We start from the raw sequence: 288,358 nt of genomic DNA on the forward strand, positions 1-288,358 counted from the left end.
ACCCCAATTCAAGGTATCAAGCGACCCGTGCCGAGGAATGAGTGATCGACGCGGTGAAAAGGATTATTAAAGGAGCCTGTGGGGTACCGATCATTAAAGGAGCCTGTGGGGTACCTGGGCACCCCCCCACAGTATTGCGTCCCTTACCGCGTTGGTGCAGGGCTCTGGCGTGGTGGACCTCCTTTCCCGTGCAGCTCGTCGTTAAGGACAAGTAAGGAAGTAGTACCGGAAGTAGCGCACGCAGCTCTAGCGTTGGAACTCCGATCAACTCCTTGGCAAGCTAGCCGGTGAAGATACTGGACGGAGTGTGGTTGTTGAGGGCCATCAACCAAAAAGAGAAGGACTGCTCGCAATCGAGGTAGCTGAACAGCAGCTTGGCAAGATCATCGACTTTCGCCTTCGTATGTAGTCCAAAAGGTTTTGTGGATGCTACTGCTCATGATAAGCACTTGCAGAAGCGGGTGAGGCAGCCGCCAGGAGGAGCTGTCTGGTGGTGCCCGCAAGGCCAGAAGCATACTAACCTCGAAAGTCGGCAGTAATGCCGGCAAGTCGGACCCCATCCAGGTGTCCCGGAAAGCTGGGAAGTGTGGGCTTCAAAAGGCTGGCCCATCCCAGAAGGATTGGAACAAGGGGTTGCGACCTGTAGAAACCACAGAGTAGGGAAAACAAAGGGGAGGACCCTTCTTGGACGAAGATCGAGCGGAAGAAGAAGAGGATAAAGCCGCATGTCGAGGAAGCTAGGGACGCCAAACCAAGGCGTAAAAGAGTAAGCGCGAGAAAGGCGACACGCTCGTAATCAAGACCGAACAGTCAAAGTACTCGGACGTCTTGGAGGTGATGCGAAGCAACGCCAAGATTGGTGATCTGGGAGCTGACGTGGGCAGTATCAGACGTACTCGGACGGGCGAGATGATCCTGGAGCTGAAGCGCGATAAGGAGCGCAAGGGCACCGCCTACAAAAGTTTGACGAAAGAGGTCCTTGATGAAGGGGAAGAGGTGAGGGCTCTCACACAAGAGACGACTCTGAAGGTGAAACACCTAGACGAGGTCACCGAAGAGAAAGAGCTCGTCATATTAGCACTGCGTCAATAGTGCGAGGTGCAGGTGGCCGCCGCAGCCGTTTAGGCTACGGAAGGGGCCGGCAGGGACACAGGTAGCTTTGGTTAAGCTACCTATGGCGGACGTTAAAAGTCCGTTAAAATAGGGAGGGTTACGGTACGCTGCCACGGGAGGTCTTCAGGTTCAGGTGTCTGGAACCAGTCCACAAGTCATGGGACTGCGAAGGCCCTGACAGGAGTAAATTGTATAGGAGATGCGGCTCCGATGCCCATACGGTACAAGGCTGCACAAGTCCACCCATTTGTCTGGCCTGTACCGAGCAAACCGTGAACAACAGGCGTCCAACGTGTGGTCCAAGGTGACCGGCTTTCAAGAAAGCCGCAGTGAAAAAATCACAGTACAGGTAACTCAGCTGAACCTGAACCACTGTGATACGGCTCAGCAACTGCTTTGTCAGGCGGTGTTTGAGTGAGGGACGGATATCGCCATCATAGCGGACCCATACCGAGTACCCGCCGACAACGGCAATTGGGTCGCGGATGGGTCCAGAAAAATGGCGGCGATATGGACGATGGGTATATACCTCGTCCAGGAGTTGGTGTCGTGGGAAGTTACCAAGCCGGTTTCATCGACGGCCGGTCGACAACGGACCAGATCTTCACCGTACGGCAAATCCTCCAGAAATGCCGTGAATACCAGGTCCCAACGCATCACCTGTTCATCGACTTCAAAGCGGCATACGACAGTATCGACCGCACAGAGCTATGGAAAATTATGGACAATAACAGCTTTCCCGGGAAGCTGACTAGACTGATAAGAGCAACGATGGACGGTGTGCAGAACAGCGTAAGGATTTCGGGTGAACTATCCAGTTCATTTGAATCTCGACGGGGACTACGACAAGGTGATGGACTTTCCTGCCTACTATTCAACATCGCCCTGGAAAGTGTTATGCGACGAGCCGGGCTCAACAGCCGGGGTACGATCTTCACGAAATCCAGCCAATTTGTATGTTTTGCGGATGACATGGATATTATTGCTAGAACATTTGGAACGGTGGCAGAACAGTACACCCGCCTGAAACGTGAAGCAGCAAAGGTCGGACTGGTGGTGAATGCGGCTAAGACAAAGTACATGCTGGTAGGTGGGACTGAGCGAGACAGGACAAGCCTTGGCAGCAATGTTACGATAGACGGGGATACTTTCGAGGTGGTAGAAGAATTCGTCTACGTCGGTTCCTTGCTAACGGCTGACAATAACGTGAGCCGTGAAATACGAAGGCGCATCATCAGTGGAAGTCGTGCCTACTATGGGCTCCAGAAGAAACTGCGGTCAAAAAAGATTCACCCCCGCACCAAATGTACCATGTACAAGACGTTAGTAAGACCGGTGGTTCTCTACGGACACGAAACATGGACGATGCTCGAGGAGGACCTGCAAGCACTCGGAGTTTTCGAGCGACGGGTGCTAAGGACGATCTTTGGCGGCGTGCAGGAGAACGGTGTGTGGCGGAGAAGGATGAACCACGAGCTCGCTGCACTCTACGGCGAACCCAGCATCCAGAAAGTGGCTAAAGCTGGACGGATACGGTGGGCAGGGCATATTGCAAGAATGCCGGACAACAACCTTGCAAAGTTGGTGTTTGCTAACCATCCGGTTGGTACAAGAAGGCGTGGAGCGCAGAGAGCACGATGGGCGGACCAGGTGGAGCTCTGGCGAGCGTTGGGCGTGACCGACGTTGGAGAGCTGCAGCTGCAAATCGAGTATTATGGCGGCAAATTGTTGATTCAGTATTATCATGAATTTGATGTTAACTAAATAAATGAAAAAAAAAAAAATGAGTTGGTGTCCACTTCCTATGTGGGCTTCGTAGTCGCAAAAGTAAACGGAGGTTATGCACCTCCGTGGTGGCCCATCGAGCAGATTACGCAGAAGCTGGACTGTATGGCGACCGTGCTAACAGGGCGAAGGTCAGTGGTAACAGCGGGTGACTTTAATGCCTGGACCGTGGAATGAAGAAGCCGTTTCACGAACCAGCGGGGTCAAATTCTGCTAGAGACACTGCCCATATTAGATGTCGACCTGGCTAATGTCGGTACCAAGAGTTCCTTTAGTCGGAACGGTGCGGAGTCAACTATTGGCGTTACGATTTGTAGTTCTGGCCTAACAAGTAGTTCGAACTGGAGAGCAGACGATAGCTACACTCAAAGCGATCACCTGGTGGTTCACTACAGTATCGACTACAACAACAACATGCAGCGGGTAGGGGAAGAGGCGGCTAGGCTAAGGCCAAGCCCTTGCAGGTAGAAGACATCCTCCTTCGACGAAGGGGTATTTAGAAAGGCACTCCGCCATGTGCGAAACCTTCTCAGCGACGAGCTGGTAGCGGTGCTCTCCCGTGCGTGCGATGTAACCATGTCTAGGCGTGTCCGGTGGTCTCAAGCGATTGCGAACCTGCGCCACGCCTGCCTACCGGATAGGCGGCGGATGTAGTGAGCACGATCCGAGGAAGAGCGGAACGAACGCGCTAAATATCGGGATAAGAGTAAGCAAAAAGGCCTGCTTTGAGGGTCTCTGTGGGAGTGCCAATGCGAATCCGTGGGGTGATGCCTACAGGATCGTGATGGCCAAGACCAGAAGTGTAATGGCTTCTACAGAGCAATCTCCAGAGATGTTGGAGGGGATAATCGAGGGGCTTTTTCCGCCTCATGATCCTAGTCCTCGGTCTCCTTTCATAGGACAGCCGGAGGCTGGGGCTGGAGATGAGGACAGGGTCACCGATGTGATCACACGATGTGTTCCGAACCTGGCCTTAAAAGTAGCTATTGTAGATGCTCTATAGGTGTTTAGGTCTACTGCGCAGAAATGCCTGGACGAGGTAGTTTTCACAGAAGTATGGAAGAGGCAGAGCCCCGGGTACCTGTACAAGATTTTCGGAAGTTATGGAATGTCATGTACGACAAGGTGTTGAGGTTAGAGTTCCCGGTGAGAGTGGAGGTTGTCGGCTTTGCTGACGACATTACGCTCGAAGTCTACGATGAGTTGATCAAAGAATTGATTGATTTGTCTTTATTTAATAGACTTTCAGCCCTTGGTAGGTTCGTCTCTTAAATTGATCGAAGAAGTAGAGTTGACTAGTACCCACTCGGTCGAGGTTGTGGAGTAGGCCGTTCCTTATTTTGCAAAAATTTTAAATGTTATAAGTTGGTTAGTGAAAAATGATCGTTTTAGCTAATAAATGATCGTGTCAAAATTTGAAGTCCGTATCTCAAGGCTAAGTGGGCCTAAAGTTGTCAAAAATGGTATGGGAACAAAAAAAAATGATTTTTTTTTCAATGAGAAAATACGCTATTTCACTAAAACCGGTGATTTTAGGAACCTAAAGGGCCGAAAATGTGCTTAGAATTGCGATATCTCCACTCGTTTTTGAGTTATTGAACAAAATATGGTAGGTTTCCTCCGGGATCTAAACAAATGGTCAAAAAAGCTGATTTTCGGTTGTTTTTTGTCAATAACTCAGAAACGAGTAGATATCGCAAATCTGAGCACATTTTTGGCCCTTTAGGGTCCTAAAATCACCGGTTTTAGTGAAATAGCGTATTTTTTCGTTGAAAAAAATTTCATGTTGTTTTGGTCCCATACAATTTTTGACAACTTTAGGCCCCTTGAGGGACTACTTACCCTTGAGATACGGACTTCAAATTTTGACACGATCATTTCTTAGCTGAAACGATCATTTTCCACTAACGAACTTATAAGATTTCTAATTTTTGCAAAATGAGGGACGGCCTATTGTGGAGGCGTGGATGAGGTCCTGAAAACTGGAGTTGGCTCAACACAAAACTGAGGTGATAATTGTGAACAACCGGAAGTCGTAGCGGCAAGCAGAGATCAGTGTCATACACTTGAACGTGATGATCAACGGTAGCCACGTTGATTACGCCTGTAAAAGAGCCTGCTTCCTATAGTGACACTATTCCGGATGATGTCTAATAGCTCTGCGGTGTACGCCAGTACGCGCAAGCTTCTGGCTATTGTCGCTACGTCAATACTAAGGTATGGCAGCCCGGCGTGGGGTACTGCGCTAAGTACCGAAAGCTACCGTGGTAAGCTGGAAAGTACTTGCTGGCTGATGTGCCTGAGGGTTGCGAGCGCGTACCGTACCGAGTCACACGACGCGCTCTACATCATCACTGGTATGGTGCCTATCGGCAGCCTTATCAGGGAGGACATGAAGTGCTTCGAAATGCGCAGCACAAGAGGCATACGCAGGACTGCCAGGATGGCCTCCACGATTAAACGGCAGCGCGCTTGGGACAGTTCCACCAATGGAAGGTGGACCCATAGGTTGATTCCGAGGGAAGATAGTTGAATTAACAGGCGCCATAAGGAAACAACATTCCACCTGACACAGGTTCTTTCAGGCCATGGCTGCTCCCGACAGTATCGACACCGTTTCGGTTATGCGGGTTCTCCTTAATGTGCGGTTTGTGCAATGGTTTAGAGGAAACGGCGGAACACGTTTTATTCGTGTGCCCGCGTTTTCGCACAATGCGCACCGCATGCTTGCCTTATGCAGGGAGAACTCAACTCCGGACAATCTTGTCCAAAAGATGTGTAGGGATTAGTTTGGCTGGAATGCCGGTTCAACGGCTATCACCCACATTGTCTTGGAACTACAGAGGAGGTAGCGCGTGGACTCGCCGAAAAACTAGTTCAGATGCGGTACAAGAGGTGGGCCAGGGGTTCGGAGTCGGCTTCGTAGGTCATGCCGGTGCCCTGTGGTCGAAGTCGACTCTTACAGCGATCTAGTGGCCGCGGAGAGAGGGTCCTGGTCAGGGTTGTGCAGTTTCAGGAGGGTCAATGTCGAATGATACTCGCTCTAACCATCACTTCATACGACAAACGCAGTCCATCAAAACATAATCGATTCACGCAAAAGCCTCTCAAGTCAACCCTCGTTCAATGCAGAGTCAACCACATCCAACAGCAGCGATCGTCTCTTATTTTCGAACCACACGATGAAACACCGAAGCGAGTTTTTGTTCTACGCTTTGCATTCTATTCATAGGGCGTGCTATGTTTGTGTTTGCTGCGCCATGCAATACTACTTAACAAATTGACCCTCATCCTGGCATTTTCAGACGAGAGTCACCCAGCAGTGAGTGACATAGCTCTGCGTCGGAACGACGGTTAAGAAGCGTTCGGCTACTCAAGAGATTTACAGAGAAAGAGCGTGGCGGCGGCAGCCACCGTATCAATGCGTTCGTCTCGAATGTGCTCGATAGCAACATAGAGACGGTCGGCTGTAGCGTTGATGGAGGAAGAAGGGCAATGTTGATGTTGCGGCTTTTTTGTGTTATGATGGTGATAATGCACAAGACTGGTCCTGGTACACACTTTAAAAAAATCATGTAAATTTCCGTCACTCTGGATGCACATATTCAAGCAACACAAATGACGTAAATTTAAACGTCCAAGTGACGTAATTTTCTGTCACATTTAACTGAATATTTAGTCATATGAAACGTAATGATGCACGATTCACAAATTGTTTACGTCACATCGAACTCAATTTTACAAGAATGACGTATTATTAAGTCAGAAAACCTATAAATTTACGTCATTAAATTATTTACGTTCTGTGCAATAAATTTACGTCACGAGTAATTTTGATTTTTTCGTAGTGTGTAGCGTTGCTGTCGTGGTGCCTGTCTACTAGGTTGGATCCGAGCCCACGGTTGTAAAAGGGTCCCCGGTAAGGGCCAGGGCAGGTGAAGGCCCTAATGTCAGCAACCTTCGGGTGCAACTGATAGGGCATGAATGGTAGTGATACCCTTGCTTTCAGCAGGTCAGATCTGGTTGCACGTAGGTATCAGTTCTTGATGCCTGCAAAACAGTTGGGCGCGGGCGTGGGGTTGACCCTGCCCGCCATCCGAGGACAAAGTGAGTGATGAGGATCACTCGGGAAACTGGATAAGCGCCAGCATGCCATCGTGATTGACTGTCCAAAGCGAGTCATCGATGTTCGTTGCTGAAGTCTACGCGGCTAACCTTGAGGGTGCGATGTGCATTAGCCCTTCTCTGATGCAATGGCTTCTTGGTGGTACCGGAAGGACGAAGGGTTTGGCGACCATAGGAATGTGTTTAGTGGCCTTTCTTGTAGAAGACGGCCTCAGCCCCAAGCTACCCGGACCTTCCTATTCGGGTGTCTGTTGAGCAGATTTTCCCCCTATGGTTTAGAAAAAAGAGGAAAAATTAAGAGAAACAGGAGCGCATGGGCATCAAGCCAAGAAAAGGTTGGAGGGCAGGTGCTAAGCGTGAGAAGGGTGATACGAATCTAAGTACTCGAAAGGCGATGAAGAGCGATGCCGAGCTCGTGGATGTTACGCTGTATTGTACGTACTCGTACAGGTGAAACGATCCTCATGCTCAAGCGTGACAAGTTTTATAGCGGAAGAAACACATATGTCATATTTCCCGTAACGTGGGTAGATCACCTTGGAATGGTGCGTTACGGTGTAAGATCTACCATTTCAAGTTTTGATCTTGCTATTTTCCAGCCTGTTTTATTTAAATGCAGGAACATTCCAGGATCAAGATTTGGTGTACTTTTTTACACTATTTATTTATTTTTTTATTCTATTTATTTTTCACTGCTAATATACCGTTTGTTTCAGGGGGATGGAGGTAAATTTAACCTATATATAAATAACAATTTACAAAAATATAACAGTGGAGAACGTATCACAATTTAATACTTTTTTCTATTTCAGATTTACAAGCAGGCAATCAGCGATCAAAACGGCCAAGTATCTCTTTCTTTAGAAAGGTCAAGATAACCGTACGGTACAGTGACAAGTAGACCACGTTTTCCGCGTCGATTTATTTGTGCCGAGTTCCATAATTCGGTTTTTTTTCGAACATTTACGATAATGTTTTTCTGTTCATCACACCTTCAAATTATATTACGCGCTGCGAACATTCGCGGATAATAAATATGTACAACGGTTTCATTATCCGCAATCTTATTAACACGGGAACGCGAAAAAAGTAATATAATAACATAGGTGAAACTCAAAAGCAACAATTCTAGTTGTTTAGTTGTCCAGTTTTCTCGTAAAGCTACGGCGCGTGTTTCGGTTTTTCAGCATTGGCAGTAACACTAAACGGAATTACATACAGTTTATTTTCTGACTGAGAAACGATAAGCTTAAAACGTGCGTTATTACGAGTTGATCCGTCATAAGGTGGTTTAAAAATTATTCATACCCGGTGTATAATTAAATTTAATACACAAGCATACAATAAAATTATTGTATTCTTCCGACAGCCGGCTGGCGGAAGACTAAATCATATCAAAGGTTGCATAGCTCACATCACTTACCAATGTGAATCCAGATCTATGTAACTTTCTATCCTTTCCCTTCCCACTAACAAACTTCCTTCCTGTGACAACCGTGGGGATGCGGAGGTACACACGGTCTCTAGTAGCAACGGATGTCACACCAAATTCCTTCCCTTCCCCGATGGCCGTAAGGACGTGGCCGGCGCCGGTACTGACAATATAAAATTTTGAACCTTCAAAATTGCACATTGAGGATGGAAAGCTACACCCAGGCCCCATCCATTTGGTTCCCTGTGCAATGTTGACTGTTCTGGTCAGTAACGGAGTAGCAACTACGAATTGTACGGTCATCTCATGCTCATGCTCATGCTCATGGAAGAAACACATATGTCACAGAAGAGTCACGGCGGCGCAGTACTTACTTGCTAGGGGTAAGTCATTTTGACTTCTACGCAACCAAAACCTGCACCTGTCTTTTCTGTGGCATGTGTGTTGCTTGGGAGGGCACCGCCGACAATGTTCTGTCGAAAGAAGCCCTTGGCATGGGTCAACAATGCGAGGAGCAGGTAGCTAATTTTTCATTTACCACTTCTTCTGCGCAATTATGTTTCCAATTTCAAAGCGCTACCTAATTGATTCCAAAATTCTTCTTATTCTAAAATTATCCAAATACACACAAAGGGGACAACTCCAACACAGTATCGATATGCCCAAAGTCAAAAACAAAGAGTCAGTCTCATCCGCAGCGAATCTCTTTATGGTCATGAAAGCCCACTATCATACAGGACTCGGAATATGCTTTTGATTCCATCAGGAACCAGAAATAGTCAAACGTAAGCCTGTGAGTAGGATACTACTGGAGACGACGAGGAACCCGGAACGGATGGGTTGGGTTGGGTTGAGGTGGGATCGAACTAAAACCACAGCTTTGTGGTCGGGTGTTGCGTGCTTGTACTAGCTGCTGGGCTCCCACCTTGATGTGCCAACAACGGGCGACCAGAGCAGAGGCGGCCTTACGGTAACGCTACACAGACTATTAGCTTCACTACACTGCGAGGTGTGCTGCTCACATAGAACAAAGCGGGGGCGTGTTACAACTAAATAGTTTCTCCCACTTCCGCTGGAATGTAGCGGAGCCCGGTGGCGGTGTGTCCGAGTCCGGCATTATAATGTAGTACCTAGTAGCGGTGAGGCAGGGGGTTTCTAATGCTAATTTGTGGCGTTCCACTTGGAGGTATTGACGTTTTTCTCTTGTAAGTATCATTAGGCATAACTATGGATTTGGTGTTAAAACGACCATCACTTCTAATATGTAAAAGGTCCTGGTTTCAATCCCTGGCAAACTAAGATGATATAGCTCCAGAGTGATCAACACAAAATCTATCATCTTACGTCTGGTATCTGTGCACCAACGTAAACCCTCTGCTCCACATGCATTTCCCGAAAACACTTCAAAATCCCAGCATGAACTTGCGCACACTCAGTGGTCTACCTAGGCATGCCTGTTGCCTCATATTTAGGGGAAGAAGCAAGGATTTTTCTGATATTTTTCCTGGTGGAAAATGTTTTTCATATTTACAAAAACAATTTTTATACAACATTTCAAAATATTTCAAGCGATATACAAATGAACATTTCAAGCGCTGTCAACAGACATCATCGTTCTAAATATTATGATAAAGGTGAGTCGAACGTATGTCGCAATTTACCAACCCCTGCTGCCGGAGTGTGGACCAGGCAACTAGGGTAATGAATTGCGGATGTCCGAACTGTAGTAGGTAGTTTGCTTGCTGCCGCCGGAGGCCCGTTGTTCAACAGGCAGGCAGCATCGAACATCACAGCGCGGAATTATGATATGGCTACTAATGGCAGGAAGTGCTGTGTTTGATTTTCCTATAAACGATCGAGCGGTCGTCCGTCCGTCCGCCCGTCCGTCCGCAAGGAAAGGGTTGGAAATGGGTTTGGGATGGAAACGAACGAAGTTGTTTTCCAATTTAATTATAATGCTTAGGTCAATGATGGTTATTTTGTTGGCTGGACATGGAGGTTTGGTTGGGCTTCGGTTGAATTGTTCTAACGTGTTGATTGAAAGGTACTTACCGCCGAAGTTTGTACATTGATGGGGCGGAATCTGGAATGAGGAAGGAAATGATTGTTAGTGAATGAATTTAATTACAATGATTTTCTGATTTCACACTTCCGGTACGTAATAACTTATCAAATTCCAACTACAAAAGCCATGGAATATAAGATACATTACTAGAAAATTATATCAAAAACGTGTTTTGACAAGACGTTGTTGCTAAATTTCACTCGAGCTTGAAGATTTTCCCCACCTCTGCTTCAATTGTTTTATAGCAATAATCGAGGACGATATGCTCAAGGAATTCAAGGAAATTTGCATAACAAAGCGTTTTCGAAGAAACCGAAAATCGATCTCAGACACTTTTAGCATGGTATTGTTGAATACCCTCGCTTTCACCGTTTCGTCTATGTGGACCTTAAAAGACAGTTTACTGTGCACCAAATATTTTTCTTCGTTCAAGCTAACACAAGCACCTACCCGTTTAACAAACTATAACACACCCAGCTGCGTATGCAAAAATATCCACCCGCGCCCGTTAGAATTCCATTAAAAGTTTATAACCCGTTTTGATGGCCTTCCCGCGTCTCACCAACAACATCCTGGCACCTAAGGCTTCGCGATCCACATTCAACCCCAATCGCCTAGCCTTCGCAGTCGCATTGCATTGGGGGGGGGATGCGCGTTCCGTCCGTCACCTTCATATTTATTAACATGTGCGCGCCAGAACTAGAAAGTCCCTCCGGAGAGGACACGCGAGTTTGCTCAGTCGACCGGATGGAGGAAATGTGGCACTTATTGGAACTTCCGGCTGTTGGTTAGCTGGTGCCCTCCTCGCGGTGGTGGTGGCGAACGGCACACACCGAGCGTCAAGGTTTAGAGGAGGGTTAAATACGAAAGGTGTAACGTGTGCAATCGGTTGGTGTGAAATTTACGACAGGTATGGGTCGTTTGAGAGCTGACCTGGTTCATATGGGCGTCATAAATTTTTGGAGGGGCCATATTTAGAGGAAACTACTCCGGGCGATTGAATTAGTTGCATTTGGCCTACACGGTAAAAAATCTGCACTGTGATATGAACGGATTGGCACTTGAATTCGCACTACTGTTTAATCAGTTTGTTATCAATTAAATATCATTCAAAAAGGAACATCCAATGCCTCCTCAATTTTAATTGAACTTCACTTTAATTCGTTGTTGACAATGTTTTGAATTCGAATAAAGAATTAAAAAAAAAGTGCTGCTAACCGCACCCAGATTCGATACCAGGACCTTGAGATTTACGATCATCTGTTCTACCACTACACTACTTCACACCTGTTAGAGAGGTTCGATTCGAAGCGAAACACTTTCTGCCACCTGTCCTCTATATTTACTTTCATACCCAAAACAGTCATTATCAAATCAACAGCTTTTCACTTTGGATCGTACTGCTTTGTACACTAGTGCAAATTGAAGTGATTTTTAGTTGATTTCTCCGGTGGGTTTGTTTTGGTTATCAAATCAACACTGACAGCATTGCGATTTCAAAGGAAAAGCCTTTCTGATCATGCTGATTGGGATGTTGAATAGTTAAGGGATTTTTCCCTTACATTGAGCGTGCAGAATTTTTACCGTGTAGCAAAAACAAAAAAGAAAGGGAAACTATTGGGAATATACCGTAGCGTCTATCACGCTACGGAGTTCGGATCGAATTCTATTTCAGACAAATCGGCACCAACATTTCAAAAGGGCGTAACTGCATTTACAACCAATGCCTTCTCACAAAGCTGTGGAGCGTATCCCATCCCTCTCGAGCAATCCACTAGCACAAATAGAAAGAATAAATCCTCCTCTTCCGAATAATGGTTGTGAATTGCGTGAGATGAATGAAATACGACCCACAGCTCTGTGAGAAGGCATTGGTTGCAAAAGCAGTTACGCCCTTTTGAAATGTTGGTGCCGAAATGTCATATCAATTAAGCATTCTTAGTTCGAAATAAGGCCCAAGAGCCGAAGCGGTAAGCTCGTGGGTATTCAGAAAGACCAGGACGGTGCTGTTCTGTTTCGATTTCTGATTGTTATGATTGTTCTGAAGGATCTTTATATAATTCGAAATTTATTCGACTCCTTGGGCATAGAGTAGGGGTAGGCGGGGCAATATGGACACCCTAAGGTTTGTTGAAAAGTCCCAAAAAAATGACCACGTGGTTTATGGACAGCCCCTATGTCTACTATAGTAAACATTAAACCGAAAATATACTGAAATCGAAGAATTTGGTTGGTTTGTGATTTAGGTTATATTTTTCCCTTGCCGCTTCTTTCAAGAAGGTTAGTGTCCATTTTACCCCGGCAGCAGAAGATATTTCCAAACTTGATTTTTGATATAATAAAGAAGAAAATATAAACATGTTAAGCATGTAGATACAGCAAAACTACTTGCTTGTGTTCTAGAAATATCAGGTTTTAATCGACCTGTAATAAATTAATCACTAAATCTTATTTTAGATGGTGTGAAAATTATAATTTCCATGCACAAAAAACGGAGCACGCAACTTTTTCGTGTAAAATCAAGTATAATTTTAATTTCGAATGTTTTTTTTCCTGAAACTACGTTTTAGACAAATGGACTATATTCTCTATTCATTAAAAGTTCAAAAAAGTTCGCATATTTCAAAATATTGAGGGTGTCCATTCTGCCCCAGGTGTCCATATTGCCCCGCCTACCCCTACCTTCAATGTTTGTGTCAGACGATATACGAATGCAAAAATTGTCATTTCCAGAGAAAGCCAGTAAATAACTGAGAAAGTACTCATAGAACAATCACCTTAATAGCAGGTTCTGCCCCCACAATTTAGGGCCCTCCACATTTTAGGGCCCCCACAAAACCAATTTTGGTTCAAATACTGCTCAAAAACAAAGAAAAACTGTATTGCTCATCGCATTTGTACCTCCGAGGGGCCTTCACAACTGCTCGGGCCCCGGGCCCCCACAATCCTTAATGCGGCCCTGGAAATTTGTATGGAATTTAGAATGGGAAAACATACTTTTTTGCATTTCATCCATAAATTGGATTTTTTTTCGCCTGAAACGATTTAACTAATGACGTTGAAGTTATAGTCTAGCGTATGCCAAAAACTTTGACGAAGACCACAAAGTGATCCTACACTTGTGACCAAAATTGTTACGTTCAGATCGTCTGATGGTGCTTAACATTTAACATGTAAACGAATAACATTAATAATAAAACCTCAATTCTTGACCTGAATTAACAAGAGTATAGCTTTTTCCACAAACATCGAATCCCTTTGCGTTCTTCGGCAAAGTCTTTCGGCATTTCCTAGGCTATACTTCAACATCAATAGTTACATGGTTTTAGACAAAACCAAAATTCTACTTATAAGTAAAATGCAAAAAAAAAGTTTTCCCATACTGAATTCCATACAAATTTCAATCGTAATGCGGAATACGGGTACTCAACCAATCGCTTCCACATTTGCACAGATGTTAAGACGCTATTATAGATTGAATAAGCTTTGTTCCGGGTTGATACGATCGAATTTTAATTTTCGCCATCCAATGTTGACCCACTCTAATACTCATGATCTTCCGTCGATGCAATCAATCTTACCTTAGAGACAGTGATCATCCCCAAATCTCGGAGCTTTGGTTAAGAACGGGAAGGATGCAATCATCATAACAGCGGTCTGGGACTATACCACCAATGAATTTGTGTAACTTGCTTAATCCCAATGATCTTTCCGTCGACACAAGTCGAAAAGTTTCTGAATCCTGAGAATACTTGATTTAGAAAATCAAGAATGATATCAAAGTCATCATCGAATTGGGAAACTTATTGATGGCACTTATTCCGAGGTTACGTTCAACGTATAGGGCAGAGCTGGAAATATCAAACCACTTGACCACCTTCGCTATCACTGGATCCATATTAAAACGACAACAACAAAAAGAGATGAACCAGCCTAGGGCTGAAAATCTCTATAATAAAGAAATAATAATAATAAGACAACAACAAGCATGGATATAACTTTTTTCGTAGATCACTTTGCGGTCTGCACGCTTTAGGATACACATATTTTATTATCATTGGTTACAAAATTCATGTAAAATTTGACAAAAAATGCAAGTATGTAATTTGATTTGCCTATACTATATCCCATTCAAATTTCAACCACATTACAGAGCACGCCCTTCAGTCGCATCAAAATTTTGCGCAGTAATTCTAGACGCAAAAAGGGAATTGAAAAAAAAAATGTTCGGGGCTCATGCGATTGAATTTTAATTTTCCCATACAACGTTGACCCATCTTACTGTATACTTACAACTCAGAAATCTAAAATGGTGTGGTTTGATCAGATCGCTTTAGTTTTTTAGGTTTCTGGTTCCCTTACACATATCTATTACTTTCATTGATTTTGCACGCTTTAGTAATTCCGCCGAAGCACCCAATGCTGCCTCTGCTACACCACCCATAGCCTCCTATGTAATTTGGGCCAATTTTCTTGCGACCCGTTTATCAGGTTATCAAAATGTCACGGTTTGATGTGTCCCATGCTGCATATGTTTGGTTTACTTTATTTTTAACCATTTTTGACGGGACTCCCGGGAACGATTCTGGGACACTACCGGTAGTTTTAAATGTTGTCTGAGCATTGTTTCATTCTAATTGTTTATCAGGTTACTTTAAACGCCGCGATTTGATGAGTCGCATGTATGGGTTTGGTTCACTTTAACATTTGGTCATTTCTGGCGGGACACCCGGAACTAGTAACACTGCCGGTAGTAAGGTACCCCGGGGCAAGTGGGACCTAAAAAAATGCTAGTTTGGTTTTGTCAAGCCAAAAAATTCTAAACATAAATAATTTTATAATTCCAATACTTCTATTTAAAAGACATTGTTGGCATATTTCTTCTTATTAACGGGCATTAAAACTGTTTCAAAATTTTTAAATTCTGTATATTATGCATATAATGAAAAGTGGAGCAAATCTTTATTTACACCGTATCACGGGGCAAGTGGGAAATATTCGGATTTTTTTGTACAAATGGCTAAATATGGTTGCTGCATATTTGTAAGGTAGCATAAATTTTAAATATCTTATGCGAATAACTATGTTTAGCGACTTATGTTGGAAAAGTTGTGTGGTATCGTGCATAAATTACGTAACACATATAATAACTAATCACTGAGGAAAAAAGTAATTTAACTCCAGCAGTTCGTGCAAAACAAATTGATTTTATTTATACAAAAAGCACCCTAAGGTTTAATGCCGAAAGATTTCCAAACATCATTTTCATATTACGTAGTTGATGAATCTCGCCAAAAGATTTTTTCAAGATTTACAGATGTTATGTTTTCCTTTACATAATTTTACGATCACTAAATAAAGATTTTTAAATCGAATGAACTTTGAATAAGTCGTTTTTGAATTTTTTTATACTTTATTGCCGGTTCCTCAACATTCAAAAAAACTCATTTTGCAGCGAAAAAACTAAAAAATAATAGAATTTGCTTGAACGAAAATATGAAAAATAGATGGTTTTGAAAAAAATATGTTCTACCAAGACTTTACCATTTTAAACAATAGCTTCATCATCAGAATAGAAGTAATTAAGTATAATTCAACGATTGATTACTTAAGGCGCCGATTTTTACTTTACTTTTGTGTGAATTTCGACTTAGGCTGAAGAAAGCGAGATCAAACTATGGAATTGTGTTTGTTTACTCTCATAGGTCTCACTTGCCCCAGATGGTGAAATATACTGGGGCAAGTGAGAGCAGTTAACTAAAGGTAATAAATTAAAATAAACTACAGCTTTTTCGCTTAAATTAATTTGCAAGCACTCCAAATATTATCCTGAAACTGAAAAAGTTTGACTTTCTTTGTTATTCTATTTTTAAACGACGAATGTAGTAGAGTACATAAATCTCACTTAGTGAATTGAAAATTACATATGAACAACAATAACATCTATGATCTCTTTATGGTGAGAACAATAACAATGTTTGAATTCAAAGTATCCGTTGGTGTGATACCTATGTTTTCTATGAAGAATGTTTACCTTAAAACTAAAAAATTAAAAAAATAATGGCTGTAGGTCTCACTTGCCCCGGATTCTCACTTGCCCCAGGGTACCTTAACTTACGTAGACTGTGCTTATTTTCTTTTCATCCGTGAATCAGGTTACTGTCAAAAAAGCATGGGTTCGGTTCATTTTTACATTTGTCCAATTCCGACGGGATACCCGGAACCGGTTGTGGAACACTCTAACGTAATCTGAGGCTATTTTCATAGAAACCGTTCATCAGGATATCGAAAAAGCTGCGCATGTATGGGTTTGGTTCCTCCCAACATTTGACCATTTGGTTTTGGTTCACTTTTATATTTGGACACTTTCAGCGGGACACCTGGAACCGATTCCGGAACACTACCGGATCAGATATGGTCTGAATTATTTTCAGTTACCGTTCATCAGGTCATCGAAAAAATAGCGATTTGATGTGTCGCATGCATGGGTTTGGTCCTCTTTTATATTTGGCCACTTCCGGCGGGACAACCGGAACCGGTTCTGGAACACTGATATGGCGTGAGACTATTTTTCTGCTTTCTGTTCATCAAGTTATAGTAAAAGCGGCGATTTGATGAGTCACATGCATGGGTTTAAGGTGAAACGGGACGCTGTGTTATTTTTCCTATCTCCTCACTCTTTCTAACAATTTACCTCACGATTTCGAAGATGGTAATCTTGAGTTCTATCGCACTGAAGATGCTGAAAAACAATCAGCATATGCACTGCAAGTGAGCATACACAATGATAGGTTTTTGTTGCAAAATATGAAGTAGAATCTGAGATTACCATCTTAATAGCAACATAGCAATGGCGAATATTTCCTCGACCGTCCCGTTCGTCCTTAACCCACTTTTATATTTGGTCACTTCCGGCGAGACACCGGTTCCGGAACACTACCGGTTTAGATATGGTCTACGACCATTTTCCTGCTCAGCGTTTATCAGGTTATAGAAAAAAGCAACGATTTGATGTGTCGCATGCATGGGTTTGGTCCACTTTTATATTTGGCCACTTCCGGTGGGACACCCGGAACCGGTTCTGGCAAACTCTTTTCTTGCTTGCCGTTCATCAAGTTATAGTAAAAGCGGTGATTTGATGTGTCGCATGCATTGGTTTGGTTCACTTTTATATTTGACCACTTCCGGTTCCGGGAAACTACCAGATCAGATATAATCCTACTTACCGTTCAATAGATAATCGAAAATGCCGTGGTTTGATGTATCGCATGCATGGGTTTGTTGCATTCTAAAACCTGGCCCCTTCCCGAGGTGAGTTCTTCCTTCAACAACAGGTTGGGAATAGAAACGGAGGATTTGGCGTTAATCAAGATTCGAAGAGATTTTTGGTAGTTTTTGGCATCAAACGGCCGTTCGAAAGCCCTCAAGAGTTTATGTCAGCAAAGAAGGGCAAACAATAGACTAATGGTCTTTCGCTTGCGAGAGTGACGCTTAAGCCACCAGGTTAATTAAACCCTCATACGAATTTGAGATCGGATACAAACGGAAGGAGCTTCATTGGTGCTGCCAACAAACAACACCAAATCATTAGCTGTAAACCGCAACAAAATAAATCGCCGAAGAATTGTTCCGCTGAGAGATTACCCATCCACAGACTTCGAGCCACTCAGTCCGCGACACTTCCTGACCGATTCGTCCTCAAAAGCAGTTCCGTTCCGGACATCGATGTCACCACGTACTAATGAAACAGTTGAACAGCCATGAACAAATCCTATTGCGGCAGATTTTTCTAACCAGTTCATTTGAATTTCGCCGGTGATTGTGCCACTTCTTAACATCGCTATTGAAAGTGAAATACGACGAGTTGGATCCAACGGTCGAAGTACGATTTTCAGGAAAATCAGACTATCTGTGCGTTTTGCAGACGATATGGACATTTTCACCAGAACATTTGGAACGATGGCGGAGCGGTATACACACCTTGACGTGTAGCGGCTAAGATCGACATTCACAAGACGCGACGCGAGACAAGACATAAACACTTATCGTTCTTACAATCGTTAAAGGGTAAGAAGGATAATTGTTTATGTCTTGTCTCTCGTTGCGTCTTGTGAATGTCAGTTAGTTCTTACGTTTGCAGAAAACATAAAAATGAGGGAGCCAAGATCGAACTGGTGGTGAATGTGTCAAAAAAAAGTGCATGCGGAACTGAGCACGACCGGATTTTGTCTACCCTGGATCCTTACTGACTGTAGATATCAAAATGAGTCGTGAAGCTCTGTTATGGAACAGTAACATATGGGGGCATGGGCAGTTTTTTATGCTCCAGAATTGCTCCAAATAGATTATTCTGGAGGCCATGAGCGATGACCTAACGCAGGTAGGTCATAAAGCGCAATGAGGCAGTTAGTGTGCAGAGGCCGAAAGAGAAGGACCGAACAGGTGGCCCCGGCAATCTACGGGCGAAAGATCTCTCGCCACTCCAAGTCTGCCACCGATTGTAAACCCAGACCAGACCAACGCCGTTCACCACACGCCTCTATTGCTGAGAACGCCGGTGCCCGGTCGAAATTGACAAAATCCGGGAAGGGATCAGTCAGTAAGCGGGGAAAACCTCCCCTCCCGGTAAACAACCTATACGTTACCGATTGGTGGGTGGTCACATGACGGAGTGGAACGAAGTAATCTAACGCCGGGCAGATCCGGCAACCATTATCAGACTATCGCATGGGTAGTGTAACGGAAACGGGGACAGGTTTGCCACCCCCCCTTTGCCATCGACAACAGTAAGGGACACATCCGGATCCTGCAACCGATCCGGTCAGCTACGATCTCGATTTACAACGCCGGACGGAAACTGACAGGTTCTGCTTCCACCGCTATTACCCGTAGTCGCAGACTACCTGGAAGGTCGGCACCTGCAACATCATCCAGAATGTGGCTTTCTATGCTTTGGGACAAATGAGTTACTCTTAAAGCACATGCATCTTCCATCTTGTCAATACATCGATATTCCAAACTAAAAATATAACAGATGGCACTTTTTTGTGTGGTAGTAAAATCGAATTTTCTCGGTGAAGCAGTTGTTCCGGAACACGAGGTAAACATAGAAAGTTGTCCTTTCAAACCATTCTTGATTTCTATTCACTAACTTTTCACAAAATTATCCCGTTTCCTAACAATTGATGTTTTTCGCGATTTTTCCATACGATTTGACAGTTCTTGACTACCATGCTTCCGTGAGCTTCAGGTGAAAATTTGAGAAAGTTGAAAACCGAGAGTAGCACAGACGATGCATTGAATACAAGCGATGGTGTCGCTGCCGGGCTGTCAGCGCTGGAAACTAGGTGCTATAAAAGTTCTTGCATGCAATTTTTACTGCTGGCGCCAACTGGGAGCAATCAATAAAAATGTAAACAGCAATCATCCCATTGTAAGGTTCTGCAAATAAATGTGTGTACTTTTGAAGATAGGTGAGATTGTTGCATATAAATTTCACTAAAATGTTCAATAAGGGTTCTGCACGGTAAGCAGTTCGAAGATGATTCGAATCGTACATACATACATACATTTATTTGTTCAACATCACATTTAAGACAAGACATAATCAACAATAGTACGCCACAATACTCGGTTTGTGGCTGCCGCTCTCCATCCTCGGTCGCGCCCAATGCTCGCTAGGTCACGCTCCACCTGGTCCGCCCATCGTGCTCTCTGCGCTCCACGTCTTCTTGTGCCAACCGGATCCGTTGCAAACACCAGCTTTGCAGGGTTGTTGTCCGGCATTCTTGCAACATGCCCTGCCCAACGTATCCTTCCGGCTTTGGCCACCTTCTGGATGCTGGGTTCGCCGTAAAGTGCAGCGAGCTCGTGGTTCATTCTTCTCCGCCACACACCGTTCTCCTGCACACCGCCGAAGATCGTTCTTAGCACGCGTCGCTCGAAAACTCCGAGTGCTTGCAGGTCCTCCTCGAGCATGGTCCATGTCTCGTGCCCGTAGAGGATCACCGGTCTTATCAGCGTTTTGTACATGGTGCATTTGGTGCGTGGGTGAATCTTTTTCGACCGCAGTTTCTTCTGGAGCCCGTAGTAGGCCCGACTTCCGCTGATGATGCGCCTCCGAATTTCTCGGCTCACGTTGTTGTCAGCCGTCAGTAAGGATCCGAGGTAGACGAATTCCTCCACCACCTCGAAAGTATCCCCGTCTATCGTAACATTACTACCCAGACGGATCCGGTCGTTTTCGGTTCCGCCTACCAGCATGTACTTTGTTTTTGAGGCATTCACCACCAGTCCGACCTTTGCTGCTTCGCGTTTCAGGCGGGTGTACAGTTCTGCCACCGTTCCAAATGTTCTAGCGATAATGTCCATGTCGTCCGCAAAGCACACAAATTGACCGGATTTGGTGAAAATCGTTCCCCGGCTGTTGAGCCCGGCTCGTCGCATCACACCTTCCAGCGCGATGTTGAAGAGTAGACATGAGAGGCCGTCACCTTGTCGCAGTCCCCGGCGAGATACGAATGAACTGGATAGTTCACCCGAAACCCTTACGCAGTTTTGCACACCGTCCATCGTTGCTTTAATCAGTCTAGTCAGCTTCCCAGGAAAGCCGTTTTCGTCCATGATTCTCCATAGCTCTGCGCGGTCGATACTATCGTATGCCGCTATGAAGTCGATGAACAGGTGGTGCGTTGGGACCTGGTATTCACGGCATTTCTGGAGGATTTGCCGTACGATAAAGATCTGGTCCGTTGTCGACCGGCCGTCGATGAAGCCGGCTTGATAACTTCCCACGAACTCATTTGTTTTAGGTGACAGACGACGGAAGATGATCTGGGATAGCACTTTGTAGGCAGCATTCAAAATAGTGATCGCCCTGAAGTTCTCACATTCCAAATGGTCGCCTTTCTTGTGAATGGGGCAGATTACCCCTTCCTTCCACTCCTCCGGTAGCTGTTCGGTTTCCCAGATCCTGACTATCAGCCGATGCAGACAGGTGGCCAACTTTTCTGGGCCCATCTTGATGAGTTCAGCTGCGATACCATCCTTACCAGCTGCTTTGTTGGTTTTGAGCTGGTGAATGGCATCCTTAACTTCCCTCAGCGTGGGAGTTGGTTCATTTCCGTCCTCCGCTGCACTGGCGTCGTCGTTCCTTCCGTTGCCGTGGGCTCCCGTGCCTACGTTCTCCACGCCGTTCAGGTGCTGATCGAAGTGCTGCTTCCACCTTTCGATCACCTCACGTCCGTCCGTCAAGAGGCCTCCGTCTTCATCCCTGCATATTTCGGCTCGCGGCACGAAGCCGTTGCGGGATGCGTTGAGCTTCTGATAGAACTTCCGTGTTTCTTGGGAACGGCACAGCAGTTCCATTTCTTCACACTCCGCTTCTTCCAGGCGGCGCTTTTTCTCCCGAAAGAGGCGGGTCTGCTGTTTCCGCTTCTGTTTGTAACGTTCCACGTTCTGTCGAGTCCCTTGCTGCAGCATTACCGCCCTCGCTGCGATTCTTCGATTCGAATCGTAGTAAATAGTCAAAAACAATTGAACAGACCAAACTACTGCCAACTACTACCAAATATAAGATGTATTGTTATCAATACGTTTCCTACACGTCTCTCGTTACTTCTTCAATGTATAAGGAAAAGGCAAACATGTTTCAAGTGAATTGTTCGTTGCATTTTCTTAACCTAATCATCATTAGAAGTTGACCCGCGTTCCCTCCGGACATGTCCTCAAAGAACATTTAAAATCCTATTCAAACTTAAGAACACCATACCTACACACCCACCGTCGCGCGTGGCCACAATCAAACATTAACTTCATTCAACATTCACTCAATGAAAAATTTATCTGCGGATAAAACGAACAAAAGTGCGGAAGGGAAAAAATCCCCGCCCGAAAAAAAAAATCCTACCACCAAGCCGAGAGGAGATTTTCCGCCTCTTGGCTTGAGTTCACTTTGTTCTGCCACGTCATCGTCATCACCACCCACGAGGGAGCCGACAACGGCCGGGCCCCAGTGGGAGTGGGATCCAACCGAGGCGCAACAGGCGGCTGGCTGCAGTGGTGAAAATGATGATGACGATGACGACGGTGATGTTTCATTCGTTGTTTTGCGGAACCGGCGTGTGGAACAGAACAAACACACGAAGGGCGAATGGTAGGTAACAAGGCCTCGGACGGACTGACTGTGGGAGGTTGTTTGAAGAAAGGGAGAGTGAATGTGTGCGATTTTTATTATGTGCTAAGAAGGATGTGAAAGGATTTATTTATACACACTGTCGCCAGCATAAGTGCCAGGGTTTTATGTGCGCCTGCATGATCACCACGGCCCTGTTGGTTGAGTCTACCCCATATGATGAGGACACCACCACCGTCAGGGCCGCTCTGCTGCTGGCTGGGCTGGGAGGCTGGCATTTTATCGGTGCTTTCACGTTCAGGTTGATGGAATCCTTTTCCAGTCCGTGACTTGCAAAGCGGTTAATGTTATGATGTGATGTCTTACTGTTTTATGGATCGATGCGACAACGACGATTTGCGAAACGGATTTTTCATGGAAGGTTGAAATCGTTTAAATACTAATCAACCGTCGCTTGAAGGGACGTACTTTAGAAATTTAAGAATGATTTTCCTCGATCTCTAGAAACACATTCGAACTGCAGAAACCCGTGGAAGACGGTAGTTGTTGAAAGAATGCCTAGCTAGAGAAATTCCTTGTGGAATCCTTGGAGAGATCCCAAGAGAAGTCTCTGGAAGAATACCAGAAGGAATGATTGGAAAAATTCCTAGGATAACTCCTGGAAGCATCCTTCGAAGAGTTCCTGAAGGAATCACTGGATTCCTTCCTTCCTAGATAGATTTCTGTAGAAATTCCAAGAGAAATTTCTCTGGGAATGCCTAGAGATTTCTTACTGGAGATATTCCTACAGAGATTCCTGAAGGAAGCTCTGAAGAGATTCTTGGAGAAAATCTTAGAGGAATTCCTGGATGAGCTCCTATAGGGATTCCTAGAGAAATTCCTAGACACTTTCAAAAAGAAATTCCAAGTATGAATTCTAGAGGAACTCCTAGAGATGTTTTTGGAGTAATTCGTAGATGAATTTCTGGGGGATCCACTAAAGATGTGCCTGGAGGAATTCCTTGAGAAGTAATCTCTCAAAACTCCAGAAGAAACTCCCGGAGGAATTCGTAGAAGGATTGCTGGAGAAAATCATAGAGAGATGCCTTACTAGAGGAATTCCTATGGAGATTCCTGAAATAATTTTCACAGAGATTCATGATGGAATTTCAAAAGCGATACCTGGAGGAATTCCAAGAGAGATTCCTGGAGGAAATACTAAAGATTTTCATAGAGAAATTCTTAGAGACATTCCTGAAGAAATTCCTACGGAGATTTCTGGAGGAATACGTGAATAACTTCTTCGTGGCATTCCTGTAAGGATTCCTAGATAAATTACTTCAAAAATTCGTGGAGAGATTCTGGAGAAAATCCTGGAGAGGTTCCTGAAGGGGTTTCATACAGATTCCTCGAGGTATTGCCAGATATATTCCTGGAGGAGTCCCTAGAGAGATTTTTGGAGGAATTTCTTGAGAGATTCCCAAAGGAATTTCCAGAGTGATTCCTGGAGGAATTCCTAGTTAGATTTTATGAGGTATTCCTAGAGAGATACGAGGAGGAATTCCTAGAGAGATTCCTAGGGGAATTCATAGAGAGCTTCCTGGAGAGTTTCCTAGATATATTCGTGGAGGAACTTCTTGAGAGATTTCTGGAGGAATCCATAGAGAGATTTCTGGAGGAATTCCTGAAGAGATTCGTGGGGGAATTCCTAGAGATATTCCTGCAGGAATTCGTATTGAGATTCCTTGAAGAATTCGTGGAGAGTTTCCTGGAGGAATTTCTAGATAGATTCTTAGAATAAATCATAGAGAGATTCCTGCAGGAATTCCTGGAGAGATTCCTGGAGGATTTCCTAGAGAGTTTCCTAATTTTTTAGTAGAGATTCCTGGAGGAATTCGTAGAGATTCCTGGAGAAATTCGTAGATAGATTCGTGGAGAAATTCCCAGGGAGATTCGCGGATGAATTTCTGGAGAGATTCCTTTAGGATTCCTAGAGAAATTCCTGGAGAAATTATTAGAAAGATTTTTGAAGGAATTCCTTGAGACATTCCCAATGGAATTTCCAGAGTGATTCCTGGAGGAATTCCTAATTAGATTTTATGAAGTATTCCTAGAGAGATACAAGTAGGAAGACCTAGAGAGATTAATATAGAAATTCCTGGAGAATTTCCTAGATATATTCGTGAAGGAATTTCTTGAAAAATTTCTGGAGGAATCCATAGAGAGATTTTTGGAGGAATTCCTAGAGAGATTCGTGGGGGAATTCCTAGAGAGATTCCTGCAGGAATTCGTATTGAGATTCCTTGAAGAATTCGTAGAGTTTCCTGGAGGAATTTCTAGAGAGATTCTTAGAATAAATCATAGAGAGATTCCTACAGGAATTCCTGGAGAGATTCCTGGAAGATTTCCTAGAGAGTTTCCTGGTTGTATTAGTAGAGATTCCTGGAGGAATTCGTAGATAGATTCGTGGAGGAATTCCCAGGGAGATTCGCGGATGAATTTCTGGAGAGATTCCTGGAGGAATTCCTGGAGAGATTCCTGGAGGAATTGCTATAGAGATTCCTTTAGGATTCCTTGAGAGATGCCTGAAGGAATTCCTTGAAAGATTCCCAAAGGAATTTCCAGAGTGATTCCTGGAGGAATTCCTAGTGAGATTTTATGAGGTATTCCTAGAGAGATACGAGGAGGAATTCCTAGAGAGATTCCTAGGAAATTATACAGAGATTCCTGGAGGATTTCCTTAACAAATTCGTGGAGGAATTTCTTGAGAGATTTCTGAAGGAATTTATAGAGAGATTTCTGGAGGAATTCCTTGAGAGATTCGTGGAGGAGTTCCTAGAGAGATTCCTGGATGAATTCGTATTGAGATTCCTTGAAGAATTCGTAGAGAGTTTCCTGGAGGAATTTCTAGAGAGATTTTTAGAATAAATCACAGAGCGATTCCTAGAGGAATTCCTGGAGAGATTACTGGAAGATTTCCTAGAGAGTTTCCTGTAGGTATTAGTAGAGATTCCTGGAGGAATTCGTAGATAGTAATTTCCTGGGAGATTCGCGGATGAATTTCAGGAGAGATACCTGGATGAATTCCTGTAGGAATTCCTATAGAGATTCCTTAAGGATTCCTAGAGAGATTCCCAAAGGAATTTCCAGAGTGATTCCGGGAGGAATTCCTAGTGAGAATTTATGAGGTATTCCTGGAGAGATACGAGGAGGAATTCCTAGAGATATTCCTAGAGGAATTCATATAGAGATTCCTGGAGAATTTCATAGATATATTCATGGAAGAATTTCTTGAGAGATTTGTGGAGGAATTCGTATTGAGATTCCTTGAAGAATTCATAGAGAGTTTCCTGGAGGAATTTGTAGAGAAATTCCTAGAATAAATCATAGAGAGATTCCTAGAGGAATGCCTAGAGAGATTCCTGGAGGATTTCCTAGAGGAATTTGTAGAGAGATTCTTAGAATAAATCATAGAGAGATTCCTGGAGGAATGCCTGGAGAGATTCCTAGAGGATTTCCTAGAGAGTATTAGTAAAGATTCCTGGAGGAATTCGCAGATAGATTCGTGGAGGAGTTCTCAGGGAGATTCGCGGAGGAATTTCTGGAGAGATTCCTGGAGGAATTCTTAGAGAGATTCCTGAACGAATTCCTAGAGAGTTTCCTGGAGGAATTCGTAGCGCATTACCTGGAAGAACTCCTAGAGTGATTCCTGCAGAAAATGCTAGAGAGTTTCATAGAGTAATTCCTAGATAGATTTCTGGAGGATTTCCTAGACTTCTTGCACAAATTTCTCCTGATATTTTCCCAGAAGTTCCTACAGGGGTTGCTTCACAAATTCCCCCGGTAAAAAGAAGTATTGCATTGAAAAAGAAAACCAATACACGAACACGACGAGAATAGCTGTACAATACCAAGCAGAAAAGCCACCAAAACCCCATCTAGAATAACGGGAAAAATTAGCACACCAATTACCCCACATTCATTCACGTCTCCTCAATTCCTGCGAGAATGAGAGCATCCAGACCGACAGACATCCTGACAAAAAAAAAAAAAAAACGAAAACCATCCGACGCGACGTTCTTCCCCGAAATGAACCAGAAAGCAGGAACCATTTCGGGAAACGAGCGCAAATTATGTGCCAAAAATTATGTCACCCCCTCCGACTGGCTCCGATGACGCGACGCGACGCGACGGATGGGAGTTGTCATATTGAATTTGGGCTTGTATACCAAACAGGAGTACCGGGAAAAAACAGCTCTGAACACAGCGGACGCCGATGACGACGGTTATGGCGAGGCGACAATGACGCACGATGACGACGTTGGAAGATGAGGTCGACCGACCGACGGATAACGGTGAAGGTATGTGAAAGTAGGAGGAAAGTGGGGTGAAATGCGGTTTTATCTTCACAAATCCTTTCAGGAATACCTTCAAGGTCTCCCTCAGGAATTCATCCAGATATTACAATGGAAATTCTTACGGGAATATTTTCAGGAATTTCTCCAAGAATTTCTTCACAATTTTCTCGTAAAGTTTTTCCAGAAATTCTTCAAGGATTTTCGTATTCCTTTAAGGATCTATCTAAGAATTTCTCAAAAAAATCGCCTGGAAATCATCTCCGAAATCCCTTTGCTATTTACTGTAAGGATAATTCTTTAAATTCCTTCACAGATTCCTCTAGGAATTCTTCCAGCAATTTCTACAGGAATTCTTTTCAAAAATTCCTCCGGAAATTCTTCCAAGAAATTTCTCTGGAAAATTTTTCATTTTTCTGGGAATTCTTTTAGAGATTCCTTTGTCTTTTCCTTCTGGGATTCTTCTGAGGTTTCCATCAATTGCTCAATTTTTGTCAGGAATTACTCTGGGAATACCTATCACAATTCTGCTACAGATATTCTTCTGATATTTTTACAAGATGTTACTCCAGAAATTCCTTCATTGATCCCTCTCGAAAACCCTCTAGAAATTCTCCTAGAGATTCTACTGAGAATTGCTTCATAATATTTCTATCATAAACTATCCTGGAATTCCTTTGAGAATTTCTTAAGGCATTCTTCTGGTTTTTCTTCAGGAATTTTTCTAGGAATTCCAGGATTTTCTCAAGGAGTTCCTTCGGGAATTACTACATCCTCCAAGAACTGCTCTGGGAATCGCTTCCGAGTCTAGAGATCCCTCTGGGAATTTTTACATAAACTTTGAGAAAATTTCTACTGATTTTTTTTAAGTTTCTCAAGAGATTCCTCTGAGAATTCCTCATAAGACTACAATCGTAATTTCCAAAGATATTTCTCTAGGAATTCCTCCAAAAATTGTGAGAAATTTCTTCAGAAATTCTTCATTATCAAACAAATCTTGAATGGCTTCTTTTCCCCCCAACGGCGCATTTCACTCACCGGTCCCCATGGCAGTCCTTATGGTGTGACACGCAGAGTATTAGGCCTCATAAAAATTTATGCTCCAGTGACTCACATAAACACGTGCGGCCTTCCTGCTTTGGGGATGAAGTCTCTTTTGTCGTCTTCCTCTTTCACATCATTCATCAGAGAGTCATCAGAGAGGGGGTTGGAATGGTTTTTATGTTTATTGTCGCTTGGTGGGGGAGGTTCAGAGCGGAGCAAGTTCTAATAAGGACATTTTGAATGAGCCAATGATGGATGATAGTTGGATGGGTGGAATCGGGATCAATGTTCGATCGATGTTCATTTTGATTAGCAGATGTCCTTATTTCATTTTTACTCATATGTTAGAGTATTTTGTTCAGGAAAAGTTTCAACAATATGTCAAGGAAATTGATACGAGCTGTGACTGAAGCAGTTGTTAATGAGATTCCTGTAAGAATCCCAGGAAAGATTACTGAAAGATATTCAGAAATAATTCCTGGAGGAACCCCTGGAGAGATTCCTGAATAAATCCCAAATAAATATAAATCCTAAATAAATCCCCCCCCCCCCCCCGATACTCTTGGAGGAATCCCAGTAGAGATTCCAGGAGGAATCCCTGGAGAGATTCCTGGAGGAATCCCTGGAGAGATTTCTGGAGGAATCCCTGGAGAGATTTCTGGAGGAATCCCAGGAGAGATTCCTGGAGGAATCCCAGGAGATATTCCTGGAGGAATCCCTGCAGAGATTCCTGGAGGAATCCCTGCAGAGATTCCTGGAGGAATCCCTGGAGAGATTCCTGGAGGAATTCCTGCAGAGATTCCTGGAGGAATCCCTGGAGAGATTCCTGGAGGAATCCCTGGAGAGATTCCTGGAGGAATCCCTGGAGAGATTCCTGGAGGAATCCCTGGAGAGATTCCTGGAGGAATCCCTGGAGAGATTCCTGGAGGAATCCCTGCAGAGATTCCTGGAGGAATCCCTGGAGAGATTCCTGGAGGAATCCCTGGAGAGATTCCTGGAGGAATCCCTGAAGAGATTCCTGGAGGAATCCCTGGAGATTCCTGGAGGAATCCCTGGAGAAATTCCTGGAGGAATCCCTCGAGAGATTCCTGGAGGAATCCCTGGAGAGATTCCTGGAGGAATCCCTGGAGAAATTTCTGGAGGAATCTCTGGAGAGATTCCTGGAGGAATCCCTGGAGAGATTCCTGGAGGAATCCCTGGAGAGATTCCTGGAGAGATTTCTGGATGAATCCCTGGAGAGATTCGTGGAAAAATCTCTGGAGAGATTCGTGGAGAAATCTCTGGAGGGATTCCTGATTTTGGATATTGGTCTAGAATTTTTGGTAGGAAGCATTTCTGTAGTATATGTATAGAGGCATTCGATTGGAATATCCGAAGAAATTCCAGGATCAATTTCTTCAAGAATTCCCGAAGATATTTTTGGTGAACTTGTTGAAGAAGTTTTTGCAGAAATCACTAATAAAATTCGTAAATTTCTGGCAGCACTGCAGGAGAAATTCATGAAGAATTCTTGGAAAAATTCTTCTTAGAATTTCTGGAGAAGTTTCTAGAGAATCTTCTAGTAAAAAGCGGATTTTTTTTTTAAATCCATGAAGGAAATTTGGAATTTATTGGGGATTATTTTGGTGTTAAACTTCCCTATAAACATATTTAAATTAACTGTAAATAAACTGTTGAATAATACACCACCTGTTATTGCCTATTTCACTTCATTGTGACCTTTTCAAGTATTTTCACGCATAGCTTCGCGATGCACACCCCACACAAAGCGTATGAATTTCCATGAATAGCAACGAAAAAAATCCCACAGACTCGAATGCTTCTGACAGTGATGATGATGTTTACAATGATGACTCTAACGATGATGATGCTTCAGATTCAGCTGTTGTAGGCTCTTCTCTCACGAGGAAGGAGTGTATGTGCAAGCACTTCGCAGTATGTAATGTACTGTTACGCGGTGAATTCTCCCAATCTCGATTTTCTACAGTTGTCGCTCAAATAGTGCGGTTTAAAAGTCACACACTGCAATAAAGTTAAGTCGTTCTCGTCCACCGTTTTCATCGTTTTGTAGTACACCGTCTGTACTCATCGAGTTTTTAGGATTTACAATGTGGTCTGGTCCGTTGTTGACCATCAAATGCTACTGGTTTGCATTGCACATTTTAGGCAGCATTCTATATGTGAATCTGTTGGAAATCAACCTGTTATACGCCGTTCAGGTGTACGTGGCACTACTGCTTCCACCTTTCAATAACGTTACACAGATCGAAAAAAGAGTGTAAAATTCTGTGACATATGATGCACATAATTGGAGCGTGGGATATCACAGAAATTTACATGACATTTCATGTAAAGTTCGTGAAATATCATGTAAACTTCCATTATATGTCATGTAATTCAGCATGACTCTAAGAGTTTACATGACATATAACACAAATTTACATGATATATCATGTAAACCATCGTAACACTAAGTTTACATGACTAAAATTAAGTTTACATGGCGTGTAAATCTCATTATTTTTTTCTGTGTACCTGTGTTACCCAAAAGTGCGACATGATACAATTTTACCAGATAATTCCAAATGATTTAGATTTGAACAAGTGTGGTTCATTTCATTCGCCAACATTCAGCGCCCGCTGTATGGCCCGCTGTAGGCCCTGCTTGGCGAAGTTCTTGTAGGCTTGCCATGAGGCAGCATGTGTAATAATCTACCACCATCGCACCGTACCGCCACCAACCGTCGCCGTTATGAGGCGAAACAAAAAACGAGGAGGCTGAAATAGCTGTATCCCTGCGGATACACAACCACTTCTCCACCGAGTTGCTCTCGACATACACAGGACCACCCGAATCGAGTCCTCCGGATGCTTGCGCGAAGAGGGAATAAATCATGAGCTCCCATTATAATCATTGTTATTTTTATTGCTGCCGTGGGTGGGTATTTGAGGAGTATTTTTTCACGTCAGGCTGCGCTCAGTTCAATGCACTTGGTTTGAGGATGTTTGTTTATGAAAATCTTGTGTTTTGAGTAGATGATAAATTTGTACTTTTACGTCTTTATTATTTGGTTTGTGAAAGTCGTAATCGAAGGATAATATACTTCTTTTGACATTTTGATGCGTAAAGATCTTTTCAGGAGTTGAAAACAAAACACTTAAGATTTTCTTAGCTCCATGAGACCTATATGTATGGTTATTCCAAAATTATACCATTTTTAGGATAGTTTCTTAAACTATAAGTAGTATGGAACGAGCCCACCTCATCATCATTGGCGTTCATTTTTCATTTATTTAGTTCACATCAAATTCATGATAATACTGAATCAACAATTTGCCGCCATAATACTCGATTTGCAGCTGCACTGCCGTGAATCGCATATCAGTCCCATCTTTGCTGGTTTTCCTATGCAAATGGGACAAATATGCGATTCACTGCAGTGCAGCTCTCCATCCTCGGTCACGCCCAACACTCGCCAGATCACGCTCCACCTGGTCCGCCCATCGTGCTCTCTGCGATCCACGCCTTCTTGTGCCAACCGGATCCGTTGCAAACACCAGCTTTGCAGGGTTGTTGTCCGGCATTCTTGCAACATGCCCTGCCCACCGTATCCTTCCGGCTTTGGCCACCTTCTGGATGCTGGGTTCGCCGTAAAGTGCAGCGAGCTCGTGGTTCATTCTTCTCCGCCACACACCGTTCTCCTGCACACCGCCGAAGATCGTCCTTAGCACGCGTCGCTCGAAAACTCCGAGTGCTTGCAGGTCCTCCTCGAGCATCGTCCATGTCTCGTGTCCGTAGAGAACCACCGGTCTTATTAGCGTCTTGTACATGGTACATTTGGTGCGGGGGTGAATCTTTTTTGACCGCAGTTTCTTCTGGAACCCATAGTAGGCACGACATCCACTGATGATGCGCCTTCGTATTTCACGGCTCACGTTATTGTCAGCCGTTAGCAAGGAACCGAGGTAGACGAATTCTTCTACCACCTCGAAAGTATCCCCGTCTATCGTAACATTGTTGCCAAGGCTTGTCCTGTCTCGCTCAGTCCCACCTACCAGCATGTACTTTGTCTTAGCCGCATTCACCACCAGCCCGACCTTTGCTGCTTCACGTTTCAGGCGGGTGTACAGTTCTGCCACCGTTCCAAATGTTCTGGCAATAATATCCATGTCATCCGCAAAACAGACAAATTGGCTGGATTTCGTGAAGATCGTACCCCGGCTGTTGAGCCCGGCTCGTCGCATAACACCTTCCAGGGCGATGTTGAATAGTAGGCAGGAAAGTCCATCACCTTGTCGTAGTCCCCGTCGAGATTCAAATGAACTGGATAGCTCACCCGAAATCCTTACGCTGTTCTGCACACCGTCCATCGTTGCTCTTATCAGTCTAGTCAGCTTCCCGGGAAAGCTTCATTGGCGTATCTAGGTTTTTTTTCCTAGGGGGTGCCCAGGGGGTGCCAGATTTAGTCGCTTCTCAGCCACTAAAACCGATTGATTAAGTTTGCAAAAAACTACAAAATCTTCAGAAAAATAAAGTTAATATAGGAAATTTGTATTTTCATTCTACTACGACAAGTTCTGTGTTTTATTGCATGCAAGCAATCATTTGTATGTAAACATAACTTTCCTGAGCAACTGTATGAACAATGAATACTTAAAACCAAAAATTAGGATACTTATTTGAATTTTCGGTTTGAACTCAACATAAATAGTGATTGTCTTTATCTTTTATAAGATGAAAACTACTACGTGAGCATGAACACATTTTTGAAGAGCAATTGAGAGTATGATTCATAAAAACTACAATTTTTTTTAATAGGAAGTACGAATAACACAAGAAGTTTGTATTTTCGGAAATATTATTTCGGCATTCCTCAGAGATATGTCCGACAATTGTTTTGCAATTCGTTGCACAATTCAATTTTCTTTTGGAAATCCCTCAGTAATTTATTTGACATTGGCAAATTTCTTCGGCAACTGCTTTGTATCCTCTTCTATAATTTCTTTGAGAATTTCTTTGGGAATAAGTTTGGAATTTGTTACAAAAAATAAACTTTTAGCATATCCTTTAATAATTTCATTTGTAAGAGCATGGAACTTCTTCAGCAATTCCTTTAGGAGTTTAAGTGACTTATTCGTAAATGTCATTTCAAATCCTTCGGGTTTTTTTGGAGTTCCTTCACCAATCGTTTTGGAAGTTTCTCAAGAGTTTTTTCTTTAATTATGTCACTAACCCTTTTGATATTTTATTCAATTTCATCAGCAACTCTTCCCGCAATTCCTTTGAGGATTCTCTCGGTGTTTTAATTCCTTCTGCATTTTTTCGGGATTTGCTTCGGTACGTTTTTTTTTTAATATATTTTATCTTTGTAATTCAATATTTCTTTGACAATATCTTTGAGGAATCTCTCGACAATTATTTTCAAAACTCTTTCGGTAATTCTTTTATAATTCACGTCTTTAATTCCAGGGAAAGTTATCTGACAAATTCATCGAGATTTCTTTATTAATAAATTAAGGAATTCTTGCAACAGTTTCTTCCAGGATACCTCGGCAATTCCCATGAAACTTGCTTTTAAAATGTTATGAGGCAAATTATTTGGAAACATCTTTCGTTATTCCTTTTGAAAGATTTACAGTTTTTCTTTTGAAAATTTCTTCGACAATTTTTTTTAGAGATTTCCTTCAGATTTTTTTAATCTTCGCCAATCAATCACTGAAACCAACTTTTCCGCCACCCACCGCATCAAAACAAAAGCGCCACCGTATATGAACTGTAACACGGTGACAGCAGTCGAGTCACGTCAAATCTACGGTGGCACTATCTGTTCATTTCATAGCGGCCGATTTAGTTATTTTAGTGATCCTTTCTTTTGAGCATTTCTTCACAATTTGGACGAAAATCCTATCAAGTTCTTTTTGAAATTCGTTCAGAACTTCCTTCTATAGTTTTTTTTTCCAACAAGTCATTTGAGAATTTCTCTGGCATGGTTTTTGGAAAAGATTTCCTCTGAAACTCCTTCTGCATAATATTTGAAAATTTCTTCGTAAATTGCTTCGGCAACTCCTATAGAGTTTTTTTTACCAATTTATTTTGGGATAGGATTTGGCCAATTGTTTTCATAATTTCATCTTTCATAATTTATTCATAAATTTCTTTGTCTATTATTATAGGAATTACTTTGAAAACACCATTGGCAATATTTATAGAAAATGATCTGGAAATTTTGTCTGAAATTCCTAAGGAAGTTTTGAGGGCATTTCTTCGAGTTTTCCTATGAGTTTCTCATCGATTAAGTATTTACATTTTCAATATTCTTTTAGAAATTGAACTTCCTTTTAAAACTCCTTCAGTTTCAGTTTCCAAAGAAATTATGTGAGAAACTGCCAAAAGAATGCCCAACGAAATTCACACGGCCGAACTACAAAAGAATATGCCAAAGCAATTGTAAAAATAATTCCTAAAGTAACCGTCTAGGGAATTTCTCAAATTAATGGCCTAAGGGATTACCTTAGAAATGACCGAAAAGCTACCAATGAAATATTCTAATTATATTTAAGGGGTATTTTCCAAACAAATTACCGAAGGAATTTCCAAAGGAAGTGCTGAACACCGAAGTAAGTCATCGCTGTTAGAAATTCTCGTTAAAATAGCCAAAGCAATTCCCTAAGAAACTTCCGAATATTTTTTTTAAGAGAAATACCGACAAAATTTTTAAGGAATTTTTCGATGCAGTTTACGAGTAATGAAAATAAATAGAAAGAATCCATAAGTAACGACAGAACAAACCATAATGAAACTATCAAGGAAATTTGCTAAATAATTGCAAAAGGAAATGGCAAAGGTGTTTCAGAGGAATCATCGTTGTTTCAAAACAAAATGTTTCAAGTTTCAAGACAAATTTTCAATAAAATTGCTGATCAAATTTCAATGAAACTACCACGGATGTTCTAAAAAAACCTATAAAAAACAGGTCGCAGGGATCCCCAGTGAAATTGCAATATAAATGAAGGAATTTACACAGAACTTTTCGAAAAAAAAAATAACGAAGGAGTTACAAAGGAATATCCAAAAACATTTCCTTACATATATTCGCAAAATATCCCTAAGAAATTGAATAACAATTTTCAAAAACATTACTTAAGAAATTCACTAAGCAATTTTTATAAGAATATCCGAATCCCAAATGAATTGTCGAAAAAATTTACTAATTTGTTACTGATGGAAATACCGAATGAAGTCTCAAAGAATTTCACAATGGTTACAATAGTTGCCCACCCTATGTCCAAAGAAATGCTAAGTTCGTTTTTAATAATAAAATGTTGATATGAATGTGCATCTCCATCATTGATGGTCCACTAAAACACCAACTTCCTGTATTATGCGTAGTTTTATAAATATTTTGCATTTTTTAAAGTCCATACAGTGGACATGAACCAGCCACGGGCTGAAAATCTTCATAATAAAGCTAATAATAAGAGCCTATACGTTTAACAACTGTTTCGGAAATGTGTGCTTATTGACCGTTGAATATTTTCAAGCAATAAAACAAAACAGTTTTCACTTCGAATGTTGAGTTCAAGCCCAAAATATAAATTTACCTCTATCTCAATACAAGTTATTTTATTAAGATTTTTAACAAAATCTTCATAAAATTACTAGTAATACAAAAAATTGGATCAAAGTTACAAAATAACAGCGTTGATTCAATGAATATTGAGTTGGAACTGAACATATGAATTTGCTGTATTGTGTGTAATTTTATTAATTTTGCAATTTCAAACTTCAAACTTCTAACAATTATTCTGGTAAATTATTTTTATACAGGAACGCATGATTGTTTTCAAGCTTAAAAGAAAACGGGTTATTACGATAAATATTAAAATGTCCTGTATTATACGTGATTTTGTGAAGATTTCAAAGTCTTTGAATAGAGTATCTGCAAGTATTTCAGTGTAACATATCTGCCCTAAAAATACTACATTTGAAGGAATGACACGTAACTTCGATAACAAACTCCAAAAAAGACTGAGTCATCCTGAAAAATGAAAAGGCAATGGGAGTGTTAAATGAGGCGTTTTGAGTGATAAATAACGAATTTCAGTTTGTTATATTTGAACAAGGCTCTGTAACGCAGTTTATAGAACTAGACAATTTATAATAAGCCAGCTGGAAGGAAATCATGTTGAAATTTGGTTTGAGAAAGTGTCTATTGTCTACTAAATGAGTCAACTGTGAGAGGTTCACATGTAACCAAGCAAATTTCAAGCAAATGGCTGACACCAGTAGACTCTACCCAGAGCAGTCACAAAAACCAATCTGGATCTACCATGAATTGAACCTAAATGGCACCAGATGGATAAAAAATAACTGTACATTTACCAGATTAGCCATTTTTTGCGCCAACGAACAATAATTTTATTCTCGTACCGACTTTTCGAACCCTCTAAGCAGAATACCCTCTATGAATGAGTGTAATCAGTTTTGTACCTTTTAATTCCGCCCTATGTTGCTTATCCTTTGACAGATACGCGTATTTCGACTACCACTTGTAATCTTCCTCAGTGTCAGTTATCCACTGGATCCAGTGGATAACTGACACTGAGGAAGATTACAAGTGGTAGTCGAAATACGCGTATCTGTCAAAGGATAAGCAACATAGGGCGGAATTAAAAGGTACAAAACTGATTACACTCATTCATATAATAATTTTATGTTGCCTGACTTGATCAATTTGCGTAACTGTTATACTTATGACACACATGTGATACAAGAATCACTGTACAATTGCGCTTGAAATGAGTGCCATACTGAAAATTCTCTCAGTTCAAGTCAGTCTTGTTATAATTTTCTTGACACTGCGTACCGTTGTACAGGAATCACATTCGTATCTCATGTCTGTCCGGGGTATTAAGAGATGAACCAGCCTAGGGCTGAAAATCTCTATAACAAAGAAAAAAATGCGTAACACCCGTAATACATTAGTGTCAATTAACTCGTAATCATTACTGTACTATTTGATTGTTTAAAATTAAAATGTTATTTATGGTCATACACCACACTTCATTTTTCCAAAAAAAAAGGTTGAACTTATCGTTGTTCTAAACAAAATAATAAGCTAGGATAAATTAGCACCACTTTGGCGCATAATTTACAAAACTTAAGTCTGCTGATTGTTCTTACAGTATCCAATTCGAAAATCTGGTAATGGAGTAATCCCGGGTATAGCTTCAATTTTGTTCAAACGTGCCATTAACCCTCCTTTGGCATTAGGGTCATTTTCGACCCAAACTATACACAGCGCCAGCGTGCTGCTGCTAACGTGATGCAAAAGGAAGGTTAACCAATATTTGATTTATCGTATGAAGATTGTAATTTCAGGTGATTGTAATGGAAAAATTCTAGGGGGTGCCAGGCACCCCTGGAACCCCCCCTAGCTACGCCAATGCTCATCATGTGCGTTAATCCATTGCTGCATCACTAGCTGAAAGAGACATGAGTTAACAATTTTAAAATTTAATATTCACATAAGGGGCTGTCCATAAACCACGTGATCATTGGAGGGGGGGGGGGGTTCGGCCAATGACCATTTTGTATGAACAAATAAAAAAATTTGTATGGACAAATGACCAGGGGGGGGGGGGGGTTGAAAAGTCCCAAAAAAATGACCACGTGGTTTATGGACAGCCCCTAACGCCACTATACCTACTAGCGACCCGCGTGCCGTCAATGGTAATGAATATTTCATTTCTTTACTCACGCGCTTTCAAAATGCTTTTCCATCGTTTATACTGGTGTCGTTTAACCGTAAAACCGCACCATTGTCAAGTACGACGACGACGACGTCTATAAAAATTCTAGACGCGAATTGACTTGTGAACCGGCAGCTCAAGCAAAAAAAAACCCTGCTACTGGAGTGAAAAAGAAAATGAAAAAATGAACCCAAAGAACCATTCATAAGGGTACCTTCCACCACCAATAGCCGAGAAAGAGCGAGAACGGCAAAGTGACGGCTGAAATAATGAAATGGTGTCGCTCAAATAATTATCACATTTCCACGTAATTTATGAACAACAGGGCGATAATCGCCTGAGAAAAGGCGACGACCAGTAGTGGTGGTTGCACTGCTCACTACTGGATGTTGTACGATGGCGGCGAACAATATACCTACGACGTTGCTCTAATGAGTCCGAATCACACGAATAGTTAATGAGTCGGAATGCCGTTTACAAGCAAGCGATTAGTTTTCAGTAGTAATTTGAATGTTAAGTTAGCAGGAGAAATTGCAAGGGACTTTAAAGTTCCGACTTCGATGTAGATTGAATGACTGCCCTTAGATGCTACTCCAATCTTGCCAGATCAGCTACACTAAAACAAGGAACTAACTAATAATGAGATGACTGCTTGGGACCAACAGATATCTTCAGTGTGACAGTGTAGATGACATTTGCTGCTACCTCAGATTACTGATCGATATGGGGAAGGTGGAGGAAGTGTTTTTGGAGTGTTTGGAAAGGCTGTGTGGTAGAGGGCTCACTGGTGCGTGAATGCCGTTCGGTAGGCGAACGAAGAAGGTGTAGTACAGTACGATGGTTGCATGGGGGCAACAGGGACGATAGTCCTGGGGCCTGACGCACCCCCCTCCCCCCGCGAGTCAGCGCGTAGTCGCCAGCTAAGAATAGGACTACTAACCCCAATTCAAGGTGTCAAGCGACCCGTGCTGCGGAATGTGTGATCGAGGGGGTAAAAAAGATGCTCGATCTTTAACGGAGCCTGTGGCGTACCTGGGCATCCCCCACAGTAAGTTGTTCCTTTACCGCGTTAATGCATGTAATATGAAATCTAATAATAAAAATCAAAACACAGGTGGAAGTAGTGGTGCGATCAACCCCTTCACAAGAAGCGGGTTGATGAGGTCTCCGACAAGGAGAAGTGAGGAGATAGGCGCTGGGAGCTGAGTACGCAGCTCAAGCGTGGATGCTCCAGTCCCCTTCCCGGCAAGCCAGCCGGTGGGGGTTATGGACGGAGCGTGGTTGCTGAGGGCCGTCAAACAAGAAAACAAAGTTCGGTGCGCAATAGAGGTGACTGAGCAGTAGCTTGGCAAAATCATTGACTTTGCGTCCACTAAGTCGAATATAAGCAAGGACCTGAAAGCGGCCTTGCTTTGACTTAGGGTGTCGATTGACGAGGCTAAGCAGGAGCACGCGGTACTCGCGTTGCTGACTGCTGCAGCAGCGGAGCCTGCGAATGAGAAAGTGATGAAGTTTACCCAAACGGAGGCCTTCTCCTTCGCAGGAAGTCCGAAACAGGTGGAAGCGTCTGCTCGCGACAAACGGGGCAAGCAATCGCAGAAGCGGGCGAGGCAGCCGTCGGGCGAGGAGCTGTCTGGCGGTACCCGCATAGCCAGGCGAATCATTACTCCGAAAGTCGGTAATAATGCCGGAAGGTCGGACCCCAGCCAGGGTTCCCGGAAAGCTGGGAAGGGTGGGCCTGAAAAGGCTGGCCCGTCCCGGAACGATGGGAACAAGGGGTTGCAACCGCTGATGGGACATCAGCAGCCACAGAGCAGGGCGATCCAAGGGGAGGACCCCCCAAGGACGAAGGTAGAGCGGAAGAAGAAGAAGAAGACGAATCCGCAGGTAGTAGTACAGGACGCCAAGCCAAGGCGTAGGAGGGCAGGTGCCAAGCGTGAGAAAGGCGACGCGATCGTCATCAAGGCGGAACAGTCCAAGTACTCGAACGTATTGAAGACGATGCGAAGCTTGAGGGTCTTGGAGCCGACGTACGCAGCATTAGACGTACTCGTACGGGCGAGATGATCCTGGAGCTGAAGCGCCAGAAGGAGCACAAGGGCACCGCCTACAAGAGGCTGGTAGAAGAGGTCCTTGGCGAGGGAGTAAAGGTGAGGGCTCTCTCACATGAGGCGACTCTGAAGGTCAATGACCTAGACGAGGTCACAGTGGTGGAAGGTTTCGTCAAGGAACTGCGGCAACAGTGTGATGTGCAGGTGGTCGCCGCAGCCGTTAGGCTACGGAAGCGGCCAGCAGGGACACAGAGAGCTTTGATTCACCTACCTGTGGCGGACGTCAAAAAGTCCGTTAAAGTTGGGAGGATAAAGGTAAGCTGGTGCGTATGTCATCTGACATTCCACGAGTCACCGGAGGTTTGCTTTAGGTGTCTGCAACCAGGACACAAGTCGAGGGACTGCAAAGGTCCTGACAAGCGCAAACTGTGTAGGAGATGCGGCGCTGAAGGCCATAAGGCACAAGGCTGCACCCATTTGCATGATCTGTACCGGGAAATCAGTGAACAACAGACATCCAACGGGTGGTCCAAGGTGCCCGGCCTTCAAGAAAGCCGCAGTGAACAAATCACAGTGCAGGTAACGCAACTAAACCTGAACCACTGTGACGTCCTCAGCAGCTGCTTTGTCAAGCAGTTCCTGAGTGGGGGACGGATATCGCCATTATAGCGAACCCTCACCGAGTACCCTCCGACAACGGCAATTGGGTCGCGGATGGGTCCAGAAAAATGACAGGCGATATGAACGACGAGGAGTTGGTGTCTACAACTTATGAGGACTTCGTGGTCGCCAAAGTAAACGAGGTCTTCTTCTGTAGCTGTTATGTGCCTCCGCAGTGGTCAATCGAGCAGTTTACGCAGTTGCTGGACTGTATGACGACCGTGCTCACAGAGCGAAGGCCGGTGATAAGCGGGTGACTTTAATGCCTGGGCCGTGGAATGGGGAAGCCGCTTCACGAACCGGCGGGGTCAGATCCTGCTAGAGACACTGGCGATACTAGATGTCAACCTGGCTAATGCCGGTACCAAGAGTATCTTTGGTCGAAACGATGCGGAATCGATTATGAAAGTGATTTTTTGTAGTCCTGGCCTAACAAGTAGTTCGAACTGGAGAATAGACGATAGCTACCATCACAGCGACCACCTGGCGGTTCGCTACAGTATCGACTACGACAACGGTAGGTAGCGGATAGAAGAGGCGGCCAAGGCCAAGCCCTCGCAGGTGGATAACATCATACTTCGACGAAGGGGTTTTTTTTTTTGGGAGGCGCTCTGCCGTGAGCGAAACGTGAGTCCAGAATAGAAATGGGAGGCCACGGTGAAGACCGATACAAGGGCAAGCAAAAAGGCCTGCTTTGAGGGTCCCTGTCAAAGGCCCAATGCAAATCCGTGGGGTAATGCCTACATCGTGATGGTTAAGATAAGAGGTGTAATGACTCCTACAGAGCAGTTTCCAGAGATGTTGGAGGAGTTCAAGGGGCTTCTTCTACGTCATGATCCTAGTTCTTAATCTCCTTTCGTAGGACAGCTGGGGACTGGGTCTGACGATGAAGAGGAGGCCACCGATAAGGAACTTGCTGAGGTAACAAAGTTCCTTCGCGTAGATAAGGCCTCAAGTCCGGACGGAGTTCCGAACTCGGCCTTTAAAGTAGCTATTATAGAGGCTTCCGAGATGTTCTGGTCTGTTATGCAGAAATGCCTGGACGAGGGAGTTTTTCCAGAGGTATGGAAGCGGCAGACCCTGGTTCTCTTACCAAAGCCAGGGAAACCAGCCGGAGATCCGTCGGCATATAGACCAACATCCTTGATTGACAAAGAAGGAAAAGATCATCCTCAACAGAATGTTGAGGCACACAGATGGTGTAAATGGCATCTCATGCAACCATTTCGGCTTCTAGAAGGGAAGATAGATCGTTGACGCTATCTTGTCGGTTACAAAGACCGCCGAGATAGCACTCGAGTATAAGACGAGGAGGATTCGCTACCGTGCAGTAGTGACTTTGAATGCCGATGCGCTCCTGCGTCTGGGGATACCCGGGTACATGTCCAAAATTCTCGGAAGTTACTCAGAGAATTGAGTTATAGTTTACGACACAGAGGTGAGTCGGAAGTACGTTCATATAACCTCAGGAACCCCGCAAGGTTCCATGCTGAGTTATGGAATGTCATGTTCGAAGAAATGTTGAGGTTAGAGTTCCCTGTGGGAGTGGCAATCGTCGGCTTCTCTAACCACAATATGCCGAAAGACTACGGTGAATCGATCGAAGAAGTGGAATTGATTGCTGCCCACTTGTTCGCAGTTATGGAGAGTGCACTCGGAGAATAGCTAGTTTAGACGCTGTACAAGAGGTGGTTCAAGGATTCGAAATCGGCTTCGTAGGCCATACCGGTGCCCTGCGGTCGTTATCGATCCTTATAGCAATTAGGTGGTCATGGGGAGAACATCATGATGGTATCGTTGCTGTCGTGGCGTCGGTCTATTGGGTTGAATCCGAGCGGTTGGAAAGGGGTTCCCGCAAAAGGGGCAGGTTGAGGCCCCATTGTCAGAAAATCCTTTTGGTGTTAGCTGATAGGGCCTTAGCCTTCAACAGGTTGCAGAACTGTTGGGCAAATGCGTGTTTGTATACCCTGCCTGGACAAAGGGAGTGATAAGCACCACCAGGGAAGCTGGCAACGTGCCTGCATGCTACCTTGGTGGACTCTCCAAAGCGTGTCATCGATGTTCGTTGCTGCATGACTACGCAGCTAACCTTGAGCGTGCGGTGTGAACTTGCCCCTCATCGAAGCAATACTTTCTTGATGGTCCTGGGAAAACGTAGGATTTGGTGGCAATGTGGATGTGTTCAAAGAAAGTGGATAGAAATATTTAAACTAGGACCACAGAAAAACAGATGTCACACTGTGCTCGCCTCTAGTTAGCCTAGTGGTTAAGGCTATGGATCGCCAATCCGGAGACGACGGGATCGATTCCCGTTCCAGTCGGGAAAATTTTCTCGACTCCCTGGGCATAGTGTATCATTGTACTTGCCTCACAATATACAAATTCATGCAATGGCAGGCAAAGAAAGCCCTTCAATTAATAACTGTGGAAGTGCTCAAAAGAACACTAAGTTGAAGCGAGGCAGGCCAAGTCCCAGTGGGGAAGTAGAGACATAAAGATGAAGAAGAAGACTGTGCTCGCCTCCCATAGATCACCCTGTTAAAGGCTGATTCAAATATTCGGTAGTAGGTTGATTGACCACTCGTGGCGCTGGCATCGTTTTTGCTCATGTTTGACATTTTTTCACTACCGCCACCTAGTGATGGCCAGGCTAAACAAAATAAATTTAGCATTGGGCGAATACGTTTTCGTGACGATTTTTTTAAATGAATTTTCTTTGAAGTGTTACCTCTGTTTCTCTGTGCTAGGACCTTCTACATATGAATCAGCAGCGGTAGTCATACGATTAACCTCGGCCATATTAGAGCTCTTTCGCTGTTTGATCGAGAAAAAAAAGTAAAAAGTATCAAGGAACAAACATGTTTTCATATGTTAATAGTTGAATTTCCAGTTAAAAAAAATACCTGTATAAGAATCCCGCAAGTTCAAAAAGGGAACACCAAATGGCCACAAGGGATGTCTAGCGAAAAAAAATACTCGCCCGCAAACAAATGACTGATTAAAAACCACCTGTAAAGCACACTCACTTCGCTCGCGTTCTCCGGAAATCAGCTTAGGGAACACGCAAAGCGCGAAAATGAGCAGGTACACACGGCTTCAACTCCGGGACGCTTATCATTATCACCTCACTGGAAACCTCTTTTTTTTTTGTTTTACACTGAAAACCGACATAAAAACGGGGAAACCATCAGGTGAATGCATTGTTTCTGCCATTCGTCCCTTCGATACGGGTTGCCATTGGATGTTTTTTTTTTTTTGCGCGCGCGCTTGAAACCCGATTTCCCGTGTTGTATACTCACCAGCCCAGCCATGAGAATCCATAACAACAACATATGAATGCGGACTTCCACTAGACCTCGCTTTTGGGTTCAGTTTTTTTGTGCTTTCACAGAAATGTTGAACTGACTGTATAGATAGAGCTCGTTATGCATATCTGGAAGCTCGTAAAGTGTATGTTTAACGTACGGTGCACATAAATTTTACATTATTTATGGCAATGAGCAAAATGCGAATAGGTTTTGATGCTTGGTATTGGGTAGCCAACAGTTTGACGGGAAGCTAGCTTTTCAATCCAGGTGTCAATGTAGGGAAACTATATGGGTAGTGAAGAACATGTGAAATGTGGCTATTTTTTATAATGATCAATATTGTATTTCTTTCTTTATTCTCATTAAACTTATGTATGATTTGAAGGTTTGGTTAGAACACTTGTCAATCCCCAACTAACAATTACTCTTTTTACAAGCACCTTTACGACGAATTAATTCAGCATGGTGCTGAATAACATTTGGATAATTTTCAGGCACAACCTTTGTTCGGGTTTAGTTCACACAAATTTGGAGAAACAATAAAGCATAGTGTTGTGTACCAACTGAACTGTTTGTTGTTTGAAACAATTTACAAACTGGTAGTAAAGCTGTTATTCAGCTACTGCAAGAATAATTTTAAAAAATAAAATGCAAAATTTTTCAATTTCTGCGAGAGTTTATGATTGACACTTTATGCTGTGAACAACTATTGTGAAATAATAACTACAAATACATTTACCTAAATCAAGATTCGAACTCGAGACCCATCGATTGCCAGCCCCGAGCAGAAGGAAATAACAACAGCATAATACAATGCGTTATTTTGGGAAAATAACTGCATAAAGGAATCTGTTATTTTTATGTTATTAACATAACATATTATGTTATAGACTTGCGTGTCATAAGCGGCAAAATAACAAATACCATAACAAAAAAAATGTTCCTGGCAGACGAATTTAATAACATGTTTTGTTCGTTTTAATAACAACATAATAATAGTGAATTTGAAAAATGTGTCAATAACAAATTTTGAACTTGAAATGTTATTAATAATAATCTAAAATCAAAGCTTGTTATGATGTACAGGTAATACAGTACTGGACAGAATAAAATACGCATTGACCGATTTCATACATGTTTAAGTTTGGAATCTCTGGATTTCAGCTTCTAGTGCACATATTAACTTCAAAATTTAACTGGACTCTTTTAATAACTTGAAATTTAATGTGTTAAGAAATAAGACTATTACATGTAAGATTTTCATAGCTATCGCAATCCACTTATTTCGAGAAAAATCGAAAAAAAAATCATTTTGGTATAACTCTAAAATGATGAGTTCTTTTGCAAAGTTAATCAGACTAACGAAACACGCTACTTTTCTGAATAAATCGTTAGGGTAAAACAATTGGAAAATGGCAATTTTGCTATTTTTATGGAAATGAACGTTTTGCGATATTTAAAAAAGTTTTTCTCAGAACAATTTTGGCAAGGATCAAATTCAAATTATTATAAATATCCAGACAAAAATTGAAATCGATCACTACCCTCAAACCCTCAAACAATCAATGCGCACTTTATTTTCTCTAGTTACTGTTACTGTCGAAATTATTATACAACACTGAGTTGAAATTTTGACTCATTTGCAGTTGGGATGTAATGCCAGGAAAAGGCAGAGAAACTGATCAGTAAATATGCACAAGCTTTCCATCACGAAATGCTGCAAACAACGTAAATCTCGAATGATGCAGTTTTGATATCAAAGCTTGTTATTGTCGTGCTATTGATGATCAAATATTTGACCAATCATGATAATAAAATAATAACTTAACATGTTTTCCAACAAAATATATTATTCAGATATTATTTCATGAACGTATACTAATACTATGATCATAACACAATGAGATTGTCCAACAAAATATGTTATGGAGAAGCAATTCTTTGATAAGTTAATAGTTACAAAACAAGATATAAAAACAGGTTATGTTATTTCGTAGCTATTAATTTGATATTCTCCTCTGCTCGGGGCCGCTTGCCTTCCTATCTGCGCCATCCTAGAGGTGATGAATTGACGCACTCAAATCAAAACATAAACTTCCCGTGGTTGTATAATGATTACACTTTGACTCCTATTCAGCAGTGGTGAATAATGTTCTGCTTATGGTTAACAACTGAAGACCACATTAATTCATCTGCTGTTCAGTAAAAAAACACGTGTTTTTCATCCTGTACACTGAGTCGAAGTATGATGAAACGAAAGCGCTTATTTGACTTGTTAAAAACGCATTGTACAGATACATGTTCTAATTTTTGCATATACTTGACAAGAAGCAGAAAAAGGTCTTGTTAAACTATTTTGTAAAGAAATAACTGCAAGTCGAATAAAAATATTATTAAACGCTTGAAAAGTGTTTAAATTTATAATTGTTGATACCGATACGAAAGGTTGAACATTGGCTACTTTTTCAATTGAAAAAAACATTTGTACAGTAATGTGTACAGCATAATTTTAGTTCAGCTATCATTACTATTATAAAGCAACAATTCAGCATGCATGCTGGTTTGCGGCTTGCGATTGTTAGTTGGGTCAACATTGAAATATAATTTTTAAATACATTATGGCCTAATGCTTCTTGAAAGTCGCTTAAATAAAGACAAATCAATCAATCAACCTAATGCTTCAATAGCTGTTACGAAATTTTGAAATAACAAGGGCAATCCTGTATGGCTCCTGATTCCCTGTCATTTCTTGAAAATTATAGTTGTTCTGGTAGCTGCAATTACTTGAGCATTATTGCCAGTCTACATAAAATTGTCAAACATATGATATAACGCTACGTGGAGATTGGCATCCTTCAATTTTACTGAATTTGCTTTGTATCTTATCTCATTGCGTTTCCAGTTATTGAATAATTTAGATGGCACTCGAATGACTATTAATAGCGCATTGGGCAAGTTTGGCTGAGACGTCGATTTTTGCGAATAGATCCGAATCGGACCAGCAGAATCTATTCACCGATTTTATCGAATGCTATGAATCGATGTTTTCACATCGATTCGATATTATAAAATGTTGCAAAACCATAAAGTGATCCGTTTGCAGCATGGAGTACAAGTTGGAGTATTTATCTAAATAAATTTAATATCAAAAATTGAGATTGTACATCGAACCGTCTCTGGAAGATTTCCTGGATGAATCCGTGGAGGAATTCCTAAAGAAATTCCTGGAGGAATTCCTGCAGAAATACCTGAAGGAAACCCTGCAATAATCCCTGGAGGAATTCCAGGGGAATTTTCTGGAGCATATTCTGGATGAAAGCTTGAAGAAATCCCTGGATGTACTCCTGGAGGATTCCCTAGAGGAAATCTGGGAGGAATCCCTGGATAAGAAACATCTTAAGGAATCCTTAGAGAAATTTCTGGAGAAATTCATTGAAGAATTCCTGGAGCACTTTTTGGAAAAATCTCTGGAGGAATCCCTAAAGCAATTTCTGGAGAAACTTCAGGAGGAATGCCTGGAGGATTTTCTATACAAATTCCTGGCGGAGTCCCAGGTATAACTCCTGAAGACATCCCTAGAGGAATTCTTGAAGATATCCCTGAATGAATCCCTGAAGGAATCTATAGAGATATTCTGGGAGGAATTCCTGGAGAAATTTCAGAAGAAATTCCTATAGGAATCCCCCGAGAAATATTTCTGGAGAATTTCTTGGAGGAATTTCTGCAGGAATCGTCGGAAAGATATCTGGAGGAATCTCTGGAAGAATCCTAAGAGGAATCCGAGGAGAAATTTCTGAAGAAATTCCTAGAGGAAATTCCAGGAGGACACCCTGGAAGAAATCCCGGAGGAATCCCTGGAACAGATTCCTGATAGAATTTCTGAAGGAATCCGTGGAGGAATTCCTGAAGAAATACCTGGGATAATCCCTGGAGAAATTTTTGGTTGAATACCCAGAGGAGTCCCTGAAGAAATGCCTGGAGGAATACCTGGAACAATTCCTAGATAAATTCCGGGAGGGATACCTAGGGGAATTTGTGAAGGAGTCCCTGGAGGATTTCTTGGAGGATTCCTCAAGAAATTGTGGATGTATTCCTAAAGAGATTCCTGGAGGCTTAGAGCAATTCCAAGAGCAATTCCTGAAGAAATACCATGAGGAACCCCTGGACAAATTCTTAGAGACATGCCTATAGGAACTCCTGGATGCATCTCTAGAGAAATTCCTAGATAAATCACTGTTTAGGCCGCTCCACTTTTGCAAAAATGTTCTCTGATTCTCAAGTCTACCCCCGTGTTTTGATTGGCATTCTAATAAAAGTAACTGGTCAAAATTACAGCCAAATCCATTGAAATTATGAGGTACATCAAATCAAGTGTTTTTCGACTATTTTTGAACTTCAAAAAATCATATCTACACTAAAATTTGAGTTTCAGCACAAATTGAACACACAAGATTCCTCCAGAAATTCATCCTAAAAGTGCTTCAGTAGTTCTTCAAGGAAATCCTCCAGGGATTCCAGGAACTACTGGAGCATTTTCAGGAGGAATTCCTGGAGGAATCTCTAGACGAATCCCTAGAGGTTTCTCAAGAGGATTACCTGTAAGAATCTCTGGAGGAATTCTTAGAGGAAGCTCTATAGAAACTTCTAGATGAATCCTCGGACGAATCCTAAGAGTTTTAAGAGGAATCCTGGAGGAATTTCTGGAGGAATTTCTTGTGGAGTTCTTGAAAAATGCCAGGGAGAATTCCTGAGGAAATCCAAGGATCATTTTTTGAGGGAATTCCAGGAGGAGTTTTTGAAGAAATCCCAGAAGAATGTACTGAAGGAATCCTGAAAAGAGTAAGCAGAGGAACTTTTGGAGCAATCCCTGAAGTAGTTCCTGAAAGAATCCCTGGAGGTGTTCCTGAAGAAACCTTAGGATGAAGCTTGAAAGCAATTCCAAGAGGAATTCTTAAGGGCTTCTCTAAACAGTTCCTGGAGGAAGTCTTAGATTAATTCCTGGAGAATTTCTGGAGGAATTCCTGAAGAAATCCCAGGAAGAGCTCTCGGAGGCATTTTCAAAATAATCCTGGAAGTTGTTCCCGAAAGAATCACAGAAGGGATTCCCAAGTGAATTCCTGAAGGAGTCTTGGAGAAATTTGTGAAGAAACCCCATGATGAATCCCGGAAGCAATTCCATGAGGAATTCCTTAGGGAATCTCACGAGAGCTTCCTTGGCGAATTCCAAGAAGAATTTATGTGGGAATTCCAGAATGAAAATTTTAAGAAATTTATTTCTGCGGTAATTTCTGGACGAATTATTGAAGGAATATTTCGATGGACTCCTAATTAAATTTTTAAGATGTGCCTGGATTATTTTTTTTTGATAACCCAAATAACAATCACTCATTTTACAAGCACGATGAATTAGTTCAGAATGATGCTGAATAACATTTGATTAATTTTCAGGCACAACCTTTGTACGGGTTTTGTTCACACACATTTGGAGAAACTATGAAGCATAGTGTTGTGTACCAACTGAACTGTTTGTTGTTTAATCGTTTAACAACTATATAGTAAAGCTGTTATTCAACTCTATCAAAAAAGAACAAATGTAAATAAAATGCAAAATTTTTCAATTTCTACGAGAGTTTACAATTGGAACTTATGCTGTGAACAACTTTTGTGAAATAAAAACTACACATAAATTTACCTAAATCAAGATTAGAACTCGAGACCCGTCGATTGCCAGCCGCATGCCTTCCTATCTGCGCCATCCTAGAGATGATGAATTGCAGCGCTCTCGTGGTTTAATGATGATCAAACTTCGACTCCTATTCAGCAGTGGTGAATTAGCACAACATAATGGTTAACAACTGAACAACATGTTAATTCAGCTGCTGTTCAAGAAAAAACACGTGTCCATCCTGTACTCTGAGTCAAAGTAAGATGAAACGAAAGCGTTTATTTGATTTGCGCAAAACACATTATACAGTTACATGTGCTAATTTTTACATGAACTTAACAAGAAGCAGAAAAAGGTCTTGTTAAATTATTGTGTAAAGGAATTGTTGCGAGTCGAATAAAAATCTCATGAAACGCTTGAAAAGTGTTTTACATTATTATTGTTATATGTACCAATACGAAAGGTTGAACATGAGCTACTTTTTCAATTGAAAAATCATTTGTACAGTAATGTGTACAGCATAATTTTAGTTAAGCTATCATTACTATTATAGAGCAACAGTTCAACATGCATGCTTGTTTGCGGCTTGCGATTGTTAGTTGGGAATCCCTAGTATTTTTTCTGAATGAAATTCTGGAAGACATTTCTGTAGAAATACTTCGAATAATTCCAAATGGAATTATTGGATCAATTTCCAGCGGAGCTCTGGAAGGAATATATATAGAAATCCTTTAAGAAACCTCGGAAGGAATACCTGCAGAAATACCTTAAAGGATTTCTGTAGAAATTCCTGAAGGAAACCTCGAAAACAGTTCATGTGCAGGAGGAACCTTTAAAGATATCCCAGGACAAATTCCGGAAGAAATGTCTGGTGGAATCCCTAGATAAATTCTTAGAGGAGTAATTCAAGATGGAATGACTACAGTAAGCCATAGAAAAAATCCTGGAGGAATTGCTCATACTCATATAGATTACGAAACTAGAAAAAAAAAATCGAAAACAGTAATTTTGATTCCACAAAACTGCAATGCAAATTTGCATATTCACATATCGGGTGCCCATACCACTTAAAAGTAATCTCAAGTCAGCCCATCCCCCTGGGCCCCCTTCAGAAAAAATCCTAGCTACGCCAATGATTTTACGACTCTGTGATGAAAATTGATATAACGTTGAGAAAATGCATTCTGAAGAAAAATCAAAATTTAATATTTTTGAATCGCAAGAAAAATCGAATGTAAAAAATTAATTCGGTCTATTTTGTGGGGCTTCAACTTCGATTCAAAAAATCGATTAATCGAAACTTCGATGTTGCGAACATCGATTTAAAATTGTCCAACGCTAAATAGCATATTATTATAAAAAGTCCTTCCACGAATTGCCATATTATCAATAATTTTCCAAATCCACATCAGCTTCCAAAATCTCCTCTTCAAACATCGGCAAACTTTTAGTCCATTAAATAAAAGTACCGCAAACCATGACAACTCATTTTGCCAACCATACAGAGATAGTAGTAAAGGTTGCCACGTGGTCAAGTCTGAAAGCAAATTTCGCACATCAAAGCACATGTAGTTCAAACGGCACCGAGCAAAATATAAATACCCGTTCAGCTAAAAATCTAATTAAAATTTGTGCGGTCATACGACCCTCCGGCTTCCGGCAAGCTCCAGTAGTTAGTTGAAGCGCAGTACAGACGAAACTTCACTGTAGAGCGATGAGAAAAAAAAAACAGAAACTACCATCATTATTATCACTCGGCTTTCTGGTTACGTTTGTCCCATTATTGGATCGTACCCTCTAGGTCATATCCGGTATCTACTTCTCGCCTCGCCCTCGGGATTGTCTTCCGCCATGGCAACCCTATGGAACCGGCTGACGGCAGGAAAGTCAAGGAAATGGACGAAAGCGATTTAGCCACCGGCAATCATTTTCATCTCCCTCTGTCAACCGGAAAAGTTTAATATTTAAACACAGAGTGACAGTCGGTAGGTATAGTCACAACTGGCTGCTGGGTTGTCCACTTTGCGTTTCCTCTGCTGCTTGCTGGAACCGACGACGACGACGACTAGTGAGTAGGATTTGGGGGGATGCTTTTCTCGGAAGATGTGTCTTGGAGGGGGAAGGCACTGGTTTTGACTTTTGAGACGCTCAACCTCAACTGGCCATAGAAGCATATATTTATTTGAGGTGGGTTTCAGAGTGCCAAAGTGCCTGTGGCCGTGTTTTACAGCTCTCCAGACAGATAGACGCAGTCCAGTCGGGTCGGAGTCGGGGTATGATATGAATGAACGTTGCTTCAATTTGTCTAATGGTTGAAGTTGATATCTTCGAGTTTAATGCATGGAGTTTTTGTCTGGAGGATTAGCTGGGATAACATAGTTTTGATAGTTTCGGTCTGAATCAACATTCAAGGGAAAGCTGTGAGCGGAAAGGGTATGTTTGGACTGTGAAATGGAATGGCAATTCTAAGCTGGAACCAAACCATCCAAAAAATAAACTCGTTTTAAAATGTGCTAAGCTGAAATGTAAACATTAGCCGGAACAAGCCAACTTTTTATGTGATGTTGCCATGCATGATATTTACATTGATCTTTATCTAGAGAAATGAAACGATTTTCAAATATAATGCTTCGTCACCGAAAACGCCCACTATGATACTGAGTCAGTAAATTCCAATGTTCTCCATGTTACATATCCGAATAGTTGACGTAAGTGCCACTGTAGTTTTTAACATATTTCTGGAATTGTAACACCGAATAATGGAAATCCCTTTTGGGAGCTTTCCGGAGTTTCTTTTGGGATTTATCCAGGGATTCTTTCTGAAAATCCTACAGAAGTTTCTTGTGGGAACCGTTCAGATGTTCCATCCAAGAATTTTCTGGGATATCTGTCTAGGAAACCTCTAGGAGTTATCTATGAATTATCCATGGGCATGTACTGGATTCCCCCTAGAATCATTTATGTATTTTCTCCCAGTTTTTTTTTGTTGGGATTCCTAGAAGAACTCTTTCTGGAAATTCACCAGTTTTGGAATCTTCGCAGAGTTTCATCTTGGAGGAAAATCTACAGAAAATCCCAGGAGAAGTTTATGAAGCAATCCCCAGATGTATATTCTGGAGGAATTCGCTGCAGAAATTTCAAGTAATGTTCCGATTTCATCACTCTCTCCACACGTCAGACCTTTGTTTATCACGTTTCTTGATACATTTGAGGGTAAATCTCCCCGTGTCCTCAGGATGGACGTTTGCCTTGCAGCGTTAAAAGTATTAAAACGCTTATAGATATTGTACAATGTCAAACTTTTTTTTCTTTTTTTTTTGTGGAGCGGATCTGGTATGATGGTTGGAACACTTGACTATCACGCCGAGGACCTGGGATCGAATCCCACTCCCGACAAACTCGCAAAATGTGAGTTCTTCCTTCGGAAGGGAAGTACTTCGTGGGTCCCGAGATGAACTAGCCTAGGGCTAAAAATCTCGTTAATACAGATAAAAAAAACATTTTTTTGAAAACAAGGGAGATAAAAGTCGGAACATTACTATATCATTCTGTACAGTTGGCATTCTTGGATGAACTCAAAAATGTAGTTCCTGAAATCATTCTTAGGAGAAGTTCCTGAAGCAATTACCAGATGGAGACTCTAGAAGAATCTGCAGGAGGAATCTCTGGAGGAAACTTTATAAAAATTACCGAGAATCGTTAGGAACTACTGGAGGTATCCATAGCTAGAGTTCCTGCAGGAATCCCCAGAAAAGTTTAAGGATTTGCCACATGGAAATGCTGGAAATATTCTCAAAAGGAATATAAAAAACATATGATATATATTTTAAAAGAACGTAAGATACAGATAAAGATCGATGAGCTAGAGGTTAACTTCGAACATTTTTTTATTTTCTTTTTATTCGATTCTGGTCTTAAAAAGGTATAAATAAATGGAAACAGATACTTCCCTTTAAAAAAGTTTTAAGGGCACGATGTCCCAATCGCCCAGTCCTAATCAGCGCTTCGCAAAGCGCTCACTAGGTGGGCACAAAAACAACGTGAACATCGTGAGCAAGCGATAAACAGATAAATTATAGAAAGCGAGAAAGTTTGCGAGATGTCTGTTTGTCTGTGGTTTGAATTTGGACCTGCAAATAGGATCCCAGTTAAAAAAAAGACAATTCCACCGTCTTCGACCTTGCGGCCTCTACAGACTGAACATTACAAACATTCGACAACGGACAACACATATTACACCCAGTGGCCCAGTGAAGAATTTTCCGTTTGACGAAAAGTTTTCCCCGACTGGAGCGGGAATCGAACCCACACTCCGAGGCTTACGAGAAACCTAAACGACTGACGCCGCTAATCGCTCGGCCACGAAGCCCAAAAGTTGGCCTAACATGAAAAAACTAAACTAGCGGCGATGGTGCCTTTCTCGTTTCTCGTACCTTCGAATCAATCGTTTATATAGCTTTTGATGTTTGAGCCTCAAACTATTAAAAAAGCCGCAATCTTGAATTTTAAGCCGTCATTTTCGATTTTAGACCGCCATCTTGCATATTTCGGTCGCCATTTTTGGACTCCGGACTTCTACATTTTAAATATACCCATATTGCATGATTCTTGAGCCTAAACCTCTATTGAACAGCCGCCATTTTGAATTTTGAGACGTTATCTTGGGCATTCCAGTCGCCATTTTTGAGCTCCGGTCATATACTCCATATACCAAATATACCCACATTGAATGGTTTTAGAGCCTAAAACTCCATTAAACAACCTCAATCTTGAATTTGGAGCCGCCAAAGGAGCCACCATTTTGAGTATAAGGCTGCCATCTTGAATTTTGGATCGACATCGTGGAATTCCTGGAATTCAGTGTTGATTTCCACACAATATTCGCCAATCATGCTAAAGGTTAGTAAAATCGCCACTGTTTGATACTAGTTTATAATAAATTTAGAGGTTAAAATACATAGAAATAAAAACTGAAAAAGCCGTTGTTTGATGTGTCGCATGATGGGGATAGTTCAGTTTTATACACGGCCAGTTCTACCGATGCTGGTCCGGATCACTGACGTGAGCATAACTTGACCGCCCTGACCAATCCGGACTTTAATAGCAAACAATGCGGTCAAATTCCGGTTCGATTCGAGCTATAATTTTAAAAATCGGCCAATGGGAAGTGTCTTAAGAGTGATGTGAGTGACCTTTTTTGTACACATACATACACACAGACATTATCTCAACTGTCGAACTGAGTTGATTGATATATGTGACCTGCCAGGGCCGTGTACAGAAAGGCGTAAAGAGGTTTTTGGCATTTTCGGTAAAAGACGGAGTCGCGCCTAGTATATGAAATTGGGGTAAAGAGGGGGGTACCATCCAATCCCCCCCCCTGCGTACGGGCTTGGACCTGACCCTCGCAGCCTTCTATCGAAAATTTGTTTTTTAAGTGAGCATATAGCCATTTCCACACTTAGCTGTGACAAAAGAATACATGACTCGATTATCCGGGTGTTTGAATTATCTAGAGTAAAAGTTTCGTTTTTGTCCCAGGATAACCGAGTAAATTGAAATTTAATGATTTATAAAACTTACCATCCAGTATGAAAAATTGCAATCCAATTTCCATGACATCTGAAATATAAAAAGTAAATATGTTTTGTAAGTAAATGGGGCACGTTCGGTGTAGTACTAGATTTGTAGTAATGAGCTGAATTTTTGTATGGTGAGAAGGTCAATTCTCCGTTTCTGCAATAAAATGGTGCAAAAAGCGTGGGTATTATGATTCCTTGTCTAATTTGATGCTGCTTGAGCAAAACTTTGGATAACTATGTTGTTTATGTTGCAAGAAATGGAGAAAACAACAACACTGTTGGGCAAAGTTTTGCTCAAACAACATCAAATTAGGCTAGGAATCATAATACCCACGCTTTTTGCATCATTTCATTGCAGAAATTGAGAATTGACCTTCTCACCATACTAAAATTCAGCTCATTACTACAAATCTAGAACTTCACCGATCTGTCCTATTATTTGCTATTGTTGATGAAATTAATTGTTTGTTTTCAACAATTCACGCATTATTTAATCAATAACACCATTTCACCTTTGACCTGAACAATACTGAGCTATTTATTCGATGTTATTTCATATCCTGAACGCATACCCTCCTAGGAGCAAGTGTGTTACTCTGATTATTTATTTTTTATTCTCCATCAGTATACTGGGAACTTTTTTATGCACATGGCTGGAACTGCATAAATTGAAAATGTGAATAAATTGAAAAAGTACAAAAAGAGGGACATTTATGCATAAATTAAGTTTGGGCGTTACTGAGGAAATCTAGTTCGCGAGAACAGGTCTTGCTCTTGAACATTTGAAGTGAGGCTGAGGGAGTTTCCAAAAAGCTCCCAGAGAGACAAAAAAAAACCCAGATTAATCCACCTAGTGGTGATAATTCCTTTCTCGTCGAATATGTACTCATAAACTTTTCTTCGATGTTAGCCAAAATGTTCCTGAATCCTGAAAACACTTTACACTAGCAACAATTTTAACAAAGCCATCATCGATTTTCGAAACTTATTGATGATACATATTCCGATGTTATGTTCAACAACCAAACAGAGCAGAAAAAGATCAGACCTCTCAGTTGACTGCTTGACCACCTTAACCCTAGTCGTGTATTGGGGTCATTGTGACCCCATTCCATCCACTACGGCAGCGGGGTGAGCGTCAGCTAATGCTTGAAGAAGGTTAACTTTATTCACAATCACAGATCACTTTGTGAGACGAGCTTGGTGGTCTAGTGGCTACCGCTTCTGATTCATATGCAGAAGGTCCTGGGTTCAATCCCTGGCTCGTCCCTTTCCTCCTACTTTGTATCTATCTACTTTCTCTCTCACTCTCTCTCTCCTACATATACATCTCATGTATATTCGTATGTTCGTAGCGATCGCTAGAACCAGAAACGGATTGAAAAAAGCCGTTTCCCTTCCTTCCAACTTTCATCACAGCACAGTGTCAATCTATCATATAACGCCTGCAAGCTATGCAACCAAGCGGACTGTGCCGCTTCACAGTAATCTTCACACAATCTATCACTTTACTCCTGGCACCCTTGCACCAATGCATGATCCATGTGCCAAAATAAACATTTCCCACCAACACACCAACATCCGCATGACCTTGTGCAGGCGCAGAGGATTCAACGGCCTGATGTGGGCAAGCGATTGCAATCATCACTTCCCTCCCCTTCCCCATTGACCTGCATCCTGACGCAGCAGGCGCCATTGTCGCCTATAAATACAAGACCACCAACGCTCACACACTGAAGATGCCTGTTAGTCCCAAGCAGCTATCTCATTGGTTCCTTGTGTGAGTGTAGTTGATCTGGCGATACTGGAGTTGCAACTGCGGGCGGTCAATCAAGCTCAAGCTCAAGCTCAATCACAGATCACTTTGTGATCATCACCAATGTTTATTTCAGCACACTTTAGGCTATATTTTATTATCATTGGTAACACGATTCATGTAAAATTTGACCTTCCTACGAGGAAAATGCAGAAAATGTAAATTTTCCACTCAAATTTAAATCGCAATGAGAAGAGTGAGAGCTCAATTAGCCGCACCCAAATTGTGAGCAGTAATTTTAGAAGCATAAGGAGATTGGAGATTGAAAAACTGTATAAGGTTGACGCGATTAAATTATATTTTTATATAAAACGTTGATCCATCCTACTATACATTTACACCTCTGAAATCTGAAATGGTGTGATTTGAAGAGATCGCTTTGGTCACGATTTCGTTCTCTCGCATATATGAAGACTTTGATTATTTCTTCATTTATAATCTTACCCAACGTTTACATGCTATCAAAAAAGCCACAATTTGATTTATCGCTATGACATTTATTTTGTTAACCTTTATAATTCTGCTATTTGATGTGCAGCTTGCATGGGTTTGGTTAAATTCTACGATTCACTACTTCCGGCGGGACACCTGGAACTGATTCCGGTTGTCTCAAATATGGTCTTAGACTATGTTTTTGTCAACTGTTCATCACGTGACCTGAAAAGCCGGAAATTGATGTGATTTGAGGCTATTTTCTTGCTAACCGTTCGGCAAATTTTTGAAAATGCCTCGAACTACTGTGGCCTGAGACTATTTTCTTGTTTACCGTTCATCAGATTATCAAAAACGCCGCTATGGTTTAGTTCCTTTCAATATTTTACCACTTCCGACGCGTTACTAGTCTTGTCACCAGTTCTGGAACACTACCGGTTCTCCCAAATATGGTCTGAGATTATTTGTTGGTTAACCGTTTATCTTGTTACTGAAAAAGTCATCGATATGTCGCATGTATTGGTTCTCTTTTACATTTGATCATTTTTGGCGAGACACCCGTAATCAGTTCCGTAACACACTGATAGGGCTTGCGTCTATTTTCTTGCAACTGTTCATCATGTTACCTAAAAAGCCGTGATTTGAGGTATCGCATGCATGGGTTTGGTGTCACTTCCGGCCCGGAACCGGTTGCGAAACACTACCGATAGTCTCTTAAATAGTCTGAGCCTATTTGCTTGCTAAAGCTTATTAGGTTATCAAATAAGCCATGGGTTTGGTTCAATTTTATATTTAGCCGCTTTCGGAGGGAACTAGTTTCGGCACTACTGACAGTCCATAATGTGGTCTGAGCCTACTTCCTCAATAACCGGTCATCAAGTTGTCGAAAAAGCCGTGATTTGATTTGCCGCATGCAAGAGTTTTGTCAACTTTTATATACGGCCACTTCCGGCGGAACACCCGGAACCGGTTCTGAAACACTACCGGTTCATATAAGGTCTAAGACTGTTTTCTTGCTAACTGCTCATCAGGTTATCGAAAATGCCGTAGTTTGATGTGCCGCATGCATGGGTTTCATCACTTTTATATATGACCACTTCCAGCGGGACATCCGGAACCGAGTCCGGAACACTACCGGTTCATATATGGTCTGAGACTGTTTTCTTGCTGACTGTTCATCAGGTTATCCAAAATGCCGCAATTTGATGTGTCGCATACATGGATTTTGTTCACTTCTATATTTGGCCACTTCCGGCGGGACTCCCGGAACCGATTCCGGAACACTACCGGTTCAGATATGGTCTGAGACTGTTTTCTTGCTGACTGTTCATCAGGTTATCCAAAATGCCACAGTTTGATGTGTCGCATGTATGTGCTTGTTACATTTTTATGTATGGCCCCTTCCAAGGGTGCTGGTCCGGAACACGTAAATGGCCATAACTCCGGAACGGCTGGACCGATCCGAACCATTTTCAATAGGAAACAATGGGACCAGATTCCGCGTCGAATGAACCGTCGGTCATTAAAATCGGTTGAGGTTTACTGCCAAAAAGTGATGTGAGTTTATTTGTACACACACATACACACACACACACACACACACACATACACACACACACACATACACACACAGACATCACTTCAATTCGTCGAGCTGAGTTGATTGGTATATGTGACTTGACCCTCCGAGCCTTCTATCAAAAAGTCGTTTTTGGAGTGAACATATAGCCTTTCCAGTACACTTAGTGTACGAGAAAGGCAAAAAGGGGGTTCCAAGGAGCTTCAGGGTTGTTCCTGGAGATTTTAAAAGCCTTTTAAGGGCGTTCTGTCGAGATTGGTTGGCGTTTTAATGGGATTACGGGGAAACAGGGACATTTCAATAGTATGAAGGGGGTTTCAGGGACGTTTCAAGGGGCTTTAATGGCAAATCTAGGGTTCTCATCCTCTTGTGAAGGTCGTTGCGGGGGTTTGAGGGGCGTTTCAAGGTATTTAGGTAATTTAAGAGAGTTTCAGGGTGTTTTAGAAAAAAATTAGGGCGTTCCTAGCGGTTTAAGATGCGTTTGATTGCATTTCAGGGGCGTTTCAAGGGGTTTCAGGTGCGTTTCAAAGAGTTTATGGACCCTATTCAAGGCGTCCAAAGAGGTTTCAGAGGCATTTCGAATTGATAATGATGATTCCAAGGGCGTTTCAATGAGATTACGGAGGTTTCAGGGTCATTTCAAGGCATTTTAGGTCAGGGTCGTATCAAGGGGTTTTAAGAACACCTTTAAATCAAAAGGTATTTTAGGGGCGTTTCAAAGTATATTGTGATGGGGTCTCTAAAATCCTCTGAAACTTCCTGAAATGCTTTCGAAAACCCCATCACCCCGAAAACCCTCCTGAGGTATCCTGCAGAAACCCCTTGAGATCCCCTGAAGCGCCGCCATATACTTCCTTTGCTCTCCTCTATAAACAGCCCCTGGCCGCTTTTGCAATACCTCCCGTCATTATTAAATATTCTTATGCACAATATTGGTTCTGAGTAGCTTTCCCTTTTTTATCCAATTTAGTGCATAAAAATAACATGCATTGAAAGATATTTTAGCGTATGTTTGAATAAAATCAAGGTAAAAATGGTTTCTTTTACATGCAAGTAATAATGAAAGTCTGCACAAAGGCTGTTAATCGATAAAATATCGTTATCGCCGATAAGTTAACGCCTGTTATCGTTATCGTCGATATATATAACTTCTTTAGCCGGAAACGTCATCTGTATCGCTGCGTGTGCCTGTAACTGCAAAAATTCGGCATCAACATTTCAAAAGGGCGTAACTGCCTTTATAACCAATTACTTCTCACAGAGCTGTGCAACGTATATCATTCATCTTTCGCAATTCACATCCATTAAACGAAAGAGGAGGATTTTATCTTTCTATTTGTGCTAATGGATTGCTCGGGAGGGATGAGATACGGTCCACAGCTTTATGAGAAGGCATTGGTTGCAGAAGCAGTTACGCCCTTTTGAAATGTTGGTGCCGAATTATCGACTCGATATCGTCTTCAAAAATTTTTCTTCGCGATTTGAACCGTTATTAAGGTAACTTGATTTATCGCAAAACTATCGAAGGTACGTTGATCTCCGCATTGAGTTATCGTTTGATTATCGTTATCGAGAGATTATCAAGCAACCTTTATCGTTATCGAGTTCGCGTTGAGTTAGGAGCGTCTGATCGACGTCCGAGTGAAACCGAAAATCCAGCAGGTAAGAATGGTATCGAAACTGAACTCATCAAGAGGGGCCAGAAAAAAAAAATTGCCTGGACAGGTTGATAGTCAGGATCTGGTAAACCGAATGGTTACCGGAGGAGTGAAAGGAAGGGAGCTGACCAGACCGACCAAATCAACGATGGACGATGCATGTACACAACTGCGTAGTGGTTTGGATCACCGGGGACTGAGATATGGTGAAGAAATTGCATGCTGACTGTTCAATATCTGGAAGGTGCAATGCGATGGACGGGGTCAAAAGCCGAGGTACGATTTTAACGAAATCTGGCGAATTTGTGTGCTTTGCGGACGACACGTGTATTATCTCCAGAACATTTGGAACTGTGGCAGAGCTGCATACCCGTCTGAAACGCGAAGCAGCAAAGGACGATGTGTCCTATTGTTGATTATAAGTTATATTAAATGCGATGTTCTGAAAATAAATGTATTGAATACTACTAGTATGCTTTGTTTTCACCTTTTTCAAATATGCATACAATAATTACTGAACCAATAAGCTACCATCCTTCGTTAATCCAGTCTAGCAAAGCGCCATAAATTTTTGACAGTGGATTAAATCCAAACCCTACTCAGCGTTTCGTTCACCAAGCACCGCGTGCAATAAATCATCCCACCGCACCGCAATGCAATGTGTCACCTGTGGAGCATCTAAAAATCTTTAAAAAAGCAATCCTTCAATGCCAAAAAATAAGTTCCACCGGGATTAAACCATTCTCAATTCCCAGCTGCTACCTGGATGGATGCTACACCCAAACCCAAACCAAAACTGGTAAGTATCATTCTTGCAAGAACGACGATTGTTTTCTTGTCTCGAAGTAGGTAAGTACCGTGTATATACAGACACACCCCGCCCAGACCCACGGCTCCCGTGAAGAGGTTTTTATTACATTTTTCATGCTTCACGTGGTTCCCCTTCCTCGGCGCATCCCTGCTGTTTGTCTTAAGCATCCGGGTAATTTCGAAACATGCTCCTTGCAATAAAAGGAGAGAAGCGCCCGGAAAATGAAAATTAAACTGCTTGGGTACTTTACTTCTGGCGAAATTCAATTTACCCTTCCTGTCGAGTCAGGAGCGTCTTGCAAGCAACCAGCCCTAGACCACCGCACCGGGTTCTTCAGTCGGTCAACCAACCAGTAGGTAGTAGTGACACAAAGGCATCAATGTTACGCCGATCGATTTCGATAGAGTCATTACAGACGAACGGCTGCCGTCGCCCAGTCAGTCGGTTGGGGTCCATGATTGAATTATCGAAGGATTCCACGTTGTTGGTTTGTGGTTGCGGTTTGTGGTGCTCCAGACAGAAAACGACTGGCCCTGGGCGATTTGTGTGCGGGCAAGTGATTGAATGGGGTAAATTGAATTGAATGGGAATTTTGGAAGGTAATTTCTTGCCGGAAAATTCCCAGAAGAAATAATCGTTTTTCTTCGGATCGATAGGAAAACTTTGGTTGGGACAATTTTCGGTTGTAACGATTAAAATCAAGCCAAGGCTCATATAGACACACCTGTAAAGGCGTGGGTATTCAGCATGACCATTAGAGTGGGTCAACGTTGTATGGAGGAACTTTAAATTTGATCGTATCAACCCGGAACAAAGCTTTTTAAATCTATATTAGCGTCCAAAACAACTGTGCAAAATTTGGGAGCGATTGGTTGCGTACCCGTATTCAGCATTGCGATTGAAATTTGTATGAAATTTAGTATGGGAAAACGTACTTTTTTGCATTTTACTCATAAGTTGAATTCTTTTGTCTAATACCATGTAACAAATGACGTTAAAGTATAGCCTAGGATATGCCTAAAAACTTTGCCGAATACCGCAAAGTTATCCAGCGCTTATGAAAAAAAGTTATTCGCATGGTAACTTATGCCAAAAATAGAGATTTTATTATTGATGTTATTCCTTTACATGTTAAATGTTAAGCAGCACCGAGTAATGTGTACGTTATAACTTTTTTCACAAGTGTCGGATCACTTTGCGGTCTTCGGCAAAGTTTTTCGGCATATCCTAGGCCATAGGTTCCCAAACTTTTCGGGTGCGCGACCCCCTTTGCCAGCAGACGTACTTTTCGCGACCCACCATAGCAATTCCCTCATTTGTTGTCTGTTACAGTGAAATATTCAACTGTCCATCGCGACCCCCTGGAGGAAGGCCGGCGACCCCCCTGGGGGGTCGCGACCCACAGTTTGGGAAACTATGTCCTAGGCTATACTTCAACGTCATTAGTTAGATCGTTTAGGAGGAAAAAATTCAATTTTATGAGAAAAATGCAAAAAAAAGCACGATTTCCCATACTAAATTGCATACAAATTTCAATCGCAATGCGGAATACGGGGAATCAATAAATTGCTCCCAAATTTTGCACAGTTGCTTTGGACGCTAAAAGGAATCGAAAAAGCTTTGTTCCGAAAAATCGACTTTGTTGACCCAGTCTAATGACCATGCTGAAAGTTACCAGTTAACCAAGTGGTAAAGGCTATGGATCGCCAATCCGGAGACGGCGGACTCGATTCCCGTTCCGGTCGGGGAAATTTTCACGACTCCCTGGGCATAGAGTATCGTTGTCCTTGCCTCACAATATACAAATTCATGCAATGGCAAGCAAAGAATGCCCTTCAATTAATAACTGTGGAAGTGCTCAAAGAACACTAAGTTGAAGAGAGGTAGGCCGAGTTCTAGTGGGAACGTAGAGCCATAAAGAAGAAGAATTAGAAGAAACACAAGATACTGAGGGTGACGGATTGCATTCCCGGTGGGTCCAGATACTTTACGTAAAGGACATCTCCACGACTTACTTGGAACTAGAGTACCCCTCCGTACCTGCCACACGATATACGCATGCAAAATGGTCATTGGCAGAGGAAGATCTCAGTTAAAACTGTGGAAGTGAGCTCATATAACACAAAGCTGAAAAGCAGGCTTCATCCCAGTGGTGACGTTATGCCAAGATGAAGAAGAAACATACATGCATTTATTTGTTCAACATCACATTTAAGACAAGACATAATCAACAATAGTACGCCACAATACATACTCGGTTTGTGGCTGTCGCTCTCCATCCTCGGTCGCGCCCAATGCTCGCCAGGTCACGCTCCACCTGCACCCTTAAACGAAAGTACACAGCGAATGAGTAACTTGCAAAAAGACAGAGGATTTTTCACTCATATTTACGTACGACTGGATCAGCACAAAAAATGTGCTGATCCGGTGTTACACAAATTTGCGTAAAATTTCACACAAGTTTGCATGAAATCTTTTGTCTTTTCGATCGCTGCGTGAAAGTTACTCCTTGCTCTGTGTACATCGATTTTTCCGTGTGGTCCGCCCATCGTACTCTCTGCGCTCCACGCCTTCTTGTGCCAACCGGATCAGTTGCAAACACCGGCTTTGCAGGGTTGTTGTCCGGCATTCTAGCAACATGCCCTGCCCACCGTATCCTTCCGGCTTTGGCCACCTACTGGATGCTGGGTTCGCCGTAAAGTGCAACGACCTCGTGGTTCATCCTTCTCCGCCACACATCGTTCTCCTGTACACCGCCGAAGATCGTCCTTATCACGCGTCGCTCGAAAACTCCGAGTTGTTGCAGGTCCTTCTCGAGCATGGTCCATGTCTCGTGCCCGTAGAGGATCACCGTTTTGTACATGGTGCATTTGGTGCGTGGGTGAATCTTTTACGACCGCAGTTTCTTCTGGAGCCCGTAGTAGGCCCACCTTCCGCTGATGATACTTACCTTACCGGTCAGGCTAAGGCCGGGGTGGCCTCTGCTGTACATAGTAGCCGCCTCCATTCCACTCGGTCCATGGCTGTTTGCCTCCAGTCCGCACTCTGCGTAGGGTCCGCAGATCGTCCTCCACTTGGTCGACCCACCTAGCTCGCTGTGCTCCACGTCTTCTTGTACCGATCGGATGACTCTCGAGAACCATTTTAGTCGGGTTGCTATCCGACATCCTGATGACGTGACCCGCCCACCGTAGCCTCCCGATTTTCGCGGTATGGACGACGGTTGGTTCTCCCAGCAGCTGATGCAGCTCGTGGTTCATTCGCCTTCTCCAAGTCCCGTCTTCCATCTGCACTCCGCCGTAGATGGTACGCAGCACCTTCCGTTCGAAAACTCCAAGGGCGCGTTGGTCCTCTGCACGTAGGGTCCATGTTTCGTGCCCATAGAGGACGACCGGTCTAATCAACGTTTTGTAGATGGTTAACTTCGTGTTACGGCGAACTTTATTCGATCGTAGAGTTCTGCGGAGTCCAAAGTAGGCACGATTTCCTGCCACAATGCGCCTCTGAATTTCTCGTTGTCGTCGGTCACCAGTGAGCCCAAGTACACGAATTCTTCAACCGCCTCGATTTCAACACCGTCGATATGAATTCGGGGTGGCGGGCGCGGTGATTCCTCCCTGGAGCCCTTTGCCATCATGTACTTTGTCTTCGACACATTATTGACTAACCCGATTCGTCTGGCTTCACTCTTTAGTCGGATGTACGTTCCCGCCATCGTCTCAAATTTACGAGCAATAATATCAATATCATTGGCGAAACCAAGCAGCTGAACGGACTTCGTGAAAATCGTCCCACTCGTGTTTATCCCCGCTCTTCTTATTACACCCTCCAAAGCAATGTTGAACAGCAAGCACGAAAGACCATCACCTTTCCGTAACCCTCTGCGAGATTCGAGGGGACTCGAGAGTGTCTCTGATACTCGAACTACGCACATCACTCGATCCATCGTCGCCTTGATCAACCGTATCAGTTTATCCGTGAATCCGTATTCGTGCATAATCTGCCATAGCTGTTCTCGATCGATTGTATCATACGCCGATTTGAAATCGATGAACAAGTGATGTGTGGGCACGTTGTATTCGCGGCATTTCTGCAACACCTGGCGGATGGCGAACATCTGGTCCGTTGTAGCGCGTTCACCCATAAATCCAGCCTGATATTGCCCCACGAACTCTCTTGCAATCGGTGATAGACGGCGGCATAAAATTTGAGAGAGTATTTTGTAGGCAGCGCTCAGTAGTGTGATCGCGCGGTAGTTCCCGCAATCCAACTTGTCGCCCTTTTTGTAGATGGGACACACGATACCTTCCATCCATTCCTCCGGTAATACTTCCTCCTCCCAAATCTTGGTAATGACCCAGTGTAGTGCTCTCACCAGTGCTTCTCCACCGTATTTTAGAAGCTCGCTTGGTAGTTGATCTGCTCCAGCGGCTTTGTTGTTTTTCAACCGGCCAACCTCCTCCTCAATCCCGCCGGAAGTCTTTCGTCCTGTGCACATACTCCTAGATTTGTTACCACGCCACGTTCGGTACTTGCAACGTCGCCATTGAGGTGCTCATCGTAATGCTGCCGCCACCTCTCGACCACCTCACGCTTGCTCGTGAGAATATTCCCGTGATTATCTCGGCACATGTCGGCTTGTGGCACAAAGCCTCTGCGCGAGCGGTTCAGCTTCTCGTAGAACTTTCGTGTTTCCTTAGCGCGGTACAGCTCTTCCATCGCTTCGCGATCTCGTTCTTCCTGCTGGCGCTTCTTCATCCGGAAGACTGAGTTCTGCCTATTCCGCGCCTGTTTGTAACGTGCCTCATTCGCTCTCGTACGGTGTTGCAGATTTCTCGCCCATGCTGCATTCTTCTCGTTTTTCAACTGTTCACATTCGCCGTCGTACCAGTCGTTTCTGTGTTTCGGAGACGCGAAGCCTAGTGCTGTAGCCGAGGTACTATCTATGGCGGATCGGATGTCCCTCCAGCCATCTTCAAGTGTAGCTGCGCCAAGCTGCTCTTCCGTTGATAGGGCCACTGCTAATTGCTGCGCGTAGTCTTGAACCACTTCTACGTTACGAAGTTGCTCGATGTTGAGCCGCGGCGTTCGACTTCGACGCGTGGTGATAACTGTCGAAAGTTTTGAGCGCAGGCATACAGCGACTAAGTAGTGATCCGAATCCATATTCCTACTGCGGTATGTGCGGACGTTGGTTATATCTGAGAAGAATTTACCGTCGATTAGAACGTGGTCGATTTGGTTTTCTGTTTGATGGTCGGGTGATCTCCAGGTGGCTTTGTGGATATCTTTGCGGGGGAAGAAGGTGCTTCGGACTACCATACCACGGGAGGCTGCAAAGTTTACGCATCGCTGGCCGTTATCATTCGATACGGCGTGCAGGCTGTTTCGCCCGATTACCGGTCTGTACATTTCCTCCCTTCCTACCTGCGCGTGCATGTCGCCGACAACGATTTTCACGTCACGCGGCGAGCAACCATCGTATGTTTGCTCTAACTGCGCGTAGAACGCTTTTTTCTCGTCATCGGGTCTCCCTTCGTGTGGGCAGTGGACGTTGATGATGCTGTAGTTGAAGAAACGGCCCTTAACTCTCAACATGCACATCCTTGCGTTGATTGGCTGCCACCCGATCACACGTTGTCGCATCTTGCCCAACACTATAAATCCTGTTCCCAGTTCATTGGTGGTGCCACAGCTTTGGTAGAAGGTAGCCGCTCGATGCCCGCTTTCCCACACTTTCTGTCCAGTCCAACAAAGTTCCTGCAACGCCACGATGTCGAAGTTGCGGGGATGTAGTTCGTCGTAGATTACCCTGTCACATCCTGCGAAACCTAGTGACTTGCAATTCCATGTTCCAACTTTCCAATCGTAGTCCTTACTTCGTCGCGTGGGTCTTTGCCGATTGTATCGAGTCGTATTTTCTCCTATGTTATTCGCAATGGGGATTTTTACGGGTGGCTTATTGGGCCTACGCCAACACTCCTGTCTCGCCGGAGGGCCATCGTGCCAGTTCTGTTTAACGTCCCAACCAACACTGGGACGACCACGCTGATGGGGCTACCACCTTGGATCTAGCTGGGCGTGGTGCAGCGTTTCTTACTCAGCCGCTGGATGCCAGAACAGACGCTGTTTGAGCCGCATCTCCTTGGTGAACAGACACTCGGATCGTACCTCCTCAATCTAGCTGAAGTTAGAAGGACAACAGTGCCCAGGCTGCACTACCAGCTAAGCACACAACTCTTAGCTGGCGGTCTTTGTCATCGCTTGACCCGTGGAAGGAGTGTGGAAGGAACTTGTGAGGACAGGAGCTATATTGGACGCTCTGCTTATCGACTCACCGTTTTGCAGCCCACACGAAAGTTCTGCGGGAAGCTTAATCGCTCGCGCAGAGGTCTTGTGCCACAAGCCGACATGTGCCAAGATAATCACGGGAATATTCTCACGAGCGAGTGTAAGATGGTCGAGAGGTGGCGCAGTATTACGATGAGCACCTCAATGGCGACTTTGCAAGCACCGAATGTGGCGTGATAACAGATCTAGGAGTATGTGCACAGGACGAAAGACTTCCGGCCCCTGACCACCAAGAGGAAAGGAGGTTGGCCGATTGAAAACAACAAAACCGCTGGAGCAGATCAACTACCAAGCGAGCTTCCAATATGCGGTGCTGAAGCACTGGTGAGCGCACTACACTGGGTCATTACCATGATTTGACCACAAAAGTTCAGCCTATTGGACGCAGTGGCTTAATTTCCCCAACAGGGGAGAAAAAAAATGATTTGGGAGCAGGAAGTATTACCGAAGGAATGGATAGAAGGTATCGTGTGTCCCATCTACAAAAAAGGCGACAAGTTGGATTGCGGGAACTACCACGTGATCACACTACTGAGCGTTGCCTACAAGATACTCTATCAAATTTTATGCCGCCGACTATCACCGATTGCAAGAGAGCTCGTGGGGCAATATCAGGCTGGATTCATGGGTGAACGCGCTACAACGGACCAGATTCTCGCCATCCGGTTGCAGAAACGCCGCGAATACAACGTGCCCATACATCACTTGTATATCGATTTTAAATCGGCGTATGATACAATCGATCGAGATCAGCTATGGCAGATTATGCACGAATACGGACTCCCGGATAAACTGATACGATTGATCAAAGTGACGATGGATCAAATGAAGGGCGTAGTTCGAGTATCAGGGACTCTCTCGAGTTCCTTCGAAGTGTTACGGCAAGGTGATGGTCTTTCGTGCTTGCTGTTTAACTTTGCTTTGGAGGGTGTAATAAGGAGAGCGGGTATAAACACGAGTGGAACGAAGCCCGTTCAGCTGCTTGGTTTCGTTGATGATATTGATATTATAGCACGCAAATTTGAGACGATGGCGGAAACGTATATCCGACTAAATAGAACGATGGTGGAAACGTATATCCAGCCGAATCGGATTAGTCATTAATGTGTCGAAGACAAAGTACATGATGGCAAAGGGCTCCAGGGAGGAATCACCGCGCCCGCCACCCCGAATTTATATCGACGGTGATGATATCGAGGTGGTTGACAAAATTCGTGTACTTGAACTCACTGGTGATCGCCGATAACGACACCAGCAGAGAAATTCAAAGGCGCATTGTGGCAGAAAATCGAGCTTACTTTTGGCTCCGCAGAACTCCACGATCGAACAGAGTTCGCCGTCACACGAAGACTGATTAGATCGTTAGTCCTCTATGGGCACGAAACATGGACTCTACGTACCATCTACAGCGAAGTGCAGATGGAAGACGGGAGCGCGAAAATTGGGAGTGAGCGAGTCATGTCATCAGCATGTCGGATAGCAACACGATTAAAATGATTCTCGAGAGCCATCTGACTGGTACAAAAAGACGTGGTACGCAGTGAGCTAGGTGGGCCGATCAAGTGGAGGACGATTTGCGGACCCTTCACAGAGTGCGGAACTAGAGACTCACAGCCATGATGGACCAAGTAAAATGGAGATGACTCCTACGTACAGCCGAGAACACTCAGGCCTTAGTCTGACCGGTAAGGTAAGGTAAGTGTGCGTTCACTTAGTCTTAAACGCTGACTTCAGGTCGTCGGATTTCACGGAATTAGGAAAAACTCGCGGACTTTGTGGGTCGGACTGAACTTCGTTTTATTGGCACTGACTTCTAACGTTCACAATTGTACAATAATGAAAACACACGACGTAATCTAAACGCGGTCTGGACGTACAGGAGGTTTATTTGAGACTAAATTATTATAACATTCTGACCTGCCTGATGGTTTTTGACCATCGTATCGCAGAGGGCCGAATTGAAAGATTTCCATCCTGGGCGATCGCCAGCCATCGCATTGACCTGTGGACAGGTCAAATTTCTATCGACTTGCTTAATTTTGTTATTGAGGTTGCGCCGCCATGAGCCTCTGGGTCTGCTTCTGCTGCGTTGAGTGTAGAATTAGCATTTAGAGTAAAGTGGGGCAAAAGTTCGAGTGGGGCAAGAGTTTCTCTTGAAGTTTTTGAGCTCAATTCAAATTATTTCTTTCGGGTGTCAAGGTTGTTCGAACCCTTTTTGAAAAAGAGTCTTTCACTCCAAAAAATATGAAAATTGATCAATATTTCGAGAAGTTATGACAAAATGTTGGTTTTTGATCAAAACATTGTAACATGCGATGGTCTTTCCAACGCATAGAATGGAATTTTAATGAAATCGAATTCGATGTTTTATTTTCGGGCGTCACAAGGTATACTTTGAAGATGCTCTAGAATGTATAACTTTTTGCAAAAAAGATTTGGAAATCATATTTTACACATAGTGGGGCAAAAGTTCGAATTGTGGGGCAAAAGTTCGAGTCATGTGGCAACTTTAGGTATAAACCTAAAATTCTGCAAAATGTCCCTTCTAAGCGCATCAATCATCAATCGATTGAGCTTTAATCTCACTTCCCCAGAGAATATCAACTCTCAATCGCTACTGGAATTACAGAACAATTCCCCTTGGCAGTGGCAAAATCGAAAATCGATCTCAAATCCGCCTGAGCGAAAAAAAAAATGAAACCCGAACATTCAATTCCGTTCTTTTTCCGGATCGGATGTTCCGTCCCAAGTCTTCCCCTGAGGAAGCAGAGAACGCTGCCATCCGCTGTGCGGTGATGATGATGCTGCTGGTGATGGTGGGACAGGCAGGTTATCTTTTGTTACATGACAATCCCAAGAAAACAACAGAAAGTGAAAGGCTAAATCTTTGCAAACAATGCCTTCTCAGTCGATCGTTCTACCCCTTCCGCCTGCTCCCCCACACGCTCTGGATCGGATTGGTTACAGTTCACTCTCAAGCTGGCCCCACTCCTGCCCCCCACCCAGCCAAACGATCTGGTTCTGGTACAGAGGCGGGGGAGTTGAGTTGAAAAAGCTTTAAATCGTAATATGATAATCCATTTGTATAATACAAACAGAAAAGCCAGAAAACAAACTCGGTCTCGAAGCGAAGTGGTCGGAGGTAGAACGGTAAATGTCTAACCGGTAAGCTTCCCCAGTCAGTCGTGGGGCACGGCGTTCCTACCTGGATGGGATGGACGGCGAGAGGACTGGAAGCCACCGAAGATTGTATAAATACAGAAGGTTTACGGTGTGTTCGCCGCTTCTAGCTTTTGCTGTTTTTGTTGAATTACGGTAAGTTCAGTTGTGCAGTGTAAGTTTAGAAACCACCTTCCGGAGCTCAGGGTGGAGGACCAAGGCGGGGATCAAAGAGCAGGTGGACATGGTTTATCTAGATGTGATATGGCTTAGTATGACCAAGAAAATGCTAAGAAATAGGAAAATGTTAACTGGGTTTCGGTTTTTCTTCCGACACATGCGAGCGAAAGTGCATATTGTAGGATTTCTTAGTTCTTTAGCTGGAGTGTACCAAGGATAGAAGATAAGATGGGCGTTTTTGCTTTGTTTGTATTTGGTAAATAATTTTTAAGACAATGATAAGGGAATATATATTAGGATTGAACAATAATTACCTATGAAATATTTTCAATTAAATGTTTTTTTTTAGTTTTGGAAGTTTTATTTAAAAGAAGTCTAAATTCCACGAGGAAAGAAATACATAATTATTCTATATATCTATGAGTTTCTATCTGTATGTCTGACCCCTATGGACTGATGGATGATTTTCGCACGGTTCGGTTCATTTCTACGGTGGCTGTGTTTACATGTACAAAAAGTAACGAAAACCATCTGAAAATGTATGGAAATTGAGAAGGTATGGATTTTTTGTGAGCTGGAAAGGAATTCAACAGGAGTGAAATGAAACCAATCAATATACTGGACAAATTCAGGAAAAATAATAAGTCAGACTCGTGAAGAAACTGAATAGGTTTGCGTTGCCTTCCACTGGCATGTGTCAGAATTGCTGATATGTCTGAAATCCATTGGATACTTGTAATTAGAGAAGGAGCTCATGGGAGAAATATAAAAAAAATACTGAAAAAAAAAATTAAAACGAATTTCAGAAATCATACATGGATGAAGAAACTCTTGCGAGAGTTCCTGGAGAGTAGAGAGTAGAGAGAGTAAGCAGTATTTCTGGAAGAATCCCAGCAGACGTTCCTAAAAAATCACTACGAGCTTCTGCACGTATCTATTACAGAAGAAGCTACATGGCACTTTTACTGAAATCCATGCAACTCTTTCTTCTGAACATATATAATAAATGCATGAAAAAACGTGAACAAGATCATATAGCCACTAGACTCGAGGTCAGTCCACGCCCGTGGTGTCCTCGAGGATACTCCAAGTCATTCACTACGCCCTTCCGGCCCGTGCATATGAAAGGGAGGATTTTGCGAATTTTCAGTAAAAGGCGGAGGGGCACCTACAATATGAAACTTGGGTAATTCTAGGGGCTTGACCGCCACAACCCTTCCGATGTGTACGAGCTTGGCACCCTCTAATTTCTAATTATTTTGATCCCTCATACTGTATGTAGAAAAGTAAGTCGCGTTTGTAAGTTTTCCCTTTTTTGTGCCCTCACATGCACAATACCAACAAATCAGTGATATTGGGACTTCTTCCAAAGATTCCGTCAGAAATATCTACAAATGTGAGAAAAAATTTAGGGATTCTTTCAGGAATTCGTCCCAGAATCTCATCAGAAATTAACTTAACGATTGCCTCACAAATTTCTCTACGGACTCTTTAAAAAATCCATCAAAGATTTTTTTTGGGAATTTTCTTCAAGGATTTGTTTAGAATCTTACAGAGCCATGCATGGATATCTTCAGAAATTCTGAATGCCATCGGAGATTTCTCTTAGAAACCCTTGAGGAATTCTTCCATTAACTCCTTTAAAAAATTCTGGACTTCAGAAATTAATTTAGGAACATGAAAAAACACCTTCCCTGGATTGCTTCAATATTTGTGCATGGAGGATTTAGAAAATCGTCCAGGAATTCATTTTGAGAAAATTCCACGGATTTCGTTTATAAGTTCTCAAGAACACCTTCCACGGATTGACTCAGATTTTCGTCAAGAATTTACTTCGGAATTTTCGTTAAATGATCCTGAATTGGAGATATTCCAATTATTTCCGCAGAGAAGTTTCCTTGGGATTCCATAAATATTCCTCCAAAGATTTTTTTTCAGGAATCTGTACGAGAATTCTTTCAATTCTTTCCTCGGATTGCATCAGAAATGCTGTCAGCGATTCGTTAAGAAAATCAAAGGATCCTCTAGAAATTTCTCCATATACTCCTTCAGAATTTCAAACAAAGATATCTTTAAAAAAATCTTACCTGGATTATTTTAGAAGTTTCCCTGATGATTCCTTCAAAAATTCCTAATGAGATTCCTCTATAAATTAGTCCAAGGACGTCAAGCCCAGTTTTATTATGGTAATCGAAGGGCATCAAGTCTAAGAAAATCTTCTATGGATTTCTTCCAAAATTAATCCATATTTGAAAATTCAGTGACGTGGGCCTGCTCACGTAACTCACGATTTGGGTGGCCTTTTTTTATTCTGGAAGGAAGTTTATATGGCAAAAGACAATGAGATATGACCAGCTTTTGGATTTTTTTAAACAGGGAGGCATTGAATTGAAACGTTAAAAAACACAGTATTCAAAACAAAGTTTGCCGGCGACAGCAACTTAATCTATAGATTCCTTCAGAAATTACACCTGTTATTCGATCTTAAATTCTTCCAGAAATTACTTCAATTCTCCCAGGAATCCGTTTAGAAAATTATCGTAAATTCGGAAATTATTCCAGGAATCCGTTTAAAAAATCATCGGAAATTCGGAAAAGGATTCTTTCAGTATTTTGTACAGGGGCATTTTATTTTTTTTTTAATATTCTCTCATAAATTTTTTCACTGATTTCTTCAGAAAATTTTCCAGAAATTTCTTCAGAAATTCTTCCTGGTATTTTTTTTAGGAAGTCTGCCAGAGATTTGTTCAGGAATTACTCTAGGAATTCCATTGAAAATACCCGCATTAATGCGCCCTGGAATTTCTACAGTGCTTCATCTATAAAATCCTGCAGAAATTAGATTCTTGCATTATTACTTTCAGTGTTTCAGGCAGGAATTCCACCAGAGATTCCTACAGGAGTTCATACAGAAATTCTCTCAGGAACTTCTGCAAGTGTTCTTCCATGTATTTCCCCAGACATTTCTTCTAAAAAAATCTCTAATTATGTCATCACGAAGTCTTTAAGAAATTTATTTCAATATACTTCTCTAACATTTTTTACAGAAATTCCTTATTTGTTCAGATATTCCTACAGGGTTTTCTCAGCTATTCATTGAGAAATTTCACAAAAATACTGAAGGATTTTCTAAGAAATCCTTGGAGAATTGTCCCTAGACATCCCATGAAGAATTCCTGGAGAAAATTGGAGAAGCCCCTGGAAGAACTTCCAATGAAATTTTCTAAAAAAAATTACCCGATAAAATCCTAGAATAAATGAAGGTGAACGTGACGGAACCTTTGGAGATATTCAAGCAATAATTTATGAAAAGATTTCTGATTTTTTTCTAAATATTTGAAGGAAATCGTTAGAGGAATTTCTCAAAGAATGTTTGTAAAAAGATTGCTTTTGAAATTGCACCTTTAAAAGAAACATTTTCAGGAATTCCTTAAGAAAATACTGGAGAATGTCCTAGATAAATTTCTTGACAAATTTCTAGAAGAACTTTTGGAGAAATCCGAAACAAAAATTCCCCCAATAAATTCTGACAACATTTCGGGAGAAATTTCTTCAGCAATGTTTGAAGAAATATACGAAGAAATACAAGTATGAACTTATGTAGCAATCATCGAAGGGCATTTCTATAGAATCCCTTAAGGAATCCCAGGAAGAATTTCGAAAGGAATTTCTGAGGAAACCCGTGGACCAAGAGAAATCTTTTAAAAAATTTCTTTAGAAACTCCTGAAGAAGTTCCAAGCAAAATTCCTGGGGGAATTTCTGAAAGATTACCTGGAGAAATCCCTAGAGAATCAAAAATACATGGGTTAGAGAGTTATGTTTTTTAAAGGGAAAGTAAGAAGATTTTTTAAGGATTTTTTTTTAAACCGTTCTAAGAAATCCTACAAAAATCTTCATTTTGTAAACATTCCAGAAAGTTTTTGGTAAAACCTAAAAGATTTGCAAATGGATTTTATCCGGTATATCCTGAAGAATTTTCAAGAAATTTTAAGATGTGTTCTTGTTAATTCAATGAAAGATGGGGGGAGGGTGTTTGGATGTGTCATGTATCAGATTATTTTAAAAATAATTTTGTTCTTGAGTAATGAGGATCAACATTGTTTGCTTTTTTATTTCCAATTTGATACCAATAAAAAACTCACATTTTGCCTATGAACTTTTCAGAACTCCTCCTCTTCCTCTTCTTGGCGTAACGTCCTCCTGGGACAAAGCCTGCTTCTCAGCTTAGTGTTCTTTGAGCACTTCCACAATTATTAACTGAGAGCTTCCTCTGCCAATGACCATTTTGCATGTGTATATCGTGTGGCAGGCACGAAGATACTTTATGCCCAAGGAAGTCAAGGAAATTTCCTTTACGAAAAGATCCTGGACCGACCGGGAATCGAACCCGTCACCCTCAGCATGGTCATGCTGAATACCCGTGCGTTTACCGCCTCGGCTATATGGGCCTAACTCAATGAAAATTTAAAAAAAAGGTTACTTTCAGTTCTGCGTCAAATTTTCAGCTCATTCGGTTCATGTACTCCAAAGATATAGACCTTCGAAAATGACTTTATTGTATGGAAATCAGAAAAGTTTATTTTTTTAATACCGTAAGGGGCTCTGAAATTTAAAATTCTTGAATAACATGTTATCCATGAAAAAGTGACAAAATCAGCAGAACATGTGATACATAACGTTCAGTGGCGTTAACGTAATGGCTGGATTGATTATTTAAAAACGCCAACAAACGACAGATGAGATGTACTGAGCGACAGTAATAAAATAAGCATGGATCGGAATGATAGGCTGAAATTTTTGGCTACTGTTATAGGCGCGTAGCATAACAATACGCCAATGATCATCATGTGCAACGGACGGAAAACTTCTAAAGAGCAAGATCAAGAGAGTTGATGGCGGCCAAGTAGTAGAACCACCAAAATGGTATGAACTAATAATGTTTACGAACTTAAACAATAAGATTTTGATCAAGCTTTTCAAGTCCTTAACCAAACAATTGTAAACATGACATTTTACATATGCACCAAGAACAGATGTGGGGTGAAGAAGTGGTATCATCGTCATTGTTGTATCATCGACTGAATTTTTGTTTTCTCAACTTCCGCCATAAAAATGTTTTCATTGTACTTTGCATGGTGACTTTGATAACATGCATTTTAGTTTTGAACGAATTGTTATCGAAAGTTCAATGATGATGGTGATAACGATGACGACTTCATTACCCTTAAATGCATTGGTAAAAACTGATGTAGCAAGTTTGTATTAAAACTTAGTTCTCTTCAAAAGACATAGCTCACTGAGAGAATATTTATATAAAAACTATATCATATCATCGTTATTTTAACCATTTTTTATTTTATTTATTTTGATGTATTCCACACTGATGGTCAAATGTAAATATAAACCCATACAATAAAAAGCCAAAAAATGATCGCACAAATTGGCGTCATCGCACTTTGAACCGACGATATTCCTTTCTCCCCTTCTGCAACCCCGGAGCAAACAGCAACAACCCATCAAATGAAACACCAGCACCCAAAAAGGACCCAACACCGACCAAAAGTCATAAATTTCGGTCAGTTAGCACTAAAACGTTTTATTTATGGACTCCACATATAGTCACGGACAGTCAACCAGCCAGCCAGCCAGTCGCAGGAAAAACGCGCCAAACCGAAATCCGATTCCGGAGCAGAGATTTCTGTTTTTGTTTGCTTGGACCTTGTACATATAGGTATCCTGTCCGGAGATCTCGGCACAATTTCCACAATGCTGCTGCTGGCTAACTGGTTGGGTGGGTTATGAACACGGACAGGGAGATGCTTTGGGATGGGTTGCGGTTGGGAAAACACTTAAATAATTTAGCCCTGTGTGAATTGCTTTCCGGCAACAGTTTTCAGCAGTTCGTTCCGATGCGCAACAAGTGTGAGGGGAGAGTGTTTTGCCGGGAAACGAAGTGAAAAAAAAAAACTCGGCGTTATTCTGGTTGAGTTCCGGGATTGTTGGTTTAGTGACTGGAAAGGGAAAATACCTACATACATTGACTGGGAGGGGAAAATTGCTACATATGTAGGTTTGGTGGATAGAAGGGATGTGAATGTTACATAGTAATTTTAGCAAGTAGCTTCGAATTTGAGTAGAGCAATAGCTAAAATATTACAGCCGTTGACCTACTTCGCGTCATCTCAGACCTCTAATCTCAACCTAATGTTTTAGCTACATTAAATTGATACAATCTGTAATATTGCCTGATGGAGTCTCGGGAAACTATGCATCAAAGAATATGCCACACATTTTCACAAATTTTCCAGAAACTCCCATTAAACAATTTAAATATTCCCACTCAAAATTTAAAGCCCAACCGCGAGACAAGACATTTGAATTATTTTCTCGTCAGCCTGCCGGAGACGGGCACAACCGAAACGCTTCAAACAATAAACCTGTCATTCGGGAAGCATTGTGAAATTCTCAACTTTTCGAATTAGAGCGAATGGCGTAACTTTTCGTCACGTTGACATCATTATCCGGGTGCCACCACTTTTGACACACCGACTCAGCCGACGACGACAGCCGCTGGCGCTGGCTGGCTGCCGGGTAGTGACAGGAAAACACGCTCCATTAAGAAGCGACAAAGACATCCCCTGTTTTGTCACCATCCACCACCACCTCCACCAGCACGACTCTTCTAAAGCTCAAGTGAAACCCTTTTCTCTCGCACGCTCTACTCCCAGGAGTCAGATTTTCGGCAAAAGTCGTGCCTCAAGAGGAAGCGCGTCAACGATCTAATTTAATTAAGCAATTTTAAAGCTTCCTCCCTGTATTTGGGGCCCTTGTCTGCACTTTGGGTTCGGTGCACGATATCCGTGTAGGGGATATTGGGGTGAAATGCGTTGGAAAATTCCTATATTTGTGATAAGTGAACATTTTAGATAACCATCTACTTTTTCTACTGCTTCCCAGCTTAATGTTCAATGAGCACTTCCGGCGTAGGTTGCTGTTTTTTTGGTTCCTGGTGGAATCAATCAAAAAGTTGTTTAATATAAATCCTATATCCTAATCCACGTATTTGGTTAATAGTAGCTAGCGACGTATACCAGAGCGTTAATGATTAATCATAAATTTAATCATGATTAATGATTAATGATTAAGAATAATCAAAACCATTAATCATAATCACAAAAAAATCTCATTTAATCATTAATCTTAATCACACTGATTTTACAATCTAATTATTAATCAGTAATCATAATCATAAGAAAAAAATATTAATCAATCATTAATCATTCATCACCAAAAATGATTCATCATGTAAAATATATGATCCAATTTAAATTGGTTCAAATGCTGTTCTAAATAATACAATTTATGATTTTTTTTTAAAAATCTCCCGGACAGAGTTACCTTTTATTTCTGAAACTTCAGAAAGATGTTAAACAATAAATATATTTTAATCATTTCAAGTTTTTGTGATTGAATAATCATGATTAATCATGATTTTTAATCAGTTAGCCCTTTTTAATCATTAATCATAATCAATAATCACAGATAAATCTAATTTTAATCATTAATCATAATCTTTAATCATCGAAAAAATCAAATTAATCATTAGTCATAATCAATAATCACCAAAATTGGAACTTTAATCAACAATGATTATTCATGATTATTTTTTTTGTTAATCATGAACGCTCTGACGTATACGCCATCTTTAGTTGACACAATACTAACACAGTTTATGTATGATCCAAGATTCTTTTCTGAGGACAGGTAGATACACACTTTCCAAGCCCAAACACTCTGAAACTAATCAGAAAACCATATGACCTAAAGCACTATAAAGTCACCATACTTACCTTACCGGTCAGGCTAAGGCCGGGGTGGCCTCTGCTGTACATAGTAGCCGCCTCCATTCCACTCGGTCCATGGCTGTTTGTCTCCAGTTCCGCACTCTGCGTAGGGTCCGCAGATCGTCCTCCACTTGGTCGACCCACCTAGCTCGCTGCGCTCCACGTCTTCTTGTACCGGTCGGATGACTCTCGAGAACCATTTTAGTCGGGTTGCTATCCGACATCCTGATGACGTGACCCGCCCACCGTAGCCTCCCGATTTTCGCGGTATGGACGATGGTTGGTTCTCCCAGCAGCTGATGCAGCTCGTGGTTCATTCGCCTTCTCCAAGTCCCGTCTTCCATCTGCACTCCGCCGTAGATGGTACGCAACACCTTCCGTTCGAAAACTCCAAGGGCGCGTTGGTCCTCTGCACGTAGGGTCCATGTTTCGTGCCCATAGAGGACGACCGGTCTAATCAACGTTTTAAAGTCACCATGCTTCAACCAAATTGAGCCCTGAATGAGGCGCATGGGTTTTCGAGATGAAATGTCTTACACTCACTTGATGTTTTCTCAGTTCAGAAGCGTGCAATCAAGAAATGGTGTATGGACGGCTTTTGCCTTGTGGTTTTGTCTAAAAGTTTGCCGAACAGAGTAGATGTCGCACACGCATATCAAAGTCGTGACAGAGCTGTGAAAGCGACTCTCCACGAGGTGAGTGTAATTTACATTCACCTCGTGGAGAGTTACCTTCGCAGCTCATTCACGACATTGATATGCGTGTGCGACCCCTACTTTATTTAGCAAACTTTTAGACAAAACCATAAGACAAAAATCAACCATACATCATTTCTTGATTGCACGCTTCTGAGCTGAGAAAACATCAAGTGAGTGTAACTCTCTGCAAGTGAGTGTTCTCATCCTTGAATCCGGGCAGACTCCCAGGAGAAATGCCCAGATCTCGGCGATAATTATTCGATTTCAGTGCGTCACGAATCCGGCACGGTAAAGGCTGGGTATGCTGCGCGATTCAGATCCCATTGTGATCCACTAGCCTCTGCCCAGCAGCTCCTATCCCTACCTCCACGCGGTACCGGCCGGAAACTATGAGCAACCTAGGGAAGATCGGGTAACCAACCCCGGTGGGAACTTTGGTCGTAGGCTGACAGGGAAGGGGGGGGGGGTTTGCTTCGGCAAACCTGTTCTCCAGCAGGAGCGGCTCACAACAGCGTCTGATCCCCATGTTAGGGGCGGCTGATCTACGTCTGAGTGCCAGGGAAGGACTCTAAGCTCAACTGTGCACTATAGTCCTCCGGAAAGTAGGGGGTTGGTGTCAGGCCCTACGAGCCAGCCGTAAAAAACCATTGTAGCGGAAAATCAGCAACAGAATAATACGAACCGAGAGCGACGGCAACGACCCCAGCGTACAAAAAGGACTTGCGATTGGAAACTTGGTACGTGGAACTGCCGATCTCTCAACTTCATTGGGAGCACCCGCATACTCGCCGTTCTACTAAAGGACCGCGGGTTCGGCATCGTAGCTTTCATAGTGATGGATGATATGCAGAGGCACGTGATTGGTTGGTGGCCGATCGACGAAAGAATGTGCAGGTTGAGGATCAAGGACGCATTTTTCGCGCAGCTCGAACGCGAGTACGATCGCTGCCCAAGCCACTACGTCAAGATCATCATAGGAGATTTGAACGCTCAGGTAGGCCAGGAGGAGGAATTCAGACCGACGATTGGTAAGTTCAGCGTCCACCAGCAGACAAACGAAAACGGCCTACGACTCATTGATTTCGCCGCCTCCAAAAATATGGCCATACGTAGCACCTTTTTCCAACACAGCCTTCCTTATCGTTACATCTGGAGATCACCACAGCAGACGGAATCTCAAATCCACCACGTTTTGATTGACGGACGGCACTTCTCCGACATTATGCAGCGGAGGACGGAAATAAACCAACTCCCAGGCTGAGGGAAGTTAAGGATGCTATTCACCAGCTCAAAACCAACAAGGTAAGGGTAAGGATGGTATCGCAGCTGAACTCATCAAGATGGGCCCAGAAAAGTTGGCCACCTGTCTGCATCGGCTGATAGTCAGGATCTGGGAAACAGAACAGCTATTGGAGGAGTGGAAGGAAGGGGTCATCTGCCCCATCCACATGAAAGGCGACCATTTGGAATGTGAGAACTTCAGGGCGATCACTATTTTGAATGCTACCTACGAAGTGGTACCCCGGATCATCTTCCGTCGTCTGTCGCCTAAAACGAATGAGTTCGTGGGAAGTTATCAGGCTGGCTTCATCGACGGCCGGTCGACAACGGACCAGAGCTTTACCGTACGGCAAATCCTCCAGAAATGCCGTGAATACCAGGTCCCAACGCATCACCTGTTCATCGACTTCAAAGCGGCATACGACAGTATCGACCGCGCTAAGCTATGGAGAATCATGGACGAAAACGGCTTTCCTGGGAAGCTGACTAGACTGATTAAAGCAACGATGGACGGTGTGCAAAACTGCGTAAGGGTTTCGGGTGAACTATCCAGTTCATTCGAATCTCGCCGGGGACTGCGACAAGGTGACGGACTCTCATGCCTACTATTCAACATCGCTCTGGAAGGTGTGATGCGACGAGTCGGGCTCAACAGCCGGGGAACAATTTTCACAAAATCCGGTCAATTTGTGTGCTTTGCGGACGACATGGACATTATCGCTAGAACATTTGGAACGGTGGCAGAGCTGTACACCCGCCTGAAACGCGAAGCAACAAAGGTCACCAGTCCGACCGTGAAAACAAAGTACATGCTGGTAGCCCAAGTAACACACTTGTCACCGAAGAGTCACGGCGGCGCAGGTTTATGTTGCACAAAAGTCACTGTGACTTACTTCTAGCAAGTAAGTGTTTATTTGTTAGAAGTAAACCACAGTGACTTCTGCGCAACAAAAACCTGCGCCGCCGTGACTCTTCGGTGACAAGTGTGTTACTTGGGAGGCGGAATCGAACACGACCGGATCCGTCTGGGTAGGAATGTTACGATAGACGGGGATACTTTCGAGGTGGTGGAGAAATTCGTCTACCTCGGATCCTTACTGACGGCTGACAACAACGTGAGCCGTGAAATTCGAAGGCGTATAATCAGCGGAAATCGGGCCTTTGAGAAATCTTACACGTCATACAAAAATATTTGGGTTCTCATACAAAAATTCTTACAAGGGGGGAGGGGGTGTAGAAAAATCGGAAAAATTGCCTTACGTAATAAATGGACGGCCCCTAGGCTGAAGTGAAACGGCTTTGCAATCTTTATTATTTTTCTAAAATGTTCCGTAAGTTACAAGTGCTACTTGGGAGTCGTACCTAGTCCGTTTCAGAGAATCCATGTGGAATTCTTCCATTTCTAAAGGTTTACGTGTTTGATTATAGTCAATTCATATTCGAAGTTCATTGATGTGAAAGAAATTCCGCTTCTTTAATAAACAAAATGAGGAAGTTCTTTGCATACTTTGGGTTGCCTGATCAGATTGTATCTAATATTGTTTCGCCGTTTGATTTCAAACAATTCGTTGGTTTGGAGAGCAAAATGGTATCAAAATGACTCGAATGCCCCCTCATCATCCCGAGAATAAATGGGTTGGCTGAACGTGCAGTTCAGACTGTCAAGGGAGTTTTTAAGAAGGTAGATGTTGATTCGTTAAACTGTCGAAAGTTGCCTTTGTCGGAATTAATTTGTAAGTTCGTAATTACAACAACAATACCCCCTCTACAGTAACAGGAAAAGCTCAAAATGACATGTTCTACTCGTTTAATCCTCGAACACTATTGAGTAAAATATATCCATTGAAATTAGACTCGAAAGTCCAGGTTAGATGATAAATTTCACTCTGATTATTTGATTCATAACAATACTTTGTAAAAATTGAAAAACAAAATGAAACTGGATCAGAAAAAAGAAATAGCGAAGGAAAGTTGAAATCACCAAAAAAAGATCAGAAGATCAACTAGAGTTCAGAGAGCTCCGTTGAGATTTGATTTCAGAAATTATATAAAACTAGCTGTCCCGGCAAACTTTGTCTTGTCGTCTTGTAGTGGTTTGACAACTGTTGAGTTCAAAATAGTACCGCACTCTAGATTGGTTTCAATTCGATCGTGCTGATTTCCCCCCAGGTCATAAAAAATCAGCATTTTGTCTATTTTCTTGCATTTTTAGTTCATTTTCCTAACTTTTTTTACATATAAACACGGCCACCATGAATACGAATCTGACCATGCGAGATTCATTCTGATCGGTTCAGCCGTTCGTGAGTTTTGTTGCCTCAAAGGAACTTCAAACTCATTTTTATATATATGGATGTTGATGGTTACAACTAAAACATTAAAAGTGGGAGGATGTAATACATTACACTACCGACTTTTATAGCTATAATTATGGCATTATAGAATCACCAATAGATGTCAGGACTAGCCAGTTTCTACCTTGATAGTCATTTATTATATTGTCCAAAATCTATCTACCTATTGAATTTCGGTTACATGGTTACATAGATATAAAAAGCGTGCAATACCTAGACTAAGCCTCTTTTATATTTCAACACACTTAGAAAAAATGACGGATTACGGTAAAATTTTACCGTAATCTCAACAGCTGAACGTACGGTAAAAAGTTCGGTGATTTTTCAAACCACCGAACGTACTGCGAATCTCAGGAAAATGCATCTGTCAAAATTACCGGAACGTTCGGTACTTTTTACAAATTTACCGTAAAAATCGCAGAACGTTCGGTATGTTTGTTTACAAATGAATTCTCAATATCACTGAACGTACGGTAAATTTTACAAATTTACGGCGATTTTATGCGAGCACAAAAAAAAACAATATTTTCATAAAAAATGTCGATGATGGGATTGAATACATGACCATTTGATCAGGAACCACACTTGCTGCCACTGTACAAGAGAGTCTTGCTTGGAGATGATGCGCAAATTCTAATAGAACTGATGCTCGAAGCTGCCGGCGTGGCTGTATAACGCATTTTACAGCAGTACGGTAAAATAGTCCCATCACCGATCTGTTCGGTAAAATATTCACAGGTCTCCTGTAAATTTGTCTGATTTCACCGGTTCTTCGGTGATTTCTTAGATTTCAACGATTTTCTCCTGCAATTTCATCGATTCCGCCGTAATACTGTAGTTTGCTTGTTTACAGACCAGTTTCGGTGATTTTTTTCACCGAATACTGTAATTTATTCTAAGTGTGAATTGTTTAATAAAGTACATCGGTAAGTAAGTACGGTCTCCTCACTCATTCCTTCCTTCAGACAAAACAGGAATCCGGGAAGAAATCACTGTAGAAAGCTCGGGAAGTTCCAGGAAAAATGCCGAATGAATTCCGTGAGATATACCTGATGGAGGTTTGGAAGAAATCGCAGGGGAAATCCTACTAGAATTCTGGTAGAAATTGCTGAAAGGATCTCTGAAGGAAGAATTCATAGAGCTCTAGAACTAATCCAGAAGGAATAACATTATGATAAGAAGGAATCATGAACGAAATTTCTGAAGAAGTTTCTGTAAGGATCCTGAAAGAATGTCCGACGTTATCCCTTAATAACTTGATGATTTTATGACTATATCGGTCTTTTTCTACTCAGAGTATAAGGGAGTAGAGATCAAAGTGGATAATGAAATGATAGAAATGATAGTATTCGCTAGGTTGCGAACAAGTACGAAAATTTTCATAGCTACTGATCGATAGAACTTGTGATGAAAACAGAACAATACTTAGACAATCGGGTGCCTGAAACATTTGCCAGTCTTGGTAAGGTGGTATGAACTACCAACCAAGCCGATCTGTTTAAAAGCACAGGTCGTACGGCAGAATTTTCACGCATTCGATGTATTTGTTCAATACATGGCCTACTTCCCGAGCAGGAAAATATATTTGAAGAATACCAAACTCAGGTATGGAAACCGAATACCTACAACCTGAAGGAGGTATTAAGAAGCCCTGCATAAGAGGTAAAATACCTAAAATAATAACTGGTGTGTATTCTGTGAATAACACGTGAATAATGGCATCAGGTATGGCAATACCTAAATAATAATAGACGATTTTTCCATAGAAATAGTGATTTTTCCATAATTGAATAATACCTCAAGCAGTCCTCAACACCAAATCAATAACTCGTCGAGGTATTTTATAAATAACTAGAAAATACCAAAATAAGTTATTTTCAATACCTGGGTACCCGAGCAGAAGGGCATACCTTACAAATACCATGCGAAGAGCAACATGTGCTCTAATACCTAAAATTGTTATTGCTGCGTTATTCTACGAAATGTTATGAGAACATCACAATAACAGTTGGAGGTATTTGAGCAGAGTTTGGTATTGATGTAGTATTTGTTAATTTGGCAGTGAAAATAACCGAAGAACAAGATTTGCTATTACATCATGAAGTCGTCAAACATAAAACACATTAAATAACAAGAAATGTTATTAGTTTGTTATTCAATAACTTTGGAATAACAAATACAGCTCTTGAAATTTTAGGTATGCATTCATTTTTGAAATAACAAGACTTGTTATTTTCTAGGTGTTATTTATACAATATTTTGGTATTCGGTTTTGTTATTTTTCCTCTTATTCCCACCTAAAGAAGGGCATACCAAGGTATGGTAGTATTTAGAATAAATACCTTGATATGATATTCACTTGTTATTTTCTTCTGCTCGGGTAACCGACCAATACCTCGCCTTGGTATGATACATGATTTTGGTATGCTGCAGTTATGTTTCAGTTATTTGTTCCTGCTCGGGTTGCCTAATTTCACTTATAATCGCACCTCAACTCTGACATTACATTTTAAGGGTCTGTGTCAATTGGCGAATTAAAATTAATTTTTACTTAAATTTGACAGTTCAACACTTAAACTTGACAGTTTTCCTAAGGAAATAATTATCGAACTGTCAAGTTTAAGTGAAAATTAATTTTAATTCGCCAATTGACACAGACCCTAAAAGACACGGACACGTTAAATGCTTCCAGTACCTAAGCTTATTCGCTCTTTAAAGGAAACACGACACTAGACAATGGACTAGGATGCAACGCCCAGTGGTACAGCCAAAAACTTTTCCTGGCTGCTGCGCCGGGAATCGAACCCGCGCTCCCCAGAACGATGCGACTAAATGCTTGGTGATACTAGCTGCGCGTCCACGAAGCCTCATGTGTGCTCCTAAACGTCAATGAAACGTGATGTGTATCAATAAAGGACAATCTTTCAGTCCTATAGCCAAAGTGGTCAACGCGCGGGTGTTCATCGAAAATCTATAATGACAAATTTCCGCAATCTCCAGCGTATTACCCCAACTCGTGTACACAACAACCCCACAGCGATGACGATGGGACCCCGAACCGAAATGCGACACGCTTGCTTTGCCAGATTTTGCGGTTTTGTACACACCTAACCATCCACCACACCGTCGCCGTCGGTCGGACTGGTGGCTCATGTGATCCACTTTTGTGGAAATGGAGGGTGGTGGCGGCGCTGCCAAGGGGCTCTCATCGGTGCCATACTTCACACAACATGCGAATTTCAACGGCTCGTTACGCATCGCAGGGTTTCACTCGTCGTCGCATCACACAGCTCGCTTTCCCTTCCATTATGTCGTTGCCGTTGATACCTAATGATGATGTTGTTGTTGCTGTTCCGCGGGCGATACGGCGATGGTGAAAGCTGATGGAAAGGGTTGGATGACTGATGGTGGAGGTAAACCGCAGTTTATTTAAGCCTTAAAGTTGAAATTTAGAACGTGTTAGCTCCGAGGAACCTCGAACAACGCTCTGGGAAAGGATTTAATCATCATTTCAAGAATGTGTGTGAGATGGTGTGCGGTTTCTATTTTCGGGTGGGGTTCACTTTCACTCGTGTGTGGGCTGCGCTCGCACGCTCGCTAGGATGGTTTTTCGTGGGTTGGAAAATTGCGGTGGCGCCATTGGATTTCAACAAGGTCTCGCGAGGATTGCAATCACATTAGCGATATATGTTTTACAAGTATGTCGTACAAGCTGTTGGATCAAGTAGACTGTTAGTTTGAATTAAGTGAACAGGTTTTTCAACTGTACATTGAGAAAACCATGTACCCTATATCTATTTTTATTTGAAAGAATGATCCTGTTAGGCAAAAAACATACGAATGGGTGAACCATTCAGTTTGACTTTCACTAGAAATTCTTCCAGAGATCTCTCTGAGACCTTTTTCCATGATTCTTACTGACGACTCTCCAACCAAATATTCAGATATTTCTCTAAGAGTCCCAAAAACGATTTCCCCTGGAGTTCCCCCAAAAATGTGGTTGGAGATTGCTTCTGCAGTTTCTTCAAGGATTTCTTCAGGAAAGCCTCTAAAGATTTCTACATCATTTTTTTTTTCAAGGATTCTTTTAGGAATTTCTCTAAATATTCTTGAAAAAAAAATCCACAAAAACCTGCAAGATTTCCCGGGCAGAGTTCAAGTACTGACGATCAAAATGTGATATTGGTTTGTTTGAGATAAGAGGTAAAAGTACTGAAAATAATAGCAAACATTTGTTCTTGAACCATCTAGCCAATAGCAAAATATGATATTTGAAGATCAAACAAATAGCTCACTGCTATTGATTAGATCTTACCAAGAGCTAAATGTGCTATGATGATGATATTCCAGAAGTAAAATGGAGATATTATTTTCAGCACTTTTACCCTTTATCTCAAACAAACAAATATCACTTTTTGATCTCCATATCAAAATATGCTATTATTGAGTTTTTTTTTTCCTCTGCTCGGGTTTCTTCGAAAAATCCTTCAGAAATACCTCTACGTATTCCTCCGGCTAATCCTCTAAGGAATCCTTCAGCAATTTCTCTGCGATGGTTTTTCAGGGATTCCTTCTGATCCTGAAAGTGCCAACAGATGTTTCTCCAGAAGTTCCTCCAGGTATTCATCCAGGTATAGCTTGGAGTTCATTCAGACCTTACTTCAGGGATTCTTTCATATTTTTTTCCGACGATGTTTCTGAAATTTCTCCAAAGATTCTCTCAGCAATTACTGCCTTAATTACTTCAGAATCTTTTGCTTGGCATTTTTCAAAGAATTTAAAAAGTTACCCTTCTATGAATACCTGCAGAGGGTTCTCCTGTATTTGCTTGTATTCTTTCAAAGATTTTTTAAAAAATCTTTTTTTTTCAATAATTTATTCAAAAACTTTCTGAAAATAATTCCAGAATGTTTTTTTTTGTTTCTGCAGGATTTTCTTTATAAACTTCTCCTTCAAGATTTTTTTTTCAGGGATAGTTTCATGAGAATTTTATAAGAAATTATTCTATGCATCCCTTCATGAATAAATCCAATACAACAATGTAAGGATTTCCTTAGAATTTATTTCACGGATCCTTCAAAAAGTTATTGATGTAATTATTCAAGTATTCTGCCAGTTTAGCAGTTTCCGCAGAAATTTTGACAGACAGTTTTAAAAGATTCCTTCAGAAATTTCTCTGCGAATATCTGAAGGAATCCTTTCAGAAATATTTTAAGCATTTTTTCCTTGAAACTACTTTTTGAGCTCCTCAGGAAGGTGCTCATGTTTTTTTAGGAAATAAAGAGGTATCTTAAGGCTCTTCAGCTACTTTTGTCAGATGGCATACACCTCAGATCGCTAAGTGAGAAGATAAAAAATACACATTACACACAGCCTGCATGATAAGAAAGAGTGCGTGTAAAGAATAGGACAGATCGGTGAAGTACTAGATTTGTAGTAATGAGCTGAATTTTTGTATGGTGAGAAGCTCAATTCTCCGTTTCTGCAAAGAAATAGTGCAAAAAGCGTGGGTATTATGATTCCTTGCCTAATTTGATGCTGTTTGAGCAAAATTTTGGGCAACAGTGTTGTTGTTTTCTCCATTTCTTGCAACATAAACAACATAGTTAAACAAAGTTTTGCTCAAACAGCATCAAATTAGGCAAGGCATCATAATACCCACGCTTTTTGCACCATTTCTTTGCTGAAACGGAGAATGGGGCACGTTCGGTGTAGTACTAGATTTGTAGTAATGAGCTGAATTTTAGTATGGTGAGAAGGTCAATTCTCCGTTTCTGCAATGAAATGGTGCAAAATGCGTGGGTATTATGATTCCTTGCCTAATTTGATGCTGTTTGAACAAAACTTTGAATAACTATATTGTTTATGTTGCAAGAAATGGAGAAAACAACAACAACGTTGCTCAAAGTTTTGCTCAAACAGCATCAAATTAGGCAAGGAATCATAATACCCACGCATTTTGCACCATTTCATTGCAGAAACGGAGAATTGACCTTCTCACCATACAAAAATTCAGCTCATTACTACAAATCTAGTACTACACCGAACGTGCCCCATTATCTACTGCGTGGTCGGACTGCACGCGCTCGGCATCGTTGTCGCATCGCGCACGACGGTGAGCGCAGGAAAGCAAGAAAAAGTACAGTCCAACACACAGCTCACATCACAGCGCTGCGCTACTCTGTACTGCCGAGAGCCTACAACTTGCAGCTCAGTCAGCGCAGATGTGTAGCACATTCCTAGAAATGAGCAAAGCTCACGCAGAAGAAGTTTGAGCTCTGTGACGTCTCGCGCAGCTGGTGTGGCAACTTACACATTCGCACTCTCACGCAAAGTTTTGCGGCTGAGCGATGTGTGTTTGTTGCCTGCCCATTCGTAGCAAAAGAGAGCGGCGCTCATTTCATTGAAGATGTGTAAGCAGAGCTGTTTATCAGTGCATCTATGCCATCTCTGTTTGTCAGGAATCGTTCCAGAAATATTTCAAGAATATCTACTTGGAATCTCCAAAGTTAAAACAAGGAGCGTTTTTAAGAAGATTCCTCCAGATAGATAATCATCAAAGAATTTGTTTAGTATTTCCTTCAGAGATTCAATTCCCTGAATATCAGAAGACCATGCTGAGGGTGACGGGTTCGATTCCCGGTCGGTCCAGGATCTTTTCGTAAAGGAAATTTCCTTGACTTCCTTGGGCATAGAGTATCTTCGTGCCTGCCACACGATATACACATGCAAAATGGTCATTGGCAGAGGAAGCTCTCAGTTAATAACTGTGGAAGTGCTCATAGAACACTAAGCTGAGAAGCAGGCTTTGTCCCAGTGAGGACGTTACTCCAAGAAGAAGAAGAAGAAGAAGATCAGAAGAAATCTAGATGGGAATTTCTGAAAGAATCTCTGAAGGGTTTTTTTTATAGAATTCTCCTGTATTTTTTTTTAATCTCTAGTAATACGTTCAAAGTTCATTAAAAAGCAATTCCAGCAGCGAGTTCCGAAAACTTCATAGCGAAATACCTTGACAAAATCCACGGAACAGCCTTGGGTAGAATTCTTAGAAAAGTTCGTTAAGTAATCTTTTAGAAAATTCCTAAATTACGTATTAAATATCTAATGGAGTATGTGGAACATTTTCTAAAGAAAAGCCGTGAAGAAATTGTGATAAAATTCTGGACTTTTGATTTTCTGAAAGGATCGCTGAAAGATTTTTTAAGTTTTTCTCCTTCCTTCTTCCTTGTGGATAGGTATATTTCCTCATTCCTTGTGGATATATTTCTGGAAGAATTCCTTTAGGAAAAACTGAAAAAAAAAACGATTAGATAAGCTTCTGTAACAAAATTTTTATAGGTATCCTTACAAGAAATTCAAGGGGAAAACATGAACAAATATCTGGAGGAAATCCTGAAGGAGCCTCTGTATGAACTTCTGAGGGAACTTCTGGAGAAATCTCTGCAAGATTTTCGGAATGAATCCCTGTAAAAGTGCCTGGATATGTTTTGGTGGGAATTTTCAATGGAACTCTTAGAGCAAGTTTTGAACATATTTTTGGTGGACTTCCAAAAGAAATACCTGTACAAATTTCCTTTTGAATCTCTGGACGATTTTTTGATATAATTTCTGAACCACTGTAGAAATTTGTGAAGTAATCCCTGACGTTATCTTCGAAGGATTTCCTAAACAAATTCCCAAAAGAATATCTGAAGTTTTTATTTTCTGAAGTAATCCCTGGTGGTTTCAGAAGAAACTCATGAAAATTTTTAACATAAAAGAATTACTGGATACATTTCTGGGAAATTTCTCAAGGGAATTTCTGAAGGAAACCTTTTGAAAAATGCATGGAGCACTTTTGAAAGCAATCCATAAAAAAATTCTTGATGTAATTCTTGGACAAATGTATGAAGGTAGCTCATAAAGAATTTCTAAAGATATCTCAGCAGATTTTCGAAAGAAACCCGTGGAAAAATTTCCAGAAGGAATTGTGAATATTTGATTTTCTGAAGGCACCGCTGAAAGCATTTCTGTAGAAATCCGAGCATGATTTCCTGTTAGAATTCTAGTACAGAATTTTGAAAGAATCCGGGGATCTGCAGAAGCCTCTCTAAAATGATTTTATTTAAAGATATTCTAAAGAAATCCTAAATTTTTAACGAGTTTGTGCAAGATTTTCTTTTTTCTTTTGTCTTCAATCTGAAATCACTTTTCATTAATTGCAAGAAAATCGATGAAATTTTCACCATTCAATGAGGTATATAGTAAGTATATGATCAGACTCAGGGATGGGATCATTCATTTGCAAAGAGTTACATTCACTTGCTATTATCTCAGTTCAGAAGAATGCTATCAAAAAACAATGTATGGATGAATTTAGCCTTGTAGTTTCATCTGAAAGTTTGCCGAATAATGCTAGGGTCGCACACGCTTACCAAAGTCGCATACCTAGGCAACTCTCCAAGCCGTGAATGTAAATTACATTCACGCCGTGGAGAGTTGTGTTTGCTGCCTTCTGTTGACTAAATTATTGATGCTACGCTAGTACATTGTTCTACAAAGTTTCAGGTAAAACAAAAGTGAAAAAGTGTTCCATACATTGATTTTTGCTACGATGTTTCTGAAGCGAGTTACAAGCAAGTGAATGAAAGTGATTGCAAATGAATGATCCCATCCCTGACTGCTGCAAAAGAGTCATGATTATGATCATTGAGGCACCACAATAAATTATACCATGCGACGGAAATCAAACTGGATAATGCTTTATCTCCTGTAAAATTCACGCCTCGTGACCGTAGAGGGCAACTGGGAGAATCAGCGCCTTATGTAGAGCGAATTTCGTTTGCGTTTAAGTTACAGGACCTAAGCTGGTTACGTAATCCGTGAAAGGCCATATTCGTAGATGCAATACGCCTTCCCATTTCACGAGAAACGTCATTGCTACATGTCACAAGTGTTCCTAGATAAACAAATTCTTCAAATACATTCCCAACAATCACTACATCAGCACTAACACCACCAGGTATTCCTCTGTCTCTACCCACATCATATACTTCGTCTTGGTAAAGTTAATAGTCAAGCCTATCCTCGCTGTCTCTCTCTCTTCAGAGAAGCATGAGCTTCCTCCACTGCCCTACGATCGATGCCGATGAGATTAACCCTTCCGTTACCAACCCCCCCTAACGAGAGTGCGAAAAAATACTCTTTTCGTTATAACTTTTTTGTTTTTCAATATTTTTCGACCAAATTTTGACACAATAAGCGGATGTCCTTCTATTTTGAGGATTTGCTAGGGATTGTTGGAATGGCCACCTGGTTCCGGAGTTATTCCGGAATCAAAATGGGTCATTCGATTTGGCCATTTTGGAAAAAGTAAATTTTCGATATAAGAGCCGTTCAGTTTTCAGACCTAAGTGCACTAGAATAATAGAAAAAATTGTCTAGAAGTCCATCCCGGTCACTACGTGCCTTGGAACCCGTTTTACGGATGTTCCGGGGAACCGGTTCCGGGATCAATTTTTGAATATGATTCAATCCCATCATGCGACACCTCAAACTTCATGATTTTTCAAGATGCATCATTCTGTGCTGTTTTGGCGTCGTCTGAAATACTGTTGGCCATTTTGGAACCGGTATTCGGATTTCCCGGGAATCGGTTCCGGTGGTTCCGGGGTCCAATTTTCGAAAATAAACAAACACCATCATGCGACATATCAAACTTCATGTTTTTGAAAATTATGGCACTTTATCATAATGGTTGGCCACTTAGGATACATTTGGCCATTATGGAATCGGTATACGGATTTTCCGGAATCCAGTTCCGGGGCCAAGTTTTGAATAATGGTTCAATACCGTCATGCGGCATCTCAAACATCGTGATTTTCAAAATACATCATTCTGGGCTAATATTGCGTTATCTGAAATACTGTTGGCCATTGTAGAACCGGTATTCAGATTTCCCGGGAATCGGTTCCGGTGGTTCCGGGGTCAATTTTTCGAAAATAAACACCAGGAATTCCTACGGAAGTTCCTACAGAAATTCCTCTGAAAATTTTTCTAGGAATTCCTCCGGAAATTCCTCCAGGAAGTCCACCAGGAAATCCTACGGAAATTCTTCCAGCAATTCCTACGGAAGTTCTTCCAGCAATTCCCACGGAAGTTCTTCCAGGACTTTTTCCGGGAATATCTCTAGGAATTCCTCCAGGAATTCCTCCGGAAATTCCTCCAGGAATTTCTCCGGAAATTCCTCCAGGAGTTCCTCCGGAAATTCCTCCTGGAGTTCCTCTGGAAATTTTTCCAGGAATTCCTCCACGAATTAATCCAGGAATTTCTCCGGAAAATCCTCCGGGAATTCCTCCGGAAATTCCTCCGGAAATTCCTCCAGGACTTCCTCCGGAAATCCCTCCAGGAATTCCTCCGGAAATTCCTCCAGCAAGTCCTCCGGAAATTCCTCCAGGAATTCCTCCGGAAATTCCTCCAGGAATTCCTCCGGAAATTCCTCCAGGAATTCCTCCGGAAATTCCTCCAGGAATTCCTCCGGAAATTCCTCCAGGAATTCCTCCGGAAATTCCTCCAGGAATTCCTCCGGAAATTCCTCCAGGAATTCCTCCGGAAATTCCTCCAGGAATTCCTCCGGAAATTCCTCCAGGAATTCCTCCGGAAATTCCTCCAGGAATTCCTCCGGAAATTCCTCCAGGAATTCCTCCGGAAATTCCTCCAGGAATTCCTCCGGAAATTCCTCCAGGAATTCCTCCGGAAATTCCTCCAGGAATTCCTCCGGAAATTCCTCCAGGAATTCCTCCGGAAATTCCTCCAGGAATTCCTCCGGAAATTCCTCCAGGAATTCCTCCGGAAATTCCTCAAGGAATTCCTCCGCAAATTCCTCCAGGAATTCCTCCGCAAATTCCTCCAGGAATTCCTCCGGAAATTCCTCCAGGAATTCCTCCGGAAATTCCTCCAGGAATTCCTCCGGAAATTCCTCCAGGAATTCCTCCGGAAATTCCTCCAGGAATTCCTCCGGAAATTCCTCCAGGAATTCCTCCGGAAATTCCTCCAGGAATTCCTCCGGAAATTCCTCCAGGAATTCCTCCGGAAATTCCTCCAGGAATTCCTCCGGAAATTCCTCCAGGAATTCCTCCGGAAATTTCTCCAGGAATTCCTCCGGAAATTCCTCCAGGAATTCCTCTGGAAATTCCTCCAGAAATTCCTCCGGAAATTCCTCCAGGAATTCCTCCGGAAATTCCTCCAGGAATTCCTCCGGAAATTCCTCCAGGAATTCCTCCGCAAATTCCTCCAGGAATTCCTCCGGAAATTGGAGGAATTTCCGGAGGAATTCCTGGAGGAATTTCCAGAGGAAGTCCTGGAGGAGTTTCCGGAGGAATTTCCGGAGGAATTCCTGGAGGAATTTCCGGAGGAATTCCTGGTGGAATTTCCGGAGGAATTCCTGGAGGAATTTCCGGAGGAATACCTGGAGGAATTTCCTGGAGGAATTTCCGGAGGAATTCCTGGAGGAATTTCCGGAGGAATTCCTGGAGGAATTTCCGGAGGAATTCCTGGAGGAATTTCCGGAGGAATTCCTGGAGGAATTTCCGGAGGAATTCCTGGAGGAATTTCCGGAGGAATTCCTGGAGGAATTTCCGGAGGAATTCCTGGAGGAATTTCCGGAGGAATTCCTGGAGGAATTTCCGGAGGAATTCCTGGAGGAATTTCCGGAGGAATTCCTGGAGGAATTTCCGGAGGAATTCCTGGAGGAATTTCCGGAGGAATTCCTGGAGGAATATCCGGAGGAATTCCTGGAGGAATTTCCGGAGGAATTCCTGGAGGAATTTCCGGAGGAATTCCTGGAGGAATTTCCGGAGGAATTCCTGGAGGAATTTCCGGAGGAATTCCTGGAGGAATTTCCGGAGGAATTCCTGGAGGAATTTCCGGAGGAATTCCTGGAGGAATTTGCGGAGGAATTCCTGGAGGAATTTCCGGAGGAATTCCTGGAGGAATTTTCGGAGGAATTCCTGGAGGGATTTCCGGAGGAACTCCTGGAGGAATTTCCGGAGGAATTCCTGGAGGAATTTCCGGAGGAATTCCTGGAGGAATTTCCGGAGGAATTCCTGGAGGAATTTCCGGAGGAATTCCTGGAGGAATTTCCGGAGGAATTCCTGGAGGAATTTCCGGAGGAATTCCTGGAGGAATTTCCGGAGGAATTCCTGGAGGAATTTCCGGAGGAATTCCTGGAGGAATTTCCGGAGGAATTCCTGGAGGAATTTCCGGAGGAATTCCTGGAGGAATTTCCGGAGGAATTCCTGGAGGAATTTCCGGAGGAATTCCTGGAGGAATTTCCGGAGGAATTCCTGGAGGAATTTCCGGAGGAATTCCTGGAGGAATTTCCGGAGGAATTCCTGGAGGAATTTCCGGAGGAATTCCTGGAGGAATTTCCGGAGGAATTCCTGGAGGAATTTCCGGAGGAATTCCTGGAGGAATTTCCGGAGGAATTCCTGGAGGAATTTCCGGAGGAATTCCTGGAGGAATTTCCGGAGGAATTCCTGGAGGAATTTCCGGAGGAATTCCTGGAGGAATTTCCGGAGGAATTCCTGGAGGAATTTCCGGAGGAATTCCTGGAGGAATTTCCGGAGGAATTCCTGGAGGAATTTCCGGAAGAATTCCTGGAGGAATTTCCGGAGGAATTCCTGGAGGAATTTCCGGAGGAATTCCTGGAGGAATTTCCGGAGGAATTCCTGGAGGAATTTCCGGAGGAATTCCTGGAGGAATTTCCGGAGGAATTCCTGGAGGAATTTCCGGAGGAATTCCTGGAGGAATTTCCGGAGGAATTCCTGGAGGAATTTCCGGAGGAATTCCTGGAGGAATTTCCGGAGGAATTCCTGGAGGAATTTCCGGAGGAATTCCTGGAGGAATTTCCGGAGGAATTCCTGGAGGAATTTCCGGATCAATTCCTGGAGGAATTTCCGGAGGAATTCCTGGAGGAATTTCCGAAGGAATTCCTGGAGGAATTTCCGGAGGAATTCCTGGAGGAATTTCCGGAGAAATCCCTGGAGGAATTTCCGGAGGAATTCCTGGAGGAATTTCCGGAGGAATTCCTGGAGGAATTTCCGGAGGAATTCCTGGAGGAATTTCCGTAGGAATTCCTGGAAGAATTTCCGTAGGAATTCCTGGAAGAATTTCCGTAGGAATTTCCGGAGGAATTCCTAGAAGAATTTTCAGAGGAATTCCTGTAGGAACTTCCGTAGCAATTCCTGGTGTTTATCTTCGAAAAATTGACCCCGGGACCACCGGAACCGATTCCCGGGAAATCTGAATACCGGTTCTACAATGGCCAACAGTATTTCAGATAACGCAATATTAGCCCAGAATGATGTATTTTGAAAATCACGATGTTTGAGATGCCGCATGACGGTATTGAACCATTTTCAAAACTTGGCCCCGGAACTGGATTCCGGAAAATCCGTATACCGATCATGATGGTGTTTGTTTATTTTCGAAAATTGGACCCCGGAACCACCGGAACGGATGCCCGGGAAATCCGAATACCGGTTCCAAAATGGCCAACAGTATTTCAGACAACCCCAAAACAGCACAGAATGATGAATCTTGAAAAATCATGAAGTTTGATATGTCGCATGATGGTGTTTGTTTATTTTCGAAAATTGGACCCTGGAACCATCGGAACCGATTCCCGGGAAATCCGAATACCGGTTCCAAAATGGCCAACAGTATTTCAGACAACGCCAAAACAGCACAGAATGATGCATCTTGAAAAATCATGAAGTTTGAGGTGTCGCATGATGGGATTGAATCATATTCAAAAATTGACCCCGGAACCGGTTCCCCGGAACATCCGTAAAACGGGTTCCAAGGCACGTAGTGACCGGGATGGACTTCTAGACAATTTTTTCTATCATTCTAGTGCACTTAGGTCTGAAAACTGAACGGCTCTTATATCGAAAATTTACTTTTTCCAAAATGGCCAAATCGAATGACCCATTTTGATTCCGGAATAACTCCGGAACCAGGTGGCCATTCCAACAATCCCTAGCAAATCCTTAAAATAGAAGGATATCCGCTTATTGTGTCAAAATTTGGTCGAAAAATATTGAAAAACAAAAAAGTTATAACGAAAAGAGTATTTTTTCGCACTCTCGTTAGGGGGGGTTGGTAACGGAAGGGGGGGGTTGCAAAGCGGAAGAGCATGTACGACCGTGTGATGATTGTTCCAGGTGTTATGCCATCCGGTCGAAGGGCATTCAGCCCTTAGGTCATTAAGCCTAATGGTCATTATGGCGAATGATCATTAGGCCGGAAGGGTCACGATGTCTTCTTCTTGCCGTTACGTCCCACTGAGCCTTTATGGCTCAAATTACCCAAATGGAGGAGAACGTGCCGACCTATCGATCCACTGAGCCTGCTTCTCAGCTTATTTACGAAAAGTTCCTGGACCAACCCTGAATTAAACCCGTCACCCTCAGCATGGTCATGCTGAATACGTAAAAATTGTTGATATTTAGAAATTATGGTTTCCCTTTTTTGGCATTCTTAATATTTTCATTGCTTTTGTAATACATGGCATCTACAGGTACTTTAGTCTTTTTTCTTCCTCTCCATTGTAACAGTATCTAATCATAATCATTTCCTTTTTTTAAACATAGGCTATTCTTTTTAGTTTCAATGTTGCTTCAAAATCAATGAACAGATGGTGAGTCTGCAAGTTGTATTCCAGAAATATAACTAGGATCATTCGCTGGTTAAACATTGGATCCGTCGTTGATCAGCCCTCACGGAAACCAGCCTGGTATTCGCCGACGAAGGACTCCTCAAGAGGTCCCAGTCTGTTGAACAGGACACGCAACAATATCTTATATGCCGAATTTGAAAGGATAGTCCCTCTGTAATTGGCACAATCTTGTGTGTGCCCTTTCTTGTAGATTGGGCATATGATTGCATCCAGCCATGTAGACATTCTTCATCCTCCAAAATCTTTGCAATAATCTGGTGGATTGGTTTATGTAGCTGCTCGCTTCCGTGCTTAAGAAGTTCGACCGGGATCTCATTTGAGTCTTTTAATTGTTCTATAATGCATATCGTTTCACAGATTCGCGTATTTTGACTTCCACTTACAGTCTTACACAGTGTCAGTTATCCACAGATTTAGTTAGGGTTATTTTTTCACTGAATACGGCAACTGTACGATAACTGTTTAGTATCTTCAAAAGCCTTCCAAATATTTTGATATATATAGCACTACTTACGATTTTCTCATAACATCAAATAAATTGTGGATAAGTTAAATGCTTCCAAGCATCTTACCTGAAAAGAGAAAAAATAAATCATTCAATATACAAACACTCACTTTTTCAATGCTGGTTTATGCGAGGTATGCACTTCAAACGGAATCACTCAAGTAATTTTCGTTCAGTGCATTATTTATTTATTTATTTATTTATTCAACGTCTTCAACTGTGTGTTGTACAGACTGCTTAAAATTAAGTATAACTACATTTGCGATACATTTCATTCTATACATTTTTACTCATTTACAACAGATTATTTACCATAACAATCGAACAATCGTCATTTCACAAAACTACAATGACAAATAAAATTAGCATATTGCAATACAAACATAACAGAGAAAAACTTTCAGGGCTTCCAAGTGTCGATCGAGCGATTGTGAAATTCACGGAATTTTATTTTATTGGGCCATGTCGACGCACACATTGCTAAACTTTTCCATCTTGACTTCAGAACAATTCTAAATGAAACATAGTCTAATAAATTGCAGTCCATCCTTTTCGACACCAATTTCGTAACGTTCATGCAGTCATCAATCGGGACACCTAGACATCTGCGCACCATCGTTTCTACAACTTTTTCGGAGGTGGAACTGTCGATGTTTGTCAATAGTAATGAGAACCAGTCGTCTATTGTTGATTCTGTGATCTTCTGTTTTTCATGCGGCTGTGTTTGAGCTGTGCTATCACTCGTATGGCTCGTGTACGTTCCACGTATAATCCCAGCACTTGTGATCGGAGTGGAATGAAGCAGACTTACGTTCGCGGAAGCAGTATTGTGCGGTGCGATCTGTTGCAATTTGTCCATTATCGTGGACACTTGCGATTTCAACAAAGATATCTCCGAATCAATCGATTTTGTATCTGGCGGTGAAGATGATGTTTGTTGACCATTTTTCCATTGAGTAAATGCTGGTAAACATCCTTTGCAAAGCCACACGGATCCATGAGTGTGAGATAGTCCTCGCTGCTGATCTTTGGTCATTCCAACACATGCGATATGGAATGAGTTGCCACACGGACCAGCACACACAATGTATAAAGCTAACTCCGTGTATATGCATATCGAGCACTCTTTGCAATATACGTCTTTGCCACGGCACGTCGAATTCTTTTTCAGGTTTATCAACGAAAACTGAGTAGTTATTAAGATTTATTGATACGAAATCGGAGAAACACAGAAAAATTCAAGAATGTAAGACCGTTTCCACAAATTTAAGCGTTCTAGAAACTTAATTAACAGCATAAATATTTAGACAAACGGAGACTAAGCGAGACAACAAGCGAGACAACAACCTCAACCATTACAACATTCCGTGACCGGAATGGTCAAGAAATTTAACACAGCAAGCCCCATTTGATTTGACGTTTCGTTTCAGCTCCGTAATAGGATCCGGAATAAAGCGACGTTTCATTATTTCTTGAGCGACTCCTTGCCTGAATTTTCCACACATCGAGATAGGCCAAGAAATTTCTTGCCATCTGCGTACTACCCATTAGAAGTGTAAAATTTAAAAAGATGTCGGTCTCTTCTTTATGGTGTGACGTTCCATGTGAAACAAAGCCTTCTTTGCTTTGCAGCTACATAGTGTTCTTAGAGCACTCCCACATTTACTAACTGAGAGCTCCCTCTGCCAATAGCCATTTTGCATGTGCATATTTTCACGGCAGGCACGAAGATACTCTTTGCCCAAGGATGTCAAGGAAATAGCGAAAAGTTCCTTAATCAACCAGAAATCGAGTATAGGCTGTCTAGGCGCGGCAAGCTGTGCACGCGCGAGGACGTATTTAAATTGTACTGTCATATTTTGTTCGTGCTGAGGAATTTCATTTGGACGAATGGCGTGTGGAACTAATACTTCGGAGAAATAGAGGAAGCAAACGAAAAACACCGAGCAGAACCATGCCGACCAGGGAGTCATCGTCGACCCGGAATGTTTGATCAAGCACCCGCTGCAGTCGACCTGGACGCTCTGGTACCAGGAACCGGACCGCACCAAATCGCGGGAAAACACCCTGAACGGTGACCAGCTTTTCCAAAGTCGAGAGTTTTGGAGTCTGTACAATCACATCAAGAGCCCGGCCAACGACATCAAGGTCGGTAGCGATTACTCTTTGTTCAAGAAGGACATCCGTCCGATGCGGGAAGACGATAGTAACTAGCGCCGCGGCTGGTGGATGTGCCACGGTCGTAGCATCAGGAGCTGGACAAGTACTGGCTAGATACGATTCTGGGTCTCATCGAAGAGGCATTGTAAGGCAATAGTAAGTTTTCAACGATAAAAGGTAAATATTTTTTATTCACGTATACAATACTTTATTTTTTCGATCATTACATTCCATCCAAATTCAAAATCTGGTATACGTAATAGAATAACCGTCTTTCAAATGCTAACATACCAATAATATAATGCAAATATAACACAACCAGTTCTGGGGTTAAGAGGAGGGTTATCAGAGCCGCCAGTCGATACATTATATATGGTTGGAAGAGTGGAGATGCCAAATTCCCTTTAAAACCATTATGTAGAGAATGGTGAACTCTTCTTCTTCACATTCATTGGGGCATCCTCCAATGCGATGGCTTGCACTATATATAATTATATGATCTTGATTTAAAAAAATCAAGTTGAGTATAATTATAATGTTTTGCTAGATCGAATCACATTGGGTGGACAGCCCACTGCTATCGGGCTTAGTACCGTGCTACAATGAATGGAGAACTATCATCATCATCATCATCATCTAGGCCCTGAATACAAACATGCAACTCATAAAAAAACCACATCGGAACTGCATCGATTCTATCGGCATTCGACTAGCAATTTTTGACATATCTTACGATAGACTTCGTTTTACACAGTGTAAAACTGGAACCCCGTATAAAAAGGCAATTATGCGTATATCGCTAGTGAAGCATTCTTCCTCCAAATACGATACTTTCTGCAATAATCAATTTTCATCTCACAGTTCCAAACCACAGAAACCTTGCATGAAATATTTAAAACACACTTCAAATCCCAAAGTAGTAATAATTCGCTTCATTCAATCTCCATTTCCGAAATGACCCGCCCCGCACATGAATGGTACCATTATTATTCGCGAGCGAGAAGCTTTAAAATGGCTCTAAAAAGCGCAGAACTATTTAATAATCTGCCCATTGTTCTATCAACGGCAACCTCCAGCCAGCCTTCCACACTGCTCTGGAACTGACTGGCTGCTGGCTGCTGGAGCTGGAAAGCTTTCATCGTTCATATGCACGGCACATTTACCAGAGAACACACCAACTCCATTCACCATAAGCTCTTTATAACATCAATTGCAGTTCGGGCGTTGAAGCGGAGTGGAGCTCACTCGCTTTTTTGCCAGCCCGCTGAAAACTGAAATTGATGAAAAATACCTTCCCGTTCTTTTCGGGCCACAGCAGCCAGCAGAGCCGCCCCGTGGCACGGAGTTGTCGCCGATCGTGAAGGGTAAGGGGGAGAGGACAGGAAGCAGAAGGATAAAGGAATCACCGCCCATAACGAGCGAACGCTTGCAATCACGCTCGGAATCCGGGAAAAGTGTTCCCCGAAAGCTGTGCCGTTGGTTGGTTGGTTGGACGGATGAAACCAAAGAGCGGAAATCGAGGTGACACGACCGAAACGGTGCACACACCATCCGCCGCGTCTGGCTCCGTCCGTCTGCTGGTTGCTTCAGATGGCGCTGTTGCTGCTGTGGAGCTGGAGGTAAAAGGGAAGTGAAGACCGCAAAAAATGGTCTTGTCTCACTTTGGAGCTGCTTCTGAACGTGTGGTGATGCTGGTGGTGTAGCAAGGGTTGTGTTACAAACTGTAGTAAGATTTGGGTCCCAGTTTCACTTCGTTGGTTTCCACTTCCATGTTTAACTGTTAAAAAGTATGCATAAATTGAGCTCATTTTAAAGAGAACACAGTTAAAATTTGAGCGGCGAAATGGTGAATCGACATCCTGGAATCTCTTGTCCTCGCCATTTCCCACCGCATGTCATATGCTTCTTGACGACTTGTCCATCACCGGATTACTCTTTATTTCCTTATTATAAACTTTGCCGAAGACGAAATTCTTGTACGTAGTTTTATTCTCGAGATGCAGAAGTTTGGAATTAGAGACAGTCACTAGCGGATAAATAGAGGTTATAATAGCTTACCATCGGATATCTTTTAATGTCCTGATCAACTTTGCCGAAGACGAAATTCTTCTGTTTGGTCTGATTCTCGAGACACTGAAGTTCACAATTTCCAAGTCTAGCTAGTGACACCCAGTGGATAAACCTAGAACTAGTTCCTCATTTCCTTATCAACTATACAATAGTTGGAATTCGTAGTGCCACCTGGCGATAACATCGGATTACTCATACGGTTTTGATCAGCTTTGCCGAAGACGAAATTCTTCTATGTGGTCTGATTCTTGAGATACATAATTGACACCAATCATCATCAGATTTATGATTTATGGAAGGAACCTCCAAAGGAATTCCAGAAGGAGCCTTTTAAAAACTACTGAATGAATTCATGAAGAAACTTCTGAACTAATCTCTTCTGTATGGAACTCTAAAGGAACTTCTGCTCTCTGGTGGTTCAAGAATCTCTCTTAGAGAGATCCTTGCAGAAACTTCTGAAGAAATCCTTGATTGGAATTTTCGAAGAATTTCAGAAGCAAATCCAGGAAGAATCCTGAAGGAATGCCAGGAGGATTCCGCAAAAAAAACATCACGCAGGAATCACCAAAAGAATTCTAGGGCAAATTTCCGAAGGAATTTCCTAATGATTTTAGGAGGAAGAAATGAACAATATCCAGGAGGATTCTCTTTTCGGTGAAAAAAATCAACACATTTCAAAACATAAAACTGACCAAATCTCCACAAAGTAAAATCCTCGAAGGTTTTTCAAGTGGAAATCCCGATTTTCGAATTCCAAGAGAAATCCCTATTAAAAAGTTCAGAAGAAAACCCCGAAGGAACTCTAGGAGGAATCCTCGAAGGAATTCCAAGAAATTTCCGAAGGAATTCTACGAATCACCAAAGGAATTTTCAGAGAAAAATCCCGAAGATATTACAGTAGAAATCCCTGCTGGAATCCCCATATGAATCCCCGAAGAAATTACAGGAGAAATCCCTGCGGGATTTCCAGGGGGATCAACCGAAAGAATTTCGGGAGAAATCTCCGAAGGAATTTGAAGCGGAATCCTCGAGGGTTTTTCAAAAGGAAACCCAAAAAGATCTCCAAGGGGAATCTCCAGAGAAAGTCCAGGAGGAATCCCAGAAGCAATTGCAGAAGGAATCCCGAAGAAACTCAAGGAAGAATTCCCGAAGGAACTCCAAGAAGAATCCTCGAACGAGATCCAGGAGGAATATCCGAATGAATTTTAGGAGAAATCACCGAAAGAATTCAAGAAGGAAACCTGAAGGAATTCTAGGAAGAATCCCCTGAAAAATTCCATGAGGAATTGCCGGAGGAATTCCGTGAGGGATTCCCGAAGAGGAATCTCCGAAGACATTCGAAGAGGAATCACCAAAAGAATTCCGAAAGGAATCACCGAAAAAATTCCAGAATGAGTTCCCGTAGAAATTCCTCGAAGGAAGTTAAGGAGGATTGGGGCACGTTCGGTGTAGTACTAGATTTGTAGTAATGAGTTGAATTTTTGTATGGTGAGAAGGTCAATACTTCGTTTCTGCAATGGAAAGGTGCAAAAAGTTTGGGTATTATGATTCCTTGCCAAATTTGATGCTGTTTGAGCAAAACTTTGGATAACTATGTTGTTTGTGTTGCAAGAAATGGAGAAAACAACAACACTGTTGCCCAAAGTTTTGCTCAAACAGCATCAAAATAGGCAAGGAATCATAATACCAACGCTTTTTGCACCTTTTCATTGCAGAAACGGAGAATTGACCTTCTCACCATACTAAAATTCAGCTCATTACTACAAATCTAGTACTTCGCCTATCTGTCCTATTCCCGAAAGAATTCCAGGAAAAATCCCCGATAGAAGTCAAGGAGTTATCTCCGAAGGTATTCTAGGAAGAATCACTGAAGGAAATCCAGGAGGAATCCCTGAAGAAAGTCCAGAAGGAATACCCGAAGGAATTTCAGGACGACTTTCTGAAGGAATTCCAGGAGAAATCTTCGAATAAATTATAGGAGAAATCCCTACAGGAATCCCAGAAGGAACCCCTGAAAGAATTCTGAGAGAAATCTTCAAATGATTTCCAAGCGGAATACTCGAAGGACTTTCAAGAGGAAACCCCATTGGAATTCCAGGAGAAATCCCAAAAGAAGCTCTAAGAGGAATCTCCGAAGGAACTCTAGGAGGAATCCCGGAAGGAATTCTAGGAGAAATCAACGATTGAATTCCAGAAGGAAACTGCGAAAAAAATCCAGGAAGATTCCTGGAGAAATTCCAAGAGAAATCCTTGGAGTGCTCTCGGAAGGGATTTTAAGATGAATCATCAAATAAATTCTGGAGGAAACCCCGAAGGAATTTCAGGAGAAATACACGACAGAATTCCAGGAGGAATCTCCGAAGGTATCGTAGGAGAAACTCAGCAGGAATTCTAGGAGGAATCTTCGATGGAATTCCAGAAGAAAACTCCTAAAGAATTCCAGGACAAACCCCCGAAGGATTTCAATGAGGAATCACCGGAAACATTCCAGGAGGAATTTCTGAAGGAATTCTAGGAGGAACCCTCGAACGTCCAGGGGAACCCTGAAGAAAGTCAGGAGGAATCCCAGAAGATATTACAGGAAAAATCCTTGATGGAATTCCAGACGGAATTCCCGAAGGAATTCCGGTAGGAATCTACGAAGGATATTCAGCGGAATCTTCCAAAGGGAATCTTGGGGGGAAGGATTTGCAGGAGGTATCCCCGAAGGATTTCCACGTGGAATCTCCGAAGGATTGTTAGAAAGAATCCCCGAACATATTCCTGGAGGAATTTCAGAAGGGAAATCCTGGAGGAATTCTTGTAGAAACTTTATAAAAGATCCCTCAATAATATCCTAGTGATATGCCTGATAATAATCATACGGAAATTATTGAAGGAACTTCTACAAGATTGCCTGAAGAAACTCCTGTAGGAATTCCTGAATGAGCTTCTAGGGGAATCTTTGATGTAACTTCTGGAGGTAACCGTGAGTCTTCCTGGAAAAACTCTTGAATAATCCCAGCAGCGATCCCTGGAAGAACTCTTGGAATAATCTCTATAGAAACTTCTCGAGGAATCCCCTAAGGATATCCTGAAGAAATTTTAGAAGCAACACTTATATAGGAATCCCTGAAATCTCCTGGAGGTATCCTTGGATCCTCCTGTAAGATTCTCTGAAGGAACTCCTGGAGAGATTTCTGAAGGAACTTCTTTAGGAATCCTTTGAAAAATTCAACAATTTCTGAAACAAAACATCTGCAAGAGTCCGTGAAACTCTTGGAGGAATTTCTAAAAGTACTCCTCGACTAATTTCTATAAGATTTCCTGTAGGAGTTCCTGAAGGAACTTTTCTCGGAATTCTTGAAATGGGTCTCCAGGAGTTATCTATGCATTATCCTGAAATAATCTCTGAAGAGACTTCTAGAAGGATACCTGAGCGAACTTCTGTTGAAATGGCTTAAGGAACTTCTGAAGGAATTCCTAATGAACACCTGGAGGCATGCTTGAATCCTCCTGGAGCTATAGGGAAGATCTCTAAACAAAAAACCTGAGAGATCACCGAAGGAACTTCTGGAAAACACTTTGAAAGAACTCTATACTGCATGAATCCCCGAAAAAACTCATGAATTAATCCCTGGATGAACCTCTGTGGGAATATCTGAAAGAACTCCTAGAGAAATCCCCAAAATAACTCCTAAAAGAATCTCTGATTTTTTTTTTCATGAGGCATACCGAAGGAATTCCAAGAGGAATCTCCGAAGGCATTTCAGGAGGGATACTTGATGGAACTCCTGTAATGATCTCTGAAGGGTCTCCTTATAGAACGTCAGGAGAAATCTTTTGCTGAAATTCTAGAGGAATTCATGAAGTATCTCCTGGAGTAATGTTTGAGAAAACTCTTGAACTTGTTCCTAAAGAAACTCCTGTAGGAATTCCTGAAGGAACTTCAGAAAGAATCCATGAAAGAACTCTCCGACTTATCTCTGGAGGATCTCCAATGGGATATCCTGAAGGATCTTCTGGATGAATCTCTGATGTATCTCTAGGAGGCATCCTTGAATCCTCCTGAAATAATTTCTTTCTTAATCCTAGAGTGATCCTTCATTTTATTCCAGTCGAGATCTTCCTGAGAGATCTTCTGCAAAAGAAAATCAATGTTTAAATTCTTGGAGGCACCCCTAAAGAATTTTCTGGAGGAATCCCTGGTGGATCTCCTGGAGGCATCACTGAATCCTTCTGGAAGAATCTCTGAAGAAACTTCTGGAGAGATGTGAGTGATGAATAATGAATGAAATTCAATGAAAAATGACCATCAGAAAAGCATTCAAAAACTCCCTGGAACCCTCTCGGGCCCTCTGTACAGCGCATAATACCCTCTAAACCCCATAAAAACGACCCTTTAAAGTCCCCTGTAACGCTTCTTCCCTGAGCTTCTGCAAACCTGAGCATCTATTCTCCGCAGGAGCAGTAGCTCATAACGCCGTCCTTTCCCTATGTAAGGTGCGGTTGATTGACGTCCGAGTTCAAGGGAAGGATTCTAAGCTATCGTCCTCCGAAAAGTAGGGGTTTGGTGTCCGGTCCTGCGATCCAGCCGCGAGAAAGAATTGCAACACAAAATCAGCAACATAATAATCCGAACTGAGACTAACGGCAGTGACCCCACGAACAAAGAGTACTTGTGATTGGAAACTCAGTAAGTGGAACTGCTGGCCTACGACCTAACGATTCGCTGCCTCCAAGAACATGGCCACCTTTCTCATCCGTTATCGTAACATCTGGAGATCACCACAGCAGATGGAATCGAAAATCGAACACGTTTGGCGATTGATGGATGGCTCATCTACAACATTATCGACGTCAGGACCTTTTATGGCGCTCGCATCAACTTTAATCACTACCTGGTTATGGCCAAACTGCGTCCGAAACTTTCCGTCATCGACAATGTACGGTACCGGCAACTTTTATGGTACAAACTAGAGCGACTGGAGCAACCGGATGTTGCCTCAGCATACGCACAGAATTTCGAGAGAGCGTTACCAGACGAAGGACTGCAGGAGTACAATAAAGCAGCCATCAACAACGTTTCCGAGAGCACTATCGGGTACGGGGAAAGGAGTCGACGAAACGGATGGTTCGACGAGGAGTGTAGATAGTAAGAACGCAGCACGGGAGGTAATGTTGCAGCAAGGAAACCGACAGAACGTGGAACGTTAAAATCAGAAGCAGAAGCAGCAGACGCGCCACTTTCGGAGGGAAATGCGCCGCGTAGAAGAAGCCGAGTGCGAGAAAACGGAACTGTAGTGCCGCTCTCATGAAACACGGAAGCTCTAAGAGAAGCTTAACGCATCCCGCAACGGCTTTCCGTGAGCCGAAATATGCAGGGATAAGGACGGAGGCCTCTTGACGGACGGACGTGAGGTGATCGAAAGGTGGAAGCAGTATTTCGTCGGGCACCTAAATGGCGTAGAGGACGTAGGCACGGGAGACCACGGCAACGGAGGAAACGACTACGTCAATGCAGCAGAGGAAGGAAATGAGTCAACTCCCACGCTGAGGGGAGTTAAGGATGCCATTCACCAGCTCAAGTTGTTGGTTGTCAGTTGGTAAGGACAGTATCGCAGCTCAGCTCATCAAGATGGGCCCAGAAAAGTTGGTCACCTGTCTGCACCGGTTGATAATCAGGATCTGGGAAACCGATCTACTATCCCAGATCATCTTTCAAAAGATCCCTGTGGTGAAGCGTCTTCAATTAATAATAATTACAAAAATCATCTTCCTTTGTCTCTCACCTCAAACGAATGAGTTCGTGGGTAGTTATCAAGCCGACAACGGAAAAGATCTTCCAGAAATGCCGTGAAAACCAGGTCCCAACGCAACGACTTCAAAGCGGCATACGACAGTATTGACCGCACAGAACTACATGTATGGAAAATCATGGACGAGAACAATTTTTCCGGGAAGCTCATCAGACTGATAAGAGCAACGATGGACGGTGTGCAGAACAGCGTAAGGATTTCGGGTAAACTATCCAGTTCATTCAAGTCTCGCCGGGAACTGCGACAAGGTGACGGACTCTCATGCCTACTCTTCAACATCGCTCTGGAAGTTGTAATGCGACGAGCCGGAGAATGGTTTTTATAAAATTCGGACAGTTTGTGTGCTCTCCAGACGACATGGACAATATCGCCAGAAAATTTAGAACACTGGCAGATCTGTACACCTGCCTGATACGCGAAGCAGCGAAGGTTGGACTGTTGGTGAATGTGTTCAAATCAAAGTACATGCTGGCAGGCGGAACCGCACACGACCGGATCCGTCTAGGTAGTAATGTCACGCTAGACGGGGATACCTTCGAGGTGGTGGAGGAATACGTCTATCTCGAATCCTTACTGATGGCTGACAACACAGTATGAGTCGTAAAATACGAAGACGCATTATCAGTGGAAGTCTGGCCTGCTACGGGCTCCAGAAGATCGGTTTTTTTTTTTTTTTTTTATCTGTATTAACGAGATTTTTAACGCTAGGCTAGTTCATCTCGGCAGAAGATCGGTTAATCAAATGCACCATGAAGAAAATACTTATATGACCGGTAGAGACATGTTCATACTCGAGAAGGTCCTGCAAGCACTAGGAGCTTTCGGGTGCTGCGTTCAAGGACTATCATCGGCGGTAGGCAGGAGAACGTTGTGTGGCAGCGAATGATAAACCACGAGCTAGCTGCACTACAGTTTGCCCACCATCCAGTTGGTGGCCAAAGCTGGAACGATACGGCGGACAGGGCATGTTGGAAGAATGTCTGACAACAACCCTGCAAAGTTGGTGTTTGCTACTGATCCAGTTGGCACTGGAAGGCAGTATGGAGAGCGACAACCACAAACTGAGTATTATGGCGTACTATTGTTGATTATGTCTTATCTTAAAGCTGATGTTAAATAAATAAAAATAGGTATGTATCGCACTCCTAGGAGTCCTAAGTACACCCATGACCCTTCTCGGTACACCAAGACTGGCAAAAGAACACCGACGAAGGGACGCAGCAGTCTGGTTCTCGAAATTAAAGCAACAGGCGGCAAATGCAACAGTTGGGCACATCTGCTGAGGAGACCACCACCAGTAGCTACACTTGTCACCGTCGTCCTTTTCCGTCGTCTTTTTCCACACCATTCCACACCGCAAGCTCGTTCGTAGTTTGAATTTATTTCCCACCCACTTTTAGTGCTACCCGCTTTCTCCACCACTCGCGCCCACAGCCAGCGTCGCTCGGCGAAAAAAGTCAACGGAAAAAGAGGAACCACTCTACATTCATACGCCCTTGTTTCCGCTCAATAAACGAGCTCGAGAGGAGCATCTTGGGGGGTGGGTGTCGCCGGTAGGTACTTTGCAATGAATACCTCGTTTAGGGAAAGTGGCGTTAGTAGTCGGCGGTAGTGACGGAAGGGGTGCAGCACGTGAAAGTGTGAGAGAATGAGAGAAGCGTTCGCCTTCTGACCCCTCCGTTCGCCGTGTTAAGGCATACAGAGACCTTAGCTGGTGAATGGCTACGTCAGGGTTGGATCTGGACTTTCCCTTAACTGAAAATTTTAGTGTTTATTAAGATCCTAGAAATATTTTAACTGAAATTATAGTCCTAACGTTGATGTGTTTCTATGAGAATTAAGTCCAAAAACCTTGTAAAGAAATCTACTGGAATTTAAAGCTTCGCCGAACCGCGAATACTATAGTCGATAAACTGAGCGGAAGTAAGCTAGCAGAACATACATCGTGTGTCGTCGTACTGGCACTTCGTCCGGCACACAGCCAAGCGGAGAGGAAGCGAAAATTTAAGTGGATTTCTCCTCCCGGACTTTATCCAGCCAGGAATGTTGACTTTCTCTACACGTTGGTTGGTTGGATGGGTTGATGGTGGAATATGTTCGTCTGTCTAGGTACGTGCATGCGAAGTGGATTGTTCATTGCTGCCAAAGTGCCACCAACCAACAACTACTGGCTGGATGACACTTTGGGGAGGAACATTGCTTCGGACGATGTGATGGAGGGGCAGTGTCAAAGGAAAGGGTTTCAGGACAAAGCTCCATTGCCGCTGCTTCCAAACGTAACGGATTGAGATCATATAGAGCAAATGGTGGCGTGTCCTTGGTGTTCAACAAAGGGCGAAACTGAAATGGAAGGAATTTAATATGGAGAACTTCGGTTGGATGTCGAATGGCACTAACAGTGCCGGTACTACTCTAGAGAAATTGATCAATAATATGGAAAGATAATAATGCGTAGTTCTGGTGTTTGCGGGTGGAATTTTGTTTACTTGGTATAAAAAATCGATATCATATCATATTATGTCATTTTTGGGTGTATTGGTGAGCATTTTAAAGTTGGTTGACCGTACATTTTTCTTGCTAAGGTATAATTATTATTAAGACATTATACTTGGCGGTACTCCTATGAGGTCTACAAGCACATTCGCTTACATATTGTGTTACGTACGACATTCTTAGAGGACTTCCGTCCATTTTCATGGAGACTTCTTCACAATTCTCATGGCATTTGAATTGCCTATTCAACGACGAATGATTTGATTCCCGATCCTGATGCTTTTTCGGGAATTCTTCTAGAAATGACATTCATACAATTTCCATGGATTCCTTCAAGTATTGTCTATGATTTTTTTTTTCCCGAGACTCCTCCAGCACTTTTATTTAGAAATTCCGGAAGAGAAACCTCCAAAAATTTTATTGAAATTATTCTAGAAAACCTTCCATGCTTAAGAAATTCCTCCATGAATTATTTCAGAAATTTCTCCGGTAACACTAGTTTACAAAATAAAACGAAAGTCGTGAACTTCTGTCAACGACCAAAGTTTTTGAAGCACAATTTAGCGCTGATTTCGAAACCGTGCTTCGAAGAATTTCAAGTAGAACAGTTTTTGAGTTTAGCTCAATATCGAGTTTTACAACTTTTTAAAATATGAAATTTACTTAAATTCAAATATCTTGCGTTTTGTTCAACCAATTTTAAATCTTTTTCCATAAATTGAAAGCTGAATATAATACCTTTCGATCATCTGAATGCAGGTCTTGGGTCAGATTGGTGAAATTCCAGATATTGGTGAGTTTTAGAGACGATCTCCTTAAATTTTGGCGAAATTTCCAAAAATATATGAATAAATGTATTTTTTTTTTGAATAAAAAAAAACAATTTAAAATTTCTTTCTCAACGTTTATTTGACATATCATATGTAGGCAACTTACAAAAAAAATCAGCTCAATCGGATCATTGATTACAAAGAATGATGTGTGAACTGAGCAACTTTGCTTAAAAATAGAACAAAAATCGATTTCAAATCATCAACCTTGTATGGAAAGTCGAAAAAATTTCCGTTCTACTGTAATTTTTTTCCTTCGCGTTTTCGAACTCAGAGCATGATTCTACACCAAAAATGATCATCAGCTTATCAAGTTCAAAAATGCTGTAAACTAGTGTAGTTCATTCAGAAAACCATCTAGTACCTTCAATAATTCTTTCAGGAATTCCTCAATAAATTTCTTCGTGGAAAACTCAAGGAATTCCTTCCGAATATGATTATATTTTTTATGATTCCAGCTGATTTGCGCAGAAATTCATAAAGATTTTTCCAGGAGCTCCTCCGGGTACTCCTTCGTGTATTTCATCTAAAATTCTTCCAGGACTTCCAAGGAAACTTTTAAGATTTTTTTTCGGATTTTTTCAAAAGTTCAGAAGTTTCTTCATAATTAATTCCTCGAAACTTATACAAAATTCCTTTAAAAATTCTCATGATATTTTTTAGGAATTTAAGTGTTTCTCAAGACATTCTTTCAGGAATTTATTTGAAAATACGTTTACGCCTTAATTCGAGAATTTTTTCAGAAAATTTTGCAATTATTTTGGTAAAGGATTTCTCCAGGAATATGTCTTAATAAATTCTCATAAGAATTCCACCTCAAGGAGTGATTCCAGAAATTCCAGAAAAAAAATATTCAGCAACTTCATCTAGAATTTCTTCAGTTATTTACCTGGGATACTTTCAGATATTCCTTCAAGAGTGTTTTAAGAATATCCAAAGATAATTACAGGAAATAAATAGAAATTTATTTAAAAAAAAAAACAAAACGATTCCTTTAGAAATTCCTCTATGGATTCCTTGTGATCTCTCTTCAGGAATTTTTCAGAATTTTCAAAAATTTCTCAGTTTTCCGAAAACTCTTTCAAGGGTTCCTACAGGAGTCAATTAATCAGGAGTGACTAAACAAATTTCTTAAAAGTTTCTTTATATATTTTCTCCTGCGGTTCCTTCAGAAATAACTTCTGAAATTCCTATAAGGATTACTTTAGTGATTCTCTCAGATATTGTTTTTATTGGAGTGCTTTATGAAATCACATAAAAATGCTGGAATAACTCTTTAAGGGTTACCTGAAGGATTTTTTTTTTCTTTTTGAAACAATCTCTGGAGATTCCAAGAAGAAACTTTTGAAAATTTATGAAGAAATTCCTAAACAAAATTCTCAAAAGCAATTTATTTTTGAAGTAATCTCCAAAAAGTTCATAGAAGAATTCCTGAGATATACTTGAAGGAAATGCTTGGAATGGCTCTGAAGTAGCTCCCAGAAGGTATTTTTGAAAAACTCAGGAATTGAAAGAAGATTCCTGGAGGAGTTTCTGAGAAAATCCCTGAAGGGAGGTATTTCCAGAGATGACCCTTGAAGAATAAGGGCCCATATAGACCTAGACCCTTGAAGAATAGGGCCCATATAGCCGAGGCGGTAAACGCACTGGTATTCAGCATGACCATGCTGAGGGTGACGGGTTCGATTCCCGGTCAATCCAGGATCTTTTCGTAAAGGAAATTTCCTAGACTTCATTGGGCATAGAGTATCTTCGTGCCTGCCACATGATATACGCATGCAAAATGGTCATTGGCAGAGGAAGCTCTCAGTTAATAACTGTGGAAGTGCTCATAGAACACAAGCTGAGAAGCAGGCTTTGTCCCAAATGAGGACGTTACGCCAAGAAGAGAGAGAGAGAGACGCTTGAAGAATTTCAGAATTAAACCTTGGAGCAATTTCTTCCTTCCTTAAAAATGCGGAAGCCCATGTAGAAATTGCAGACAAAGGAAGTGGAATTCTTGAAAAAATCTTCAACCAAATTTCTGAATGGACTGCTGGAGGGTGTTTTGAAGCAAATCATGTGAGAATTCCTGGAGATACTTCTGAAGAAATTCTTGATAAAGTTTCTTGCAAATGTTTTACAAGGTTCGAGTGAACAAAACCCCCTGGAGCAATTTCTATAGTAGTCCCTAGAGGAATCTTCGAAGGGAAATTTAGCAGCAAATCTGGAAAAATTCTTGAAAGAACAACAAAAAACTGATTTTTTTAAGCAATCTCTGAAAGACTGCCTGGAAAGCTGGATGTTTGTTACAAAAATAAAAGAAATTAATTACTACAAAGGATTAACATATCACGATACACATAGAACCTTACAAATGCACAAAGTAGGAACATCACAAATTGACGCAACACAACACATAACATAAATGTGCCCTGTTATCCAGATGGATAACTCCTTCCGATCACAGGATGACGAGGTTTCATGTAAGGGTTTGTGTCCATCAGTCATCCTGGATTTGTATATTAGTTGGCAGTTTGCCTTTTAGTTCACAGCATTTGTCGCTGTGTTCATAGCTTGGTTTTGTCTAGGAAAACTAATCCTAATCGGGCATTCCGTTTCGGGTTTTATCTCTAGAGTTCTGTGACTTGAAGTCTGTGTCAAGGAAAGGTTTACGTCTCTAGTATTTAATCGCGGCGAAATGGCCTGAATGTTGGCAATCGAAATAGGATTGCACTTCATTGGCCTCTATCCTGCCAGAACCTTATAAATGTTAATTAATACTAGGGTAATATTTACAAGTTAAAATTCAACATATAGCACAAAGAACGTACGAATATTAAAATTTGAACACATTAAACAATTATTCTGTCTTATAATTGTAACAAATGTTTATACCCGTAACATGTTTTGATGTAATTCCAAGTGTAATTTCTTGGGATAAACACTGAAGTGATTTATGAAGAAATTCCAAAAAGAATCTGTGAAGGGATTCCTGAAGGATCCTCTATAAAAAATCTGAAAGAATTCCTAAAGAATGGTCTCAATAAATCCCAAGCGAAGTTTATGATGCCTGCCTCGGAGTAATATTTGAGGACCTTCTGGGAAACACCCTAGAAGAATCTCTTGAGTATTGAGTCTAGAGGAATTTCTGAAGGAAAGCCCGAGAGAATTCGCGGAGGCGGTACTGAAAAGAACCCTGGAGCAATGTACAGAGAAATGCCTGGAAGAAACTTTGTATTGATTCCAAGGGATTGAATTTCTGAAGAAACCTGCAAGAATCTCTTGAGAAATTGCTGAAAAAAATAACTGGAGGAGTCTTTGATGAAACTTGTGAAATAATCGTTAGATGAGCTGTTAATCTGTTAAGAAATTTCTGCAGGAATTGAATTTTCTGAAAGAATAGCTGGAACCTGAAGAAAATCCTTATGCAATTTTTAGATGAATTTCTGGGAAAACTTTTTTTTTGTAAATTTGAGAAATTTCTGGTTTATAAAGTACTTTTATTAAAACCCCTGATTTCTTGACGTTCGAACCTTTTGCATAAGGTAGGCAAAACTGTAGTTTTGATACAGAAAACAAATCAATTTTATATTGCGTTTATTGAGGTCTAGCAGTAGCAATTCCGAGAATAAAATAAAAAAAAAAATCACGCTAATTGTGAAGCAGCCGCCGCTGCTGCCTTGAATTACTATATACGCCGCCGCCTGTGGCGTGCTTCGGCGCACACGTCTAATGTGTTACGATGAAATAAAAATGTTTTCGGATTCGACCAAAGGCTGTGCATTAGCTTACTGGAATATAGCCCAGGGGTTCCCAATATGATTTCACGGGCCACGCGAGATTCTCAAAAACTATAAAATTGAGGATGAAGTGTAAAAGGTATTTTTCTCGATTCAAGCCTCACGGAGCACTGGTTACAAATAATTTGTGTTGCAAAACTCAGTGGTTTTCAATCTGGGTTCACGGACCCCAAGTATTTCCCAAGAAAAAAAAGTTCGATAAGTGATAATGTTTTCTGGATTGGTCATCTCAAGAAAGACTATCTTCAGTAAGTTGCAAATATCAGTGGTTTTCAATTTATGGTCACGGGCCTTGCGAATTTATCAACAACTTAAAGTGTGAGAACAAATGAAATTATTTTTCGGGACTTTCAGGAGGTTTCAGGTGGTTGCAGGGGTTCTAAGGGGGTCTCAAGAGGGCTCAGTGACATATTAGGGGGTCTCAGGGTGTTTCAGAGGGTCGCAAAGGCGTTTAAGTTGGTCAAAGGGGCGTTTTTGGGATTCTCAAAGGATTTCAACAGGTCTTCTTCTTCTTCTTCTTCTTTATGGCTCTACGTCCCCACTGGGACTTGGCCTGCCTCGCTTCAACTTAGTGTTCTTTTGAGCATTTCCACAGTTATTAATTGAAGGGCTTCCTTTGCCTGCCATTGCATGAATTTGTATATTGTGAGGCAAAGACAATGATACACTATGCCCTGGGAGTCGAGAAAATTTTCCCGACCGGAACGGGAATCGAACCCGCCGTCTCCGGATTGGCGATCCATAGCCTTAACCACTAGGCTAACTGGAGACCCCAGGGGTCTCGGAGGTGTTTTAGGGGATTGAGACGCAGAATCTTAAAAAGCATTCACACCTTCTCTTAAGGACTGTTCATTAAAGAAAGTGGACACCTGTTTTTCAATAGAAAATATGTATTTTCGAACAAATTCATAAGTTTATTTTTTATAAATGACAATCAACATACATGTGGCCAAATTCACGTGGGTTTGAACATTTACTTCACTTTTCGGAAGAACGCTCGGAGTTTCCTCTTGATACCTCCCATTAGATTCTGCACAACTTTCTCCGTAACTTTTCGTTGTGCCGCAGGCCAAATTTTTTTGAATCAATCAACAGAGCTTGCTTCTCTTCCATCTTTCTTAAGATGCCGCTTAATTATTGTCCAGTATCTTTCCAAAAGACGCTGTTGAGAGAAGTTTTGTGGATTTTGCTATTTTTCGACAAAATCGACTTTTCCGTCTTGAGCATCTCTAGTGTAGAAGAAGCGTAATAAGCGGATGATCCACCTAAATGCCCGTATGTTTTCGGTAGATAAGTAGAAGTCGATTTTTGATGCATTCCTTTCTGTTATTTTCACCGTTGATTGTTCCCGTTGTGAAATACGAAGAACTTTTTAAGCCACATGAACAATTGGCTTGCCACACTAAAAACTTTTTCCCAAATTTTTCAGTTCTGATGTACCCTACATCATCCGGCACATCTGACCCCTGCTTAGATTTAAAAAAATGCGGTCCCGGTGTATTAGTGGCGGTGTATTAGTAAGCCAATTCTCGAAACGACAACTTTTTGGAACACCATTTGTGCAGAATTAATCTGCTAGTCGCAACGCTAATACGACCTATCGCTCGAAATTTCTTACTTTTTCCGTTTTCTTTGAGTGTGTTGCCGAAGTGAACAATGTTTTTACACACTGATCAAAAATTCACAATTTTTTGTTTAGTTTTAACTCTAAACTATTGGTAAACAGATGTCCACTTTCTTTAATGAACAGTCCTTAGGACTTCCGATTCTTCCGAAATTAGCATGGCCCGTGACCACAGCTTGAGAACCACAACGCCACTTTACTGTAGCAATTGTTTCCTGAGACGCAGAATCTGAATACCATTTCATTTTCTCATCGCACTTCACCAACGTGTGGTTTAATGGCTGTGGATTCTACACATCATAGGAATTTCTTGGCTCTGGCAGTCCGAGTGGGTAGTAAAAGGCTGTTTTGCTTCTACATCCGACGTTTCGGGCATATTTAATAGCACTTAAGATTTTTGAGAAATTGGCATGGCCCGTGACCCCAGATTGGAAACTTCTAAGCTTCACAACACCGCTTTATTACAATTAGTGCTCCTTGAGATACAGAATCCAAAAAAGCATTCACACCTTCTTCTCGGATTTTCGGTTCATGAGAAATCATCATGGCCTGTGTTCCCAGACTGGGAACCACTGAACTTTGCAACGCCATTATATTAACTGTGATAAATGCTTCTTGAGTGGCAAAATCTGAAAATCTTTTTCACTTTCTAATTGCACTTTCGGTACTTGAGGAGTTAGCTTGGCCGGAGGCCTCCACTTGGGAACCATTGATCTGTACAACACCACTTTATTGTAATACCTACATGTTATGTACATCCTCCTTGAAACGCCAAATCCAAAAAAAAAATCTCCCCTCTACTCGAGCTTTCCGATCTTGTTCACACTCATAACTGGGACCCACTAAATTTTGCAACACTGCTGGTGATAGTGCTTGAGACGGACAATTTGAGAAACAACTTCAAACTTCCATTATACATATGAATCACGCCGATGGAGCGTTAATTGTATCGTATCGTATCGGTCAGACCTGAGTGTCCTTTGCTGTACATAAAAATCGTCTCCAGTCTACTCGGTCCATGGCTTTGGGTCTCCAGTTCCGCACTCTGCGAAGGGTCCGCAGATCGTCCTCCACTTGATCGACCCACCTAGCTCGCTGTGCACCACGTCTTCTTGTACCGGACGGATGACTCTCGAGAACCATTTAAGTCGGGTTGCCATCCGACATCCTGATGATGTGACCCGTCCACTGTAGCCTCTCGATTTTCGCGGTGTGGACGATGGTTGGTTCTCTCAGCAGCTGATGCAGTTCGTGGTTCATTCACCTTCTCCAAGTCCCGCCTTCCATCTGCACTCCGCCGTAAATAGTACGCAGCACCTTCCGTTCGAAAACTCCAAGGGCGCTTCGGTCCTCTGCATGTAGGGTCCATGTTTCGTGCCCATAGAGCGTTTTGTAGATAGTTAACTTCGTGTTACGGCGAGCTTTATTCGATCGTAGAGTTCTGCGGAGTTCAAAGTAAGCCGCCATGCGTCTCTGAATTTCTCTGCTGGTGTCGTTGTCGGTGGTCACCCAGTGAGTCCAAGTACACGAATTCTTCAACCATCTTGATTTCATCACCGTCGATAGAAATTTGAAGTGGCGGGCACGATGATTCCTCCCTGGATCCATTTGCCATCATGCATTTTGCCTTCGACACATTAATGACTAATCCGATTCGCCTTGCTTCACTCTTTAGTCGAATGTACGTTTCCACTATCGTCTCAAATTGCTCCCATACAAACTTCAAATTGATTTTTAAATAATTGGTTCCCTGGTCAATTAACAAGCTATAATATCAATATCATTAGCGAAACCAAGCAGCTGACTTCATGAAAATTGTTCCACTCTTGTTTATCCCCGCTCTCCTTACTAAGCCCTCTAGAGCAATGTTGAACAGCAAACACGAAAGACCATAATCTTGCCGTAACCCTCTACGAGATTCGAAGGGACTCGAGAGTGTCCCTGATACTACGGACATCACTCGATCCATCGTCGCCTTGATCAATCGTATCAGTTAATTCGGGAATCCGTACTCGTGCATAATCTGCCATAGATGGTCTTGATCGATTGTATCCTACGCCGATTTGAAATCGATGAACAAGTGATGTGTGGGCACGTTGTATTCGCGGAATTTCTGCAACACCTGGCGGATGACGAACAACTGGTCCATTGTAGCGCATTCACCCATGAATCCAGCCTGATATTGTCCAACGAACTCTCTTGCAATCGGTGATAGACGGCGGCATACAATTTGAGAGAGTATCTTGTAAGCAGCGCTCAGTAGTGTGCTCGCGTGATAGTTCCCGCAATCCAGCTTGTTGCCCTTTTTGTAGATGCGACTCACAACATATTACATCCATTCCTCCGGTAATACTTCCTCCTCCCAAGTCTTCAGGTATCAGTAGGTCGGCTCTAGAGGCACGTTCTCCTCCATTCGGGAAATTTGTGCCCAAGTCTTGGTAATGACCCTGTGCAGTGCTCTCACCAGTGCTTCTCCGCCGTATTTTAGAAGCTCGCTTGGTAGTTGATCTGATTAGTGCATAAATGGAGGGGCGTAAATTGAGGTTGACGCAAATAAAGTAAGCATAAATTGGGGTTTTAGTGTATACCATCTGTAACTCAAATTAAAGTTTATAAAGCAGAAAATAAGAAAATACATAATTTGTAAAGACGTTTTAACTTAAGCATTGTCTTCCGCCATCAGGATTATTTTATCAGTTTAACTGGTCAGCAAGTTGAAAGAACCTTCGAAGACTTTCTTCTGTATTTAATGATTGTAAATTTAAATTGATGAAATATTCTTTGATGGCTGCACAAACCTTCGCATTGATTTTCTTTTAGTCATGCTTTGTTAAAGTCAAAACAGCATGAATGTCATCTCTCCGTGCTGTTGGCCGGAGATGCAACGTCTGAAAAGAAAAGTCAAATTTAATCATGCTTTTATAATGGAGCGTAATTTTGATAAAGGATTCCCCTAGCCAGTCAGAAGAAGCAAGCCAGTAGGCATCGTAGGGGATTTGCATTTTTCCTTCCTACACTGTTCGTCGGTTGGGCAGGAAAGTGTATGAATTCATTTTCCAATCATAGAGTTGTAGTGAGAGCTTTGTGGAACTTGCATGAATAAGTGAAGCTGCTTTCAGATAAATTTTGGAGGATTGTTGAGATTTTGAATGACTTTATGTAATTGATAATACACAATTATTGTATATTTTTATGAAGGGCCCCACAACTCAGTCGCTAAATGCGCAGCTGTTCTGCAGAACAATAGAAGAGATGTCTGTACGCTTTTATTGTAGTGGAAATTTCCATGGTTTTCGTAGTCAAAGAATATCTTCATGCAATTGACGGTTGCAAAAAAAGAACAAACGACAAAAATGGGAGTTTGCTAATTGTGAAAGTGTTCACTGTTCATAAAACAGTAAGCTGAGACCGGAAATTGAAACCTGACGCCCTTTGTATAGCCTTTCTGAATTCCCGTACGTTTACCGTTTCGGCTATATGGGCCCTGGTCCAGGTTTGAGAATTAATTATCTCTAAGGCTGTTTTTTGATGGTCCACAAAAACCTTTCAAGCAAATAAATTCTGCTTGAAAAGAAACATCCAAAAACCGTCATGAAATATGCAAATTGCTTCAAAATATGATAACATCGTTGTTTGATTCCCCTCCCGGAAAAAATAGCATCCCATCATCATCATTGAGGCAAATGAATTTCAATTTTCCCATTTCAATAATAATTTTGTCGAAAACATTCCAGCTCATCGTTAACGTCCACCGACACCGACACACGAAGGTAGTGGAGTACAGCTAAATGTTTGAGTCAGTCACAGGAAGATCACAGGAAAAAATCAGCCCCCGAAAAAGCTCCCCTAAAAACATACCGCCAAGACATTCCCGTCCGTCGGTTCCCTGGCCAATATCCCACGCCGAAAGGTAAGCTCATTTGTAATTCAAGAAACAATTTTCCAATTACTCAACTAGATCGTTTCCAAGCTGCGTGTGTTTATCTTCTCACAATGTAAAGGTTCTGCTGGGTCACCTTTTTTCCATCGCCTTTTCATCCTAGTCTAAGATGGGGGCTAGTTAGAAATGGGACACACGATTCGTTTGTTGTGAAAACAGATGTGAATAAAGAAATTGGTTAGTTCGTTTGAATTAATTATTGTGTTATTGATATTCTTTAAGTTGCATGCATGCATGTTTCTAGCAGCAATTTTATTTTATGTCTAATATTTTGGAAAAAAAATAAATGTTTCCAGCAGTCTTTAATTCCTATCGAAGACACTCACTATTTCTAACTTCAAGCAAAACCGTGTGCCTCATTTCTAACCGTTTTGTATCAAGAGACAGCTGGGCCGAAGGCCGAGTTGCCGTTTCTGAGATTTTTCGCTTCCCGATCCGTAAAAGAACACAAATGCTCCCTCTCAGGGAATGTCAGCCTTCGGTGGTTGTCCCCCTGCCACCAGTAATGCTCTCCGGGCTAGCTTGGCCCGCATCATCGCATCGCCGCGCTATCCATTTCGAGTTCAACAGGTTTTTCGGTCGTGTGCCACCAACCCGGAAAATTCAGTTATACACCTTCCGTTCCGTTGAAACTCTCGCTTTTCCACCTGGTCTGAAGCTGCTGGAAGCCGGGGGAGCGCGGGGAGACTCAAAGTGAAGAGACTGTGCCGAAATCACGTAGCTCGGATATAGGAGAACCTTTTTTAATAAGGGATACAATACTCTCTGAGGCTCCGGATTTTGGCAAGGCTTTCAACGGCGCGTCGCACATCCACCGCAACCAGCAGAAACGAGGCCGGAAAAAATGGAGCAAGAGGATGGGTAAAAGGGAGCAAGGTAGCTAAACAAAATCAGTGCCAAGGGGAAATTCAACCTTCAATCTTTTGGCTTACCTACCGCCAACATCCCCGGAGGAGGTCGTGCCCAGCCTATAGCAGCAGGGTGGGCTTGTGTTTGTATGTTTGTCAGAGTTAAACGAAGTGAATCATTGATGGAGTATATTCGCTGGGATAACATCCCCGCTGTTGTTGAAAGCCAGTGGAACAATTCAATAAATTTGTCTCACTTTTGGCAATGGATTCTTAGAGATAGGGAAATGCGAAAATTTTCCAATGGGATGATTAAATATTGGCTTAGTGAAGCGAGTAGTGCTGTTTTTGAAGCGAAACAGGCTCGAGGAAAATAACCTTGATCTTCATGTTGGCAATATGGTTTCATTTTCCATGGTATGCTTCCAAAATCTTTTTCTTCTTATTTAAATTATTTTTCTTCATTTTCTTTTTGAAGTGGCGCTCGGTTCCGAGAACTCGAGCTATGAGCACGTCATGAGACGCCGTGATCTCAGAGAAATGAGCAAAAACGGAGATCTGTTTACAGAGTCTTATGACAACAAAAACCAGGTGATTTGAGGATCGCTCAATTGTTCTGTGCACAATCGATATGGGATGAGCGAGATCCGGTTGAGCATTGGCATTCGTGTGTTGCTGTGGCAACCCATTACCATGAAGCATTTAACTCTTTGGGGACGGATAGGTCATATGTGCCCAGCCGAGAAAATCGACCATCACAAACGAGTTATAGACCAGCGAGGTTGCATCCAGAGAGGTGGAAATTCCGGCACCAAAGGGTTAAGTGGCTTCGAACTGGCTGATGGATAACGTTGCTCCCTTAGCTCATTGGTGCTCGATGACCTTACGGAATGCCTTTTTTTAGATTTTTAACCCTAGGCTAGTTCATCTCGGGACCCACGCTTTACTTCCCTTCCGAAGGAAGAACCCACATTTTGTGAGTATGTCGGGAGTGGGATTCGATCCCAGGTCCTCGGCGTGATAGTCTTGTGTTCTAACCACCAAACCAGGTCCGCTCCATTTACGGATTGCTCCTCGGCGGCATGTCTTACCATCAACAACGTCAGCAAGACTAAATCGTTGGATGTAAACACGGTCACCCCTTCTTAGCTGTGGCAAGGTTGCTTTTGCGAGTTCAAGAAATGTATGGAAAATCAGTCAGATTAGTCGACGAACCAAAATCCGAGTTTTCAACTCAATCGTGAAATATATGCTGTGATACGCCAACGCCAGTGAAACCTGATGTGTATCAGTGGAGAACACTAAACTGTTGCAGGTCGTTACCAATAATTGCCTGCGGTAATTCGTGCATGGTGACCTCAGGTATCAGAAGATTGGCTTCAGAGGTGTGTTGTCCTGCATGGTGGCCTCACAATTGGATCTTCAAAAGCCGATAGCAAAAGCAATTTGAGAGCGAACGTGGAGGTGGGCCGGCCACGCCACACTCTACGCAGAGGTGGGAACAAAACCTGCAAGCAAGCGTTTGTAGCATATCAGATTACATCATAAAAACCAGAATTTTCTCACATCACACAAGAGCGCTAGAAACGCTAAACAGTTCACATATTTTCCCATGCATAAAATCAGAGACTTTCCTAGAATCATAAAAACCCTTGTTCCACGTAAATTGAATTATCGATACCATATGTACAGAGCCCAGCAAGCGAACATAACCACTTCAAAAATATGTAACGATCATCTTTTTCCATACCGTACCTAAGTTGTTGACCCATGTCAATGACACCTCGAAGTAACGCTCAAAGTTCTTTCCCACGCGACCGATCAATACACAGAGTAATCCGATCCCTGTTACGTCCAAGCGCATCGAACCTACGACACATGTGCCAAACGATTATTCACCCATACACTTTACATTCTAACCACTCTACGCTGATTGGCTCTCAACATAAAAACTCAAGCTAGTAAACTCCAAGCTCCTCCCTCAACCAAAATTTGTAAGACTCGATGTGATAACTTTTTGAATTGAATAAAGATAGTCTAATTCGGACAACCAACAAATGAAGATGTTTTCAAACATGCACATGGCGACCGGACTGCGAATCTGCAGTTGTAAAAGTAACAAGTGTCGATAAGCCAAAAGCATTAAAAGTGACAAGTGTCTATAAGTAATAAATGCTCGAAAACTCCAAAAATTTTAAAGTGTGAAGTGCAAAGGCATTGTGTTCAAAATGGGACTGTTTTCAAACGAACCCATCGCGCATCAACACGGTGATCAGCAAGTGAATGTGGCAATGGACTTTCACGAAAGCCATTCAATTAAATTGTGGGTAATTCTCGCAATAATTAGCTGTGTCGTTCTTATATGGCTGTACCGCCAAGTGAAAAGAAGCATCCGTGGTCAAGCTATGCGCGCGGCGCGCTCAATGGCAACAGTGGAAGGAGTGTAATACCGAAAAAAAAAACACACCAGCGGTGATAGTTTAATTCGATTATGAATTAGTGAGCGCTCCATACTGAGCGAAGTAAATAAGAAGAGACTTAACTTGTGTCGTGCTTAAAGTCGCGCTAAGAGACTTATCTTGTGTAGTGCGTAAGAACAGCATCAGTAACTATTTCTTGTGGAAGAGGAATACAGAACCAAAGTGGAATGCAGCACAGATAATTGCCTTCGTCGTTGGCTGAAGGAGAAGGATTGCGATCAACAACCATCACGCAGCGAGCAACAATCGTCATCACACAACAACAGAGATCTACAAATGAAAGCTAAGTGAATCAAACATTTATTTTATTACATCACATATTCAAAGAGTTAATTGAAATATTGTCTACTATTTACACATTACATTTACATTTACTATTGTTCAAATAATACGGCAAACTGCCAGCTTAAACTAATTTTTTTTTCTCGTACATCACATTTTAAACCTACATTATACATTATGGAAGATGACTGGGAAATTTTTTTAAAGTTATTAAAAGATGTTAGCATAGAAAAAGGAACGGGAATTTTTGCTTCCGATTCGAAATCAGAAAATACAGATCCTAAAACATGGGAAGAAATGTTGGAGAGACTACAAGAATTACCAGGGGATGAACCCTCCACCTGGCATACAGAAACGAGAACAAACATTAACGATCAACAGAATAACCACTAAATAAAAATAAAATAAAAACTAAATGCAAGCGTATTGGGAACTGGACAGATTGTACCAATACTTCAAAAAGGCAATTAATACTACACTGTCTTATGAACTTTTGAAGAATAAAGAAAAATTGAACCACAATTTAAAGTTAAAGATTGACACATTTTTGGAAAACGATTACGATGAATTAATAGACGATGATTTTCACACCATCGTAAAGAATTCGCGACATTGGCATTACGAAATACAAAGAATTATTAAACATAAACTTGAAATTCTTGGACTCAGAAAATCGAAAGAGAAAACTGGATCTAGTAATCAATTAACGAACATTATAAAAATGGCAGATTTTGATATCAAACGTGCAACTTCCCTAGTACCAATGTACGATGGGTCAGCTGATGCATTAGAATCCTTTACTGATGCTCTCAGTTTACTCTCGGAATTAACTCCCGAAAATCAAGTACAAACGGCTGTGCGATTCATAAAAACCAGATTAACAAAAAAAGCAAGATTAGGACTCGCAAACAATTTAGCTACAATTCAGGCTATAATTGATGATTTAAAAGCGCGTTGCAAAAGTCAAGAAAAACCAGAATCTCTTATAGCTAAATTGAAGCAAGTTAGAAAGCCATCAACAACCGAGCTTTGCGATGAAATCGAAAGCCTAACTTTGAAATTGAAAAGCCTCTACATGGAACAAAAAATTCCGGAAGAGGTAGCAAACTCAATGGCAACCAAAGCTGGGTTGGAATCCCTCATAAACGGGATCCCATCCAACGAAACAAAAATTATTCTGAAGGCAGGCAACTTCACTAATATACAAGACGCTATTTTGAAAGTCAATGAAAATGTAAACTCTCAAAATGCACAGGTATTATTTACCAACTCCGTAAAACAATATAATAAGCAATCGTTCCGCAACAATCCTCGATTCAATTCACACAACGATTATGATCGCAGAAATTTTAATATCCGCAACGGAAGAGGTCGTCGACCTTTCAACAACAATCCAAGGAATTTTTCAAATAACAGCTTCCGCCCACAGTACCAGCGCTTTAACGGCTATAGACAACAAAGCGGTAACACCGCTCAAGTAGCAAATCATAACAATCAACAACACACTAGAAGAGTATATACGGGAGCGGCGACACAATTCCCCACAGTACCACATGTTGATTCGTCTGTCGCTGTACGAATGACTCCACATACTCAAAATATGCCAAGTCAAGCTTATTTGACTGGTGTCTCAAATGTAAATGAAAACCAACAAGTTTCACGTAACACCCAACCATTGGCACATATTCCTAATTTTTTAGGTCAGAACCCGAACCTATCTCAATTTATGCAATGAACCTAGGCGCAACAAACTTCATTAAGTTATATGTGCAAATGACAAATTCCGTATGTTCATTCATAATTGACTCAGGTTCGGACATATCAGTTTTCAAAAATGACAAAGTATCCTATTTACAGCATATAAATCCAACGAAACGATTTAAAGTTACCGGCATTACAGATGGTATAACTGAGACCATCGCCGAAACCGAGACCGTTTTACAATTTGAAAATGGTCTTCAGCTTAAACACCAATTTCAGCTTGTAGATAGTGCATTTCCAATTCCGACTGACGGTATAATTGGTCGAGATTTTTTCTGTAAATATAGATGTACCATAGATTATGATCACTGGTTATTGAAGTTTTTACTTAATAATCAGTTAGTAGAAATACCCATAGAAGATAATTTAAACGAAGGATTTATATTACCTAGTAGATGCGAAATTATAAGAAGAATTTCCACACTTAATATTAACGAAGATATGGTCGTTCAATCAAAAGAAATCCAACCTGGAATATTTTGTGGTAACACCATAATTTCTCCTGATAATCCTTGTATAAAATTTGTGAATACAACAAGCCAACCAGTGTATATAAACAATTTTAAACCAACATTGGAACCACTACGTAATTATCACATTCATCATAAACGTGCAATCGATTCTAGCAGTAAAGGTCGATTCAATAAGATAGTTAACGAAATAGATATGTCAAATATACCAAGTTATTTTAAGAATGATTTTTACAAACTTATTCAGGCGTATGCAGATGTATTCTGTTTACCAGATGAAGCATTATCAACAAACAACTTCTATTCACAAAACATAAACTTGAGTGATAATGTTCCAGTTTATATTCCTAACTATAAGACTATACACTTACAGAGTGATGAAATTCAAAATCAAATATCTAAAATGCTTGAAGAAAATGTTATAGAGCCATCGGTATCTCCCTATAACAGTCCAATTCTTCTAGTTCCAAAAAAATCAGATAACGATTCCAAAAAGTGGCGTTTAGTCGTTGATTTTCGACAGTTAAATAAGAAAATTTTAGCAGATAAATTTCCCCTACCAAGAATCGACACCATTTTAGATCAACTTGGTAGAGCAAAATTCTTCAGCACCCTGGACTTAATGTCAGGATTTCACCAGATACCACTGGATGAAAATTCAAGAAAATTTACCTCCTTTTCAATCAGGACACTATCAATTTACAAGGTTACCGTTTGGACTGAATATCAGCCCGAATAGTTTCCAAAGAATGATGTCGATAGCAATGGCAGGTTTAACACCTGAGATAGCTTTCATATACATAGATGATATAATTGTGGTAGGATGTTCGATCCATCACCACTTATCGAATTTATCCACAGTATTTGAAAGATTACGAAAATACAATTTAAAATTAAATGCGAAGAAATGTAAATTCTTCAGCACAGAGGTAACATACTTAGGTCATCAAATCACTGATCAAGGTATTTTGCCAGACAGTTCGAAATATGATACAATTTTAAATTATCCTACACCAAAGAACATTGATGATATAAGACGATTTGTAGCATTCTGCAACTATTATCGCAAATTTGTGCCAAATTTTGCAATGTTGGCATATCCTTTAAATCAATTATTGCGCAAAAATGCAAAATTTATTTGGTCAGAACAGTGTCAAAAAGCTTTTGATACTCTAAGACAATATTTGATGTCACCGACTATACTACAATTTCCAGATTTTACAAAGCCTTTTATTCTCACCACTGACGCATCCGACATTGGATGTGGAGCAGTGTTATCTCAAAATAGAAATGGTTTTGATCTTCCAATAGCTTTCGCGAGTAAAACTTTCACTAAAGGCGAGAAAAACAAAGCAGTTATTTTGAAAGAGTTAACTGCAATACATTGGGCAATCAACCACTTTAAGTCATATCTCTACGGAAAAACATTTTTGGTAAGAACAGATCATCGACCTCTAGTTTTTCTTTTCGGCATGAAAGATCCAACATCGAAATTAACTAGAATGCGGCTTGATCTAGGCGAATATAATTTTACCATCGAATATATAAAAGGTAAAGCAAACGTTGGAGCCGATGCTTTATCGCGCATTGTAACTTCATCAGAAGAATTAAAACAGCTAAGCGTGCTTACAGTTAACACAAGATCTATGACACGCAAACAAAAACAAAAATGCATTATAGATGAAACTACTAGCGAGATTGATCACCCCGCTATGTATGACATCGAAAACCAAACGGAAACTAGATATCTACCTAAGCTTAAAGTAATTTTAAATAATAAATTTATTCAGTTCATAGTATATTATGGTTTTAATCATACCAAACCAGCGTACGAATTTAAAAAGCAAATTGACGGAAACCAAACACTAGAGTTTGCTTTTTCGAAGCTTGATAACGATATAAAAATGATGAACATAAAGAAAATAGCGCTTTCAAATAATGACGATATATTTCAATTAGTGCCGGCCGGCCTATTAAAACAATTGAGTAATCAAGTACTTAAAAATATACAAATCGTTATATTTAAACCAGCAAAGTTCATTAGTGATCCTTGCGAAATACAAACAATTTTAAAACTTAACCATGAAACACCACTTGGAGGACATATTGGACAGCATCGACTGTACAGAAAACTTCGAGAATGTTATACTTGGAAAAATATGAAAAAGACAATTGCACAATTCATAAAGGCCTGTGAATTGTGTAAAATTAACAAAATAACGAAACATACCAGAGAAAAATTAACTATAACAAATACTCCATCAAAACCTTTTGAAATAGTATCTGTTGATACGGTAGGACCACTTCCTAAATCCAACCGAAATAACAGATATGCTATTACTATACAATGTGAGCTTACAAAATATATAACACTTATTCCAATACCATCTAAAGAAGCAAATATAATTGCAAAAGCTCTCGTTGAAAATTTCATACTTATCTACGGAACATTTCTACAGTTAAAATCAGATCAAGGAACAGAGTATAAGAACGAAATCCTTGATCAAATCTGCAAACTACTACAAATTAAACAAACTTTTGCTACAGCTTATCATCCGCAAACAATGGGTTCGCTCGAAAGAAATCATAGATGTCTCAACGAGTATCTCAGATCTTTCGTTAACGAACATCATGCTAATTGGGATGATTGGCTTCAATTTTATGCTTTTAATTATAATACAACACCACACACTGATCATGGGTACACCCCATACGAATTAGTGTTTGGAGTAAAGCCTATAACACCTAACTTACCTTGCTTACGAACAGGAACAATTGATCCAATATATAATTTTGAACTATATAACAAAGAACTTAAATACAAACTACAGAAATCACATGAATTTACAAAACAGAAACTTATAGAACATAAAATAAAACGAAAAGAATTAATGGATACACAAGCAAACCCACTGAAAATCAACCCTGGAGACAATGTTTATTTGAAAATCGAAAACAGACATAAACTAGATTCTTTTTATAATGGTCCATACATAGTGAGAAAAATAGAAGAACCAAACTGCGAAATTATTCACAAAATATCAAATCAAACGTTCAAAGTTCATAAAAATAGACTAATAAAGTTTTAGAAAATCAGTACAAATTATTTTGAATCAAACAGACAATATATACCAATCTAAACAAAAAAAAAACAATCTTATAACAAAAAAAAAAATACAAAAAAAGAGAAAAATCAAGAAAAATCCGTACGATATACACGTCAAAATTAAAAATTTATAACAATAGAATTTACTAAATTAGAGATCTACCGAGCCTAACGCCCATAAAAAAGCGAACGAAAACAAAAAAAAAAATATCAAATGGGGTAGGTAAAAATTCTTAGTTCCGAACTAAGAAGTGCGAAATTCGGTTAGGATCATCATAAGTATTTTTTTTCTCAATTTGTAAGAGGTTCTTGGAGTACAGTTTATAACGAATGATTTCTCTCCGTTACATCATTCTCCTAAAGGGGGGAGATGTAGCATATCAGATTACATCATAAAAACCAGAATTTTCTCACATCACACAAGAGCGCTAGAAACGCTAAACAGTTCACATATTTTCCCATGCATAAAATCAGAGACTTTCCTAGAATCATAAAAACCCTTGTTCCACGTAAATTGAATTATCGATACCATATGTACAGAGCCCAGCAAGCGAACATAACCACTTCAAAAATATGTAACGATCATCTTTTTCCATACCGTACCTAAGTTGTTGACCCATGTCAATGACACCTCGAAGTAACGCTCAAAGTTCTTTCCCACGCGACCGATCAATACACAGAGTAATCCGATCCCTGTTACGTCCAAGCGCATCGAACCTACGACACATGTGCCAAACGATTATTCACCCATACACTTTACATTCTAACCACTCTACGCTGATTGGCTCTCAACATAAAAACTCAAGCTAGTAAACTCCAAGCTCCTCCCTCAACCAAAATTTGTAAGACTCGATGTGATAACTTTTTGAATTGAATAAAGATAGTCTAATTCGGACAACCAACAAATGAAGATGTTTTCAAACATGCACACGTTAGACAATACGAACCGGAGGCAGAGACAGGCCCAGAGGCTCATTGTCGCAGTGTCAACAAGGAGCCGAACGAAATCGACAGCAATTTGACTTGGTAACAGTTTAAGGCGGTAGCATCCAACCGCCCTGGAGCTCAAGACTGAAATCAAGTTTCATCACTTGGATGTTGTCAAATTGAAAAAAAAAAATCATTAATTTAAGAATCCACAATAATAATTCTTGACGTTGAGAGATTTTGGATTTGTTCAAAAATTTTGTACGTTTTGTAGCCGTAATCAGTGCTGTCATGGTAAAATCAGAGCTGGTTACTCTAGATTTACGAACCTCTCCGCCCCCTAAACCGAGCAGAAGAAAATAACAAGTGAATAACATATCAAGGTATTTATCTTAAATACTACCATACCTTGATATGCCCTTCATTAGGTGATAATAAGAGGCAAAATAGCAAAAACAAATACCAAAATTACAGTATCGGACAATAAAAATGCACCAAAGCCGTTTTCCCATACAAACTAGTCAACTTTAGATTGCCATACCTCAGGTATTTTTCAACCGATTGTTTTCAGTTTTTCTGTGACGAACTACAAAACATTTCAATTTTCAAAAGCTATAGAAAAAGTACAGTGATAACTATTGTTACAAAAGTTACAGATAGGTTGAATTTTGACAATAAAAATGCACCAAGACAAAAAATGTTTTAGCAAAAAATGGTTTCGTCATATCGTTATGGTGTCTTCAGCAAATATGTTCCTTGTGTGATAACGAATAAGTTTGCTAAAGATACCAACATGATTTGACTTCAACATTTTTCGCAATACAATTTTTTGACTTGGTGCATTTTTATTGTCAAAATTCAACCTATCTGTAACTTTTGTAACATTAGTTATCACTGTACTTTTTCCATAGTTTTCGAAATTTGAAATGTTTTGTAGTTCGTCACAGAAAAATGAAAACAATCGGTTGAGAAACAACTGAGATATGGCAATCTAAAGTTGACTAGTTTGTATGGGAAAACTGCTTTGGTGCATTTTTATTGTCCGATACTGTATGTATAAATAACTCCTAGGAAATAACAAGTCTTATTATTTCAATAATGAATGCATACCTAAAATTTCAAATTCTGTATTTGTTATCCCAAAGTTATTGAATAACAAACCAAGAGCATTTCTTGTTATTAAATGTTTCATATGCTCGATGACTTCATGATGTAATAGAAAATCTTGTTCTTCGTTTATTTTCACTGCTAAACCAACAAATACTACATCAATACCAAACTCTGCCCAAATACCTCCAACTGTTATAGTGATATTATCATAACATTTCGTAGAATACCGCAACAATAACAATTTTAGGTATTAGAGCTCATGATGCTCTTTGCATGGTATTTGTAAGGTATGCCCTTCTGCTCGGGATAGTGGTAAGCCCCCATAGCAATGAGTCCAATATTACGCTTAATTAGGAATTATTCCGAGACAACCACTCCATGACAAATTTTTTTCGGTAATTATTGCGGGAAGGGCATAATGGCAAAAAATCCTTCTAGGAGTTCAGCAATAGTTCTTCTACAGATTCCCCCAAAAATTCTTTCAAAATTTATGTCTTTCGCTGTACAGCTCAAGAATTTTCTCCATGATTGCATTCAGTGCTACAGCCAAAAAATCCTTTGGGGTTTCTTTTAATATTTATTCAAGTGTTCCGGTATTTTTATAGGAAGAAGATTCTTACAGGATTTCTTAGAATTGTAAGAATTCCCCTAAACATTGCTCCAGTATCTCTATGAAATGCATTCCTGCCCATGCATTTATTTCAAAACTTCTCCAAGGAATCCTTAAGAGATTATTTCCGAAACTCCTCCAGAAATTTTCCGAGGTTAAAAGTTTTTCAAGAAATTTCTCAAAAGAATCCTTTTAAAACTTTTACGAGTTTTTTTTTTCTTCAAAAATTAGTTCAGGAAATCCTTTTGGGAATTCCTTTGCGATTATTTAGGATGTATCTTGAAGAAAGTATCTTATAAGAAAGTATCTTGAAGGATTGCTACGAAATTTGATGCCTGTATTCTTTCATTCTTCAAAACATGTGATTCTAGGAAAAAATATGACAGGGATTCGGAGATTATTTCAGAGAATTATTCAAAAAAAGAAATTTCCTTCCGAAATTCTGATTTTTTTTCCAGGAACTTTTTCAGGAATTATTGTTTGTATGATTTTCTCTAGAAAATTCCCAAGAGATTTTGAAAGTTTCACCAGAGATTTCTTCAGAAGTTCCTCCAGGTATTCATCCTGGGTTTGCTTAGAGTTTATTTAGACCTTACTTAAGGAATTCTTTTCCGGTGATGCTTCATAAATTGATCCAAAGATTCTTTTATAAATTCCCGCATAAATTTTTTTTTTAAGGAATTTATCAAGAAATCTTTTTAAGGAATTTATCAAGAAATCTCTCCTTGAAATAATGAAGAGGTTTCTCTTGTTCTTCCAGGTATTCTTCCAACAATTTTTTAAAAATACATTTTTTTCCATAAATTTATTCAAAAACTCTTTAAACATATTTTCAGGATCTTTTTTGTTTCCGCAGGATTCTCCTAAGAAATTTCTCCTCCATGATTTTTCCTAAGGGATTTTTATGTAACTATCCCTGAAGTGTATTCTAGGTATTTCCGTCAGAGATATCTTCGAGTTCTTTTACGGATTCCTTCAGAAATTTCTCCAAGTATTCCCTCAGAAATTTATGTATGTTTTATATAAGAATTCCACCAGTAGTACCAGTACCTTCGTTTGCAATTTCTGCAGAAGTTTTGGCAGAAAGTTATAAGAGATTCTTTCAGAAATTTCTGTACAGATATATGCAGAAGTCCTTCCAGAAATATTTTAAGCAACTTTTCCTTGAAACTATTTTTGAAATGATTTTTTTTTTCTAGGAATTTTCTATGAAGAAGGCATTTGAAGGACTTTCTTCAGGTACTTTCCTAGGACTTTTGTCCAGGAATCGTTCCAGAAAATTTTCAAGAATTTCTTCTTGGAATACTCAAAGCTATAACAAGGTGTTTTTTTAACAAGAGATGCCTTCTGACAATTATCCAGGGATTTCGTTAGAATTTCTTTCAGATGTTCTTTCAAGACTTCTTCCAGGCTATTTTTTTTTGCAATTTCTGGAAGAACTTCTGAAAAAAAAAATCCCTGGAGGAATATCTGAAACAGCTCCTTCATGAGTTTTTGAAGGAACCCCAGAAGATATATCTAACGAAGCCACATGAGAAATTTATAAAAAAGAGAACGGGTAGGAATTTCTGCAGAAATCCTAGAACCTAGAAAGACTTCTTTAAAGAAATTTTTCTATGAATTTCTGTAAAACTCCATGAAAGAACTGTTAAAGAAATTCTGCACTGATCTGAAGAAATCTTTTAAACTCAGAAGAAGTTTCTGAAGAAATTTTTGAAAGAATCCCTGATGGAATATCATAAGAAATCCGAGCGGGTATCTCTGAAAAAATCACAAAAGGATTTTTTTAAAGAAATCTTCTGTAAAATTTCTGTAAAAATCTCAGTTTTTTTTCGAATCTCTTATCTAAAAAAAACCCTGGGAATTCTTGGAGAAATCCCAGTAGAAAGTTTTAAAAAGTTTCCTAGAGAAATACCTGGAAAAATCCTCGGAACAGCCTTGGGTGGAATGCGTAGACACACTTATTAACCCTTTAGAGCCGGAGCCAACATATATAACTCCGGCGATGAAACCGAGCATGAGAAACGTGTTCGAAGACAGCGAAGTTGCGGCAGCAGAGGCAAAACAATCCGACTCAAAAGGTTTAAGTAATCATTAAACAAGTCATGAAAAAATCCTTCAGTAAAATTCCCCATATTTTTAAATGGAAGATTTATTAAGGAAATCAGTGAAGACTTTTGATTTTTCAAAAGATTCGATAGTAGCCCTCTTGAAAGTATTTCTGAAGCAATTTGTGGATATATTTCTGAAGGAGTTCATGTAGGAATACTAGAAAATCGCTAAGATAAGCTACTGTTAAGATCCCATTAAAGAAGTTCCTGTAAAAATTTCTGAAAAAAATCCTCAAAACATCGGCACAGTAATACTTAGAGTTATCCTTAACTCTCGATCTGTCGCGTCTTCAACCTCCTTAAGCGACGCCACGCTCGTGTTGTGTACCAGAAGCGTGCATTTTTCATAGTTCGTGTACTCAGTACACGACGCGACCGCTCTCGGGTTAAAGAAAATGCTGGAGAAATAGCTGGAGGAAACCCCAAAAAAAAAACCTCTGTATGAACTCGTGGAATTCCTGCAGAATTTTGTGGATCAATTCCTGTAGAGCAATTCCTGGACAAATTCTGGATGGACTTTCTAAAGATATACCATAAATAAATTCTTGGTGAAATTCTCAAGGAAATTTCTGAAGGAAACGTTTTGAGAAAATCCATGGAACAATTTTGAAATCAATCCATAGAAGATTTCTTGATGATATCTTTGGACAAATGTATGAAGATATCTTAAAAAGAATTCCTGAAGAAATCTCCAGGATTTTTTTGGGTAAGCCCTAGAAGAATTCCTGAAGAAAACTTTTGTAGAATTCCGAAATGAGTCTGTGGAGGAGTTTCTAAAGAAATCCGTGGGGAATTTTCTGAAGGAATTCTAAACTTTTGATTTTCTGGAGGAATCGCTAAAAGCAATTCCAAAGATATCCGAAGATGATTTACTGAACGAATTCTCGTACGGAATTTTGAAAGAATTTATGGAGGAATTTCTTAGTAAACCCATGGAAGCTTGCTCTAAGAAATTCTAGAGCAATTTCCTTAAGAATCCCATGGCAGATGTTCCAAACAAACTTTCGAAAGGAATTTGTGGAAAACTTAAAAAAAAATATTTAAAGAATCCATGGAATTACGAAAGCAATCCAAGGAAGGTATATAAAGGAGTTCTTTAACTAATTTCTCTGGAGAGATGAAGAACTTTTGAGAAAATTCTAAAGTAAGGAGTAATGTCTGAAAATATCCATGGAAATTTGGGTGAAAAAGCTAGGGAAATACCTGAATTAATTCCTGTAAGAAACGCTAAAAATCGCCGAAGAAAATTTTCGTTTGATTCTTCGATAGATTTTCTTAATATCCCGTAGAGTTATTTCCGGGAAGTTTGTGGAGTAATCCTTGAGCGCTCATACTGGTAGAGCGTTATTTTTTTTATCTCAGGAGCTGATTACTCAGTGAGTAGCTTGGAGTAACCCCGATGACACCACTGGGCGTGATACGATTGTTTGACTTTGTTCTGCTTTTAAGGTGGAAAGAAACCATTTCTACACAGCTAATCGCGTTCGGTAATTTTTACCAAAATCTCAACCGCTGAGCGTTCGGCAATGGATTTTTACCGAAATTCTGTAGGAAAAAAAAAACAAATTTGGGTAAAATGTCGTTTATCAATATTTTTTGGGTTTGATACCAAAATATGACATTTTTCTCAAATATCTCGGAAACCAGTGGAGATATCGCAATTTTGAGCACAAACCGATTTAGTCTAGAAAAAATAAGTTTGAAAATTAAATTTAAAATGATTTTTGAAAGTTTGTTCTAGCAAAAATTTCACTTGAACCCTTTGCGCCACCCCTAAAACATCAACCGAAATCGCTCATTTTTGTACAGCTGACTTATTTCGACTAGTGGATAACTTTCTACTTGAGAAATCATATATCGGAGAGATTTTTTGAAATTAGCCCCACCCTAGTGTATCACCGACTTCGGTAATGTTTTACCGAAATCTCAACCGCTAAGTTTGTTTGACTTTGCCCTCTCTTTTATATCGCGTTTAACCAAGAGAAAGAGCGAGAAAAAAAGAAAAAGCTGAGCACGCAAGTTGACCCTATACTGACAAACTCTTGTGCCAACTGGCAAAGGAATACCAGATTAGACATAGAAAAGTGTGGCTCAGTAAGTCCATAGTGATTATACTAAAGAGAGATGACAGAAGATTTCAAATGGTATTTCAAAAGTTATCCATAATTTCCATCCTTGCGAACTGTTTAAAGAAAATTAAACTAAACATCTAAAACAGAGCGTTCAAGAACCCGACATTAATAGCTTAAATTGTGGAATAGTTGTTACCCACAAATAGTGTCATGCAGTTATCATTCATCTTTAACCTACCTAATTGAAATGAATGCGATGTACAGTTTGGCTGAAACATTTCAAGTACTTTATACTGTCTACTTCCTAAATTTAACGGAACCTATGAACTGACGCGGTAAAAAAGCTCATTAACTAAAACACATGCAAATACTTAAATCTACCCTCAATTATAGCACGGATAAGTAGTATGGCCGCAGCTAGGATTAGACATACAGATCAACAACAGCTAAACATAACTAAGCAACGACTTGAACTTCGACCCACAGCCTGGTTGACAGAACTGATTTATACTGAACGCGACAACCCCCAGAAAACCTGGACTAAACGTAAGTTAGCACGAACCTTTGACTGTTTGCCTTAACTCGGGCTGTTGTTAATATTTGTTTAACAAATCATTTGAATTACAATAATCCTCTACTAGTAACTGTTCGCGATTGCGAAAACATTGAGAAACACTGATGCTACTGACAGTCACTTTTGAGCGCGAACCACTTCCAGTGGTTTTTGTTTTTGTCCTTTTTTGCCTTTCTCGTACACTAAGTGTACTGGAAAGGCTATATGTTCACTCCAAAAATGGCTTTTTGATAGAAGGTTCGGAGGGACGAGTCACATATACCAATCAACTCAGCTCGACGAATTGAGGTGATGTCTGTGTGTGTGTATGTGTGTATGTGTGTATGTGTGTGTGTGTGTGTGTGTGTGCGTGTGTGTGTATGTGTGTATGTGTGTGTACAAAAAACTCACATCACTTTTTGGTAGTAAACCTCAACCGATTTTAATGGCCGATGGTTCATTCGACGCGGCATATAGTCCCATTGTTTCCTATTGAAAATGGTTCGGATCGGTCCAGCCGTTCCGGAGTTATGACCATTTAGGTGTTCCGGACCGGTACCTTTGGGAGGGGTCAGCCATGAAAATGCAACAAACCCATGCATGCGACACATCAAACAGCGGCATTTCCGATAACCTGATGAACGGTTAGCAGGAAAACAGTATCAGACCATATCTGAAACGGTAATGTTCCGGAACCGGTTTCGGGGGGGTCCCGACGGAAGTGGCCAAATATAAGAGAGAACCACCCATGCATGCGACACATCAAACAGTGGCATTTCCGATAACCTGATGAATGGTTAGTAGGAAAACAGTATCAGACCATATCTGAACCGGTAGTGATCCGGAACCGGTTCCGGGGGGTCTCGACGGAAGTGGCCAAATATAAAAGAGAACCAAACCCATGCATGCAACACATCAAACAGCGCCATTTCCGATAACCTGATGAGCGGTTAGCCGGAAAACAGTATCAGACCATATCTGAACCGGTAATGTTCCGGAACTGGTTCCGGAGGGTCCCGACGGAAGTAGCCAAATATAAAAGAGAACCATACCCATGCATGCGACACATCAAACAGTGGCATTTCTGATAACCTGATGAACGATTAGCAGGAAAACAGTATCAGACCATATCTGAACCGGTAGTGTTCCGGAACCGGTTCCGGGGGGTCCCGACGGAAGTGGCCAAATATAAAAGGAAAACCAAACCCATGTATGCGACACATCAAACAGCGGCATTTCCGATAACCTGATGAACGGTTAGAAAGAAAACAGTAGCAGACCATATCTGAACCGGTAATGTTCCGGAACCGGTTCCGGGGGGTCCCGACGGAAGTGGCCAAATATAAAGGAGAACCAAATCCATGCATGCGACACATCAAACAGTGGCATTTCCGATAACCTGATGAACGGTTAGCCGAAAAACAGTATCAGACCATATCTGAACCAGTAGTGTTCCGGAATCGGTTCCGGGGGGTCCCGACGGAAGTGGCCAAAAATAAAAGAGAACCAAACCCATGCATGCGACACATCAAACAGCGGCATTTCCAATAACCTGATGAACGATTAGCAGGAAAACAGTATCAGAAAATATCTGAACCGGTAATGTTACGGAACCGGTTCCGTGGGTTCCCGACGGAAGTGGCCAAATATAAAAGAGAACCAAACCCATGCATGCGACACATCAAACAGTGGCATTTCCGATAACCTGATGAACGGTTAGCAGGACAGTATCAGACCATATCTGAACCGGTAGTGTTCCGGAACCGGTTCCGGGGGGTCCCAACGGAAGTGGCCAAATATAAAAGAGAACCAAACCCATGCATGCCACACATCAAACAGCGTCATTTCCGATAACCTGATGAACGGTTTGCAGGAAAGCCGTATCAGACCATATCTCAACCGGTCCCGACGGAAGTGGCCAAATATAAAAGAGAACCAATCCCGATGCATGCGACACATCAAATCATGGCTTTTCCAATACCCTGATGGCCAGTTATTAAGTAAGTAGGCTCAGACCACATTGGAGACTAACAGGAGGAACCAGTTCCGGGTGTCTCGTCGGAAATTGCCTTATATAAAAGTGAAACAAACCCATGCATACGACACATCAGAGCGCGGCTTTTTTGATAACCTAATGAAAGGTTAGCAAGAAACTAGTCTCCGACCATATCTGAACCGATAGTGTTCCGGAATTGGTTCCGGATGTCCCACCGGAAATGTTCAAATATAATAGTGAACCAAACCCATGCATGCGACACATCAAACAACGGCTTTTTCGATAACCTGTTGAACGGTTAGCAAAAAAAATAGTCGCAGACCAAATTTGGGACAACAGATCCTGTCCGGGAACCGGATTTGGATGTCTCGTCATAAGTGGTAAAATATAAAAGTAAGCCGAACCTATGCATGCGACACACCAAATCGCGGCTTTTTCAATAAACTAATTGATAGTTTGTCAGCAAAAAGTCTTAGACGCACATTTGGGAGAACCGGTAGTGTTGAAGAACAGGTAACGAGTGCCCCGCCGGAAATCGTAAAATATAGAAGTAAACCAAAATCATACATGAGGCCTTCCATTAAGTACGTCACGATCCTAGGGGGAGAGGGGATTGTAAAAGTGTGACAAGCTATTTTAACCCTCGAGCAGTCGCGTCTTCAGCCACCCTCAGCGTCACTACGCACACGCTTTGTACTACAAGTGAGCTTTTTTCATGGTGCGTGTACTCAGTACACTATGCGACCGCTCCCGGGCTAAGTATAGGAAAAACCCGTACGAAGAGAGGAGGGGGAGCTTCGAAAATTTCCAATTTCAGCGTGACGCACTTAATGGATGCTCCCCATGGAATAAGGAGTGTATCGGAAAGTAGTTGAAAATGTTCAGAATGCACTATCTCGAAGCTGGGTTGGTCTTTTCATTTCGGTTCTTCTATGAAATCTTCACAATATAGTTAAGTTTAGAATACCTTGGAAACATTTGGAAAATGTTTTGTATTATTGAAAATATGGTTAAATGAATACACCTCACAAAATAAAAATCTGCACAAAATGCAATTTTGTTAAGCTTTTTCATCATTTCAAAAATCTGTAGCGAGTAAAATTTGTACGATAAAAAAATCTGAAAAATATTGGTGTTTGTTAACAGTTATGTACACATAACATATCATTCAACACCGACTTTCAAAATTCATATTTTCGATAGAAAAATCTCCTTTATCTACAAAATGGTCCACTCCAAAAAATGTCTATTTTTTAATCAAACTTTAAAATTCTGCTTTAAATATCTTAAAAAGTTATAAAATTCTATTTTTTGCTCTAACTTATTCGTCCATAAATTAAGAAACATACCCTATTTAAAAAAATGCGAATTTTTCATTTTATGTATTTTTTATTTGCGTAAACATGATTTGGAGGAGCATAGAAAAAAGGGGTTCCTCAAAAATGGCCTTTTTTCATTTTTAAGAATTGCGCTTAAATGCAGTGGAGATTTTTCTTGAAAAAAATATTTTGCCTATATCATGAGGATCTGGAGCTTATTCTATTTGCACAAAAAAGTTAACAATTTTCGAACATTATCGAACTTTTTTCGCAATTTCAATTTTTTAGAAGGTGTGCAAAAATTTAAAAACATGTGTTTAGTAATCTAGGTTAAAAACCCAGTTAAAAGAACATTTTCAAAAAATCATAAAAGCCATTTCTTTTTTCAAGGATTTATACAGTATCTCCAAAAATAAAATTACTCAAAAGTTGCATTAAACTATTTTTGAGGCTAGTTTAAACATTTTCAACTACTTTACGATACACTCCTTACATCAATTTGCAGCTTTTTAGGCAGCCTGATAACCAGTTGACAAGAAAATAGCCATATCCATACAATATTTGGGACAACCAGTAGTGCCATGGAATCGGTTCCAGGTGTCCGCCGGAAATGGTCAAACGTAAAATTGAAATAAACCCAAGCATGCGGCACTTAAAATAGTGGCGTTATGAAAGTGAACAAAACCAATGTTTGCAATAAATCAAATGGTGGCTTTTTTGATAGCATTGTAAACGTTGGGTAAGATTAAAAGTGAAGAAATAGTCAAAGTGTTCATATATGTACAAGAGAATAAAATAGTAACCAAAGCAATCTTATCAAACCACTCCATTTCAAAATCCAGTGGTGTTAATATAAAGCATCAACACTGAATAAAGTTTTTGTAATCTTCTTTGCGTCTAAAATTACTGTGCCCAATTTGGTTCATAAGGAGGTCAAATTTTACATCGAATTAAGCGTATAAGTGTTCTCAGGATCGGCTTATGTCGACGTAAAGATCATGAGTATATATTCGACGAGAAAGGCGCTATCACCACTAGGTGGATTAATCAGGTTTTTTATCTAACTGCGCAATAGCGCCCAGCCAATCAGAGAAAAGATGATGCAATCGCATCGAAGCAAGAGGGTATAAAACGGGGGGAACATTTGTGAACATTGATCAGTTTTACATGTACGATTACACTGTAGGGGAGGAAGGGGTAACCCCGTCACCTTAAGCATTTGGATTTTTCAAAATAAATGTAGGGCGAAAATTGATATTTTCAGTACGCAGTTTATTTGATTCTTTAGTTTTTTATAAGACTTGTGCATTGGAATTGTCAAATTATGTTAATTCTGGCGAACAATGCACATAACACAACCATAATAAATATTCATGTTTTTTATTCAGTGCGAGTAAGACCGTCACCCCTATGGGGTAAGTCCGTCATACACTGTGGTGCATAATTGATCGGACAAATGCCGATTTTCATACAAAATGGCCAAGTTTGAGATGCTGTAACTATGGTTTGCTTTAATGGATTGAGCTCAATTTTTGACACGGAACTACAAATATGCTGAATTTTGTATATACAAAGTATGAAATGTTTTCGTTCACAGGTCTGGGCGTGGCAAGGCGTTGAAAAAATTGCAAAAGTGATCGGACAGCGGTACCCCTTTGATTTACACGCGTGCCGCTGTCCGATCACTTTTGCAACTTTTTCAATGCCTTGCCACGCCCAGACCTGTGAACAAAAACATTTTATACTTTGTATATACAAAATTCAGCATATTTGTAGTTCCGTGTCAAAAATTGAGCTCAAACCATCAAAGCAAACCATAGTTACAGCATCTCAAACTTGGCCATTTTGTATGAAAATCGGCGTTTGTCCGATCAATTATGCACCATAGTGTATATATTTTTATATTAATACTTTTGAAGATTTCAATTTTAAAATATTTTCAATACATTTTTGAAGTGCAGTGATGGTTTACCAATCATTCTACAGTCGATACTCTTGTAAAATCACTGGTCAGGGGGCGCAATTGGAATTCGTCTAATAGGAGACTAAGCTTATGGGATTTGGGCTTATGGGGGTGTGGCCAATTATCCCGGGTGTGTTAACAGAGAGCGCAATACTTTCTTCGGCAAAGTTTTAGGGTTTGAAAAGATCTACCATTTAGAACTTAGGTTCATATGATTAGTTGGTAATTTGGCCGCCAGAGGCGCCACCAACAGTTTGAAGCTGAATTGCACTATATGAACCATAGGTTGTCAAGCAAACGTTACGATGTGCGACAGCTCAAGACCCTGATAATTAGAAATAGCGTCTTCGGAAAAAAATATTGGATACGCTAATAACTTACAGATGATGAGTTACAAAGTTCGAAATTCCTCCACTGGGCGGCGCTAGTGGGCATGTAAATTTCCCAAACCTCATATCTCAGAATCCAATGATTTGGTGTCTTTGGCAAAGTTGATCAGTATGACATAGACTTACAACATAGACTTACATAAAACGACACACGTGGTTCAGAATTCTGCCACTAGGCGACGCTAGTGAATTTGCAATCGCTGAAAAAAAAAAATCCACAAATTATGCCCTTAGAAGGTCCAGAAAGGAACAGGAAGAGTCCAAGCAGGAACTCCTGGAGAAATCCTAGTAGTTTATTTGGATAAATCGTAGGAAATACTGAAAGAAGCCTTAGAAAAAAACCCCGCAGGAATTCCAGGAGAAACCCATATGGGGTCGTCCATAAATAACGTAGCATTTTTTGACGATTTTTGACACCCCCTTCCACCCCTCGTAGTCTACTTTCCAATACGTAATACATAGCTAGTAGCATAACTTGAGACTCCAACTCATCCCCCCTCCCATAAAATGCTACATCATTTATGGGCGACCCCTATAGAAATTTCCCTGGTTGGTCATCAGTTTGTAGTTGCGTGGCATCTAATAGAAATGCCTAGCCAGTTCAACAAACATCCGGTCATCCGAAGAGCATGACGGTGTTACCCCCGCCGATGAGTGACGGGCTTACCCGAAAAGGCCACTTTTCTTAAATTACACCGTAATTTCTGAATAATTGTGGAAACTGACCATTCAATGAATCTTGGCACTAAAGAATAGTACAGATGAGAATACATGATTGATAAAAGTTATTTTTTGCACTTCTTTTGTATTTCAGAAGCTAAATTCTACCGACGAAATATTACATCCGCCGTTGGTACAATGACGCGTGCGTTTGTTTTGTTTATTTTCTTCGTGTTTGACAGGTCAATTTTGGTATCATTTGTCTCGAAAGAGTAAAAATGGTAAAAACAAATGAGGCGTGTGGCCAAAAAGCTACTACAGTAAAACCCCCATGAGTCGATATTGAAGGGACCATCGACTCAAGGAAATATCGAGAAGTGGATCAAAAATCCATTGGGAAGCTTTTTGAAGGGACCATCATAGTAACCCAGAAAAAAAATGCAGTATGGAATAAACTACCTCCATGAGTCGATATCGAGTCAAGGAACATCGACTCATGGAGGTTCGACTGTAAATCACTATTTTCTAGTAAAATCATTAGGGTGACGGGCTTACCCACCCTGACGGTGTTACCCGCTTTTCCCCTACGGAATAAAGTTTAAGTTAAGTGCAAGTGATTGGAGATTTATTCCACCATCCGAACAACCGTGACTCGCCAACAGGGGCGAATTTCTACCACTCAACCGAAAGTGTTTCGTTTCGTCCGGAGCTGACTGATGGGGAAGATTTCGTCGTTCCGCTGCTGAAAGCTGCTGCTGCCATCATCATCCATCCATCCTCGGCTGCTGTACCTGCTTGCTCGGTTGCATTCATGGTCACCGAATTGCTCGCTGCCTACCGCTTCTTAAGAGTTATTTTCAGCCAGCTCTTTTCAGAGCTGGTTTCCAGGAGGCAGACGAATGCAGTGTGACAATTGAGTGGCAAATCTGAGCTGGCGGCGACAGTTGGAGGTCCGAGTGATTCCGGTGGATGCTCTCGTGGATGCTTAGGCATCTGGTCCTTCGAAGCATACGACTACGTTGGCAATGGGCCAACAGTAACCTCCATAGCCGTCACATTATTTCGGTATTATTATTTTGGAAAAAAAGTTCCCTTGTTGGCCATTTCCAACAACTCTCGCGCTTAGTATCATACGGGCGTATCTACAACGATCGATTTCTCTTCATCGATTTTCTCTTTGGTTAAAAACTTGGCCGGAAAATCATTTTTGGTTGGTTTTGTTGTTTTAAGTGCAAGTCCTAGTCGTTCTTCACCGAAATACACCGAGAGATCATCCGAATATTGGTCGTATTTCCCGGAATAATCCGAAGAGAAAATCGATGAAGAGAAATCGAAAATTGTAGATACGCCTGTATACTAAACGCGAGAACTAGTTAGGAAGTAGATTCTGATGGAAGAAGCAGGGCTTCCTCCAGCACATCTTGTGACGACGATGAAGAAAGTGGACCTCAGAATACGCAGCGCGCAGTCCGTCATCCTAGGTGAATCCCTTCTATCCGCATACTCAGACAACCAGTAATCGTATAAAATGTTGCATAAGATGATAATGTGAAGGCCATATGCGTGCATGCCTCCATTTAGACGCATGTAAAATGTACGCATATCGCCTCCACTTTAACATCCTATTCAACATCGTATACGATCACTGGTTGACTGGGTATCGTATGTAGAAGCCATGAAAATGTTTGACGCTTCTCAGGTCATTTTGACAGACCACTCACATGCACGAAAAAACCGAATCATAGGGTATTGGTTCCCTTATTAGGCATGAGGCTCCCATTTTCATCCTACGAGAAACAAAGGATTTAGGCGCTGCTTTTTTTGTTTCTTATTCTTCTATTTTTTGTTAGAAGTGAGCACCCATGAAAACAAAAAGAACAAAATCAATTGGTGCCCTAGTTGCTTGTTTTCGAATAGGATGAATATGGAAGCGTAAGATAACTGATGGCACACAAACCCTATATTCTACTTTATAGATCTTGTTGCCGTCCTTTTCATGTTCATTTTACATCTTCTGTCACAATGACCTCACTGAAAAACAAGAGAACCCAAATTTTAGTATTTTTAAACTCACTTTTGGTTTTTTTTTTATCCTCTTTCATTTGCTCTCTTTACTGTTGTCAGAGAGCGAACAGCAAAACAACTCAACTTTGACACTTCGATGCGGGAAGCCAAAATTGAGTAATTAAAACTTGCATAGCACCGCAAATTGAGTAATTAAAACTTACGGTTAGTAAGTACACTTCGATTCTAGGTATCCGAATGCGCCAAAATGCAAACTACCTACCTCCACATCGACTCTATCAACTCAAAATTGGCTTCCCGCACGCAAACACGAAGTTGGGTGGAATGAACTCGCTTTTAGGTACTTTTATTTCTCCTTGTGTCATTTTGAGGTTAGGTTCGTTGGTGTATAGAATGGGGCATTTTAGTGTTGCGCAGTCGATGCAACAAAGGCTTTCATTGCTTTCTGCTTCGCTTGACGTTACCTAGGTACCTTGATTACTTTATTTTAATATTTATGTTTCTTTTCTTTTACACGAACGCTTAGGGTTTCCATGTCCTCTTGAACTTTGTGCAGCCAATGCGTTCACGGCCGCCCATGAAGTCGCCGATCTTTACTTGCTTCCCTGCTGGATATTGTTATATACTCTTCCAACATACCTACTATGTAATCAGCCCACTTAAGTCTGCCGAAAAAAATAGCGTCTAATACAAAGCTAGTTTCATTTACCTTTGAAATTTACAATCTGGTTACGTGGGCTTCGTGGCCGTGCGGTTAGCGGCGTCAGTCGTCTAGGCGTTTCGTAAGCCTTGGAGTGCGGGTTCGATTCCCGCTCCAGTCAGGGAAAATTTTCGTCAAACGGAAAATTCTCCATTGGGCCACTGGGTGCTATGTGTGTTGTCCGTTGTCTCGTGTTAGTATTGTTCAGTCTGTGCAGCCTCTGGCTGAAGACGGTGTAGTGTCTGTAATCCGTTAGGCATTAACTCTTCAACAAAATCAATTCCCGTTCAACCACCTCCTCTACTATACCACTCGGCTTGCCTCTGTCGCTACCCGCAATCATGTTCTTCTTTTTTAAATCGTTTGTTTACAACAACATTTCAATCTTTGTATCAAAAATTAACTCATATTCTGCCTTAATAAATAGTTGCCATTTTACATTGGAAATGGCTTCCATTATATTAATTCTTTATACACAAAAATCGGAAGATCGCACGCCGGAGGCATAGCAAGAGCTCTTCAAATTGATCGTATATTGTTCATAAGTACCTACCGAATCTAAGCGCATCTGGAAGAGAATTTAATTTTCTTTCCAGAAATGGCACGTTTGATTCTCTACGATGCGGAATTCGACACCAGAAAGGGAAAAAAGGTGCACTTTGCCCATGCTGCGCCATAGGCTAATTCAGATGACCCCCAATTGTAGAGGCGCTTGGTGACATAAGGAGAAAATCATTTGTTTACATTAAAAGGTCAATTTTTTATCATCAAATTTTACTCAGTTTTTGCTCTAGAAGTTGCTATTTTCCGTTTGCAATCATACTTGATGCCCACGCCGATAGATACCGGATTGGCCAGCTAACAAAAAATCCGGAAGATCGCCCGCCGGAGGCATAGCAAGAGCTCCTCAAATTTATCACATAAATTGTTCGTAAGTATCTACCGGATCTAAGCGCATCTGAAAGAGAATTAAATTTACTTTCCAAAAAAAGCTCGTTTGTTTCTCTACGATGCGGAATTCCATAAGAAAAAGTGAAAAAAAGTGCACTTTGCCTATGCTGCGCCATGGAAATTTTTGGCGGAGTCACGTTTTTCATAGGGTTCTCATTCCTGCCACCAGGTGCGGAGAGATCGTTAGCTTCCGTCAAGTTCACCTATTCTTGCTGTTTCCGAATGCAGTCAGCGGTGTCATCGTGGCAAGCGGGTTAAACATTGTGTCACGTCGTTGTAGTAGATGGTACAGTAGTTATGATGCAATTATGGATGATAAATTCGACGTTTTTACTTACATAATGATATTTGTTTTTAATTTCGATGTGATGCTTACCTGAAAGACGGAAAGGAAATATAAAATTGTTAGTTAAGGGTTGTGAAAATTTAAGCTTTTGCAGATAATGTCAGAACATAGTTTTCCGGCGAAACTATTTAGGCGGGTACGTGTGGCGCTTCATTCAGATCATAGACAAAATGTCTAACATCGATTGTGATCTTTGATGGGATAAGGGGTGATGCACTGTCACATTTGCTGTTCAACGTTGCACTCGAAGGATGCCGATCAGGATTTATGGCGCGCAGAAAAATGGCATAATTTATTATTGCACGATTACATACTGTTTATTACCAACGGATGTCGCATATTCGTCTAACATTCCTTCCCATCCCCGATGATCATAAGGAAACAATATGCGCTATTATTGGCTTAGTATAGGTTGGGATTCTTGGAAATATATTTTGGGGATAAGATAAGCTCAAACTCCATTTTTTCGTTCCTTGTTCGTTTTAGTTTGTTCTGATCAATCACTGAGATTCAACTACGAAGTCTACGGTGTTCTTGCTTTACTTTGCTTTTTGCGATAGTTATATTACAGATTCAACTTAAAATCCGAAACTCCTGGAATTTTCTGGAATGTTCAAACAATACAGTGGAACCTTCATTAACCCTCGAGTGATCACGCTGTTATATTTTAAACAACACGTTGAAAAAAATCTCGTTTTTTTGTACTCAGCACTAGCGTAGTGGTGGTAGTTGAGGCCAACCACGCGATTGACGAAAGTTAAGGTAAGAGTCGAACAGTCTAAACATAATTTATACCTTTATTTTAAGAAGTTCAAAGAGTTTCAAAGATTTGATATAAATGGGATTGCAGTGTACTGAATTTGTCTTGTGATTGTGTTTAGACAGTTTCAACTTTCACAAAGATTACCCATATCTTCAATCTTCAAAACAATTTCGTCAATTGATTCTTTCAATCTATAAAGTTCGGATTCACCTTATTTAAAAACTTCTCATTAAATCCGCAGAATCATGACTTACATCACGACTTCCGCTTTAATCGCACCATGAAATGGAATTTACGGTTGAAATTTCATGCCGCGTAATCCAAATTGTTTGAACTTCAAGTAGGTACGGGCTATTTGGTGGGGCGGTCCTTTCCGGATGTGCGATTGCGAGAGTGAAATTTCACCACTCCAAACTGGCCCCCCAGTCTCATCAAACCAAATGCTGGTAGGTAGCTGTGGGTATACCTACGTGTGGTGTAACAAACTCATTAAAATGTCATTATTGCAAAGCTAACGAACGAACGGGCGTCTCGCCTTTTACTGTTTCCCCTTCTCTACCGATGATGCGAGAGGGTGCGTTCCCGAGAATTTGGGAGGTGGGGAAAGGGTGGCAAACATCGTTTCCCGGAATTAACTCCCATGGTAACACAACAGACAGGCGGGCAGGTACCTACATGCTTTTCCATGTACACGTGTTATATCCCGTGTAGTCATTACTGTCGTACAGCAAATTAGCATACTTACTCACTTATGGCGAGAGGATGTTGCCATGCATTGTATACCTGCTAGCCCGTAACGTAACAGAATAGGACCATTTCCAAACGAGCTTGAATTGAATTGTGAACAAGGCAGCAGCAGCACCCGACACAAAGTAATCGATCAAAGCTCCATTTAGTTCCGAAGATGTCTTTCGATTTTCTAACAAATGAATCGTATAAGGAAGCTGTGTTGGAACATCTCAGAACTTCTTCGGGGAAGATTCATGACATTACTTCCCAACGGGAACCAATCTTGCTCTTCTTCAATGTATGGGTACGTGCGTAGAAAGTCTTGGAAACTACACCTAGCTTTTTGCAGTAGCTGTCTTTTTTTTCTTTACCAACCAAACCAAAGACAATTCCATCCTTGAACAAACAAAACACAAACTCACCGGCAACTGGTGATGAGTTTTGTTTGCTTCATGAAGCGAATCTTTACGCCGACGAGGACACGCTGGATGAGAGTTTGACGCAGTGTGGGTGGAGTGACAGATGAAAATTCGATGACAAATTTCTGTGACGCCGACGACGACGAGCGGCAACCAACTGGATGGAAATGACGAAAATTGAGCAACATTGAAAAGTTTTTAATTTTAACTTTTCTGATCAAACAGCAAACTTCGGTTTGGTAAACATGGGAAATCCACCTCCCATTACGGAGGCCTCGGTCAATGTTTTGGAGTTTTTTGGGAGAAGAAGGAGAGTTTTTGGTCTTTGGTGGTGATGTTTGATGATTTTTTGTTCAGTGTGTAGGTTGATTCATCTTTTTATGTTGAAGTGTTTGACTTTTGTCTTTTGCTATATGGAACCGCACTTTTTTCTTGAATTTTCGCTTCATTTCATTAAAGCTCCGTTAATTCAATCATACTGTGCTTTAATCGCAAACGTGGAGAATGATAAGTTCAATTTTCTGCTTCTCAAAACTTTTATACTACTTGCTATCATACTAGTTTACTTTGGAATAAAGTCAGAACAGTTATAACGACTCAAGTGAGTGCACCGTGGTGTACGTTGTGCAAATAGTGCAGAAGGATACTGGAGAAAAAGATCACAGAGCGGGCAGTAATGCTGCAGCATGGAACCTAGTAAAACGTGGAACAATACACACAGAAGCGGAAGCAGCAGACTACTTGGTGATGGTCAAACTGCCCCCAAAACTTTCCGTGAACAACTTTCAACAATGTCCGGTACCGGTAACCGCCACTGTTCAACCTTGAGCGATTGAAGCAACCGGATGTTGCCTCATCATACGCACAGAATCTCGAGGCAGCGTTGCCACACGAGAATAAGCTTTATGCGCCCCCTCTGGAGGATTGCTCCAACAGCCATCAACGACGAAGCCGAAAGCATCATCGGGTGCATGGAATGAGGCCAATGGAAAGCATGGTTCGACGAGGAGTGCAGAGTAATTTTGGAGGAGTAGAAGGCAGCGCACGCGGTAATGTTGCAGCATGGAACCCGGCAGAACGTGGAACCTTACAAATAGAAGCGTAAAGAGTACAGACATGAAGGTTCACGACAGCGGGAGAATTGACTACGTCAGTACAACAGGGAGCGCCAACGAGCCCACTCCCACGTTGAAGAATTTTGAAGATGTTATCCAGCAATTCAAGAACAAGTATGACGAAATAAATAAATAAACTTCCTATATCCAAAGAATTCAGCTGGACACGGTGGTATCGGAGTTGAACTCATCAAACAGATACTGGATGATTGGAAGGAAGGGTCATTTGCTCCATCTAAAAGAAAGCTGATAAGTCGGAGGAATTTGGCACTCTCAGTCTTACAAAATCAAACGATTTATTTTAATCTGCCCGACGTTTCGGCCATGGGATGTGGCCTTTTTCAAGGGAAAACTATATTTGAAAAAGAGGGCTTTGGTTGGTCACAATTACACTTTTGAGGATCTTAAATTAGTCTTACTTGGTCTATCGTTTTCGTCCTAAATTGTTTGTTTTTGTGGTTGTCGGTTGGTCATGATCTGGGCTTCTAAGGGTTAAATTAAATTAGTGGTCAACATAATTTAACTTTTATGGTTTAAGCCTACTTTTGTGGTGATTTTGTGGTAACTTTTTCCATCAGCTTTTCACAGTACTACTTGATCTAACCAACGACTGTTTCAAAATGGTGAAATTGATTGAGCTTTAGCCTAGTTCCTAACCCTGTGTGTTGCTACTTTCATTGTTTCGTCTAGATCGTCTACTCTTAAAATTTCTAATGGTGTGGAGTATTCCAGCGTAAGTGGTATTGAGGTTGTCTACGTCAGTTCTATAGTTTACTGTGTTAGTCTGATTCGAGATGTGACATATTTCTAATATCGGGAGAGCTGAAGCTCTCCATGTTTGGTCTAGTATGGTTGTTTTGGTTAGGTCGAATTCATGATCATGGTCAATAGTGTGTTTCATAAGTGCAGTCATTTCCTTAAGCCTATCTATCTCCTCGTTTGCATGTGTTGTGTTTACTTCTACAAGTCGTTTGTGTTTGTTGATGAGTGTTTGATGTCCACTGAGTCTTGTTTTTAGTTGATTTTTTGTCATTCCTATGTATGTCATTTCACAGTCTTTGCATGGGATGTTGTAGATAACATTAGATTGTTGTGTTTTCGCAATTGGGTCCTTCACCTGTTTAAGGATGTTTTTTGTTGTTTTTATGGTCTTATATGCTAATCTAACCTGCGGATAATTTTTTTTCAGGCTGTGTGCGATGCTGCTAGTGAGCAATGGTTATGACCCCCACCTCCAATTTACGGCAGAAACAGAGGTCGACAACAAACTACCGTTTTTGGACACCCTCATAACACGCCATGGGGACCAAACGCTAAGTACATGCTGGTATTCGAAACCCATCGCCTCCGGACGACTACTGAATTTCCACTCCTTCCACCCGACATTAATGAAGATCAACGTAGCGACGAATTACATTAACCGAGTAATAGCACTAACAACAAACATAAACTGGAACCACCTCAAGCAAACAATATTCCAACATCTACGCCGCAACAACTACCCTTCAGCGCTAATCAACAGGATCCTCAACCATTCAACATCAAGAAACCAACACCACCCACAATTTGCTCCATCACCATCTGAAGACTCTCCAACAGCTGCCACCTCCGAGCATGATGCACCGACGAATCCACCCACCGATGACCATAACACACAAACAGCAATCCAAAACTCGCCAACACCAACCGAATCCGTCTACAAATCCATCCCGTTCATACCACAGCTCACTAGCAGCATCGCACACAGCCTGAAAAAAGATTATCCGCAGGTTAGATTAGCATATAAGACCATAAAAACAACAAAAAACATCCTAAAACAGGTGAAGGACCCAATTGCGAAAACACAACAATCTAATGTTATCTACAACATCCCATGCAAAGACTGTGAAATGACATACATAGGAATGACAAAAAATCAACTAAAAACAAGACTCAGTGGACATCAAACACTCATCAACAAACACAAACGACTAGTAGAAGTAAACACAACACATGCAAACGAGGAGATAGATAGGCTTAAGGAAATGACTGCACTTATGAAACACACTATTGACCATGATCATGAATTCGACCTAACCAAAACAACCATACTAGACCAAACATGGAGAGCTTCAGCTCTCCCGATATTAGAAATGTGTCACATCTCGAATCAGACTAACACAGTAAACTATAGAACTGACGTAGACAACCTCAATACCACTTACGCTGGAATACTCCACACCATTAGAAATTTTAAGAGTAGACGATCTAGACGAAACAATGAAAGTAGCAACACACAGGGTTAGGAACTAGGCTAAAGCTCAATCAATTTCACCATTTTGAAACAGTCGTTGGTTAGATCAAGTAGTACTGTGAAAAGTTGATGGAGAAAGTTACCACAAAATCACCACAAAAGTAGGCTTAAACCATAAAAGTTATATTATGTTGACCACTAATTTAATTTAACCCTTAGAAGCCCAGATCATGACCAACCGACAACCACAAAAACAAACAATTTAGGACGAAAACGATAGACCAAGTAAGACTAATTTAACTCTCCAACGCCCAGTGTCACCTCCAGGTGACACCTGTTTTGTTTTGATTGTTGATAATCGAATCCTTGATCAAATCTTTTGCAATTGGTTTTAAATGAAAGTTATACTAGTCTATTTTGATTTTTGGCGGAAGTGGTCCAGGTCAATCTGGAGTGATCACCGAGAATCGACTACAAGCAGAATAAGGCAATTTTCTATAACCTGTCATAACACAAAGACGAAATAACATTATGATTCAAACTAAACGTAATTTATATTGGCTTCAGATGTGCTTCAATTTTATCTGGTGTAGTTGAAAGTTTTTTACAGTATGTTCTCAATAATCCGATTTTATCAGTTTTGAAAAATTTTCGTTAATTAAATTGACTGAGCAAAATATGTAAACTGATTCAAAATATTAACTACAGGAAGCGATACATATTGGTTGTGGGATGTATAGAAAAATCATAAATTGCCACTGCCGCAATGGTTCTGGTACCTGGAACCGATTCCAGGAGCCCCCAAATAGTACCTAACGTGTTTTCGGTCAAACAGCAGTGATTATACTCAATTGTTAAGTGCAAAAAAGCCAAAACAACTTTATTTCGTTGCTAATTAGCTAGCACAGTGCAAGAATACACCATGGACCAGCATGGCCAGTAACATGGCCAATATGATACCCGCCAGAAGATCCGGAACATCCGTAAAAGTGGTCAATTCATAAAAAATGTACTAGAGCGTCGCGATGTTTTCTAAACTGATTTGTTTCAATAACCTAAGGATGAAATCATGTTTTCGACTGGTTTGTAAGCCTGTGTGGCCACTGAATTGGCCGGAATATCCGTAAAAATGGCCAAACCATTAAAATTGTGCTACAGTGTCGCAGTTTTTTCTAAGCTTGTTTGTTTTAGCAACCAAAAGTTAAAATCTATATTATGACTGATTCAAAATACGGAGTGGCCGCTGGATGGACCTTCGGGTTATCTGGAACATCCGTAAAAGGGTCAACTCATAAAAAATGTGCTAGGTCGTTGAAGTTTTTTTTCCAAACTCATTTGTTCCAGCAATCTAAGAATGAAACCACTATTGCGATTAGTTTGTAACTCAGAGTGACCACTGGATGGGCCTTTCGGGTATCCGAAGCATCCGTAAAAGTAGACGATTCATGAAAATTGTGCTAGATTGTCGCGATTTTTTTTACCGAACTCATTTGTTTCAGCAATTTAAGATTGAAATCAATGTTGCAACTGATTTATAAATCGGAAAGACCACTGGATGAACCTTCGGTTTATCCAGGAAATTTGTAAAAGTGGACAATTCATAAAAATACGCTAGAGTGGCACGGTTTTTGCTGGTTTTGAAGACCCCCTACCCCCTCCGTAAAGCTTTTTCTGTATTAAAGCCCTAAGGATGAAATCATTACTGTGATTGCTTTGTAAATCAGAGGACCCATTTGTTAGACCCTTAGGGTATCTGAAACATTCGTAGAAGTGGTCAATTCATGAAAATCCCGACTTTTTCCAAACGTATTTGTTTCAATAATATGAGAATAAAATCACTTTTGTGAGAATTTTGGAAATCAAAGTGGCCACTGGATGGACCTTCGAGTTGTCCGGAACATCCGTAAAAATAGTCCATTTTTGAAAATTGTGCTAGAGCGCCACGATGATTTCCAAACTCATTTGTTTTAGTAATCTAAGGAAGGAAACAATGTTCCGTCTGATTTATTAGTGACCCCTGTGGCTTATATATCAGTAGGAGGAACATTCATAAACATATAAAAAACGATCAAAAGCACATTTGAATTCGTACTTCGTGGGTGTTTCGACTCATAAACCTGTGACCACTGTACTTGTTTGGTCCTCAGAGAATTCAGAATATCCGTAAACATGGGTAATTCAGTAATAAATAACTAGAATGTCCTGATTCTTTTCAAATTGATTTGTTCCAACAATTCACACTATGACGATTGATCAGATAGTCGTATAGTTGAATTACTGGCAAACCCATGGACATTATCGATTACTTTTTGTACATTTATTAATAGAAGGAACATCTTTCACGTGACCTTTGATTTGACAGTTTTCATCATTATGTTTAATATATTTCAACGTCAATCTCCCACCAACTCGAAACTAAGTTCGGGGCCTCGTGGTCGTGCGGCAAGTGTCACCGTAGGAAAAAATTTCGGCTGTGTCACTGGGCATTGCAAGTTAGTTCGTTGTCTAGTATCCTGCTTCGTTCAAAGAATGAATAACTCACTGGAAGCATTAAACGTGTCCGTATTTTTTTTCAAGTACGTTACTGTTATGACGATGTGACAAACCGGATAAAAGTTTAACTAGCTGAAGTCTAAAAAATTAAACAATTAAATTTTAAAATACAGTCATAGCATAATCATGGGTCACCCACAATTATGGGTCGGGTCGCATGGCGAACTGACTGACTAATAATTGTTGCAGAGTGACTCATAATTTTGCAATGACTGTTCCAATGTATCCTTTATAACGAACCGCATAAGCATAATTTCATATTCATGATATTTTTTTTACCTTTTATTTTTATTTATAAAATTTATTCGTCATCACACAAGGAACAAATTTGCCGAGAACACCATAATGATAAGAAGTAACAATTTTTTGCTTCAGTTTTTTTTTTGTATTGATGCATTGTCGAAATTCAACCTATCTGTGATTTTTGTATCAATAGCTTTCATCGAAATTTTTCAATAGTTGTTGAAGATTAAAATGTGGAGAAATATCTGAGATATGGGAATCTAAAGTTGACTACATAGTTTGTAAGGGAAAACGGCTTTTAGGCATTTCTAATGTTCGATACTGTAGTTATAAGTGAAAATGTAGTCTACGTTATGCTTGATGAAATAAATAAATAAATAAAATTACTTAAGTCGGTTGAAAAGTGTATCGGTCAAACGAACCGGTTCTTTTTGTCGTATGAACAATTACAAAAAAAAATACATTAGAGAACTGCAACGTTTCTCATACTAGACGATAGTATATTTTGACCGGTTCATAACTAGATTGGTATTAGCTGCCAGTTTGTTGATCTATCATTCTTCAAAAATATTTTTTTTTTCAATTTACTCAGCATAAGTGGAACATTATTTTCTTTTCAAAAGTTCAATCGGATTAGCGAACCGGTTTTCGTTATCACTTTTTTTGGTCCTATGTTTAATCGTTCATTAAAATAAATTATGAATCTCCAACGGTTATCAAGCGATACAGCAAAATTATTTTCCCGTTCACTGTTTATTATTTTGATGAACCGGTTCCCAAAATCATGTTTTCTTGTCGAATGGGCATCCATTTATTATTGTAATACGCAAAATATTAACATAATACTACTGGGATAAAATTCTTCGGGTTAAGTACGGTTCCTTTGAATTCCACTAAGAATTTGCATCCTTTGACAGATACGTATTTCGACCTCAACTGTAAGGTCGTCTTCAGTGTCTTGTACTTGACTCGAGTCAAGTACAAGACACTGAAGACGACCTTACAGTTGAGGTCGAAATACGTATCTGTCAAAGGATGCAAATTCTTAGTGGAATTCAAAGGAACCGTACTTAACCCGATTTTCTTTTTATTTACAGATATTCCCCTAACAAGCCCAGGTTAATCATCATAAAATTCTTGATTTTACCGGTTAAAAAATAAACCGTTTTAGCGAACCGGTTTTTGAAATCACTAATTTTATTATTTTTCTGGAAGGTCTGCCATGAAAAGTGATAAAACTTCAACTATCGTCAAGCGAGATAATTTAAATATTTTCACCGGCTCAGAAACGAATCAGTTAAACAAACCGGTTCAACAAATAATGTATTCTCCACTCTTTTATCATCATAATATGTAGAACATCAGCATAATACCAGTTTCACGAAATTATTGATTAAACCGGTTCAAAAGTGAACCGGTTCACACAAACACATATTTTATACAAGTGTTCAATCTCCCATGAGAATAAGTTATAAAAATTGAACGATTCCTAATCGCGACAATAAAATATTTTTTACCGGTTCAAAAGTGAACCGGTTTCACTAGTTTTATGATCAGCAGTAAATTGGTTAACCGATGGAGCTGTCATGTAGTGTACACTGTACATACATGTAATTCATCAACGAGTTTATAAACAATATGCTGAATGTGATTGCTAATATTTCCAGCAGATATTTGCCCTTCTTTTAACATAGGCTGTTCTTACTAGGTTTACTGTTATGGTCATATAGCTCAAAGGTTATTATCAACATTACATCGGTTCTAAATTATTTCCCGGGAAGACATGTTCCGGAATAATGCATTTCTCAGAAAACCATTTTCTAGACTGCCCCATTTCCCGGAAAGATCTAGAAAAACCTAAGATTTTAGAAGATGTTGTGGTGTTTTTGAACATGATCTGATAGTTTGATTCTTATTTCGATTAATTTTATCAGTTGATGATCAAGTTTAAGAAAACCAAGCCTTAAAACTGTATTCTTAATGTTTTTTTTCGAAATGATGGAACAAAAACTTGATTGGACTGAATGAACATTTTTAGACTGGAAAACTGTATGTAGTTTTTCCATATGACATTTTCTTCCTTTTCATCGAATTTGGTTCATTTATGAAGTTTATTGGCAATCGAAATGTTTACTGTATAGGAGATTTGCCCTTCTTCATTTAATTGGCTGTTCTTCCTAATGATGTAACGTTACATAATTGGTTGGCGATTAACCTATAAATTCCATCTAGCGTTTTCCCTCTTAAAAAATGGGCTGTTGTTTTGACTTACACTGTTATAGAGCTGCTTGGTTATCATGCTGGTTATTGGCAATTGTTGTTTTTAAGTAGGAGTTTTACCCTTCTTAAATTGCATCTAGTTGCATCGTTGCAAACTTGATTATTGAAACAATTAACTTTGTCTGATATTTTTCCTTTTCTTGAATTGTGTTGTTCTTTCAACTAAGCCTGTTACAGAATTGTATAAATAACGTACCACAATTTTCACTCTTAGATATTTGCCCTTCTTATTTATTTATTTTTTCTAGCAACAGGCTAGGGCCCATATAGCCGAGGCGGTAAACGCACGGGTATTCAGCATGACCATGCTGAGGGTGACGGGTTCGATTCCCGGTCGGTCCAGGATCTTTTCGTAAAGGAAATTTCCTTGACTTCCTTGGGCATAGAGTATCTTCGTGCCTGCCACACGATATACACATGCAAAATGGTCATTGGCAGAGGAAGCTCTCAGTTAATAACTGTGGAAGTGCTCATAGAACACTAAGCTGAGAAGCAGGCTTTGTCCCAGTGAGGACGTTACGCCAAGAAGAGAGAGAGAGAGAGCAACAGGCTGTTCTTTCGATGTCCTTTTTTCGATCAGTTTACTTTGATCAAGCCTGATGACTATTTGGTTTAATAATAATTTGATTCTTCAATTTTATTCAGATTATTGCATAACCTGAATCAATCATCCCGACACGAATGCCTACTATGGTAAAGTGTCGTAAATAAACAATGAAAATAATAATAATGAATCAATCATTACCAATGATAGTCAATCAATGTCATAATAATCACCTAAGAAATTAAAACAAAAATGTCTCATGCAATGATCCTCGGTTGGACTAAGAATTAAACCTTCTGTCTGGATTGGCACTCAGAAGCAGTAACTATGTACATGACTTAATATAGACCATATGGTATACAGTAGGCTTCACCCCATTACCCCGAACGCCAAGGCCTATTTGCCACCAAGAATTTTGGGATAGGTTAGCTGTACTTAGCATAAATTACCTTCACATTCGAATGTAATGTCTTTTTTCCATATGCTGCTTTATGTTACTCACACACGGTTGTAAACTGGTGGCAAATGGTTGTGCTGGTGGCCAAACTGCACTTCTTGAAATGTTTGCCTTTTTTTTAAATAGGCTGTTCTTTAGAGTTTGCACTGTCCAATCGTGTTGCAGAGTTATTTGGCGGCCAAACTGTTAATATCTCTGTATATTTTTTTTCCTTCATCTCATCAGAAGCTGTTCTTTCGAGTTGGAGTGTTACATAGTTTATTTGCAGACCAACTACTAACTCCATAGAGGATTTGTTCTTCTTGATATAATAGGGTGTTCTTTCAAGTTAAGTTTTTCAGAATTCACTGGCGGCCAAACTGGCAACTTGATCTAATATTTTTTCTAGAATAGACTGTTCTTACTCCTTACTGTATATGAGAATGAGATTTGTCCTTCTTCAATGTATAAGCTGTTCTTTCTAGTTACATCGTTAGTGAATTTATTGGCGATCATTCTATTTATTACATCTGGTTTAAAAAAATGGGTTGTAATTTCGACTTACATTGTTACATAGCTGTTTGGTAGCCATGTGGTTTAGAAAGTACGTAGAATTTTGTGTGGAAGGGAGGTCTATCCAAAGTCTACGCTATAAACAAAAGTCTACAAGCGGGAGAAGGAAAAGTCTGAGATGACCAAAATTTGGGCTACGTGGATTATGAATGGTCCCATAGGAGATTCACCCTACTTTAATTTAAAGAACAGCCTCTTTTTAGTTATACTGTTGCCTACCTTATTTGCAGTCAAAGAATTAACTACATTTTTCCTCTCTTTAAAAATGTGATGTTTTTCTAATCTATACTGTTACAGAGTTGTTTAATTACCAAACCCTCTATTCTTCCTTAAGAGATTTTCCCTACTTCAAGCACTGTTTGAGGCCCACTTTTGGATCGGTCTTATTTTGATCTAGCTGAGTGATCATTTTGGTTAAGTGATACTTTGGCCAAATATCTTTATGGTCTAATGAACCAGTATCGACAGACAATATTTAAAGGGCCTTTGCTGTCAGCTATATCTCATACAAGATCAGATCGCATGTTTTAGGGCTATCCTTTCAAATGATTTCTTCTGGTATTGCAGTTGTCATTGTTTTATTGTATTATTCCTTCTTTTAACAATGTTTGCTTTTTCTAACAGTAGTGATAATACTGTCGGAATCGTAACTGCTATTTTTTGTATTATTTTTAGATATCTTTTTCAAAACTTTTGAATATCAGCATGTCGTAGTTCTCAAATAAAGACACGGACACCGCCTTCAGCCAGAGGCTGTACAGACTGAACAAAACTTAACACTAGACAACGGACACGACATACATTACGAGCACCAGTGGATACGAGGAAGAAATATTTCTTGCGAAAAGTTTCATCACTCGGAGCGGGAATCGAACCCTCACCCCTTGGCATGGTACGGCTTTACGCTTGGTCACGCTAACCGCGCAGCCACGAGGCTCCACCAAATGACGACCAGTCTGAGCCAGAATGTGTCAATTAATATAGATCGACTTGATTTTTTTTTATCTGTATTAACGAGATTTTTAGCCCTAAGCTAGTTCATCTCGGGACCCACGCTTTACTTCCCTTCCGAAGGAAGAACTCACATTTTGCGAGTTTGTCGGGAGTGGGATTCGATCTCAGATCCTCGGCGTGATAGTCAAGTGTTCTAACCATCACACCAGGGCCAGTCCACGAAATAAATATAAATAAAAATATTGAGATTGCGAAAAAAATGCGATAACGGTTTTCGGGAAATGTAGCATTCCAGAAAATGGATTTCCGGAAAACAATTTTCTGGAGAATGGGTCATTTCGCATAATGTTTTCCAGGAAATGTCATAGATTTAAAAAAAATGAGTTTATTATCGCCTGTCTCTGGATAGTCGCGCTCTGTGTTAAACTACATTTTGCTAACGTTTATTTTATTTCATTTATTTTTTGAAAGTGCGAAAGAATTGAGGAAAATTTGTGGGCTTCGTGGCCGAGCGGTTAGCGGCGTAAGTCGTTTGGGTGTCTCGTAAGCCTCAGAGTGTGGGTTCGATTCCCGCTCCAGTCGGGGAAAACTTTTCATCAAATGAGTGTAATATGTGTTGTCCATTGTCAAATGTTTGTAATGTTCAGTCTGTAGAGGCCGCAAAGGTCGATGACGGTGTATTGTCTTTTAAGAAATGATAAAAAGGAAACCCATCTTCATCTATATCCTTTATGAAAAAGGCATATAAACCATCATCAGAATAATCTATCCAACAATATTCTTTCGGGGTAATGGCGTTCGGGGTAGTGGCCTTTTCGGGGTAGTGGGGTTTTTTTTAGTAGGTAGTGGCGTTCGGGGTAATGGTCCATTCGGGGTAATGGTCCATTCGGGGTAATGGCTTTCGGGGTAATGGCTTCCGGGTTAGTGTCGTTCGGGGTGATGGCGTTCGTGGTAGTGGCAATCGTGGTAATGGGGTAGAACCATACAGTATGGTAGGGGCAAAGTTCTCATAAACATTTCTGAACATGCACACACATCGGCCGCATCTAATCTGAACAATTTTAATTTGACCCCGCTTATCTTCACATCGTTCAAATAAAAAAATATTCAAAAAAATCATTGAATTCCGAGAACCTTCGTACCAATTTGTACGATAGTAAAAAAATCCCCACCTGACACCCTTTTAAAACCTGAAAACGCCTCTGAAGCATCTGTAATGCCTCTTAACCTTCTTTCTTGCATTAGCAGACGTTCAACACGATCACGTAGTGCATGCTCAGCGTGCATGTCTGAGTTATTATGACCCCAATGCACGAACCCAGTGAAAAATCCCTCTGTATCTTTCCGAAATGCCTCCGGAAACGCCCCTGAAACCTCGTATAACACACCTAAATAAGACCTTCTGAAACTCTCGGAAATGCACACGAAGCGCCCCTGTAACGCTCTAAAACACTCCGAAAACATCCCAGAAGCCTTCTGAAGCCTCCTCAAACGCCCTGAAACGCCTCCCCCTCTTTTTTAAATCTCCCTTGAAAGCCCTTTGAAACCCCGCATGACCACCTTGTATCCACCACCTATGTAGTATCCTAGCTACTCAGTGAACTCACCCTTCTTTACAACCTTGAAATTCATTTAGATAATAAACTGAATCCAATTTGGTAATGAAACTGTTTAGGTGAAAAATCAATTCAGGTAGGGGTAGGCGGGGCAATATGGACACCCTAAGGTTTTTGCCAATTTTACCTGGCAAGATGTCAAAAAAGTTTAGTTTTTTGATACATGTATCCTTTTAAAGTCTATTTAGCATCTATTGCATAAGAATGCTCACGAAGAAAAATGATTTATCCACTTCAAAAAATGTTATGAAAAATGTTAGTTTTTCATGACCGACTTCAAGCATACGGGGCAGAATGGACACCCCCATGGGGCAATATGGACACCATGAGACTTTTACGAATTTCATACATTATCTACACCTATAAAGCCATTTCATTACAAAACAACAATTATGGATGAATAATACGCCGAAGTAATTCATTTTTGTTCAGTTAATTTAATTTCTGGCTGTTTTGGATAAAGCTTCGTTTTTGTCGGCATGTACAGCTGTGCCTAGAACAACTATTTTCCACTGCTGTCATTTTTTGACCAATTTGTTTCACCCTATGTCTACTATAGTGAACTTTTAACCGAAAATATACTGAAATCGAAGAATTTGGTTGGTTTGTGATTTAGGTTATATTTTTCCCTTGCCGCTTCTTTCAAAAAGGTGAGTGTCCATTTTGCCCCGGCAGCAGAAGATATTTTCAAACTTGATTTTTGATATAATAAAGAAGAAAATATAAACATGTTAAGCATGTACATACAGCAAAACTACTTGCATGTGTTCTAGAAATATCAGGTTTTAATCGACCTGCAATAAATTAATCACTAAACCTTATTTTGAATGGTGTGAAAATTATAATTTCCATGCACAAAAAACGGAGGACGCAACTTTTTCGTGTAAAATCAAGTATAATTTTAATTTCGAATGTTTCTTTCCTGAAACTACGTTTTAGACAAATGGACTATATTCTCCATTCATTAAAAGTTCAAAAAAGTTCGCATATTTCAAAATATTGAAGGTGTCCATTCTGCCCCGGGTGTCCATAATGCCCCGCCTACCCCTAGTCTTGATATCATCTAAATGGAGGTTCCAGGGTACTATAGAACAGTATAAATTCTTTTGGCATAATTGAATTGCTACTGAACAAATGTTATCCGCAAAAGTTAATTCATAGTTAAACCCCGCTTTGCGGTACTACGAATTGTATGGTATGTAATGCTATTACCATCAAATTTTTTTCAAAACCGTGAGGGTCCATCTAATTTCATTTCGCAGAAAAACTAGGGGTAGGCGGGGCATTATGGACACCCGGGGCAGAATGGACACCTTCAATATTTTGAAATATGCGAACTTTTTTGAACTTTTAATGAATGGAGAATATAGTCCATTTGTCTAAAACGTAGTTTCAGGAAAGAAACATTCGAAATTAAAATTATACTTGATTTTACACGAAAAAGTTGCGTCCTCCGTTTTTTGTGCATGGAAATTATAATTTTCACACCATTCAAAATAAGGTTTAGTGATTAATTTATTGCAGGCCGATTAAAACCTGATATTTCTAGAACACATGCAAGTAGTTTTGCTGTATGTACATGCTTAACATGTTTATATTTTCTTCTTTATTATATCAAAAATCAAGTTTGAAAATATCTTCTGCTGCCGGGGCAAAATGGACACTCACCTTTTTGAAAGAAGCGGCAAGGGAAAAATATAACCTAAATCACAAACCAACCAAATTCTTCGATTTCAGTATATTTTCGGTTAAAAGTTCACTATAGTAGACATAGGGTGAAACAAATTGGTCAAAAAATGACAGCAGTGGAAAATAGTTGTTCTAGGCACAGCTGTACATGCCGACAAAAACGAAGCTTTATCCAAAACAGCCAGAAATTAAATTAACTGAACAAAAATGAATTACTTCGGCGTATTATTCATCCATAATAGTTGTTTTGTAATGAAATGGCTTTATAGGTGTAGATAATGTATGAAATTCGTAAAAGTCTCATGGTGTCCATATTGCCCCATGGGGGTGTCCATTCTGCCCCGTATGCTTGAAGTCGGTCATGAAAAACTAACATTTTTCATAACATTTTTTGAAGTGGATAAATCATTTTTCTTCGTGAGCATTCTTATGCAATAGATGCTAAATAGACTTTAAAAGGATACATGTATCAAAAAACTAAACTTTTTTGACATCTTGCCAGGTAAAATTGGCAAAAACCTTAGGGTGTCCATATTGCCCCGCCTACCCCTATGCTTCGAATGTTTCCCGTCACTTTTGGTGCTGAACGGAATTTTCGGCACTCTCATCATAAAAAAAATCGCACAAGACACACAGATTAGAACCGAATGAAATGAAGGGGATCACTTTCCACTTTAAGCAGAAGTTTGTTATGAAGAAGGATGGGAATGCTGTGGATCTGGTTCGGTCCTTCTTCTTCTACCACGGACCATGCCACCACCGACCGTATGGCTGTGACGACCAGAGAAAGGAATGACATAATCAGAATAGATGAAAAGGAAATGGAAATAAATGAAATTCTCGGTTGAATCATGGCACCCAGCGCAGTAGTGTCTCGGTTGTGGAGGCTCCAGTCCAGAGCTTGAGCAACCAACAACGCAGCCCAACGTTTGCTGGTTGGGTCAGTTGGAATTGCCGTGTGGTGGAAAAATAGTTGGGGCTTTTACGCTTTAATTTTCAAAGCATAATTTTCCTGCTCCGGTGCAATCCGGTTGCACCTAATTGGTGATCTAGCTTATCTCTGACAGTAACTTACCTTAATTTGCTGCCTAGCAGCCCTGCGACGTGTTTCACCGATTGAGGGCTGTTGTACCAGTGGGTTACAAAGATGTCAGTTGAATAAAGTATATATATTTTGTTGGTCAGTCTCCATGATGACAATATGACATGTCTTTCTTTTCCCAGAATTTAGATATTACAAAAGCAGACCGGGTACAACAGTTAGTAGTTTGTTTGTATCTGGTCAATTTATTTGCAACACTGATGATGTGAGTATTGCATGCAGTAAGATTTAAAGAGTTGCAACTATCGTTTTCCAGCTGTCATCTTTACTTGAAAAATATTTGAAAACCCCTGAACAACTCTTCAATACAAGACCAAGTGCGAGCCAGGGGGGGCAAGATTCCACAGGCGTTTAAGTGTCCGATGTCGTCGTCGTCGTCATCGACGTCATAAAGGATGATGAAGGAAGCTGTCGTCCTCGGTTTGGGCACGGTCGTCCGTCCGAATCGAGTTCGTACGCAGACACAAAGGCAAGTCTGAGAAAAGTCGCCCCAGAAGTTGACCGTTCTCAATTATTAAAGTCCAGGTCTCTACATTGTCGTCCGAGTCGACCCTCTTCGTTTAACCGGGTTGTGGAAAATTGAAAAAAAAAAAAATGTGGGGTAACGGGAAAAAAGGCACCACCCAATGATAAAACAACGAAATGGTCCATGATTTTTCTATTAATCCTTCTGGGATTTCTTCTGCTTTCTTCCGCAGGAACACTTTGTTATATTTGTTGAAAGCTTACTTCTGTTATAAGTTGTTTTTTTTTGTTAAAAGGATTTTTTATCAAGAATTTCATCTGCGATTTCTCGAGACTGTCTTCCAATATTTTTTCGTAATTATTCATGTTGTTTTTTAAACAGTTTCTACTACGATGTGACAAGGCGTTACTTTCGTGATTTCTACAGGATTTCTTACTTCTAAGAATTCTTCATGAAGTTTTTGACGGATTCTTCCAAGTGATTTTTCGTGTACTTCTCCAGGAACAAAATTAATCCTGGAAATCCTTGAAATGTTTCTTAACGGATTGCTAGTAAGAGTGTTTCAGGAGTTTTGTTTTTATGTATTCAAAAAATTCTTCTGGAGTTCCTTATGAAATCTCTTCTGAAATTCTTTCTTTCTATATTTCCTCTGCGATTCCTCCAGGAGTCCCTTCTGGAGTTTTGTTTAGAGTTTCCCTTTGTTATTCATGCAAAAATTGCTTTCGGGAATGCTATAGTTGTTCCTTCGAAGTTCCAGTTGTTCAATCGAGAATTCTTCCAACAATCGCTCTTGTAATTACTTCAGAAATTTCAACAGGCGTTCCTACAGCAGTTTTCTTTTTAACTTAAAGAAATGTTCTTCTTCTATTCCCTTCTTGAATGAATCTAGAATTTCTTAGAATATCTGCAGTAATTCTTCCGTATTATAGTTTAAAAGCTTCTTCTTGGGATTCCTCCTGAAATTCCTGCTGAAGCTTTTTTTTAGATTTCCACAAAAGCAAGAATAGACTTTACCGTACTCCAATTTGCACGTATAATGAAGTTTATGTTCATGTTATACGTACTTTTATGCGGTAAAGTTACATCGCATAAGATGCAGTAAAAGTGCCTAATGCGTACAAAAGTGGAGGCGCTATACGTGCATAGACGGGAAAATAATGACGCTATATGACTTGAAGCGATATCTTATGCGATGTACGGTATGCACTATTGCGACGTAATATAGCACCTTATGCGACTTAAAATATTCGAAATAAAAAAATCTTGTCACCTAAGTATCGAACTAATAACCTTTGGATTATCGAGCCGCACTTCACACTTAGCACCAAACACTACTTATGAAACACACTGATTAAATTTGATGACATTCTAACTCACCTCAGTGCTTGTTGGGTTGGAATGCACTTGGTTTCCGTGCGCTGTTTGTGATTTCCCGTACAGCTACCACTACTCCTCTCTTGCTAGCACCACCCATTGTTAATTATAAGGTCAACAAAACAAAAATGATGACTTTTCCTAGGACTTTTCACTTTATGTTAGATTTTTGGCACTACAACAGCACCTCTTTCATTGTTATCACATATCACATCGCAATATGCCAACGTTAACGATTCTAGCTTATGCGAGTTTGTATGTACATTTGAACGAATTTATTTACACTTTTATGCGATTTAGTTTGTACACCAATGCGAGTTAAACTGACATAATTAGAAAAGCACCAAGCGAAGTCGTATAATCATCGCAGTACGCAATTATGCGAATTCAATTGACACTTTGCGAGTTCACTCGAACGCTTTTGCGAATAAGCAAAGTTCGTCGCAATAAAACATCGGAATATCGTCTACTACGATGTAGTCATGCATTATAAAAGTTAATTTGCACTCTTATATGATTTTACCAGATACATCGCAGTAAGTTCAAAAAATAACATCATATGCGATGAAAATTGTCCCTCAGCCGTTCATATATGCGATAGTGACTTAAAATAGTACTTTATACGATGTACAGCGTGCATCCTTATGCGATTCCTAGTTGTCTGGGAAAGCACTCAAACTAAAAAAACGTTTTTTTTTTGTAATTTATGCTGCTTTTTCCTTTTCCATGAAAAACTCCAAGTTTGGCTAGGGTACCCAAGTGTTCTGCTCCTTAGACTGAAGAATTTGAGATAAATTTCCAAGTTTCTAATAGACTTTACCAGTCTGGCTCCATGCAACACTACAGAACAGGTTTAACCTAGAACATCCTGAACACCATGAAATTTGGAAAAACGAAACGATTGCCATACCAGTTGTTTTAAAAGCTGGACGTGGATGTTGGTAACATTTACATGTTTTCTTTTAGCCTTCGTCAAGAATATCAAAAGGTGTTTTATATTCTGGGATGTTCTAGGTGTTCCAAATTGTCCTATAGTGAATTCCTTAAAATCCACAAGAATAATTTTAAGTATTTTCGCCACAAATAATAGCATAACATGAGACCCGTGAAGCTCTTGATATTATTAACCTTTGGGACATTCAGGGTCGTCTGAACTGTAATATAATGAAGTCCTTGAAATCTAAAACAATAACTTTATGTGTTTTCGCCATAAATAAAAGTATTACATGTTATGCTGGGATCCGCGAAGCTCTTGAAACCACAAATATAATTTAAAGGCACTACAGGGATATTCAAGGTCAGCCAAACTACCTTAGAGTTTAGGACTTCAGGTCTACACTCGTAACAACAGCCATATCTGCTATACTGAGTACCGTTGCATATTTATCCGTGGTTACTGGACCAATCTGAAGTCTATTTTTTATTATAAATCTTTGGGACATTGAGGTTCGTCCAAACTTTTATGTAATGAGGGCTTTCACATCTACAAGAAAAACTTTATGTGTTTTCACCATAAATAATAGTATAGCATAATCTGCTGAGATCCGTGAAGCTCTTGAAATCTCAAATGTCATTTAGAGACACTATGAGTATGTTCCAAAGCAGCCAAACTCGTAGCATCAGCTATATCTGACATACTGAGTAACGTTTCATAATCAATAGCGGTGACTGGACCAATCTGAAGTCTGCTATATATTATTATGAACTTTTGGGACATTGAGGGTCGTCCAAACTATTCTGAAGTTTAGCTGTTGATAGTAACAGTAGTTATTCTCACAATGAACTTTAAACTGTAATCTGTAATCCCCTGGCATGTCATGAGTCATTTCAAGATAGTTTTGAGATATTCCAGATCAACAACACTACTCTGGAGACCATAGCTTTAGGTCTACACTTCTGATAATAGCTTTTTCCATTACGTTAAATAGTGTTACATAATTCACTATCCCTACACTCCCGATCAAAAGTTTAGGTTAAGTTTTCATACAATTTTTTTTGAAAAAGTTTCTTTTAAGTCATGTTCAAAGTTTCTTTGACTTATTATCTTTTGAACATAGGGATTCGAAATCGGACGCAAATTGGCAAAGATATGGGCCTAAAAAAATGACATGTTTTTGAAGGGGTGACCCCAAACTTTTGTGTAAATTGATATTGATTTCAGAAGACTTACTGGGCATGATAGATTACAAATCGTAACTTTGTTTAATGAAAGAAATTACCGTTACACCCGCAGACCTTAGGATCAAAACTCAAGAACAGTTTGAATGACCTAGGATATTCAGAAAAAAATATTCTTCTTAATATTTTACCGTTCTTGTGCCATTTATCACAAAAACTACAGAAAAACATAGGAAAAAACTCCATAATAACGCTTGGAAAAATTCCGACTTCAAAGAATTAAGGTTCACAAATTGGCAAAATGGCGGAGTCTCAATGAGTTATTTTTTTAGTAATCCCGGCAGAAGTAATTCTCGAAAAAATTTCCGGTTGAGTTTCAGAAGAATTTTCCAAGATTTTTACCCTATTGAGTGAAACCTTTCTTTGGGTGACCAGAATTCCGTTAAATGAACGAAAGCAATTCAAATATAATAAATGATTTCTAGTTGAATTCTTTGTCATTTCACAGAATTTGGTTCCGAGATGTAATTTGTAAAATCATTCAGCATTCCTTTAATGCACTTCTTTCTAAAGATCGATTTTTACGACTCGTGTTGTACAAATCCTAACTTTCCTACTCATTGTAAAAATAAATAGTAAAAAAATTGGCCTTTTTATAAACAGCAGCACGGAAAACTTTGTCCTGTATACTACGTTTTTGGTATATAAAATCAAAGTTTTCCGTTCCAAATAAAATATACGATTTTCCAAAATTGAGTTATTTGTCATGTAGTATTACATTGACTGAGTTATAAGCGGAATGTTCCCTGAATAGAACTCTCTGCCCAAGTCTTTCCTCACCCTATAGACAACTAGAATGAATATTCTGTATATACATAAAGTCGAAGATTTTCATGAAAAGCGCATTTCATTCGCATGTATAGCTAGTTACGCTCCCTAAAGGAGCCGTTGAAGGTACCAACGACAGGAAAAGTGCTGGAAAGGATCATCACCGGCCGGCCCGGGTAACGGCCATCCTCAAACACGGCAGCCAGCCCAAGGGGCGGAAAAGCGAAGCGAATTAAATTTTCGTTGGATTGCAGCAAACAATAAATGTGGCGCACAGTGAATAATTTAATTCATTTCGCAAATTGCTGAGATACTTGTCGATTGTGTCCGGGATGAGCCTCGTCGGTATTTGTTGCATCCATCGGAAGCCAGAACAACAACAACGACCGGAAAACAAAAAAAAGTGGAGCAGAAATTTTGCGGGTGCCAACATGAATGTTGAAACTTTTGCCGGAATTTAATTTCCATGCAAACCATCCGTCCCGCCAACCAGGAGACCAACCGGGAGAGTTCATTTTTAATTTGTATATTACACTCGTTTCGAGAGCTGTTCGCCGGGTGCCCAGGAGTGTGCTCTCCTGTCTGCGTCGCCTGCCTGGGCTGCCGGGAGTTGAGTTGAGAATAAAAAAGCGAATCAACAAGTTGAAGTGTGACACTCCTCAAACATGACACCGAACCAAAGCAAGCAGCAGAAGAAAACGAGGAAAATGCAAATAACATGCTCAGTTCTTTTTTACTCTTGTACGGTGCTCGCTTTGCAGTTTTCGGACTGTCTGTCGGCTGATGTAGGGGAAGGTGGGGTAATATGCACCCCCTAAGCAAAAGTGGTCCTATAGCTAAGATTCAAATAATGTTATTGGTGTCTTGCGTTTTGAAAGATAGTTTACTTAGTTGACTAAGAGACGCCAATTTTTGGTCCGCGTGATATCAATTTTACCGAATCAAATTAACAATTTAAAAAAGTGTTACGTTTTGAGTGCTTAAAAACTGTTGGGGTCAAAACGCACCTTGAGGTGGGGCAATACGACCTCTGGCATTTTCCGCTTTGAATTCTAATGAAATACCAGGCGGCTCCATCTTACTGTTTACGGCAACAAATGGAAGGAGTAGGAGGCGGATGGTAGTTAATAGGTTGATTCCATATAATCAGCGCGCAATTGCTTAAATTGCGTGCGCTTCAAATTAGACAATCTTCCAAATGTGGAAAATCATCGTTTTCCACGCTTTTCATTCGAATATTCTTTGCATTCTTGGGCTTATCCGGCTCAGTTTTACGTCTAGTTTGCTTGCATCGAATGGAACTTCATTTATATAATGAAATGACGTGAGGGCGTTTTGCCCCGGGGGTGCGTATTACCCCAGGTTACCCTACCTACCTAACTGAGGAAAATTCTTCACGCGGGAGCTTGTCATGTCGTCCTGGCTGCTTGGCTGTGAGTTTTGTGAAGTTCATATCTGTCTCGTCCGAAGTTAGTAGCATAATTAAATTTCATTCGTTTTACTCCAGTTTTAACGGAGTTTTTTTTTTTCTGCAGACGGGTTGAAGTATGATGTACCTTCAAAAGGATGAACTAAAATGATACATGCACTCGAGCAAGTATTGTAGTTATTCGCAAAATTAAACTAGGGGTTGATGCTTGAGGACTTAATACTTATATTAAAAGTCGGAATTCATATGCATTCTCTAATTGAACATGTCCGAAACTGTGAGCATTTATTTAATGAAAGGATATAATTTCTCTTGCTTTTTAACTATAGTATTTTAGGAGAAACCGTGGAGCAAAACTAGCAACGATTTACGATTTCTGACATTTCTTTTTCAAAATTTAGCAAATGCATTCTAAATCTTTCTAACATATGTAATTTTCATTAGCTTGAATGGTTTTACAAGACCATCGCATTAATGGAAGTGATATTTTGCCCCAGAGCACCACCTAGAATACCAATTTTTCATCTTTTCGTCTAACTAAGGTATATAATGGCATAACAAGTTTATTGTAGAACAGTGCTATCCTGTGGAATTATCTCGCATTTGAAATCATTTAACTTTTCAGGACGCGACTCATTATGAGCCAAATCTGTTGCATTGTTCGCAAAAAGCATTTGTGCTTAATTGAAATCAAGCTTATAAAAAAATGGCTTTACAATATGTAGTAGCACATGGTAGCTTGATATGGCCTAATTTCTGAAATAATTTTGGCACTATCTTTTGCTTGATATGGAACAGAAGAAGAAATAAAAACATGATAAAATTTCGGTAACATTCTTATATAAGTTCTAGGAAAAAGTACTAAAAAATGAAAAACAAACGGACGAAATTATATAGATTGAAAGGACAGTTTAGGTAAATTTTATGTGGGATTTTTTTTTAGAGTTTCCGTCCCACATTTAAGATAAAATTAGTTTTGAGTCAAGTAAGACATTATAAACACCACCAGAAAGTCAAATAAAAATCAACTTAGTTTTGCGATGGTACCTTTTGAATTAGCTTATCTGAGATATCTCATCAAATATTGCGAATATCGAATCGGAAATTTCATGCCTTCTCGTAGTTGCCAGCAGTCAAAAAATGAGGTTTCTAAAGCAATTAGTTGATTTTTGATAAACCATCGAAAAAAGCATGACAATTAGGCCTTTCTAAAATGGCACTTTTAAGTCTCCATGAAACATCACACTTTTAGATGGATTGATACTTTTTAGAATCTAAAACTCATATCCATCATATAATATATTAAAAATCCCATTGGATTACTTCCATACTTCCACATTCATTGTTCAATAATTTTTGCTTCTATGCTTGAAAAAGTTCTTTGATCACTATCAAAGCACTTTTTCATGCAAAGAAGCAAAATTTATTGAACAATGAATGTGGAAGTATGCATTTTTGACCCATTCTCACCCCAACGATGGTATTTAAATTTTTCACAAACTCGTAATATTTGTGCACTGCATGATAACGTACAGAATTCTTAACTCGCCAGCATTTTTATTTTATTTTTCACATTCCTATAGAAGTTCTATCGAAATTGTCTAATTAATTAAAATCCTCAAGAATACAATTCACTTTTTGCACAATGACAGCTCATTCAATCAGAGTACTAGTTGGAGAACCTTCAGTAGCTATCAAACTTGATAATATGGTCTCACTATTTACACTAAGTAATCCAGAATGGTTTCAGGAAGGAATCTCAAAAGAAATTCCAAGAGGAGCCATAAAGAAACTCCTGAAGGAATCCATGGACAAAATTCTGGACTAATCTCTGCAGGAACTGCTGTATGAAACTCTGAAGAAACTTCTGCAAGAATCTCCGGTGGTTCAAGAATCTCTCTTAGAGAGATCCCTGCAGAAGCGGCTGAAGAAAACGCTGATTGGAGTTTTCGAGGAATTTCAGAAGGAAATCCATGACGAATCTTAGAAAGAAAATCCAGGAGGATTCTTCAAATGAATTCAAGAAGGAATACCAAGAAAATTACAGCAGGAATTCCAGGAGGAATCTCTGTAGGAATTTCATTGGGAATTCGAAAAGAAATTCGAGAAGGAAACCCCTAAGCATTTCTAGGAGGAATCAACGAAAAATATCCAGGAGAAATCTCTGCAGGAATTCTAGGAGAAATCCCTGAGAGAATATTAGGAGGAATTTCCTCGTGGATCATCGAAGGAAAAGCAGGAGGAATCCCATAAGGAATTCCAGCAGGAATCCCTGAAGGAAATCCAGCAGGAATCCTCGACGAAATATCAGGAGAAACCCCCGAAGGAATTCTAGGAGAAATCTCCGAAGGAATTCCAAGACGAATCCCCGCTAGAATTCCTAGAGAAATTTTCGATAAAATTCTCGGAAGAATCGCCCCGCAGGAATTTTAGGAGGAATCTCCGAAGAAATTTGAAGACAAATCACCAGAGAAATTCCAAGAGAAAATTCCGAAGGAAATCCAGAGGGAATCCTCGGTGAAACACCAGGAGAAATTCTCTAAGAAAGTCTAGAAAGAATCCTTCAAGAAAATTCAGCAGAAATCCCTGCAGGAATCCCAGGGGCCACCACCAAAGGGATTCCGGGAAGAATCTCCGATGGAATTCCAAGCGGAAAATCAAAAGTTTTTCAAGAGGAAACCCCTCAGGAAGTTGAGGAGGAATCTTCAAAGCAATTCAAGGAGAAATCCTCAAAGGATCTCTAGGAAAAAATATCAGGAGAAAACCCCGAAGGAATTCCAGGAGGAATCCACGACGGAATATCAAGAGGAATCCCCGCAAAAATCCCAGGAGGAATTCGTGAAGGAAGTCCAGAAGGCATCCCCAAAAGAATTCCAGAAAAAAGTTTTGAAGGAATTCGAGAAGAAACCATCGAAAAATATGCAGGAGTCCTCGTTGGAGTTCCATGAGGCGTAAATCCAAGGGGAGTTCTCACTGGAATTCCAAGAGGAAACCCCGAAAGAATTCCAGCACGAATCCCAAAGAATTTCAGCAGGAATCCCTAAAATAATCCAGGGGGAATTTCCAAGTGAATTCGAGTAAGAATCCCCGAAGGATTTCTATGAAGAATCAACGAAAAGTATGTGGAAGAAATCTCTGAATGAGTTCCAGAAAAAAATACTTAAGAAATTATAGGAAGAATCACCGAAGGATTCCAAGAGGAATCCCCAAAAGAATTCCAGAAGAAATTCCTTAAGAAATTCTAGGAGGAATCCCCGAATGAATCGAATGAATGAGAAATCTCTGCAGGAATCCCAGGTGGACTGCTGAAGGAAATCCAGGAGGAATATCTGAAGGATTTCCAAGCGATATACACGAAAAATTTTCAAGAGGAATCCCCATAGGAAGTCCAGGAGAATCCTGATGGAATTCCACGAGGAATCCCCGAAGAAAATCCCGGAGGAATCTCCTAAGGAATTCTTAGAGACATCATCGAAGAAATTCCAGGAGGAAACCCCGAAGAGATTTCAAGAGAAATCCACGCTAGAATATTAGGAGAAATTCCCGAGAGAATTTTAGGAGGAATCCATGAAGGATGTACAGGAGGAATACCCGAAGGCATGCCAGGAGAAATTCCAGAATGAAATCTAGGCGGAATCTCCAAAAAAAATCCAGAAGGAATCCCCGAAAGAGTTACAGGAGGAATCTCTGAAAGAAGTCCAAGAGAAATCCCTGGAGGAATTATATGAGAAATCCCCAAAATAATTCCAGGAGAAATCTCCGAAGGAATTCTAAGAGAAATCACCAAAGAAATTCCAGAAAAAAACAACAGGAATCTACGAAGAAATTCCAGGAGGAATTCCCGAAGAATTTCCAGGAGGATTCATGGAAGACCAAGGGAATCCCTGAAGGAAGTCTAGGAGGAATCTCTGAAGAAATGACAAGTTTCCCTGAAAAGATTCCTGGAGAACACACGAAGAAATTCCGATAGGAATATCCAAAGGATTTCCAGGCAGAATCCTTGAAGAACTTTCAGCGGATATTTCCGGGTAGGGGGAAGGATTTGCAGGAGGTATTCCCTAAAAAAATCCTGGAAGAATTCCAGAAGGAAATCCTTGAGGAATTCTTGTAGAAACTCCATGAAAGATCCCTCAAGAATATCCTTGAGATATGGCTGATAACAAACGTAAGGAAATTATTGAAGGAACTCCTTCAAGATTCCCCAAAGGAATCCTGAATGAGCTTCTGGATAAATCTCTGATGTAACTCCTGAAGGCATCCGTGAGTCTTCCTGGAAAAATCTAGATTTCAATCTACAATCTGAACGAACCCCAGGAGCAATCCCTGGATTAACTTCTGGAAGAATCCCTAAAGGAACTTCTCGAGGAATCCCCTAAGGATATTCTGAAGGAATCTTGGAAGGGTGAAAGCACTTGACTTCGCTACTGCTTTAGTCTTCGCCCCTTCCATACAAACTCCATTTTTATGTATGAAATGGCGATGATCAGAGCAGAACTTTGGGGGGGTGGGGGGATGTGTAAAGCCAAGAGCTTTTACCCTATTGTGGTGACGAGCGTCTTACTCATTCACCTTCATACAAGGCATTCGCGCGCATACGCGCACCTGCGTGAAGTCTTTGTAGCCTTCCCACTCTTCGCAACACAACAGCAGAACAATCAGTCTTATATACACACTCGCGCTTGCAAGACGCGGTTACCACAAGTGGCGACGAGGATGAAAAAAAAAATCGCGTTCTGTCGTGTATGGATCGATTTTAATTCGTTTTTAATTGAATTGAATTACGCTCATATGTATTATGTGTTGATATATTGCAATGTTAGTGAGAAATTTTAATTGCAGTGGAGTGATGAAAAGAAAAATCACGTGATTATCGTTCATGAAAGAAAAAATATGTTATTCGTTAGTGGAAAATACAAATAGATCCTGGAAGAAAAAAATAATAGAAATTCAATCGTGAAAAGTGAAGGAAGAAGGTTTATAATGTGAATAGTTTCGATTTCCCAACAGGGTTATCAAATAAGTGACGGCAAAAAGAAAGCCACGAGGTGACCTGCCCATATTCGCATAGGTGACGTAAACGCCGCATAGGTCAAAATCCACTTTTTTAGCTTAACATATCCTACACCATGTATAGCATATGCTCCAATTATTAAAAAAATGTGTTTGTTCTAAAATATGTGAGTATATTGAAAAGAACGTTTTGACGTAACCACCATGTGGTCGCAATACTGACGTCTGTGTACAAGAAAACTAAAATCTCCCCATAAAATTATTTGATTTAAGATGCCTGAATAGTAGTTTACGCAACAAGGTGCAGAATGAAGATTTTTACAGCACGAGTCGTACATTTATCCAACGAGGCTTGCCGAGTTGGATAATTACGACGAGTGCTGTGAAAATCGAGTTCTGCACCGAGTTGCGTACAACGTTTTTTGCAGCTTCATATATTACCACTAGAAGATAGTTTTTAACAAAACTGTTTCATCAGACTGCACACTGATGTTCATAGCCATGATTAAGGAAATCTGATCATAGCAGGTTATACAGTACAGTTGTCACAATTTTTCAAACCTGCGTCCAGAAAGCATCAATAAGTTGATCAAAACTGAAAACAGTGCTGTAATGGTTCATTACGCAACGCAAATCAGTGCTGTAATGAACCATTACAGCACTGTTAATTTGGTGTGGGAAAGTAGGCCTTTTCCTGGCAGATTTGCGTGAGGTAAAATGGCCTATTACGATGAGAAGTTGCGAAATAGTAGTTTACGCAACAAGGTGCAGAATGACGATTTTTACAGCACGAGTCGTATATTTATCCAACGAGGCTTGCCGAGTTGGATAATTACGGCGAGTGCTGGAAAAATCGAGTTCTGCACCGAGTTGCGTACAACGTTTTTTGCAATTTCATAAATTACCCTTGAGGATAGTTTTCAACAAAACTTTTTCATCAAACTGCATACTGATGTTCACAGCCTATGTTTAAGAAAATCTGATCATAATAGGTTTTATACTGTGCAGTTGTCACAATTTTTCAAAACTGCGTCCAGAAAGCATCAAGAAGTTGACCAAAACTGAAAACAGTGCTGTAATGGTTCATTACGCAACGCAAATCAGTGCTGTAATGAATCATTACAGCACTGTTAATTAGGTGTGGGAAAGTAGGCCTTTTCCTGTCAGATTTGCGTGAGGTAAAACAGCCTATTACGATGAGAAATTGCAAAAAATCATTTTTGCAACTTCTCATCGTAATAGGCCATTTTACCTCACGCAAATCTGACAGGAAAAGGCCTACTTTCCCACACCAAATTAACAGTGCTGTAATGGTTCATTACAGCACTGATTTGCGTTGCGTAATGAACCATTACAGCACTGTTTTCAGTTTTGATCAACTGATTGATGCTTTCTGGACGCAGGTTTGAAAAATAGTGACAACTGCACAGTATAACATGCTATGATCAGACTTCCTTAATCATGGCTATGGGGCTGTCCATAAACCACGTGGTCATAAGGAGGGGGGGGGGGGTTCGGCCAAATACCATTTTGTATGGACAAATAAAAAAAATTGTATGGACAAATGACCACGCGGGGGGGTTGAAAAGTCCCAAAAAAATGACCACGTGGTTTATGGACAGCCCCTATGAACATCAGTGTGTAGTCTGATGAAAAAGTTTGGTTAAAAACTATCCTCAAGTGATAATTCATGAAGGTGCAAAAAACGTTGTACGCAACTCGGTGCAGAACTCGATTTTTACAGCACGAGTCGTACATTTATCCAACGAGGCTTGCCGAGTTGGATAATTACGGCGAGTGCTGGAAAAATCGAGTTCTGCACCGAGTTGCGTACAACGTTTTTTGCAATTTCATAAATTACCCTTGAGGATAGTTTTCAACAAAACTTTTTCATCAAACTGCATACTGATGTTCACAGCCTATGTTTAAGAAAATCTGATCATAATAGGTTTTATACTGTGCAGTTGTCACAATTTTTCAAAACTGCGTCCAGAAAGCATCAAGAAGTTGACCAAAACTGAAAACAGTGCTGTAATGGTTCATTACGCAACGCAAATCAGTGCTGTAATGAATCATTACAGCACTGTTAATTAGGTGTGGGAAAGTAGGCCTTTTCCTGTCAGATTTGCGTGAGGTAAAACAGCCTATTACGATGAGAAATTGCAAAAAATCATTTTCAATATCAACAACTTTCATAGTGAATATTGTCAATTATGTGTAATACTTATTATGGATGCAATGTAGATACTGAAACATTTATGATGCTTTGACAACAACATGCGAATAATTTAACAAATTGATACTTGATAGCCTACAACTCATAATGGTGAGTCTACGCCGATTGTAGTAATCGTTTCCACTGGTCTTAGTCCTGAATCAATCGCTTCCAGTCGCCCTGAGATTTTGGAGCCCCTTAGGGCCGCAAAATGCAGTTGAGGAAGACCTAAAAGGCCAACGTGCGCGCCCTACCACGAAGCCAACGGCTCCTTCCTGGTTCTCTGCTAATATGGTATAAGTTTGTCATTTCTCTGGCATACGAGCTACGTACCCAGCCCACCGCAGCCTGCCGTGATTTATCCGCTTCATTATACATCAGTTAACCGATTTTGTCAGCCCGTTTCGGGGACACATTTTTTGTTCTCCTTAAATATCTAAATAGATTTTCAAGCAGTAGTTTAGTGATGAACATGATTGAATTAGTTAAAATTTGACCGTAAGTTAATGAGAGCAAACAGTTTGTGGGGCTGACAAAATTGGGTTCATACTGTATCGATTTATTTACATACTTGGTACAATTCGTAGTTCATGCAACGCTGCCATATGCCGTGATGCTGGTTAGCAGCGAGTATTGTTCGCAGTTAACGTGCTTACTTTAAATTACTCTTAAATGGGTGTTTGTCAAATTTCCTAAGTATAGAATCCAAACACCTCATGTATGAACAGTTATATTTTTTGTTTGGATGGTTATGGTAGATCTCTATCGCTTCTTCTGAATTACGACGTAAACTCCCCGAACCCCCTTTCAGCTACTAACTAAGTGCTTGAAGCAAACTCATTGAACCCCAAAACTTGAGTTTTTGTGGCACCTTATTGATTAATGAAATAGTAAACTCGTGGTTAGTCATGAGTAAAATCATTCCACAGCAAAACTATTATAAGTTTTACGTTTTGTTTCAAAACCATCATTGAAACAATACTACTGAACTGTTGTGGCTTTTCAGTCTAACAAAAGTGAAACGGTCAGGAGTTTGGCATAGCCGTTTTAATCCTGTTAGACTGAGAAAGCCACAACAGTTCAACAATTCTTCCCAGTCGTAAATATCCTCCAAAACTTAGATAAATTCAATCCATATCTATCTGATTAGGCGTTGGGTGTATAAGCTTTTGATGTTTACTAATTTAATTGTAAAAACTTAGTGTAGAGGAATAGTACAAGGTTATTAACATGAAATTAGTTTCGTAAAATTTCGTAATTTGTCGAATATGAGAAAAAATAAATGAGGCCCGCGGGTGACACTTAATGTTTCAGTTTATCAAGTAAATCTCAAAAAAATGTATATATTACTAAGGTATTTCTTAATAAATAGTTACACACAACACCATATTTTGGATAAGGCATAAAATAACCTTTTCAACATAGACTGCCTTAATTGCAAGGTGCATTGAAAGAAGCTGTTAGGATCCATCGCAGAGCCTGGGGATCAATGTTAATTCCGGTATTTTGCACATATTAAACGAAATAAGAAAACTGGTCGACGTAAAGTCAAATTGGACTAGGCGATTTTTTGGACAGGTAAAGATAAGCCAAGGAATCATAGTATTTCAAGAAATAATGCGCATGCTTTGATATCCCAATTTCTTGCAGGACATTTTCCCATAATCATTGAAAAACAGTTGGTCTGGTCTGATTTAAAGCCGACCAACTGTGAATCTTACTACGATGCCCACGCTTTATGGTACGTTCGACCGCACTATCAGATAGTTCACAATTTCAGAATGTGACTTAGCTTTTTTCTGAAACCACGGTTAATACATCTTTTTTCGAGTCGGGACTGCTGCTTATCAACAAAGAATGTATTTAACGCACGAATACGGACATTCAGCCGGAGACCCGGGTTCGATTCCCGTTCCGGTCGGGAAATTTTTTTTCGACTCCCTGGGCATGGTGTATTACTGCACTTTCCTCACAATATACAAATGCATGCAATGGCAGGCAAAGGAAGCCCTTCAATTAATAACTGTGAAAGTGCTCAAAGAACACTAAATTGAAGCGAGGCAGGCCAAGTCTCAGTGGGGACGTAGAGCCATATTGAAGAAGAAGAAGAAGACGGACATTCCGGAAAAAAATATAGCACGTGTTCAGAAAACGGGTGCCGTAATAGCTAACATAACGGTCATAGCAATCTGGTTGTTACGTCAACTTATCCGTGTAATCATTCATCAAAACGACTGAATGGTCGCATAAACTGACGTACACGTTTTAAATATGGAAAAATTACATGAAACATCTTAAAATCATTGCGGCTCACTTTTTGTAGCTGTAATCCACGAAACTGACAGATTATTTCATTCAAATAGTCGGTGCATATGTAAATCCGGAAAAAATCTATAAAATCGTGTTTTCCCATCAGAGCAGACGTTGGTGGTTACATCGACTATGCGAATATGGGCAGTGACGCCGCGCCGCTTGTAGCCTGGATGCTGTGCGCAGGAAAAAAAATATGACCTTGAGCCATTGTTCCATGCGCGCGGCATGCGAGAGTATTGTTTTACAGTGAGTGTGCTAGTGATCAACCGCAGATGCACTGGCGCGGCGAAGGATGTGTGCTGTTTTGTACTGCGAGGTATGTTGGTATTTTTGTAATTGAATTTGCAGCAATCAATGAGAGGAGAATACGAGTATTTTAAATACATACGGAGTTCCGTAAGATGTTTATTGATAAATCTAGATTTCGAAATGGTTGAGGTTTAAAGCAAAAGAAAGATTGAATCAGACGACGTCTAATTTTGTGAATACCCATAATTTTACCAGAAACTTTGAAGACATCGTGATTAAATTCACTAATGATGAAAGAGAAATACTTTGAAATATTGTGATTAAATTCACTGCGGGTATTGTTGCGACAGTGCAATCTCTGAAAGTGCTGCTGTGTTATTAAAAAAAAAATGCCATGACTTCTTCAAATTTCCAGCACCTATTAAATCAAGTTTTTCAGATGCAACGAAATTTACGCAACGTTTTTCTGTACATATTTTCACAGAGTAACTAGTTGCATGTTTATGAAAAATAGAATTTGAAAAAAAAAACATGTTTTGTGTAGAACATTTGATGTATAGGAAGAATTGCTTTCGTTTTGTATCGGATGGTGCATTCTAGCTATTAATCCACACATTCGGTTGATAATTATCATTTTATCAAAATAAAAAGTCTAGTCTTTAAGACAATCGTTCCTGGTCCTGCGTTGCATGGCACTATCTTAATTTTGATCTACATTCAGCAGACACACCAGAAAGTCCATAATTTAGTTAGGCACCCAACGGTTGTTCATGCAGTTTGGATTTTCCTCACGTTTCGGATCTAGTCTATTTGGATTTAGTTGGTTTGTGACTTCACAGATAGTGCATGAAGGATGTTGTGATTTGATTCACTGAAGACATAAGGAAGGTATTTGTGATTAGATTCACTTGGAACCACGGAAAGATACGTGATTAAATTCACTAAAAAGATGATGAGAGGACGTGAGTATGCCAGTGGTAAAATGCATTGAAGAGACTGTGATTGAATTCACTAAGAGCAGGAGGATGTTGTGATTGGATTCACTTGAAAACCACGGATAGGCATAAGTCATGTGATCCAATTCACTAACATTGTGATGAAATTGACTAATCGGGTAACTGAGACCTCATGGGACCAACTGTGATTAAATTCACTGACTGACTGTCTGAGTAGGAGTAGCAAGGAGTTGGGATTAAATTCGCTCGCTTGCATGCGGAAGGAGAAATAAATGCATTGGAGCAGAGCAGAGGTGTTTGAATTCACTGAGAATGCATGGAGGGACCATAGTCGATAAGGCTGGCGAGAGGCTCCTCAACGAGATCCTGTCGAGAGAGCCTTGGTTCGAATCATGGTCCTGTGGAAGATCTTTTCAAAATATATTTTTTCGCTCTGCTGATATAGGGTATTGGTTCCCTTATTAAGCATTTGGCTCCAATTTTCATCTTACGAAAAACAAGGGATTGAAGCACTGTTTGTTTTGTTTCTTATTTTTGTATTTTCTGTTAGAAGTGAGCACCCATGAAAACAAAAAGAACGGGATCAATCGGGGCCGTAACCTCTTGTTTTCGAATAGGATGAATATGGGAGCGTGAGATTACTGATGACACACATACCCTACGAGTCCAAAAGAAAAAGCGGATCATCCGGCACAGTTGGCCAACCTTCGATAGATGCCGGAAGAGCTCATGAAACACTTGGCAAATCGATCTGGCTTTGTGCCAAAGGGTGGTCTAGCGTCAGAGGAATGAAGAAACATGGAAGATTGTGATTGAACTGGATGACATCAGGAAAGACAGCATTGTTTTTCATATCATGTTTTGGATTGGATTTGTGGTTTTGTTTTTGTGCTAGGAGATAATAAACAACCTTCAAACTGGAAAGAGTGGTTTTCTTCAATGATCATGCTAGTTTCGTGTATCAATTATTTCTGCTATGCATTGTTTAGGTAGCTGCATCGTTGGAGCGGTTGTGCGAGGAAAGGATTGCTTCAAATATAGCAAAACCAGTTGAAAATTTGTATTTCAAGTATGCATTTTTTTGTGTAAACCAAATGAATGTTGTTATTATAATGATCCAGGTTCACGTCTTTGTTGTTGGAGAAAGGGCTTCTGCTTGACAAATGCATAGCCAGAGTGCGATTTGGTGGAGTGCAGTGGGTTGACTGGAATCTAAGGCTACAACACTGAGTGAGATGCGAGTCTGGGTCATCATGAATACTCTACTTTTTTTTTGGATCAGATCTTCAGTCAGTTCTTCTATCAGACTAAAACGGTAACATTTATTGGGTAAAACTTGGGGCTTGTTGTGTAAATGTTTTTGGCATTAGAAACGGGTCCTACAGTGAATTGACAGCGGTCTAATCAGGTATGTGTTCACACAAAGTGAGTTCTGATCCTGGATGCTGTGCGTTTGCAGCCTGATTCATGTAATGGATCTTTTTGGTTTGTTACGTAGTATTGCAAGGTTTGTTACAAGTGTTGCAAGTTTGAATGCAAAGAGTGATTTGATTAAGCGGAGCAGATTTTTATGTTTGAATCCGCGTTGTTTGGAGTGGTTGTACAAACAGTTTGTAGACAGGACCCTGTTATGAATGTGATTAGTTGTATCTGTCCTGTGGTCGACGCGGTGGATGAACGAGCGTTCGGCAAGACATAATGGTGATTTCCTTGGATTCCTTGAGCGTGGAGGGTCTTTGAATTCAGTTGCAAGATTGTCATTGGCAGAGGGTGGTCTCAGTAAAGGACAAACGCCTTGCAATCCTGGTTCAACAGCGCACAAGAACTTCGAATGCACAAATCTCAAGAAGCAAGCTTCGACTAACAGTGTCGCTTTTATTTTGTTCTTGCTTGCTTGTGAAAAGCTTAAAATGAGAATATCAAGAGTGCTGATTTTGTTTTTAATGAGATTTGTGCGACTGAAAATCGATAGTAGATGCAGAAGTCGGCCATTGTTGCGGCCATTTTGGGATTCTTACCAAGTCTATCCTTAACTCGAGCAATGGATTAGGAAGCAGGCATTGTCTTGTTGGTGCATTGCACCGGGTGGAGGAGAGATATCTGCTCTTTAAGTTTAGGTCGGTGCAACATTTTGAGAACTTGTGATTAAATTCACTAGAAGCGTATTGCTGTGATTAAATTCACTGAGGGTGTACAAGTAGCAATGGATTTAATAGGTAACAGGAATCCATTGTGGAGGATGATAAATGAATTAAATTCAAATATCAGTTCAACTTGAGAATATTTTGAGGAACGAATCCAGTAAAGCGAGAGGTCAGTAATTGGATAGGTTCTGCTGCGACAAAGTGTGTTCTGGAAAGTCGTATCACAGAGAGCATCGCTGGTACTGCGGAATAGTGCTGAATTGCGGGATGGTCTTAGAAAAGGATTCACCAGTACACTTTGGAAGACACTGCAGCGGTCACATAGGACGGACACCAGAAGAGCGTCTTTTGGAAGAGGTATTCAATGGGAAAGCATAATATGCTGTTGCCTTCATGCCACGCTGCTCACATGAAGGATTTTTGCTGTTGCAAAGGATATTAGTGGCATCGGGGTCGTATGGTTAATGTCATGACCCACGTGGCCGTGTTATGATGTGGAATGCTGGTTCGATTCACGACGCAGTCGTCATGTGGTGTATTTGACTGTGCGATATCTGGTCTGTTGTCTGGTGTCGTGCTCCCTTCTAAGATAAAATGAAAGCCATACAGAGAAAATCAAACGTGTTGATGGTTTTTTTTTGCATAAGTAAATATTCAGAGTGACTGAAAGCAGTTCATTAGACCAAATGAAGAACGGAACCACAATTCCACGATATCTAATAACAAGTGATAATTTGTTGGAAGATATTGATAAAGTCGTATTTTCGGAACTTGAATATAATATCCCTTTCGTGACGGAGCGCAAAAAAGTGAAATCTCCATACAAATTGCTCAACTTTGGCTCTCCAGAACTCTTAGATTTCCCAAAAAAGTAATTATTATTTTTACTCATTTGAAAGAACTACCCTGGTAACCATTAGCACTATATTTCGCCACTTTTGGCACACAGGGCTATTAAGCGGCCAATATAAAGCGTGTCAGCTTCTTAATAGCATTATATTCGCCTCCAGGTCGATTATAGTGCCTCGTGGTTACTTGGGTACTCTTTATCTTTTGATTTCTAGCGTTGACTACGTAGATAAATCGGAAATAAATAATATGCGACAGATAAAACTTTTTCTTAAACGTTTTTGCCCACTTTTTGTTTACCTTGTTGTGGTAAATTTTACAGGCAACGTAAACAAAAGTTTATTTCACACATACAAGTATAAGTAATGGCTGAATTAGTGGAACAATTTACATCATATAAAACAAAGTCTAAACAGATGAAAAAATATACAAAACTGTTACCGCTCAACAGCACAATTGTGTTGGTTCGTCACGAAAGGGATATGCGTGTGTTAATGAGTATTGAACCTATAAGAAGGAGTAAGTGGAACAACTGCTAGAGAAAAAAAATACTGTCAGAGTATTTGAACTAACTGTGTTTGGTCGTGGTTGTCTGCCGTTACAATTTGTCAGATGGTGATTGGTGCTTAGAGAGGAGAGTGTCACGCTTTTGATAAGTCATTAGGGCCGGTCGATTGTTTTTTTGGTAAGGAGACACATGTTACTGTAAGGGGGGGGGAGAGACGGAGCAGCTTTGCTTCGGAAGTGTTCACGATTGTTTGAAGGATGATACATGCCGATCAAGTAGAAGTTAAGAAGTACCAGTAAGTGTAGTTTATTTATTGAGTGCGGCATCGAATCACTACATTGAATTGATGATTATCCCATATGACGTTTAGACGGTTTTGATATTCAACGGTGTGAAGTATTAGTAAAACTTTAGAAATCTCTAAGACAATGTACAAATTCAGATTATTGAAAGGGAGATGTGGTGACGAGCGTCTTACTCATTCACCTTCATACAAGGCATTCGCGCGCATACGCGCACCTGCGTGAAGTCTTTGTAGCCTTCCCACTCTTCGCAGCACAACAGCAGAACAATCAGTCTTATATACACACTCGCGCTTGCAAGACGCGGTTACCACACCTATAAAAATCCTTGAATAAATTTTAGGGGAATCCCTGAATTCTCCTAGTTAGAGGTATCCTTGGATATTATAGGAAGATTCTCTGAAGGAACTTCTTCTGTAGAGATTTCTAAAGTAACTTCTGTTGGAATCCCTGAAGAAATTCAGGATGAATCTGCAGGTGGCATTTATGAATCCTCCTGAAGAATATTCAAATGGACTTCTGGAAGGATTCCTGAACTAGCTCCTGTTGAAATAGCTTAGGGAACTTCTGAAGGAATTCCTAATGAACACCCGGAGGCACTGGCGTAACCACGGGGGGGGGGGGGGGGGGGGGGAAGTTGTTTAGGGTTAACCCCCCGCCCCCCCCCCCCCCCCCGCAGAACCACATTTTTTGAAAAAAAAATTTCAAAATAAAGCGCTTTGCGACGAAAAAAATTTTCGGCTGCGCCGCTATTTTCAAACAACGAATACAATTGCTCATTAATGTATCCAGAATGTTAGTGACAAACCAAAAAAGGTATCATTGACCGTTGAAAACCCCTCCCAGAAACAATTTCTGGCTACGCCACTGCCCGGAGGCATCCCTGAATCATCATGGAGCTATTACGGAGATCCCTTAACAAACTCCTGGAAAGATCCCGGAGGAACTTCTGGAGCAATCCTTGAAAGAATTCCTGAAAGAATCTCTGAAAAATTTTCATGAGGCTTCCCGAAATAATTCCAAGAGAATTCCCCGAAGAAATTTCAGGGGGGGATTCTTGAACACATTCAAGGAGCGATGTTAAAAGGAATTCCTGTAGGACCCTTGATGAAACTTCCGGATTAATCCATGAAGGATCTTCTTGAGCAATCCTAACAGAACGTCACGGAGGAGTCTCTGAGGAAACTTCTGGACTAGTTCCTGAAGAAACTCCTGTATGAATTCTTGACGGAACTTCAGAAGAAATCCATGAAGAAACTCTCAGACTAATCTCTGAAGGACCTCCTATAAGAATCCCTGAAGGATTTTTTGGATGAATCTCTGACGTATCCCTGAATCCTCCCGAAAGAATGTCTGAAGGAACTCCTGGAGTTTTCCCTGCCGAGATCTTCCTGAGAGATCAACGAAAATAAATCAATGATAAAACTTCTGGAAGCGTCCCTGAAGGATTTCTGGAGGAATCCCAGGATGATCTCCAGGAGGCATCACTGAATATTCTGAAGAAACTTCTGGAGAGATGTAAATGGTGAATAATTAATACATTCTAATGAAAAATAAAAACAAAAGTTCTAAGAGTTGCGAAATCAATTATTCTAGTCAATCATTTATGATAGTGATCGTGAGATTTTTTTTTTTATTTCAACTTTATGTAAACTTAATTTTGTTCGTGCACTGATCACCGGAGCGAAAAATGAAAATCGGCGGCGTGACAAACAGCGGCGTATGGCGCGCCGCCGATACCTTGGTCGGCGTTGGCGTGGGACACTAAATATAAGCCAAAAATATAAAATTTTCAATTGCCCAGGAGAGAAATAAATACAAAAATGCTCACAATGCTTCTGGCAATCTATCTTATATATTATACTATAATTATTTGCTTCGTACTTTTGGTATTGGAATAATGATTGCTACCCAGTTTTCTTTGAGTTTGTCTAAAAACTCTAATTAAATATCTTGGTTCCATGATTTCAAAAGCTATCTAACCCTCATTATTCAAATAGCTTAGTCTACTCCCGATTTTATCACGTTTTGGGACCTTTTATTTTATCGTCCTCTGAGGTTTCCACAACGACTTATGTGTGGATCAACGCTGCATACAAGCAGTATTCAATTACTGATACTTTCACTTCTTGTTGATCATCTTCTTCCTATCATTATGTATCTAATGGAACATAGTCTGCATCCCATCTTAAGAATGAGCACTTTTACAGTTCTTGAAATCACGAAGAAATATTTGCTGGAATCTCAAGAAAAAACATATTCCTCGAGAGAAAACAAGATTTTCTAGAAAAAAAAATCGGAAAGGCATTTCGGAGATACTCTTTAAGGATCACCGCAAGGAATCTCTGAACAAATCTGAAAAAAAAAATGATGAAAATATCTGAAGAATTAAAAAAAAATCAGACGCAAGCCCTGATGGAATCACAGGAATAACGGAGACGAATCTTTGAAGAAAGTTCGGACATCTATTTTGGAGTAAAAACCTGAAGAAATATCACTGAAATTCAAAAGATATTGGTGAAAATCGGAAAACTACTGAAGGATCCTCAAATCCTTGAAAATATTGCTGTTGGATTTCCGAGAAAATCATTCAAAATATCTCAGGGATGTCCAGAAAGTAATTCTTAATCTCCAAAGTAATCTATGGCAGAATCCTAAACAATGTTGGAGGATTCCTGAGAAATATCCATGAAGGACTAATGAAGGAATGCTGAAATAGTTATAGAATCCCTGGGAAATCCAAGGAAAATCATGGGAAGAATTTTGAAAAGAATCCCAGGAGGATTCTCCAGATGATTTTTTTAGAAATCTGTAGAAAACTGCTTGTAGAATTTCGGGAGATATCCCTACAAGAATATGTGGAGGAGTTCTTGAACGAATTTCAGGAGAAATCCTGTGAGAAATTCGCAGATAAAAATTTGGAAGAATACTTCTAGAATTTCTGAAAGAAGTGGGGGGGGGGGATTCGTAAAGGGTATCCATGGAGGATATCCAGAAAGAATTGTTAGGGGAGCTCCAGAGGAAATCACTGAAAAAATCTTTGGCGAACGTAAATTTTAAGAAATTTAAAAAAGTCGAGTTGATCCCCATTAACACTTATTGGAATTTTGGAAGGAAGGTAAAAAAATTGTGACTAGGTCCCCTGAAAAAAATCCCTGGTGAAATCCCATGATGATTGCCAGAAAGTAAAAGAAAACTTGTAGATTTCGTCGTAGAAATCTAGGACGGAATTTTTGAAAAAAAAAAAAACAAAAAACGAAGAATTCCAAAAGAAAACTCTTGTATGAGTCTCGAAACATGTTACGCAAAGAATCCCGTGAAACAAAGAGGCATCTTTGAAAAAAAAAAAATAGAAAACAATCTTTAAAAAATCTCGATGCATCCGGAAGTTAGCCAGATGGAACCGATGCGGAGAACGCACGAATATCAAGCAAGATAATACTAAAGGAGACGAGTTCAATTTCCAGTCGGTCCAGGAAATTTTCGTAATGGAAATTTGGTCATTGTCACAGGAAGCACTAAGTTAAACACTGAGGAAGTGCTCATAGAAAAACCGAAGAGCATGCTTTGTGCCAGAGCATCTTGAAGAATCCCGAAAGAAAAGCAATGGATTCAATTAAGTCGACAATGAAATCGCTGGAGAAATCCTGGAATCTTTGTGGAATCGACTATTATAGTGATGTGTGGGATTGCCCGTAAATTACGTCATGCCATTCAGAGAGCAGGTAGTTGTGCATTCATGATTCTATATTAAAATGGTTACATAGAGAAAGTGAGTTCAAATTTATAATAGTTTGTGTGGTGTCTCTCACGTCAGAAATGTCTATCGCAAATTTGATTATTGAGCCAAAAGCAACTAGTAATAATACAGTTCAAATATGGGAAATAAAAATAATTTTCCGATTTTTTCACTGTTCCTGTTGACCAAACTTTATTGAGGAGATGATAAAATTGGCACATCACTGTACTTTATTGAGCTTATGACGGAGTAATAGATCGTTGAAGGCATTTAGGTGCACTCCTGGAAAGTACTGAACCTCCAGGAAGCATTTCTGAAAACAATATCCAGTTGAAGTTGTTTTGAAAAGTTGAAACAAAAAAAAATGACACATAAGATTTGGAAATAAGTTTTGTTGAAAATCTTAAATTTATTTTCTTTACTACTTTACTCCTGGTCTTAGCGAATTAAAAAAAACAATAGTAGTTCTCAGGCAAGAAAAATCAAATTGATGAGTGTTTAGGGATATTTTAGAAAGTCTCATGAATAGGTAAAACCTACATTATTTATGAACCAAAACTTATCAATTTTGAAAAAAAAAAACCAAATCTGGAAGAGTTTCAAATCATAGCAAATTTCACAAAGAAAAATATATTTCCACAAAAAGAAATGAATGGATAAAAGTGAACAGGAAATTCCACGTGAAATTTAAACAGAGACTTAAAAAAAATTTCGAAAGGAATTTTTGCAAGAAACAAAACATTTGGCGAATGTTTTGGCGAGCGAATATGAGTGCTTGACAAGAGCGCAACCCAAGTTACAATTTTGATTTTATCAAAGTTTTTTAGCGATTCAAAAGCCCCAACCATAAAACCATTGATGCTGACTTGACAGTCCTCTCAAGCTCTTAGATGCCTCCTATGGTTCACGCTCTGGCTAGTTGGTCCAATCTTAGATCTACAAGACTTCGTATGTATACCGGCTTGGGATTTCTGGTTGTATCATAGTTTTATCTTATCTCCGAAACAACCTTCTAAATAAAACCATCTTCTGACTTGTAAATGTTCGATCGTCAGAATAAATTATGCTTGGTTGTTTATCCAGCCATCAATTGGAAAGATTCCGCTGGTGGAGCGGACCTGGTGTGATGGTTAGAACACTTGAGTATCACGCCGAGGACGTGGGATCGAAAACAACTCGCGACAAACTCGCAAAATGTGAGTTCTTTCTTCGGAAGGAAAGTAAAGCGTGGGTCCCGAGATGAACTAGCCTAGGGCTAAAAACCTCGTTAATACAGATAAAAAAAAAGATTCCGGTCTGAAATTCAAGTTTGTTTTCCTATTAAATACGTGTTAGGAGCAGTGAAGAGAATTGTCAGACAAAAGAGGCACAAAACAAGCAACAAAGAAGGTGCGACGATTACTCTTTATCCCTACTGGTAACAGATAATGACATGATCTCGAATTTTTTTTGTTGCAGACAAAACGGAAGCTAAATTTGTTGCGTACTTTTCAACTCGTGAATAATCAATTATTGCTAACCCAAAGTCGAAATTGTTTGATGATAGAGCTTCACCAGAGTTGCAGTGTTTACCGATTCGAAGTTACCGTTCGAAAATCGCAATACAAGGCTTAAAAATCTCTAAACTCGTGGTGTACGATGTTAATCTCATTATTTTCAAGTTGAGGCAAACTTATGTCGCATGGGTTTGTTTGTCGCAACAACTACAGGTTGCGACATTGTCATTATTGTTGCGCGATGGTTGAATTTTGATTCACTGGTTAGGAGACATCCCAACATACATTTTAGCTGTATAAGAGTTTAACAAACAATTCTTAAGCAAACTTTAGCTTATGAAACTATAATTCAACTATCTTTGTTTCTTGGGATGCCACGTGAAATTTGTGGTGAATGTTACTGTGGTAATGACAAAAAATAAGTTTGCCGCACAAATTGTGCATTAATTGGAAGCTAAATGCACTTAATTTAATTGGTGGAATTGGGTGTAAAAAAGGTTTTGCAACATAGCGGAGTTTCAAAGATATTATGTTATTTTTCTGAAAATAAAAATCCAGAAACGTGTTGAATCGTTAAGTTTGATCTTAAACTGTGCGTGAAATCATAAAATTGAGTAATGACTTTTCAGTATTTACAGGGGGGGCCAACATGTTTGGGATAGGAAACTTCTTTTTCTCTCACAAAAAAGTTCAAAACGCTGTAACTTTCCATAGAGTGCATCAAACATTCTCAAATTTTAACTGTTTGTTGACCTATATGTGCATCCTTGGTATAATTTTGAGCTCGATTGGTTAATCTTTCGCGAAGCTAGAATCTTTCTGGTAAAACACTATTTTTAAGACAACTTATTTTTGAACTGTCATGTCTCGGAAACCTGTGAACCGAATCTAATGAACTTTTGAATGTTTATCAACAATACATTGTTGCTTCTCATGTCATTAAAAAATATGTACTTTTTGAACGTTGAAAAATGTTATCATGGATTGAAACTTTCTGGATCTTTCTCGAAAAAATATATTTTTTTACATCAATCATCAATCGATATAACTTTATTCATCGGGAGAAAATATTACATTTTATAGAGTCGTATTAAGTATCAATATATTGTTGATAAACGTTAAAAATTTAATTCAATTCGGTTCACTGGTTTCCGAGATTGACAGTTCAAAAATTAGTTGTGTAAAAAATAGTGTTTTACCAGAACGATCCTAACTTCGCGAAAGATTAACCAATCGAGCATAAATTTGTACCAATCATGCACATATAATAGGTGAACAAACATTCAAAATTTAAGAATTTTTGATGCACTTTATGAAAAGTTAAAGCATGTTGAACATTTTTGTGTGAAAAGTTGTCTATCCCAATCATTTTGGCCATCCCCTGTACATAAATTATCCCGAGTAGGCGACATATTTTTGTGATAAAACTCTGTGATTCCTCAAATAGGGCTTACCCTCCTGAGGTGGTCATAACTGAGCTCACGATAGAACTAACGGTTTTATCACAGCATTTATTGGACTTTGTTACGGACATGAAATCTTTTGTTGGTTTTTATGCATTGCCTCACAGTTTTGTATATTTGCTTACAAAAAAAAATCTCACCGACAGCAACCGCAAAGGCAAGTTTTATTGAAATGATATATGATAAGTGATAAAACCAATTCATGACTACTTGGACTTAAGCCTTTAACTGAAGATGTTTATAGCAGAAGTTATATGATAGTTTTACGAAATGTCAAAGGTGCAAAGTAAAAAAAACTACCACATAAAACTAATATAGAATAACTAGCTTTATTACATGTTCGTAGAAAACCAGGATAAAACATTAATAAACTTTCAAGTCATGCTGATTGTTACTTGGGGACTGCTATTGTTCTTCTTAAACATTTTATATGTATCAGAATTGATTTACACAACATCTGATATTTGTGGTTTTCATATATGAGGTCCAACATTTCAACCGGTAGATATCTTCCCAAATCTAAATTTGGCAATATCGTTAGTACATCAGGGAGCTTCTGATAATGCCTATGATATTTAGGTGGAAAATGGAATTCAAACTCTCTACAGTTTTTGGTAGTTTATAAATGGTTTTCTATATTTTTGCAGTCCTATAGTTGTACCAGTTATACCAGTAGATAGCAACGTAACACGTCCCAACTTTCATGTGCCATTGCTTCATTAGTTATACTTCAATGCTCACATATTGAGACAGAACGGGTTGAAAATAGTAAGTACATTGATGTATGGTTGTTTCAAAGGCTGCTGTTGGAAGATGCCCGTTTAAATATGAACTCCAAAAACGTGCTCATTCAGAAAATAATTTCACTCCCGAAAATTTTATTATTATATCCCAGCTTCGGATCGAATGACATACTTGGCCTAAATAGGGTACTTCAAATAGCGACATCAATGCCAAACAGGATGAAATCAAATATCCTATTCCAGCTCCTTTCAACTTTTGACGCGGTATACGCCTGATTTGTGCTGCCATGGCTTTAACTTGAAAGCACATAGAGAAGAGACCTTATTTACACGCCACGCCAGGCATTTTACGCACGTCAAGAGCAACAGCTTCCAGCCCCCCGCCGATGCCCTCGCCGCGTAGACCTATATATTAAACTGAACTGGGAGGTTTGTAAAGCGGCTCGAGAAATGTAGTACTCACCTTGTGGAGTTTGACTGCCGCGCGGGGATGGGCTGGGCACGTCCCCACCTCCCTCCTTACGGATTTCGATCTGTCTGTCGGCGCTGGGTCGTGAATTTTCATCTCTCACTGGCGGCTCACTGACTGTTTTTTTTTTCTTCTGCACACAGCGGCACTGAGGGCACTCTGCCGTTCCCGCGGAGAAGATCAAAGTTGGGTGCGGCGCGCGAATAAGGGACGGAAAACTCGCGAAAAAAAAGTCTTGCTGGTGGTTCTCGTTCGTTCAGGCTCACCCGGAAATGCACGACACGCGGATGCTGCTTGCTAACAGCTGCTAACTATAAAGTCTGGACTGGAGTGAGATCTATGCAATCGATGATGCCGTTGCCGTCAGAGGCTCTCTGCACTTCGGCTTTGTGAGTTCGCGCTTCGTCGCCTTGCCCTCTTGAAGGGGGGAGTTGAGGGGTGTTCTTGCTTCATTGTTTATTAACTCAATTTAACTTTGTTCGAGGATTTTTTTGTTTTTTTTTTGTTGGTGTTCGCAGTTGTTTGACTACTTTGGTGCTTGCTGTTGTTCAAACTTCAATCAAGCGGATCGGAAAATGTTTCGATGTGACCACTTTTGTACTGATATTTTTTCGCCGATTTATTGTTTAAAGAGTTCTTCTGCGGATTAATCACTTTTGCAAACTTCAATTAACTGGGAATGGACCGGGCAGAGGCTCGATCGAATATCGAACGTGTCAATCAGTGCTTGTGTTTCGAGACATGGAAGCAGTTGCAATTTTTCAAACCAGAGGAAAGAGTGTAATTAATTTGATTGAAAATATTGGATAGAGGCAGGTGCGAAAAATGATTGAAAAAGAGATTTGAGAGGCTGGCAGAGTGAAGGAAAAAAGTAATTAAAATTGATCAAATACTTTTCGGATTTCCAGTTGTAGAGTAGACAAGAAAACGGAAAAGAGTACCAGCTGGCGAAGAAAAGAATGACACCGGATTCCCGGGACTGGCAAGAAGAGTTCGGAAAATTTCGTGAAAACAAACAAGAGCAGAAAAGGAACAACAGATTGTAGGGGTGCAGATTGAAGGGAAAAGTTTACCACTGCACCGGAAGGAGGAAGAACAAGTTTTATTTAACTAAGTGGCTGTTGATTTTAGCTCTTTTTGTTCTGGAATTCACTTGCACGGGTAAACAGGGGTGATGTACTGTATTAAGAGATTCATTTGAAACTGTTATTAGTGAAGCTAAAAAGGAATGTACACTTTCTAGAACGGGGACACAACTTAAAAAGAAAGCCCAATTTGTATGCTAATTCAGTATTTTGTTAACCCAAAAAGTGGGAACCAAGTTTGGCAAACAAGTTCACAAAAACTCACTCACGATGTTACTCGTACCGCTAGCAACTGACGACTGACACATTGCTCGATCGCTGAACATAAGGTTCTAAAAATTGGTCCCCGTTCTAGATACCTAGGGTGCGGTACTCCCCACGTACACACTTGTTGAAGCACTCGCCTGGCGGCGGAAAAACCGTATGGCTTCAGCGAAAACACACGACAACGACTATGACTATGACTCGGAGCTCGGCCGTTGTTATCTTGGTCCTGCAACAGGCAGCCGTCTCTACACCAACACCAACAGCCACACGGACGCACCAACTCCACGGGAAACCTGTTTGATATCGCCGCCAGCCAGCAACAGATTGCAATAGAACATCAAGACATACACTGAAAACCCCCCAACAATTATATCTTGCTACCTTAGTGCGCAAACTCACCGCAGTTCATACACCATACAACCACCCGCATCATTCCACCGCGACGACCCGAACAACTACGATAAACTCTACCACTTTTTGTCGGGTCGTTCCCCTCTCACCCAAGCTTTCCTACCCCTCCGAGACCAACTTCATCTTCGTAACCATTCCACTGACTGTCCGCCACCAGCTTGTTGCACATCGCATTCACATAATAAGCAACTTTATCATACATGCCGAAGCTTCCCCAAGTCCCTTCCCAACCCAGCAACTCCCAAGAGCCCACGCGACTACGACTACGATTGACAACAACCCATCACCATATCGGAAGCCCTCTCGCACAAGTTCGCAGCTCGTTCATCACGCACAAACGGCGAAGCTTTCCCCCATTCCCTAAATCGATAAATCTCCCTGCCACAACACCGAACGGAGTCCTGCCTTCCCACCGAGCGAGAGTATAGTGCACTAGCGTAAAAACACATTCATTCAGCAAAACTTGGCTCTGCCTACAGCCTTACAGCCTCCGTATACACAATCGTAAGGGCCTGCTGTTGCACTGTGCTCCCCACTAGCACCTGCTCTTGGAGGATTTCAAATTCCAGAAAACAACTGGATTCACAAGTCCAAGTCCATCCTAGGGCGGCCGGTCGGACGTGGACGGAAATGTAACACCCATCCTGAATATCTTTTCTTCTCCGATGCCGAAGTGCTGAATGGGTTCAATCAAGCTTCTCGGCTGATACAGAAGATGGATCCGTCCCGTGGCCTGTAGGTCGCCATGGCCCAGTCCCATCATCGATTGTTGCCACACACACCTACCGGCCGCCGCCGTCCGCTCCGGTCCAACCACATCTGAATCTCTTCCATTGGACTGCTGGTTGGTGCTATGACTGTCTGTGAGGAAAAAAGCCAAGGTGCGCTGCAGCAGAGAAGGGAAGGCCATCTCCGGAGTCAGAAATTGATAAATATTTGATGCTGTTGGTCGCGACACCTAGCGGTTGAAATCACACTTTTTACACGGAAAATTCCTACTGTGTTGACACGCAAAAGCAAAGTATTTCGGAGGCAGGTACACCAACTCAAAAACGGATTCGCAAAAAGATTGTGTTTAACTTGAATGTATTTCGGGGACGCAGTCAAAGTTGCTTATCTCTTAAAACCGTAAATAGGGTATGCGATACAATAGTGGTGGGAATATGTATAATATCATTATGATAATTAAGAATAATTGGTAAAACACCATAATTATGCTTTATAACAGCCTGCAATTGCAAAAACGTCTTTGTAACGTCTTTCATGTAATTGCAATACTGGTCGAAACAACAATTGATATGCTCTCAATGAAACAAAATTTTGAAAAATAAGAGAATTAATCATCGATATGACGTCATTTATTCATCAATTTTGACTATACCTGAAAGTAATCAATACACTTTGAGCCATGGTCTTGCTTTGACGTTTATGCACGATGGAAACGAAATGGGCAGAAACAAAACAAATTGAGTCGATTTTTCACGCCAAAAATTTATCACTTTTCGTGTGGCCGATTTGTTCTGAGATGCCCTTCTCTTCTCTGGCTGCAGCATTGTTGTCGACCATATGGAATGGTCGGCAGTTGTCTTCCATATGGTTGGATATTTTTCGGGTTGGAGGGAAGCTTTCTTTTGGATTTTTGGAATATGATTGGTCAGAGTGTCCGTATGGAAATAGTTTTTCCTGTTTTCGCAGAAATTTTCAACGGTGCGAACCGAAGCTTTAGTTTGGTTTTTCTTGCTAGGTCTCTTTGAAGTTGTGCATATGTTTTCAAATTCTATTGCATTCTGATCTTCAATGAGTGACTAATGCAGTGATAAACACCGTTGATGTGACTTGGTTTTATTTTCCTATGAAGTTCAAACAATGCCTGCCTTCTTTTTGTGTTTATATCATGTTAGAGGGGTTCGTTTGAATATTACGTAACGCTACGGAAGGAGGGAGGGGGTCTATGGTGTCTGTGTTACGCTTCATACAATATTTCAAAATTTGCCATACAAATGTTGTTGCGTGGGGGAGAGAGGGAATCTACCCCAAGTAACACAACTTGTTACATTAATGTATATAATACAGGTTCCATACAAACGTACATGTTTTGTTCGAGAAGTGTGAAACGTACTTTTGTACACTTATATCACCGAAAAAGCGCAAAAAATGGCGGCTTAGAAAACATCTTTTGATGTTGTTAAGATGTTTTTTAATACATTCTTATAACATAAAATTTAGTATCGAATATGTTTTCACCCAACATCGAAAATACTTACTTTTTACTAGCAAAAATCCGCAATTTATGAAACGCACACTGTGCAAATAAATGTGACAGCTATTATATGCTCTTTTCTTGCTTAAAATAATTTTCAAACCATACATTCTATTTGTAATTTACATACTCGATGTTTGGTTAGGCTTAGGGACAAAACGTCGAAAGACAAAACGTCGAATGCCAAAACGTCGAATGCCAAAAGGTCGAATGCCAAAACGTCGAAAGGGACAGAACGTCGAAAGGACAAAACGTCGAAAACGAGTAATCTAAGCAAATAGTGAGTTCTTTATTCTTTTAAAGGATATTCATTCTTTCACTTGTATCTGCCAACTAGTTCAGAGGGGAGCGTTCCTGAGGCTCATTGAAACAACACCTCAGGGTGGACATGTTTCTTGATCAGTTCTTCACGGGTAGGGATTATTCGCACTGTCGTATATAAAAACTCACATCACGTCACGTTAAGTGCAACATTATTTATTCCCGAACTTTCCTGGCCTTTTCTTCTCTAACTTCTTTGGGCTTCTTTGGCCCCTTCTACTGATGGTATTCAGTGTTGCAATTGAACTAAACGCGAGCCAAAAATGAACTGATGGATGTGTCATCAAATCTTATGTGCGTCCTGACCAAGGTGCTGCCCTAGGACTTTGTGTCGCATTTGCATACATGCGTTGTTGCGCGAATATATGCGCCACAATAAAGTGGGACATTTTGGCATCGGGCATTAAGATTCTGCCCCGAAATACGGACTTTCCGGTAATCCACGGTGACCGAACCGGTTCCCCCTCTCAATAGAGAGTGAGTTTCTGAATCGAATCAGCCCAAGATTGCTAGAATTGGTAAAAAATGGTAGAAACATGAACATTTCAGTTTATGCCAGGTACCAGGGTATCATGTTGGCATTTTGGCGTTCTTCGGGTGCAGTTCTTGCTCAAGTTGCGTTCATTTTCGAGCTCACGTGCGTTCCAAATTTTGAACTGAACAATGTTCAAATATGTTTGATCGCAGCGTGCCGATTTTGAACTTCAACGTAAATTGATCGCGTTCAAATGCAACACTGCGAGTGGCACCATGCCAGTGGCGCCTTCCACAAATTTTCAGCATTACGTCATAACTTCCTTCAGGGTGGCTACGATGGCGGCCTTAAGCTATCGTCGGAAGGATCTCTGGCACCTTTAGGGTGGCGATGGCGATCATCGGGTGCATTATTCCTTCAAGGGCGTCTGATTTTTTTACGGCTGTGCCTCTCCGCCATTCATCCGCACGCTCAGAAAACCGTTCTGAAAAACGTGAACAAACAAACGCAAATATGAGAACAAGCAAATATACACCGTGAACTGGAACTAGTTCCAGCTGTCAATATGGAGGTTCTGGAAAACGTGATATGTAGTTCACGGTGTACATGTCTTATTGTTGTTATCGTTGCTATGCATAGATCCAGTTTGTTCCCGTTCCCGTGACTGGGAGTGCACGTATATCGGAACGGATTTTTATGCGTGCGGTATTCCAGAATATGGTACTAGCACAACAATGCCAAGTATCCACACAATAATCTTTACACAGCTGGTGGTTTCAACTCGGGTCTGAAGCATCATAGAGTGCAAAATGAGTCACTGACCTTCAGCGCTTGGGCAGTGACCCGAGATAATCAGACATAATGAAAGTGTCCCCGTTAATTAGTTCGTCATCCTGCCATCTTGGCGGATCTACCGTATCGCCACCCCTCTCAGACTATCAACAGTATTAAATCGATCCACACAAAACCCCAAAAAAAATCCTTTACTGAACTACGAACAGTTACACACTTTTCGACGTTTTGTCCTTTCGACGTTTTGTCACCCATTCGTTTGGTTACTGTGAAGAAATTTCATGTGCCATTCAAATTTTATGGTGAAATAATAGTTATTTATGTAACGAGTTGTAAAAAATTGATTTTTTTCAGCACGTGTCGTACATTTATCGAAGAGTGCTGAAAAAATCGAGTTTTGCAACGAGTTCCATACAAAATTTTATGCAATGATTTTTTTCATAATGCAATCCATTTGAGTTGCATAATGTTCATAATGCAACTCAATTGAGTTGCATTATGAACATTATACAACTATTTTTCATTATGCAACTCATTTAACCCTCCTTTGGCATTAGGGTCATTTTTGACCCAATCCGTACACCACGTCAGCGAGCTGCTGCCAACGTGATGCAAAAGGAAGGTTAAGTTGCATAATGAGCCAGTTCGGAAAAATTGGCCATTATGATACCAAAATGAGTTATATGAATTGTAAATTATGATACTGAATTGCATAAATATGTTTTTGTAATTACGTTGCTTATTGCCCTACTTTTCACTCGCGGTTGCAACGATAAAACGGCCTACTTTTCTCCACTAAAACAAAAGTGCCGAAAAGTACTACTTTTCGGCACTCTTAAAAGTGCTGAAAAGTAACACTTTTCGGCACTTTTGTCAGCACATACATTTTGCTCACTACCGCGTTTTCCGTAGATACAGCTGTTGCTCCAACATCCAATTAGCAGCTCGAATCCAAATCAGGACTATCCACGTTCCGATTCGGGCCGCTGATCAAGTGCAGAAGCAGCAGCAGAAGCTACTTTTGCTCCTTCTCATGTTGCTGATTGACGACGACGACGACGACGACGGGAACTTGAAAATTTGTGACACCTTCTACACCACAGCCTACCTGATCGAACAAAAACCTGCGTCGGTGCGCATGGATGCTTCCACGTGGTTCCTCCTGATTTCATGTATGTGTAGCTAGATAGATTATCCGGAACGGGAATTTTTCGTAATTACAAAAAATGTTGTATGCAACTCGTTGCAAAACTCGATTTTTTCAGCACTCGTCGTATTTATCCAACTCGGCAAGCCTCGTTGGATAAATGTACAACTCGTGCTGAAAAAATCATCATTTTGCAACTTGTTGCATAAACAACTATTACTTTCTTATAATTTATTCGCTTTCCATCCGAGTGAAAACAAGATAAAAAGTAATTTTCATCTCTCTGGTTTGAGTGAAATTTTTAACGAATTTTCAGACATGCATCATGGTGGTTTCTTGGCACAGTACCTTCAGGAGGTTTTGGGATGCTATTTTTAATTATCTTGAATAAATGTTAGGTTTTACGCTGTAGAATTTGTATTCGTTAGCAATAAATAAAATATATTATTTTAATACATTTTTAGACTGTTCTCATATAAATAATTCAGTAACAAATTTTGAAAACGACGTATAATCAATGGTGTAGCATTGATTATACGTCGTTTTCAAAATTTGTTACTGAATTATTGAAAAACATATGAAACATAAAAAACACAAACGGTTGTGCATAAAATTTATAGTGTGAAACTTTTTAGCGGTACTGTAGTTTATCTGTCCTGACAGGAAAGAATGCATAACATGATAAATAAGTTTAAATTACATATGTTGTACTTCTCAATAACATGTTGGACGAATACTACTTGATTCTACTAAAATACGTTAAAAACATCATTATAACATATTTTAAACATCAGTTTATGTACGCGTTTCAATTTTTGTTTTTCGATACGTGTTTCAAACATAAGTAAAACAATAACAAAGTTGGAGTGGAGTTGCTGAAAATTTCTTTGTAAAGTTTCGCGAAATACAAAATCATATCGAAACTGTGCTCCAAAAGTGATACAATATAGTGTCCACGTATGTACAAAAAGTGATCAATAGGTGATATAAAGCCTGACATTAAAGTGAAGTGCAAAAAAGTGGACTTTTTCTTCCAAATCATTTGGGCACTCCCGCATTCGTCCAGCTTATTTAACAAAAAGCTTTTCTCCTGGAAATTCATAGCCTGAACGACTAAGAAATGTCGAGCCCTTAGCATTTACAAACGCAGAGCATAGAATATTGGAATTGGAAGTTATCATCATCAGCTTTGTATTTTTAAGAGCGAAAAACGTTTCATAAAATAATGTTCAAGTATGAGAAGAAACAACGAACTCATAAACATGTTGTACATCAACGTATTTTATACATAGAAATAACGTATATGTAACATACATGAGCCCCAAAGTTATATCTTTGTACTGCTGATGTTTTATTTAACAACTTTAAATTAAATTTACGTTCCTCATACTTGTAGTGCAGATGACAAGATTTTTCAGTAGTTTGTTAAAGTCAAACATAAATAAAACAAGATTTCAACACAAGTTGTGCAAATATACCATTATAATACTGTACTACAACATCTTTTTTAAATCCCATTTCAAAAGATGTTTTCTGTGTTACTTGGGAGAAATTTTTTGTTACGTAATATTTGAATGAACCCGAAATATCGATCCGTAGGGTAAACTGAAAGTCTTAATCTTATTCAAATGTGCAGGACAAATTTGAGAGCGTGAGATGGTTTTGGATCATTTGGCCGAGCGTCATTTGGTCGTATGCCTTTTGGCCGAACGCCACTTGGCCGAAAAGGTCATTTGGCCGAATGCCGTTTGGCCGAAAATGAAAGATGAACATAAGCGACCATGCCACTGTTCCTCGCATCAGTATAACCCGAAAGAACAGCCTATGGATTCAAAGAAGGCAACATCTATGACAAAATATTGGCAGATTCAACGCCAACTAATCCCTGAATGTCAAAACTTGAACGAATAGCCTATGATTAAAAGAAGGAATTATTTCTGATGATCTAATATTGATAGTTAGAATGTCAAAAACTTCCTCTGAATCTTTTGATCATAATTCGTCCAAGCGGCATTCTGCCAAACGACCCATTCGGTCGGATGGAATTCGGCCAAATGGCGTTCGGCCAAACGACATTTTTGCAAACGGCATTCGGCCAAATAACCGGACACCGCGTGTGATTACTACCCAGACAATCAGTAATCGTATAAGATGTTGCATTAGATGATAAAGTGGAGGCCATGTGCATGCATGCCTCCATTTAGGGGCTGTCAATTAATTACGTAAGAGTTTATGGAGGAGGAAGGGTTCGAGAAATTTTACGTGCTGTACAAAAATTTAGGTTCTCATACAAAAAATCTTACGAGGGGTGAGGGGGGGGGGGGGGGGGGGTTTGTGTAGAGATGTCGAAAAATCGCAAAAATGTCCTTACGTAATAAATGGACAGCCCCTTAGGTGCGTGTAAAATGTACGCATATCGCCTCCATCTTAACATCTTATTCAACACCTTATACGATCACTGATGTATTGGGTATGGCACTCATACCCTAATTACAAAATCTAGACGAATTTCCCCCCAACTCGTCTTCGGAGTTGGCGGCACCGTATCGAATTCCAATAAAACTTTGTAGAAATGAAGACTTGGTATTTTAAAGTATCTTTTTTTGCCTTTATTAACGTGGTTTTTCGCCCTTGGTGAGTTCGCCACGATTTGAAGCATCTTTTCAAGCATTGCTTTTTATAAATAAAAATCTAGACTAACTAGAGTGTTTGACCCATTTTTTATCAGTGCAATTTAAAAATAGCAAGACCAAGATTAAAGTGTGGTAGGGGTGACATTTAGGAAACTGTCTGAAATTTCATGTAAAAAAATAAAATTGAAAAATTGAATCCTACACGCAAAAAAATATTTGAAAATGTGAAGTCATGAGTTTTCATTGAAATAAACAGAGTATAAAATTTTGGTTTTATATGGAAACGTGTCTTACCGGTTAAAAATTAAAAAAAAAAGAAGTTCAAAGCCCAAAAACTAGTTTTACTCAAAAGTTGATTTTTATGTGTTAGATTCAAACAATGGAAATTGCATGGCGTTGACTGTTTTCAAATGGTAGTCGAGATTACTTTTGAATTGCAAAGATGTCCATGTCCAATGAGTCTCACAAATCATGCTCGTTTAGTTTTATTGGATTCTGAAGAGATCCTGGTACCATTGCTGTATGAGCTTTCAAGAAACACGCCTAAAAATGACGACAAGAAAATATTTTTTGTTAGAAATTTTTAGAACCACTAATTTCTAAAAAACTTGGATTTTTGGAAGAATCTACAGAGGAATGCCAGAAATACTGGAAAATGCTCTGTACTAATTCCAAGACGAATTTCTTGAAATTTTCTTGAAAAAGCGCTTAGAAATAAACCCTGAAGCGTTTTATGAAGAAATTTTTGAAAAAATCTCTAAAGGGATTCCTGAAGGGTCTCTGGGAAAATTTCCGAAAGAATACTCGAAAGAAGATTTCAATAAACTCCAACAAATCTCTTGAGAAATATCTGAGAAACCTCTGGGATACCCCCTGGGGGAACCTCTAGAAGAATTCCTAAAATGCCCCGGAAGAAGTTCTAAAACAACTGGAAGAAAACATAGAGAAATTCATTAACCCTTCAGGACGCGCGCCGTTGTAAAAAGTACAACACTGCCAAAAAATCTCGTTTGTCGTACACAGCGTCAGGGCATAGTATAGTTTTATGATCAAACAGACGCGCGTCATAAATTGTTAAGGAACGTTTGAAGAGCTCCAACAAAAAATCAGACAGCATTCCTGCTAAAGCAAGAATTTAGAATTTAGAATGAATGAATGAATGAAATTTCGAAATGAGTACCTGAAGAAAACTATGGAGCATTATCAGCAACTGAAATTACTGAAAAAATCTCTAGAGGAATCTTTGATGAAACTTTTGAAGGAATTTCCAAAAAATCTACAATCTATCAAGCCATTGCTGCTGAAATCGAATTGTTTAAAGAAATAGCAGAATAAAATATAAGGAAAAAAGACTGTAGAAATATTTTGAGAAAAATCGTGGGATATTTCTCGAAAAAAACTTTAAAGGAATACTAGCTGAACTCATAAAAAAAGAAAAAAAACGCGAATAAAAATTTAATCAAAAAGATTTATCGCAATAACTTTTGTACATCCTTTGAGATATTGTTGAAGAAATTCTGAACGATTCTCCAAGCTCTTTGAGCCACTAACTAAACGATAGCCGCATAAGCTGTTCTAGAAAATTTCCAGTACCAGAATATTCGGATTATTTCATCCTCAAATTGATATTTTCCTGAATCCAAGATGAAAATTCAGAATATTATTATGCTGTTTCGAGGAACGACAAAATTGCCATGTATAAAATTTTTGAAATATGGTAACCTCAGTTTTTCGTAGGATATCGTCATTTTTGCCTTTCTCGTACACTAAGTGTACTGAAAAGGCTATATGCTCACTCCAAAAATTACTTTTTGATAGAAGGCCCGGAGGATCAAATCACATATACCAATCAACTCAGCTCGACGAATCGAGGTGATATCTCTGTGTGTGTGTTTGTGTCTATGCATGTGTGTGTATGTGTGTGTACAAATTAACTCACATCACTTTTTGGCAGTAAACGACGAATTAAGGTGTCATGATGCGTCACCAAGTTTTCAAACAAATCATTGACTTTTTGCTTTTCAATGATTATTTGACTCGCGTTTTTGAAGTGATAAAAAACTGTCAATTCTGCAGCAACGCAGCAGAAAAAGTATCATCGCAATCACTGTGAGTGAGCATATAGGATGATACTTTTTCATACGAATATTCGCTTTGGTGGCAGAGAATTATCACTTTGAAATTTCGAGCCACATATCCAACATGGCTGCCGATGCTGATGATGCCGTAAAAAGCCTTAAGGTGATGTTTTTTTTTTTTCCTTCTAAACCATAGGGGGATAATCTGCTCAACAGACACCCTAACAACCAGGGGCGTACAATTTCGTTTCAATGATACACTTTCATGCAACATTTGAATGAGTCACTTCAAGTGTTTCATACATTTTTCTAATGACTCGGTCGTTAAAAAAAACTTTTCCACTCATCGTAGCACTCGGTAGTCTCCCACCCGGTCGCATTGCTTGTGCTTCACCCGTCAGAGCATTAGTGTCTCACTGGTGCGCGCTAGTCTCTCAATGGTTACGGGCGCCGGTTAATTGGATTTAAGTGGTCGAATTTGTTATCCTCTTCCATAAAACATAATTATCATTCTATTGGCGTACACCACTATTTAAAAATGTGGTTTAAATAGTGTTTTTAGCATGTTGAAGTATTTCAATGACTCATAAATGAAACGAAAATTCAAGTATATCATCCCATGTTTCATACACACTTGTTTCTGTAGCAGCAACGAACGAGTGTGTTGCTGGGTGAGAGATGAAGCATCACAGCAGTCCGTTCGCAAGGGAAACGATTTGCTACAGTCGTCGTACGTCATGTTTTCCTTTCGAAATTGCACGACCCTGCTAACAACAGAAGGTTAGGGTAGTGTAGGTCTGAGGCCGTCTTCTACAACAAAAGTAAAAGCCAGGACTACTCTCTCCTCGTACCCACTAAACCATTCCTATGGTCGCCAAACCCTACGTCTCTCCGGAACCACCAAGAAGGTATTGCTTCAGAGAGGGGCTAGTGCACATCGCACCCACAAGGTTAGCTGCGAAGCCTGCAGTAACGAACATCGATGACTCGCTTTGGAGAGTCCATCACGGTAGCATGCTGGCGCTAAGCCAGTTTCCCGAGTGGTCCTCGCCACTCCCTTTGTCCTCGGAAGGCGGGTAGGGTCAACCCCGCCCGCGCCTAACTGCTTTGCAGACATCAAGAACTGATGCCCACGTGCAACCCGATCTGACCTGCCCGTAAGGAAGGGTATCACTACCCTTCAGGCCCTATCAGATGCACCCGAAGGTTGCAGACAGCAGGGTCTCACCTACCCCGACCCTTGCCGGGGACCCCTTTCCAACCGCGGGCTCGGATCCAACCCAGTAGACCGACGCCACGACAGCACCGCTACCTGGACTTCCTCTCCGCGGCCACTTAATCGCTGTAAGGGTCGATCTCGACCGCAGGGCACCGGTATGACCTACGAAGCCGACTCCGAACCCCTGGACCACCTCTTGTACTGCATCTGGACTAGCCACTCTCCGAGTCCACGCGCCACCTCCTCTGTAGCTCTCAGACGATATGGGTGATAGCCGTTGAAACGGCGTTCCAGCCAAACTCATCCCTACACATCCTCTGGACCAAGTTGTCCGGAGTTGTGTCCTCCCCGCATGTGGCAAGCATGCGGTCACGCATTGTGCGAAAACGCGGGCACACGAACAAAACGTGTTCCGCCGTTTCCTCTAAACCATTGCAGACTGGACATTCGGGAGAATCCGCATGCCCGAAACGGTGTAGATACTGTCGGAAGCAACCATGACCAGTAAGGACCTGTGTCAGGTGGAATGTAACTTCCCCATGGCGCCTATTAATCCAACTATCTACCCTCGGTATCAACCAATGGGTCCACCTTCCTTTGGTGGAACTGTCCCACGCGCGCTGCCATTTGACCATAGAGGCCATCCTGGCAGTCCTGCGTATGCCTCTTGTGCCGCGCATTTCGAAGCACTCCATGTCCTCACTGATAAGAATGCTGATAGGCACCGAACCAGTAACGGGTTCGGGCTTGGAAATTTGAAAAAAGCTTGGGTACGGGTAGGGTCCGGGTTTAAACAATTTCAAAACTCTCGGGTACGGGTCGGGTCGGGTTTGAATAATGTCGGGTTCAAGTCGGGTTTGGTAGATAAATCAGTATTCAGAAAAATGTTTTATTTGTTATATCCGATACATTCAATGATTATTATTTAACTCGGGTTTCGGTCGGGTTTATTGGCAATTTTTTTTTTTCGGGTTCGGGTCGGGTTCGGGTTTGATCGACGAAAATTTTTCGGGTTCGGGTCGGGTCCGGGTTTGACGGAACAAAAAATTCTCGGGTACGGGTCGGGTTCGGGTTTTGAAATTGAAAATTGTTCAGGTACGGGTCGGGTTCGGGTCTGTAAAATCTGAAACCCGACCATCTCTACTTTCCAGCTTCCGTCGGTAGGATTTAGTACTTAGCGCGGTGCCCCACGCCGGGCCGCCATACCTAAGTATGGACGTAGCAACACTAGCCAGAAGCTTGAGCTTACTGGCGTACACCGCTGAGCTATTGGACATCATCCGGGACAGTGCCGCAATAGCTGTGGAGGCTCTTTTACAGGCATAATCGACGTGGCTACCGAAGGTAAGCTCATCGTCGATCATCACGCCCAAGTGTTTGACGGAGCGCTTTGACAGGATAATGCACTCTCCTACACTAATCTCCGTCTGCTGCTCCGACTTCAGGTTGTTAACAACCGTCACCTCTGTCTTGTGGTGAGCCAGCTCCAGTTTCCTGGACCGCATCCACGCCTCCACAACCTTGATCGAGTGGTTGGTAGTCAACTTTACCTCCTCGATCGTTTCACCGTAGACTTCGAGCGTAATGTCGTCGGCAAATCCGACAATCACCACTCCCACTGGGTACTCTAACCTCAACACCTCGTCGTACATGACATTCCATAACACCGGACCCAGGATGGAACCTTGCGGGACTCCTGAGGTTATGTGAAAGCACTTCCGACCCACCTCCGTGTCGTAGACTAGTACACGATTCTGAAAGTAACTTCCGAGAATCTTGTACAGGTACTCCGGTATCCCCAGACGCAAGAGCGCATCGGCAATAGCAGACCAGCTGGCGCTATTAAACGCATTCTTAACATCCAGAGTCACTACCGCGCAAAAGCGAATTCCCCTCCTCTTAGGCTCGAGTGCTTTCTCGGCGGTTTTTGTAACCGACAAGATAGCGTCTACGGTGGACTTCCCCTTCCGGAAGCCGTACTGGTTACTCGAAAGACCATTTTCGCCCTCGGTGAACCGCAACATTCTATTGAGGATGATCTTTTCGAGCACCTTCCCCGCCGTGTCAATCAAGCATATTGGTCTATATGCCGACGGGTCTCCGGGTGGTTTCCCCGCCTTTGGCAATAGTACCAGGCTCTGCTTCTTCCAAGCTTCTGGGAAAACTCCCTCGTCCAGGCATTTCTGCATAGAAGACCTGAACATCTCGGGAGCCTCTGCAATAGCTACTTTTAAGGCCAGGTTCGGCACTCCGTCCGGACCTGGGGCATTACCTACGCTAAGGGACTTAGCTATCCCCGCAAGTTCCGCATCGGTGACCCTCTCCTCATCGCCAGCCCCAGTCCCCGGCTGTCCTACGAAAGGAGGCCAAGGACTAGGATCATGACGCGGAAAAAGTCCTCCAATGATCCCCTCCAACATCTCTGGAGATTGCTCTGTAGGAGCCATCACACCTCTCGTCTTGGCCATAACGACCCTGTAGGCGTCACCCCACGGGTTCGTATTGGCACTCTGACAGAGACCCTCAAAGCAGCCCTTTTTGCTTGCTCTTATCTCGGTCTTAAGCGCGGCTTTTGCAGCGGCGAACACCACCCGCCGTTCGTTTCGCTCTTCCACTGATCGTGCTCGCTGCATCCGCCGCCTAGCCCGTAGGCAGGCGCGGCGCAGGTCCGCAATCGCGTCGGTCCACCAGTAAGCTGGTGGCCTCCCATTTCTAGGGTGGACTCGCCTAGGCATGGTCGCATCACACGCACGTGAGAGCACCGCTACCAGCTCGTCGCCGTCTTAAAAGGTGATGTCTGTTTGTGTATGTATGTGTGTGTGTACAAATTAACTCACATCATTTTTGGCAGTAAACTTCTGCCGATTTTAATGATCTACGTTTCATTCGACGCAGAATCTGGTCCCATTGTTTCCTATTGAAAATGGTTCGGATTGGTCCTGCTGCTCCGGAGTTATGGCCATTTAGGTGTTCCGGATCGGTACCCCAGGAAGAGGTCACATATAAAAATGCTACAAACCCATGCATGCGACGTTCCAAATTGCAGCATTTTCGATAACCTGATGCACAATAAGCAGGGAAATAGTCTCAGACCATATTTGAACCGGTTCCGGGTGTCCCGTCGGAAGTTGCCAAATACAAAAGTGTAATAACCTGATGAACAAATAGTTGGAAAATAGCCTCAACTCAAATGCGAACCGGAAGTGATCCGGAACTGGTTCCGGGTGTTCCACTGGATGTAAAAGTGAACCAAACCCATACATGCGACACATCAAATAGCGGCTTTTTCAATAACCCATGCATGCGGTACATCCAACCCCCTGAAGAAAGCGTTAGTTCTTGAAGCCGCCGCCTTTGGTGGGGCGCCACAGGTTTGTTTACGAAATTTCAGTCTGCTGGCCAATCTGCTACGCGCGGAAGCGAACTTTGTCGTGCGAAGATAAATTCGTGAGTGAAAAACGATCATTTCCACATATTGTTCAATGGGTTTAGTGTTCTTTGTTAAATTTACAAGACGCACAAATATGAAAATACATTTAACCCATTTCAAACAACACTGAAGTCATTTAAATTTGAATGTCGCACCTGCTCCAACAGAAAAAATCACTGTGTTTTCAGCCTTATGCAACCGCCGATTCAAATCAGCACCACGTCCAGCACCATATTTTTGGCTTCAATCCAATTGTATGTGGATGACAGCCGTTTCATGGGGTTGGGTACATCAAATAGATGCTTTTTCAATAACCTAATGAGTTGTAAGCAGGAAAATAGCCTCAGATCATGTTTGGGAAAACCGGTAATGTTCTGGAGCCGGTTCCGTGTGCCCCACTGGAAGTAGTCAAATATAAAAGCGTACCAAACTCATGCATGCGGCATAACAAATCGCGGCTCTTTAGGTGACCTGATGATCGGTGAGCAAGACCGTATTTGGGAGAAACGGTATTGCTCTGAAACCGGTTTCGGGTGTCTCGCCAGAAGTCGTCAAATGTAGAAGAGAACCAAACCCATGCTTGCAGCACATCGAGTAGCGGATTTTCCGATACCCTGAAGAACGGTAAGTCTCAGAACACATCTAAGACTACAGGTAGTGTTCCGGCACTGGTTTCGGGCATACTGCCGAAAGTGGCCAAATGTAAAAGTGAACCAACTCTATGCATGCGGCATATAAAATCGCCGGAAGGACTGTCCTGGAACCGGGACATCAAACTGCTGTGACACATCTAATAGCTGCATTTTCTACAACCGGAAAAACTGGCTTTCTCAGTCTTGGACTATTCAAAACGGTGAATTTTGGTTTGCCCGACGTTTCGGCTCTTTTATTGGGCCTTTTTCAAGGGGATAGCTGTCAACCATTCCTCGTTACATTGGGTAGTGCATGTCGTTGATAATTGCTATAGTGTCCTAGTATCCCTAAATTGATAAATTAATCTGCAAAATTGTATACAAGAAGCTCTCCCTCAAAAATCCGGCAATACCCAATGTAACGAGGAACGGTTGACAGCTATCCCCTTGAAAAAGGCCCAATAAAAGAGCCGAAACGTCGGGCAAAGCAAAACTCACCGTTTTGAATAGTCCAAGACTGAGAAAGACAGTTTTTCTGGAAGTAACAAATTTCCAGTCGCACTTACCCAGCACAATTTTCTACAACTTGATGACGGAACCTGTTCCGTGTGTCCCGCCGGAAGTGGCCTAATATAAAAGTGAACCAAACCCATTTATCCGACACAATAAAACGTGGCTTTTCGACTACCTGATGAACGGCAAGCAAGTAAATTGGCTCAAACCACATGCAAGACTACCGATAGTGTTCCGGTAACAGATCCGTTTTTTTTTCCCACGTCCAGGACCTGGGATCACATCCCACTCCCGTCAAACTCACAAATTGTGAGCTCTTCTAAAGCGTGGGTCCCGAGATGAACTAGCCTAGGGCTAAAATACAGTTAAAAAAACTACTGGCAATGTTCCGGATGGTCAATGGTTAATGTTGAATGGTAAATGTTGAATGAGAAATTGAAAACTTGATTGCATCAACTAGAAGCAAAACTTGTTCAATCCCTTCTTGCGTCTAAAATATTTGCGAAAAACGGTGCGATTGCGATTAAAATTTGAATAAAATAGTATGAAAAATTTCACGCTTCTGTATTTTTGTCATAAAGATTTCAAATTAAGCAAGAATTGTGTATAATCATAATAAACTTAAAGAAAAAGTTTGATCTTACGCTTGTGCAAAAAATATATAATTGAATTTTTCGTCTTGATGTTAATCAACACCATTGGTATTGATGGTGGTCAAAAGTATACTAATAGGACTGATATTGTTTAGCTCTGTCTATATGTTTAACATAACATCGGAATTTATGCCATCATCAAGTTTTCCTATTCGATAATAAGTAAATCTAACATGATCAGGATTTAGGAACACTTCGGCTAATTTAGATGGATATATATTAAGTATTGCACTTTTAACGAGAAAGGCGTTATCACCACTAGGTGGAACAATCTAGGTTTTTTAAGTAGAGTTTCGAAATTATCAGCACGAAATTATGCACTTCAAATTTTGGTCGACGATTAAAGTTAACGACTAGGGCTTAATGTTGTCAACTAGTAGTATTACATTAATCATCATTGTAAACTCTATGGCTAGCAACCACATACTAATGTTTTTGAAAAACTGTTTACCGCTTCTTGCCACCATATTTCCCCTTTACGCCTTTTTCTGTGTTTAAATGCCTGTCGCATCCATTTTTACACATGGGCAACACTTGATATGGTTGTTCATCGGTACAAAATCGCATTAGCACCCCATAACCCATCAACAGCAACACGTAGAGTGAAAAAATAAACCAACCCGGCCACATACCCCTCATTCACCATACCCATTTGATTAAACTTTTAAATTCATCAAACCAGAAGCGACTTTAATTACACGGCTGCACTGTACCATTCTTCTACGATACAAAAATATGTCGACCCTTGAATCTTCATCGCTTCTTGTTCAACCCATTATCATAATATCCTTCCAGTTTCCTTGATGTAAAAGAATCGAAGTGCAGTTTTCACGAAGTCAACGGAAATTCCTTCGGGCAGTGTTATAATGAAACACCAAGAAGGGCAAGCCGGTATTGATTGGAGTTAGTCAATGATCGCACTCAACTTTGGTGCGATGAGACAGGATGAAGCACAACATAGCGTTGTTGTAAGTCGGACCCGTTCTAAATTGAATAACAAAACTTTCCGGCTCCATCGCATCGCCGACACACTGTCCCAGATAGCTCACAAGTGTTGACCGGAATTTTGCGTCGACCAGGGGGCGGGCGGTGGTTGATGACGCGTCACAACCGCTGCTGGCTGTGAAGTTGATGCGAAAAGGGGAAAGATTGTCTTTCCATGTGGCTCGGTGAACGATGAGTTAAGTTACACCTTTCTGCGTATAACATGGTGCGTCGCCCATGGTGATCTAAAACAACCAGTGGGAGATTATTGCGATAAGATGACAGGGATGGGAACAACGAACGTTGGGGATGTGAAGTCGATGACCCAGAAAGACAATCCCATGAAAGCAGGCGTCAGGTTACCGAGTTTAAGCAATGGAGTTCAAGAGGAAATTGGTACCAACCCAAAAGAAACAAGTCAATAAAAAATCGCAACATTTCTCTTGATTGGCATTCAAATCCTATGTTGCAATTTAACTAGCTTTTCTTTTTCTTAACTAGGTGATCCAACGTGGCTACAAACAAAGCTTGTACCATTTCTTCAATCTCTTACGCTTTGTGCCAAATTTCCAGGACTTTGTTTAATTTTACTAGTTTGTAGTTGTTTTCAAACTACAGTTAAGATAAATTGTCACATACAGGGGGTGGCCAAAATGTTTGGGATAGGCAACTTTTTTTCTCTCACAAAAAAAGTTCAACATGCTATAACTTTTTATAGAATGCATCAAAAAATCTCAAATTTTGACTATTTGTCAACCTATTATGTGTGCATCATTGGTACAAATTTAGGCTTGATTGATTAATGTTTCGCAAAGTTAGAACCGTTCGGGTAAAACACTATTTTTTAGACAACTCAATTTTAAGCTGTCATATCTCGGAAACCAGTGAACCGAATTAAATTAAAATTTGAACGTACACTAACAATATGTAAATGCTTCACAAACTATTAAAACATAGGTACTTTTTAAACGTTGAAAAAAGCTATCATGGATTGAAACTTTTTGGATTTCTCTCGAAAAAATGTATTTTTTTTTTTACATCAATGTCAATAAATTTTAGTGTTGATATCCAAAGATTTTTCACTTCTGTTCTCAAGCTATCTCTAATCAGATATAGTAGAGCCTATTAAGATTGGAGGAAGAACACATTTAGTATTTTTTGTGTGGTTTTGTAAATTTGGCTTATTTTCCACTATTTGGGTAAAAATTTCATGTCGGTGTAACGTAATTCGCCGTGAGAAAATATAACATTTTATAACGTCGTATTAAGTATCAATAAACGTTAAAAAAATCATTCAATTCGGTTCACTGGTTTCGGAGATGTGACAGCTCAAAAATTAGTTGTCTAAATAATAGTGTTCTACCCGAACGGCTCTAACTTCACGAAAAAATAATCAATCGAGCCCAAATTTGTACCAATGATGCACATATAATAGGTTGACAAACAGTCAAAATTTGAGATTTTTTGATAACTCTATGAAAAGTTACAGCATGTTGAATTTTTTGTGGGAGAAAAAAAGTTGCCTATCCCAAACATTTTGGCCATCCCCTGTATGTCTTAGCCTGAGAGAGAAACAATAAGTGCTCCCCGGGCCACCAGATTATTATTTTTTAAATCGAGCCAACTCAAAGATTAATAATAACTCAGAGCTAAAAAAAATCTCAAAAAATAAACTATTCTAATAGTTAACGTTTTCATCCACAATTATCAAACCTTTTTTACTCGAGAACTACAGGAAATTTTGCCAAACATTTCTTCAAGAGAACCACTTCAATCTTAAAATAGAATTTTATCAAATAACACGCTTGGTTGAATGGCTAAATTTTGTGATGTTTATTTACGGAATGCAAAAACAGCATGTCAAATTTCCCAGATATGCCGGAATCGGTTGCGGTAGGGAAAAAGATGGACTTTGTAGAACCATATGCTGCTATAGAGTGCGGTTATGTGCTACTGCTATACGGATTTTCTTTAGTATTCAATTCAAACAAACATCATTCTAAGAGCAAAATATCTGGGATTTCTTTACGAATCCTATCAAGGACACATTTAGAAATCCCCTTATGCGTTTATTCAGGAACTTCTTCAGGGATTCATTCAGAAATTCCACAAGGGACTACTCCAGGAGTTTCTCTCTCGTGAATTCTCCCATAAGCATCTTGCAAGGTTCCGATAGAGATTGTTTCGGGCTTTGTTCTAATAAATGCTTCAAGAATTTCTCCCATGATTTCTTCAGAAATTTTCACAGATACTTCTGCAAAGATGTATCGACGAATTCCTCTTGAAATTTTTCAATAGTTTCCTTCAGTGATTCCATCATGGATTGCCTCAGAGAATTTTTCAAGAATTGCTCTTTGGGTTTTACCAGACATTCCTCCGGAAATTTCTCCTGGGATATCTATAGAGGTTCCTCCAGTGCTTTTTTCGAGGATTCCTCCAGGAATTTCTTCAGGGATTCCCAAAGGAATGTCACCAGAAATTCTTTCAGGTATGTTTGCAAGTGTTCCTTCAGAGATTTCTTCAGGGGTTACCCCATATATTCCTTCAAGAATTCCACTAGAGATGGCTCAAATAATTCAATCTGCAATAATCCGAAGTATTTCAGTAGGAATATTTTCCAGAAACAGGAAATTTTACCAGAGGTTGCCTAAAAATTAAATCAGGAGTTCCTTAAAACATTGAACAATTTCGTTTGGGAGTCCATACAAAGAGGGCCCATATAGCCGAGGCGGTAAACGCTCGGGTATTCAGCATGACCATGCTGAGGGTGACGGGTTCGATTCCCGGTCGGTCCAGGATCTTTTCGTAAAGGAAATTTCCTTGACTTCCTTGGGCATAGAGTATCTTCGTGCCTGCCACACGATATACACATGCAAAATGGTCATTGGCAGAGGAAGCTCTCAGTTAAAAACTGTGGAAGTGCTCATTGAACACTAAGCTGAGAAGCCGGCTTTGTCCCAGTGAGGACGTTACGCCAAGAAGAGGAGGACAAAGTTTTCAACAATAATTCGTCCAAAACTTATTGCAGACATGGATTCCTTCATATTTTTTTCCAACAGAAACTCTCCCAGGAATTTGTTACGAGCGCTTTCCTGGGATTTCCAAAGAAATTCCTCATGGGGTTGCTTCCGGGAATCCTCACGGGATTTCATTAGGAATTTCTCCATGTTTTCCTTCAGGAATTCCTTTGGGGTTTCACCCGGGAATTTCTTCTGTGTTTCTTTCGGAACAACTATAGGGATTATTTTGAAAATTCTTCCAAGGATTCCCTTCAGGAACACTTTTTAGAATTCCTTCAGGAGTTCCTCTTGGAATTCTTTCAGGAATTCCTCCAGAAATTAATCCAGTTCTTCCTCCAGGGACTGTTTAGGAATTTTCATAGGAGTGCCTCGAGGAAAAGTTTCCGGGATTCCTTCAGGAACTGCTACAGGGATTCATCAAAGAGTTCCTCCACAAACTCTTATTAGAATTCCTTCAGGATTTTTCCAAGGATTCCAATTGCAATTTCCTCTGGAATTATTCCTAGAATTTCTCCAGGAATTTCTCAAAGGATTCCTCCACGAATTTCTTCTTAGATTGCTCCAGGAATTATTCCAGGAATTTCTTCAGAAATGCCTCTAGAGAATCCTTCAGATATTCCTCTAGGAATTCTTCTAGGAACTCCTCCAGGAGTGTTTCTAGAGATTCTTCCGTTAACCCCTACAGGCATTCCTCTAGGATATCCTCCAGGGACTCGTGTTTCTTTCTGGAACAACTTATTTTAAAATTTCCTAAAAAGAGCCTCCCAGGAACTATTCTTAGGATTCCTCCAGCAATTCCTTCTTGTATTCTTTAAGGAACTTCTTCAGGAATTAATTCAGTACTTCCTCCTGGGACTGTAAATTCCTCTAGGATTTTTTCCAGAGATTTCTCTGAAAATTCCCTCAGGAATTCATCTAGAGATTCCTCTAGAAATTCCGCCAGAAAATCCTCTAGGGATTCCTCCAGGAGTTCCTCTGGAGATTCCTTTAGTAATTCCTACATCCCATATCCCTCCAAGAATACCTACAAGAATTGCTTCAAAGATAGATTCCTCTAAGAAATCCTCCAGGGTTTCCTCAATGTATTCCATCAGGACTTCCTCCAGAGATTCCTCCAGAAATTGCTTCCAAGATTCTTTCAAGAATTCCACTGGGAATTCCTACATAAATTTATCCAGCAAATCTTCAAGGGATTTTTCCAGAGACTCCTACAGGAATTCCTCCAAAGATTTCTCCAGGAATCACTTCAGTTAATCCTCCAAAAATTCCACCAAGAATTCTCCTGGGCATCCTTCCAGGAAATTTTTCAAGCATTCTTCCAGGGATTCCTCCTTAGATTCTCGCAGAAATTCCTCCAGGAAATGCTTCAGGGACTCCTCCAGGAGTTTCAGGAATTCTTCCTGAGATACCTCCAGAAATTCATGCAGGCATTCCTCCAGGATTTCATCCAGGAATTTCTCCCGGAGAATTTCTTCAGGGATTTCACCAGAAATTTATCAAAAAAATCCATCATAAATTATGTCAGGAATTCATCCAGGAAACTCCTCAAAAGTTCTTCCAGGATTATCTCAAGGAATACCTTCTACAATATTTTCAGGAATTCCGCCAAGAATTCTTCCAGATTTTCCTCCAGAACTGCTGAAGGAATTTCACCAGCAATTTCTCTAGAAATTTATCCAGGAATTGCTCCTGGATATCCTTCAGAAATTATGTCAGCAATTTCTCCAGGAATTTTTCCAGAAAATCTTCTGGGGATTTTTTCAGAAATTCTTGCAGCAAATTCTCCAGAAATACTTTCAGGAATTTTTCAGAGATTCCTCCAATAATTTTACCTATGAATCCTTCATGAAATACTTCAAGGATTCCTCTAGGGATTTCTCCTCGAATTTCTCCAGGGATTTTCCTAGGGATTCCTCCGGAAGTTCCTCTAAGGATTTTTCCAGCAAATCCTCTTATAAATTATTCCAAGAAATTATCCAGGAATATATTCATTAATTTTTCAGGGATTCCTCTAGAGATTCCTCCAGGGATATCATCACAAATTCCTTCAAGGATTCCCCCAGGATTTCTCGAGGATTTCTCAAGGAATTCCTCCAGAAATTCCACCACAAATTCCTTCAGGATTTTCTCAATGATTTTTTTTAGAAATAGAAAAATAATAGAAATCTCCCAGAATTCCTCTACAGATATCTCTAGAAATGTATCCAGTAATCAATTCAAGAATTCCTCCAGGAATTTCATCATCGCTTCCTCCAGCAAATGCAACAGAAATACCTCTAGGAATTCCTCCAGGATTTGATCCAGAAAATTCCCCATGAATTTCTTCAAGGATTCCGCCAAGAATTCCTTCAGGAATTCCTAAGAGGATGTCTCCAGGAAATCCTCCAGAAATTCTACTAGAAATTTCTCCAGGAGTTTTTCAAAGGATTTTTTCAGAAAGAGAAAAATAACAGAATTAGAAATAGAATTCCTCTGGAGATACCTCTAGAAGTTCATCCAGTAATTCTTTTAAGTGGTTCCTCCAACAATTTTCACAGGAACACCTCTAGGAATTCCTCCAGGATTTTATCCAGAGATTTCTCGGGGAACTTTTACAGGAATTCCTCCAGAAAATACAACAGAATTTTTTTCAGGAATTCCTTCAGGAACTTCTTCAGAAATTGCTCCTGGACATCCTCCAGAAACTTTGTCAGCAATTCCTCCACGAATTTCTTCAAGAAATCTTCTAGGAATTTCTTCAGAGAATTATCCATAAAAATCTCCAGGAATTCTATCAGGAATTTTTCAGGGATTCCTCCAGACATTCCTCCAGAAATTCCTTCAGAGATTCATCCAGGAATTGCTTCAGGGATTTTTCCACGAATTTCTCCAGGGATATTCCCAGAGATTCTTCCAGGGAATCCACCAGAAATTCCTCCAAGGGTTCTTGCAGGAATTCTTCCTGGAATTCCTCTAGGGATTTTTCTCAGATATTTCTCCAGCAACTCCTCCCAGAATTCCTCTGGAATTTTTTTCCAGGAACTCCTCCAGGATTCAAGAATTCATCCAAAAAATTTCTCCAGGAATTCGTGCTAAGACTCATCCAAAAATTCTTCAAGGAATTAGGCCAGGAATTTGTTCAGAAGTTTCTCCAGGATTCTCTCCAAAGATTTTCCCAGGAATTGCTTCAAGGATTCCTCTAGCAATTCCTTCAGGGATTTCTCCAAGAATTCCTCCAAGAATTCCTTCTGAATTTTCTCTAAGATTCCCTCAAGAGATTTCTTCCGAATTTTTTCTAGGGATTCCTTTCAAAATTCCTCCAGGAATTTCTCCAGAATATTCTCCAAGGAATCCTCCAGAAATTTATCTAGGATTTCTTCTAGGACTTTCTCGTGAGATGTGTTCAAATATTTCTCTAGGTATTCCTCCTATAATTTAGACAGGAATTCCTCCAGGTAGATGTTCAGAAATTCTTTCAGGGATTGCTCCGGGAATTCCATCAGGGATTCTACAGGGCTTCCAGGGTTAAATAATGCTTTTAGAATATAATACGGGTACTCACTATACAGATTAAATTGCTGTGTAAGCCATGATTTTCTGCTTAAGTATTTGATATGTTTCATGATTTTGCGAATGAAATAATCAAAGATTGCCTTGATGATCGTGACGTTCAATCAGTTTAATCAGTTTACGCTGTTAAGTGAATCCCCCTAATGCTATGATATTCAATAAAGTTAGTAGGTACAAATTTGCTAAGGGTGCTAGCCAGCCCCCCCCCCCCCTCCCCCTTGACTGAAAAGCTGGCTACGCCCTTGCGTAGAGTCATAAAGGAAAAGAAGAAGTGTCGTTGCACATAGAGTCCAACGTACATGATAAGCCAACCAGAACGCCATCTTTTGCCATTTAAGAGAAAAAGTAATATTTCAATTTTGTAATACGGTAAGGTATAGAATTTTATATTTGAAATACTAACAAAAGTGTTTGCGGCATGATTAAAAAAATGTAGGGAAATGGAACCATCTTGGCAGGGGTCTATGTTGGTCACATTACTGCTATAACTCAGCCAATTTTGAATCAATTGACACAATTTTTGGAACGCGATGAAATACGTATAGTATCTAACCGTGCACAAAATCCCAGACAACCAATAATCGTATAAGATGTTGCATAAGATGATGAAGTGGAGGCCATATGCGTGCGTGTCTCCATTTAGGCGCAAATAAAATGTACGCATATCGCCTATCATCTTATGCAACATCTTATACGATCGCTGGTTGACTGGGATTGCAAGTCAATTGGTTTGGAATTGACTGAGTTATAGCGAAGAGTGCCCAAAATAACGGCCTCTGTCCAAGTGGTTCATTTGCTACATGTTAAGCATTTTAAATATCTCGAAAACATAAATGAACCACAGGTCCTGAAAAAGATTCTAACATCTGGACCGAAACGATGGCGATGAGATAAGAAAATCAACGCTTTTCCACTTGTCAGTAGTGGCTTTTCTTTGACTGAAAGCCGAAATCCCCTGAGAAAAAAGTAAATTATTAATTTTCTAACAATGTTCAATAAAAAATGAGCTAATATTTTGCAAGCGTCAATTGACCATGATAGAATGTTGAATAAGTAACGCTATCCGCTCTAATCTATCAGCATACCATAATCTGCATCCAACTGGCTTTGCATGCCATGTAACATCCCCTGCACAAGACGTTTTCAACTAATTTGAGCAATTGTGCAAAGGAAATCCGTCGGAAGCAGATGGTAAAGCTCTTTTCAAGAAAAACAATTATCTCCCAAGAAGAAACGCCACAGTGTTGTGCTTCGACTGTAAACAAAAGCCCAAATGCAATAAGCAATAATGATAACATTACATGATAGAATTATACATCTCATCTTGCCGGCTTTCGTCGATGGTCGCTTTTCCTTTCCTTGGGAAGTTTCCGCAAGACTCCTGTACCTACCGGACCGGTGTTGGCAATCAGGAACCCGAGGAAAAAGTGGTACGTTCTCTCTCAAATTTTAATTTGTTTCCCATTCCTTCCTTTGCTGTAGCTTGGGCTTCAATGACAGTGCATCGAGTATCTACAGGAGCAGGTATCTGTCGATAGATCTTATTTTAGTTGTGCAATGATGGAAACAAGTGTACCGTACCGGTTGTACCTGGTGGGGAGTGTTCCCAAGAAGAAGCATATTTATTGGCAAGATGATACAAGAAAATCTTTTTGCCATTGCCTTCCTCCTGCTCCCCGCCGAAGACGACGCATCAGCTCGGTTCGATTTCCTTCTTCTCTCGCCCGTCAGCTACGAAGTATAGTATGCACAATTTTGCAGGAAAATCCACTTGTGAATTTCATACTTCTTTGGGCCACTCGGAGCCCGGAAAAGCAAGGAAACGGCGAAGACGACGACGGTGTAACTTTGAGATCACATAATCAGATCGAAGAATTAAAGGTTGAGTGTGCCACTAGAGAGGGATGGAAATGGGAGAGGGACTCAACTCAGGTGCATATCGAAAATTTGCTTCTTCCTGTTTATGGTCGATTGCCAGGCTAAGGGAGACAGGGGTGTCTCCGAGGACAGGGCTGTTTCAGAACGACGATCGAAAGGAGGTAGAACGTCTTAAAATCTAATTTGCATATCGTCGTTTTGTTATATGAAAGAATGCAGCACATTACTCATCCCATTTGGAATGCTCCGTCTGACTATTGGATCTCTAATAGTCTAGAAATTTCCTATCCGGAATACGGGCAGGTTCAATTCTCAATTCAGACTGGGATCATTCAAGTCTGTTCGTAAACTACGTAGACTCTAACGGGGACTCTAAGATGGTCAAAACTGAGACTACGTAATATAGGGGAGACTGAGGAGACTTGATCCCTGGGGAGACTTGTTCCCCCCATATTTTCTCGGAATCAAAAACATTTTTCTTCTAGCATAATTTTTCCAAAACTACTTCTGGACAAACGACAATGTTTTGGCTACAAGTGATTTCGATTGTACGTTGCATTATTTTTTAACGGCTGATGGTTTGTTTTCAGTCCTTCAGAAATCTTTTAGGCGATTCCGAAAAATCTCAATAACTTTGTGAAAATTGAACCAAATCGTGTCAAAATTTCACAGCACATAGTTTAAATAAAATACTTCCAAACTTATTTATCCAAATAAGGCTGCTGTTAACATATTTTAAATAATTCGGATTAGTATACACAACAGTGACATGGGGAGACTTGATCCCTCGAGGATTACACACACATTATACATGTGAAAAATAAAATTCTATTCGGAAGCCTCTATTTACTTGGAATTCTAGTCTCTTCAACGATAAAATGTGTCAGATAACTATAACTTTAGTACAAACCAAGAAAAGGGGGATCAAGTCTCCCCATTTTGAAAATACGGCATATTCTTAAAAATTTAAGGAAATCTTACAATTTCAAACACTCCATATTCATCGAAAATACAAGAAAACTCGAAAAGAAAATGAAAAGGAAGACTCTGGAATTATTTTCCCTTTAAATAAGCCATGTGCTCAAAGGGGGATCAAGTGTCACCCATTTTTGAAAAATACTTCATAAGACATGCGTCCATAAAAACACAGTTTTGAAAACTTTAACAATAATTTAAAGGCCTTCTGTTGTGTATTAACTTGCAATAGATGTTTACCTGCCATTTTGAACGGAAATCGGATCTAGTTTTGTGTTTTTTCTTAAAGTTTCAGGTAAATTAAGAAAAAGGGATCAAGTCTCCCCAGTCTCCCCTATGGACACCGCGATACCGCAAATTGATTTTTAACCAAATTTTTCATTAATTTAGACAATCATTGTTTAAGAAAGTTTTACATGGATTTCAAAGGAATGCGAGGCATTTCAGGGGGTTTCAGGAGGTTTCTGAGAGCGAAGTGCGGAAATTTTAGAGGGGAACTCCCAAGAGTTTAAGAAAATATCCCGGGAGTCTCAGGGAAAAGTTAAAAGAGATTTTAAAAAGTTTCACGGGATTTTATGTGTTTTTTACGTGCTTTGGGAGAGTAATGAATGAGGATAACAAAAGAGAGCCAGGGAAACTTTAAGGCATTTCAAACCATTTCAAGATGTTTCAGGTTTTATACACCAGATCGAAAGGCTTATATTGACCAGCCCTGGTTTATGAGTAGAAAAGTTCGAGACGGACGACTGCTCCCGTCAGAATATACAACAAGAGAGGTAAACTCCTGAAGAAAAGCAAAATCATACACACACCACACCGTCCTGCTTCTTCATCATTGATTGCAAAATGAGAAATTTTCATTGCAAAATGCTTGTATGCGAAAAAGGTTCTATGAGAACATTCCTGTAACTATCCAAATAAGTAATAATATTGAACATAACACTGAAGTAGCAATTTGCTGCCATAATATTTGATTTGTAGCTGCAGTATTCTGCAAGTAAACCTCTCAGAATTCTGCAAAGAATCCTCTCAGGATTCTGCAAAGAATCCTTTCAGGATTCTGCAAAGAATCCTCTCAGGATTCTGCAAAGAATCCTCTCAGGATTCTGCGAAGAATCCTCTCAGGATTCTGCAAAGAATCCTACCAGGATTCTGCAAAGAATCCTACCAGGATTCTGCAATGAATTCTCTCAGGATTCTGCAAAGAATCCTCTCAGGATTCTGCAAAGAATCCTCTCAGGATTCTGCAAAGAATCCTCTCAGGATTCTGCAAAGAATCCTCTCAGGATTCTGCAAAGATCCTCTCAGGATTCTGCAAAGAATCCACTCAGGATTCTGCAAAGAATCCACTCAGGATTCTGCAAAGAATCCACTCAGGATTCTGCAAAGAATCCTCTCAGGATTCTGCAAAGAATCCTCTCAGGATTCTGCAAAGAATCCCCTCAGGATTCTGGCAAGAATCCTCTCAGGATTCTGGCAAGAATCGTCTCAGGATTCTGGCAAGAATCGTCTCAGGATTCTGCAAAGAATCCTCTCAGGATTCTGCAAAGAATCCTCTCAGGATTCTGCAAAGAATCCTCTCAGGATTCTGCAAAGAATCCTCTCAGGATTCTGCAAAGAATCCTCTCAGGATTCTGCAAAGAATCCTCTCAGGATTCTGCAAAGAATCCTCTCAGGATTCTGCAAAGAATCCTCTCAGGATTCTGCAAAGAATCCTCTCAGGATTCTGCAAAGAATCCTCTCAGGATTCTGCAAAGAATCCTCTCAGGATTCTGCAAAGAATCCTCTCAGGATTCTGCAAAGAATCCTCTCAGGATTCTGCAAAGAATCCTCTCAGGATTCTGCAAAGAATCCTCTCAGGATTCTGCAAAGAATCCTCTCAGGATTCTGCAAAGAATCCTCTCAGGATTCTGCAAAGAATCCTCTCAGGATTCTGCAAAGAATCCTCTCAGGATTCTGCAAAGAATCCTCTCAGGATTCTGCAAAGAATCCTCTCAGGATTCTGCAAAGAATCCTCTCAGGATTCTGCAAAGAATCCTCTCAGGATTCTGCAAAGAATCCTCTCAGGATTCTGCAAAGAATCCTCTCAGGATTCTGCAAAGAATCCTCTCAGGATTCTGCAAAGAATCCTCTCAGGATTCTGCAAAGAATCCTTTCAGGATTCTGCAAAGAATCCTTTCAGGATTCTGCAAAGAATCCTTTCAGGATTCTGCAAAGAATCCTCTCAGGATTCTGCAAAGAATCCTCTCAGGATTCTGCAAAGAATCCTCTCAGGATTCTGCAAAGAATCCTCTCAGGATTCTGCAAAGAATCCTCTCAGGATTCTGCAAAGAATCCTCTCAGGATTCTGCAAAGAATCCTCTCAGGATTCTGCAAAGAATCCTCTCAGGATACTGCAAAGAATCCTCTCAGGATTCTGCAAAGAACCCTCTCAGGATTCTGCAAAGAATCCTCTCAGGATTCTGCAGAGAATCCTCTCAGGATTCTGCAAAGAATTCTCTCAGGATTCTGCAAAGAATTCTCTCAGGATTCTGCAAAGAATCCTCTCAGGATTCTGCAAAGAATCCTCTCAGGATTCTGCAAAGAATCCTCTCAGGATTCTGCAAAGAATCCTCTCAGGATTCTGCAAAGAATCCTCTCAGGATTCTGCAAAGAATCCTCTCAGGATTCTGCAAAGAATCCTCTCAGGATTCTGCAAAGAATCCTCTCAGGATTCTGCAAAGAATCCTCTCAGGATTCTGCAAAGAATCCTCTCAGGATTCTGCAAAGAATCCTCTCAGGATTCTGCAAAGAATCCTCTCAGGATTCTGCAAAGAATCCTCTCAGGATTCTGCAAAGAATCCTCTCAGGATTCTGCAAAGAATCCTCTCAGGATTCTGCAAAGAATCCTCTCAGGATTCTGCAAAGAATCCTCTCAGGATTCTGCAAAGAATCCTCTCAGGATTCTGCAAAGAACCCTCTCAGGATTCTGCAAGGAATCCTCCCAGGATTCTGCAAGGAATCCTCCCAGGATTCTGCAGAGAATCCTCTCAGGATTCTGCAGAGAATCCTCTCAGGATTCTGCAAAGAATTCTCTCAGGATTCTGCAAAGAATTCTCTCAGGATTCTGCAAAGAATCCTCTCAGGATTCTGCAAAGAATCCTCTCAGGATTCTGCAAAGAATCCTCTCAGGATTCTGCAAAGAATCCTCTCAGGATACTGCAAAGAATCCTCTCAGGATTCTGCAAAGAACCCTCTCAGGATTCTGCAAAGAATCCTCTCAGGATTCTGCAGAGAATCCTCTCAGGATTCTGCAGAGAATCCTCTCAGGATTCTGCAAAGAATTCTCTCAGGATTCTGCAAAGAATTCTCTCAGGATTCTGCAAAGAATTCTCTCAGGATTCTGCAAAGAAATCTCTCAGGATTCTGCAAAGAATCCTCTCAGGATTCTGCAAAGAATCCTCTCAGGATTCTGCAAAGAATCCTCTCAGGATTCTGCAAAGAATCCTCTCAGGATTCTGCAAAGAATCCTCTCAGGATTCTGTCAAGAAACCTCTCACGATTCTGGCAAGAATCATCTCACGATTCTGCAAAGAATCCTCTCAGGATTCTGCCAAGAATCCTCTCAGGATTCTGGCAAGAATCCTCTTAGGATTCTGCCAAGAATCCTCTCAGGATTCTGCCAAGAATCCTCTCAGGATTCTGCCAAGAATCTTCTCAGGATTCTGCCAAGAATCCTCTCTGGATTCTGCCAAGAATCCTCTCAGGATTCTGCTATGAATCCTCTCATGATTCTGCCAAGAATTTTCCCAGGATTCTGCCAAGAATCTTCCCAGGATTCTGTCAAGAATCTTCCCAAGATTCTGCCAAGAATCCTCCCAGGATTCTGCCAAGAATCCTCCCAGGATTCTGCCAAGTATCCTCCCAGGATTCTGCCAAGAATCTTTCCAGGATTCTGCCAAGAATCCTCCCAGGATTCTGCCAAGAATCCTCCCAGGATTCTGCCAAGAATCCTCCCAGGATTCTGCTTAGAATCCTCCCAGGATTCTGCCAAGAATCCTTCCAGGATTCTGCCAAGAATCCTCCCAGGATTCTGCCAAGAATCCTCCCAGGATTCTGCGAAGAATCCTCCCAGGATTCTGCCAGGATTCCTCCCAGGATGCTGCCAAGAATTCTCCCAGGATTATGCCAAGAATCCTCCCAGGATTCTGCAAAGAATCCTCCCAGGATTCTGCCGAGAATCCTCCCAGGATTCTGCAAAGAATCCTCCCAGGATTCTGCCAAGAATCCTCCCAGGATTCTGCCAGGATTCCTCCCAGGATGCTGCCAAGAATTCTCCCAGGATTATGCCAAGAATCCTCCCAGGATTCTGCCAAGAATCCTCCCAGGATTCTGCCAAGAATCCTCCCGGGATTCTGCCAAGAATCCTCCCAGGATTCTGCCAAGAATCCTCCCAGGATTCTGCGAAGAATCCTCCCAGGATTCTGCCAGGATTCCTCCCAGGATGCTGCTAAGAATTCTCCCAGGATTATGCCAAGAATCCTCCCAGGATTCTGCCAAGAATCCTCCCAGGATTCTGCCGAGAATCCTCCCAGGATTCTGCAAAGAATCCTCCCAGGATTCTGCCAAGAATCCTCCCAGGATTCTGCCAAGAATCCTCCCAGGATTCTGCCAAGAATCCTCCCAGGATTCTGCCAAGAATCCTCCCAGGATTCTGCCAAGAATCCTCCCAGGATTCTGCCAAGAATCCTCCCAGGATTCTGCCAAGAATCCTCCCAGGATTCTGCCAAGAATCCTCCCAGGATTCTGCCAAGAATCCTCCCAGGATTCTGCCAAGAATCCTCCCAGGATTCTGCCAAGAATCCTCCCAGGATTCTGCCAAGAATCCTCCCAGGATTCTGCCAAGAATCCTCCCAGGATTCTGCCAAGAATCCTCCCAGGATTCTGCCAAGTATCTTTCCAGGATTCTACCAAGAATCCTCTCAGGATTCTGCAAAGAATCCTTTCAGGATTCTGCAAAGAATCCTCACAGGATTCTGCAAAGAATCCTCACAGGATTCTGCAAAGAATCCTCACAGGATTCTGCAAAGAATCCTCACAGGATTCTGCAAAGAATCCTCACAGGATTCTGCAAAGAATCCTCTCAGGATTCTGCAAAGAATCCTTAAAAAATTCTACAAAGAATCCTCTCAGGATTCTGCAAAGAATCCTCTCAGGATTCTGCAAAGAATCCTCTCAGGATTCTGCAAAGAATCCTGCTGTGAATCTTCAAAGAATCCGCTCAGGATTCTGCAAAAAAAAATCTCTCAGGATTCTGCAAAGAATCCTCTAAAGATTCTGCAAAGAATCAGGATGGAGATCTTTCAATTTGGTCCTCTGCACTACGGTGCTTAGGACTAAAAGTAAATAAGCAGACCACCAACATCTTAGCATTAGCCAAGAGTTCGACGCATTACCCGTTTCAATACCGAAGCTCCATCATTGCAGAAGTTAGAAACAGCCCACTGTATCTTGGAATCGAACAAAGCCCCTCCATATCAAATTCGTTTAGGTAAACTGAATTGTTTACTTATTCATCAAATTTGAGATATTCGTTAAAAATGTACCATATCTAATGCGTTTTCACATCCATCCTTCTTATTTGTTGTTAGCATCAATAAGGAAGACATTTGGCGGAGTGTTTGAGCAGCGTACACCTTTTCAACAGTAATTGCCACGACAAACTGTTGTTAAGTAAGTTTCCTCCTCTAAGCCTACATTGCCAGAAATTTCCTGCCGTCAAATAAGCCTCCCGTAATGTGTTATATCGGAGTCAATCAAAAGCAGCATTAATTCAAATCATCATTTATGTTTCATACCATATAAACGCAATATTCGGAAAGGAACGGTGTATTCATTTACCTCATGTCATGAAAGCCGTGCAAGAATTTAACCCCAATCAAGTAGTGTCCGTATTTCAACGGGTGCTCATCAAAACTGACACAGACGGGCGCTGGCTGCTGCTCATTCGAAGATAAGAAGACTGCCCCAGCAGCCAACATCAGCCGAGCCCCGGCATCGTCATCTTCCGCTATTTCAATAATATGTAGGCTGACGTTGGAATGTCAATGTTTGAAATGTTAAAAGCATTCGAAAATCTCAACTCGAAAATGGTACGGCCGCTGCTGGCGCTCATCGATGGGCCAAGAAACTAAGCAGAAGGGTATCCTTACGTACCGTAGCATGGGGTGAAATTCATCAGCACTTCAAGAAGGATGTAAGAATGTTTACTCCTAATCCAGCGTTTCTCAAACTACGGGTCGCGACCCACAGGTGGGTCGCGGGCTGATTGTTGGTGGGTCGCAAAGTCTTTATTAACTTATGTCGAATGTTATTGCTAGACATTTTCTAATTTTCAAATACTCTCTTGGAGAATCCATTTCTAGAAGAGTTATTTCTAGAATTACGGTTTTTCCTTAATTCTATTCAAAATTTTGTATTAAAATTCTAGAAAATATTGAATATTAATACTGCCATCTGCGTTCTGAAATCCATTCTAAAACAATGAGTTGTGAGTTTTAAGATTAGTGTAAAATTTTAGATTTTTCTTGTGTTCTGGAAAAAATTAAATGAGTTCAAGTTGTTAATGCAGTCAGCATTTTGAAATTCTTTGAAAATCAAAAGTGGGTCGCAAGGTGAAAAAGTTTGAGAACCAACCATTAGATTACTTTTTAAATTCACCGAGAAATCGCTAAAGCTTTTTATGGGTAAATAATGAGAAAATTCATAAGATCTTCTCGTTCTTTCATGATTCCATTCTAGTTTTTGAGAAAACTTGTATTTTAGAACATGAGCGTTCTTTTGTTCAAGATTAATTAGACAGATTATAATGGCTATCAATGCACCCTCGTTTACCGGTACTTACTTCAATCATTTTCACCATGAATCAAATTTCACAGAATCTTCAAGAAATGGCCTCCATCTCCGAGGCAAGTCAATCATATCATCTCGCCAGGAAACCCCCAAAACGGACGATGGACGCGCCTTACGCATTGCAGTTCGACGATGATGGGTTGGGTACGGTGAGGAATTAGAAATTCTTGAAATTTTCCTCACCGGTGAACGGTGAAAGGTTTTTGGGTCCCACGCGTGGCAATATTGGAAAGGAAAAAGTTTCTCACCCAACCAGCTTCCGACCGTGGGCTTTGCGAAGTACCTACTGGAGGGGGACGATCTGTATGCGATGCTATTGCGAATGATACTCAAAGGAAAGGAAAGTAAACTTTTCATCAGATAAGCGGCGTGCTGTCATTTGTCGTCGGCTCAATGAGAGTTTTATTACTCTTGGGTTGGTAGACGCCACAGGAAGGTGGAAGGTGTTCGGTGATGACTTATTTGTGACATTCTGTGTTCTTATGGTACACCGAAACCTCCATTTAGGTAATAAGACGGGACTGCCTAAATAGAATTTTTACCTAAATGGATTCATTACCTAAATGGATTCAGTTTATTACCTAAATGGAGTACAAGGTTGCAAAGAAGTTTAACCAGGGAGAGTGAATCGAAGATTTAAAGAGGGTCATGCGGAGTTTCAGAGAACTTTCAAGGGAGTTTCAGGAGTGGAGGGGCTTCAGGGGCGTTTTCGGGGGTTTTGGAGGGTCTCAGGTGAGAATTGTCTTGCAAATGACTAGCTGGGTACGGAAGACAAAAAAACCTACAAAATTCCGCCAGACTGAAAAATTATTAAATGTCGGGTCAAAGTCGGGTAAATTTTTATCGTATGTTGGGCCACTGTTGGACCAACATCGAACAACTGTTAGGTCTATGTTGGGTTTGGAGGCCAAAATAAAAACAGGTGAATGATAGATTGATGTCGGATATGACGTCATCAATCTTAAGTACTGCAACTGTACTGCACCCAACCAAATTCTATTTAGGTAACGTTACCTAAATGGAGGGACCTAAATAGATTTTACCTAAATGGATCCTACCTAAATGGAGGTTTGAGTGTATGTATGTTGGCTGGGAAATATAACTGTGATAGTGTTCAAACACTAAGCTGAAGAGCAAGCTTCGTTCAAGTAGGAAGAATGAAAAGACATAATCCACACACTTTTTAAGCGTGTTTTCTGTAAAGTATAGCACCGCATCATTGAAATGCTTGAAGTCTACAATTTCGATTTTCAAACAAATTTTCTTGAGGACGGTCAATGTCACGCAACGGAACGCATAACAGGCTATAATAAGGACATTTCCATTCAAACTTGCTCGTTTTACACACATGTATGACACCGGAAAAATCAAGCCCTAAAAATGTAGCTCTCCTCCCATCCGGAGTTGCCCCAAAAACCAAATGAAATAGAAAAACCTCTGCTCCCACATCCCCCCTCCCCAGAAATTCGTTACTTTACGCAACAGTTCCGTTCATCTTTTCCATGTCGTTGTCATCGGCGTCATCGTCGTCGTCGTCATCGGCAACAAACAAACTGGCCACGTCTTTCGGAAAACTGGATCAACTCCGGGTTCGGGTGCGGAGTGTTATTTTCTCATTTCCATTTTGATAATGTATCAATTCCAACGGGCCTCTGATTTCCTCCTCATGGGCCTTTCTGTGGTTGGTGACTTGGACGAGCAGTAGCCATTGTAGAGGTCGATGGGTATGGCTGAAGAAAAAAGTGGTGCATTTGGAATGTCATTCCATGTTTTAGTAGTACATTGTTCACTGGACTCTGTGCTGGTATGGTACAAAAAAATATTAATGAATTCGGTGAAGTTAATTTCATAGTTAGACTCCCTGAACCTTACTTATTTAGCTTTACTTATCGATCAGACTAAGGCCTGGGTGGCATTGTACAGTTGTACATAATAGCCGTCTCCATTCCACTCGGTCCATGGCTGTGTGTCTCCAGTTCCGCACTCTGCGAAGGCGCAGATCGTCCTCCACTTGGTCGACCCAACTATCTCGCTGCGCATCACGTCTTCTTGCACCGGTCGGATAACTCTCGAGAACCATTTTAGTCGGGTTAATCCGACATCCTGATCACGTGACCCGCCCATCGTAGCCTCCCGATTTCCGCGGTATGGACTATACACTGCATATATTCGCATAGTCGATGTAACCGCCACTGGCAATGCCACCGTTCAAAAGCTAATATTTAACGCGTGTGCATATTTGTGACCAATGTTATTCAATTGATCACAAGATCTAACACTTAGTTAGATGTCAACGTGATAAAAATCTTGAAATTTATATTTATTCATTGTTAAAGTTCCAAAAGCATGTTGAAATGTACAGTGGCGCTTACATCGACTATGCGAATATGGGCAGTGCAGCTCGTAGTTCATTCGCCTGCTCCAAGCCCCGTGTTCCATCTGCACTCCTCCGTAGATGGTACGCAACACCTTCCGTTCGAATAATTCAAAGGCGCGTCGATCCTCTGCACGTAGGGTCCATGCTTCGTGCCCATAGAGGACTATTGGTTTAATAAGCGTTTTGTAGATACGTTTGGTATGATTTTGCTTCAGAATGTTGGCTTTGCAGTCTTTTGGGGGAATCGAAAACACTAGTTTTTTTTTTATTTTTCTCGACGTTTCGGTCTGTATGGGACCTTTTTCAAGGGAAAAACCATAAACTAGTGTTTTCGATTCTCCAAAAGATTGCAAAGCCAACATTCCGAAGCTTTGTAGATAGTTAACTTCGTGTGACGGCGAACTTTGTTCGATCGTAGAGTTCTGCAGAGTCCGAAGTAAGATCTCTGAATTTCGCTGCGGTGGTGTCGTTGTCGGCGGTCACCAGTGAGCCCAAGTACCCGAATTCTTCATCAGCCTCGATTTCATCACCGTCGAAAGAAATTCGGGATGGCGGGCGCGGTGATTCCTCCCTGGAGCCCTTCATGTACTTTGTCTTTGACGCATTTATGACTAACCCGAGTCGTCTGGCTTCACTCTTTAGTCGGATGTACGGTTCCGCCATTACACGTGTCAACACCGAAACTCCATCAGTGCAGGAGATAGAAACAGCCATCCGTAGCACGAAATCGAACAGAGCCCCAGGGGTCGATCGCATATCAGCTGAGATGCTCAAAGCTGACCCCGTAGTATCCGCATAACTACTGCATCAATTATTCTGCAACATATGGGAAACCGCGACACTTCCGGCCGACTAGATGTAAGGCGTCTTAGTAAAGGTACCCAAAAAGGGTGACCTGACTGTATGCGATAATTGACGGGGCATCATGTTACTGTGTATCGTTCTCAAAGTCTCTTGCAAAGTGATCCTGACTCGGATACAGGAGAAGATTGACGCGACTCTCCGACGGCTGCATGCAGGAATCCGTGCTGGACGATCCTGTGTGAACCATATTGTCACGGTCCGTATCATTCTGGAGAAAATAAATGAATTCCAAGAGTCTCTCTACCTGGTGTTCATTGATTACGAAAAAGACTTCGACCGTCAATCACGAAAACATGTGGGAAGCCCTCAGGCACAATTGTGTCCCTGAGAAAATCATCGGCCTCATTGAAGCACAGTACAGGGCATTTTCGTGCAGAGTACTGCACAATGGTGTTTTGTCCGATCCCATCCGGGTTGTTGCTGGAGTGAGGCAAGGATGTATACTATCACCGCTACTGTTCCTCATCATAATCGACGAGATCCTGGTTGGTACGATTGACCGTGAACCAAATCGTGGATTGCTGTGGCAACCCACTACCATGGAGCACCTATATGACTTCAAACTGGCTGATGACGTTGCTCTCCTAGCTCAACGCGCTCTAATATGCAGAGCAAGCTCGATGATCTTGCCAATCGCTCCTCAGCGGCAAGTCTTACCAACGTCAACAAAACCAAATCGTTGAATGAAAACACGGTCAACCCTTCCAGCTTTACGGTAGCTGGGCACTCAGTGGAGAATGTTGAAATCTTCCAATACCTTGGTAGCCAAATGGAGGCCGATGGCGGCCCCAAGATCGACATAGGTGCACGGATCAAGAAAATGAGGGCTGCTTTTGCGAATTTAAGAAATATATGGAAAAACAATCAGATCAGTCGACGCACCAAAATCCAAATTTTTAACTCGAATGTGAAATCGGTGCTGCTATACGCCAGTGAAACCTGGTGTGTATCAGCGGAGAACACGCAACGGCTGCAGGTCTTTATCAATAGAAGCCTGCGGTATATAGTGCCTCACAATCGGATCTCCAACGTGGAGCTCCATCGTCGATGTCATCAAAAGCCGATAGCGACAGAAATTCGGGAGCGAAAGTGGAGATGGGTCGGCCACACTCTACGCAGGGGTGGAAACGAAATCTGCAAACAAGTGTTAGATTCGAACCCAGTAGGACATCTCAACAGAGGCAGACCCAGAGGCTCATGGCGGCACAGCCTCAATAACGAAATCAAGCAATTCGACAGAAATTTGACCTGGCCACAGGTCAAGGCGATGGCTGGCAATCGCCAAGGATGGAAATCTTTCAATTCGGCCCTCTGCACCACCGTGGGTGCCCCGGACTGAAAGTAAGTAAGTACGGTTCCGCCATCGTCTCAAATTTACGAGCAATAATATCAATATATCATCGGCGAAACCAAGCAGCTGAACGGACTTCGTGAAAATTGTCCCACTCGTGTTTATCCCCGCTCTTCTTAATACACCCTCTAAATCAATGTTGAACAGCAAGCACGAAAGACCATCACCTTGCCGTAACTCTCTGCGAGATTCGAAGGGACTCGAGAGTGTCCCTGATACTCGAACTATGCACATCACTCGATCCATCGTCGCCTTGATCAACCGTATCAGTTTATCCGGGAATCCGTATTCGTGCATAAAGCTGTTCTAGGAAAAGGCGTTAATACCTTTTAAAAGGGAGACTTCGAGGATTGGACTAACGATTAACACCACAAAGACCAAGTACATGATTGCTGGTGGTCAACGTCGGTTCGGTCGTTCGGTTCGGTTACGAAGTGGTGCTGGGTGGTGAAAAGTTTGACGTTGTGGACGAATTTGTTTATCTTGGTACTCTAGTAACGTGCGATAATGATGTTACCCGCGAGGTGAAAAGACGGATTGCAGCTGAACATCGGGCCTTTTTTGGTCTTCGAAATCAGCTGAAGTCCCGTAGGCTGCAATTAAAGACAAAACTCGCGTCGCTTTATATGCACGCTCAGAAAACCGTTCTGATAAACGTGAACAAACAAACGCAAATATGGGAACAAGCAAATATACACCGTGAACTGGAACTAGTTCCAGCTGTCAATATGGACGTTCTAAAAAACGTGAAATCTAGTTCACGGTGTACATTTCTTATTGTTGTTATCGTTGCTATGCATAGTTCCCGTTTGTTCTCGTTGCCGTGATTGGGAGTGCACGTATATCGGAACGGATTTTTTTGCGTGTGGCAATGGATCGTGGACGTTGAGAGAAGCAGATCGGAGAGCCTTTGGAGTTTTCGAACGTAAAGTGCTGCGAACAATACTCGGCGGAAAACTGGAGGACGGCATATGGCAGCGTCGCGTGAACCACGAATTGTACCAAGTATATAAAGAGATAAATCTAGTGAAGCGAATAAAACACAACAGGATGCGGTGGTCTGGGCACGTAGCTCGTATACCGGAGGAACGACAAGCTAAAACCATATTCAGCAGAGAACCAGGAAGGGGCCGTCGGCTTCGTGGTAGGCGCGCACACGTTGGCTTTTTGCAGTTGAGGGGGGCCTAAGGGATATAAATGTTCAGGGTGACTGGAAGCGATTGACCCAGGACTAAGACCAGTGGAGGCGAATGCTTCATTCGGCGTAGACTCACCGCTACGAGTTGTAGCCCATCAAGTATTAAGTAAGATCCAAATGCGATTCCCATTTATATTTTTGAAAACTTTTTGTATTTGGCAGAACATTTTCATGATTTTCTCCGTCCAGCATAAATTTGAAGCACACATATTCATTCACATCTTAGGACAGCTTATAGAAAAAAAAACATGGGTGGAAAGGACTGAGCTAGGAAGGCTTCCGCCTTTCATAGTTCAAACTATTTCGAGACCTACATGCTACAATGCGTTCTCTCTGATTCCTGTAACGAATTATAAATAATATCGATTTCCACTTCGTCTATGAAAAATTGAGATTTTTATCACAATCCTACCGGTTTAATCTGAAACAAAAAATAAATACACATTCAACCACAATATGAACCATATCCATAGGGGCCCATATAGCCGAGGTGGTAAACGCACGGGTATTCAGCATGGCCATCATGCTGAGGATGACGGGTTCGATTCCCGGTCGGTCCAGGATCTTTTCGTAAAGGAAATTTCCTTGACTTCCTTGGGTATAGAGTATCTTCGTGCCTGCCACACGATATACACATGCAAAATGGTCATTGGCAGAGGAAGCTCTCAGTTAATAACTGTGGAAGTGCTCATAGAACACTAAGCTGAGAAGCAGGCTTTGTCCCAGTGAGGACGTTACGCCAAGAAGAGAGAGGATGAACCATATTCAAATGTTTTTGTTCAGCCAGAATTAATTAAGTGCTTAGTACCGAGACAAGAAATGGAATTAGGTATATCCTTGATTTCAAATAATAAACATGTGTTCTTCATCTCTGATCGTTAATGAAGGCTTGCAAGTGACAATTGTGCGGAAAAGTTTTAAATAATCTTAGCTGTTGTTTATTTGTAAGTGATTTAGCATTAAGCTTGATTATCTCAAAAGAAACTTTTTTGCGCTTTATTTCGGTTTAGCAGAACCCCGACCAAATATTTTATTTGGTTTTTTTTTTCAATTAGTTATTCTTGAGATATCTCAAGGATAATGAAAATGACAAGATAAGTTATCCTTGAGATTTCTCAATATTTCTTGAAGCATCTTATCAGAAATTCTTTATGGAATCTGAGGACCACCTTCTTGGTGATCCCAAAAGAAATCTTTTTATTATCCAAAAATCCCAGAAGAAATTCCTGAAAATATCGCACTAAAAACTCTAGGTGTAGAAGGAATAGTACACACACGCTCACCTCGGTCCACTCAGAGATGTGTAAGGATCACTCATTTGTGCATTTTTCCCAGACCACACTAAATTTGTGCAAAGCGACCTTACACATTTTTGTGTTGATGCCTGAGAATCAAAACAGTCTGTGTAACTGTCACACATCGAAGCGTTTGCAGACTGATTTGAAGGATGTGTGGAGATTACACATTCAGAAAACGCTTCCTTGGCTTCAAGAATATATGAAAGCGAAATTGAAAATTGATTTTAGAGCTCGCTGTGGAGCTCGAGAATGCCGAAAATTATCGCTTCCTTGCGGCCTTCCTACCGGCTCAGGACCGACGCCAAAGTTCGCTCCTGTTCCTGTGTGTACTAGGCAGTAGACCCGGTATTCAAGACTAGAAGGAAGTGATAATCCAGCAGCACAGATCACATAATGACATAGGTACTTTCGGGCTTATTTATTGGTAACACTAGTTTACAACATTTTTGAACTCGATAAGCTGATGATCATTTTTGGTGTAGAATCATGCCCTGAGTTCGAAAACGCGAAGGAAAAAAATTACAGTAGAGCGGAAAATTTTTCGACTTTCCATACAAGGGTAATGATTTGAAATCGATTTTTGTTCTATTTTTAAGCAAAGTCGCTCACTTCACACATTTCATTCTCAGTATCCAATGCTCCGATTGAGCTGATTTTTTTACTGCAACTCGCCTACATATGGTATGTCAAATAAACGTCGAGAAAGAATTTTTAAATTGTTATTTTTTTATTGAAAAAAATACATTTCTTCACATATTTTTGGAAATTTTGCTAAAATTTAAGGAGATTGCCCCTAAAACTCGCCAATATCTTGAATGTCATCAATCTGACGCAAAACCTGCCTTCAGATGATCGAAAGGTATTATATTCAGCTTTTAATTTATGGAAAAAGATTTAAAGTTGGTTGAACAAGACGTAAGATATTTGAATTTTAGTAAATTCTATATTCTGAAAAATTGTAAAACTCGATATTGAGACAAAGCTCAAAAACTGTTCTACTTAAAATTTTTTAAAGCACGGTTTCGAAATCAGCGCTAAATTGTGCTTCAGAAATTTTGGTCGTTGACAGAAGTTCACGACTTTCATTTTTTTTTGTAAACTTGTGTAATCAATCTACCAATAATGATTTACACAATTTAGCACAAAATAGTTGTGCCTTTACTGCTGTGCAGCAAAAACAGCTCACCAGCGCTCGACAACAGTAGTCACCACTGGCAGTTAACTCAGCTTTGTAAACATAAATTTCTTCTTCAAGCGTTTGTCAACCGCAGACGGCTTGCATAAAAATGAGTAAGGTTCCATCAACTTACAACTTGCCTTATACATTTTTTCATACTTTCTACCGGCTTTGCAAGCGATGACGAAAAGTGTGTGATGATTACACATCCACTGTGCAGAATTATTTAAGCGTGCAGACAAGATTTTCCAAAAAAAATCAGAAAAACTTTCTTGTAGAATCCCAGGATAGATATCTGGAGGAATGCCAGAAGCAGTTCTTGAAGAATAAACCACAAAGAACTACTTGAGGAGCTCCAGAAGGATTCCCAGAAGTGATCAGTGTAGATTTTGAGAGGCTTACTCTGGTAGGTACTGCTTCAGAAAACCTTCCAAAAAAATCTTCTGCGATTCTACCAGAAGATTCTTTTGAGATCCCTTTTATATTTCTTTTTAGGATTTTCCTTAGGCGTTCTTCTGGTATTGCTAAAGGAGTTCTTACTGTTTATTTAATTTTTTCAGAAATACAGTCAGGTTTTTTTTACGCAGGGGATACGTACCGCGTAAAAATAAAACTCAGTTCAAAATTCGAAAAACCGCGTAAAAAAGTCTCACCATTTCTCGACGAATCATGCAAAAGTAAGACGATGAATTTTTTTTTGTATGGAGTTTTCATTTACGCGGCCGCGTAAATGAAAACCGCGTAAAAAAAGACCTGACTGTACCGGTGGAATTCCACCAAAAATCTTCTAAGATCACTTCAAAAGTTTAAGTTTTTCAAGATTCCAGAAGGAACTCCAGAGGAAAACCTAGAAGGAATTTCTTGAAGAATATAAAAAAGTTCTTGAAGCTTTTTTTTCAGAAATTCTTGGAAAACTGTTAGAGGGAGCTCCAGAGTAATAAAATGAAAAACATTTGAAATAATTCCAGATATATGTATTTTTAGTAATTTGTAATTTTTTTTTTATTGACAAAACAATTTTTCAAGTCAGGAAAAAAAATTGTTTGGAAGTTAAGGAAACATTAAAAAACCTAAGACAGTACAGTATACTTATAAATTCTGGAAGAATTCCAGTATTTTTTGCAGGAGATATTCCTGAAGGAATTCTTAGGAGAATCCCATATAAGAAACTGAATTTGAGATGAAATTTATATACAGAACCCAAAACAAATATCTGAAAAAAATCTGGAAAAAAATACTGAAAGATTACCAAAACGATTCCAGAGGATATAAATCCATGATGTTTAAAATGTCGTAGGACAGGTTCCAATCAAAATCAATAAATTTCACTATTTGGTTATTTTACTACTGCTGAAATAGCTAAATTGCTTCATTGCAACCATTTTAAATCCTTAATAAATTAAAACAACTATATTGAAATAATTTTCGACAATATTAAACACATAAAAATAAATCGAACAGCATCTAGTCAAAGGTGTGACCTTTTGTGCCCCTTCCATTTGAAACGCATCCTCTGAGCGTAAAGCAATAGAATAGAGGTAGCCAGGTCACGCTGCTGATGTCAACGCGAGCGCGGGTGGTGGCATCGGAGGTGCAAGCTAGTATGCCGCACCCCTAGCCGGTGGTGGTTTCTATCGGATGAGGACTTTTTTCGGGTTTTCCATCGATGATGGGTGGCTCCGGGTGGACTCTAAGCACCCACACAACCACCGGTACGGACACATAACCAACACACCTCACGAAAGCCCGAAGTCCGGGTCAGGACTTTTGCCGAATCGGACCGGGAGGGGAAACCCGTTCGGCTGGGGGTTCGGGTTTTTCCGTCCGTTTTCAACGGGCAACGGTGGAACGGGGAGTCGAGTGTCGCGGAATTCGGACTGAAATTGAGATGGAAAACCCTGTTGCTCTAGTAACAGAGACGGGATTTGCATCGAGCAGGCGAAAAGCTTCCTGCGCCCGAACGGGATGCCAGATCCTGTTGAATGCGGCAGCCGGCGAGTGAGAGGGACCACAAAATGAGCGCTTTTCCTCCCAGCCAGCGCCGATGAACACCTCAGTGCTGGCAGTGGGATGATGACGTGGAGGAAAAGTTTCGTTCGGCTGGAGCCTGTTGCTTTCTTGTTTTCGAACGAACGGCAAAGCATTCAACAGGCGAAAAGCTTCAACAGGTTTCAGTTTTGCCGGTGTGCTTTCTATGTGTATGCTTCGAGCTTGCTGTGTGTTGGGTGTTAGATTTATGACTAGCGCGGGGTGGCATTTTCCGGCTTTCAGTTGTTTTACTTCCTTTATGTCTTCCGTGCGCTTTATTCAGAACTTTTTCGATGCCTCCTGTTGCATCGAGCATTAAAGGAAGTTGGTTCTTTAAAGCTGAATTTCACTGTGCGCTGTGTACACAACTCAGGGCAAATGAACATTTTTTCACGAAAATCACACCGTGTTGCATATAAAATACAAATTTAGAAAACGAAATTTTATTTCTCATATGTAATTCATATTCTCAAAATAAATGCATTTATTAAAGGATCAAATAATACTGATCAAATATAGCATACGGTTTAACATAACGTCTTTTCTTCTTGTTTTTATAAGCCTAGCAGGACACTGCTGTGCACTGAAGTCCGCTTACTCCGGCACACAAGGGAAAAGTTCTCAAAGTTTCTGATTCCACGGAAGCCAAATAGAGGCCCAAAGGTTAAATTTTGAGTTAACATCCCAAGTACTATGAGAAATGGATAGATAAGAGCTAAACAATACTATTTTGGTGCTGATATGGCTTTAACCCTTCAGCGCGCGCGCTGTTGTAAAAAGTACAACACTACCAAAAAACCTCGCTTTTCATATACAGCGCGAGCGCGGTGCAGTTTCGGTTGCTTGAAGGCGCGCGTCCTGGAAGGTTAAGGGAAACAAGTAAGGTAACTTGGGCTAGTTTCTTTAAAAATGTTCTTAATGTTAAAGTTACACATCATAAAACGTGTTTTTTACACAATTCGCCACAATAGGGGTACAAGCATGTTTTCCAAGTGATATTGGTGTGAATCAACAAGACTGGAGCCAGTCATGCTTCTTTAACACAACAAAACTCATTAAGACTGGTAAAAGGACTTTTTTAATTTTGGTTTTCTTACGCACACGATAAAATGGCTTTGTACTTCACCAAAATAGAATTTTATATAATTTAAGATGGTAGTTTCTATTAGCAGTATGCCTCTACAACCGTTTGCAGCCACCTAGGCCCGATCACTGCTGCCTGCAGCTCTACCCTACAGGGATTCCTCCAGGAATTTCTCCAGGCATTCCTCCAAGAATGTCTACAGACATTCCACCAGCATTTTATTCTGGAATTCATACAGGGATTCCTTCAACAACTGCTCCAAGAATTTCTGCAGGAATTACCCTAGGAATTCCTCCAGGTGCTCCAGGTATCTCCAGAAAATCCTCCAGAGATTTTTTTCAGAAATTTCTCTAGGGATTTTTCCACGAATTTATTAAGGGATTCCTCCAGGAAGTCGTCCAGGAATTTCTCCAGAAATTCTTTCTGAAATTTCACCACGGAATCCTTCACAAAGTCTTCCAAAAATTCATCCAAGAGCTTCTCCAGGGATGTCTCCATTAATTCTTCCAGGAATTCCTCCAGGAATTCCTCCAAGAATTCCTCTAGGAATACGTCCAGGAGTTTCAAGACTTTCTGCAGGGATTCCTCTCTCAATTCCACTAGGGATTTCTGCAGGATTTCATTCAGAGATTTCTCTGAGAATTCTTCCAAAGATTCCAAAAGGAATTACTTTTGGAATTTCACCAAGGATTTAATCAGAAATTCATCCAGAGATTCATCAAAGATTTTCTTCAGGAATTCCTCCTTGAATTTCATCCAGGTATAATCCTGCGAATCTTTAGAAACGACTCCGAAAATTCCTCCAGGTTTAAGCCTAGAAATTCCTCCAAGTATTCCTCCAAAATTTGTCCTGGATATCCACCAGCATTACTCTAGGAACTCCTCCCGGCATTCCTCCAGGAATTCTCGCAAAGGTTCTTCTAGGAATTCCAGTGGGAACTCTTCCAGAGTTTCCTCCAAAAATTTCTCAAGAGATTCGCCAGTACTATCCTCCATGGATTCCTCCAGAAATTTTTCTAAGAATTCTTTCAGGAAATCCTCAAGGCAAAGCTTCAGAAATTTACCCAGGGATTTGTACCAAATTTCATTTAGGATCATTTTACGAATTCATGCAGGGACTCCTCCAGAAAATTTTTCGGGAATTCCTCCAGGGATTCTTCTTGGAACGGATTCCTTCACGAATCCCTCCAGGGATTCATCAAAGAATTCCTCCTGAAAACCTCTAAAGATTTTATCCAGGAATGATTCCAGGAATTTTTCCAGGGAATCTTCCAGGGATGCCTTTAGAAGTTCCTCCCGGAATTCCTCCAGGCATTCAAGGATTCCTTTAGAAATACCTACAGGTATTCCTGCAGGAAATTTCCTCTAGACATTCCTCCAGCATCTCCTGGAGGCATTTCTCCAGGAATTCTTGCAGGAATTGCGGCAGGGATTTCTCCACGATTTCTTCATAAATTTGTCTAGGGATTTTTCCCACAATTCCTTCATGGATTATTGCAAGAATGCATACTTAGATTTCTCTAGGAATTCTTCCAGAGATTTCTCCAAGAATTTATTCATGGATTTCATTTCGAATACTACCACGGATTTCATCAGAATTTACTTCGGAGTTCATCCAAGAGTTGCTTTCAGGATCCCTCCAGGGATTCTCCCAGGAATTCCTCCAATAATTTCTCCTGGTATCCTGGGATTCCTTCAGGAATTTCTTCAGGCATTCTTCCAGCATATCAGAGATGTGATACAAATATTAAAATGTCCAGAGGCCCACTTTGCAGACTAATGGGTTGAGAGATAATTAAAAAAAGTTGAGGCAATCAGGTTATCCACTTATGAATAACATGATTCACAAACCTTTTTGAATTTATAGAAGGTAGGAACGGGGACAACCGTACAACCGTTGCGTTTTTATGGGATTGGGTTTGTACAAGAAGACGTGGAGCGCAGCGAGCTAGGTGGGTCGACCAAGTGGAGGACGATCTGCGGACCCTACGCAGAGTGCGGAACTGGAGACAAACAGCCATGGACCGAGTGGAATGGAGACGGCTACTATGTACAGCAGAGGCCACCCAGGCCTTAGCCTGATCGGAACTGGAACCGATACCGCGTTGACCATTGAGCAAAACATATTTCAGCAAATCTAGTATCATGATGATAGTAATCGAAATTTATCAAGTTGCTGAAACATGTTACAGAGATACACAATTTCGCATTCAAAATCGGCCAATTGTCGGTATGGTTACTATCATGAACACTTTTCGGTTCCACTCACCCATCACATGCGTGTATATACAAACTTGAGTGCTAAACACAACATAATAATGAAATTTTTATGGATTTTCTTGATCCATTGATACCTATCCTCAACACCAACTTATCAATGAGCACTTCCAAAGTCACTTTCCATATGAAGGAATTCGTTGACTATGTAAAAGCGGTTTTTGGTATACCGAAAGGCTATATGTTCACTCCAAAAATGAAATTTTGATAGAGCCCCCGGAGGGACAAGTTTCATATACCAATCGACTCAGGTCGACGAGTTGTGATGATGTCTGTGTGTGTATGTGTGTGTGTGTATGTGTACAAAAAAAGGTCACCTCACTTTTAGATGGTAAATATCAACCGATTTTAACGATCGACGGCTCATTCGACGCGGAATCTGGTCCCATTGTTCCCTATAGAAAATGGTTCGGATCAGTCCAGCCGTTCCGGAGTTATGGCCGTTTAGGTGTTCCGGATCGGTACCCCTCGAAAGGGCCAGATATGAAAATGCACCAAACCCATGCATGCGACCCATCAAACCACGGCATTTGCGATTATCTGATAAACGGTAAGCAGGAAAATAGTCTCAGACCACATCTGAACCGGTAGTGTTCCGGAACTGGTTCTGGGTGTCCCGCCGGAAGTGGCCAAATATCAAATTGAACAAAACCCATGCATGCGAAACATCAAACAGCGGATTTTTCGATAATATGATGAACGGTTAGCAGGAAAACAGTATCAGACCACATCTGAACCGGTAGTGTTCCGAAACCGCTTCCGGATGTCCCGCCAGAAGTGGCCAAATATAAAAGTGAACCAAACCCATGTGAAGCGCCCTGTACCGTCCAGGAGCTGCATTAAACACTACACGGAATGTGATATCTTTCATTTCATTACAGTCCGACAACATCTTTTAATTAACTATATTGAAGTATCACAAACCATCTTATCTTATATTACAACGATTCACTTTTTTTTTCTTATATCACTTTAACATTTTCTGTATTTCTTCACCGAACTACTTAAGCTTAACAATCTAGACACTTCTAGCTTCTTCTTGACCCAACTACTAAGTCCTACCTACAGCCTTAGGACAGTATCAAGAGGTGTCCCACATGGGAGCTCAAGACTTATCCGATGTGCTGCCTGCGTTAACGTTGTCACCGAACTCTCGACAACTGACCCACTACAACTGACCCCGAATGAAGCCAAAGCCTCCGTATTTATAGCCTAAATTTCCTAGCAATACCCGAACCAGTTTGGGCGTGTCTAAAACTCCAACCATCACTCTCGTTTTGCCGAAATAGTCACGATACTTCCTAACAATGCCCGAACCAACTTGGGCGTATCCAAAACCCTACCAAAAGTAAATACTCAAAGTCCAAAACCTAGTACTCTACCTATCCTACTCGTCATTATCATCATTACCATCATCATCGTTATCGTCGTCAACCCAAGCGTAATCAAAACTGTACCACACCAACCGGACCCAACGTGTACGATCATGAACAACGTATCGCTGCGCGGCCGACCATCCGTCCGCCGTCCGTCGTCACATGAGCGATGATTCATAAAACTAGGTCAGTAACGTATGGTGCGATTTTCATTGCTTCCGAAATTCCGCGCGTAGGTAGATGACCTACGATGAGCATTGCTGTTAGCGTAAATTGAATTTAAAACATACGAGCAGCCATTCTAATGGGAGAGTGGGGTGAAATGCACTTTTTTTCATTTGAATTAAATTTTAATACCGGAGTGCGTGGGAATATTTAGGTCTATGCATGCCCTCCCACTTAGCGGAGTTTGAACGTGTATAAAATTTCACGTTCAAATGTTAGTATGTGGGTAAAATGTATCCCCCGTAAAAAAAACTAAGCATTTAAATGATGATGCTAACGATGATTGTTAATATATAATCTGAAATTGCTATACTTATCTTCATCTTCCCTGTAAGTATCTCAAAATGTTTTACATTACAGTTTTTCAACTTCCAAAAGAATCGTAAATTTACCGCATTAACTTCCTTACATTCTTCCTCAAGAGATTGACTTCATTGGTACTCGCTGCTGCTCCTCTTGGTTCGTCGTAGGGGTTGTTCGTCTGCCATTGAAATTTACCTCTTCTTGTTGAATGTCCAGATCGCTTGGTTAGTCTAACGTCTCAGATGAGTGGTATTGTTGCTCTCTGGTTTGTCTTGGAGATGATGTAGTTGCTTTAGTTGATGTTGTCTCCTGTCGTGGCCATGAAATTTTGGTGTGCGGATATTATCTCGATCGAATCGTATTCCATGCTTGTAATTCCCGCGTTATCGTTTGTATACAAAAAAAATAGTTTTACTGTTGTTTTCTGTTGTTTCTCGAAAAAGTGTCTCAAGTTGCCTTCCGAACTGGATTGTTTATCATTGTCGTTTACGGTGTTGTGGTTGATTAATTATCGCCCTCCTTCTGAATTTTGTTGGTATTGGATCAATCTCAATAGTGAATATTGTTGTCTTTGACCTGGTGCAAATTGTGGAACTGTTGCACACTCTTTAAAGAGTTTGTAATTAGTTGACTTAAATTCCAAAGCTTTCGATGATGTCGAAATGTTGGATTCCTGATTATGGTTACTGTTAATTGTTGTTGTATGAAGCACAGAGTAAGTGCTTTTTCAATGGTGAATGTAATGCGGTTGGTGAACATTACATTATATCGGTTAATTTGGAAAACTTTGAAGACGTCCTCCTCTCATCATATGTCTGTATGAATTGTTGTTGTTGTTGTTGTTTTGTTTTGTTGTTGTTGTCATTGTTGTTGTTGTTGTTTTTCCCGATGCTCTGCATTGTGTTGGTTCATATTAGCAGATTCGCAGATGTACAATAATATTTGTCTCGATGTGCCACCCGAGTTGACCTTGAATCGTCTCCGGTGATAAAATTATATTCGCTGAATTCTCTCCTCCGCCATACCAGCACCTTTGACCTTCAACTTTCCATCCGATTTGTTATTTCTCGTCATCGTACCAATTGGCTGTGGTACGTTTTCATAGAGGTACTGTTGAACTGCTCCTCTGATTGCTCTCGCCAGGTGTTGCCTTCTCGTCTTGTCCTCCTGCGTCATCTCTCGAGGAAGTTATATTTAAATTCTATCGAAACCATCGATTTATAAAATATTGATCTACCATGGCAAACTGAACCTTTAGTCTTCATGTTATTATTATTTGTTTTTCTTGTATGTGCAAAATATAACCTTTACAATAGTATTAAAAAAAACTGCACCATTACATTAATCATGCTCTGTTACCGTTACTTTTCTTAATAGTCATAAACTGTTTTTTTTTCAAAAACCGTAAAATATTAAAATGTGAGTTGTAGCAATGGAAAGCTTCTGCAGGATCACTATAAACATCTGTATTACCAATTCCAAAAAAATCTCACTGCAGAATTCTCTCCAGTGCGTTTTCTTTCAATTCCTGTTTGCCCCGTTTCCTTTCGCAGGCTCGGCTTGATCGCCTTATTGCTACGACTTCTCCCCCTTACCGAATAAGGTTTTTGGATTGACGCCACCTAATGATTCCGAATCTATAAATATTACTTCATTTTTCATTCACATATTATTATTATTTTTTTTTAATTAGTTATTCATTCATCATTCACACTCAACATTCACAAGCATTCTGGGGGGCCCTCCCTTGTCCTCATCATTCAATTTTCATCCGATCTCGTATATACTTTCAAAAATGTTATGTAGCATGGCCATTTTATACAGGAGCGTCCTCCGTAGTTTCATTAGGGTCTAAATTGTTTCTAAATTGTTTTTTTTTGTTTAATCCGTTTTGCTTTATCGTTTCAGAGAATAATCGTTCGTTTGTTGTCATTGATTCTTTTTATTATTAATACTCTCAACCAACAATTTATGTCTTTTGTTTGTTTGCTCAAACCTCATTTATTATGTATTCCATATGTATTAACGTTAAATAGAGCTGCTTCTTTATTCAAGAATCTCTCAAGTTATTATTTTTCTTCTTATACATTCCCCGCTATTGTTACCCGATATACCCCAATGATATTTCCCCTTTCAAGATTACTTTTTATTTCCCATCATATTATTCCCAATATATCAATTCTTCATTCCCAATTTCTATATACCCTTTTCAATTAATCATTTTGCTTAGTTATGTTTACTCCTCCCAAATTACCCCTTTTCAGCTCTTCGGTACATTCAAATCGTTCTTGCATTCAAACTCATGCCGAATTGATGGACGCATTTTTGTTATAATTCAGCTGTACAAAATTTCCCGAAAACTTATTTTCATTATCCTGATCCATTCATCATTATCATTTCTTTATGTCTCTTCATATTCTCATAAAATTTATTTATTTATTTATTGCTATTATCATTATTTTTTTATTTCATTTTTTATTTTTTTTTCAATTCCTTTTAAGTTGTTACGATATAATTTCAATTAAGTTAATTCGTATGCTCTCCAATCGTTAACCGCTTTGTTGTGAACCTTACTACAATTATATATGTTAATTGTTTATTTATTATAATAATTCAATTAATATTCCTAGCTATCCTACGCAAGCCTCTATCCTAACATATTATTCCTATGGTATTTTTTTTTTAACAACATATTTAGTAACTAATATTTACAAAAATCATTCGTAATTAGGAAATAATTGTTTTTTCAATATTTACATCAATTTATACATTGACGACTACGCATAGCTAATCAATCATTATACTTTTTTAACCTATTATTGTGGACTTTTTCAAATTTGTTCCCATTTTTAATAATTGTGGTTTGTTCGCTGGGTAGGTCAACGACTACGTATGGGCCTCTCCATTTACTTTGAAGTTTTTGACCTGTTCCTGTTGGGATTGCTTGAACTAAAACCAATTCGCCCCACATAGGTTGCCATTCTTCGGTTTTCTTGTCATAAATAATTTTACGTTTCTCTTTGGAAATAATCAAATTTCTTTTGGCGTTTTCATGCAATTTTTTAAGAATTTGTTTCATTTCGCAAAAATAGTCATTATATGTTAAATCTGAATCTGTTGGAGTGTATATGGAGGTAGGAATCCTTGCCTTTCTTCCATATAAAAGTTCGAACGGACTGTAGCTTGTTGAGCTATTATTTGTAGTATTGTATTCAAAGGTAAAATAATCAAGATGTTGGTCCCATTGTTGCGGGTTTTCTCCTACAAATTGTCGCAAATATGTTTTCAATTCTCTGTTTGATCGTTCTACTAGATTTGCTTGTGGGTGATAAGCACTTGTATTGATTTTTTTGATTTTCAAAATTTTACATGCGTGTTTAAAAAACTTGCTCATGAAATTTGCTCCTTGGTCTGTCACCAGTTCCAACGGAGTACCGAATTTACAAATGAATTTTTCGACAAAAGTTTTGGATACAGTCTCCGCTTCTTGATTGTCCATTGGAGCTACTACCAAAAATCTTGTAAGGTCATCCTGCATAACCAGCGCGTATTTGTTGCCCCATTCGGATTCTGGGAGAACAACAATATCCATATATAATTTTTCAAATGGTTCGGATGACGTTGTGGTTATTTTTAAAGGAATTCTATTGGGTTTACAAATTTTATTTTTCTGGCATGAATCACATTGTTTTACGTAATTTTCGATATCCCTTCTCATGTTTTTCCAATTAAAAATGAGACCAATGCGTTTCCGCATTCGCCTTGCTCCAACATGTCCGCCTAAGGGAGCATCATGAAATTCTCGAAGAATTGTTTCGATATCGTCATTATGTACTTCAGTGCGTTCCGAATCTGCGTTATAAAGGCTTAACGTAATTTGATTTTTCAAAGCTAAAAATTGAATCATCTCAAGTACTTCAAATTGTTTAATCTTTCTGAACGAAATCAAATGAATATTTTTGGACGCTGTTATCGGCGCTTTATTTTGATTGAAGCAGTTGCTAAGTTTGTAAAAGAATGTTTTGGTAATAATCATTGAATTACTTTTGCCTTCCACAATAATTCCGAATAAATTACTATCTGGAATAGAAACAACTCCATCTTCACAAAAATCTTTCAGCCCATGGGGTAAATCAATAATTTTTGAAATTTCCTTAAATGCTGATCTGCTATTTAAAATTACAATGTTACAATCAGCATCTGCATTTTTCAAATTCCTAGAAATTTTCAATCGATTTACATCAATTGGATTATTCTTGGACATCTCTAAAAATTCATCATATGCGCTTGCCGCAAATGTGTCATTATTATGTGTGTTACTGCATAAATCGAAAACGTCGGCCATAATGGATTCCTCAACTTCAGCCTCGTCCGATGTCGCACTCGTACTTGCTGGAGGTATATTTGACACCTTGTTTATGCCTCGTAGGTCGGAACCCGTGCAATTATTATTTACGCTATCATTCATATAGGTCATCTTTTGCGTTTTTGTTTTGGTTCCCTCGCTTTCATGGTCCCGGTCAGCGATCGCGCCCCCGTTACTGCGGCACGGAGTGTCTTTTTTCATCAGCTGTTTGTTTGGATGATCGCGTTCGCGGTGCTTTTGATTGGATACGTTTTCTTGTTCTGCTAATTTCTTTTGCTGTCGTGTGACCACAGCAATTAATTTCGACCTTGCGGTTTTAATTTCATCGGCTGGATGACTCTGCTCTTCTGATTCATTGTCTGGATTTAGCCTAGAGAGAAAATCCGCTACAACGTTATCCTTTCCTTGTTTGTATCGAATATCGCATTCCAATCCTTGCAATTTCAAACGCAAACGTGTGAGGCCTGATGAAGTTTCTTTTAGATGCCATATTGAGATCAATGGTCTATGATCTGTGTAAACAATAAACCTCTGATTGTAGATATAATGACGGAAATAATTCACTGCCCATACTATGGCCAGTAATTTTTTCTCAATTGTATAATATTTTCGTTCTGCTCCAATAAGTCCCCTACTAGCGTAAGCTATGGGTCTGTCAATTGATTTTTCATTCGATAAAACTGCTCCAATAGCGTATTCACTGGCATCTGTCGTTAAAACAAATGTGTCCTTGTAATTTGGTCTCACTAGCAAAGAGTCAGACGTTAAAAAGTTTTTCAATTCTTCAAATGCTTTCTGGCACTCTGGGGTCCAGTTAAATTTTACATTTTTCTTCAATAGATCATTCAGAGGTTTTCGTTTTTCTGCAATTCCTGGTATAAACTTACCATAAAAGTTTACTGTTCCTAGGAATGATCGCACTCCTTTTACAGTTTTTGGTATTGCCATTTCTCGTATAGCCTTAATATTACCATCAAGCGGACGAATACCATTTTTATCAACTGTATGTCCTAAAAATTTCAATTCGGTTTTCAAAATTTGGCATTTTGTTGGTTCAATTTTTAAATTATGTTTACGAAGAGCTTTCAAAACTTTAATCAGATTCTCGTTATGCTCTTGAATTGTTCTTCCAAAAACAATGATATCATCCAAATAAACGATTGCTTTAACATCTTCAATTTCAAATAAAACTGTGTTCATCAGTCTTTGAAAAGTTGAGGGACTGTTTCTAAGCCCCATAGGCATTCTCGTGAATTCAAAATGACCTTTGGGTGTAGAAAATGCAGTTTTTGCAGCATCTCTTGGGTCTATAGGAACTTGATAGAATCCAGATTTCAGATCAATTGTTGAAAAGTATTTGCTATCGCCTAGGCTATCCAATATTTCATTTATTTGTGGAATCGGATATACAAATGGTTTAGTTATCAAATTCAATGCCCTAAAATCTACTACAATTCTATGCTTTTTGTTTCCTTCTTCGTCTAGATCTTTCTTTGGTATGCATAAAACAGGCGCATTCCAAGGACTTTTACTGGGCCTAATAATCCCTTGCCGACGCATTTCTTCAATTTCCTCATTAATTTGTTTCTTTGTTGATTCAGGGAACCTATACTGCCTTTTATTTATTGGCACATTAGTCGTTGTTTCAATTTCATGTACTGCTGCATCTGTTACTGTCAGGTGATCCCCTTTCAAATAAAATACATCACAATATCTTGCCATTATATTTTCCATTGCGTCGTAATTAGCGCTTTTCAAATGCTTCAAACCAATTGTATCTAGCAATTTTTCGATACGATTTTTACCTTGTATTTGTTCATAATTCAAATTATCTATCAAACTTAGATCTTGGTTTGAATCTAAATCCTCCGGCGTATATTGATTCCCGGCCTCTACATTCTTATTGTAATATCCATTATTATAATATTCTTCATCAAAATGTTGATTTAAACATTCCTCGTCCTCATAATACTTCTCATAAAGGCACATATTGCATGAATAATCTTTTTTCGGTACGATTGGCTGTGTAACTATTTCATCATGTATGACTTCATCAATATCAAAATTTACTTGACAGCTTTTGTCATTGTTATCATATTGTATACAATTACTATTATCTTGTAGATCAGTCTGACAAGATTTATCTGATACCATTACGTACTTTGTTGTTGTAATATTGTTAATATTATATTCTACACTATCTGGCTTGCGTAGGGCTATGTAATCAAAGTTCTGGCTAATATATAATGTATGCTGTTTCAAAAATTCTGCTCCTATGATACCATGTACATTTAAGTGGTGAACTAAATAAAATTTTATCTTATACTTAGACTTCCCAATTATTAAACTAACTTCAGTAGATCCGAGCGTTCTTGTTTGACTTCCATTGAATCCCGAAATCAAAAACTTTTCACATTCAGAATAATCTATGTCTGTTGCTCCGATTCTAGGGGCTGCATCCCATCTTAATATGTTTAGTTGTGAGCCTGTGTCTATCATGTAATTGATTTTTGTGTATGGTCTTTCTACAGTGGGTATATTTAACATAAATTGATTATTGCCCGTCCAATGTATAAATACTTTTTCTTGTGCTGGAATGCATTTATCAAATTGAACCATTTGTTTTTGTGGTATGTTATAACTCTTATTTATGTTCATGGGCATCATTTTCTTATTACTTGCAGCATATAAGCGCCTGTCTAAATTATTTTCTGATTGACGGAGTGATCGGACGCAATTAACGAACCTCCGGTTGTTTAGTTTTTTCGCTCATCATAGCAAATGTTATTGTTTTGAATTCCCATGTTGCGTTCATCAAAATTTCTGTTGGTCCAATAAGGCATCTGGTAATCACCACGATAAATTTCTTGTTGTCCTAGATATCTATAATTGTTAAAATCTTTTTCATAACCTATTTCGCTCTGGTTGAATCTACTTTTATCGTAATGGAAGTTGTGATCAATACATTGTGGATTACTGAATTTCTGTTTTTCATTTTGTTGCCTGTAAAATTCTGCAGTGTGGGAATCCCTCAATCTCTGCTCGATGCGTTCTTGTTGTTCCACATCGATGCATTCTTCTTGTAGGTAATCTAGCAAATCTTCCAATGAGTCTTCTTTTTTCGTTTTTGCAAAAATTTTCAAATTTATATCTTCCAATCCCGCTAGAAAATGTATTCTTAAATGTCTTTGAGCGTATGACTCAATTGTAGGATCTTTAATATAATCTTTTTCGAATTCATCAATATTCCTCTTAAGTTGAAGAACGCGATCTTTGTAGTTTTTAAAACTTTCACACTTGCCTTGTTCAAGGGTCTCTATTTTATTAAACAGTTCTTCCAAATGTAAACTAATTCCGAATTCTATTTGGAGATTATCTTTCACTTTATCCCAAGTATTTGCAAGAATGTTTTTAAATTTTAACGCTGCTGGGCCTTTAAGTTTAGACAGTGCAATTTGAATGAGTACGGTTTCTGCATTTTTCCTTTCACTAGCATCAGTTATCCGTTTTATGGGTTTCAAAAAACAATTTATTTGATATATGAAAGCATCTAATTCACATGCACTACCATGAAATTCTGGAATACACTGTATAGCAAAATTTATTGGAAATTCAAATCTAGCGTTGTTCGCTCCACTATTGTTGCCTATTTCATCCATTGTATTAGTGGTCATTTTTATGTTGATATTTTTACTGATTTTTTTTTTTCAAATTAACACGACCTTATTATCGCCGGTCTGCTGCATATTTACAAAATTATTATTATTATTTTGTTTTGATTGATTCCATTCCATTGTAATGCTAGCTTACATCTGAAAATCATGTTTAGTGTAAAATTATGCCCTAAGTTCGAAAGCATAAGGGAAAAAAATACAGTAGAGCTGAAAATATTTTCGATATCCCGTACAAAGCTGGCGATTTTGAATCAACATTGCTATAACTGATAAAGATTTTTTTTTTTTGAAAGAAAAATGCAAATCTTGTTTTATTTATTGAATATTTTGCTACAATTTAAGGAGATTGTTCCCAACACTCATCAATAACTAATCTGACGAGAAAAAAAAAATAATTAGATATTCAAAACATATTACATTCAGCTTCCTATTATTCCTAAAAAGATATTTAAATTTGGTGAATTGTAACTTGAGATATTTAAATTTTAGTAAATTCTAAAAAAAACTTGGTTGCGATTGTCTCGTATAATAAAAAAAAACTGTACTTCTTAGTTTTCTTATTTTAAACACGGTCTCAAAATCAGCACGTAATTATGCATCAATAATAATAATCGTTAACAGAAGTCCGCGACTTTCCTTTGATTTTGTTAACTAGTGTTTGTTTGTATTTTTGTGTTTGTTCGTATTTTTCATCCACTTGTTCTTCTTGAAATCATTATTCTTGTTATATTTTTCCATTATTTATTAAAAATCACTATGATTTCCTTTTTTTATAAATTTTTGAATAACTTCTTTATTTTTCCCACAACAGTATTTCAATTAAAATGTTTTTGTTCATATCGTAAAAATTTTTCATCATTTCAAACCAACTCACAAAAAATTTAAACCATCTCAAAACACTTAATCATTTAAAAGGTTAATACTCACGATACCATCAAATAATGCAGGTTGAATGATGTCCATTGGTCCAGGCACTCGGTTCCATACACAGGTTGTTGCGTTGCCATTTCCAATTCGGTGCTACGTTGTATTCCACTATCACTTGCGCTGCCACGAATTTCATCTTTTCCATCCAGTCTGTAACATTGTTTTCTTCTCAATTGTTCAAAACTGTTCAATGTTCATGGTTTGCACTGATTCTGACACTGATTTCTTCTTCCAGTCAGAAAATTGGCGTCCCGCTGTTCTAATTGCCGAACAGTTTTTCGCTGTCACCATATGAAGCGCCCTGTACCGTCCAGGGGCTGCATTAAACACTACACGGAATGTGATATCTTTCATTTCATTACAGTCCGACAACATCTTTTAATTAACTATATTGAAGTATCACAAACCATCTTATCTTATATTACAACGATTCACTTTTTTTTTCTTATATCACTTTAACATTTTCTGTATTTCTTCACCGAACTACTTAAGCTTAACAATCTAGACACTTCTAGCTTCTTCTTGACCCAACTACTAAGTCCTACCTACAGCCTTAGGACAGTATCAAGAGGTGTCCCACATGGGAGCTCAAGACTTATCCGATGTGCTGCCTGCGTTAACGTTGTCACCGAACTCTCGACAACTGACCCACTACAACTGACCCCGAATGAAGCCAAAGCCTCCGTATTTATAGCCTAAATTTCCTAGCAATACCCGAACCAGTTTGGGCGTGTCTAAAACTCCAACCATCACTCTCGTTTTGCCGAAATAGTCACGATACTTCCTAACAATGCCCGAACCAACTTGGGCGTATCCAAAACCCTACCAAAAGTAAATACTCAAAGTCCAAAACCTAGTACTCTACCTATCCTACTCGTCATTATCATCATTACCATCATCATCGTTATCGTCGTCAACCCAAGCGTAATCAAAACTGTACCACACCAACCGGACCCAACGTGTACGATCATGAACAACGTATCGCTGCGTGGCCGACCATCCGTCCGCCGTCCGTCGTCACATGAGCGATGATTCATAAAACTAGGTCAGTAACGTATGGTGCGATTTTCATTGCTTCCGAAATTCCGCGCGTAGGTAGATGACCTACGATGAGCATTGCTGTTAGCGTAAATTGAATTTAAAACATACGAGCAGCCATTCTAATGGGAGAGTGGGGTGAAATGCACTTTTTTTCATTTGAATTAAATTTTAATACCGGAGTGCGTGGGAATATTTAGGTCTATGCACATGCATGCGCCACATCAAACAACGGCATTTTCGATAATCTGATGAACGGTAAGCAGGAAAACAGTATCAGACCACATCTAAACCGGTAGTGTTCCGGAAATGGTTCCGGATGTTCCACCGGAAGTGGCCAAATATAAACCGATGCATGCGACACATCAAACAGCGGCATTTTCGATTATCTTATGAACGGTAAGCAGGAAAACAGTATCAGACCATATCTGAACCGGGAGTGTTCCGGAACCGGTTCCGGATGTACCACCGGAAGTGGCCAAATTTAAAAGAGTATCAAACCCATGCATGCGACACATCAAACAGCGGCATTTTCGATAACCTGATGAACGGTCAGCAGGAAAACAGTATCAGACCATATATGAACCGGTAGTTGTCTGGAACTGGTTCCGGGGGTCCCGACGGATGTGGCCAAACATAAAAGAGTACCAAACCCATGTATGCGATACAACAAATAACGGCTTTTCTGATAACCTGATGACTGGTTATCAAAGAAATAGGTTAGGACCACATTAGAGACAGCCGGTAGTGCCGTAACCAGTTCCGGGTGTCCCTCCGAAAACGGCTAAATATACAATTGAACTGAACCTATGCGACACAGCAAAGCTATGATTTTTTGATATCCTTATGAACGTTAACAAGCAAACAGGTCAAGACCGGTGAAAAAAATGTTTTACGCATATTGTCAAATCTCAACCGTTACGTAGTAATTGAACATTACATGTTTTTGACTTTACTTGTCTCAAATTGGCTATGACTTGAAAATGGTCTAACTTATCGCATTTGAAAGATTATTAAATTTGCTACCAAAAAAAGATCTTGGAATCTACACAGCTAGTTTCGATTACCGACTTCGGTAAATTTTTACTGGGGTTATGAACTGCTGATTACCCAGTAGTTTTTTCGTTACCGAACGAACCCAGTAAATTGGAAAATCGTGCAATTGTCAAAATATACCAAAAAACTCAGTACATTTTGTGAGAAACTTATACTGGCTTTTTCAGTAAATTGCTTGTTTATGTTGTTTTACCGAATTCGCCGGTTTGACTCAGCTCCCCGATCTTCCCAGTTCATATAATGCCATTTTGGATTGATCTTCGTTGCGCTTTTTCTTTTATCACTAAGTAGAATGGAAAATCAGCGACAGATGGATAGGATGGACATTTACATACGGGATTGAACCATCAAAGGTTCAATGTTTTTCGGTGAGAATTTGTCAGCCTTGATGCAAGCGACACTGTACGCAGCGACATGAAGCTTAACGAATGCATCTGAAAAACCTCATACACGTAAAATATTTCAATTATTAAATCCATTACAATTGCCTTTTACAATCAATAACAACGAACCTAATAACAATCATTAATTCACCTAATATTATGTATTATGATAACACAACATTGCCATAAGCCAAACTAATACTTTTCATATATTTTGGCTAATGGACCAAAAGTATAAGGCTATGCTTATACTTTGAATAAGTTTTCAGTTTGATTTTTCCCGCCAATCGAGCGCTTGCTTACCTCAAGAAGTTTCGCAAACAAAAAATGCGAATTGAAAACACCCCATGCTTATTTTAGTTCAGCAAAACGGAATTTCATACCATCAGTGATCGACAAGATTCAAATACCAGGTAATCTGTTTTTTTTTAATGTTTTGTCGCAGCCACATAAGCATAGTAGGTTATTTCAGCGGGCCGAAACCTGGTTCCCGGCTCAGGACTTGTTCGAGGAGCCGCATCTGTTCTACTTTTCAACTCGGAAGAGGAAGTCGGCATTATCGAAAAGACCCCTAGGACACGGATGAGGAAGCGGGCCAAGCTTATTTGGTATACCGATTCGGAACACGAAGAGGAAATAAAGAGGAAGTTAAATCTAAAGGTCACGGAGAACCGCGGACCAGTGCTATTTTCGACGCGAGGGGCTCAAAAGATGAAGGAATTTGCAAAGAAAGAGGCGGCAGGTAAGAACTTTCATGTATTTGCTAGAATAAACTGTTAACGTTGAACATTGTATCTTTAGTTGCAGTCTTGCAAATCACTTCGCAAGCGGAACGACATTGGCTTGATTATCGGTAACAACAGTCTGATTGTGCGGAAACTGCAACAAATGCGTCCCGTCGCCGAGTCGCCAACTTACCGCTGGAGTACATCCACTCGAGATCTTGCCAAAAGATGCCTCTCAAAATTTTACATAAGTTATAGTGCAAGTTTGGATGCAAGTGCAGTGCAAACCTCTAAAAATGACAAATAAATTAAGTATTTCGAATACAATAATGTTTTCTTTTCTTGATCATGTTAACTGGAAGAAGAAAAAGTACGAGGCAGATTCAAAATAAACGGTAATCGATTTCATTAGTTGTATCACATACATGATATAAGAATTCTAATATCAATTATTAGCATTGATGATTGATTGTATTAGGGTTAACTTATACTTTTTATTTCTTGTTACTTATGCTATACATTACATTTATTTATACGGTTTATTAGGAAAACGAAATGGCAAAAATGTATAACATTTTCTTATACATTCAATATCGATTTTTCTTTTCGTGTAAGAGAAGCCTCACAATCAGTTTCTCGAGACCGTTGTTCCATACGAAATTTATGCCGTTCGCTGATTTTCCATTACTTACCTAGACGATGAAAATAAAGCGCTTCGGTCCAAAGTTCCTGATAGAACCGCGATTCCTATTTTGCTGTGGTCAAACTTTACTGCTGCCGCTGCTGCTGGATTCTATTTTCATTGTTTGACAGTTGTTTGGAAGGTCAGTGCGATGTTTTGATTTTCTTTTACAAAAACTCAGTAAAATTTTATGAATTACCGAAAATCGGTACTGGTTTTTACTGGCTTTTGGCTCATTTCGGCAAACGATCATATTTACCTTATAATCAGTTATTCCCTTTACCGTACTCAGTGAAATGCAAATAATTCTACTGAATATCGGTATCTTTGCATGAAAAGTACTGAAGAGTCGCAATTTTTATGAATTACGATTCGAGTTCAGTAAAGAAAACTACCGAACACTTAAATCCAAAATAAGTGTGTATTGGTTAAGTTAGATAACTAAAGCAAAAAAGCTCGAAAGTAGTGTTTTACCTTTCTCGTACACTTAGTGTACTAAAAAACTATATGTTCACTCAAGTCGCACATACCAATCAACTCAGTTCTACGAATTGAGATTATGGGCATGTATGTATGTGCGCAAAATAAGTTCACTCACTTTTAAGGCACTTCCCATTCGCCGATTTTTCGGATTATAGCTTGAATCAACCCGGAATTGTTTGCTATCAAAAATGGTCCAGATCGGCCAAGGCGTTCAGGAGTTATGGCCATTTCAGTGATCCAGAACAGCACCGGTAGAGCTGGTCGTATATAAAACTGAACTAGCCCTATCATGCGATACATCAAACTGCGCGATTTTTGTAACTTTTAGCATGGTTGGCGAGTTTAGTGTGGAATTCAACACTGGAGACCAGAAGCTCCACGATGTCGGCCCAAAATTCAAGATTGCAGCCAAATGTTCAAGGTGGCGGCTCACAATTCAATTCGACGGCTGTTTAATAGAGATTTAGACTCTTAAAGCATGCTATATCGGAATATTTGATATGGGGAAGATGTCTGGACTCTTAGAATGTTGAATAGAATATCCTAGATGGCGGTCTGAAACCCATCATGGTGGCTTCAAATTCAAGATGGCGTCTGTTTAAAGAAGTTTAACGTTGAACTTTTCGTCATTGAAATCATCGTCATCATCAAACATTTGAAAGCAGTTTTTTCGCTCAAAACAAAAGTTTTTGCTATGAAAATATATTCACTGCACTCCACATGAGGAATACAATGCAGTGAATATATTTTTATGATCCTTGTTTTGATTTGCAGCGAGAAAACTGCTTTTTATTTTCCGAAAAATGATGACGGATGCTTGAGCCTTAAGGCTCTAAAACCATGCAATATGGGTATATTTGGTATGGGTAAGATGTCCGGTGTCAGAAAATGGCGACCAGAATGTACAAGATGGCGATCTAAAATCCAAGATGGCGGCTTCAGCTTCAAGATGGTTGCTATTTGATGGAGATTTAGGCTCTAACGGCTGATTAATGAAGTTTTAGGATCTAAAACCATGCAATATTGGTATATTTGGTATGGGTCCAGAGTCCAAAATGGCGATCAGGATATCCAAGATGGCGATCTAAAATTTAAGATGGCGGCTCCGAATTCAAAATCGTGGCTGTTTATTGGAGTTTTAGGGGCTGAGACAATGCATTATTGGTATATTTGGTATGTGAATGCAAGGTTGCGACCATTCATTTGCAAAAATTTACATTCATTTGCTATTATCTCAGTTCAGAAGCATGCTATCGAAAAACAATGTATGGATGAATTTAACCTTGTAGTTTTATCTGAAAGTTTGCCGAACAACACTAAGGTCGCACACGCTTTCCAAAGTCGTGAGCGAGCTGTGAAGGCAACTCTCAACGCGGTGAATGTAAATTTCATTCACGCTGTGGAAAGTTGCCTTCACAGCTCGCTCACGACTTTGGAAAGCGTGTGCGACCTTAATGTTATTCGGCAAACTTTCAGATAAAACTAAAAGGTTAAATTCATCCATACATTTTTTTTCGATAGCATGCTTCTGAACTGAGATAATAGCAAATGAATGTAAATCTTTGCAAATGAATGGTTGCAACCTTGTGTGAATGATGTCTGGATTCCAAAAATGGCGACTAGAATATCCAAGATATTGGTCCAAAATCCAAGATGGTGGCTCCAAATTCAAGATGGCGGCTGTTTAATGAAGTATATTTTTCGTAGGGAAGATGCCTGGACGCCAAAAATGGTGACTAGAACATCCAAGATGGCAATCTTAAATCCTAAATGACGGGTTCAAATTCAAGATAGCGTCTTTTTTTAAGAGTTTGATTCTCAAACATTAAAAGCTAGATAAATGATATGATTTCTGATATCATGAAATGGATTTCTTTTTTTTTTCTGTATTAACGAGATTTTTAGCCCTAGGCTAGTTCATCTCGGGACCCACGCTTTACTTCCCTTCCGAAGGAAGAACTCACATTTTGCGAGTTTGTCGGGAGTGGGATTCGATCCCAGGTCCTCGGCGTGATAGTCAAGTGATCTAACCATCACACCAGGTCCGCTCCACAAATGGATTTCTGTTAATTGTATGAAAGTGCGATATACATCAACATTTCGCTTGAGTTTTATTGAAATGGGGTTTCGAAGGCACGAGAAAGGCGCCATCACCGCTAGGGGAAAGTCCATAAATTACGTCACGCTTTCAGGGGGGAGGGGGGGTTTAGTATAGTGTGACAACCAATACCAAATTTCAGAGGCCTTATACAAAAAGCGTGACATAGGGGGGAGGGGGGGTTGAAAATGAGCAATTTTTGTGTGACGTAATTTATGGACGCTCCCTAGGTGGATTAAATAGGGTTTTTTTTTCTTTCGTTGGAAGATTCCGCAAACACGAGAAAAACGGTGACAGGAAAGTGAAGAATTTCCTTGGATGAGTTCCTGTAGAAAAACCTGGAAAAATTCCTGGACGAATTCCTGGCAGAGTTTTTGAAGGAATTTATGTAGGATTTCCTGGTGAAATTCCTGAAAAAGCTGCAGGAGTTTCTTGAAGAACTTCTGGAGGAATTCTTAGATAAGCCCCTGGAGGCATTCCTGGATAAAAACTGAAGGAATGCCTGAAGGACCTGAAGGAAATCCTGGAGGAATTTTTGGATGAATTTGTGTTGGAATACCTGAAGCCATTTCTGCAGGAATTTCTGCAAGAATCCCTGGAGGAATTCCTATAAAAAAAAATATTCAATAAATTCTGAGATCAATCTCTATATAAAAAAATCTGGAGAAAGCCCTCGTTGAGTTCCTGGAGGAATCGCTGGAGAAATTCCCGGAGGAATGCCTGAAGGAATGCCTAGATTAATTCCTGTACAAATTTCTGGACACATTCTTGGCGAAATCTCCCGAGGAATTTCTGGCGAAATTCCTGGAGGAATCCCAGCAACAATTTTTAAAGGAATCCCAGGAGGCATTCCTGGATTGATTTGTCTTTATTATAGATACTTGGCCAGGGATTCCTGCAAAAATTTCTAGAGAAACCCCTACAGAAATCCCTAGAAGATTCTCTTGAATAATTCCCTGAAAAGTCTGAGAAGGAATGCCCGCAAAAATGCCTGGAGGAATCCTTGCAAAAAAAATCATTGAGACATTCCTGTAGGATTCCTTGGAAGAAACGCTTGAGGAATTCCTGGAGGAATCTTTTAAGGAATTTCTGGAATAATCTCTGCAAAAACCTCTGGAGCAATTTTCAGATTTCTCATAGGAATTAATGAAGTAATTCCAGGTGGAGTTCTTAAAAGAATCCCAGAAGGATTTTCTGAAGAAATTCCAGGAGAAAGTACTGAAGAAATCGCAGTAGGAATTCATGGAAAAATCATGAAGGAATCCTCAAGGAATCTCTAAAGCAGTTCCTAAAGAAACCCCGAGATGAATCCCGGTAGCAATCTCACTAAATGAATTCCTAGAAGAATTACAGGAGGAATTTGCGAAAGAATTTCCAGGAGGAATTCCTATAGCAATCCCAAGAAGAGGTTCTGGAAGAATCCTTGGAGGAATTTTTAAAATAATTCCTGGACTTCCCGGGCAGAGTTCAAGTACTGACGATCAAAATGTGATATTGGTTTGTTTGAGATAAGAGTAAAAGTACTGAAAATAGTAGCAAAAAATTGTTCTTGAACAATCTAACCAATAGCAAAATATGATAATTGAAGATCAATCAAATAGCTCACTGCTATTGGTTAGATCTTATCTTATCTTATATGTGCTATGATGATGATGTTCCAGGAGTAAAACTGAGAAATTTTTTTTCAGTTCTTTCACCTCTTATATTAAACAAACAAATATCACTTTTTGTTCTCCATATCAAAATATGCTATTATTGAGCTTTTTTCCTCTGCTCGGGTTGTTCCTGAAATAACCACAGGAAAAAAATCCGGGTGAATTGGAGGAAATCCTTAGTGAATCCTTGGAGAAATTCTTGCAGGAATTCCTGGAGGATTTCCAGAAAAAAAAACAGGAGGATTTCCTTCAGCATAAGGAATTCCTTAGGGAATCCCAGGGGAGCATTCTAAACGTATCCATGTCTGCAGTGTTTTCTGGACGAATTATTGAAGGAATCCTTGAATGTATGGAGGATTTTTAGCACAAAATTCAAAAGAAATTTCTGGATTAGTTTTTCAATAATCTCTGGTAATACTTTCTGGAAGAAATTCCTGCAGAATTACTTCGAACAATTCCAGATGGAATTATTGGAACAATATCTAGCGGAACTCTTTAAGGAATTTGTAAAGAAATTACTGTAAAAAACAATTCACTTTGTATGCTACTAGATATCCACCACAGGGTATCAGCTGTAGGATAAATATGTCAAATATAATTAATGCAGTATTGAACAATGTTTCCGTTTTATGTTATTTCATAATCGACAAGCGCTTTTTAGAAGGACAACAATGCGCCATTGAAACTTTCTTCTCCAAAGCGTTTCCTTTGCTGCTAAAGATCCTTGAAACATGTGTTTACCAAGTTGTCACATTGTCACGTTGCATATCTCGTAATCAATTTGAAACCCCACTCTCTTTTCCACTTCGTTACCAACGCTTGATTCTTTTGTGCGGCAGTAGGTATACCATACCTACCGGCCGAACTTAGCCCTTCAGTTATTCACACCGTCCGGCATATGTCGCACTTGTGGCAGGTTTGCAACAACCATCCCCTCCAACTAAACGGCCCACACCATCAGAGAAGTTCCAACCCCTGAAGAAAAGAGATGTTTATCAAGTTTCATAGCTCGCTATTGTTGTTATTTTCCATATGATGCACAAGCAAATAGCGACGACCTGTTTTCGTCGTCATCGTCATCGTCAGCCGTAATCTGCCTCAACTCACTCTCCAGGTTCACCCGGTCGCACCTGGATACCTGATGGACGACCAGAGAACCCATTCGTCCTTTCGCCGGTCTTCGTCGTCGTCGTCGTCGTCATCGCCCGTTGTCAACAATAATAGAATCCCCATATGTTTCGCACTCAAACGTGTGTCCTCTGGATGAGTCGAAGACACGCATTCCGTTTTCCCAAACAGAAAACGAAAGAAAGACATAAGATTGCATCCGTACCGTACCTGTCAGGACCATCATCGAAGAGCAGCGACACGGGCGACACACGGAAAGGATGTTATTGATATCTTCTTTCGACGCTGTTTCATACAATCGGTGATTGATGTGTTGTGTAGCCTCGTTCCCACACCGAGCAAGGCGAAGGCAACATCAATGTCGAAGATCTCTCAAACAACTCTTGATTTGAGGAAATAGTTTCCCCGGGATTTGTCCCCATCTACCAACCAACGAGCAGCGGTGGAATATTTTTCACAATCAAAAAGCAGTAGCAAAATAAACAAATTTAATGGCAATCTTGATATTGAGGAAGTCGAATAAATGCGACACTGGTGTAGCTGGGTTGGTTTCAGAAAGGCGGGAATTGCCCTTTTTGTCCTTATAACAATGCAATGAGTTAAGTAGTACCGTAATCCGGGGTCAAATTGATCACTTCAAAACAACTTTTGCGGATAACATCAGTGTCAATTCATTATTATATTCGCTACATTAAATTGTATTTCATTATATTTCATTATACGCCATCTAGGTTAGGAAAGGACGCGCCAGCGAATGATACTCATTTAAATTATTCATTATAACATTATATTGATATTTCCATATTTCAATGCTATATTCCATCATAACAAATTATACTATTGACTATATAACTATGGGGGGTCGGGAGGGTGCATCAGGGCATCATTGAAGTTGTAACTGTACGACGGAGTGGATTGCCATCCGGTGTGTGGTGAGAAGTAGCTATAACATCCTTGTAGATGGGTTCTTCTATCCCAACAGTTGCAATGGATTTGACGCGCCCTTCTTGAAACAAACCATCCCGTAGAAAGCCTAACAAGTAATGTGAATTTCATTATTCACCCTGCTGGATCATACTGCTGGAAGGAGATTCTCTTAAACCCGCGGATTTCGCGTAAGTGTATCTACTTACGGGTCCGCCACACCCCCTTTTGGCCCTTCATACAGCGGTATGTTGAAATCAGAGTGGTAATGTAATTTAATCTTTACTGTTAAGTGGAACTGCATGCAGAGCAAGACTCAAGCTAGGATGGTGGCTACATACATACATACATACATACAACATCAGTGTCAATTCAAATATTGCCATAAGAATTTCTGTAAAACCAGTACCCTTTGGATCTCCATGGAACCATGCGACAGAATTTTGTTGAACAAATTTAAACTTTGAGTTAAATAACTCCAAATATCAAAAAGTTGAAAATTCCACTTTGGGGTGAAATTGATCAGTATACAATTAAGCATCGATTGGAATGGAAAATTTCCTTCTCCGCTTAATTTTGCTCTTCTAAAACCGAATATCGCGTTTAAAATCTTACAACTAGTGAATTTAAAACTTTAAATGCAAAATTAAATTTTAAAATTTCCCCTTAAACGCCTAAAGGGAGGCAATTTCATTTGAAATAAGTGATTTCTATCACAACAAATGACTATTTCATCATAAAATGAACTTTTTTATAACTATTTTATGTTCTGATTAGCTACATAACTTCCCAACCAAGGCTCCACAAAAATGTTAAAACAGAGAATTTACGGGAAGTCCTATTGGCAATCGATTGTTTAGTAGCAATGATTTCAGCTAAGTGAGAAATACATTGCAAATTCTTAAAAAAAATAAGGCTGAACTAACTTTTTTCTAAAAAACTAAAAGAGTACACTCATCTCTAGACAGCTACGAAGCAGATGACGTAAAAAGTTTAAAATCATTACGCCGCTTAAGAGTTCCTAGTATGGAATTACAATGCAGTACCCGAATGATCAATTCCACCCCGCTGATCAATTTGACCCCGGTTTACGGTAGCTGGGCCTAGAATACACGAAGCTCATTTACGAGTACGTAAGGAAAATTGATGAAGTTATTTGATCCCCTTTTGTCGTTTTGGTTGTCCACCTCGTTTACCCTTCGAAATCAGTTTGTTTGTATCGTTTCAGGTCGTTTGTCCACTCTATGTTTGACCAGCAGCGAAACACCAAAACTGTACACTCCTGAATTTTAACGAAAAGACTCCAAAATCCCATCCCTTCCAAAAATAATTTTGTTCTCTCTAGCCTCGACCAAACCGCGATCGAGTTGTACTTACGATTTCCCAAAACTTACATTATAGGGTTTAGGACCATTTGAGCAGGGGGACCTATTTTGGGCACTTGCAGCTATAACTCAATCATTAATAAGGTACACCGGGGCAAGTTGAAACGGGTGGGGCAAGATGAAACAGCGGGTTAACATGAACTTTTCTAATGATGATAAACAGTTTGATCACCATAACACATAGTTTTTGATTCAAACAATTTTTTAGCGAAGCAAAAATTTCTAATTTGTATTGAAATCTATTTCAAAACTTCGTGTTTCATCTTGCCCCACCCGTTTCAACTTGCCCCGGTGTACCTTAACAATTTGGCTTGTTTTTTGGGGCGCGGTGAGATTCCCACATTATCTAGCCATGTATAAAAGTTGAAGTCAATTGAATAAAAATGGACTGATTTATAGTAGCAAGTGTCCAAAATAGGTCCCCCTGTCCAAATGGTCCCAGAACCTATATAAGATAGCAACATGAAATTGGAAAAACAACAGTTATCCCGTGACAAAAAATCCCAGGATCTTGAAAAATTCTGGATTTCCCGAATCCCGGGATAAAATTTATCACTCACATTCTTACATATATTTTCGCTTTGATTTGAAATTGGAGAGTCTCTGAAACGTATTTGAAGAGTCGTAAAAATTTTTCGTGCACTGGCTCAAGAAAAAATCCCGCAAATGTTACATAAACCACTTCAACTGTGTGTGAACGTCAAAACTCGTTGGAACTCGACTGGAACTGGAGCACTTCATACGTGGTTTTGATTGCATCAAAGCGACACTTTCTGAAATAGGCCTTTCAGGTCTTATATTGGACAGTGATTTCGAGGCTGCAATCAGATTCGCTTCGAAAGCATTGGGATGACGAGATGCTACTGTCTGCGGAAGGCAGCTTGAGATTCTTATATTTGAAGCTTAAGAAAAGTAACTCCAAAGTTGGAAACGATCTCTTCGATGCTATCACGTAAAGAATCAACGAACGGCACCAAAAGAAATAATAACAGCGCTGAAGTTCCTTCGAGGTCTTCCGTTAGCAACGCAAGTGCCAGCAGAACTGGAAAACTCATCGAAAATTCAAATGGTTCACGGTGTGCCAAAAACCGTTATTAACAAATAAAATGTCCACCCAAATGGCACCTGGCATTCGAAAGATACACTATTCTAGTATCTCCTCTGAAAATTTGAAAATGTTTCATCGAGGGAAACTAAAGCTTCTGTGATTTAAAGATTTTGAGCCATTTCCATAGATTTTTCCTATGTAAGTAAATATGCTTGCATGGTGTGCCTGAAACCGCTATTAACAAATAAAAATATGCACCATATTGACACCCGGCATTCTAAAGATATACTATTATAGCATCACCTCAGAAAATTTGAAATTGTTTCAGAGAGGGAAACGAAAGTTTTTACTGTTTGAAGATTTTCCTCTATTTGCATAGCATAAGCTTATACAGTCGAGACTCCTATTAGACGCTGCCACCCACTTGATGCCCACCGCAATTTCTCAGCTGTCTTGCATCCAATCCAGCTGATTTTTAGTGCAGTTAGTGCTTTTTAGACTCAAAATGGCTCAAAATCTTCAAATAACAAAAAGTTTAGTTTCCCTCGATGAAACATTTTCAAATTTTCAGAGGAGGAACTAGAATAGTATATCTTTCGAATGCTGGGTCCCATTTGGTTGGACATTGTTATTTGTTAATAACGGTTTTTGGCACAACGTGATCAAGTTCACCAAGGAACTTGGAGTACAATCGTTGCAAGACTGCCAAAGACAGACCGATAATGATGCTGCCGAGTTGAATGCTGGATTGTCCAGTTCGCCAACCCGTCCCAGATTGATTCGGCAATGATTGATTTTTCAAAACATATTTCGAAAGAGCTGTCACTTTTCGACCTACATGGTAAGTTGAGGCCGATCTTAAAATCATTTTCGACGGCTTAAAATCAATTAAACTGACGTCAATCGATAGCGAGCGCATCTTTTCGAGCTTCGGAAATAGGTATCTGTTCTAAAAAGCGAACCTCACTGTCCGATGAAATCATTATTAACATTTGCTTCTTGAAGTCGTATTTTCAGAGAACGAATTTAAATTGATATGGCCAGTTACTTGATTTGAACCATTGATTTTTTTATTGATGAATGAAACATATTCCCAACCACAAAATTGCGTTTTTAAGCACATTGAAAAATTTCCCGAGATCCCGGGATTTCCCGTAACAAGCAACAAGTTTTATCCCGAATCCCGGGACAAGCAAATTGGTCGGGAAAAGGAACCTTCAGTTTCAAATGAGCTTGGCTCCGTTTTGCCAAATAGCGTATGAGCCTTCAAAGTAAATGATCAAGTATAAAAAATGACTTAAGGTGAAACGGGACGCCGTGTTATTTTTCCTATCTTGCCTCTCTTTCTATCAATTTGCCTCGCGATTTTGAAAATGGTAATCTCGAACTCTATCGCACTGAAGATGCTGAAAACCATTCAGCATATGCACTGGCAGTGAGCATACACACACAATGATAGGTTTTTGTTGCAAAATATGAAGTACAATCTCAGATTACCATCTTAGTAGCAACAGAGCAATGGCGGATATTTCCTCGACTGTCCCGTTCGCCCTTAAGTACCCTTAAGTGGTATTGCACCATAATACAATATAGGAGAACTTACGTATTTAATGGCAGCTTTGTTCTTTTTTTGTAACCTTCTTCTCCTTCTTCTTGGCGTAACGTATCGCTGGAACAAAGCCTACTTCTTTGCTAAGTGTTCTATGATCATTTCCAGTTATTAACTAAGAGCTTCCTCTGCCAATGACCAAATTGCATTTGTATATCATGTGACAGGCACGAAGATACTCTACGGCCAAGGAAGTCAATGAAATTTCCATTGGGGGCCGTACATAAATGACGTAGCATTCTTTGACCAATTTTTAACACACGCTCAAATGATTATTTTTAGAAAATCAGAACTGCCGATCTTTTTTCAATGATTTCTATAGTACATATCTCTAAAAATAACGTCATGTTTATTTCGAATAGATTACTTTTAAGGCTGTTTTGAGCATTTACAGTTAATTTCCGATACACCCCTTAATCAATCGTTCCTAATTTTTCACCATAAAAACAAAATTTTATTACTCTTACCATTAATCAGAACTCAAAGATTGTGTGACTTTTTCCCATCAAATCAAAGAAGTGATAATCTGGATTGATCTGCTATAATTTCAATTTTTGTGATAGTATTCACTGTTTTAAAGCAAAATAGGTACAAACTTTGATTGTTAGGGTCGTTTCTTTCCCGGAATGATGGAAACCTCTCGTTGGCAGCTTCGTAACACAGCAGCTTCAAGGCTGTAATTTTATTATGGTATTTGATTTTATAGTAACAATAATTACATATCACTTGCATTTAAGTTTCGTGACTCACCGTGAATATCAATTGGCATTTTTCGAAGTTAGTTCGTGACATTTAACTTAAATATTCGATAAAAGCAATTTTTCTGTGACTTTCTTGTAGAAATGGTCTAGCCGCACAAGTTCTTCATATACCATATTGACAGGTCCAGCTTCCAAAATGATTGAATTTAGATATGATGAAATGCCATTTTTAACACTGCTCCGAGATACGACTCGTCTAACATAGTTTAGCACTACCGTCGATGGGGGTGACAATGGGTCTGGGGGGTGAGATTGGGTCAAAACGGAGAAACATAAAATTTGAAATAACTCGTCAACTATCGCTAATTTATATTGAAAACTTTATATTATTTCAAAGAGGGGATGTTTTTTAAACGTCATGATGCAGAATAAGATGTTAAGCAACAATCGTTTTTTGTTAAATTTGTGGCTAAACTTATGTGATGAAACTACTAGTAAATCACTCTGAAAAAATTTCTCCTGCGCAATGTTCCACACAAGCACCTAAGCATAAATTTTCTTATAAGTAGTTAGCTGTAGGTATTACCTGGTTGATGCAACGAAAAAAGTGGGCTGTCAATGCACTTTTTATTTAAAAATTCAATATTTTCGACCCTATGTCTAAATATTAAGAATGGGGGTGAGATTGGGTCAAGCAAGTTATCGACTGCACATAACCTTAACTAAAAATTCAACTTGTTATCCAGTCCCCATTTGACTTTAAAGTGGTGCCACGTTTACCGTATCTTCATAAAAGCACGCTTTTTTCGAAAATATGTCGAGCGTGCATACGTTTAGTGCCTAAAATCATTTATAAAAATACACCCAAGCGTTTGGACAGCTCCTCTAATCATCATCTAGCCTTTAGTGTATTGCATATTCGTTTAAATATTATTGCGAGAGAGGGTCTAATAATGTGAAATGTTGTATAACATAATATTTGAACGACCCTTTATCTTGAGAGGCCAATGACCATGTACATAAGAGTTTATAACGGAGGGTTTGGTTAAACATTTCTTATGCAGTATACAATAAATATCATTTTTTTTTCAATCAATCTTTCAATGCGTCCCTCCCTCATTGTAATCTTCCTCCCTCCTCGCTTGGAGGTTGAAACTTTAAATGAGGATGATTATGGTGGCTAAAAATGGCGATACAAAATACAAACGTTATTTTATCAAATTTCAACCATTTTTTCGGTTGTATTAGACCTTTTAGGTGGATTTATCATCTTTTAAAATAACCTAAATTTTTATTCGTCATGATTACATTGTATTTTAAATAGATTTACTAGATATGACCAATAAAATTAACTTATATTCTTAGATAGGTGACTTTGAATACTTTGACCCATTCTCACCCCCTCTAAGGGGTGAGATTGGGTCAATTTTCAATCATTTGTAGTGTAGTAAGTAATTCATATAATGTGATACTTTCTTGCTAAACTTTCATTACCATATAGAAGAGAATACATACCAAGTAAAAAGTTATTCCGACTTCAATTGCATTTGTTATTTATCAAACAATCTTTGAGTATCCTATTTTGACCCATTCTCACCCCCAACGACGGTATTTATGCATTATAAAACTGTCTAACGAAAGACGGCCTTGGTGGCTACCGCTTCCAATTCATATGCAGAAGGTCCTGAGTTCAATTATTGACTCGTCCCTTTCATCCTACTTTGTATCTTTCTATCTCTTTCTCTATCTTTTCTCTATAAATATATACATTTCTTGTATATTCATGAGATCACAGCCATCGCTAGAACAGAAACGGGTTGAAAAAGCCGTTAATCAACCTTCCAACTTTCCTAGCACAATGTCAATCTATCATATAACGCCTACGAGTTATGCAATCAAGCGAACTATGGCGCAATATATACAGAGTAATAAATACACTAATCTATATCACTGTATGCCTGGCATCCACGCACTAATATGTGAACCCATTGCTAACCATACCTTACCAACACTCCGACATCCACATGAATTTGTTCAGACGCAGAGGTATACTCGGTCTGATGTGGATACAAAAGATTGCAATCATCATCTCCTTCCCCTTCCCCACATTGCCCTTAAACCTGACGTGGTAGGCGCCATTGTCGCCCAAAGATAGAAGAACACCGGCACTGAAGATGCCTGTTTAGTCCGCGGCAGATATCTCATTGGTTCCTTGTGTGAGTGTAGCTGATCTGGCGATACTGGAGTAGTATCCACGGGCGTTCAATTAAGCTCCAAGCTCCAATAAAACTGTCTAACAAAAGTTTAGCTTGGAATTCAATAGTAATACTTAAACTAAGGATCTCTCTGATGGCTGCTCAGTTGTCGATTTCCCATTTAAATCCCTTTGTACGTCAATGATGAAAGCCAACATAAAGAAACAAATTGCGACAAAATAACTTCTCGAAAAAAAAAAATCTGAAGGCATCCTAGAATAAAATTCTAAAGAAACCGACGGAGCGATTTCTGAAGCAATTCTTGCAGAACTTGCTGAAGAAATCCATAAAAGAATTTCTGTGAGAATATTTATAGGAATCCTTTGGGAGTTTTTTTTTAATCTGCAGGCAAGAATTTCTGAAAAAAACTAATTCCGAAAAAAAATCATAGGAATTCTGCAAAAGACTTTAGAGATATTTCTTAAGGAATTCCTAGAAGAATTCCCAAATAAATTTCTGAAGAAATTTCTGAAGAAATGTCCAGTCAAGATATTTGAATATGTCAGAAAACTAAAGGGTATTTCCTAAGGGGGTCTTACGAGAAATTTAGGAAAAAAATCGTGGAAGCATACCTGAGAAGCTCGTTGGAAAACGTTAGTGGAATTTCTAGAAGAATTTTCTGAGATTTTTTAAAAAAAAAAATCCAGAAGAAATCAATAAAATCCGTGAACGATTTTCTAAAGAAATCAGTCAAAGAATATTTAGAGCAACAAATGCTTTTGAAAGATTCCTCTTTTGAAAAACATCTGTAAAAATCCTGTTAAAATAGCTAAAAATGACTCATGGGAAAATTCCGAAAAAAAAATCCCGAGACATCCATATGGTTATCCCCAGATTGGATCCAGTTGCAAATTCTGAAAAATTACATAGAGGCATACAAGTTAAAACACATGGAGAATTACATATATGAATTTCTACTGGAATTTCTGGAGAAATCTCTGAATAAAGTCATAGAGAAATTTATTTGGAAGTTTTCAATGGAATCTCGATGGAAAAGTTCGTGAGGGAATACCTGCACTTGAAGATTCCCTAAAAGGTTTTTCGAAGAAACCCCTTTTAGGAATTCTCTTAGAGAAGTATCTAAAAAACATCCTTGAATAAATTTCTGGAGCATCCTTGGAAAATATTTGAGAAAATTTCTTCAGTAATGTCTAAAAGAAAATTCGCGGAAGATTTTCCGATAGAATAAGCCCCGGAAGACTTCCTTAAGAAAAGGTGCATTTTAAGTTGGAATTCATGGAAGATTCTCAAAATTAAGGCTTGGAGAAAAAAAAACTTTCGAAATCGCTGGAGAAATCTAGAAGAAATTCTGAAGGCGTTATTTCTAAAAGAATTTTTGGTAGAATTTATGAAAGAAGCAACATAGGAATTTTTTAATGAATACCAGGGGCATTTTTTTTAAATTGAAATTTTGGAATCCATGGAGAGATAACTAAAGGAATCTTTTGTAGTATTCGTGAGCGACTGCACGGATTCCTTTAAGAATCCTTGGAAAACTTTCTCAAAGAAACCCTTGTAGGAACTCCCGTGAATGCTCATGAAAGAGTTTTATATGGAATCCATGGAAGACTTTTTGAATTCCTGAAGAAAATCCTGAAGATATATCTGGCGGAATTTCTGAAAAAAAAAAAATACCTAGATAAATTTCTGAAAGCATCCTTATTTGGAAGCATATTTAAAGAAATTTCAAAAAATCATCTATTTTATTTCTTTTATCCATAATTTATGTTAGTCCATTATATATTTTATCACTTTTCATTACATTTTACTATATTTCACTACACTATATTCCATTATCAATTATACAGCAGCTATCGCGTTGACATTGTTTTATTATTATGATGTTTTCTCCTACCATCTAGGTCGTAAAATGGCTAGTCACCGAATAATACCCTGCCCAATTAATTACAAATCGATAACTCATTTTATTTCGCTAATTACATTACATCACATTATATTTGAAAATTATATTTCATTATTATAATATATTTCAATATTATATTTCATCACAGTAAATTATATTATTGACTATATAACTATTTGGGGTTGGGAGGGTGCATCAGGGCATCATTGAAGTTGAAACTGTGCGACGGAGTGGATTGCCAGCCGGAGTGTGGTGAGAAGTAACTATAACATCCTTGTAGATGGGTTCTTCTATCCCAACAGTTGCAATGGATTTGACGCGCCCTTCTTGTGACAAACCATCCCGTAGAAAGCTTGACAAGTAATGTAAATTTAATTATTCACCCTGTTGGATCATACTGTTGGAAGGAGATTCTCTTAAACCCGCGGATTTCGCGTAAGTGTCTCTACTTACGGGTCCGCCACACCCCCTTTTGGCCCTTCATACAGCGGTATGTTGAAGTCAGTGTGGTAATGAAATTGATCTTTACTGTTAAGTGGAACTGCATGCAGAGCAAAACTCAAGCTAGGATGGTGGCTACCTACATACATACATACATACATATTTAAAGAAATTCCTGTAGTAATATTTGGAAGAATTAGTGGAAGATTTTCTGAAAGAATAATCCTTGGAGGACTTCCTAAAAGAAAATAAAACAATTTGGGAAGGAATGTATGGAAAATTCTCAAATAGAAAACTGGAAAAATCTCTAGAAAATTTTCTGAAAAAAACCTTTGGATGTGCTTCTACAGGTTTTGATAGAGAATTTATGATGCAGTCATTCCTGTATTATCTTGATTAATCCCTAAAGTATTTTTCAATGATTTCCGGGAAGAGTTTCTTTGCGAAACTTTGGAAAAAAATGTGCAAGAATTCTGGATTTCCTAAAAAGTCGGGATTTCTTGAATAATACATCCAAACCTTTCCAGAACTCCAGAACTCTTTAAAAAAATTGTAGGGCACTTAAGAGTAATGCCAAGAGTAAAACTGGAAAATAATGAAGGAATTCGTGAAAAAACAGCACTTTCTAGAGAAACCCCTGAAATTTGCAATATTTCTGGAAGGAATCTCTACTTTCGAAACAAAGCCATAAAAGATTTTCTCAATGAAATGCTGCAATAACTGAAAAAAAAAATATCATGCAATAATCTCTGAGGGAAGGTATGCAAGAATTTATGGGAGAAATCCTGAAAATGCTAGATACATTTCTTGCGGTGTTCTCATTGAAATCTCACGAGAAATTCTTGCAGGAATGCCTGAAGGAGTATGTTAATCTGTATGAACATGACAGAATCCCTGGAGAAATTTCCCAAAGAATCCATGAAAGAGTTTCTGAAGGAATCTTTGAAAGAGTATCCCTAAGAATCAGTGGATGACTTTATAAAGGAGTTCTTGGAGAAATCTCTTAAGAAGTTCAAGGTATGCAAGAATTTATGGGAGAAATCCTGAAAATGCTAGATACATTTCTTGCGGTGTTCTCATTGAAATCTCACGAGAAATTCTTGCAGGAATGCCTGAAGGAGTATGTTAATCTGTATGAACATGACAGAATCCCTGGAGAAATTTCCCAAAGAATCCATGGAAGAGTTTCTGAAGGAATCTTTGAAAGAGTATCCCTAAGAATCAGTGGATGACTTTATAAAGGAGTTCTTGGAGAAATCTCTTAAGAAGTTCAAGGGGAATATCTAAAGGAATCTCTTCAGATGAATTTCCACAGCAATCGCTGAAGGAATTTCAAAAAAAAAATTAGAAGAATGTTGGAAAGATTCTTTGGAAAAAAAATGTGAAGAAATTCCAGAGCAAATTATTGAAGGAATCCATATAAGACTTTCAAAAGAAATTCTTGGGAAAGCTGGCGAGAAACTTCTGTTGTCGCATTCTTTCTGTTAATGCATTCTAAGCAAAATTTCTTAAGAAGTCCATGGAACAATTTAAGAATGAAAACAAGCTGTAGCAATCGTTAAAAACATTTTAAAGAAATTTTTATTGAATCTTTGTAAAAATGTGTGATGGAATCGATTAACGACATTTTAAAATATTCTGAAAGATTTTCTTGAGTAATCCCTGCAAAAGTTTGAAAAGCAAATTTTGCAGAAATTTCTGAATGAATTTTGCTTTTCTAAAGGAGTCTTCACAGAAATTTCTGTAGTGATGCATGAAAAAAAAAATCATAAAAGAAAACTATCGGAGGGATTCTATAAACATCTGGGGATCTTTGAATCCCCGAAGAAAAGTTTTAATAGGCATCTATTGAGGATTTTTAAGAGGAATGAAGGGAAGCAGTTAGGGAAGACATTTTTGGACAGTTTTGTAAAAGTGTTCTTCAAGAAATTTTTGAATTAAGGTGATACGGGACGCCGTGTTATTTTTCCTTTCTTCCATCTCTTTCTAACAATTTGCCTCGCGATTTTGAAGATGGTATTCTCGATTTCTATCGCACTGAAGAGGCTAAAAAACAATCAGCATATGCACTGCAAGTGAGCATACGCAATGATAAGTTTTCATCCCATAATATGAAGAAGAATCTGAGATTACCATCTTAATAATAACAGAACAATGGTGGATATTTCCTTAATCGTCTCGTTTGCCCTTAATCTCTAGAGGAATTATTACATGAATCTCAGTGATCCCTGTCGAAATTCCTGGAAGAATCCCAGACATTTTTTTTTTGAGAAAAGATCCTGGAAGAGTTTTTTATGGACAGAATTTTGTCAAGTAAAAGATTAAAGATATTTCAACAAATTCCAGAAGTACTTTTTAAGGCATCCCTACATAATTTCAAAAGCATTTTTTGGAGAAATTTCTGCATGAATTCTGGTTACCTTAAATAATCTCCGAATGAGTTTATATAGGAATCCACGAAAGATTTACAGAAAAAAAACTACCGTACTGATTTCTGAAAGAATCCATGCAGGAATTTCTGAGAAAGCCCAGGAATCATTTAGTAAATAACTGAGAAATTTTCCCAGGAATCTAAAAGAAACTGGGGAAAATTCTGAAACAATTCATTTAGCAATCCATAGAAGATTTTGAAAAGCAATCTATGGAGCTGGATCATTTATGGATGACATTCATGAACAAGTTTGTGAAGGATTTCTTCGAGTATTTTTTTAAAATTAATCTATAGAGGAATTCTTGAGTGAATCCCAGAAAATTTTCTGTAAAAGTACTACAAGAATATGGAAACCATGGAAGAATGTTTATAAGATAATTCTAAAAGGACTAAGGAAACTAAGGAGGAGTTTCTTAAAAATCAATGAAAGGTTTTCAAAGGAATCCTTGGAGAGTTTCTAAAGGAATTCTGTGCAAACTTTTAAAGCCCATTGAATGGAATTTTCGAAAGAATCTTTGCCATATTTCTAGAAGAATTTTATGAAGTAATTTCGGAAGAATTCCATAGACTGATTTATTAAGGAATTCTTCGAGGAATTTCTGAAGTGATTTCTAGAAATTTTAAAGGGAGGCTCTGATGTCATTTAAAATGAAATTCTTGAAAAAAATGCCTGGAAAAATAACTCAAATATTTTTTTCTTAAATTGCTTTTCGTTTTTTTATTGTTTCAATCTGTTTTAATCCATTTCTGAATTTCTGAAATGTCTCGAGGATTTTTGAAAGCATTTTTTTTAGATTTCCCGAAAACCCCCCGAAGGAATACTAAACAAAACCTAAAGGAATTTCTGAAAAAAAAACTTGGTCGAATTCCTAATAGAATTTTAGTTTAAAAATGAACATTTACTACTTTCTGATGGACTTTCTAGGGGCGCAACACGAAAAACATTGAATATAAATAGACTAGAATAGAATAAAAGCACAATAAACAGGTGATTTTGCAGGTCATCGAAAACAATTAGAACTGTTTTTTTTTGTTTGGTCATTAAGGTGACCAATTTTAAAAGGGAGGTGGGGGGATCAAATTCCTGGACAAAAAAAAAAGTTCTAAGGGATTAGCCGGAGTAGAAGTGACTGAGATATTCTAGCATGAATTTCTAGAAAAATCTCTGCAGCAATTCCGAAAGAAATTATACGAGACATTCCTGAAGCAGTACCACGAGATATTTCTGTAGGAATGCCGAGAGGACATCCCGGTTAATTCCAAGAGGAACTCCGTTTATTCCATAGAAGAATTTTTGTCCCACCGGCCATAGGACATAATTTGTCTGTATGTGACGACTTTGAATATATAAATAAATTATAAAATTCTTGATAAATAGTTTGCGTAATTTCTGGAAAATAACTGAAGGCATCCATAGAGAATTTTCAAGAAATTCCTAGAAGGATCCCCGGAGTTACCTCTGGATGAATCTCCGGTAGAGTTTCTAGAGGAATCTCAGCAGGATTTCCTGAAAGAATGCCTAAGAAAATCCCTAGATAAACTTCTGGATTAAGCCACGCAGAAATTCTAGGAGGAATTTGAGAAGAAATCCCTACAGAAATTTCTGAACATATCCCTATAGGAGTTCATGTAAAAAATCCTGGAAAAAATCCTGCAGGAATACCAACAAAAATTTCTGGAGAAATTGCAGTAAGAATTTCAGTAGGAATTCCAAGAAAAAATTCAGGGGTACCACAGAAGGATAACTTGAAAAATTCTTAGGACCATATTTGAAGGGGTTCTTATGAAAATCCCCGAAAGAATTCATGGAGGAAGTCCTGGAGAAATTTCTGAAGGAATAGCAGTAGAAATTCCTGAAAGTATCGAAGCAAAACGTTTCTAGAGTAATCCCATTACGAACTCCTGAAGGGTTTTCAAAAGGAATTTATGATAATTTTTTTTTTTGCAAAACCCCTCGAGAAATCCTTTGAGGAAATCCATGATATCCAGAAATACTTGATGGAACAATCGAAATCCAATCAAAATCCAAACCTGTTGAAAGGGGTTTATTCAAGGCGCACATAACTCTGTACACCTCTGTGTTGATGTCCGAACAAAGGAAAACTATCGATTCACAGATGGTGCAAAAAAGAACTTTGGAGCAGAAGAAAATAACATGCAGTTACTAATACATATTATACTAAGCTTAATTCCAATGATTTATTTATCGAGTTGCTGATATAGTGGGCTCATTGTACGATTTTTACTGAAATAAGCGTCTTCTCACAACTCGTAGAATTTTGTCTATGGACTACCAAAAAAAAAAGAACTCTATAGTACGCTGGCATTTTGATATAATACCTAGATCTTGGCATTGTTTGCCACTCTCTTCTGCTCGGGTCGACGGCACCACTTGAACGTTAGCTCACCAACGTATCACTTCGCTTGCTTCTTCCCGACGGGTAAGACCAGGTGGGGTCCCCGACTGATATGGTTATGACAACGTGTCACCGATGTCTCCGGGGTTCGGAACGTTTCCGTGGGAAATTGGGGAGTAATAGAGTGGCAAGAGAATCATTGTGTTGTTTATTTGTTACCAGAGCCCGGGCGCACTTCAAATGCAGGCTGCTACCCTCCGATTGTTTTGCATTGCTGCTGGCTGGAGTTGTCATATTGGATTGATATCGATGTAAATCCAGATCACTTTTCTTCGGACGACTAGGATATTTACAACAAGAGACTTGAGAGGAGCTGGCCGTCGCGTAACGACACAATTGAAAGCGTTTTGCCATTGTTTCGGAAGCTATCATGTGGAGATTTTGTTCAACGAGCGAGAAGATTCCCGTCAAGCACTCGATGGGTTGTTGTAATTACCGTGTCAGATACGGTTGGTGAACGATTGTGACAGGTAGACTATGCACAGTTTAATCAATTTCAATGTTATGTGAGATTTCTACAATATTTAGCATAAGCACAAAACAGCAGTATGTAACAGTAATATTCTTATATTGGAAAAGCCAAAAACTATGAATTATGTGTGAGGTATTTTCAAAATGCTGTATTCAATTTATAAACTATGTATTGCAAATAACAAATATACGTTAACAGTAGCTAAAAAAATATTTGACACGAAAGTGGAAACATTTCAAATCTAGGGGATTCCTATTATATTATGCGTTTTGAAGAATCGGTTCGACAAACACGTGTTTTTAAAATGTGATGGGGGTGCATAGGCATCAACGACCATGCGTCTCCATTTGTGATTTTAGCCCTAAAAGGGATACCTGGGGTCTATTCGACCCCAGGCGCCTTTCAGAGCTCGTCTTTGATGGAACACACTCAGCGAGGTGACGAAACTGAGGCCTTGAAGGTATCCCTTTTAGAGTTAAACTCCTTGACAGCACGGAATTATACCTATTCATTGGTTCCTTGTGCAATTTCGATTGTCCTGGTCAATCACGGAGTAGCAACTACGAATTGTGCGGTCATCTATGCTCATGCTCATGGTCATGCTCCTTGACAGCACGGAATTATAATCAATAACAAAAACAGAAGGAAAGAACCAAAGCGAATATAGTCTAGATTCTTACTACAAGGTTGGTTCGGGGTGCAATAGGAATCCGTGTTGTAGGAATCCCAGAGCTTAAGGGATTTCATCTAATTGGGAGTGTTTCAGGTGTATTCCTTCATACTTTCTTCGGTAAGTTTGTTGTACTAGAACAGATTCTACCATACTATGGCAACTAACATTCAGTTAGTTGGCAATTTTTCCGATAGAGGCTCTATACAGAAGTAGTTTCTATTCGCACTCAAGTTTTCACAGGCGATATCCCAAGATCTAATTTGTTTAGAGTGGTGTCTTCGGCAAAGTTTATCAGAAAATTAAGAAAAATCTGCTGATTTATCAATTAAGTTACAAAGTTGCGCTAGTGATAATGTATAGCTTTGAGCTTCTCCATATTGGTTTTCTAAAAGTAGATAGAGAAGTGTCATCTGCTGTAAAGCTCTTCAGGAAGTCAACAGCAGTCTAGCAGTGCAAAGAACTCCTGAAGGAATTCTGGGGAAAAATTTCGGAGCAGTTCCTGGAGAATTGCTTGAAGGAATTCTCGGAGGAATCCCTAAGGTTGTCCCAGGATTATTTTTTGTGGAGTTTCGAGAGGTTCCCTGAAGAATCTTGAATTTCATGAAAAAAAAAAAAACATAGAGATATTCCTGGCGAAATTCCTGAAGGGATTCTTGTCAGAAGTCCTAGAGAGCTTCCTGGAGAAATTCTTGGGGAAGGTAGTGTAGGATTTTTTGGAGGAATTCCAGGAGGGATTTTTGGAAAAGCTCTTGGCATATGTCTTGGAGGTATTCCTGGATGAATTCTTGGAAAAATGCCTTGAGGAATTCCTGAAGGACTTCCTGGTGAAATTCCAAGAAGATTTTATTAAGGAACTCTTGAAAGAGTTTCTGGAGGAATTCTTGAAGGAGTTCCTGAAGGAATTCCGTGAGGAATTTTTGGCGTAATTCCTTAACACTTTTCGGAGAAATTTCAGAGGAAATCCCTGAAGGAACTTTCGGACGAATTCTTAGAGTAATCCCAGGAGTATTTTCTTGAGGAATTACTAAAGGTTTCCTGAAGGACCCTAGGGGTATTCATGGAATAATATCTGGAGGAATTCTTGAAAAAAACTTCTGAAAATTCCCTGGAGGAATTCCTGCAAGAAATCTTTGATGAATTCCTGAAGAAGTTCCTGGATGATTTCCTGAAGGAATGTCTGTTGGATTTCCTTGAAAAAAATCTTCACGAATTCCTGGAGGAATTTCGGGAGAAATGCCTGAAAGTAATCTCAGATAAATCTCTGGAATAACTTTTGGGAAAATTTCTGGACGAGTTCCTGCAGGTTTCTGGAGAAATGCTTTGAGAAATTTCTGGAAAAATTTCTTGAGATCATCTTGGAAAAATTCATAGAGGAATTCTTGGAGAATTTCTGGAGAAACGCTTGGAAGAATTCCTGGAGGAATGCTTGGAGAATTTCTTGGCAGAAGTCTATGAGAAATTCCTGGAGAAATACCTAGAGGGGTTCTTTGAGGAATTATTGGTAGAATTTTTAGAGTAATATCTGGAGCGGTTCTTGAATTTCTGGTGGAATTCTTGAAGGAATTCTTGGAAAAATTTCTGGAGGGATTGTTGTAGGAATTTCTGGTAGAATTCTTGGAGGAACTCTTGGATGAATTATCGAGGAATTTCTTGAAAAAATCCAGGATGAATTCTTCCAGGAATTATTGGCAGAAATTTTTGGAGGAATACCTAGAAATATTCTTCGAGGAATTCTTGGCGAAAGTCTTGGAGGAACTCCTGAAGGATTTTTTGGAGGAGCTACACCGAAAGAGATTCAAGAGTAAAGCTTGTGGATCTTGAAGGTCTGAATTCCAGAAAAGTTTAGATGACCTAGATCACCAAGTAGATGTTGCTAAGCTATCAGAATTGCACTCTGAGGCTCTAAGAGTAGCGTAGATTATATTTCGCTAGCATTTGCTACCATAAAGTATCCTTAAATATTGAAACCCATACTTCAAAATACATTGGGTCTATTTGTACGTCAGTGGCACCCCAAATAGCAACACAGAGATACTTGTAATAACACAATCGGCAAAATAATTATGCCGATAGAGTGAACAGAAACAAGAGTAGAGCTTGTAGACCTTGAAGGTCCTAGTTCCAGAATAGTTTGGAAAGCTTGAAATATCCCATGAATGTACCAAATCCATTATAGTTGTGCAATGAGGCTCCATCAGCAGTATAGACTACATTCCACGAATATTTTTTTTACAATTTAAGCATGATACAGGATGTAGATATCGTAACCCAAACTTCAAATTATTTTGAAAGCCATTTGTATTTCACGGAATGTCCAACTACCACAATATCGAATTGTTCGTAACATTGCGAGGTCTAATAGACATCAACGTGACAAAATTTCTTGAACAGAGTGAACACAAATGATAGCAGATGTTGTAGATCTTAAGAAAATGTATTCCAGAGTATGATGATTAACCTGGGCTTGTTAGGGGAATATCTGTAAGTAAAAAGAAAATCGCGTTAAGTACTGTTCCTTTGAATTCAACTAAGAATTTGCATTCTTTGACAGATACGTATTTCGACCTCAACTGTAAGGTCGTCTTCAGTGTCTTGTACTTGACTCCACTCAAAGGATCTGTCAAAGGATGCAAATTGTTAGTGGAATTCAAACGCGATTTTCTTTTTACTTATTCCAGAGTAGTTTGGATGAACTAGATCACCTAATTCATATACCATAAATTTTCTAGGAAGGTTTGAGGCTTTCTGAGTAGCGTAGACTATGTTCTGTGATGATTCATCGTGTATCAAATTTGGCCTTAGAATAGCTCTGGGATAAAAACTTCAACAGACTATGATGGGTAGTAATACATTGCATGTCAAGAATCAGTAAAAACTATTGATGATTTGCAAAACGATGAAATTTGGGCAAAAACATGTAGAATTCATAAAAAATACCAAAAGAACACGTATTCTCGGTTTCCAGCAAAAAGGGGGAGGGTGCAAAGGGGGGAGGGTGCAAAGGGGGGAGGTACCGTGCACTTCATAGCACAACTATTCCCCTTGACTATAAAAAAAATCCGTGGTAAAATGTTTTAAAACAAAGAAGATATTGCATTTCTGCCAAAAGTAGATCGTCCCGGGAGTTTACGGGTTAAAGTAATCTATCTATTATTTTCTACAAAAGAATTCTCCTGGAGTTCCTCAAACAATTTCTTGGGGATCTGCAGATCATCCCAGAATCATCCTCCTAGGATTATCTCTTCAGTTCTTCCACGTATGCTTGTCAAGGTTTCTCTAGAAATAACCTTACAAACTATTCTACATTTTTTTCTAGAAAATATTCTGGGATGTCTACAGGAAATTCCTCCACGGATTCATTCTCAAATTTCTTTAGAGCCTCCTTCATTTCAGAAAGGGATTCCTTTAAAAAGTCTTTTATTGAATATTCTAGTTGTTAAAGTAGAGCAATTTCTTTAAAAAATCCTCCAGAGATTCCTCTGGAAATGCTTTGAAGGGTTCAAACAAGATTTTTTGAGAAATGTCTGATTGAATGAAAAAATTGAGTGGACGCCAAAAGGAATCGAAAAAGCTTTGTTCCAAAAAATCAGCATCATAGAAGACCTAAACGCTCAGGTAGGCCGGGAGGAGGAATGAGGGCCGACGATTAGAAAGTTCATCGCTCACCAGCTGACGAACGACAATGGTCTACGCCTCATCTATTTCGCCGCCTTCAAGAATATGGCCATTCGTAGCACCTTATTCCAGCGCAGCCTCCCGTATCGTTACACCTGGAGATCACCACAACAAACGGGATCGCAAATCGACCACGTTCTGATTGATGGAGAGCACTTTTCCGACATTATCGACATCAGGACGTGGTGCTTCTATCGACTCTGATCTAGACGTGTGCGCCGAATATTCGGCGTAAAATCGGCGTGCATCGGCGTGGGGCTTCTCAAACAATTATGAACAAAGTAAACTACTTTCTAATGATTGGATTGCAACAAATGGACATCTGGCTATGTGCTGCTGCAGACATTTTTTGGTTTTGGTGATAGTAGCCTTTCTGAGAAGGGATACGCCGATCGGCGTGCGGTTTTCACGCCGCCGCCGCCGCCGCCGTTTGCCACGCCGACACGCCGATGCTTCCTGGATCGGCTTCAAACAACATTACCATAAACTTTTTCCACCAGTGCATGGGTATAACCCCCCTTTACCTATCCCCGTTTAAAAAATATAGTATTTTTGATTCTTGTTGGCTTGGGGAGCCGCACGCCGATTCACGCCGATTTTTCATCGGCGCGGCGCGGCGCGGCGGCGCACACATCTACTCTGATCACTACCTAGTGATGGTTAAACTGCACCCAAAAATCTACGTTATTAACAATGTACGGTACCGGCGGACGCCTCGATACTATCTAGAGCGATTGAAGGAACCGTATGTAGCCACCGCATACGCGCAGAATTTCGAGGCAGCGTTGCCGGAAGTAGGTGTGCTCGTTATAGCCCATCTAAAGAGCTGCTGGAGCACAGTCAAAGCAACCACCAACAACGCTGCCGAGAGTACTATCGGGTACGCAGAACGGAGTCGACGAAACGATTGGTTCGACGAGGAGTGCAGAGCGGTTCTAGAGGAGAAGGATCGCAGTGCGGGCGGTAATTCTGCAGTATGGAACCCGAAATAATGTTAAGCGTACATACAGAAGTAGAAGCAGCAGACCCGTCTCGTCTGGAAGAAAAAGCGCCATGTGGAAGAAGCGGAGTGCGAGGAAATGGAACTGCACACATGTTCTACCAGAAGCTCAACGCATCCCGCAAAGGCTTAGTGCAGCGAGCTGAAAACTGCAGGGATAAGGACGGGCGCCTGTTGATGGACGGACGTGAGGTGATCGAAAATAGGAAGCAGCACTTCGACGAGCACTTGAATGGCGAAGAGAATGTAGATGTAGGCACGAGCGATCAAGGCAGCGGAGCAAATGACTATGTTGGTGCAGCAGAGGAGGGGAACGAACCAACTCCCATTCTGAGCGAAGTTAAGGATGCCACCCACCAGCTCAAAAACAACAAAGCGGCTGGTAAGGACGGTAGCGCAGCAGAACTCATCAAGATGGGCCCGGAAAAGTTGACCACCTGTCTGCACCGGATAGTAGTCAAGATGTGGGAAACCGAACAGCTAACGGAAGAGTGAAAGAAAGTGATAATCTGTCCCATCCACAAGAAAGGTGACAAGTTAATGTGTGAGAACTTACGAGCGGTCGCCATATTGAATGCCGCCTTGAAAGTGCTATCCCAGATCATCTTCTGTCGTCTCTCACCTTAAGTAAATGAGTTCGTGGGAAGTGATTTAATCGACGGCCGGTCGACAACGGATCAGATCTTCACCGTACGGCCAGCCAATATGTCTGTTTTGCGGATGACATGGATATTATTGCTAGAACATTTGGGCCAAAGCACATGCTGGTAGGTGGGACTGAGCGAGACAGGATAAGCCTTGGCAGCAATGTTACGATAGATGAGGATACTTTCGAGGTGGTATAAGAATTCGTCTACCTCGGTTCCTTGCTAACGGCTGACAATAACGTGAGCTGTAAAATACGAAGGCGCATCATCAGTGGAAGTAGTGCCTACTACGGGCTTCAGAAGAAACTGCCGTAAAAAAAGATTTGCCCCCGCATAAAATGTACCATGCACAAAGCTCTAATGAGACCGATGGTCCTCTACGGACACGAGACATGGACGATGCTCGAGGAGTACCTGCCAGCAGTCGGAGTTTTCGAGCGACGCGTGTTAAGGATGATCTTCGGCGGCATGGAGGAGAGCGGTGTGTGGTGGCAAAGGATGAGCTACGGTATACCTAACATCCTGAAAGTGGCTAAAGCTGGACGGATGCGGTGGGTAGGGCATGTTGCAAGAATGCCGGACAACAACCCTGCAAAGTTGGTGTTTGCTAACCGGTTGGTACAAGAAGGCGTGTAGCGCAGAGAGCACGATCAGCGGCGTCATGGTCACGATTTTTTCGGCAGTCAAGTCCGCAGAGTGTGAACAGTTCCCGATACCCAAGTACGTATTTTTTTATCGGTCCTCTACTGTCAGATTGATGTAACACGATGAAAAAAATTTACACAAACGAAAAATTACGCAAAAAAAAATACACGGTAATGAATATTATTGGGTACCCGATTGGCCAGACAATATTCAATGGCTTTTTTCGGCAATTTCTGATCTTGGCAATTCAGTCTGTGGCACGATGGGTGAACCAGGTTGAGCGTGGTTGCGAGCGTTGGGCGTGACCAACATTGAAGAGCTGCAGTTGCAAATCTAGTATTATGGCGGCAAATTGTTGATTCAGTGTTATCATAAATTTGATGTTGAACCAAATGCATGAAATGATGTGTCGGTATTTGAAGAGTAATTGCATATGTATAACCAGATATAATAATAATCATTTGTTTATTTTCACCGATCTGTAAATAATATGAACTTACTTATAAATCACTTTGTTGTTTTGAAACATGATGATTCGGAAAAGAAAAAATGTAAACGATTGTTAAAAATATGTTAAGGCATCCCTCTCTCTCTCTCTCTTCTTGGCGTAACGTCCTCATTGGGACAAAGCCTGCTTCTCAGCTTAGTGTTCTATGAGCACTTCCACAGTTATTAACTGAGAGCTTCCTCTGCCAATGACCATTTTAAGGCATCTCTGAGATACAATCGATTGAAAAATAAAGGAAGAGTCCAAAATACATTTACAAAAAATTTATAATCACTGAACCAAGAGTTGTAATTAGTTAAATTAGAATTTGAAGAAACCACTGCGACAGAATTTATGAATCGTAATGCAAATACTGACTAAAGTATTTAAGATAAATTGATATGGTTCATCACAACAACTCCTACATCGCTAGAAAAAGAACCACAACTTTCCCGACATTTCACTTTAACCGATTGCTTTGCAAATATTTCGCGGCCGTTGCACCGCTTCGTCGCTGCCAGCCGTTTCTCATGTCGTCAACTCAACATACGATCAAGATAGCCCTGGAACCAGACCGGAGTCTCCCTCCTGTTGGCCACCAGAGACGCGAGACAAAATGAATTTATGGTGCACCACCAATGAAAGTGTGCCATAAATATCTCGCAAAAAGCAATATTTCAAAAGTTTTCAGTTCTCTCGGCTGCGTCCACTAGGAAGCGTGCGCGCGGTGAATTCTCCACTGCACTTTTGCGGAATTAATTTTAAGTCTTTTCAACAACAAAGCGAAGAAGCAAACGAACAAGAAATGCTCAAAAATAGTTGCATTTATTAAGCATTATCGATATAAAGAGCCATTCATTGAAGATCCATCTGGATTGGAGTTTATGAGTCTTGCACTGCATGCTTTTCCGTTTTCCCTCCCACAACAGAAGATATGAGCAGTTGTTGCGGATTTTGATTCGATACACGTTTGTCCGGGCAATTTAGTAAGTTCCAGCAGCAAACCCGAATGCATGAATGGGAATATATGCTTTAAATAAGAAATAGGATGTACCAAATTGATTGCTAAATAAAGCGTTTAAACTGCTAATTGAGGGAGGAAGCACAGAATGAGAACTGTCCACGAATCATTGACTCCAAGGCCCCTAAGCAAATAATCATTCTTGGCACATTCTTTCAATGCTGACTGGAAGAAATGAAAGGTGAGGAAATGTAGCAGCTATGTCATTCTCTAGTAATTCATGGAAGTTTTATCAGAATCTCAACGCAAGGATGTCGTGTCTTGAGCCAAAACATGCAGGGATATGGATGGACTAGTGCCTACTGGTGAGCCAACTTGAGGTGATAGAGAAGTTTAAGTAGCAATTCACCGAACACCTGAATGGAATAGGGAACGCATGCATGGAACAGTAAGGCAGCATAAAAACTACGTCAACATAGCGCCAGCGGAAGGTGGCAACCAAATACCTAACTTCTTCGCTAAGTGAAGTTCTATTCAATAGCTCAAGAAAAATAAGGCAGCTGGTAGGAATTATATTGCAGCTGAACCCATCAAGATGGGTCCAGAAACGCTGGTCATTTATCTGCACCGGTTTATGGTCATGATCTGAGAAACTGAACAGCTACCGAAGAAGCTAAGGGAGGAATATGTAATCTGTCCCATTCACAAGAAAATAGATCACTAAGAATGTGAGAACTTCTACGCGAACACCATTTTGCGTACCGCCTCCATACTTTGTAGTACAAAGTGTTATCCCAGTTATCTTCCTCCATCTATCACCAATAACTAATTAGTTCATGGAAAGATATCAGGCCGGCTTCATTGACAGCCGGCCGACAACAGAACATATTCTCAACGTGAGTGCAAAGGAAGCCAAAGGTATGATTTTCAACAGATCCGGTCTATTTATTTGTTTCGCGGATAACAAGGACATCCTCAGCAGAACATACATTTAATAATAGTAAGAGATCAGATTTATAATGTAGATTCTGATTATTATTTCATTCCCTGATCTTGATACGTCTTCCCACTCGGAATCATTCACCTCTGTTTGTGTACGACGACGGGATGGTGCGCTCAAGTATGTGACAATTTGATTTGAACGCACGTGAGTAGCACCGGTAAAGTGTATGAACAATGCACTCCAAACTGGACATGTGGGCGAGTGGAAAAGACATTGTTTCTATAGATTCTGTCAATTATGGACTCAGTTTATTGGCAATAATTTGAAATATTATACACGTCCGGGTGCGGCACATAAGGACGGACTCTTTTGCAGCACTTGTCCTTACACACCCATCAAAACCGAGAAGAAAACATATTGATTTAATAGTCGTTAATTTTTATTGGAGTGCGAAGTGCTCCATTCCAGATGTATCAATGGGAGAAAACTCTTTTTATGGGAAATCGCTTTTCAATCGAGGCAATAAATAAATACTTTTCCGGTAGAGTTTAGTGGGATAGCAACCGGTTACAACTTTCATTTGGCATTATGGTAATTTTTACGACGACGAAAGTACTATTGATATGATAGGTGTTAGAGGGTGCCCTATCATTTTTGTTGCTTCACATTATTAACCATAAAAATAAACTTTCACTGGCTCACTTGCCAACAAAAGCAAATAATCACATTTTTTTTAGCTCAATGAAGAATACGCCACACCCTAGTTTGCAGGTGGTTCACTATAAAATATTCTCCTCGAATGGGACTTCATCTGTTTCAAACGTAACGTTTAGGAACAGGCTGCACTGCTACAAGTCAAGATGTCCTTCATCGCCTGGTGACCCGGTGGAGGCGAAAGTTGTTCGCACCTTGATGTGCACTGCTGTGGGCACGATGCATCTGTAATAAAATTTATCATTTACGTTGGAAATTGATTTTCGAGTCGGCCACGTCCTGTATGGTAACGTGTATATCAAGGTACAGGTGTAATATAGCTCCTATCTAGTTCAGGTGAAGGTTA

General features: G+C 40.3%; 1 protein-coding gene and 1 pseudogene across 1 annotated transcript; one reads left to right on the forward strand and one right to left on the reverse strand.

Annotated features, from left to right (window-relative positions):
- Positions 1-10,094: 10,094 nt before the first annotated feature.
- LOC134288209 (uncharacterized) lies at positions 10,095-196,270 on the reverse strand. Its single transcript, XM_062852283.1, has 3 exons — positions 193,729-196,270; positions 55,052-55,090; positions 10,095-10,538 (listed from the first exon to the last, which is right to left on the reverse strand). The coding sequence occupies exons 1-3, from the start codon at positions 193,828-193,830 to the stop codon at positions 10,149-10,151; spliced, it is 531 nt and encodes a 176-aa protein (XP_062708267.1). The 5' UTR covers positions 193,831-196,270; the 3' UTR covers positions 10,095-10,148.
- LOC134288830 (eukaryotic translation initiation factor 4E1-like) lies at positions 61,302-101,087 on the forward strand (annotated as a pseudogene).
- Positions 196,271-288,358: the final 92,088 nt, after the last annotated feature.

This window comes from Aedes albopictus, chromosome 2, assembly GCF_035046485.1.
Source record: "Aedes albopictus strain Foshan chromosome 2, AalbF5, whole genome shotgun sequence".
Classification (NCBI taxonomy): Eukaryota; Metazoa; Arthropoda; class Insecta; order Diptera; family Culicidae; genus Aedes; species Aedes albopictus.

Bases quoted from the DNA above. Each gene is read 5' to 3' on its own strand.
- LOC134288209 (XM_062852283.1), bottom strand. From the start codon at position 193,830: ATGAAAATTCACGACCCAGCGCCGACAGACAGATCGAAATCCGTAAGG. The intron at 55,091-193,728 runs GTGAGTACTACA...TTTATATTTCAG, and splicing joins CGGCAGTCAAACTCCACAAG to ATGTCATGGAAATTGGATTG. The intron at 10,539-55,051 runs GTAAGTTTTATA...TCCTCATTCCAG, and splicing joins GCAATTTTTCATACTGGATG to ATTCCGCCCCATCAATGTAC.